The sequence below is a fragment of the Callithrix jacchus genome, chromosome 16 (genome assembly GCF_049354715.1).
Source record: "Callithrix jacchus isolate 240 chromosome 16, calJac240_pri, whole genome shotgun sequence".
Taxonomy (NCBI): Eukaryota; Metazoa; Chordata; class Mammalia; order Primates; family Cebidae; genus Callithrix; species Callithrix jacchus.
In genome coordinates this window covers 51,733,495-51,996,886 of record NC_133517.1, presented here as the reverse complement: position 1 = coordinate 51,996,886, position 263,392 = coordinate 51,733,495, and the positions used below count along the sequence as shown (strand labels likewise).

Genomic DNA, 263,392 nt, shown 5'->3' with positions numbered 1-263,392 from the left:
GGGGTTAGTGTTTGTTTTAGTAGAACAAACTGGTAATGGCCTAGCTCACCCTGTTGGGCTTCGAAGCTGTTGCTAAATTCGGCTTTGCCTCCTCCACCATTGTTCCCCATCATATATTGCATGTGAACTCATTGGACACTTGCTTTAGCCTTCAGCTTCTTTTTTTTTTTCTTTTTAGAACAAGTTCATTTTTCCACCTCAATCGAATCTGAAGGAGTACATTGGACTAGTTTATCTGTAGGCTCCCTTCCCACTCTGATATACCATGATAGAATTCTGGAGTGGATAGAAATAATAGTCGCAAAGGCATGTCCCAGCCCTGTCATCAAACAGCTGTAGGACCTCACTTAGTCTTCTTGAGCTTCGACTTTCTTTTTATAAAATGGAAGGAATATTCTTCTAAATGTTTGTGGGGATTAACTGTGAAAGCATCAAATGCAAGGCAATATTTGCAGAGTGTTATACCCCATATTTCTACACTTTATGCATCTTGAAATAAAGAGGGACAAATGCCACATAGCTGCCTGGTCATGCTATTTTGGATCAGGAGAGGCCATATCAAGAACTTTGGGTGAAGTCGTGAGGAAATAGTGCAGTCCTCAAATAACTCAGAGCATTCAGAACATACCAGAAGACTGTCTTAGAGAAGTGGTCTAAGAACCTCTCTTCTAAAACCTAGATGAGCTGAAATGGAATCACCTGGGGTGAAGCTATGAAGACGGGGGAGCTGTCCACCTTGCTGGATCTCTCTGAGCAATTTTGCTGGGCAAGTGAAGGGAAGCGTGGTGCCCTGGAATGTTCTGCTGATGTCTTCCTCTGAGACCACTGACAGTGATGGATAAAGATGTCACTGCTGTGATTTAGAAATCCGGGAAATCCTTGAAGAATGTTCCAAATGCAGAGCCCCAGAAGCTATCTGGTATCATGGCTACAAAAAAAGACCTGGTCAGGAGACCACAGCCAGGGATGGAGGCTGTCTGTGGACAGACCAGTTCATTCGAGAAGACTTAGTGAGTAAGTGGTATGAGTCAGGTCCACTGTCAAGCGCTGGGAAGGCAAAAATGAATAAGAGATGGCTTGCGGCTATGGTAGAAGTTAGAGAAGGGGTTTGGTATCACCAGGGTCTAGAGGAAAGGACTACCACAAGAAGATGTGGCCCTTCCCACAGTGACTGAATACCAGAGTGCCGCAGGGACACAGGGACCACAGGTGTGGGAGGAAGCCCAGCCTGGTCCCCACTTGTACAGTCCCCTCTTAATAATTGCATGGGTGACAGGTACCTGTTCTCCCATCTCTATGCCATGGTGGTCAGGAGACCTCCGAAAGGTTCAGATGCAGAACTGTGGGTGTGGTTTGATCTGTGTGCAGCTGGGCAGAGCTATCTCTCACACACATGGTTCTATTTGATAGACACAAAAGGCCCTCCCACTTAGAAATAACTTCCCCAGAAGCCCATACTGCCTGACCTTTCACTAATACAGATTCCTTGCTTCAAACTATTAATGAATGACCATTAAAAATAAGACTAATTCTGCAAATAGTAATGATACTACTTTGCAGCTATTAAGTCATTTCATTCTCACAACAACCTAATGAGGCAGGTATTGTCATTATCCCCAATTTACACATGAGGATATGGAAATGCAGAACTATGAAGGAACTTTTACAAAGCAGGTCACACGAGGACATAGTAGAGGCAAGATTTGAATCCAGGCAGACTGACTCCAAATTTGTGCTATTAAACACTGTGCTTTTCTAGAAAGAGAAGCATTGTGCCTTATTAGCAATTAGTTCCTTAGTTTAAATTACAGCAGCTAATATTTAATGAGCATTTATGGTGTGCCTGGCACTGCACCAAGTGGCGTTTATTATTAAATTTATTGTTAATAAAACCAATAGAGTAGGTACTGCTTTTGCATTTTACCCATGAGAAAAATAAAACTTAGGGCAGATAAAGAATTAACTTAAGGTCATAATATAAGCAGGAAATATGGAAACAGAATTTGAAATCAGGCAGTTTAACTCCAAAATCCACACATCCAATGGCTACCTCTGACTGTGTACAACTGGGTGAGACCAGACACTTGTGAGCTGTCATGCCCAGTTTGTCAGGGGGAGAGCAGGTGTTGTGGGGAAGGTCAGTCCAAGGGCTCTGTGGCACTTCTGGGGAGAAGAGGTCTTGGGACACTTTTCACTTCTCAATTCCATCTGGGGCTCACTTTGCCCACTGTCCAGCTCAGAATTTGAAGGTATGGCTTTATTTACTAAAGCCTTACCTACCAGACCCAACATTCTATCACTGAACTTTAAAACAAAAAAGGTTAAGGATCTTCTATTTCAACATTCCACCCAATGCCACACGCAATCTACCTGACAGGTACCAGCATTCTCATTTACAAGAACTTATCTTTCTCGAGGTGACCATTCCTTCATTACAGCTCGCTATGGTAGTCAAATTATTGAACTGTAATCTCTCCTCCTGTAACTTCCATGTCTACCCTCCAGAGGCTAAATGAATCAGGTCCCTCTGAGGCAATCAAGAAAGCTATGTTCTCTGCTTCCACAAGACCTTTGCTCCTGCTATTTCCTCTGCCTGGAAGGCTACTTCCTCTCTTCCAACCCATTTTGTTAATTTTGACTTGTCCTTTCACTTCAATGCAGTCATTTCCTCAGAAAGCTTTCCATGGCCTCCCTGACTTGGTCAAATCTTCCAGTGATGTACTTTCAGAATATCATTGTCTTAGATGATGTTCTTTAAAAGCAGAGCCTGGGGTGGGGGTTGTGTGTTCTCATGGTTTATTGAGGGAGCGCTCCCAAAAATCTGCCAGGGAGTAAGGGAACCAAGATAAGGAAGGAGAAAGAGCCACACAAGAATGTGGTTTCGGGTGAGTCTGGTTCAGCCTGATTTGGAAGGCAGTGCAGGAGGGTAAACTGAATCTGTCCTGCCTTGAGGCAAATGCTGGGGCGCTTGCACTACCACCTCAATCAGTGGTTGGCCATGGGCCGTCATGGGTGGGTGAACTTCCAAGCACTTCCTGCAGGAAATGTCATGGGCAATGCTCTGGAAAGGCTGCAGGCATCAGCCATTAGGCAAAGACTGGCAGCAGCAACATGGGCTTGCCCACCAAACAATTGAAGGGCATCCCAGAGGTCTGAGTGGGGCACCAGCAGTGTGTGCTACAATCACAGCTTCTTCTTCATGGAACTTCCCCAAGTATGACTTTTACATTTATGTACATGGTTATTGGATTGAAACATGACCTTTCTGTTGGAGCATCATCTCCTTGTGGCCAGAACCTGAGTCTTGTTGAATTACTTAGCAAGTCAATGTCTTTGCTTGCACGGTTTCCACGGTGACAAGTACAGGGATTGTAGATAGTTTGGTATTCAGCTAGGACTAGTTGAATGAATAAACAGATCAACAGATAAATGATTGAAGCCTACTTTCTCTTCTATATGGTAACAGTCTCATTTATGTCCATATCTCCTTTTCTACTTTTCAGCTTTTAGACACTTTCAATTCCCTTCTGTCTTACAGAATCTTTTCCTTTCTGGCTTCCTTGAATTACATTTTCCACCCTGTCTAGGAATCCTATATCCTGCTTATTAACAAGCTAGGGTGTCTAGAGACATTTATCAAGTGTAACAACCCATAATTCCCAGGGGCCTTAAGGAAAAAGACAAACAGCATATACCCTTTAGATAAGGCTCTTTCATGTTCTTTCAGTGTTCCTTTCTGGATGTCAGGATAAACAGTGGTGAATTACAGTCATTTATCTTCTCCTGGAGATTTTCATGGCTTACTTTCCATTGGCCTTTTGCTGTATCCCACTACCCTGCTTTATACTATTTAGACTGCTGAGGATTTTTTATTCATTTTTGCTAATCTATCTACTGGCTAACTAAATTAGCCAAATCCCACCTGTTGTCATATAGATTGTTGAGGGGTCAGGGCCCAGAAGCAATGGGTTGAGAGAAGACTAAGTGTTGATGGTTGACAAGCTGTTTGGAACCTAAATGCTTTTAGAATGTTTAGGGTACTGGACATTGGGTAGAGAGTGTTCTAATGGGCGATAGAAGGTTCTGAGGCACAACTAGTCTGGCTTAAATTCTAGGAATGACTCTATTGGATTAGGAAATAGAGTTCCAATTGTGCTTTGCCTTGATGAAATATGTGCATGTGTGTGTTTTAATCAGTCACCCTTATTCATAGCTTTCAAACACTGTGAGCTTTTTTTTTTTTCCATCAGCTGTCGTCAGTGTTAGTGTATCTTATGTGTTGTACTAAGGAGACAATTCTTCTTCCAGTGTGGCCCAGGGAGGCCAAAAGATTGGGCACCCCTGTAATTAGCAAGATTCTTGGAATATTGTGTCTCATTGGTGCCTAGACACAAAAACCGGTCCCTGGCAGAGCTGTGAGGATGTTCACAGTGTGAGGCCGTCTCACTTTGCACAGAAGGACTCTAAGTCACAAAGAGAATATGGAGAGGGTGACATTAGGGTGTACTGGCACAACATGAGTTTGTGTCAATGAATTACTCTCTGTTCCTGGGTATAATGTGTCACACCTAATACTTCTAGATGGGACGCAGGGGTGCTTCAATTTACTGAACAGAGTCAGAGTTGGAAATGGGATTTGGAGGTCAGGCCTTCCATACTCAGTACTGTAAATGCTGTGTATGTGTTTGGCTGATAATCCTTCTGTTTCTCGGTGTTGGCTCCCTGTTGTAGAGGCAGAAGCTGATGACTTTGAAGCTGCGTTATAGCAGAAGATTGCCTGAAGAATGTGACCATTACTCTAGCTTCTGGAAAATGTAATCATGAGGATTCTCACTTAGGTCTTTTAGTTCCAAAGACATGGCTCCCTAGGCCTGTAGTTTTTATACTGGCTGCCAGTCAATTTTAGAATTGGTGTCAACATAGAAACCTCTGCATGGCCTTGGAGTCTCTGATGTTGATCCTGCAGTCTGACAGATCAGATTCCAGGATGATGGGATTTTGACTGTCTCTAAATTTCAGGCAAAGTCAGATGAGGACACCACAGGCAGGTGTTCTCATACATCCTTGGTTTTAGCTCTGTCCCTTTGAGTTTCAATCATTCAGTAGAAATTCATATCCTTTTGTGTATTGTGGTTTAAAATATTTTTGACTGTTTATTGCCTGTTAGGCTGTGTAAAAGGCCTAATGAGATATACTAAGAAAAACAAGGATGTTGGACTGTGCTAGAAAAAAAAGGGGTTATATCTAATGTTTTGGTTAACTGGAGAAATAAAAAGAGTTTATGGAGTGGAATAGCTCCCAATCCACTGGCTGAGGTCCAGTGCCCTCATTTGTGTGCAGCTCACTGGGTTTCTAAAAAAATATTAACTAGTTTTTTTAATTGAAAAAGCAATACATGTGTTAGTCTGGGAAGCCACCTGAAGAAAAGCTGAAGTGCTACTGCTTAACTGGGAGGTACAATGCCAAGGCAGCAGGAGCAAGGGAAGGCATGTTGCAGCAGGAGCAAGGGAAGGTGTGTTGCGGCAGGGAAGGGTGGGAAGCAAACGCCAGGTGGTGTGTTACTGCACATAGACATACAAGGTGGCTGCTGTTCACAAGTGCATCAGCCCCATGGAGTGGCTCTGGACAAGATATGCAGGAACACCATATCCTGCAGCAGTCCATGGAGGGTGAATGATGAAGACATTTATTTGTTGGTTCTTTCTCATTTCCTGTCCTTCCATAGTTAAAGTTCACCCCATGGGGTGTTACTGGCCCTGTACCCTTAGGTTGCATCCTCTGACTGCTTGGCAGCTGTTGTAGAAGTCAGACCCCACAGGATGTCCCTTCATCTGAAGCAGTGGGAAGGACCAGAGACTTTGACCATTGATCTCACATGGGTTGACCAGTTTGTCACAACAGCAGTAAGTGGGTAGAGCAAGCGAAAGAGGTCAAGGAGAGGGCTGAAGCTAGAGAATCTGAGATAGCCCATAAGATGGATTCCATATAGACATGGTAAAAATTTCAGCAATATCAAAGAGTATAGAATAAATACATTTTCCTTCCAGCCCAGACCACCAAGTCAGTAGTTTGCCCTAACATCTTGTGTATACCAAACATTCATCTATGTTTATAAGATCATATGTTACAAGATTTTGCTGCTTGTATCAGAAACCCCACATACATGGCTAAAACATGAGAGAAATTTATTTTTCTTTGTTGTGCAGAAGTCAGAGGAAGGCAGAATGGCAGACTAGTGGCAGCTCCCTGGTGATCATTCTGCTTCATCATGTTTAGCATGGTTTCTATCCTCGAAGCTACTTTATCAGTGCCAAAGAAAAAAAGAAAGGACAAAAGCTTGTCTCCTAGCTGTGTTGGTCTCATTTAAGCAGTTTTCTCAAAGGCTCTACCTAATCATTTTCACTTCGATTTCATTGGCCAGGCCTAGCAGCAAAGGAGGCTGGGAGGCTGAGAAATAGAACCTTTTAGGCAGGTATTTTGCAGCCAAATAAAATCAGCGTTTATTTGGTAAAAATGAAGGAAAGAATGAATATTGGGTAGACGACTAGCAGGTTCATTTTACACAAATTCAACACCTTGTTTTTTATAATGTAATGCATCTGGGATATTGTTCAAGAGTAATGTATGCAGACACACTTCATTAATTTGAATACATGCATTGTATTCTACTGTGTTAAAATACTAAAGTTTACTTAATATGTTCTCTATGGGTAGATATTTATATTATTTCTGATATTTTGGCTGTTATAAACAGCACTACAATTAACATCATTAGACATATATACTTATTATTTGAATATATATTTCTAGGATAAATTTACAGATGAGGAATTGCTAGGTTAAAGGGTTAACTGCATTTTGACTTTTACTATATATTGTCAAATAGCCCTCCAAAGTGCTGGCATTAATTCTCATTCTCACCAACAGTACATAAAAGTGCCTATTGCCTTCCACCCGAGATAGCAATGTGAGTTATTGAACGTTATGGCATTTTCCAATATAAGTAAAAATGGCATCTTATGAATTTGATTTTCATTAATTATCTCATTAACCTTCTAAGTGATTATAGACGTGATCAATTCCATTTATTTCCTAGCCCAAACCAGTTGGATCAATGGGTGATTATGTTACTCTTCACAATCTATAGAAAGGAAGATTTACATTCTCAGTGTGTAATCCATTCAAGTCATGAAATATTTTTTAAAAAGAACAGCTTTATTGAGGTATAATTTACATACCCTAAAGTGTACAATTTAATGTACAATTCAGAGGTTTTTAGTATAATCATAGAGTTGTACAACCACTGCCATTATGTAATTTCAGGACATTTTCATCATCTGCAAAATGAATCTTGTACCCATTAATGATCATTCCCATTTCTCTCCCCTCTTACAGTCCTTGGAAATCCTTAATTGACTTCTTCTTTCTGTGGATCTGCCTATTCTGAACATTTAAATATAAACGGGATTATACAGTATGTGAGCTTTTGTGTGCAGCTTCTTTTACTTAGCATAATATTTGTCAAGGTTCATCCATGTTGTAGGATGTACTAACACTTCATTCTTTTATTTCATTTTTTATTGTGGTAAATTTACATAACATAATATTTATTATTTCAAGCAATAAGTATACAGTTTAGTAGTATTAAATACATCCATAGTGTTGTATACCTATCACTACAATCCAACTCAGATCTTTTTCATCTTCCCAAACTGAAACTTTGTACCCATTAAACACTAACTCCCCATTCTCCTCTCCCCTGAGTTCCTGGTGACCACCGTTCTACCTTCTGTGTCTATGAAGTTGACTACTCTGGGTACCTCATATAAATGGAATCATGCAATATTTGTCCTTATGTGTCCGGCTTATTTCACTTAAGATAATAGCATAATGTTTTCAAGAACATTCATCTTGCAGCATATATCTAAATTTCATTCCTTTTAATGGCTCAATAGTATGCTACTATATGTATATATCACATTTTGTTTATCCATTAATATGCTGATGGGCATTTGGGTTGTTTCTACCTTTTGGCTATTGTGGATAATATTGCTATGAACATTGGTGTACAGATATCTGTCTGAGTCATTGCTTTCAATTCTTTTGTATATATGTCAGTGGGTGTGAAGCAGTATCTCATGTGGTTTTGATTTGCATTTCCCTAATAAGAAATGATGTTAAGCATCTTTTCATGAGATTATTGACTATTTGCATAATTTTTCCTCAGAGAAATGTCTACTCAATCTTTGCCCATTTTTTAAATAGACTTTTTTGTTGTTGTTGTTGAGTTAAAACAATGCTTTAAACAATCTGTGTTTCCAATACTGTTGATACCTTCTCTTGACTCCTTATTTGTCAGTTTCCTTTTTCCTCCTATTATCTCCCTGTGTCTTAGTTTGTTCAGCTGTGGTATCATAAAATACTATATACTGGGTACTTTATAAGCAATGCAAATTATTACTTACAGTTCTGGAGTCTGGGAAGTCCAAGATTTGGTGTCTAGTGAAGGCTTCCTCTCAGCTTTAAGATGGTGCCTTTTAGCTGAGTCCTCTAATGATGGAAGAAGTGAACATTTCCCTTGTACTTCTTTTTTTTTTTTTAATTTTTTATTGGATTTTAGGTTTTGGGGTACATGAGCAGAGCATGCAAGACAGTTGCGTAGGAACACACATGGCAGTGTGCTTTTCTTTCCTTCTCCCCTTCACCCACATTTGGCATTTCTCCCCAGGCTATCCCTCCCCACCTCCCCCTCCCACTGGCCCTCCCCTTTTCCCCCCAATAGACCCCAGTGTTTAGTACTCCCCTTTCTGTGTCCATGTGTTCTCATTTTTCATCACCCGCCTAGGAGTGAGAATATGCGGTGTTTCATTTTCTGTTCTTGTGTCAGTTTGCTGAGGATGACGTTCTCCAGATTCATCCATGTCCCTACAAACGACACAAACTCATCATTTCTGATTGCTGCATAATATTCCATGGTGTATATGTGCCACATTTTTCCAATCCAGTCTATTATCAATGGGCATTTTGGTTGATTCCAGGTCTTTGCTATTGTAAACAGTGCTGCAATGAACATTCGTGTACATGTGTCCTTATAGTAGAACGATTTATAGTCTTTTGGATATATCCCCAGTAATGGGATTGCTGGGTCAAATGGAATTTCTATTTCTAAGGCCTTGAGGAATCGCCACACTGTCTTCCACAATGGTTGAACTAATTTACACTCCCACCAACAGTGTAAAAGTGTTCCTTTTTCTCCACATCCTCTCCAGCATCTGTTGTCTCCAGATTTTTTAATGATCGCCATTCTAACTGGCATGAAATGGTATCTCAATGTGGTTTTGATTTGCATCTCTCTGATGACCAGTGACCATGAGCATTTTTTCATATGATTGTTGGCCTCATATATGTCTTCTTTCGTAAAGTGTCTGTCCATATCCTTTGCCCACTTTTGAATGGGCTTGTTTGTTTTTTTCCTGTAAATCCGTTTGAGTTCTTTGTAAATTCTGGATATCAGCCCTTTGTCAGATGGGTAAACTGCAAAAATTTTTTCCCATTCTGTTGGTTGCCGATCCACTCTAGTGACTGTTTCTTTTGCCGTGCAGAAGCTGTGGAGTTTCATTAGGTCCCATTTGTCTATTTTGGCTTTTGTTGCCAATGCTTTTGGTGTTTTGTTCATGAAGTCCTTGCCTACTCCTATGTCCTGGATAGTTTTGCCTAGATTTCCTTCTAGGGTTTTTATTGTGCCAAGTCTTATGTTTAAGTCTTTAATCCATCTGGAGTTAATTTTAGTGTACAGTGTCAGGAAGGGGTCCAGTTTCTGCTTTCTGCACATGGCTAGCCAGTTTTCCCAACACCATTTGTTAAACAGGGAATCCTTTTCCCCTTGCTTGTTTTTGTCAGGTTTATCAAAGATTGTATAGCTGTAGATATGTTGTGTTGCCTCCGGTGCCTCTGTTTTGTTCCATTGGTCTATATCTCTGTTTTGGTACCAGTACCATGCTGTTTTGATTACTGTAGCCTTGTAGTATAGTTTGAAATCTGGTAGTGTGATGCCCCCCGCTGTGTTCTTTTTGCTTAGAATTGACTTGGCTATGCGGGCTCTCTTTTGGTTCCATATGAAGTTCATGGTGGTTTCTTCCAGTTCTGTGAAGAAAGTCAATGGTAGCTTGATGGGGATAGCGTTGATTCTGTAAATTACTTTGGGCAGTATAGCCATTTTCACGATGTTAATTCTTCCTAACCATGAACATGGAATGTTTCTCCATCTGTTTGTGTCCTCTCTGATTTCGTTGAGCAGCGGTTTGTAGTTCTCCTTGAAGAGGTCCCTTACGTTCCTTGTGAGTTGTATTCCAAGGTATTTTATTCTTTTTGTAGCAATTGTGAATGGCAGTTCGTTCTTGATTTGGCTTTCTTTAAGTCTGTTATTGGTGTAGACGAATGCTTGTGATTTTTTCACATTGATTTTATATCCTGAGACTTTGCTGAAGTTGCTTATCAGTTTCAGGAGTTTTGGGCTGAGGTGATGGGGTCTTCTAGGTATACTATCATGTCGTCTGCAAATAGAGACAATTTGGCTTCCTCCTTTCCTATTTGAATACCCTTTATTTCTTTTTCTTGCCTGATTGCTCTGGCTAGAACTTCCAGAACTATAGTGAATAGGAGTGGTGAAAGAGGGCATCCTTGTCTAGTGCCCGATTTCAAAGGGAATGCTTCCAGTTTTTGCCCATTCAGTATGATATTGGCTGTTGGTTTGCCATAAATAGCTTTTATTACTTTGAGATATGTTCCATCGAAACCGAGTTTATTGAGGGTTTTTAGCATAAAGGGCTGTTGAATTTTGTCAAATGCCTTCTCTGCGTCAATTGAGATAATCATGTAGTTTTTGTTTTTGGCTCTGTTTATGTGGTGAATTATGTTGATAGACTTGCATATGTTGAACCAGCCTTGCATCCCCGGGATGAATCCTACTTGATCATGGTGAATAAGTTTTTTGATTTTCTGTTGCAATCGGCTTGCCAATATTTTATTGAAGATTTTGGCATCTATGTTCATCATGGATATTGGCCTGAAGTTTTCTTTTCTTGTTGGGTCTCTGCCGGGTTTTGGTATCAGAATGATGTTGGTCTCATAAAATGATTTGGGAAGGATGCCCTCTTTTTGGATTGTTTGAAATAGTTTTAGAAGGAATGGTACCAGCTCCTCTTTGTGTGTCTGGTAGAATTCGGCTGTGAACCCGTCTGGACCTGGGCTTTTTTTGTGTGGTAGGCTCTTAATTGCTGCCTCGACTTCTGACCTTGTTATTGGTCTATTCATAGTTTCAGCTTCCTCCTGGTTTAGGCTTGGGAGGATGCAGGAGTCTAGGAATTTATCCTTTTCTTCCAGGTTTACTAGTTTATGTGCATAGAGTTGTTTGTAATATTCTCTGATGATGGTTTGAATTTCTGTGGAATCTGTGGTGATTTCCCCTTTATCATTTTTTATTGCATCTATTTGGTTGTTCTCTCTTTTCTTTTTAATCAATCTGGCTAGTGGTCTGTCTATTTTGTTGATCCTTTCAAAAAACCAGCTCTTGGATTTATTGATTTTTTGAAGGGTTTTTCGTGTCTCAATCTCCTTCAGTTCAGCTCTGATCTTAGTTATTTCTTGTCTTCTGCTGGGTTTTGAGGTTTTTTGATCTTGCTCCTCTAGCTCTTTCAATTTGGACGATAGGGTGTCAATTTTGGATCTCTCCATTCTCCTCATATGGGCACTTATTGCTACATACTCTCCTCTAGAGACTGCTTTAAATGTGTCCCAGAGGTTCTGGCATGTTGTGTCTTCGTTATCATTGGTTTCGAAGAACTTCTTTATTTCTGACTTCATTTCATTGTTTACCCAGTCAACATTCAAAAGCCAGTTGTTCAGTTTCCATGAAGCTGTGCGGTTCTGGGTTGGTTTCTGTATTCTGAGTTCTAACTTGATTGCACTATGGTCTGAGAGGCTGTTTGTTATGATTTCAGTTGTTTTGCATTTGTTGAGCAGTGCTTTACTTCCAATTATGTGGTCAATTTTTGAGTAGATGTGATGTTGTGCTGAGAAGAATGTATATTCTGTGGATTTGGGGTGGAGAGTTCTGTAAATGTCTATCAGGTTTGCTTGCTCCAGGTCTGAGTTCAAGCCCTGGATATCCTTGTTGATTTTCTGTCTGGTTGATCTGTCTAATATTGACAGTGGAGTGTTAAAGTCTCCCACTATTATTGTGTGTGAGTCTAAGTCTCTTTGTAAGTCATTAAGAACTTGCCTTATGTATCTGGGTGCTCCTGCATTGGGTCCATATATGTTTAGGATCATTAGCTCTTCTTGTTGTATTGATCCTTTTACCATTATGTAATGGCCTTCTTTGTCTCTTTTGATCTTTGTTGCTTTAAAGTCTATTTTATCAGAGATGAGAATTGCAACTCCTGCTTTTTTTTGCTCTCCATTTGCTTGGTAAATCTTCCTCCATCCCTTTATTTTGAGCCTTTGTGTATCCTTGCATGTGAGATGGGTTTCCTGGATACAGCACACTGATGGGTTTTGGATTTTTATCCAATTTGCCAGTCTGTATCTTTTGATTGGTGCATTTAGTCCATTTACATTTAGGGTTAGTATTGTTATGTGTGAATTTGATACTGCCATTTTGATGCTAAGTGGCTGTTTTGCCTGTTAGTTGTTGTAGATTCTTCATTATGTTGATGCTCTTTAGCATTCAGTGTGATTTTGGAATGGCTGGTACTGGTTGATCCTTTCTATGTGTAGTGCCTCTTTTAGGAGCTCTTGTAAAGCAGGCCTGGTGGTGACAAAATCTCTGAGTACTTGCTTGTTCGCAAAGGATTTTACTTTTCCTTCACTTCTGAAGCTCAGTTTGGCTGGATATGAAATTCTCGGTTGAAAGTTCTTTTCTTTAAGAATGTTGAATATTGGCCCCCACTCTCTTCTGGCTTGTAGTGTTTCTGCCGAGAGATCTGCTGTGAGTCTGATGCGCTTCTCTTTGTGGGTAACTCGACCTTTCTCTCTGGCTGCCCTTAGTATTTTCTCCTTTATTTCAACCTTGTTGAATCTGACGATTATGTGCCTTGGGGTTGCTCTTTTTGTGGAATATCTTTGTGGTGTTCTCTGTATTTCCTGCATTTGAGTGTTGGCCTGTCTTGCTAGGGGGGGAAGTTTTCCTGGATGATGTCCTGAAGAGTATTTTCCAGCTTGGATTCATTCTCTTCGTCCCCTTCTGGTACACCTATCAAACCTAGGTTAGGTCTTTTCACATAGTCCCACATTTCTTGGAGACTTTGTTCATTCCTTTTTGCGCTCTTTTCTCTAATCTTGGTTTCTCGTTTTATTTCGTTGAGTTGGTCTTCGACTTCAGATATTCTTTCTTCTGCTTGGTCAATTCGGCTATTGAAACTTGTGCATGCTTTGCGAAGTTCTCGTATTGTGTTTTTCAGCTCCTTTAATTCATTCATATTCCTCTCTAAGTTATCCATTCTTGTTATCATTTTCTCATATCTTTTTTCAAGTTCCTTAGTTTCTTTGCATTGACTTAATACATGATCTTTTAGCTCACAAAAGTTTCTCATTATCCACCTTCTGAGGTCTAATTCCGTCATTTCGTCACAGTCATTCTCCGTCCAGCTTTGTTCCCTAGCTGGTGAGGAGTTTTGGTTTTTTTCTAGGAGGCGAGGTGTTCTGGTTTCGGGTGTTTTCCTCCTTTTTTCACTGGTTTCTTCCCATCTTTGTGGGTTTATCCGCTTGTCGTCTGTGTAGTTGCTGACTTTTCCAGTGGGTCTGTGAGTGGACACCCAGATTGTTGATGATGAAGTATTTCTGTTACTTGGTTTTCCTTCTACCAGCCTAGCCCCTTTGCTGTACGACTGCTGAGGTCCACTCCAGGCCCTGCTTGTCTGGGGTGCACCTCTAGCAGCTATGGCGCAGCGAGGGATGCTACCCATTTCTTTTTCTGCTATCTTTGTCCCAGCATGATGCCTGCCAAATGTCAGTCTTTTGGATATAGAGGGGTCAGGGAGCTGCTTGAGGAGACAGTCTGTTCTTTTTAGGAGCTCAATTTCTGAGCTGTGAGCTCTGTTGTTCATTCAGGGCTGTTAGGCTGCTATGTTTGATTCTGCTGCAACAGAGCTCATTAAAAAAACCCTTTTTTTCTCAAATGCTCTGTGTTGGGGGGTTCGGGCTTTATTTTTCGATGTCCTTTGAGGTGTCCTGCCCAGCTAGGAGGCAGACTAGCCACTGTTTGCCTGCCGAGTCTCCACCCTGCTGTTGAGTGATTCGCCCTGTTCCTGCAGGCTCTGCTGTGGTCTCCACCACGCCCTGCGGCGGAGTCTCTTTGTTGTAGCGTGTTGCCTCGGCAACGGCAGGCTGCGTCATCAGTGGGCGTGTATCTCAGTAGGGACGGGTTGCCTCGGCAACAGCTGGCTGTGTCAGCAGTGGGCGTGTATCTCAGTTGGAGCGGGTTGCCTCGGTAGTGGTTGACGCCCCTCCCCCACAGAGCGTCTCGGACCGTCTGCTCGGGATAGTTTGAAATCGCGGTTTTGTTCGTCCCACTGGGTATCCTGAATGCTCTGTCCCTGCAATCCCCTGGGCTGGCCTACTGTCCAAGTCTCATTCAGTCTCAAGTCCAGCCCTCTCAAGTCTCAGGTTGCCGGTTCAACAGGGCACCCGGACAAGCACGCCCTGTGGGGATTGCTGGGTAGGGCTGGCCACCACCGCGCTTCAGCTGCCGGCTTCGCCAGGCAGACTTACTGCCTGGCGTCCCGTGTCTATTTTATACTTGGGAGTTTCCCCGTTCTGTGGGCAACAAAGATCAGTCTGGAAATGCAGCTCGGGCTCACCTCTTTGCGGATTCAATGAGAGCTCCAATCCTGGGTTGTTCTCACAGCACCATCTTGAGTCCTCCCTCCCTTGTACTTCTTTTGTAAGGTCACTAAACCCATTCATCAGAGCTCTGCCCACATAGCTTAATCACCTTCTAAAGGCCCCGCTTCTTAATATCATCATATTGGTGATCAAGTTTCAACACATGAATTTCCTCAACAAGTTTAGACTATAGCACCTTGCTTTGATGCTCTGCAATCGTCCACCTCTTAGCTGATTATCCACTTCTTGGCTGTATCTGCTCTTTATAGAAGATCCCTTGATCAGAGTCATTCATAGCTCTCCACTGCCTTCTTATTTTTATTCTCCACACCCTACTCATTCTAGGCTACTCTTATTATTTAATTTTCAAGCTTTTATGACCTCAGGACTTATTTTTTATGTAAGATAATTCTGAATCAATATGTGTCCTAATGTTAAATTTGTAGTCAATTTGATGCATCTAAAATACATGTATATGATCATTTTATTTTACTTTGTTTTTGTCCTGTTCCCTCTTAACCAGTTGTGTGCTGGTTAAGGGCATAGAGCCCAAATTAATAGCCACTGGAAAATGGATTTTCTTTTTTTTTTTTTGTTTGTCATTTTTGGTTAGTTATCTTGGTAGATGTGAATTGGTATTTCAATATGGTTTTGATTTGCATTCCCCTAGTAACAGATGAGGCTGAACATCTTTTCACATGCTTATTTGTATATCTTCTTTGGAGAAATGCCTATTCAAATCTGTTGCCTATTTCTAAATTGGGTTATCTGTCTTTATATTTTTGAGTATAAATGTTCTCTATATGTTCTAAATACAAATTCCTTAAAAGATGTATGACCTGAAAATATTTTCTGTCATTCTATAGGCTATCTATTCACTTTCTTGATGGTATTTTTTCTTTTTTTAAATTGTAGATTCAGAGAGTTCATATTTGGGTTTGTTACATGGGTATATTGGACAATGCTGGGGTTTGGGCTTCTACTGAACTCATCACTCAAAGAGTGAACATAATACCCAATAGGTATTTTCTCATTCCTTTCTCCCCCACCCCCATTGGAGTCCCCAGTGCCTATTGTTCCCATTTTTATGTCCATGTGTACTTATTGTTTAGCTTCCACTTATAAGTGAGAACATGCGGCATTTGTTTTCTGTTTCTGCATTAATTCTCTTAGGATAATGGCCTCCAGCTTCATCCATGTTGTTGAAAAGTATATAATTTCATTCTTATTTATGGCTAGGTAGTATTTCATGGTGTATATGTTCCACATTTTCTTTGTCCAATCCACCACTGATGGGCACTTATGTTGATCCCATGAATTTGTTATTATGAATAATGCTATGATAAACATTGGTGTGCAGGAGTGTTTTTAATAGAATTATTTCTTTTCCTTTGTGTATATACCCAGTGGTGGGTTTGCTGGGTTAAATGGTAGTTCTATTTTTAGTTCTTTAAGAAATCTCTATCCTGTTTTGCATAAGTGTTGAACTAATTTTCATCTCCATCAACAGTGTATAAGAATTCCCTTTTTTCTGCTTCCTCATCAACATCTGTTATTCTTTGCTATTTTAATCATAGCCAATCTGACTGGTGTGAGATGGTATTTCATTATGGTTTTAATTTGCATTTCTCTGATGATTAGTGATGATGAGCATTTTTTCATACATTCATTGGCTGCATGCATGTCTTCTTTTGAGAAGTGTCTGTTCATGTCTTTTACCCACTTTTTAATGGAATTATTTGTTTTTTGTTGTTGTTGGTTTAAGTTCCTTATAGATTCTGGATACTAGTCCTTTGTCAGAAGCATAGTTTGCAGGTTTTCTCACATTCTGTAGGTTGTCTGTTTACTCTGTTAATTATTTCTTCTGCTGTGCAGAAGCTCTTTGGTTTAATTAAGTCCCATTTGTCAATGTTTGGTTTTGTTGCATTTGCCTTGCATTTGCTTTTGTGGTCTTAGTAATAAATTATTTGCCTAGGCCAATGTCCAGAAGAGTTTTTCCTAGGTTTTGTTCTAGTATTTTTTAGGTTAAGGTCTTGCATTTAAGTCTAATCCATCTCGAATTGATTTTTGTATATGGCGAGAGGTAGAGGTCCAATTTCATTTTTCTGCATGTGTCTAGCCAGCTATCCCAGCACCAGTTACTGAATAGGGTATCCTTTCCCCATTGTTATTTTTGTCAACTTTGGCAAAGATCTGTTGGTTTTACGTATATGGCTTTATTTCTGGGTTTTCTGTTCTGTTCCATTGTTCTATGTGTCTGTTTTTGTACCAGTACCATGCTGTTTTGGTTACTATAGCTTTGTTTGAAGTCAGGTAAAGTGATGCCTCTGGCTCTGTTCTTTTTGCCTAGGATTGCTTTGTTTATTTGGGCTCCTTTTGATTCCTTGTTGGTGTTCTTTGAGCACAACAGTTTTAAATTATGATAAAGTCCAAGATATTTAGGGTTTTGATTATTTTGTTTTTGTTTCTATTTGTGCTTTTGGTGTCACGGCTAAGAAACCATTGCCTAATCCAGGATTATGAAAATTTATTCCTATTTTTTTTTTTGCTAAGAGTTTTATAGTCTTAGCTCTTACATTTAGGTCTGTGATTCATTTTGAGTTAGTTTTTGTATATGGTATGGGCTTAAGGTGAAACATTTATAAAACCATTTTTATGAAGCAGAACTTTAAAAAAAAATTATATCCAAGTAGTATACTTCCTCCCTTAGGTTTAGCTCATTTTCCTTCAGTAAAGATTTGTTCATTCATTCATTCAGCAATGATTTGTTGAGCAACTGCTTAGTGCCAGGCTCAAGCATACAGTGTGAAGGAGAATAAGGTGTAGTATCTATTTCCAGTGAGCTACATTGAAAGAGAAAAAAAGGGAAGGAAATCAACAATTACTGCATGCTACAGGAGGTGCTTAATTCTGCTTGAGGCGGTCAAGGGAGAGTGCTTCTCTGGAGAAACACTGACCGACTTAAACTTTGGAGAATGGAGTAAAATGTACCAGGTGGATGATTGTGGTGGGAGAAAGATGATATTCCAGGAAGGTGAAAGCACATGTAAGAAAGTCACGGAGTCCATGAGGAAGCACGATGCATTTGCAGACATAAACTGTGCAATTATTTTTCAGGGCATCATACTGGGAAGTTGTAGTACAGTTCTGTTAGCAAAACAAAAATAAAACAGAAAGAATAAAAACATAGGTGAACAGACCTTGTTCAGGAAGTCCTTTGCTATAATGCAGATTAGAAGTTATTAAAGGCTTACCTGAATTAGAGTTAGTGAAAATGAGGGGGGACATAGACTCAAGGAACACTTAGGAGAGTTGAATTGATGGGAGCTGGTAACTGATTAGATTTGGACAGTGAAAAGGAGATGCCTAGGAGACAGCTTTGGAGTATGGGGGGATTGGAGTGCAGTTCACTGAGATGATGAATTCAATTTGGGACCTAGCTATGGTTTGTAAACTTATCTACCACATTTTAAGTAATTCTGGACCAGATCCAAACCTTTCAAGAGTTCCAAATAATGTCATTTAAGTGCTTTAGTCTTCAAAGCCCAATTCAGTTCTTTTACGTTTGAGTTATTAAAATAGAAGAATTTATTACGCTTTTGCTAACGTATCTCTGAATCAGGCTCATATTCTTTTTCCTACCTCTGTCCTGCCTTTAAAACTTTTTTTTTCCCTTATCAATACTCTTTTAAAATTTGTGTTGCGCTAGCCTACTGCAGCTGGGGAAAGAAAGAACCGAGGAGTTCTGATTCCTAGCTTTTCCCCCCTGCTTCCCTGTGTAGAGTTTTCTCTCCATGTTGAAGAACTTGTCAGATACCAATGGATGTAAAAGAATTTGCTTTTCTATTTGTTCCCTTCATAAGAGCATTGCATGAAACTAACAGATGCCTCACAAGGAGAAAACACTGCTTGTTAGAATAGGAAATGCAGATAATTGGCATGCTTCCTTTCCTGTCTGCCAACAGTGGCCTGAAAACAAGCCATCATTGAGTGCAGCTTTTGCTCAGTGCAGCTGTGGCTCCCAGCACTCAGTGTCTGTTCTTTGGGGAGTAGAAACACATTGATCTGATCCGTAAAAGCTGATGGCTAAAGACACTTCGATTGCATAAGTCATGTAAGAGGCTCTAATTAATGAATCACTGTTCAGTCAGTGGGGCTTCCTGGGTGGTGGGTGAGCTGCCTCTTTGCTTCTGTTTCTCTTTTTGCCATGACCCAGCATTTCAATGGCAAGGTAGTGAGCATCCCCATGATTGGGTCAGGAGACCCAAGGGGAGCCAGAGAGGCAGTGTGTATGTGTCTTCTTCGCTAGAGTGTACGCTGCTTGAGGACAGGGGAATAGAATTTATTTTTGTATTTCCCATAGCACCTAACATGGTGTTCTTCCAGGAGAAAAGTTAGTTCAGTTTAATTCACCTAAGTAGCCTTGTTCTGAGAAGGTGGCAGCTTGGCTTCATCTTTGACTCTTTCTCTTTCTTGGCTTATTCTCAGGTGAGCTAATGTGGCTTGCAGTAGGCATTTGAGCCATGACTCCAGATCTCTAGAGAGAGAAGGCACAGAATTTCCTTCTCCCTGGTATCTGGAGAGGGCTGAGGGACTGGCAGAAGAGGAGAGATTTTTTCACCTTGAGGTCTAGGGAACACTAACCTTTCCTGGTACCCCAGGGAGGTTGAAGCTGGAGAACTCTTGCCTATATTACTTTCATCTGGTGATCCCGATGGTCCCCTCTCTGAGCCTCAGTCATGTAGTCCTGGTGTGCTGGCTGGCTTGTGGCTCCATCTGCTCATGATGGTCTACCTTCCACCCATCATTGGTTTTCCCATTTGCCAAAGCACCCAACAGACTAACTTGGTTGCTTGTAGAGCTGGGATGGTCACAAAATCATGAACAAAGAACCACAGTCCCTGGATATGAAAGGCAAGTGGGATATCTGGCCCAGGTGACTCTCCAAAGCTAAGCTCTTTCCATAAACAAGGTAAAAAGGAATTTGAACAAAATACATCATAAATATTCTGAAGGCATTGAAATCACAGCATTAAAAGGGCTTTCTGCAACAAAAGAACTATGATTTTTAAAGAAATTCAGCAGATGCATTTTGAGCACTTAGTATTAAAAAAAAAAACCTTACGCTAAATGCTATAGATACAGTGATGACTGGGGTTGTCCCTTCTCTTGAGGAGTTTACAATCTACTGAAGAAGACAGACTTATGGATAACGACATGGTACACAAGAGGATGACATCAGAGCTTATGTAAAGTAGGAAGAAAGTGTTTTGCATATAGAAGCAGGAGCTATTAATTCTAAATGGCAGATAATGGAACATTTGCAGAGGAAGTGTTGTTGCAGCTCAGTTCTGAGAGATGAGAAAGGTCTCAGCAGTGGGAGGATGAGGGGAAGGACAGGCGGGGCTGTGAGGAGTGCTGGGCTTGGGAACAGCGTGTGCAGGCCTGTGAGGCTGGAGAGAGGTCACGGGAGCTGGAGCTGGAAAGTGGATTCGTTCCACAGGTATAGAAGCAGCATCAGGGACCTAAGACTCATCAGGCACACATAGATTTCAAGGCTCGTTCTGTCACTCCCAGTTGTGTGGCCTTCTGCAATGGCACTGTTACCATGAAAAGAGAAATGCTGTAAGAACAAGGAATAATATATGCACAGTGTTTAAGGTACATCATGGCCTCTTGGAGTAGGTTTGCTGTCTGAATAAACAACCCAGAGAGAGGCATGGGTATGTTATCTCCATTTTTATCGTTGAGCTATTCGAGATGGAAAGAGTTGAAATAGCTTGTTTAAGCTATTTCAACAAGTAACAATTCCTGTCCAGATGTGAGCCCACCTTTTGCCCCTTGAAATACACTGCTCCATGGGGAAAAGGCATGACGTGCAGAGGGGCAGTATAAACAACATGTGTCGCTGCCTTCAGAGCGTGCAGTCTGGCTTGTTAAACATGAAGGTTTGACTGCAAAACAGAAGGGGCCACAGTGAGGCAGTGCTAGAGGGGCTCAGAGGAGACACAGTCCCAGTGAGGGGCAGTGGTGGTGGGGAATACCTGGAGGAAGTGAAACTCTCCCCTGGAATTGCTGAAGAGAGCAAGCAGAGAGGGAACCCCTAGGTGGTGGCTGCTGGGATCAGGCACCAGTGTTCGTAGGAATGAGGGACTTACTCCTCTGGCTGTCAGATGTGGTGCTGGCCCTCAGCTGCCGGTCCTCTGGGGACTGTCTCTGCTGAAGAAACTGCGTCGCCCAAAGTCCCACCTCCTTCCACACCCAGGAACTAATGGAGCTTGGGTCTTTTGCCCAACTTCTGCTAACTCTGAAGGCTCTGTCAGAGCTCATGGTCCCCATGGAGTCAGCTAAGGTCCTCTTTGGGGCTGCACCTGGGATAACCTCTCCCTCACCCAGTCTATCCCCACCACAGGTGCTGCTGGCCCAGGAGTACTAATAGACGTCTGTATGTCTGTGAATCTCTGTTTTAGCTTGCCAGGGAACCCAAACTGTGACATCCAGATCTGGATCATAGCTGGTAGCTTTGGACTGCAGCTGAGTCTGCAGGAGGCAGCCCACCCCTGGGTGCTGGGTGGTGAGAGATGAAATCAACATAGGTAGCTGATGGATACCCCAGAGCCTGTGAGTGTGCTCTGGCATAGGACCTGTGGCCTATCATCCCCCACCTCTACCCATCCTCTTAACATTCTTTTCTGGGAGGGACACATTCTTTTATGCCTGATGGGTCAGAGCTTAGGGAATGTGTGTGGTGGGGTGGGGTGGTGGTCAGGTCGAGGGAGGACTGCAAAGTGGAGATAGTTGTCTTTTACACGGCTCTGTAGTCCTCACTCAGTGGAGAGAGGAGCAGAGTGTGGGAAAGGAAACTGCGAGGGACTGGCTGAGAAGGATGCCCAGCATTGAGCTGAAAGGAGAATCAGAGTCCGAGAAGGATGCCTAGGTGGTCTCAATCTAATAAAAACCGGGGCTCACTTTTGATGAATATGAAAATATCATGCTCAGTTTTAAATATTAATAGAGTACTTACATTTAAGTGATTTATTTAAAATTGCATTTTAGGTGTATTTAATATATTTAGGGCTGGACATGGTGGTTCACACCTGTAATTCCAGCGCTTTGGTGGCTGGTGCCTGTAATCACATCTTAGGCAGGAGGATCATTTGAGGCTGGAAGTTGAGACCAACCTGGGCAACACAGTGAGACCACACACACACACACACACACACACACACACACTTTATTATACATATTTCATAACATTGTGTTATATACTCTAAATCACATACACTATATATATTGTTATATACTCTATACTCACATAACATGATGTTATAAAAATATATATATAGTATAATAAAATGGTTACTATAGTAAAATAAATGAACATTGGGTTAAAACATAATTAAACAGGCATAAATAAATAGCACATCATAAGACGAAAGCAGTTATACCTGAAAGGATCACAGATGTGCAGAGTGGAGAGCCCAACTTCTGCAAATCCTCCAGGAGAAATGGTTCCATTGGGATTTATTTTCTGTAGTTTGGATCAAAAAGCAAGTTATTCTTCATTCTACTTAGTGAATGTAATACTATCATTTATAAAGTAGAGACTCCCCATTGGAAGCACAGCAGCCTGAGGCTGTGTGTATATGAAGCTGGAAAATCTGGCTGGCCCAGCCTATGGGGATCACCTTAGTGTTAAGCAGCTCCTTGGGGAACTTGGGGGTCCTTCAGAAGTCCTCTTGCACTCCAGTCACAGGAGGGCACAGGCCTGACAAAGTACCTCAGGCCTGCCTGGCTTGCCTGTGTGTGCACAGATGTAGCCTTCAAATTTCCAATGAGTTTTCTGAGTGATTTACCAGAGCCTGCCCTCTGCCCCTCCCCTGGCTGATTTCTCATGGCCAAGTACTGGCCACTGAAAAACTGAGACCCAGCAGAGGGCCTGGATCCCATGGTGGAGGTAGCCTCTGACATTCTTGAGACACTGAGACCCTTGATCAGAAAGAGGTGGATCTGATCCTAGGAATACACAGAGGCTCGTTTCCGTTTCTTCCAATGTGTGGGGCAGCAAAGCTGGTACACAATTTTGAATAAGAAAGCACGAGGCTCAGAGCTGAGTTTTGGAAAGATTTGGCTTTGTATCTCTGGCAAGTCCTAGCTGCAGCAATGGAGAGGGCAGATTGAGGGCAGGGAGACCAGTTTGGATTTGTCTGTGACCCTCCAGCTGGCAGTAAGGAGGGGCTGCTGCGGTAAGGAATGCTGGTTGTGGGAATGGAAGAGGGGATCATCTGAGGCACATTGGAGGCAGCAGCAATGGCTCAGACACAGAGAAGTCCGGTTTCAGCCCTGAGGGAATGGTGGTTGACAATGCCGTTAAAAGAAACTGGGAAGTCAATTCTCACAAACTCTGTGAGACAGGCTTCAAAAATAGATCTGGTTTCAAATTCTAACCCTATTACTACCAGCTGTGTAGGTGCCACTGGATATACAAGTTACCTTAGTGAGTCCAATTTGGTTTTCTTTTGTGTTTATTTTTGAGACAGAGTCTTGCTCTGTCACCAAGGCTGGAGTGCAGTGGCGTGATCTCGGCTCACTGCAACCTCTGCCTCCTGGGTTCAGGCAATTCTCCTGCTTCAGTCTAACGAGTGGCTGGGACTACAGGTGCATGCCACCATGCCCAGCTAATTTTTATATTTTTATTAGAGATGGAGTTTCACCATATTGGCCAGGCTGGTCTCAAACTCCTGACCTCATGATCCACTTGCCTTGGTCTCCCAAAGTGCTGGGATTACAGGCGTGAACCACCGTGCCCGGCCCTTGTTGTTTTTTTAATTTGGAAAATTGGGGATGATGATGATGATGATTTCATAGTTATTTATTGCAAATAATAAGTGAGAAAACATCACATAGCATTTTCAAGAGGCCACCACAAAATTGGTACTCAATAAATGGAAGTGATGACGTAGAGTCTGATTAGTACAATTTATGAGGTTGTAGAGGAAGTCGGCCCCTCAGAGGAGAGTGAAAGGTTCTACTTGAGCTGCTCAGGGAAGGCTCATGGAGGAGCCAGAGACTGCTAGTATCTGTTTGGGGTCTTTGAGGTCTTAGAAGGCCAACTATTCTAAGCACAGAAATGAATCAATTTATAAAACGGTCTCTTATTTTTCAGAGTTAGATGCAAATGACAAGCATGGATATTGTTGATAATTTCTTTCATGCATAAGGTTGAAATAATTTTCTTCCTCTTTTTGCAATTTTAATAGCAGCTGAGATTTTTAAAAAAGGGGAATAAACCATAATGACATTTATTGTTTCATAAACATGAAGCATTCAACAATGTTATTAAGGATGCAGGCTCTTTCCCAATTCTTGTTGGATTTTTCATCTTATATTTGTTGCCTCATGGTTGCAAGATGGCTGCCATAGCAGAAGCCATCACTTTTAAGTTCAAGATAGACAAAAAAAAAAAAAAAAAAAAAAAAAAAAGGAAGGTGCAACACCATTGAACTCTCTGATACCTAGCCCTCTTATCAGCAAAACAAGTCTTCTAGAAGAGTTTCATTGGCCAGAATTAGGTCACATGGTCATGACCAAGGATTAAAAATGTCTGAGAAGAAAGCAAATTATCTGGCAAAGAGGGACAGAATTGCCTGATAATGATTCTGTACCCTAGTGAAAGATTGTTAAGCAGCTGAGATTCTGGCAACTTAGAATTTTGGCTTATCCAGTGATTTATCATTATCTGTAGATCAATGAACATTTTCATGGATGACTACTGTTTTCTAGAGGATCAGAGAACTGAAAAGGCATTTGAGAAGAAGAGATGTTTTTGCCATTTTGGTTTTCCAAGGCCTACAGATGCTTTAATTCTGTTTCCTTTTTTTTTTTTTCTTTTCGCTTCATATTTCAGTAAGTAAGTAGAAGACCTCTCCAATTAGATAATGAAAACATATTGGTGGACTTCAAGATTAAAGTTTGTTGTTGTTTTTAAAATTTGTTTCTGAGTTCAGCACTCAGTTGCACTGGAAGCTGAAACAACAGGAAGGAGTACAAAGAAGCTTGTGTCACCTCGTGTGGGAAGGGGCTGTGCAGTAGTGATCAGCAGCTGCACCTCTCATGTCCTCAAGCCTGAGATTTTAAAAAAAAATCTTTATTTCAATAGAAGCTGAGATTTAAAAAAAATCTCAGCTGCTATTAAAATTGCAAAAAGAGGAAGAAAATTATTTCAACCTTATGTATGAAAGAGATTATCCTTTTGCTAAAGAAAAACCCTCCTTGCCCTTCATGTTTCAGCTGAAGATAGGTTAAGCATCTAAATATACATAACAGTAGTTTAATTTATCAAATTCCTTGTTCTAAAATGAATTAGAAAAATTGTATATTTGATTTGATATTCAATGACTTCAGTGAGTTATGTAATACTTCAAACACCTTTGTTGTAAAAAAGAGCTTCAAGTAGTGAAATTGCAAAATAGTTATTGTTTTAAAAGGCAATGTTAAGAAATCTTAATTTAAAAAAATCTACTGAAGGTGGGCAGTATGATGGTTGCACAAAAATGTGAAAGTACTTAATACCACTAACCCATACACTTAAATAATGGTTAGAGTGGTGTATTAGACTGTTTTCATGCTGCTGATAAAGACATACCTGACACTGGGAAGAAAAAGAGATTTAATTGGACTTACAATTCCAAATGGCTGGGAAGGCTTCAAAATCATAGCAGGAGGCAAAAGGCACTTCTTACATGGTGGTGGTAAAAGAAAATGAGAAAGAAGCAAAAGTGGAAACCCCTGATAAACCTATCAGATCTCATGAGACTTACTCACTATCATGACAATAGCACAGGAGACACTGGCCTCCATAATTCAATACCTCCTCCTGGATCCCTTCCATAACACATGGGAATTCTGGGATATACAATTCAAGTTGAGATTTTGGTGGGGACACAGCCAAACCATATCAAATAGTAAGTTTTATGTCATGTATATTTTACCATATAAAACAAAAATTTACTGAATGTACCATTGTTAAGCCTGCTTAACAAGAGGCCTGCTTCAATAAATAGGTAAAATAATTTGTAAAGAGAAGAACAAACAATTGCATTTAAGTGTGTTAAGACAAGAATGTCTCTCTACACTTACTACATATCTTGATCACAGTGTTCTCTTGAACCTTGAACCTGTATATTCTGTCTACTTGGCATGTCTTATAGATACCTCAAGTTCACATGTCTAAAAGTGAATTCAGTGTCTTCAGTTCACCTGTGGATACCTGCTCCTCCTCTTCTGTTCTCTGTCTGTGCAGCCAGCTGCCCAAGCCAGAAATCTGGATGCCATTCTTGAATCCAACTTTTCCTTTTCCTTTATCCTCTACTTCACTGATCACCATGTAGGTTAATTCTATCTCACCGTTGCTCTAATCTGCCCACTTCTCTAACCTTCGCATTGCCACACTAAGGTAAATAAGGACTCAGGAACTCTTATCTCTAAAATAAGCTCCAAGCATCCATTTTGCCATGTACCAATCTTAATATGAGTCTTTCCAAGGAAGTAAGAAATTATTTTCTCAGCCAATGTAGATGATCTGCTGGCCTTCTTGGAGATATTACCAAGTTGCTTAGCAAACCAATTTTACAAAGGCACTCAGCCATAATTTTTGAAAAATGGAAATGACTGATCTCTCAGCAGGACTTTGGCATATGCTTAAAACTTCTTACCCTTCCACAAAATATTCAGCCCCCACTCCACTTTGTCTCACCTACAGTGTGGGACAAAAGTATTGGGGGATCAGGTCCTCAGGGAGTGTTAGGGAAAATGGCTATCTTACATTAATGTGTGAGTTGTCCAAGGACAAGGTTATTTTAGTTTCATCAATTTACTCATCAATTAATTAACATGTATTCAATATCTATATGTATGGGGCACTGTTAGGAATAGAGAGATGGAACAGTCTCTACCTGCAGAAAGCACACGGCCTAGGGGTAGAGACAGATGGAAAAGCCAATGATTGCTTTGCAGGGTGGAGTGCTGAGAATAGAGCAAGGTGGTCTGGAGTCATGGAGAAGGGCATTTCTCACACCCAGGGATTATCAGAGAAAGCTTTCCAGAGCTGGAAAGTAAAGATCTGAATTTAAGAGCCAGTCCTGATCTCACATCTGGCCCTTTTCCCATTTCAGCTAAAAATGTAATCAATGTGACAAGGCCCTGGACTTTCATAGTCTCAGTATTATTTCACTTTGTACTTCCTGCCTACCAGTCAGGCTGAGCATCTTCTCATGTTTACTGACCCTCTGCATTTCCTCTTCTGTGTATCATCAAGTTTTATCATTTGTGGAAAATCTTAGTATTGAGAATAAATCTCTGAGGCAGATAGGGAACTTGGTTTTTGCTCTTTGAAGGATTGATTTCCTAAGTCCTCCACACATCTACAGACAAAATAAGAATCAGGATGTGTTTTCCTAAAAGCCCCCTTGCTTCCTGCCAGTTTCTGTCTTCTTGCCAGTAATCTGGCTTCCTAAGGGAGGTCAGCAGGACATGATGGAATCTGTATGTGCAGACACCATCGTCATCTTTAACAGTTTTTTCTTTCAAAAGTAAGCGAGAAAGTCTACCCAGATGGACAGAGGGAGTTATGTGTAGGTTTGCAAATGTGAGAACTGTCTGATAAATCGAAGTATTTGAGTGTGCAAATCTTAAAGAATGAGGTCCAATTTCATATCTGGTATGAGAGAAATGTCTATAAACTATTACATGGAATTGAGAATAACTCTCATTCATGTGACAGAAAATGCATTGCCTTCAACCACAGTTAACAATGTCCCAATTATCACAGACTCAACATTTCTGCTCTCTTGCCTCATGGCAGGCAGAAGGACTCTCCAACTGTGCTTTGTGTTTTAAATGCCTGGTGGCCAGAAGACAGAACTAAAGCTGCCTAAAAGGTAGGGGAAGCAACACTCAGGACTTGGAGTCAGAAGTACCTGGGTAGGACTTACTCTGTTACTTACCAGCTGTGTTCTGTTAAGCAATTCTCTCTACCTCTCTGTGCCTTGGTTTTCTCATATGCAAAATAAAGGAAATACCTCCTAGCTCTCTGAGTTATTATAAGGATTAAAAAACATGATAATAAATTGTTATACAGATGTTAGATGTGTGTACATATTCTTTTCCAGTCTTTCTTCCCTTTACTATATCACACACAGCCAAGCAAAAGGCCTTGAGTGTGTAGTTGATGCCTAACACTTGTTGATTGCTTGACTAAATACTACAGCAGTTCCTTTAGGGACCACTTTGATGTGGCTGCCTGATCTGCAGCATTGGCATGACCTGGGAACATATTAGAAATAGAAATTCCTACACCTAATCAATCAGAAACTCAACAAGCTGTTTTCACTTGTAGGCGATTCTAATGCTTGCTCAAGTTTGAGAACCACTGAAATAGTCTTCTTTCTACTGTGGTCAATATAGAATGAGTTTGATAAAAGAATGTTTTACTGGCCTGGGCACGGTGGCTCACCCCTATCATCCCAGCACTCTGGGAGGCCGAGGTGGGTGGATCACCTGGGGCCAGGAATTCAAGACCAGCCTGGCCAACATGGTGAAATCCATCTCTACTAAAAATACAAAAATTCACTGGGTGTGGTTGTAATCCCAGCTACTCGGGAAGGCAGAGGCAGAATTGCTTGAACTCAGGAGGCGGAGGTTGCAGTGAGCTGAGAGTGCACCATGGCACTCCAGTCTGGGCGACAACAGTGAAGCTCCGTCCCCCGCCTCCAAAAAAAAAAAGAATGTTTTAGTGACATAAAAGCTACTATTTAAAGTCCCAGGAGGTGACTTTCATCTAATGTCATATTTTCCTTAAAATAATTGATATGTTTAAAGTAGAATTGTTTCTTGTTGCTTATGGAAAAAAAGCACAAGAGTTTAGCTTAACACAGGATCTGAGATAAGCTATCTGGATGTCTACACTGAACTGGAATAGATATGTTTTTATCTCTTCTAATCTTTATACATATGAATCACTGAACTTATAAACTAATGGTTGCTACCCTGACTACTCAGCTATGTAAGATCTAGCGTGATACTTTGTCATGCTATTATTTCTGATTAAATATATTAATTTTATTTAAAGCCAAAACCATTTGTCTGTGTTCATAACCACAGTGATTAAACATAATAGCTAGGCCCATTAACATATTTCTGCACATCAGTGAAAATCCTGAGTCTCTACATGCACCAGGAAGTTTGTTTCTACAACCAAGAGTATAATCATTGTGGCAAGCCTTTGTCAGGCTCATTTCTTCTATACCTTAATTGTATCTTTTTATCATGCAGTCTTTGTAACAGACATTAATGCATGGTTGTACCTAGTGCATGTAATGAGTACTCTGTGTTATTGAATATTCCTAAGCCTCTTATGAAAGTTGCATCAGTAATCACCAGTGTACCTTCTGATCACCGCTAAAAAACTTTGAATTTTATCTGCCCTTTGCTTTGGAGAAGAAACCCATTTAATTTTGTGAACTACAATTTGATTCTATATGTAGAGTACATTTCTTAGGGCAGAACCTGATGCTTAATGACCTAAGGCTTGTAGAATTTTTTATTTCAATGAATTTAAAGAAGCATCAATTAAGCATATTATTATATGTTATATTATTAATGTTCGATGTAGAAATAAGTAAAAATTGCTGCATACAGTGGCTCATGACTATAATCCCAGAACTTTGGGAGGCCGAGGCAGGTGGATCACCTGAGGTCAGGAGTTCGAGACTAGCCTGGCCAACCTGGAGAAACTCCGTCTCTACTAAAAGCACAAAAAATTAGCTGGGCGTGGTGATGGGCACTTGTAATCCTAGTTACTTGGGAGGCTGAGGCAGGAGAATCACTTGAACCCAGGAAGTGGAGGCTGTAGTGAGCTGAGATCGTGCCATTGCACTCCAGGTGACAAAAGCGAAACTCCATCTCAAAAAAAAAATGCTAAAACTGACATTATTAACATAATAGTATCTACTCTATGTTGAGAGTCTACTATGTGCTGAGGAGTTTACTAAAGTTACCTAATTTGATTCTTATTAAAAACACTATAAGGCAGATATTATTGTTCCCATTCGACACCAAAACAATCCTTAAAGTGTACCAGAATTGGATACATGGTGTTTGGTGCTGGCATACCATATGGGGACGACTCAAAAGGAAGTGTATGCTTGGTTTCATAAAAATGACATCTGAGAAAGGAAGATTAGGATGCCCAAATTCAGTTATTCTTACACTTCTCTAACTGAATTAGTATCCCCAACTAATCTGACCTGTCTGTTAAACTTCGCTGGTGAACTCTGAGTCTGAGCATGCTACTGGTGTGGCGATGCTGACAAGGAGCTATGGTCAGGTGAGAGGGAGAGCTCAGGTTTTGCAGGGGACTAAGGGACTAAGCTGTACTGAACACACAGGCAGTGTTAACATTCCTGAAAGCTTGCAGCAGGGGAGCAGAAAGGTTTGGAGTGCTTTCTTTATAACCTACTCAGGTAGTCTTTAGAATGTCAAAACAAATCCAGGTGAATTGTTGATGGTTTGAGTGAACCAATGAAAACCCCCAAATATAGTCTGCCAGGGCATTTTAGATTAGTAATACTATTTTGTGAAGAAAAAAATGAACATGATTATTGGTAAAAATGGAAAACAATTTCTATACACAATAATTTGAATGGAATAAAGCTGACACCGAGACAGAAAAATTATGCTGAATTCCCCACATTACTTGCTGTATCATGACAAATTGAATGTAGATAACATCCAACCTTATTTTGAGCACATAAATATCTCATTCTTTGGTGCTCTATTGTGTGAGATTTTATAAATTCTTGCTTTGTTTCTGTGGATAACAGTACACTTCCTTTTCGATAATGTATGAATTAGAATGTTTCCAATCTTGACGTTTTAGTTAATCCAATTATCTGATGTAAAACTGCCTTTTTTTTTTGAGATGGAGTTTCTCTCTTGTTGCCCAGGCTGGAGTGCAATAGCGCCATCTTGGTTCACCCCAACCTCCGCCTCCCCGGTTCAAACGATTCTCTTGCCTCAGCCTCCCAAGTAGCTGGGATTGCAGGCATGCGCCCCCACGCCTGGCTAATTTTGTATTTTTAGTAGTAGAGATGGGGCTTCTCCATATTGGTTAAGCTGGTCTCGAACTCCTGATCTCAGGTGATCATCCCGCCTCAGCCTCCCAAAGTGCTGGAATTACAGGTGTGAGCCACTGCATCCAGCCAAAACCACTTTTATGATTTATCTGTCGTTCTTAGGCCATGGATTCCACCACCTGTTGGTGCTACAGCAATTCTATGTTTGAGCACCTCCGTGGGCTTTATCCACTTCCAAAGCAGCTATGTGACTTCTAGGTAGGTACTTGCTTTACTGGTCGGAAGCAGTTGTTAAAACATGTCCATAAAATAATTAGATAATCTTTGGCTTCTCCTGACCTTTGCTTCTGCTTTTATGTGCAGATGATGTGATATTTATGACTCTTTTCTTCCAAATATATGTTGTAAGTGGCAAGGCTGTGACATATACATTCCTGAAACCAAAGACCTCCTCTGTTTTCCCATAAGTAAATATCATCATCAATCCCAGTGCACATGTTTAATATCGTTCTTGACATTTTATGAATGAGTTTGCTTGGGTCGAGGCAGGGGACAAGGAAGAATGTATACACCAGTGTTACAATCTTCTGTTTATTTATGCCTCCATTCAAGGATTGATATACTCTTTACCACACTAGGCAAAGAGCTTTATCAACCACCAGCTGAACAAATTTCAGGGCCTCACCTTCGTGTTAATCCCATGATGGCTTATCTAAATCAGACTTCAGATTCAAGAGAATACCAGGGAAGGTTTATGGAATATTGACATAAGGTATCAAAAGAATACCACAACATTGGTCCAAACCTTTTTATGTCTTCTAGGTTTTATGTGCAACTTCCATGTTAATTATTGAGCTCAAGTTCAAACACAGATACCAAGTTCATGTATAACATGCCTCTTTAAAACACCATTACTTAAATGTTAAATTTTGGTAATGATAGATCATATTTTATAAGGTTAAAATATATTACTATATATTTTATATTATATAGTATTTATATTTATTTATATTATATATATATAATATATATTATATAATATATATATTATATATATAAAATATATACTATATAATACCTTGCTAAAAGTGATGAAACAGTCGGATTGTAAATACATGCTATTCAGAACTCCTAAAAGACTCTGCTATAGTAATATCAACTTAAGAGGCATTAAGGAGCATATGATAGAAATAGGCTCATTCAACCCACACTGCTACCTTGGATTCATGGTATTTGCCATCACATCCTCGTGGGTGATGGGTGGCAGTGTGGAATAATGCTAGCCAATATGTGAAATGAAAAAGCACAAGATTTAGTATAAGATCTGGGACTCTGATACAGATTTTTATGACTTTATGGCTACGTGATCTTATGCAAGTCATTTAACTGCAGGAAAACTTTCACAGGGAGATTGTAAGAATCCAGTGAGACACTGATGTGAAAGCTCTTTGCAAAGCAAATGTCTCGTATTCTCCTATACAGGAAAACACATGTTAGCACAGAGAAGGAACTCTGTACGTGTGGCCTTTAATTTTCCCAGCGAGAAAGACTCACTTGTCACCACAAAAGCAAGGACATCCCATGACCTAATTAGCCATTATAAAAAGACCCTTAGAATGGAGTCTTACTATATTTTTCAGTGTGTCTGAGACACAAATAGGAATTTAATAATTTTATCCCTACTTCTTTCAATCAGTTAAAAACATCTACAAGGCAGTTACTATATGCCAGGCATTATAGTAAACATTTAACATAAATAAGGTCCTTTCATTCTCACCATCACCCTGTGAGACCAGTGCTGTGACTATACCCATTTACAGATGAGGAAACCAAGGGCATGGATTAGAGAAGGATCCACAATCAATCATGACCAAAGCCAGAATTTCATCTATATTGACAACATTCACCAGTATTCATCATCTTCTCTATCTTTGCTATTTTCTCCTATTCCTGTAAACCAGACCCCTATAGAGGCCATTGCATTTCAGTACCTTTGGGGTGAGAGCAAACTGTCAGAATATATCATTCTTAAACCTGGAACAACCAAACACAGTCGGATGAACTGTTACACTGTACTAGCAAAATATGCCACGTCTACAGCCACCTATTAAGTTGGGAAGATGAGGCCATGTAACTTTCCGAAGCATGGCAGGAGAGCTGCAAATGGCAGAGAGGGTATGCCTGGGGAGCCTGCTAGCCACAACTCTTGAGAAACAGTTATTGCATTAAAAGGGCATGTAGAATATTTTCCAGACTTCCCAACCACACAAGCTTCACCCTAGCTTTGGCATCAGTGCTCAAAATGTGTGGCTTGGACACGAATCTGGAATCAACAATCTCTCTAGCACCTTGTGCTTCCCTTCCCTGCTTCCAAAGTCTGTTTTGCATTCTCTTCCTTTAGGATTTGCTAGGACACTAATTACTGAAGTTGAGTAATCTGTTTAGCCCTTGAGGTGATAACTCTGTGCATTATTTATATGAGGGGCTCCAATATCTTAGCCGTCAACAGGGGTGATGAATCTGGGGATTTAAAATCACCATGGCAGCTCCCTGGGAAGCTGTTTTGGAGATGGTCCTTTTATCATACTGCACAGGTGGCTTCCCTACATGTCGAGCCTGCAGCTTAGGCAAGCACCTTGGATGATTTCAAAGGGAGCACAGCGGCTGGAAGTCCCAGTGGTGGTGGGTTTATTCAACCCATATTGTGCTTAACCTTCCAGGAGTGCACCTAAGCGGCAGGGGTCACAGCAACATATTAATTTATTTGGGGCACAACGGTAAAAAAATTCTAATTAATTGAAAAGTGCCCATGTAGGAGGGAGATTTACTTCATGTTTTCTTTAAAAATAAGAGCAGTCTTTAAACTCTGGATAAGGCACTAATCCAATGAATGAAGGCATTAAGCAGAGCAATGAACCTTATTTTGCAAAATTATTTGAATGGTCCAGGATGAAATTGGTGGAGCAGTATAACTACCTTCTGCCACATGGTTTCTTTGAGCATTTTTCCCCTTCTATTTCTGCTGTTAATTTTTCAGCAGATCTCTTTCAACACCACCACCAAACCATTCCACATAACTCAAGACAGTAATTTACTCACAAAGAAAACATACCTCCGCTTTATTAATAACCAACTTTTTTTTTATTAGAGCAGATACAGTTGTGAAAACTGTACATTATACATTTTGGTTTCAAGGATTATAAATAAAGGAACTCACAGGTAGGGAGTTCTTTTTCACAGCAAGAAACTTTAAATAAAGTCATGTTTTATTAAGTACATTGGCAGACTTCATATGCTGTCCAAAATGTTGAGTACAGTATAACAACCCATTAGAAAGAGCCTTCATGTAAAATACAGCTGTGCACATTTTAGAAAAATACCAACAATTTGAGCTTTGTTTTAAAAAAGCTTATAAATCATACATATATTTATAAATGGGACCAACATGCTCACTTTATAAACATATCCTCTATCTGTTACCCATTATTTCCAAAGCATTACACATTTTAAATAAACACTTATTAAATATTTTATTTTATTTTTTAAAAAACCAGCATAAGGAGCTATGGGGTTCGGGAGGGGCGGTGAGAGTACTGAGACTGACACAGGAATTTTAAACGTTTGTTCTCAGGTAAAAACGGACTTTCCTAAATTTAAAAGTCAAAGCAAAATGTAAAAAAATGAATATACAAGTTGTAATTTTTCATTTGCTCTCTTTCTGCCTTCTTCTTTATTCCATATTGGTCACACCCAGGATTTTCAACATATTGTGCTTCTGCAAGAAACATCACTGGGTTACTACCCTGCAGGTGACAACGCACTCAGTGCACATCTGTGCTAACCAGGGAATTGTGTGAACTGTCTCTTCTGCATTGAAAAGGTAGCTAAAATGTAAAAAACAAAATCTGATGAAATCATGCAAATCATGAAAATATTTCAGAGTAGCTCCCTCTCTGCAATGTAATGTTTTAAAAAGATTTAATAAGATAGATACCTTTCCTCCCCTGATTTCTTTTTAAGTAATTACTTCGATAAAGACCATATAGTTTCTCTACGTAAGCATGCTTCTGAATAATAAAGGGTCAATTGTAAAACAGCAAAACCCCAGAAATGTCAGAATGACAAAGGACTGCAAAAGACACATATTTGAAATAAAAATGTCTAAGCCTATAAAATTTGAAATGAAATTACAAAAGGACTTTGAAAAACAGGAAAGGCAGAAAGCTGAGAGGCAGTGATTGAACAAGGCTTTATGTTCTACCTGAATGTATTCAACAGACATTTCAGTTGGAAAAAGAAAACAAGAAAGAGCAGAGCAGTTTATTAATAGCATCTTGCTTAACTTTCATGGGAATTAACACAGCCACCGACAAGATTTTATTTGGTTGTAAAGTACGTCAGCAAAGAAACTGAATCCTTTAAACACTGATTACTGCAATCCATGCAACGTTTGGACTATACTTCTTAGAATTCTGTTGCCTTCCAGCTTTTAAAATTTAGCACTTCCTAAGTGCATAAATAATTCACCTCAGTTATGTTAAAAATATTTAAAATTCAATTAGTTCTTAGGAAGGCATAGTGTCTTCAAATTGCTAAATTTTAAAGATAAATAACCTTTTACAAGTGTAGGAAGAATAAATGACATAAGAGATGGTATATTGCTATCAAAATAAGCACATTTTCACTAGCATTTTGTTTCTTCCTTGAGATGCAACATGTGTATTTCATCTGGCCAGGACTGCAGGTGGTAGATGACTATACATCATATTTAAATAAACAGCAAAAATGAACAGAGTCGTGCACAAGCAAACGAAACATTCTCTCCCAGAACATTCCAGGAGATGTTAAAGCAGCAGGTCATGGCATAAGACTGGTGAGTGATGCTGCTACCTATTTCTTCTAATGAGATAGGAGTGAATGTTGGAACCACGTCCACAGCAACACAATCCTCCGACCGCATTCCTCGGGCAGTCGTTTCCCCAGCTCCCTACTAAAAACGTCAGATGGTAAAATAGTAAGGCAGCTGTTGACTTCCATCAAAAAAAAAAAAAAAATGCAGCTCCATACATTTCCAGTTTAGTCACACTCTGCTAGGACAGATGGAGTAGCCAATGCCAAGAACTTCGCCGGATGGGGCTGCTTCAGCAGATTTTAAAAAAGAATTATTATTAAGTTTTGCTCTCCAACATGGCTGTGTGCTTCAGCTCCCAGAGGACCCCAAAGCCACAAAGCATTCCCAGGGGAACCGAGCAGGTCCTCTGGCTGAATTTTCCAAGTTTCATCTCTCTCGCGATCCCATCCTAATTCCAAGCCTCCTTCCCTGTGTCTGAGTCTGCCTGGGGTCGGCCATTTAAAGGGCTGACGGCACCACTGCAGAGAACTGTGGGCTAACACCACTAGTTGTCATGACTTCACTGAAGGGTCAAAACAGTTATAGCATTAAGTAACTATGTTGAATCACATTCAGGCATTGCCAAAATTAAAGTGAAGGACAATATGTCATTGTTAAAAAAATAGCAAATTTGAGCATGAGAAAAGAATGTTATTAACTATGATTTTAGGTAGAAATTAAGGCGATTCTTACCTGTCCTAATTCCAATCAAGTTAGAAAGTGAACAAAAAGAATGGCCAACCCGATATTCAACAGCATGACAAGGACAATCATGATTGAATTAGGGCCCTGAAATGAAACAGAACAAAATAATTGTAACTTTTCTATGTTAACATCAAGATAGCACCAAAGCCAATTACTGAAAAAGTGAAATTAATACTATTGCAGTAAATAAAGCATAAAAGATGATAGCAGTTCCAAAAGGTATAGACTAAAAACGGCAATGCTATGTTTAGATGGAGACATTTCAGAACTTTCACTGAAAAATAAATCCAGGCTTGAATTAGTTTAAAAATGTTTTAAACAACTGATCTACTTCATTCACCTCAAAACAATGGACAACAGCGTGGGCTGAGATGCAGCTCACCACAACCGGGCCTATGAACTGCTGGGAGTTAGAGGTGCATTTGTTGTTAGGATGAGTTGAGATGAAGAAGAGCTGCTTCCTCCTCAGGGCAATTAGAATATGACAGCAAAATCTGTAGGACAAAGCTACCCTCAAGGAAAAATTCAGGGAAAACTCAAAGCGAGGTTCTCTACCTCTTGTTTTCTCCCTGGTCCTCTGTTTCGACACCACCCTTTCCGTTAAGTAAAAGCTGTAAGTGAGAAGTTGGAGATGTTCAGAAGTTATCTTTAGCCCTAGTTTTTAAAATTTTTCTAACCACAACCACAACATTTCAGAAATCAAGTTATATTTTACAAACTACAGGATCCAATTTTGATAAATATCATAATACCAGATAGTCCAAGGGCCCCAAATTTTACTTGTTTAAACAAACCAACCTCATATAACCCATCTTTTCAGATCTGCTCCATGAAGAAGCCACCTTTATTACAAAGACATGACAGTGGTATTTACTGTTAAAATAGTGTCTAATTCTTATATAGCATTAAAAGTGTTCTAAACTGGCTTTATGAGGCAGATAGTTTTATTGTCCTTATTTTACAGATGAACAAACAGTGGACTCTATTTGGATGTTGAAGGAGACTACACTGAAACAGTGGCTTCAAAGGTATTATGTTTTTTTGAATGTGCGGTAAGTGAATAAGGGACACTGGAGCTGTCATTCGTCAAACACTCATCAGTTAGGGTCTAGGGTTTGGGTCACTCATGACTTACTCAAGAAGGTCTCTTCCCTGACTGAGGCCACATCCCCATGGTAGAGGTCAGAGGACCCTTCTCTTTGTCTATAATAACATGTTTCACACTTCATTGTCCTTTGTTGTTTAACTGCTATTTCCCCCACAAGACTCTGAGCTTCAGTGGCAGGGGCCCTGTCTTATTCCCCACTATGTGCCCAGTGCACAGACACGTGACATTGCCCAATTCATTCAGGCAACCAATATTTAATGAGATCCTACTATCTTCCAGTACTTTTTCAAGTGCTGTGGAGGTGGGTTGTTTTGGTTTAAGACAAGCTCTTCTCTGTCGCCCAGGCTGGAATGCAGTGGTGTGATCTTAGCCCATCAGATCTCCCAGGTTCAAGCTATCCTACCACCTCTGCCACCTGAGTAGCTGAAACCACAGGTGCATGCCATCAAACCTGGAGATGAGGTCTCACTATGTTGCCCAGGCTGATCTCAACTTCCTGGCCTCAAGTGATTCTGCCATCTTGGCCTCCCAAAGTGCTGGGATTCCAGGCATGAACCACAATGCCTGACCCAAATGTGGGTTGTTAAACAAAACAGATTAAATCACTCGATTAAATTACTGAATTAAATGAAGAACAAACGGGGTAATGAGTAAAATGGGGGAGGGAAAGGAAGTAAACATGGGTCCCCTTTAAGTGGGTACTATTTAGGAAAAGCATCAGTTCTTAAACCCCAAGTAAATGAGAGGAAAATAAACATTTACTGTAGGTTTTTATAATGCCGGACAATGGGCTAAGCATCTCTGCCATCTCTGAGTAGATTTTTTTTTGGTTTATTCTTCACATGTGATTATTAGTTCCATTTTATGGAGCTTAAGAGTATAAGCGTCTTACTCTAGTTTCCTCAGTCAGTCTGAACATATTAGAACTTGAATTAAGCTTGAGTTTGGCCATTTCAGAACTCCATGCTCTTTTCTCTATATGTCTATTAAAGATGCAGACCTTAGTTTAAAGGCAATTTCCCATTAAGTTCTTAAAAATGACATTTTCATCTATATTCTTTAATTTCTACAGTATCAGAAGAATATCAAATTGTGATAATAACCAACTGCTCTTTTAGAATAGTTCTAAATTAACAGTAGAGTCCTAACCTGTGCAACTCCTCAATTATAGTTAATTTAGAGCATAGAAATATGACAGGAAATTCTTACAACTCAGAAAATAGTGGAGATGCTCTTTCAATGCCACAACTGAGCACAGATTAAGGGAATGGTATTACAGGCTGATCATCCCTTACCTGAAATGCTTGGGAACCTACATGTTTGGGATTTCAGATTTTTCCTGATGTACAGGTTGAGCATCCCAAATCCAAAATTCTAAAGCGCTGCTATGAGCATTTCCTTTGAGCATCATGTTGGTGCTGGAAAAGTTTCAAATTTTGGAGATTTGCAAAAGTTTAAATTTTTGTGGATACACAGTGGTTGTATATATGTATAGGGTATATGAGATGTTTTGATACAGGCATACAATGTGTAATAATCACATCAGGGTAATGAGGTATACATCACCTAAAGGGTTTATTCCTTGTGTTCCAAACAATCCAATTATACTCCTTTAGTTATTTTATTTCATTTTATTTTTTGAGGTGGAGTCTTGCTCTTGCCACCCAGGCTGGAATGTAGTGGTTCGATCTTGGCTCACTGCAACCTCCACCTCCTGGCTTCAAGTGATTCTCCTGCCTCAGCCTCCTGAATAGCTGGGACTACAGGTGTTCATCATGATGCCTTGCTAATTTTTGTATTTTTTAGTAGATTCAGGGTTTCACCACATTGGCCAGGCTGGTCTTGAATCCCTGATCTTAAGTAATCCCAGCCTCCCAAAGTGTTGGGATTACAGGCGTGAGCCACCATGCTCGGCTCTCTTTTAGTTATTTTTAAATGTACAATTAAATTATTACTGACTATAGTCACCCTGTTATGTTATCAAATACTAGATCTTATTCGTTCTCTGTTTTTTGCATCTATTAACCACTCCCCTTCTCCCCACATCTTCACTTTCCTTCCAGCCTCTGGTAACCATCCTTCTACTTTCCATCTCCATGAGTTTGATTGTTTTAATTTTTAGCTCCTCTAAATAAGGGACAACATGCAGTTTGTCTTTCTGTGCCTGGCTTCTTTCACTTCACATCATAACCATATTTTGGAGCATTCTGGATGTTCCACATGTACTACTATATACTTTGATTAGATTCTGGTCATGAGTGTTTTAAGAATTTTGGATCATTTCAACCCTTCTGGGCTAGTGGATTTATTTTATAATTCTCAAAGCTAATTTAGTGCTATGAAAGATGAGGAAAAGTACACCTGGTTAGAACGATACAACATAGACTTCGGTGTCTTACAGTGGACCCAGGAAAGTGAAATAGCAGAGAACGTCCCTTCCATGAAGATCACTTCTAAAGTCTAAGGGATGCCTGAACCTTAACTCCCATTTCATAAATCCTTATAAGATTCTGTGAATGTATCTAATTCCTTTGAATTAGTATTTTGAATCTGTATATTCTCTTGATTTGAATTTAGTTTACTATCTTTTCTTCAGATTTTAGCTCACATATCATTGTACTGGCAATCCAGATTCAATGAATAGTGAATGAGTGCTTTATCCAAAATGAAATATCCATACATATATGTTTTTTCTATTGCACACACACATTTCTCCTATATGTAATCTAATATACACACACATATATATTTATCCTACTAGGGTAGCTCCACTTAGAAAACTATTTTTAAAGGTGACTCAGTGAAGATGAGAGCAAACTAGACATGAAAGAGTCAAACAGCAACCAGGTGAAAAATAAAAATCTGGGATGCTATGTTCAGTGACAGATACCAAGCCCTGGCCTCTGTGTTCTAGGCACAGGATACAGGGTAAAACGCTCTAAGGTAAAGAAAGTCCCATAAATATGACTGTGGTGGCCAGTTGTAGCTTAAAATAGCAAAATGAAAAAAAAATCAGTCTTGCTTTTCAAGACTGACTGGGACAGGTGTAATACAAGAAGCCGTATCAGGGCAAAGGGTAAGTCTTGATTGGAAGAGAAATTTTCAGGCCATAAGAAAATAAAAAACAGGAAAGCAAAATACGGAAAGAAATCCTAACAAATGAAATTAACTTTTTTTAATTTAAGAGATTCTCACTCATATTTAAAACTGTGAGAAATTTTCTGCTAGAAGAGGTATTATGGTTTATGTGAAATCTAAAGCTTCTCTAGTTAGAAACACACGAGAAGAGCAAAGTTTTAAGTATTAATAGCAAAGTTTAATTATACGTATTTACCTTTCCTTGGGGTGAGATTCAAACCCGATTTGATGGGGATGCTTTAAATATTACACAAATTTAAAAGAAAGATTAGATAAACCACAAAGCAAACTTAGAAATGAATCACAGGAATAGCTGAAAAAAAAAGTGCAGTCGTTTTTCAGAATGGTCTGAGATACCTAATTGGAAAACTCCTCACTTGTCTACTTGACGGTAAGATGCTAAAGATGCCTCCTCTGATCCTACCAGAGTTGTCATGTTGCAAAAAACCTACAAAAATCTCAGGATCACATAGAATGTGTGCCCCTAGGACATGAGTCCATATGCAACCATTGCCCACAGGGGTCACAGAAGTTTCTTGAGGAAAATCTTCCTCAAAAAAGTAATCAATGCCACAGCCTCCCTTCTCCTACCTCTCATACTCAAGTTAACTAATTTCCTGTGTTAGTCTGTGTCCCAGGAGATTTTCTGTATTTCTAGGAGATCAATATCCAGGGTGATCCTGAGGATGAATGAAATCTATTTGAGTATTTCTGAACTGCTTATGCTTCAAGTAGCATTGTGTTGAAACAAACATCATTATAATAGCCAATGTTTTTTGAGCACTTATTCTGTGCTAGGCACTATGCTAAGAACTTCTAAAGTATTAACTCATTTAATCTTCACAACAACCCTGTGACAGGTACAGATGAGGAAACCGAGGCACAAAGCAATTAGTAAATTGTCCAGGGTCACACAGCTGGTAAACAACAGAGCTGAGATTTGAACCAAGGAAGTGTGGCAACAAAGTTCAATTCTGTGAATTTAAAAATTATTTACAAATGTCTAACTTATACAGTGTCTTTTTTCTTAAAACTGTATGTAGCACTCCACTGTCTTAAAGGTCATCCACTGACAACCTTTATGATGACTGTGTCACTTCCTAACTCTCAGGAGTAGGGAAGGCAGCTTTCTGTTATACTATTAGGAAGACAGTGTTTATTGTAAGAACCACATGAAGGTATCCAGTCAATCTTGAATTTTGCAGAGGCAGTCCAAAGCTCAGGGTGGCTGTGGACCTGCTGGGGTCTCCTTTCCGCCTTGGGGTGTAGAGGGGAACCCTAAGGACCAACTACTGTCATGGAGTATGCTTGGCTGACTCAAAGTATCAGAGAATTCTGCACATAAGTAAAACAGATTTTTTTTTTCTAAATGAGGAGGCTGTGAATTAACCAAACATATCCATACCACTGCTTTCAGAGAACCTCTTTCAGGTAAGAGCTAGGTAATTCCACATTTTTTACCCCATCACAGCCTAATATGTAGGACACTGGGGCATGTCCTTCCCCTTGTAGAGTTCTAGAAGTCAACTAAAGCCCACAAATGGGTACCCAAGGTGTAAAAAACATGGCCTTTAATTGTTTGAATTTTCCCCCTTGTAAATCAGGCAAACCAATACTGATATATGTGAGGCCTTATTAACCTGAGGATAAACAGGCTGAAAGTCAAATGAGAAGAAACCATTACATGTAACAAATTCAGGGGTGGTTATTATAGTTGTAATATCAAGATACTGACATATTAAGGTTAAAAAATCTTTAAAATGAATGCTTACTGAAGAGTCAGAGTCTTAAAGTTAGTCTGTTTTAAAAATTATTTTTCTCCATGTAGGTGGACTCTTAGGAAGTTAGCCAAGTTAATCTGAATAATTTATGTTTGGCTAATTAAAAAGTTGAAAATTTGAAAAAAGAAGAGAACCAGAACTAGTGTTTTATAGATATTAGCAAAATAAACACACTTAAGAAATTTCAAGCATAAGTTAATTGAACAGAGAAATTTTAATTGTTTAATCCTGTGAATAAACAGACAAAAATAAGAAACTGATGGCTGTGCTGTATTCTTGTTGGCCAAGATACTAGTTCACACCATTATGCAAATATGTCTCTGTAATTACTAGTGAACATTAGGTTTGCAACATTCAACACCGCTGTTCTAAAGGGATGTGACCAGCTCAAAGAGGTCACTGATTAGTTTTTTAATCAATAATTAGTTAGCTTCAAATTTTATAAACTCTATAGAATTTGATAAAATACTAATTGCATATATTATTCAAAAAAATCTCATTTGAAAGAGGGTAAAGATTTTTCAATAACACAGAGCTTTTGTGGCTGAATAATAAATATCTTAAATGCTCAAGACGAATTGACACTAATAACCCGCATCTACCAGAAAAATGAAATTGTAAGAATTCTTGCATATTGAAGACAGAAGACCAAAGAAATTCTCTTGAACTGTTGGAAATTTTTAGTTTCTTTTGGGAAAGAAAAATGTTCGAGCTGCGAAGCCTGGCTAATGAAAATCTAAACTAGACATGTATGAGAAGAATTCACAAAGGCTAGTGGAGACTTTCTTTTGTGTAAAGATGCTAACCGCTGTGGGGAAAACAGGAGGGCTAAGAACTTGGTGGCGCTCTTTTCCTAGAGTTCTGAGAGTGGCTGGCTCTTGGCAGGGGTCATGATTCCTTTCCAGCAATCAGAGAGCAAGCTACCAGGAAGCTCACCAAGACACACTGTTAAAGTCTTGCTAAAATGTGCTAAGATGCTGTGCTAAGCTGGTCAGGTCTTACCTACCTGAATTACGTCTATAGTGGGGCTGAGTGAACACAGAGGTGGTGGGGGGAATTTCTGCCTGGAGTGCTCTTTGCTGTCTCAAGCTACAAATGTGTTATGTGCTGCTCTAAACAACCCTGTGCTCCTAGAACCTTGGTTAGCATGGCTGTGATCACGATGCACAGTCACCTCATATAGCTCGCTGAAAGACCCAAAGGGAAGACAGAGAAAAACAGTACTTGCAGGACTTACTGAATTGGCTTCCTTTTCCAAAGCAGGACATGAATCATTGCTTGCTGGATTCTTTGGTATAGCAAGTTCAGACTTCTTAGCTTTTGGCTCAGCTTTGCTTTCTTTGGCAACTGGTTTTGTCACAGATTTGGAGGGACTCCACTTGTTAGCGGATGGCTTGTGCACCAGTGCTGAGGAAGACTGGCTGGATCCATCGCCGTCCTCCACGTCTACTGGAGGGTGCTGGGGGGCATTCAGCTTCACGTAGTAGCCGTGATACTGAGAATGCAGCTCCCCATTACTGGGGTTAGGGGTGTGGTGGCGGCCAGAGTACTTGGACTGGGGCACAGCCGCTCCTGCCTCCTTCGTGGGAGCCTTTGACATCAAGGGCTTATTGACAATGGCCATCACCTGCTCATCAGCCACACTCCTTTTGTCTTGGTTGAGTCTCGCCCCTGAGCTGGGGTTTTGCTTCTTCACGGGCTTTGGGGAGGAAGTGGGAGAGTGGCTGTGCATGGGACTTGTCTCAGGAGATCTTGGGGGTGTCGTGCCTTTGCGATAAAAATGAGGAGATTCCTTTGGTGTAGGTGGCTTTTCTGGTACCTTTTCTTCTGGATTTTCTTTAGCATCTACACCTTCCTGAAATCTCTGTTTGACGTAATCAGGGCCTGCCAAAAAAATTTAAAAAAGAGAAAGGAGGTGATAAAAAGTAAGGCTTAAAGGTCTGTACTTTATATATATTTTGCTAAATCAGATTAACCTTTTCTATTTTTAAAAAGATATATTCATAAGTCTTTGACTAAGTACACATTTCATTTTCTAGGGGAAGAGTTTATTTATTATGGAAAGGCTGCTTTTAAGATAATACAGAATATAGACAGTTCTGTCTTCCCTAATAGTTACATTCTTTCTGCCTCCTTGCAGAATACAGAGGCAAAATTCATGTTGATGGAACACTGGTCGCAATATCATAATTAATCTGCTTATTCAAATTATGTGGTGTAACTAAGACATAGGAAGTATATACTTGTATAAGGAAATAAGCTGACTACTATATGTGTGTGCAAATTTAAAAAAGTACACTGCAAGGGGAGAACCTGTAGATAACATTTTTAATGATCTGTCATCAAACACTCATTAAAACTTCCGAGTTTGAAACAGCTTCTGAGGCTTAGGTTGCACTACACAAAGTCATTTCCATGTAGCCATCACAGCTATGGAAAACATGGATTTGCACCAGCCATGTTTTGTAGGTATCAAAGTCAAGACACGGCAGTCGTCTGGTTCTGTAGCTTCAGGATTTTTTTTTCCTTTTTTATAATACCTCAGGATTGTTTATAAAAATCATGTTATTTTTTGTAAATGGGAACAAATTTTCATTTAAAAAGTGGTTATTCTTCTAAGAGAGGAGAAAAAAATGAAAAAATAAAAACAGCAAAAAAAAGTGTCCCTGCTGCACTGTGATTCTATGGGGAGTGGGCTGCAAAAAAACAGGATGTGTGCCATTAAGATGTCTAGGCCCTGGGAACTCAAGGAGGCCTGTGGTCCAGAAAGGGGTGGCTCTGGGGCTGAGACAGAGGCCTCAGACTTCTAGGGCCTTCAGCTCTCAGCAAGTCATGTGCATACTTTGGCTACCACTCCACCCATCCGCCATTTTTCTCCTTGTAAGGTGAGGTCAAGGTCACATGCAACGCAGTTGGCCCTCTTCCTTGCAAATGGGCAGAAGCTGACAATAATCTCTCGAGTATACATGGAAGACACTGTTCCCACCGACATGCTTATAGAGAGCTGACAGGCTCTTGTCAATTCTGCAGCACTGCATCTGTTCATTTTCCTTCCTGCCTTCCACCCTCAACCCCAGACAATCTCACTGAAAGATATACAGAGGAGCTGAACACCAATTATCCTTAATTATGAAAATACATACTGCATACTTATACTTTCAATTGCTCTTTTTTATGGTGGTCTGAGTAATAAGTTATTGTAATGAGACTGGTATTTAATTATACAAAGAATTTTCCAAAATTTAAAGCCTCACTAAAATCTTAGGGAGTAGGTGTTATTATCCCTATTTTACTGAAATGGAAACAGCTATAGCAGCTGAAAAATAAAAAAATCACATAGCTCCCATGTCTGTTTTAAGAAAAAACATGATGCAACAAATAATATTTTAAAGCTAGTGACAAGAATTCCTGAGCACCCACCATTGCAAGTAATACTCAGGGTACAAAACATAACAGTATTATCACAGTTTCCACCTTCTAGAAGATACATCCACTCCTTGGGATTCAAGGTTCCCAAATTTGTCAAGATCACACATCGACAATTGAGACTTGCTTTATAAACTGGGTAAGTGTTCCCTTTATATAATTGACAATTTTCTTTAAATTCCTCCAACCAAAATGGCAGTGTGAATTCTCAGGCCAGTGAAAGGTATCTCGAATGATGAGAAGGGGAAACTGCAAGCATTCAAAAGGTGATGTCCTGTTTCTGAATTCTTTCTTGGTGCTGTGTGTATGGACCTAGCACCTAGAGGAAGCAGAGCAGCATGAGCACAAAAAAGTGGTCTTTAAAACTCATCGGGTCATTGACACTGGTTTGTCATGGAGAAGCACCTTGTGATCAACTGCTGATGTATTTTAACAAAATCCCTCTTCTTCTGTGATAAAGTACATTCTCTAATAGATCTCTATGCAGTGTGATGCTTACATAGTTTTCTCTCACTTCTCCACCCAAAATTTCACTACAGTTGGTTTTCTTTGTGCTTTACTGATATTTGACTTCATAGCATTACTAAAATACCCATTAAGGTATGGTAGTGAATGTACTGTGCAAAGATAATTAAAATAGTCAAGTGTCTTAGAGACAATGGACTTTTAAGTCACTTAATGCTGAACCAATTACACAAAATACAAAGTACTTTTAACATCTTCGATCTAAGAGATAAATGCAAGTTATTTTTGCAAAGAAAAATTGACAATATCTGTTAAAATTAAGGCACATTAAAAGCTAATGTTTAACTTAAATATACAGAAAAGAGTGAAAAAATAGACTGTGGCAAACATTATTCGTAATACATTCCCAAAGGTGGGGGGAAAAGATAGAGTCACTGTGCCCTGAGAAATGAAGCTGTCACAAAGCCCATGCATTTCATTTCGAAGATGTGAGACTATTAAAGCCTAGTTTACAAATTTGGGATTTAGATCTTTGTGATGGCTTCATCACAAAAAAAGTCATTTGTTTGAGGTGATAAATAGGTTAATCAGCTTGATTTAATCATTCCATATTGTATAAGAAATTGTAACATCACTTTGTACTTCACAAATACATACAACTATGACTTATTAATATATACACTAAAAACATTAAGATGTATCCTAGTGACTGTCAGTACCACCAGCCTTTATAGCAAAAAGTAGATTAGAAGCAGAAATGGGAGCTGCTTTGACAGATTCGAACAAAAGTGACAGCTATCAGCAAAGGATGAGATTGAGGAAGCATTAACAGCTACAAGAAGCCATTTATTTGGCAGAAACTCAGGCAATTAGATAATGGTAGCTCCCCCCAAATTAATAGTAATAATTTTTAAAAGTCAGCCTTTAAAGGAATGTGCTTTAGTTATCTGAAGAAAAAGCAAAAACCTTAATACTTGAATGCAAAATTCATTTTCACATGCTTTTAGTAAGTAGTGAATAGAACTCTCCCTACCTCTTAACTTATACTACCTATGGATATGTCAAGGTGAGAATAATTTGGCCACTGGAAGAATTTATATTAATGAACTTATGAAGCTAAATTTTGGATTCCATTGGAAGTATTTCTTATGATATTTATGAACTCTCAAATACCAGTCTAATCACTTCTTTAACCTTTAGAAATCTGATGTGTCACCTCTTTGGACACAGTTTTCTTGTCCTAAATGTATTAAGAAAGGCACATCTTAGATGATTATCATACCCACTCTGCTAAGTTTAGGTATACTCACTCCAATTGATCCATAGGGCTTCTGACGATATTCAAAATATGTTGAGATCAAATACTTTACTAGAATGGTAGAAGTACATTTTAGCATCAACTTTTACATTTAAAAAATTTCTAGCTTTATTATTCATTCAAAAAATGTCTGGTTAAGAGAAAAAAATGCACTCCCAAGCAGAGTCACCTATGCTTGCTGCCTGTCAGAGCATCTGAGGTGCTATGCCCAGAGATCTTAGTAAGTATAAATTGAAGCCTAGAAATATTTATGTTTAACAAATGATCCAAGTGATTTTAACGCACTTGGTTACAGGCATTTGACAGCATGCAAGAAATATGTTGAGTAGAGGTGGACATAGCACTGCCTTACATGACTATGTCCCGTTGGAAATGGTTCCAATGTGTTGCAGTCATGGAAGGCCTAGCCAACTAAATGAGGATATACGGTTAGATTTTCCAGAGGAAGATTAAATGCTTTTAAAACAAGACATTTAATATAATGCAGAAGACAGAAGTTTTTCCTGGACTATTTTCTCTTGGAAGGCACATGTTGTGCGTGCTACTTGTTCTGTGTAGTAAATGTGTGTGTCAGCATTGCAAAGCCAGCAACATAAAGTTGATGAGATGCAGCAGTTCATTAAAAAGACTAGTCAGAATACTGCCAGGGAGGGAATTATGACAAATGTTGATAGTTGTTGCAGTCAGCATTTTCATCAGTTTTTATAGACAGTTTCTATGAATCCAAAAGGATTTTCTTCCCCAAGAGACTCACTGGGAGGAAGTCAGATACAGGTCACCTGCTCACAGATATGGCTGCCACACAATATGAAAAAAGAAACAACATTCAGCTTGTTATCCACCAACACTCAAAGGTTACTCGTTACAGTTGGCATGAAGGCTCAGAACAGATATGGCAGATGGTGGCAGCAGGGTATCCAGCTAGTTCTTCAGAGGTGCGCCTTAGTGGGCTGGCTTGGGCAGGAGCACCATAAAGACTTCCCAAAACAAATGTCTATAAGGGCAGCGCCAATACCAAATGCTTTGAAGCAACAAGAGTAGTCATTAAGTAGAAATTAGACATTTTCTATGGAGACTGACAATCAGTGAAAAGAGGACCAGACTGAAAGAGTCTAAAAAGATTGTGTAACTGGTAACAGGATCACTTATGTTCAGTATGGGAAGAATGCTCCTTTCCTATAGGACTTCACAGTCCCATCTATAACAATCCTGTAATTCTGTGACCACAGCCATAGTGCTCTGGTCTGCAAACTGTGGGATATCCTTTCCAGTAACTTGCACTTGGCTGGCACTCAATACCCATTTGTGAAACTGAAGGTACCAGAATAAATATGTGGTATGAGTAACCAGCAAACTCATGAATTATTAATTTCATGTCAACTAGTGGATTATTCAGTTTCCCTTTTTAATGAAATAATTTATTCAGAATTTTGGGTTTGGAAGGTGAGAGTAGAAGTCATCTATTCCAGGATGCTTCCCTTTTCTTAACCACATCTATGACATATTAATGATAGGCCTACACAATTATGTAATGAAGATACGCTTTGATTTCTAAAGTCTTCTAATTCATACCAGAAATGCAAACTTAGTTAACACTGGTCCATAATAAGCTATGCTAAAGACTTCACTCTAAATAATTGATGGACTGTGTGTATGAGCACATTTATGCTTAAACATGGGAAGACAAAGCTTATTGGCGATGCTACCCAGAGAAGCAGCCTGGCTCTCTCCCAAGAGGGCTCCAAGTACTAAATTCATCACGTTCCAGGGCAGTGTTTTAATTTCTTTAACTCATGCTCAGCCTCTGCCCCCATCAATAAATATAAAAATTTTACGTGCTACTTAATATCACTTGAAATTAAAAACAAAATGAATATCTTGATCAAAAAAAATTAAAAAAATTTTTTTTTCTTTTGAGATACAGTCTTGCTCTGTGGTCCAGGCTGGAGTACAGTGGCACCATCCTGGCTCACTGCAACCTCCGCCTTCTGGGTTCAAGTGATTCTTATGCCTCAGCCTCCCAAATAGCTGGGATTACAGGCATGTACCACCATGCCCAGTTAATTTTTGTATTTTTAGTAGAGATAGGGTTTTGCCAGGTCTGGCCTCATGTGATCTGCCTGCCTTGGCCTCCCAAAGTGCTGGGATTATAGTAATGAGCCACCACACCCGGCCTAAAAAGAAATTGAAGCAGTGGGAGAAAGAGCCACAAATCTAGTCTCCTGATCTTCTTCCAGTGCCCCGTCCCTCCTGCTTCCTCAGTGGTCACCCTCTAAAGCAAGCTTGTGCAATCTATGGCCCAACACAAATTCGTAAACTTTTCTTAAAACATTAAGTTTTTTTTGTGATTTTGTTTTAGCTCATCAGCTATCATTAGTGTTAGTGTATTTTATGTGTGGCCCAAGACAATTCTTCCAATGTGGCCAAGTGAAGCCAAAAGATTGGACACCCCTGATCTAAAGGCTATGTCAGCGTAGAAACCTGATTTTACCAGCATTTTGAAGCAGAGCCATCCCTTGGGGCAGACTCACATTACCAAAGCTCACAAGACTGATGTACAATCCTAGAAGGCCAATTCACTAGTTTACAATGAGCAATGTAAATGTCACATAGGTCAAGGGACTCATGCTGATACCACCAGTATATGCTCTCCCTGTTGGCAGATCTCCATGGAAAGCTCAACCAAAATTAGAAAGTTACTGGTGAACATGGAATCAGGAAAAGAAGCATGAGCTGAATCAAATATCTAATGGCATCAAGCTGGGCTAGCCTGATGCATCCATTTCCTGAGTCAGGATGATCTTGCCAGTGAAGCCATACTGGGCTGGCCCGGTTCACCGCATCCTTCCCCATAATAGAAATCTCCTTGCCAACGTGAGAACAATCCTCCAAGGTTCTGGCTCAGGCTTCTTCTCCTCTGGACACTGTTAGGATGAACACTGCCAATTTTTGCCTCTGTGACTCTCATTTTTCTATACTTCCTTGGTATATAAAAATTGGTGATCAATTTTTCCTTAGATGTTTTAATAACCCAATCAGGTTACAAGGAAATCTTGTGGTTCTTAAAGCCATCTTATTACTTAGGATCACCTGATCTACCTCTATGCAGTTTCAGGGATTCATTTTCAAGTTGAACTCTCAGAGGGCAATCTTCTAAGTTCTTGAGGGATGACTCACTGTGTCACTCCCACTAATGGCAATTTAGGTTTCTGTGTATGTACACAATTATTTATATATACATTCGCAAATATCCATTTGTATGCTTTTTGTTTGTTAGAGCTTAACCCTTTGAGGGAGAAAGCCATGCCACGTGGCTATGTTTTTTTTCTTTAATGACAAAAGTTATTCTTTAATTAAAATAATTGTGATTAATCTACATATAATTTATTAGCAAACTTTTTTCCCCATTTTTTTGCTTTTATAATAAAGAGGCTATGTTTTTTCCTTAGTTTCTAACTGAATTATAGAACAATACAGTTTTAAACTAAAAAACGTAATCCTAAGATGGAAAATATCTGAAAATACTGCCAGTTCCTGAAAACAGGTAATTTGCCATGGAAGTGTTCAACATGTAAGCTATGACAGGCATCCTTTATTCTAGGGTTAACAACTTCTACACATGAACACTGCATTCCAAACAATGGAGACTTTTATATCTGAGATATGTAAATTAAGTGGCCAGCCTAATTTAGAAGTACTTGAAAGCCCTTTTCGAAAATGTCTATCTGATTTGCTCACCCTGTAAATGCAAAGTGGAGAGCATGAGTTATGCTCCCTTGAGAAGATCAGTAATACCCACGACAGAAAAGCCTTTCTATAGAGTTGCTGAAGGAAGTGCTGGCTATGGGTCAAAGAGGACTACAGCCTTCACCCCCAAGCTCTGGTTTCAAATAGACCTGCTGTCCATGTTACTGTGATGTATTCATTACTGGTGGACAACTTGCTTATATGAAACTGTTTTAGCTAAGAAGAGGGTGGAATTACATTTTCCCACAATATTTTTTTTCCCTTCAAGTGCTTTTATACCAGAAAAGGCTTTTAAAACCATTCAGTCTGGGAAACCAAGATGATCTTTTATATCATTTACCTCTTGGTAACACCTAATAGAAATCTAAAGGGACCCCATTCCCCAAAAGAATTAACAGAACTGCGAAATTACCATCTGCAGACAACAGTAAGTTTGTTTTCTTTCAAAGTCGCTCAAGCCCAGTGTCTCCTCATCAGTCAGGTTCTTTGCAATGGCAGCACTGCTAGGGAGGAGAGAACAAACTCTCCTGGATGGCTGTACTCTTTCCCCAGCTCTCATGCCCTGGAATAGCTAATTTGCCAGTGTACTTAGGTATCAGGGAAGTATGAGTTCATTTCACACCAGAAGAGAGTTTATGCCTACCAGAGGTCACGGCAAAAAATGGAAAGGTTCCTTTTTCTAAAAAAATGCATATATATTAAATGATTTAAATCTCAACCAGAGGTTTAAAAGAGATGCATGTGAAAGAAAACACCCTTCTCAGTGGTTGCTTTGGACTTGAACTCTTAGAGAAGTCACTCTGTGATGATGATACCTATCATTCAACAACCATTCTGGGTTCCTCCCCAGCCTTTCCCTTATAAAAACTGCATCTTCTTTGCCTGGCCTTTTACTGTGTTCTTTCTGTGCAGAAACCTTCTGCCCCCATTCTCCAGGTCATTTCTCATTGCTCCATCCTCAATTATAACCAAGTTTCTAGCTTTCCTATGAATCTTGCCATTTCGTTCACTTTGACTTACGTTGTTTGTTAGGACTCAGTGATATCCTGTGGGTTCCAATAGCGTATACCCCTTACCAGAACCAAATACGTTTCAAACAGCTACCTCATGCAGGGTGCTGGGCTAGGGACAGAATGCTAGTTATACAGCTTGATTTAATAAAAACCAATGTGGAAAAATTCTTTACCAAGAAATGTAACTTTTGATAGAAATTGAGAACATTTATTTTGGTTTCTTTACCTAGAAGTCTGTTGATGCCTCAAACGATCATTAGAAAGATGTTCTTTAGAAAGCAATGGAGAATATATATAAAAAGGTGGATATTGCCTTTTCAAAATTCAAAACAAACACATTAATATATAAAGGGGTGAAGAGGGTCTACTAGGAAACTACTGGAAAGTGAATTAAGTATTTAAACTTATTGCAAATATTTGTTAATTGCTATTTTGTAACATCTGAGAGGCAGATAACCAAGATCACTTTTTTTTTTTTGAGACGGAGTTTCACTCTTGTTACCCAGGTTGGAGTGCAAGGGCGCGATCTCGGCTCACAGCAATCTCCGCCTCCTGGGTTCAGGCAATTCTCCTGCCTCAGCCTCTTAAGTAGCCGGGATTACAGGCACGCACCACCATGCCCAGCTAATTTTTGTATCTTTAGTAGAGACGGGGTTTCACCATGTTGACCAGGATGGTCTCGATCTCTTGACCTCGTGATCCACCCACCTCGGCCTCCCAAAGTGCTAGGATTATAGGTGTGAGCCACCGCGCCCAGCCGATCAATTTTTTTGAGGTTGTCACTGTTATTTTTTCCATCATGACGTGCATTTTCCTCTTAATCTGTGCAGATTCATCTCTTTAAGTGGGATGCTGCTTTACTTCCTAACTACACTCCTTTGAACTTTAGTTCAGATACATTAAAAAAAATAATCACAGTACTGACTGGCTCTTCTCTGACTGCTAAAGGTGCCTCTAAATTTGGCTGTATTTGTTACAGAATCTGTGGCTGTCACTAACACAATTTCTTAGAATCAGATACTTCTTTTAGATTTTTGTTTAGTTTACTGCTATCAGCTCCAATTTTGTTGGTCATATGTAGCGGGGAGGAAGGGTGATACCCTGGGGAATAACCCATCTCCAGGGCTAATGCTCAGACTTTGGCTGATATTTATTACTACAGTTGAACATTCCTAATCCAAAAATCTGAAATGCTCTAGAATCCAAAATGTTTTGGGCACCGACATGATGCCACAAGTAGAAAATTCCACATGTGACCAATGGTCACAGTCAAAACGCAGTCAAAACTTTGTTCTATATGCAAAACTATTAAGAATATTGTGTAAAATTACCTCTGGGCTGTGTTTATAAGGTGTCTATGAAACATAAATGAAATTTGTGTTTCAACTTGGGTCCCTGCCTCAAGAGATCTCATTATGTATATGCAAATATATAGAAATCTCAACAAATCTGAAATCGGAAACACTTCTGGTCCCAAGCATTTCAGATGAAGGATCCTCAAGCACACGCGCCCCTGCTTGTTTTGCATAATAGTATTGCTGGGATTCAGGAAGCACAGACTCTTACATTGAAAGGAAAAGGAAAGAAAAGCAAACCAAAGCCAGTGTTCCTGCCTCGCCTGTCAAAGGAGCTCTGTTTTACCTGGTTGGTAGAAGTCGGGTGACAGCTCCCTGGCTACAGCTCTCGCGATGTCGCACTCCTGGCGAGCGGCCAGCGCGGCCTGGTCAGCAGCGTCGGCCTTCGCTCTGGCGTGTGCAGTCCTGTGTGGGGCACAAAAGGACAAGTCAGCACAGGCGACCCTTATTATAATACTTACACAGAGACAAGCACATTGTAATCTGGGAAAAGAAATGTTAATTATGATTATGGCCCGATACCCACGAGAGGAAAAATTTTAGAGTCCTATTGCTGTGAGAGTTCAGTGAAGATGACTTAGATGAAACTAAACTACCCATGAATTGCCTCAACCCTTCTCTCAAGGGAAATGAAAAGTAAGAGGAAGGTCTGTGTAGCTTGATGCTAAGCGTGGTTTTCAAAACTTACTGGATCAAATTTCCTGTTGACTTTGGTTGGCATTCCTCCCACCCCTAAAATTATGGAAAGTAGAATTAGGACATAGGAATTAATACAGTGTTTATCTATGGTACAATCAGTGTAAGAATTTGACTAAGAAAGGTCTGCCCACTGGCATGCAGGTGAAATGGCTCTTTGAAGAAAAAAATTAGCGAAATGGTTATTGGTAGTGTTTACTCATATCCATGGTGTAAATGCTCTCACCATGGCCAATTTCAGGTTACCAGTATGATGCCATTGGACGTAGAGCAGGGAGGAGGTGTGCACTATGGGCTCTCACCAGCAGGAGCAAACCACAGGGCCCACTCTAAGAATGTGCTCAGAAAGGTTCCCGAGAAGTCCATTTAGCTGACTTTTAGGCATGTTTCTTGTAGAAACCAAAAAGGAGACAGTGAGGCAGAGCTGGCAAGGATGAAATGGATCTTTCAGTCTTCCATTGCCTCCCTGGCCTGTCCTCACTCACAGAAACCTCTCATCTTTCTGGAGGACTAGGATTATGGCAGAGGTGGCAGGAAAAAGAATAGGGCTTCTTATGGCTGGACTGGGGAACAATGTCTACCAGCCCCAAAGAGGGTTTAAGGGAAGAAAACAAACTCTGGTTTGTCTGCTCTGCAATGGGGAAGGCCTTGTCATTCTGTTAGATGGAGACAGAATTTGTGATCATCTTTAGATGATTATGGGTACCTATTTCTTATGATTTTGTAAAGTTTCCATTGTATTTTATTAGCTCTAGGCAGGGCTATAGATAACTAACAGTGAAAGCTTAATAGAAGTCTGAAAAAGGTGCTTACACTTATGTCGGAGACAGCAGGAGAGAGGAGGAGTTGGGGAAAGGCATGGGCTTTGGATGCTCTTTAGGGAGAACACACAGGCAGCAGCTGGAGAAGGCCAGCAAGTGGAACTCCTGGGACCACACTGCAGGGGAAAACATGCCAGGGAGCAGGCCTGGTATGAGATAAGGGGGGGCAACTGGTAGGAGGTCCCTTTTTCACATTACTCTTTTTAATAACCGCCTCTTGTCCTGTGCTCTCATGGGGCCTCGTTCATTCCTAGTTAGGCTCTAAGCAAGCCTACAGGCTTGATGTACTAGAAGTAAGCTTGGTAAAGTTTGGGACTTTTGATTTTTGGTCCTCTGTCATAATCCCAAAGTGCAGAACACTACCGGGCACATACTATTTATTGAGGGACCACTTTATGAATAAAAGAATGAATGATGCTTCCAAAGCTGGGTAGTTCTTAAAACGGAATGAACAACAAAACTAGAGATAGTAAAAAGATCAGGAGTTTCTAAGAGTGTGGGGTGTAGTAGGGAAGGATGAATTGGTGGAACAGAGCGAATACGTGGGGCAGTTATTCTGCATGATACTGTAGTGGGGGATCCATGACATTACATATTTGTCAAAGTCTATAGACTGTACAACACAAACGGTGAAGGAAGCCTGATGCAAACTATGACCTTTAATACTAATGTATTAATACCAGTTCATCATTTACACCAAATGCACCCCAAAATGCAAGATGTTAATAATAGGGGACACTGCGTGTATGCATGAGGTGAGAAGAGGTATATGAGAACTTTGTAGTTCCTGTTCAATTTTTCTGATAACTTAAAACTGCTCTAAAAAATAAAGTCTATTAATTAAAAGTGAGTGGATCAACTTGGAATCATCAAAAGTGCTATTTCTAAACCATGGAGGACGCTTTAGATTTTCTGTGTATGGGGTATCAGGAAATATGAAATGGAAACTACATGGGAGGGACATATCCCTAAACAACTGGCTGGGGGGATAACCCCACGTGGGAGCCATTGCTGATCTATCATGGGTAATGCCTTAGTCCTGTGTGTTGTGCCTGAGAATCAATGGATGCCCTCTGCTAATGTTATTTCAGTTTCTCAGAATCTAATTTTTTCCCCAAATGATTTTCCATTTTGTCTGCTATTCTTAGCTAAAGCCTAATTATATCTAGGTATCATAATTAATGAAGCTATAGGAGTATAGCTGTGCTGCTTTATAATATAATCTGCTAGTCCTTTAATGATAAATTCACAAAACTCAAGTACAAATAACTTATTCTGATTCAATCACAACACACCACAATATAGTCAAATAAAACAGTAGTAGTATCTCTACTACTTTTTATAATGTGCTAAACTAGAGAATAGACAAATACAACTTAATCTTTATGCAAATATATTTTGGAAGCACAGCATCAGTGAAGCCTGCTAGTAATTAACCCTTTACTTTTTTACTTGCTGTTTCCTGTAAGACCACACAGCAAAGGAGGACTGTTCTATCTATCCCAGCTGTGGCTCAGTACTACTGCATAGCTGGCCAGATGAGTCAAGACCACATTCAAACCTGAATCCTGAAGTCTGTTCAAGAGCTTTTAGAAGTGATGACAAGATGGGAAGAACAGGAACCCACCCCGAGTTTGCTGTTAACACCAGCCTGTATGACTAAGGTCACTGGGATGTCTTGATTTTGCCCAGGAATAATCTGGACTTGCCTTTGGCTCATATTCGTGAATTCATGTGATCACATCCCAGGCTCAGTTCCAGAGTGACACAGGACCCCTGTAATCAGTCAATTGTGATTGTTCTTGTATTGGGGGGTGGGGTTCAGGTTAGGCAGTCTGGAAGAGATCAGTTGAAACAACTCAAACTGGATGCCCTGATACTGTGGCTGGTCACAGGCAAAACGTGCATACACCGAAGGGGCATAAATGTCCAAAAAGCATTTCATTTATCAAAAGACTGCTAACATTTACAAGTCTTCAGACCCTCAAGAATCTCCAAATACCATTATCACAAATACTTTCTCCCATCAAATATAGTAAAAAGTAACTGAAAATCCACTTCTTTAAATTAGGCATCAGCTGCTGACTTTCTTTTAGGGCTTTATATTTTGAACAAATAAACCAAATTTTTAACTTATGAAGAGCTGCACCTTATGGGTGAAGACACCACAACCGTGCTGGGCTGTGGAGAACTGGGCAGCTGGTTATGCTCACTAAGAAGCTATGGGACTCCCTCCTGGACATAAGCTCTGCAGAGGTCAACCGTGACCAGCTGCAGCAGTACATGGGGAAATTCTGAATGCCAGGCATTACCTGTACTTAAAAACTTCATGACAAATTGTTTTCCTAACCAGCAATTGGATGAGTTAGTATCTGAGGTTTTCTTTGCTTCAATGACTCAAATAGTGTTTCATGAGCTCTCTAGTCAGCTTAGGAGAAAATAATGTGTTTCCTTTTCTTAAATGTATAAGGCTTTAACAAAAAGCATACTCAATCATACATGGAACATGTTGAACATACTCTCCTGCTGAGGTACCTGGGTCCCTGAGACATCTTTCCAAACTCCTTTCAATCTCTTATACATCTGTGACCTCACATAGCTGATAAAGATTTTCATCTGGAATGGAGAATAATTCTGCTAAAGGTAAAGTGCTATTTCTATTTTTTATACATTCTTTTCTCAAAAATAAACTGCTTCAAAGTTATGCTGATTTTGATTTTTAAAAATCTGTGACATTAAGTGTAAGTTAGTTTGCTGATCTGACTCTTAAAACAGCAGAGGCAACAACCTATTTGATTCAGGGGCTGTCCTTGTGATTTGCTTTGATGTCCAAGTAATTGAAGAAAATTATTAGAAAAATTTAAAAATAAAATCAATTGGCACATAAAACCCAGGTCTTGGATGATGGCAATACCATTCTTGCATTTGCTCAAGAGAAACCTTTCAGTCCTCCTTGACACTTCCCGTTCTCCCACACATCACATCCACTGTCAGCAAATCCAGTGGGCACTACTTTCAGAGTATATTTCCCCCACCCAGCCATTTCTTGTTCTCTGGTTCACTGTCATCTCACTAGGGTTAGTGCAAAGGGAAGTGACCTCCCTACTTTGATCTTCCTCCCTGCCATTCTATTTCCTTCCAGGTGGTCTTGAAAATGGCTAATAACCAAAAATTCATTCTTGGGTTATGGCACCATGGGTAAGAAAATGGAAAAAATAGGAGCTGTTAGCCTTTCTTTTGGACTGTGACATTAGTTATTTATGAAAGACCTAGATTTGAGAAAACCAATTATCCTGTGCAGACAGTTGCAGCCCTGAAGAACAAATCAGTCTGTTAAGCAAGGAATATTCTTGATAGAGACGAGAACCAACTGGCTTTATAGGTGTCAGTTTAAAATCATAGGTATGATTTCTGAGTTAACTGCACCTAGTAGAAAATGAATGTTTCAATCTTGATTTGGTTCTCTGATAAGACAGACTCAGCAAGGCCAGCATAGGTACATGGAGGGCCCTGAGATGTCTGTCCCATCTTGTAACTTGCAATCTTTTATACATCTACTAACTAACAAAGTTGATAAAGACTTTGGTCTGGAACAGACAATAATTCTGCTAAAGTGCCATCCTGAGTAAACTTGACTTTGGAAGATGACTTACGTGAACCCATCTTTACCATCTATTCATTACTGAATGTTACTTTTCTCCACAAATTCCCTTTTTTTAAAAAAAAAAGATAGGATCTGGAATAATAACTTTAAGACAGAATTCTTATGTCCTAGTTTAAAACGAGTTATATCACCAGTGAATAGCTGTCCTCTTTGCCAAGGCAGGAGATCCTGTCTTCCTTTTCTTAAAAGCCATATCAACTTATTTATATATAAAATGTAAACTATTGTTATTTAGTTATTTCTAAATAATATAAAATGTAAACAATTATGCCCCGTGTTAAAGTAAGGGCCATAATATCTCTAATGAAGTCTGGTATTTGATATTTCAAGGGCTCAAACTTTTACAGAGGTGTTACGATACAGACTTTGAAAGTATTAATAGCCAGAGAGTAGGTGAGGCTACTCTGAGCCACAAGCGATTTTTGTCAATGAGATCAAAAGTTAAACCACATTACTTTATCATACAAATGCATCCACAGATTCGTAGGGAGAGGAGAGGAGCCGAGATTCACGTGAAGAATGTTCATATACCTTTTGTAAAAGGCTATCCATTATGGGAAATCATTGTCATACTTATAAAGATCTAGGTGATACACTCTTCTTAGAGTTTGGTGCCAGGAAAAATGTGGTTTTTGATGCTTAACTGCTGTGCTTCCTTCTATCATACAACATGTACAACAGGATCGATTGTTTTCTTTTTGTCAAGGCTACCAGGAAACTTGGAATAAAACTATCTTCAACGTATGCACATAGTAATCCTCTCTAACCACATGACTTTATTTTTATACCTCCAATATCAGGAATTATATCATGTATATATCTCATCATAGTGTCCTGCAAATACTTTTTGGAAAGCAGGATAAATTAAACACAACATCCCTGAATCAATAAGCTCTTATAATACTAAGTTTTCTGAACTCTAGCCCCCTGTAGTGTGCTCATGCTCAGGGGATATATGTAATTATTTAGGCATAGCAGCATCTACTATTCAGCCTCCTTTTGTAAGATTTCTTTTTATCTTTCACCAGAATATTTTTTAAGCTTGGAAAATAAGTACTTATTCTTAAGTACTTTACAGACTTTACTCCTTAACATTTAATCAAACAACAATCTTAAAGGCTATATTCTCTGGATAGGCCAGGTCAAAGGCAAATTTTTAATCCTTGATTGGAATATGCCAAATAATTGGATATTCTGATTCATTGAGCTTTATAAAACTTATCTAAGATATACCTTCCCATGTTATATATGCATTGATAAAAATATGATGTAAAATATTTAAGGGATGTTTTCTTCTTGAAATGATTTTTGGAGAAGGACCCTTTATAATGATGGTCATTCAAAATTTCAAAAACATTACCATTAAATAAAATTAAAACTTCTCTGAAAACATAATCACTGCAACCCACTGAATGGGAGAAAATGTTTGCAAATCATGTATCTGATAAGGGGTTAGTATCCAGAATATATAAAGAAGTCCACACTTCAACAACAAAACAACCTGATTGAAAAATGGGCAAATGACTTGAATAAACATTTCTGCAAAGGTACACAAATGTCCAATAAGCACTTAAAAAGACACTCAGTATCACTAAACATAAAGGAATGCAGACCAAATCCACTATGAGATACTATTTCACATCCATAAGGATGGCTACTATAAAAAAAAACAGAGAATAACAAGTGTTAGCAAGGATGTGGAGAAACTGGAGACCCTGAGCACTGCCAGTAGGAATATAAAATGGTGCAGCTACTGTAGAAAACAGTATGGTCGTTCCTAAAAACACTAAAAAAAGAATTAGCACATAATCCGCCAATTCTACTACTCAGTATATACTCAAGAGAACTGAAACCAGAGTCTCAAAGTGATATTTGTACACCCATGTTCATAGCAGTGTTATTAATAATAGTCCAAAGGTGGAAGCAATCCAAAAGTCACTGAAAAAATAAACAAAATGTGTTGTATTTATTCTAGATACTATATCAGAGAGCTAATCTGCAAATATTTTCTACCATTCAGTGGGATGCAGTGATTATACACATACTGGAATATTATTCAGACTTAAAAAGGAAGTTCTGATACATGCTCCAACATGGATGAATCTTGAAGACATTATGCTAAGTGAAATAAGCCAGTCACAAAAAGACAAATATTATATGCAGTACCTACTACTCTGTTAGAGTAGTCAAATTCATAGAGACAGAAAGTGGAACAGTAACTTCCAGGGGGTTGAAGGAGGGGAGAGTGAAGCATTATTATTTAATGGGTACAGATTGTTAGTTTTGCAAGATGAAAATATTCTGAAGATTGGTTACATGACAATGTGGGTGTACTACTGAAATGTACACTTAAATGGTCAAGATGGTAAATTTTATGTTATACATATTTTACAACAACTAAAAATAAAAGAAAATCACCTGATGTGCTGCTATTTACAGAGCATCCTATATGTCCAGAGGAAGTGAGGAGAGAAAAACCAAAGGCTGGGCTCTCTGTTGAAAAGTTGCTGCATGCAGCCCAGCCCTGGCATGCTAAGAGTCTAATGGAGGAAACGGCCATAATGTAAAGCAATAACTGATGGGCATTTTAAGGAAAGAGGTGTCAGAACTTTGTAACACATGAGCAGACATGTCTATTTCTCTAGCTCTTAACATAAAGCTTGGCAGAGAGTCTGTCTTCAACAAGATTAGCAGATGAATAAATAGGTAAAAAAGAGAGAAACATAAAAGATAACCCCAAGATTTCTAACTTGGTATATGAATAAATGACCTTACTTATGGTCTGAGGGTGATGGATGACAAGTTCTGTTTTAGACAAGTAGGATTTTACATGACATAGGCACCTGTAGTTGGAGACACAGGGCTGCTATGCAAATTAAAGGTCAAGATTCTAAACAGAACCATGAGCATCATGTCACAGAAGATGAATTCAATGCACAGTGGTTGAAATCACCAAATAAGTAAGCCAAAAAAGCAAAGAACTGAGGACTGAGACAAAAGTGTCCTTGGGTGACGGAAACAGGAGGTAAATGGAACAGCAGTGGCACACAGGTGGAAGGGGAACTTCTAATACAGCTGTTCCCAGTTCTTGTTCTTGGATAAATCCTGGGCTTCTTTTAGGAGGTAAGTGGGCCAGATCTGAACTTGCCTTATCTCTGGTGCAGCTGCATGTTTCTCAGGCTGACTGGCTGATTTATGTGCAGTCACTGAAATAAGTCAGTCCTGGAGAAGGTGAAGGCTAGGGAAAGCTTGCTGATTTTGATAAGAACTTTTCAGAGAGCAGTTCTCATAAGGAGGCCACCCGAGAAGCCAGACTAAAGGGAGTTGGTGAGGAAGTGGGCAGAGGAAGCCGAGGAAGCAGGTGTGGGCCACATGCTGGAGACTTTTGACCCAGAAAGGAAGGAGGAAACTTGGAAAGTAACCAGAAGGATTAGCTGGGTCAAGAAAAAAGACGTTTTACTCATATTTTAAGAAAATGAGAGCTGATCCTGTCGGAAAGTGGGAAGGATGCCCAGAGAACAGGAGAAAACGAAGCAGCTCTGAAAAGGTGACAAATGCTGGAGTCAAGTCTTGGAGATGTAAAAGAAAGGAAACAGGAAAATATGTAAGAACAGTGAAAGGGGTGGTCCAGGGGTTTTAAGGATCCTAAAACTTGAAGGAGCCTAAGCTTGAAAAAGACCTAAAGTGTCATGGGCTTTAGAACCAGGCAGACCCGGGTGCGCACCCCACTTTCTCACACATTTGCTGTATCATCTTGTTCTCAATTTCCTCACCTGTAAAATGGGGAGAATATTATTTTTTAGAGTTGTCCTGGGATGAGGACGGATTTATATGAAGGACTTATTACTAACACAGAGAGGTACTTAGTAAATAAATGCCCATTATTAGTCTTCTGTGGAAATAAATAGCTGGCAGGGAGAATCTGGGGCTTAAAGGAAAGAGGTAAAGATCTGGAATCAGCACTGTACAGAAGTTCTAAGGAATGGAAGAAAGGCACATTAGAATCCCTATGATTCTCCATTGTTCTCTAGCAGGGCTGTCTCTTCTGGGAGAAGAAGAAGAGAGATAAGGTGGCTTTGATGCAGGGTCAGAGACATGGAGCAAAGAGGATGGGGAGCATGGTGTAACGCATGACAGAGTTCTGGGTAGGAAGGAAGTGTACAGAGCCAATGGGGGCCTTTGGACCAGATGAAATAGAAAGGGTGAAGTTAGGATCCAGTGAAAAATCAGGCAGCCCAAATTATTTTAAAATGGATGCATATTCTATAAAATGATACTAGATAGAATCCTGACTCCATGTTCTTTTGAGCATTGGAGCAAACAGCTGAAAGTGCTTGATGAGAACTTCAGAACCTGAGAAGACCTTCTGGGTCTTCTGTTTTTGTTCACATATCAAAGTCAATGCTGTTTTTGTTCACGTATCAGTGATGTTATGCTGCTCCTTTACCAATGGTCCACTATGGGTACACATTTAAGTATGACTAGGAATTAGAGCAATTCAAGACTATATAACGGTCAAAATACATGATGGAAGCCAGGACTATTCAGCTGAATGACACACTGACCAAGTGATCAGATCATAAACTGACCTAATCACTTAGCAGCTGCAAATGCTCATTAAATGCACACTGTGGTGCTCAAATGATTCCATTTTATAAATACTTATAAAGAAATTTTTAAAAATTAAGCAAACACCGTTCACCCCTTAAAAGTGACATGCACAGTCCAGAACTCCTCCTTAAACTCACAGTTGAAAAACATTCTCTAAGTTAGTAAGGTATCTGCTTTATATTATCTGAAATGGCTCTCTAGAAATCTCAAATCCACCAGTCTGCCACCTCACTTAGTTCTGTCTAGATACGCTCAAGTAGTGAAGAACAAAAAGATCTATTCCTCTATCAGGCTTTTGATGCTGAACAGTATGAACATGAACTTGCTTGGGACTGGCTGCACAAAACAATTCTGCATCTTAAGCTCTATCCTTTTCAAGGTACACATTTTGAAGTTACAGAATTTATGAGAGAACTGTTTTGTGAGGAATGTTAAAATGTTAGAGGTACAGTTATTATCTCAGTGAACTTGTTTTATTCATTTCACGTTTCCTTGTAGGAATGTCACTCTGTCACTCTATTTCACATCTGTTCGGTGACAAGGAATCATTCATTCAGTAGTTCAACTAAGAAGCTCATGCATATTTTTACTTCAGTTTCTTGCTGCAACAGATATTGAGGACAAAAATATAACAAGCACAAGGATATTTGCTTTGATTTATATTAAACTTCTGGCTTTGCTCTTGAAACTTCTGCTTTGACAGACATATTAAAAAACACTATTCTAACTGAAAGGGGCTCTTAGAGTCCATATGGTCCCTCCTGGTTACCAGGCAATTACTTTCACTTCTGTAGAGGCCCAAGACTCAGAGAGATTAAGAAACATATTCAGAGTCACACAGCGAAGTCATACAGCTGTCCAGAGGAATGAATGAGTGAAGCCCAGGTCTCCTAACCTTTAGGATGAAGACCGGTGACTATGTTGTGAAAAGAGAATTTTTTTATTACCATCTTCTAGATTTGTTTTAGCAAATATTTTGTTATTATCATCTAGTTATACAGTTTTCTTTCTACTATAGGAATTCATTCATATCTAGAGCTCATCTTTTCTTTGTGAATCTGCCACTGTTTTCCTTAATTCTCTATTCAATCTTTTATTTTAATACATTTATGCCCTTATTGAAAAATGCATATTTTTAGCCTTCTTCTCCTAATGTATTTTTTTTAACCAGTTTCAGCTGACCTTCAAATGAAATAACACAGCTTAGGAAACATCTTACTAAAGACTATAGGACAGATTTGGTTTTCATCAAGGTTATTCTTTAGCAGGAACATTTTAAGGTGGTGTTAAAAATACTACAGATTCATCCAACTCATAGTTGCCTTCCCCAAATCACCAAATTAGTAATTAACGCCTCCAAGTTTAAAAGGAAATATCAGAAGATCATGTAGTTCTTCCTGAATTCTTAAGAAGTTTTCTTATTTTTCCTCATGAAGAGTCTCAAATGTGTTGAGTTTACCATTTTTAGTATTTGCTGTGTTACATCAAAAACAAAATTTTTACCCCAATGCTCAATAGATAATAGCTTATCTGAAGACACTGAGAAAAATGGAAGCAGATACAAACAAGCAAACCAGGGCGACTTGTTTTCTGTTTAGTATCCTTAAATAAAAGTAACACTGGTACAATTTGGGGAGCAAAATCAGTTTTGAAGGCAAATACATGTACATCAAGATAAAAATATTCAATTCTCCTTCATTAGAAATGGTTGTAGAAATGCAAGTCAGGATTCAAGCCAAGTAAGTAGAAGAATTATGTTAAACCCTGGCTCAAATAACAGGAATCTTTTCCTCTGGTCCTGACTGTTAGTGAACTGCTTCAATGCTTACATACATAGTTACCATGCTTATAGCACTTGGGATATTCTTAACCAGCAGCCTACTGTCTGCCTGGGTATCTCCTCTAGACACATTTTGATGAGCTTTTAACCTTTATCTTTGTGGTGGAATTGATTCTGGGCCCTGGGATGCCACGGCTGTTGGTGGGATGGATGGACTCCCGCTGCAGCCACTGAGGAATGCAGGGTCTGCCCTCCTGGACTCCATTCCTTAGTAACAGATGCATTAACTTGAGTAAAACTACTCCTCACCAATCCAAGGTTCAGATGGAGTCCAAAGAATCTCAAGAATTACTCTAGGCACAATGGGAATGTCACACATCCCCCAAACAAGGGGGAAATTTAGGATATCATTTCCACCAATGCAAGAATTTATCTTGAGGCCCAAGAATTAAGAATCAGACTGCCATCTTGTAACTGGGGGGAAGTCAACTGAATCGAGAGGGGTAGGGACCGTTACCCGCCAACCCCCACCAGGTCCGCCCTCCCTCTTGCTGCAAGTTGTCTAGTATTAGTATTGGGGTCCAGGACCTTGCCTGCTGCTTTGCCAGTATGTTTAGCGGGGTCTGCAGGATTGCCCTAGACATCAGGCTATACTTGCCAAGTTAGACTTGTTCAGCGTCTTAAGTCTTGGCCAGTGACAGTAGTACTGGAAATAGTTCTTCCTGCCTTTTCAAGTCTTCTGATGTGACAAGAGACTTGGTGACAAAAGGATGTGCCCTCACCTTACTGGCTGACTCTGCCCTACCTGAAGCACAAATGTGAAAAATCCCCTTCCATTTAAGAGAAACCCATAGCCATGAGGATCTCTAGGATTCTGGTGGAAACTGGTAAAATGTATTTAAAACTTTGGACCTAAATATTGCTGCAATGGAAACGAGACTTCAGAGGCAATGCTTTGTTTTGAATATGAAGAAAACAGGGGCACAGAAAGCCCTTTTATAGTTTCGTGTAGAGCCTTGTGGGATGAAAACATGAGGGCTGTCAGGGCAAGAAGAGGCCTTTGGGGTCCGTCACATTGTTTGGAGGAATCACATCCTGCAGGGGCCCCAGGGCTTCTTCCAAGAGTTGGAACACCCTGGAAAATGGCATTTGTTCCACAGAGTAAGGAGAGTTAAGAAGCCTCTTCCCACCCAAGACAAAGGAGCAGGCAACTGCACAGAAACTCCGGGGGGCAGGGGGTGCTGCTCACTGCTTGCAGCTCCGTCCTCAGGAGTTTTTACTAATGTCACACATGTCCCGCTCTTCCTTGTCTTCTCAATGATACTTCTCCAGGTTTCAGATAACTTTTGAATTTGTGTTCCCTAAGATAATCAACCCTGGCCTGTCTCCCTGAAATTTTTTCATTGCTGTCCAAATCCTCATTTCCTGATTGACTATATTTTCTACCTCCAACGAAACCTCAACATACTTAATGATCTACACATGTCCAGAAATGCTTTTACATTATTTGCTACTCTGGGCACACAGGTAATTCTTCCTAGTTTTGAATATCATGTTCACTCTTCCTTCCCCACTTACTACATACATTGCATACATAATCCTGCTCCAACCCCTCTGTAATGCTAGGGATGAAATGAAAGCTTCTTTTCCCCTAAATCTCACACTGGCAGAAGATTACTGCTGGCAACAGTCAATTATAAATATGAAATTTCTCTGTAATATTTTTCTGAGATGTAACAACAGCTCCAAGAGTGATCTTGTATAGCAGAGGGAAAAGGTTTTGATTTGATCAGAGATGCCTCTGTTGGACCCTGAGCTCTGAGGTACTACAAGTATAGCTTCTTGCAAGTTACTTACTAAAATATCTTTTCCAGGGTGCTGGGATAATTTCAGAAAACAGGTTTTCTATCTTGTTTCTAAAAGTCTGAAATTAATTTTTAAGTCCAAACCTTTTCTACTCTAAATATAATGGAAAGACCTAGATTATTTTTAAAGTCTTCTTTGTAATCTTAGAATAAACAATTTAACCACACCATTTGTAACTACCAACTTAAATGTTATAAGGTGATGAATCGCTTGTATTATGAAAAATATCTCAACTACTGAATGTTTGCTCTGTGGGTTTAACATGACGGTGAATTTTGGGAGGAGAATATATAAATATGTACACACATTGTAAATATGTATACAATATGTTAGATTGAAATACATCTATCTCCGCACCAACTTATGAGTATCTGAAGGTTTTTTGTTTTCATTTGGGGCAAATACTCAACTGAACTTCTTATCCTCTAATTTTTTTTGCTGATGCCCAGGAAAAATAACAGAGTTGAAATCAAGAAAAACTAATCATCATCATCAACAGAAAAACCCAACCAAACAAAAAACTTCAGGAATGAATAATTTCACCAAAATATTAGATACAACTCTTACACTAGCACTGCCTTGACAACAAGTCAGGATGGCTGATAATTTAAAGTTGTAATTTCATTACATACAGTACCAGGCTCCTCTGTCAAATAAGGCTGTATTACAGGGCTACTATGTAATTCAATTCATGGCTTCAAAATGTCTCCTATGTCTGGAAAACCTAATTGCAATGGTGCTGTTCTGCACTCTTGGTAAGAAATCATTACACTGGAATTCATTAACCAGATTTTATTTTAAAAATAATATAGCATATTTTATTCAGTTTTTGAAATACCCTTCTAAGCTTTTGAGTGATTTAACCAGTCTTCTTTTTTTTTTTTTTTTTTTAATTTTTTATTGGATTATAGGTTTTGGGGTACATGAGCAGAGCATGCAAGACAGTTGCGTAGGTACACACATGGCAGTGTGCTTTGCTTTTCTTCTCCCCTTCACCCACATTTGGCATTTCTCCCGGCAAAGGATATGAACAGATACTTTATGAAAGAAGACATATATGAGGCCAACAATCATATGAAAAAATGCTCATCGTCACTGGTCATCAGAGAGATGCAAATCAAAACCACATTGAGATACCATCTCACGCCAGTTAGAATGGCGATCATTAAAAAATCTGGAGACAACAGATGCTGGAGGGGATGTGGAGAAAAAGGAACACTTTTACACTGTTGGTGGGAGTGTAAATTAGTTCAACCATTGTGGAAGACAGTGTGGCGATTCCTCAACCAGTCTTCTTTTTTATGCTTTGGGACCTTATGTTGACCTGAAGTTTAAGTTACGAAGGAGGTGTCCTATCTTCTGTTGTTACTTGAGCCTCTACAACCTCTCTCAAAAGTCCATTTTTCCCATACCCTAGACATCTCCTGGCAAGAAGCCCCACTCCCTGCCATTTGCCACTTGTTCTGGGCTATTTTAATTCTGGACAAGTTGTGGTAGTAGGCTATATTTAAATTGGCCTGCTCTGCGAAGAAACACAGCAAATGCACGTGGCACCTTTTCCCTTTTTGACATAATCCAATTGTGTTCTGGCTCTGAATCAAGCTGTAAGATTCTGCACCACACACCCTGGCTTGACTCCCACTCCCCGCTTCCCAGGTGTTTACCACCCAACAGGTAGGACAGTGGGAGTTTTCTGTGAGAAATAAGCCATGGCAGGGACCTGTGGAGCAGTCACCAAAAACTCAAGAGTGAATTGAGAAACATGAACAATAATGAAAGGAAAAGTAAAGGTGCTTCCTGGCTCCAGCTGAGCATTGCTGGAATATTTATAGAATAATTTTTCAAAGACCAATTTCCAGATATAAATTTTGTAAGGTGTACTACATTTATCAAGAGAAGCTGAAAAGAAACTGCATGCACATAAAAAAGCCAGCTTTCTCAAGTTTCTGAGCTTTCAGACATGGACACTCTAAGAACATTTGGTTCTAAGTGGTGCCTACCTCTTGCCCCCTCCACTGCCATCAGTTTAGACACTTTGGTGCTAGGCAGAGGGTATTAGTTCTTATCTGGAGTTATGCTGTTGCTTCAAGAAGTAAAATAGGCCAGAAATGCCCCCTCATCATTAAAAATTAAATAAAATGTACAAAACACCTTTTCAGAGAACAGCTTTTGAGGGCTTGTAAACTTTCACAGTTCAAAGTTGATCTAAAGCCAGAATTATCCCTGTCATGAAAAATCAGAAGACAGTTAACTTTTATGGAAATATTTTACATGTCTACGACTTTTGCCTAAAGACCTAACACACATGATGTTGATATCAACATCTTCACTTTGCTGGAACTAAAATCCAGCTTAAATTATTTAATCATATTCATTCACCTAGCAGATATAGAGGAATTTTAGTACAGAAACCAAGGTTTCTGTTTACTTTTAAGATGTTCATTTTGCCTGACTGGGTTATGAGAATTTTCCTACTGTCAGCCAAATTTCTATTTGATTTTTTTGCTGAATAAACATTACTACTCAAGCAAGCAGTAAATAACAGACTGGGCTTTTGTTTTCTGGAATAAGCAGGAAAACCATCTTAGAAATGTTAGGTTAAAAAAAGTTTTCATCCACCTAGACTTGAATTAATTCAAAGCCACTTTTAAATGTCCCTAACACAGGAGGGGCCATTTGCAGACTGTTTGGTTACATGTAGTCAGGGATACAGACTTTCAAACTTATCTATGTAGTAGCAAAACAGAGATGAAGAAAATGGATCAAAACAGAGATGTCTGTTTTTACTGGAGGGCACAGAGCGTTACTGAATATAATTATGCTTTGAATATCATGAAAACACGACTCAAAATGAATTCCATGCTACCCTCTCTGAGCTTTCTGAGAGCAAATTCCAAATTTTAGTAAACAAGATGTCATCTTCTTTCCTGAATCCCTTCCCAAGCTCCCTGGTATTCTTTTTTTTTTTTTGAGATGGAGTTTCACTCTTGTTACCCAGGCTGGAGTGTAATGGCGCGATCTCGGCTCACTGCAACCTCCGCCTCCTGGGTTCAGGCAATTCTCCTGCCTCAGCCTCCTGAGTAGCTGGGATTACAGGCACGCGCCACCATGCCCAGCTAATTTTTTGTATTTTTAGTAGAGATGGGGTTTCACCATGTTGACCAGGATGGTCTCGATCTCTCGACCTCGTGATCCACCCGCCTTGGCCTCCCAAAGTGCTGGGATTACAGGCATGAGCCACCGCGCCTGGCCCTGGTATTCTTCTAAGTAAGAAAATTACTTAAGGTCTTCTTAGTTTTTCTTTTCTTTTTCTAAGATGTTTCCCCAAGCTCATAAAGCCAGCATGACAACAAAAAAAGTGAGCGTCTCTTCCACTCTAACTATGCAGAACTGTACTTAGCAAGAGGTTGTGTATTCACTAATCTGGATCAAGAACCTGCCTCAGAGGCTCGCTGTGGCTACCTCACAACAGGCAATGGGAGCATAGCGTCCTTAAAGGAACTTCCAATCCTTTAATGTAACAGTCAACAGTTTTTCTTCACAGAACAAAGATATGAGGTGGACATACTTCCCCACCCCCTGCTTTGAGAACGGGGAGAAAGGTCTCTAGGTCTTTCTTACATCAGAATCAAATCAGGAAAGAGACACATTCTGGCCTTAAAAAACAATCTAAGTGATTATTATTAAGCTTTACAAATATTTTTAAAAATATTCCTAATTATTGTTCAAATTTGATTATATTGTATGCTTCCCTGTAATATTATCAACCAGAAACACACATAACACACATGTAGCTCATATATGCTCTAAGATTAACATGAACGAAAGGGTTATGGGTCATTATTTCTAGGAATGACAGGGTAAAGGAAGTTAAGAAAAACTGTATATTCTTTTAAGGAGGCCAGGAGAGAAACTTACATTAAACAGACACATAAAACCACAGGTGTTGGGAGCTAGAAAAAAGGGGCATAGGCCAAAGTTCTTAGATAAGAGTCATGACAGATGGGACAGATTCCAGCTGTCTACACTAGCCACAGGCCTATGGTTCCACTCATCCTGAACAACAGGCTGATCTGAGGCCGTGAAGGTGGGTGCAGGGAGATGACCTGTGAACTCTGCCCTCTGTAACATGGAGGTCAAGACCCAAGTTCTCATCTCTATGGGGCAGTAACAGGACAATATATAAAGGAGAGTGGCAGACTCTTCCTAGTTAATGATTTGAAACCCATAAAGTATTACCATTGCAAAAATATAAATACCTGGGATATACTGACTATATTAAGTCAATCAAGTAAGTGTGGATAATAATGATAATTACTGTTAACACTGAGTGCTTGTGATATGCCAGATTTAACTAGCATTATCTAAGAAGTTTATGCACACCATCTGTAATCTACCTTGGGCCACCAGCTGGTGAGTGGCGGAAGCTGGGATGACCTGAGGTAAGGACTGCACGTGCACACCTGCACCCCACCCCACTGTCCTAGTCGAGCTGTAGATTTCTCCTATGGTGGCCTTTCTGTCCACTCTGTTTGTAAATCCTTGGTTTTCCTCATCATCTGAATTAATAAAAGATGAACATTTTCTTCCAAATGATTTAAAAAATTTTTCTCAAATCAACATATACAGTTCTCCTTATTGTATGAGTCCATTCTTCTATATAATGGCCTTTTAAGAGATGAAGAGTTTTTAGTTTAAATAAGAGTATAATTGACCATATCATAAAACAAGTGATTATTAGCTATACTAGCTCTTCAAATTATTCTACTTTAAGATGAAAAAACTTATCAAGTTGCAACATCTCCCTTAAGTCCTTGTAAGATGTTGAAGTGTTGCCAGTGTTGTTTGTTCTTTCAGTGAGGTTTCAGCAGGTGATGCTGGCCAAACCTGCTATAGCGGGCACTTGGTGATCTTGGAGTGGCATATGAAGCCCTCTGCCTGCAAGGCCACCCTGAGGCCATCCCATCCGGGTCCCTGCTGTGCTCCCACCATCTGGAGGCCCTGACTGTTCTTTTCCCACCCACTGCCCTTGGCATGTCCTTAGGTGTCTTGGCACCTGTAATATTTGGCATTGAAAAACCTGCTATCTCAATCTACAGCATATTGTTACAACCACAGTATAAATGCCATCCTTGGATTAGATAAGCATAACGGAATTTTAGTCTCCCTGGACTTGCTCTATAGATCAAGACACATTATTTAGAATTCAGACTTCAAAAGTGCCAAACTCAAAGTACCTCTTATACCATATTGGAACACGGCCAAAGTCGAGTTTCTTGCTGTTTGTCCAATCCATTCCTATGGTGGTTCTGGAATCAGACTGCCTGGATGTGAATCAGCTCTCACCACTCACTAGCCTGGAACCCACAGTAATTAGCTTCATTGTGCCTCAGTTTCTTATCTGTGAAATGTGAACAGTGGTAGAACCCACTTCTCAGGGCCAGATGAGGCTCAGAGATGATATACATAAATCCTAACCACAGATAATACACACAAAGCTGGACACGGAATGAGTATTCAAAGGCATGTAGATAATATTTATCCATTTTATTAATAACTTAAAAATACATTGTTTCTAAATAAAGAATATACTCATATGGATCAAAGATATATTTAAAAAAAAAACAGGAGGAGTCTCCCATTCACCGTTATACTAACCCAGCCATAGCTAATCAGTTTCAAGTCATTGTGATATGTCAGGTTTAACTAGCATTATCTAAGTTGCTTTCTTTGTTGTTCTTAAGCGAAAGGATTTTCCCAGAGTTTAAGTATATACAACAAAGTCTGAATATAAAATCCTATTTCCCATTTCTAAACAAAAAGAGGCAATATATACAATACTTATTGATATGGTTTGGCTGTGTCCCCACCCAAATCTCATCTTGAATTCCCATGTGTTGTGGGAGGGACCTGGTGGGAGGTAATTAAATCATGGGAGCAAGTCTTTCCCATGCTGCTCTCATGATAGTGAATAAGTCTCATGAGAGTTAATGGTTTTAAAAAGAGGAGTTCCTCTGCACAAGCTTTCTTTGCCTGCTGCCATCCATGTAAGACATGACTTGCTCTTCCTTGCCTTCTGTCATGATTGTGAGGTTTCCCCAGCCATGTGGAACTGTACATCCAATGTATGGTACTGTTTCTCCCATGGCCAGGATTCACAGGTCCAGGAATCAAGGGGTGGAAGTGGAAGTGGAAGTACTCACCATCACCCCTAGTGATCCACTAGCAAAATCCTGTGACATTACATTCTGCTGGCCTAGAGGTATCAGTTCCAGAAGGAGGAATGCTGTCCCCAGAAGACACAACATTTCCATTAAACTGGAAGTTAAGATTGCCACCTAGACACTTTTGGGCTCCTGTTACCTTTAAGTCAACAGGCTAAGAAGGGAGTTACAGTGTTGGCTGGGGTGACTTACCCAGACTAATACACTTATGTACCTTTGTAAAATGCTACCAGAAAAGAGTAACTAAGAATAAGACAATACGTTGTGCCAAACTACTGTATCCTTTTCCCTTCTTGAGAGATGACAGGGAAACAGGACAGCAGAGAGCTAATGGGATGCTGGTCAAAGACTTGGATTTGGGTCTTGTTCTGCCATTTGTAAGCTGTGTGACTCTGGCAGACCACTTAAAAGTCTTGGAGGAGTGGAAATGGTATAGCCAACATGTTTGTTGTGGGGACATATGAGGGATGTGTTCAAGAGTTTTGTAAATTATAAAGTAAGACAGACAGACACACACAAAGCACCATTACAAGTTAGAAGCTGCCACAACCCATGATGCCACTCTTTCCACTCTGGAAACACCAGTATGTGGCTGTGGAAACAGCAAGTCCCTATATCTGACTCAGTATCTGCCTGGCTAGAGGATGTTCCTTGTTTAGGGTCCCAAGGCCCTACCGTTCCTTAAGAAACAAAGACCTGGTGTGAGGTGCACTCTGACTTAGCTCAACCTTGTTCAATGTTTCCAATGTGGATTCAGTTTCTTTGGGAGCTGAGCTAAAATGTCATCAACAGTAATTTTTACCTAATTCTAGGCTTAGAAATTAGGTAAATTGGGAAGGGGAGCAGGTGACACCAAAGACTTCCCAGCAGTTTTTATTTCCTCAGAAGCAACCCAACCTACTTAGTCCTAAAACCAAGGCTGCCAGGCTTTATTCCCTCCACGTTCCTGACACTGGCAGCAGCTGTGATCTTAGGTTCCTAGGAGGCTGAGCATGGGTCAAGGAGTAGCTCTGCATGGGGGCTTAAGAGACTGGGTTCCTTCTATTCCTCACTACTTAGGCCTAAGGCCTTCTACCTACCTGTGATATATTCATTTCCTCATTGTGAAATTAAGGGGTCAGAAGTACAGCAATTCCAATTCATTTCTTATACAAAAATATAACATATTCTCTACCCTTTCTATAAAGCAGATACAAGTGTGTATGTTCTGGCTTACAGCTACCTACTAGGTCTACTTTGTGGCTTCAACCACCCTTTAATAAAACCTAAGAATTCTGAAGAACACAGTTTGAAAACCACTGGAAAACTGAGGAGTTCTAAAGGTCCCTTCAACTTGAATATTCAATAATTGTGGTAGCTATACTTTTATTTTTAGAGAAATTCATTTATTTGTGTAAATAAAAACTAGACCCCTTTGTTATTGTTTTTAGTGATAGTCTTCATATTAAATATGATGATGAATTGTTTTGCTTTGGTAAATAAACATAGAGGTAATCAGATTCAACTAGGGTGATGAAAATACACCTTTGAACTAAACTTGCCTATCATTTGAATGATAAAGAATCTTAAATAATGGCCTATGCCCAGCAATAAAACCACCTGTAAGTAAAAAATGAAGTTATATGTATTTGTAACTGTACACTGTAAAGTCTAGCAATAGATGTTTATGTATATTAACATAACACTGGAGAATTAATAGTTGATGATTTTTATAAGTGGATCTCTAATGCTAGCCACAGTCTTTAAATGTCTTGTAGCCTGCTAATTAGACCCAGAATAATTAATCATTACATCAACATATTTCACAAAATCTGGAAACCAAGAAAGACCTCAGAGATCTACATAAATGAGTTCCAACTCATTTATGTAGATAAGGAAGCTGAGGCCTGGAGCAGTTAAAGTTAACTCTCACCGCTACTCCCCCCCACACATACTCATGACATACTAGAAATGTTTGCATTATATGCAGAAAATCTATATAGTTATATGGGCGTTATAACCCTAGCCTACTCAGTTCCAGCATCCATGGTGACAGCATCATAGGAGGCATCATATCAGAATCATACAGGATTCAAAGAACAAATATCCCCATGGATTGGGCAAAAGGTATCACTTCCTCAGCCATGAGGTGGTGAAAACTCGGGAGGCTTTGCCACCCTCATAAGAACTCATTATGTGCAGAAGTGGCCATTTTAAATTTGACTTCCAAATTTAAAGATGGTTCATATAATATTGGTTTTTAATTTTTGATTATTCCACTGACACATTCACCTTTCTTATTAGTGATGAAATGTATGAAGGTGGGAGGGAAGAAGGGAGGCAGGAAGGGAAGGATCAGCACAGAGAAAGGTGGATAACAGGGAAACAGGAGAAAAAGGAGATGGCAATACATTGCCTACTGTGGATTCAACATGCTAGAGGGTAACCAACCAGAAGACATCCTAGAGTTACATTTAATGTTAAAAACCATCTTAAGTTCTTAAAAAAGGGGAAATTAAAAATTTAGTATTTATATAAGACTAAAATGCATGAACATATACACTCAAATAATACACTTATATAATACTGCCTGCCGTGCAATTACTGAGCATCTATATTTTAGGAACTTTGCTAAGCACTTTATGAACAAATCATCATGCTGGACTCTCACTACAATCTTGCAAGGTTATTATTCCCTCTATTTTATGTATAAGGTATATGCTCTAGTGAAATATGCTCTAGTAGGTAATGGTTTGTCCAAAGTACACATCAATAAACAGCAGAATCAGGACTGAACCTGAGTATATTCAATGACTCAGCTCATGTTCTTTCCTTCAAATGGTTTTGCCTTTCACCTGGAAATAATTAAAATGTTACGGGGAAATATCTGCCAGTGTGTGCTATTGTTTGCTTATTACACTAGCTCTTGTGTTTAAATCTTAAACATCTTAAACTCTTGTATTTAAAGTCTTAAAATGAAGTTTTACTAAACTGATCATTCAGATAAAGATGATTTCTATCAATTCTGCAAGCTACAGATAAAACTAATAATCAACTGGAAATTAACCAGCACCGCTAAACCAGCTCTGCTTACTGTTATCCTCCCTGGATCAGCATGTTATCAGTGGTTACTTAGACATGTAAGTCTTGCCTTAATATAGTAGGAGCAAAAATCCTGCTGATCCCTCAGTGAGCCAATTTGGTTAAGAGTGACGAAAATACTAAGTGGACAGATGTGTTTACCAATTATTTCCGTTGGACAGACCTAGCCTTAGTACCCAACACACTGAAATAGCCCCATACTTCTTTAGAAACAAGTGACTATGGACAACTTTCTAATTAATGTTTGATAGGAACATTTCATTTTCATGAGAGTCTGCTAAGAATTCTGATTGCAGGGAATCCAAGCTCCAAACCTGGGGATCACTGTGATGTGTTCCAGATTTGTTATCATCTGTTCTGTGTGGTTGGTGGGAGCTACCCCAACCCTGGCCTGACTCATTCCACAACTGTCCCCTTACATTCATCCATCTGTGATCTTAGGTCATGGGATAAATCTTGGATTTCCCCCTCCCACACCCTGCCCTTTTCTTACAACCACTGGTACTGCCCACTGCCAGCCTCTTCCTTCCCAGGAGAGGTGAATGGCAGCCACTTTTGGCTGCCATCATAACAGACTGGAAGATGGGGAGAGGCTACACAGAAATGACCAAACCTGCTCTTGGCAACATGCTTAAGAAGCTGTCTAATTCAACCTGAGGTCAGGAGACTTTCCAAATGTTCCATAGTTTCCTGTGTTGGAAGGATCACTATGCATCAGGCATTACACAAGATCCATCTCACACATGAACCCATTTAATCCTTTGGATTTCCCGATGAGGAGGGCTCTATCAGTATCCTAATGTTATTGCTAAAGACGGCAAGGCTCAGGGAGGTTAATTTACTTGCCTAAGGTGGAGTCAAGACTTTGCCTGGCCCCAAAGCATGTGTTCCTCCCATACTCCACTACCTTAAATTACGAAGTGTGAATAAGATCAGCCCCCTTTTCATGCCTACTAGCTTAGGTCTTCCACCGAGTTTTGCCTATCAAAGACCCAAAGCTATTACTCAACAGATGTGTGCATATTTTATTCTAAAACTGAACACTCGGGGGTGATCTGTCCAACCACAGAATGTATTCCATACCCTACTGGGAAGTTAAAGTTTTTTTCTGTGCCATTACGACAGAGATGTCATGAGTATGCATGCTGAGATGGGTACCAACAGTCTTTTAAACTGTAGGAAAACATGGCAAGGCTTTAGAATGTATGTATCTGAAAGGTAAATACCACATGTTCTCATTCTTTTATGGAAGCCAAAAAAGTTAATCTCATAGAAATAGAGAGTAGAATAGTGGTTAACAGAGGTGGGGAAAGGTAGGAGGGAGACGGATAGCCAGAGGTTGGTTAACTGAGGCAAAATTCCAGCTAGGTAGGAGAAATAGGTTATAGTGTTCTACAGCATTACAGGGTGACTACAGTTAACAATTCATTACATATCTTCAAATAGCTACAAGAGAGGACTGGGAATGTTTCCAACACAAAGAAATGATAGATGTTCGAGGTGATGAATTTTCTAATTATCCTGATTTGATCATTACACATTGTATATATGAATCAAAATATCACACTGTTCTCTATAAATAGGTACAATTAGATGTGTCATTTAAACATAATAAATGAATTTAAATGGGGGTAATATTTTACTAGAGGTGTTTTCATGAAGGGCATCTTGATTTTTAAAAGATAATGTTTATTATAGCAATGCTTGTGACAGTGAGGTATTAGGGGTTACTGGGGGGCAGTGAGTAAAACGTAAAGCAGACTTTACTATGCAGCAGTCAGAATGAACCAGGTGTACCTATGGCTGCATTGATCAATCTGACAACAGTGCTGAGTGGCAAAAAGTACATATAAATATAACTTAAAATACATGTAAAATATAAAATGTTACTAATATCTTCAATAGAATATATATTTAAATTATAAATAAAAGAAAATGACCTGTGTGGCATAGTCTCTTTTATATAAATTAAAAAAAATAGAAAACAACACTACATTTTTCAGTGTCTACATAATCAATGACATATAATAAGCATATTACTGAGTGCAGACAGAGGGGAATGGAGTGGGCTTGGGAAAAGAGAGCACAAGGGAGAGGCTTTACATTGATGGTTGCATACAGAAGGCCAGAAACTGAGGGCTATGATTACGTCAGCCCTCTACACTGAAAGGTTAAGATAAAGGAAAGGAAGGTGGGAAGGAGGAAAGATGGGCAGAGATAGAATACAAGTTATGAATCTAGCTCAGAGCTTTGACTCCACACACGCAGTTTTATCTTTTAGTTCTATTTTTATTTTATAGTAGTATAATATACAATCATCAGTTTCAGAAACTTCTTTAACAGTGTGCCTGTGCACACACAGCTCCCCGCTCCCCAAGCCCTGATTACAAGCCCAGATTGTAGCTTGAATACTAACATACACTGAAAGTGGTACTTGCTGGCATTAGAATTGAACTCTTGGCTTTAGTCCTATAAAAAAAAAACGCTCCTTTTTCTTTTTATAAATATATAGACTGGCAGAATATAAACACCACAGAGCAAAGAGATGGAGGAAATGAAAAGAACAGCGGCAAGCTAGCACTTGGATGGGATTTAAAATCTGAGTCTTCCTCCTTTTCCTCACCTTCCTCCCCTCCACCTAGGAGATTCAAGGGGTGGCAGTGATTGCAAATTTCTTTCCCGTTGGACCCAGAGTCCTCCTGTCTTGTAACCTCAAGCCAGCTGGGGAGGGCTGTGGTGATTGGGGAAAGAGCCCTCAGGAGCCAGAGCTGCTGAATGAACCCTTAAACAAACTCCCTATTGACACATCACTAAAAATAAGTATGCTTACATGCATGACACATTTTTGGAACATTAGGCTGAACTCTCTCCTTTATCATCTCTAGAGACTTATGTTTCATTCTTATTCAATGTTTTATAAAATAAAATGCAGGTGCAACATCTTTTAGCACTGTAGGTAGTGACTTTTCATGTGATGAATGCACATCTGCTAGGAAATTAAGGAATTGCAGAGAGTGGCTGGGTGCTGTATATCAGCTAGCTAGCCTGTATTCCGGTCAAACGCTGATAAGGCTCACTTGGTCATTGCCTTATTTAGTCAGACTTCTCTGCTGAAACACCGGTGCACAGTGACAACTGTGCATGCTATTACAAGGCTTTCTCCTTTCAATCATCTGCTGACACACCAATTAAAAAAAGCGTCTCCATTATTGAAACAGTCTTTCCGACTAACAACTTTCCTACAAAGACTAAAGATAATGATATTATAAATAAATCTAAATACGTTTACATGGCAAAAGAATTCTCATAAGGAATAAGACAAATAGAGTTCTAGATCTTAAGGCTTTTATCCCCCAACACTAAACCAAATTATAATATTGTATATTATTACTCTATTAGCTTAGCTAAACTGCATTTTTTTTCACAGACCAATATGGTTATTATTTCTAACTGGAGATCTTCTTTTTAAACCAGCAGACATTATAGTGTTGTAAAGAGCCTTACACACTCAAAGTTAGTGACTTGATCTTGACCGGATTCTGCTGTTAACTGCACACACACACACATGAATTTTTCCATATAAATTATATATACTATATGAATTTTTCCACATAAATACTACATATAAATACTACATGAATTTAAAATATTTTCTATAAGTCTAGCATGTGAGCCAGTATTCCTTCTAGAATGAGGAAGCTCTTTGTGTAATGATAGGGAATGAATTCCAAAATACAGTATAGTGTTAAATTAAAAAATAAACAACAAAGAACTTGAATGCAGTGTTTGCTGAGCTAGAATCCTTTATCTGCAACTCCAGTATCTTGAAAGCTTTAGAAACCAAAATTTCCTTTCTATAAATTTTGTGTCAAAACTTGACAGTAACACCTGAATGCAACTGACATGAGGCTATTTATGAATCTTCTTTATCCCCCTTAGTGTGACTATTCAGTTTCCCTGGAGGATTAATGTGTTTGATTACTTGGTGCTGCTCAGACCCCCTGAGGATATTACATAATCTGCGTTATATGCAACATGTTGCTTTTCTAAAATGCAGTAAGTTCTGAATTCTAAAACATATCTGGACCCAAATTTCAGATAGCAATTATAGACTTGGAGTATGCAACCATCTGCATCAAAGAGGATAAAACACATTTCTATATATGTAAATATCAGAAAAAGTTTTATGAAGATACTTCACTGTCTTTAGGGAAAAACATGGTCAGCTGGAGTGAGGAGGAGATTTATCAGTCTATACCATTTGTACTTAAAAAATTTGAACCGTGAACATGTATCATTTATTCAAAAAATATGGAAAGCTAAGTGTTTTAAAAATCATCACTTGTAAATACAGGGCAAGAGCCTGCTCTATTTAAAAGACATCGTGTTAACAAGCCTTTAGTATGCAATGCTTTACACCCATTGCTGGTGGTTACCTTAATCCATATCCTGCTCCGTTACCATAAACTCCCATTTCTCCTGATTCTCATCTTACACATTTCCAAGTCTTTCCAATGCAGCTGTCCCTTCCTTTAAAATACTGTTCGGAGTTTTATTTTTCTGCTTTTCTTCTTAAAATTTTGAATATTTATAACTGACATAATTGTACACATATATGGGGTACAGTGTGATGTTTCAATGAGTGTATACATTGCACAATCATCAAATCAGGGTCATTACCATTTCTATTACTTTAAACATTGATCATTTCTTGGTGGTGGTAACATTCAAAATCTCTTCTAGCTATCCTAAAAGAATACACTACATTGTTGTTTGCCTGAAGCACCCCCACTGAGCAACACAACACCAGAACTTATTCTTCCTAACTGTGGCTTGGTACCTATTGGCCAACCTCCGCTGGTCCCTCTTCCCTACTACCTTCCCCTACAGTTTTAAATGAAACTTGTGTCTCTATAACCTACCTGGCATTATAATTATCTCTGTGACTCTATAAAAATGTAAGTAATTGGCCAGATACATGCTTACTTATTTCTCTTACCTTCTCCATTAAACTGGAAATTCACAAAAGCAGAAATAAAATAATCTGGCTTTAAGATTTTTAATTGGTACAGTTTTTCTTATATTCATGGTTAGTTAAACATATGTTTGATCTTCCTAATGAGTCTTCCAGGGCCTGCCCAAACAGTAAGTGATAAATATTTGCCAAACTGAATTAAGCTTATAAAATACAATAATTTCCCAGGAAGGCTTTATAATGAAAATAAAATGGAAAAAATAATCAAGGCAGGCTTTTGAAGACTCACACACCACCTGTAATGACAAGAGTCTATGCAGGAGATAGAACCCTGGGCTAACAGGGAGCTACTCTGAATTTCAACTCTCAAGTGCTGAAACATGCACTTGTGGAGAAAACCCAGTAACACTTTTGGAACTCCTGCATGAGTAAGAAATGGGTTAGTAAGAACTACTGGGAGTTGGCCAGGTGGCGGCGACTCACACCTGTAATCCCAGCACTTTGGGAGGCCGAGGTGGGTGGATCACCTAAGGTCAGGAGTTTGAGACCAGCCTGGCTAACATGGTGAAACCCCGTCTCTACTCAAAAGACATAAATTGCCAGGCATGGTGCGTGCCTGTAACCCCAGCTACTCAGGAGGCTGAGACACAAGAATTGCGAGGTTGCAGTGAGCCGAGACTGCTCCATTGCGCTCCAGCCTAGGCAATAGAGCAAGACTCTATTTCAAAAAAAAAAAAAAAAAAAAAAAAAAAGAATTACTATGAGTTTAAAATTACATTTTTTCATGTAATGTTAATGTTAAAGAAAAAAGTTATCTATTGATTGTTATGAGTCCCAAGTAGTACCTAGAGTTGAAATCTTCAAAAAACATGGGCTACTAAATTTAGAAACAGTGTAGATCTTTTTCTTAGAATCCTTGAAATAACTTCAAAATAATTTTTGAAAAGGTCACAGAATTGCATTAGTATACACATACAATTTAACTATTAGTCTAGGGGTTTTTTTTTGTTTTGTTTTTTTTTTTTAGGCAGAAATTGGAGACTTTTAAAGAAGGGTGAAATTCCACCCAGTGACGTGAAATTTGCCCCGACTATACATTTCATTCACATCCACTGTTTTGGCACTGCTAACAGTTGCACTCAAAACCAGCAAAAATGAAACCAAATAATTTTTTTTCTTGGAAATTAATCTTACTAATGAAATTAACTTTTAAGCTATGTTCCTATAATCACAAACTAAAGACAAAACATCTATGTAGTTTTCAATACAAATATGTACTTGTTTTAGCTGACAGATTTTTTTTCAGCTAGAAAATCCTTGACAACAATTCTAAGTTACGATTCTCACTTTACTGCTAAGAAAATTAACTCCAGGGAAGTCAGTTTATTGGATGTGTTCTATCTGCAACGTATATACAATTGTTAAAGAGAACTGGCTGGACTCAGTATAATATTGTCTAATAAGTATCATACCAAAACAGAGGTCTGCACTGAATGCCATGGAGAAAAGGGCAGATGGAGGCGGGTGGAGAAGCAGCTCCAGGAGGGGCTCTGGCAAGGACAGGTTTCATCTTCCCATCCTCCGTGGGTTGCTAAGCCTCCGCCGCCCTCTGCAGCAGAATTTCAGCTGCACCAGCACTTATGCTGTGCAATTGGCTGTGTACTTATTTGTCTCACCCAAGGGCTGCCTCTGAAAACCCATTTCTTCAACAGCATGCACGTCATCAGCATGGAGTAGGCTCTCAATCAACATCCAGTAAATGAACTAGATAGATGAACAACTTTGGAGTGAAGATGGGGAAAGTAGGGCCAGACATCCAGAAGGACAGAGGATCATTGTCTATAAGTGGGGAGGTGAGAAGAGTAAGAAAATGGGGGTGGGCAGGAATGTGGGAAGAGGGCAAGGAAAAGCAAGAGGGAGAAGGAAAGGGATAGTTAAGGAGCACAGGAACAGCCAAGGAAATGCTTTACTAGGAAGGTGAAACATAAAGTTAAGCCCATAGACAATTTCTCAAGAGGGATGAACACATGTCATCTTTGGAAAGTATCAAGGTTGGTGCAAAAGTACTTGCGGTTTTTGCAATTAGGTTGGTGCAAAAATCACAATTACTTTTGCACCAACCTAATATTAAATAAACAGAGGGTGTGAAACCACAGAGTTATGTAACTGTAACAGTCTTAGGTTATTTGAATAACCTTTTGTTTGTGTATTTCAGGTAAAAGCTTGTAGATATTTTAATTGTGTAGAGAGCTGACCTGGCCTTAAAAATGACACTCAAACTATGCCCTTCTTTTGTGCATGGAGTAAAGACTTTACCTAAGAGTTTAGTGCTGGGCCAGCGTGGGATCACCCACCTGTGAAGGGAGTAGGGAAGCTGCAGCATAAACTCTGAAAGGTGCCAGCAAACTAGTCCAAGGAAACACATCTATACTAAAACCACGGGACCCTGTAAATCAAGCAACCTTCAGTAACGGGAAAGGATGTTTTCTATAGAAACCTTTCTGTTTGAGGAAATGGAGCAACAGTCCAGTGAGATTTGATTTTCATTTCTTTATAGCATTAATAGGAAATGGCTACTGTGGGTTAACACCACTGCAGTCATGGCAATGCCTGCACCCCTCCCACTGACACCGCTAGCGACAGCTTGGCCTTCTTCAGAGAAAGGGAACACCAGCTTCTCGAGAACAGACGGCCAAACATATTAATAATGGTAATTAATGCTTTAATTTTTTAAAACAGGAAGAGACAACACTAAAGGTATTTAAAAGAAAAATGCACACTACACATAACCGTGCAGTAGCACACTAGGAACTGGCCATGCTCCAAGGTGTTCCCACGGGGCCATGGGAGCCCCCAGCACCTGCGTTGGTGCCCTTTTCTCATTCTTTGCTCTGTTTAGAACACTCCCTCTCCGTTTCTGCCTGCCCAAATCCTTGTCATGGTTCAAGATCCAATTCTAGCTCCCCTTTCCCCATGATCTTTTCTGATGCTGCCACATGGATAAGACCTTTGCCCTTATGAACATTACTTAGCACTTAAAAGGTTCTGAAAAACATAACTGATTTCCTCATGGCACTTACTCTCCACCCTGTATCACAGTGATGTGGAATGTTCCACTACTAGCGAATACGCCACTTGAGAGCTGGCATTATTCCATGTTCCCTTGGAACCCCCTGAATGTCTAGCTAGCAGTGTTTACTCAAGGAAGCAACATCAAACGGCCAAGAAGCAAGGGGTTGGTCTAGGTCTTCTACGAATTGCCATAATACACATGGTGGAGGGGGTCTGTGAGCACCGGAACTTCTAGCTCCCTGTGTTTTACCTAATTCTTCTGATGCCATTTTGCAGATTGCAATTTACCCAACTGCATATGGGGAAGAAGAACGGTTTCAGTTATTTCCTTAAAGCCTAAACAGACACACTTAGAAAAGGATAAAATGAAGATGTTTTAATAATCTTAACACAGACATTTCACATTGCTTAAAAAAAACAAAAAACAAAAAACAGAAAAGCAGTGTAAGGATAATTTCCTAACTTTAATATTATTTTCTCATACTTTAAATTCTGGCTATTTATTCTGAATGGGTTGATCGAAGCCATATGAGGCAGCAATGCAGAAAGGTAGACGTGTAGGCGGACAATTGTGTTGAAAACGGAAGTCCAATCAAGTCCTGTTTAGCAAAGCAAGAGGCAGGACAAAGACACAGGTGTTCAGCTCAAAGCTGTTTACACTTCATAGCAGATGCAGGCAGGGGTGAATCAGGCTGGTCTGAGTTTTAAAAAGGAACCCTTCCTCGAAAAAATCTGTCTCTATAGCCACAGTTTACACACACTGTGGAGTGGCCATTGGGAACGTCAAACAGAGGTGTGGCCATACAAACCGCAGGCTGGGATTTTTCTTCATATTTGTATGCAAAGTATTAGGAGAAAAGCATTTATTCTTTTCCAGAATTTGGGTAGGAACCTGCACAACTATCTTTCTCAGAAAACGGTGAATGCTGATGAACTTCTACTACTAATACAGTAACTGAAAAAATATATATTATGACCTGTACTTCACAAAAGCCTTGAGTAATGCCTGAAAGATACTATTATATCCTGGGATAGGCCCAGTGTGGCCACAGGAAAACACATTCACCAAAAATCTCTTGATGTGCCCCCATAATAAGAGTAAGGGCTCACACCCGCAGAGTTCGAAACACTTAACATACACCAAATCATCAAGCACTCATTCTAACCCTGTGAGGAGGTGCCACTAAATTGCATGCCCATTTTACAGATGGGGAAACTAAGGCTTGAAGAGGCGAAATCGGTTGCTCAAGGCCACTTAAAGTGACAGAATCAAGATCCGAAGTTGCTCTGCCTCTCAAGTTGCAGAGCTGAACCAGAACTCCATCTTGCAGAAAGATTTCAAAATAATTCCCTAAATCTGAGCAAAAACTAGGGTGTCATGTTACAGATTTTATAGGCATGCTTTGCCTTTTCTTTCTTCTGAAACCCGTGGTGATGCAGCTCACATTCACTTCTTTGATTTCTAGTAACTGTAATTGAATTATAGTTGACTTACCACCTCTCCTTCCAGGACTGGACTGACCAAAAAGAGGGGAGGGCACTTTATCAGAGCTGAAACTATGGACTGTGCCAGGGTTGTACCACTGCCCGTGAGATACTTCTGGCAAAAAAAGGGATAGTCTGGACCCAACTGCTGGAAGACAAAGACACTGTGGCCAGTTGACATCCACCTCCCACTGAAGAACCAGCAGCCCATAGGTTGGACATGAAGTCTCTCTTGTAGAGCACAGACCAGGGTCCCCCTTCACTGCAGAAAAGAGCTTTCAAAACACGGCTGGGGGGAAACCCTGCACACCTGAGGGAGCTCCTCTGAATGTGGGAGGCGGTAGCATGAATGGCCACAAGGGGAATTATGTGAATGTGCTCCACAGCTAGAGCCTGGGGACTTCTCTGTAACCTGATTTCTTCTCATTGAAGATAAAGTTCCCCAGGTGCTGCCTGTCCTCAGCTCCTGCTCTTTCTGCACCTCTCTCAGGCAGCTGAGAAAACTGATAAATCAAACCTACCTTATCTACCTCTCCAGCTTCAATTCTAAGTGAAGCATTTGAACACTGTCCAGGTAGACCAAAGAGAAGCCAAGACAAAGTCGGCCACAGTGAGGAAACAAGGCCAACAGCAGGCCTGGATGCACCTGTCCTGATTCACATACAACCAAAACAAAGCTAGTTAAAATGAACACTGGGCACAAATTTGACACCAATCTCTCTTCTCGCAAGAATTCTTCTTCCTCAGAACAAATTTCTTTTTTGGTGATGCTCCCACACATTGCCTGAACCTCCACGTAGCTATTACTTCATTTCAAGCTGCATTACTAGTTGTTTACATATTCATCTGTCTCCCAGTTATACATCTCCTAGAAGACAGAGTCCATATCTTTTTCATTTTGGTGGGGTACCTACCGTATTTGCTTTACACAGAGCAGGCATTTGGGAAATGCTGGTTCAAATGATCACAACATTTACTGAAATATTTAGTGTCCACTTTCTACTTCAAATTTATTGACTCTTTTAATCTTCACAATGGTCCTCTGAGTAGCTATTGCTGTTCTTTTCCCATTTTGCTGATGAGGGAGCCTGAGACATGGAAAGGTTAAGCCCTCTGTCCAACTCACAGCATTGGCAGGGCCAGGGTCTGAACAACTGGCTGGCTGCACAAAGTGTGTGTTTAACCACTAACCACACCTACTGCTTCTCTGTGCCCTGGACCTACACGAGTTTGAATGACAATAGCACTTTAGCAGGGAAGAAACCAACGAGGGCTCCTAATCCTCCATGCTTTTGCCCATGCAGGTCCCTCTGCTTGGAAAGCTTTTCTTCCCCTTTCTGTTTCTAGAAACTCCTACTGGTTTCCTGCAGGCTGTGCTCAAGAATCAAGTCTCCAGAAAGTCTCTTGGTTACTCCAAGTGATTAGGGACCCTCTGCTGGGCTCACATATACATCGATGATATAGTCACCCATGTGACTGTATGTATGTGTGTGTGTGTATGTAGTTCTATATGTGTGTCTATACAGTTCTTTGCTATATCACAGCTCTCATCACATTATATATTATCTGCTGGCCTTCTCAATTTCTTGGACCAGAACACTTTTGAGGGCAAAGACTGTCTTTTCACAATACTTGGTATGAAAATATTCAACAGTTGTTGGCTGTACCAGTTTATTTAGCAACTATTAAGTGCTAATCACTGTTTCAAGGCTGCTCACATATATTTGATCTCATTTAATTATCCTGAATTCCTGTAATTATCCTGAGTACCAAATCATCCCATTTTCTGGGTAAGAAATCTAAGGCTTAACAGATCTCACAGACAACACTTGAATGAAATTTCCCCCCTTAGCTCAGTCTAATAAGGTCCTAGAGTCTTTCTGGTATTCTTGGCCCTAAACATAGGGCAGAGCTGGTATCCTGAGGAAAAGCAGGATATTCTCTTGCAGTTTGTTTGCAGATAGGTCTCTTGGGTTCTTGCTCATAGGCCTTCGTCTAAAATCTGTTCAAGGAGTGGGTATAGTTTCCAGGTCATGAGTCAAGAAAACCTCCAAAACTACAACTCACTGGTTTTATCTCACATCACTCAGGCATCGCATGTGTGTTTTACCCGAGTCCTGTGAAATCATTGTCACTGTCACTAACCACAAAGGACTTTCGGTAATGAATAATCACCATTTCCACTAAATGGAACAACTTCTATGCAGCAGTCTCAGTAAGGACACACACACAAACACACACACACACACACACACACACACACACAGACACACACAGAGTATTGGCCTAATATATGAACTGTCATAAACCTGATTAAATCTTAGCCTACTACTGTCTATTCTAAATCTCCACGGAAAAATATTAACTCAAAGGAGATAAATCAAAACCAAGTACTTGGAATGCCTACAATGTCTTGATACCTGTGCTGGGTCCCATGCAAGGTATAAAATATAGTTATTTTTATTAACCATATAGTATATATTAATAAGCATAAAGTAGGCCACTGACATCTAAAAATGACCTATTCATAATAATTACTTTCTTTCCCAGAGTGGTATAAGCAAACGTTTTATTATGGGTACAAACCCAAAGTCAGTTCTCGCTAAAAATGATCCTAACTTGCTTTAGATTTATGCTTAATTATTAGGAAAAATCTTTTATAGTAACTCTATCTGGCTTTAAAGTTCATTAGTTCAGTATTTATTCAGACTTCTAAAAGTTATTTAGAATTTAAGTGAGCAGAATTTCATCGTAATCACAGAGATGCAATGAATGGGAAAAGGAGGAACAAAAAACTCAAAGGAAAAAGATTCCTCAAAATGTCATGAGAAAATCCAGTTATGCAAAGCCTATTTTAAGTTCTTAAAGGTCTTTACAGCTGCTTGATGTAGGACCTGCAAATAAATCAACTTGCCTAAAAATTTCATTTTTTCCTACCAAGAAATACCTTCTCTTCTCCCTATCTCAAGATATAATTAACGAATAAAAATTGTATATATTTATAGTGTATAAAGTGATGCTTTGATATGTGGATACACTGCAGAATTATTAAATCAAGCTAATTAATATATCCAAGAAATCCCTTCTTAACTTCCATAAGAAGAAAACTTAAAACTTTTACATCTCTGGCTAACTCAAAGTCCACATATAGACAGAAAGAATGAGGCATGAGCCAATGCAAGCTATGATACTGCAGGAGAAATTGATACCTCAAGAGTCCAGGCTATAAACAGTTTTATATTTTGACTCATTTGTTCATTATTTAGTAAAAATATATTTTTCTTACACATTTTCATGTTTGATGAACAGTAGGAAAAACTGCTGGTAGACTAGAGCAGAATACTCAATAACTAATATTTTCTTAACAGAAAAGTCAGACTGCCCAACAGAGGCTCCTGGACTTCATCAAACAGACCCAACACCTGGCTGTTTGTTTGCAGGAGTGGGGCTGATCAGACACGGATGGGCAAGGAGTCCTCTCACTTAGGGACTTGCCACCACCAAAGATTTGCAGCTGGACTGTGCTCCAGACCAGCTTTGGAGCCTATGTAGATTCTCTATTACAAACCAGAGAGGGAGGTCAAACACAGTAAACCTGTGACAAGTTCCAGCAGAAACCAAGGAACGTAAAGACACAGATGGTACCACTGAACATAACACAAAACAGACCCTCAGCTCCCCTTGCTCTTGTTCTCAAGCCGCACCCAAGTGTGCTTCGCAAGACTCTTAACTCACTGTTCTTTGCCCTACTGACTCCATGCAGTAAAAATGCCCGGCAATGTACTCCCAGAGGTACAGCCCGAAACCACATGTTTGGGGCCTGAAACTAGCCATTGCAAAGTTTTCACACTGCTTAACTGGTAAGACAAGCATCTTCATTTCAACCCTGTGCTCATTCTTTTGCTCATTTTGCACATAACTAATAAAAACTGGAAAATGCCTTTTCTAAGGCAAAGAAAGTAACAGATGTGAGTTTCATTCTTTTATATAAATTTAGTCAAAGAGAGGCAGCATGAAGAGTTAAAGCTTTGACAGTGTGTGGCTATCTAGTTTGATGACTACTCTTATTATACCTTAAATACAAAGGATTTGCTAATTTGATTTTAGATGAAATTATGCAAATAGAGCAATTACATTTATAACCACAATTGAACCTTGTCTGGCATTTAACAGTAGCACAAAATAATTCTCTGCTTCTTTCCACACAGAGGTCACCATCTCTGCCTCTTCTTTAGAGATTTCTCTATTCCAGCCCCCTCTACTCACTTTCCTAATAATTGCTGTTATAAATGACACTGCCAATCTCTGATTTTGATTCATTCATTTCCATGGGAAGCTGCTAAGTGCTTAAGGCTTCAAAGTATTATTCTTACACAAAACTCACGTTATCTTTTTATCTTCCACCCTGGATGTCCATGAATCAGATTCACTATCTTCCTCCCCATAATGTCCCCATCAGCCTTTACGGTGCCACTTGTGCTCTTAGCAAATTGTACTCACATTCTTAGAATGTTAACTCCCTTGTATACAGCTGGTTGTTATACACAAGTTGAGCTTTCCTTTACAAATTTCGAGGGTCTAGTTCTTTATTACCTAGATTTATTCATGTCCTTTACGATCTCGTCCCCAACTTCTGCTACTTGCAATCTACCTTGAGCACTGTAAATAAAATCACTCTTCTCAGATGTTGTTTTGCTCCTGTTAATAACTTCCTCAGCACTCTGAAATGGTTTCAACTTGTGTGTTGCATAATACCCTGGTTAGTGCTTTTCAGATCCTTTAATAGTCAGGCACCCCTTATCTAATTGTCCTCTTCTCTTGCCATGACTCAGCTGTACTCGACAGCACTGCAATGCAAAATCCAGGTGGGTTTGCAAGACTTTTCAAAAGAGGATGAAGCTCCAGAGTACAAATCTGATAGAAGGGCTGTATCCAATGTCTCTACACCACTTTCCTAACTTTCTTACAACAGCATTCATTTTCAGAAATATGAGTAGTCACACCATGCTGTTCTCCACACATTTATTACCTTTCTAGATGTTTCTCCCGGTGGTGGGAGGAGGGGATGAGAGAGCTGTTTGCATATGAAAGATCCTTTTTTTCAGGTTCTACTGGCAATTCGAGTCATTACAGAACATCAATCCAGAATATCAGGAGATTAAACAGGCTATGAAGCTAAAATTAAGACTAACTACAAAAAGCCACGAAGACGACACTGTCCACAATAATGAACACTGGTGATCTTTACTGCCTTTGAGGGGGTTTCTTCCTCTTCGGGCTGGGCGTCATTAGGTGGGTTCTCCTCCTTCCACCTGGTAAAACTTCCATCCACTGTGACAAATCTTGCCTTAGCTTCCCTTCAAAATGTTGCCCAAGGACCAAATTCTTCACAAAGTCATTCCAGATCAACTCTTCCTGGCACCACAGACAGTAATCATATCGGGACCTTCTCTATTCACCCTGTCTCTCTAATAGTTTTCCCTCTTTCTTATTATTCAGCATTTCTTTAGGGTGTCAAGTTTAGCCTAAAGCTGCCTCCTTAAATATTTTAAGTTCAGCCTAAAGGTTTCTCTGTACATCATGAACTATAACCTGAGTTTTGGGCCAACCATAGGGGGTCAACGGTTCAAGCCGTGTTGGAATAAGGCAAATGATGAGCTGTAGCCAATCGGCTGTTTCTGGACCTCATTTTCCTTTTTCTGTCTATAAATTTTCTTCCACTGCGCAGCTGCACTGGAATCTCTGAACCTCTTCTGGCTTGGGAGGCTCCCTGATGTGCGAATTGTCCTTCGCTCAATTAAACTCCGTTAAATTTAATTTGGCTAAAGTTTTTCTTTTAACAAGGGCCATAGAGGCTGCTTATGGGGAGTGGGGAGCTTGTCTGACTCTTGTGTTTTTGTTGTTGCTGCATGCCTTCTATTATATTTCCCTTGAAACATATTTAACATGTTATCATTGGGCGTTGAATACAGGGGCAACTCTGTAACTGTTACAAATATAGCAACTCTAAAGAAAACTTTTAGATAATAAAGTTTAGCAGCTGAACTGTAACACCACAAAATTGATTCATTGCTAACAAGTTTAAAGAAAATAAAAAGAAAACCCCTTCAATATGTTCGTCTTGCCCTCATTTTCACTAATGGAATTAAACATTAGTGACTACTTTAGAATAACATTTCAATAGTTCCAACAATGGGCTGTATTCTGATCTACTGAAGAGTCAGAATAATTTTTCAAAATGCTTTTACTGTCAAATTTATGCAAATTACCATGAAACAAACAAACAAACAAAATATCACTAGGATATAGGCAAAGTAAAAATTCTCTGGAAATGCTTTATAAACAAGTCAATCCACTTCTTTGTAATTCCTAGAAGACCAGCCATTTTGACATTTATATAAACTATAAAACCTTCATGGAATGTGGCAGAGCACTAGTAAACAAATACAGCTGACTGAATTGCTTCACGTTATTTTTTAACTACCTCCCATGTGCATTCATATTCTCTGACTCTAAGCTTGTGTGTGTGTCGGGGTGGGGGAAGGGGGTCAGGCCCACCCATTTTCCTCCCTTCACATCTAGCACAGTACTAAGTGTATGAGTATTGATAATACTTCTGATATAAACAAGAATAACTGGTAAGTAAGTTGTGCTTGTGGAATGTTTACTGGTACTTTAAAAATGGTTTTAATTTTGGTTAGAGGGTCCTAAACATGATCTTGTTCCTAAGAGTACACAGTAGGACATTTTCCCTTTCATACAATCTTCTGATTGTGGATAAATCTGGAGTTGGAAAAGTAAAATGTCAATGATGTCTCACTACATTTACTAATTGAATACTTTCTATAAGAAACATTGGCATTGTTATGTGAAGCCAGGTTCAAAAAACAGGCAAAAGGACAAGAATTCACAGAAGAATAGAGACCCAAACTCAGGTTTTCTGTGACAATCTGGTCTAGTTTCCCACTTCCTTAATCGTTTTATTGATAAGAAAGAAGGCTGGGTATGATGGCTCACACCTGTAATCCCAGCACTTTGGGAGGCTGAGGAGGGCAGATCACAAGGTCAGGAGTTTGAGACCAGCCTGGACAACATAGTGAAAAACCCCATCTCTACTGAAAAATAAATAAATAAAAATAATAAAATAAAATAAATTAGCTGGGCATGGTGCAGCTTGAGTGTAATCCCAGTTACTCAGGAGGCTGAGGCAGGAGAATTGCTTGAACCTGGGAGGCAGAGATTGCAGTAAGCTGAGATGGCACTATTGCACTCAAAAAAAAAAGAAGGAAAGAAAGAGACTTAGAAAGATTACTTGCTTCATATGTTTGAAATAAATCACCCATATACTGGAAACGAGTTAACCTTTTTTATTAATCTTAATAGGGGTATTGGAGTATCAGCCACACAACATCTCAGACTTGCCTCTGTTCCTAACTCACTACTTGTATTCCATCAGGTCCTGCTAATTTTATCCCTTATGTCTCTGCCACACCTGACCTCAACCAGGACCTTTTATCTCCTCCTCCACAGACCAGGCCTCCACTCCGCACCACTGAAATTCTTTCTCCATGAAGCAGTCAGACCATCCATTCAAAGGCAGATGGCTCCCTTCTCAAATGCCTTTGAAGACTCCCCAAAACCAAAAGTAGAAAATATGACTCCTAAACCCTGGCAATTTTGTTTCCTATCATATCCCTTCCATGCAAGTACCAAATTTTAGTGTGCCCAAGAATAACCTGTGAAGTTTGTAATAAATGAAAATTTCTGTACCTCATGCAAAGAAACATTAATTCAGTACTGGGTGGAGGACTAGAGAATTTTAAGTACCCTTTGTGATCTGCTGCAGTGGGTGGACATCACTCCTGGAGAAAGCAGTCTTCCACTATCCAGCTGGTTGCAGGAACTCACACTGTATACTTTCATTCCACTCTACCTTTGCTCAGGAGCTTCCTCCCGTATGCAACACTGGCCACTGTTTGCTCCCTAATTTTGACTCATTCTTCATCCGCACAGGCTCGGTCTCATCCTGCAAGCCCCATATGCCCTCAGTGTTCTTCCCTCTTTTTCATTTTCATAGTTTTTTTTCTTGGAATTTACCATGTTATACTGGCCTTGTCTTTTTATAATTGTTTGGTCCCCAAGATTTGTGGCTATTGAATGAACAATGTCTATTAAATGAAACAGTGGCCAAATGAAGTCTATGACTAAATAATACCGTTCCTGGACAGATCTTCTTTTATGAGCCTAAGGAGAGTACATAAGTTCAAAAAAAAAATTCCTATTCTAATTCTCAAAGTCCAGTGGAGGGGAAAGGCTTGGGGTCTGATGCTGTTGTGTGCTTGCTATGTGAATTTTCTATGCCTCAGTTTCCTACCAACTCACAGAGTTGCATGGGCATGAGACGAGATGACAGATGTCAAATCCACACAGCAGGTAAACTACTCAAGAGCTGTTGGGTCTGTTTGTGTGTGGCCAAAAGGTATCACCCAAATTACTATCTTCAGGCCACAAGGAGAGAACAATGTGTACCAGTGCATAACACACTTAGGGGAAACCTAGCAGCCTCTACATTGTTTCCCTATCTGGAAACACTGCCAAAACTTTCATTTACTGCAAATAGCTAACTTTAATGTTTCTGTATACAAATACTGCTAATAAGATCCTGCTACCACCCAAAATCGTACCTTACAGACTCTATGTAGAAATAATTTTTTAAACTTTTTAAGGAAGCCACTAATAATTTTCCCCTTTGCATTATAAAATTCATATATGTATTTTGTATGCTTTATTGATAGCATTCCTATTACCAGGTGTAAAATAACTTACTGGAAGAGACATTTTGTTTCTTAATGCAGTCCATGCCTACTATGGACCTTGAGTGTAAAAAAAAGGACTGACAGAGCTTAGGCAAGGAGGGGGACAAGGGAGAAGGCATTCAAGCAAGAAGCGCTGCTGGTGCAAAGAGCTCCAGGAAAGTGTTGGTGATGAGCTCACCCCGAATGGGTCACAGGTGCCTCTTGGTGGGTCCCTCCAGTCTGCAGTCCCACAGCACCTGCCAGTTGCACATTTGCTTTTAATGACAGGTTTTATTTCTTATTCATTTCTGTATTCTCAGGGCCTACTGTTGTATTTGGACAGAGCTGGCACTAAATACACGTTTGCCAAATCATGCTTCTTTAGCATAATAATTTGTGAGAGTGATATTTTGTTCTAGTAGATTGCCAAGAGAAAAAAAAAAACAGTCCAACAGAGCTTGCTCACTGGGTAGGTCCCTTGAGCACAAATCTTAGAAAGAATAACCTCACAAATTCAAGAATAGAAATTCAGATACCTGAATTGCATTGCCATAAGGCAACAAATTCCTAGTCACTTAATGTGAGAACTGATTTACTTGTACTTCTTTTTCTTTGAGGTGGAGTCTCACTCTGTTGTCCAGGCTATAGTGCAATGGTGCTGCGGTCCTGGCTCACTGCAACCTCTGACTCCCAGGTTTAAGCAATTCTCCTGCTTCAGCCTCCTGAGTAGCTGGGATTACAGGCATGTGTACCACACCTGACTAATTTTTGTATTTTTAGAAGAGATGAGGTTTTACTATGTTGGACAGGCTGGTCTTAAACTCCTGACCTCAAGAAATTCGCCCATCTTGGCCTCCCAAAGTGCTGGGATTACAGGTGTGTGCCACCACGCCTGGCCTACTTGTACGTCTTAAAAAGAGCTGTGTCTATATTACATACACAGATTTTCTCTTTCTCTGCAAGTCCCATAAGAATCGTTTTCAGGGATTGGCTCCAAGCTCTGCAAGCACAGCTCAAATCTCTGAGTTCCAGACCTATCTTCCCTCATTATCTTTTGGGCTAAAATCCAAACTTATCTTCTCTCTAAATCTTTCCCTTCCTGTCTGGTATCCTTCTGAGTAAATAGTACCACTATCCATTAGTTGTCTAAGCCAAGAACCTGGAGCCAGTCTGACTCTTCCTTTTCTCGGCTTACCACGCTTACCCCACCAGCCATGGGTCCTTGTGAATCTGCCTGGGAGGCTCTCATTCAATCATGTGCTTCTTTCCATCCCACTTCCATGGCTTAGCCCAACACATAGGCTACCACCTAGATTACTAGTTAGCAAATAACTATTTTTATTTTTAGAGACAGGGTCTTGCTCTATACCAGGCTGAAGTGCAGTGGTATGATCACAGTTCACTGCAACCTCAAACTCCTGGGCTCAAGTGATCCTCCTGCCTCAGCCTTCCAAAGTGCTGGGATTAAAGACCTGAGCCACTGCGCCCAGCCTGTGACTATTTAATCTGTCTCCAGTTTCTCTACCCCTTACTCTCCCCAATCCCTATACCACCTTGCAGCCAGAGTGATGTTTCTAAAGATAATGATGTAATTCTGCCTAAGACCTAATCAATAGCCTTCCCCTATCCTTGGGATAATGTCCAAACTCCCCCTTATAGGTTCAAGAAACCCTGCTCATCTCTCAACACCCTATACCTAGTACTCTTTTCCAAGCATACTGCACATTTTACTGGACCCCAAATACACATGGTCCATTGTCCTTTCCATCCACCTCTCTCTTCTGGAAAACACCCACACATCCCTTGGTTCTCACTCTGGATGCAGCCTACAAGACTCCTGCCTCTAGCCCTAGGCTATGATCAAGTCCCTTAGGGTTACCTAACAAAGGGGCTGATATCCAATGTGTAACAACTGCTTTTTCATCTGTCCTAACCAGACATCGTGATGAAAAGAATTAGGTCTTAATCACAATTTTACATTTCCATAGTATATAACAGATTAATGTAACTAAGAATGATTAGAGTTGGTAATTCATTAAGAACTGAACCTTATAAAATGGGCTGGGCTACCATCACCCCTACTAGGGTATTTGGGTCTTTACAAAGTAATCTTTTAGTCCACAGTTCAACTGACTTTCAAATCACTTGACTGAGCAGCAAGGGGGCTGGGGTGAAGGTAAGGCCCTATCATCTGAGGCTGTTCCGTTCTTACCCTTGAACCCTAAATTGCTGGCTTCCGTGGGTTATCTCAACACGTCAAAACATGCTCCCCATGTGTATCTCAAATGCTTCCCTAATGGATGGAAGGTGTGAAATCTTGAAATAATACTTCAAAAATGCTCCCATGCCAATTTAAAAAATGACATTGATAGGGATTTCTAGATCAAGCAACTGAGATCAAAATTCTATTGACTGAATATAGTAAAAGTCACCAAAATTTTTGCCATATTTAAGTTTAAAAATGTAAGAAAAACATAAGAAAATTATTCATTAATCTCTGACAATCTATTGTATTGAAAGTGCTAGAAAGTGAATTAATATATTTTACTTGGCTTAAACAGCTTCCTTTTGGCCCATGTGGAAGTCCTAAGAAGATTGACTTCAAAGAGTTATACTATTTGAAAGCCAATCTTGATTCCTTACATATTAATTAAATTTTTGAGAAAGAAGCTTATTTTGAATTTAACATATTATACAAACAAATGTGAAGCACCAACTAAAACAGAAAGGTGAAATAATTAAAAGCTGATTTGACTTTATTCTCAAGAGGCTGTTGTACTAAAGCTGAATGACTTACATAAATACCTTTGGCATTTGTTGGATCCTGTTCCTAAACACAATGTTCATATTTCATCTATAATAAGAAAAGCATCTCAGAGATTTGCAAGGCACTAGTCTTGCAAGCATCCAGTTTGGTGTCTTGAGTAAAGTGAGATTGGCAGAGTCAGCTTAATCCATAATGGAAAGTTGTGAGCAGGGTGCTTCGGCTGCCTGGCAGCTGCTGCTTGGAGAAGTCTACCCGCTATGGCAGTGTGCATGCAGAACTCTGCCACTGGCTTAAAAACAGAGTTTCTCCAGGTCAAAGCTGAAACTCACACAAAGCATACAGGATAAAATATGAATGCAATCCCATCTTTGGGGGCTTTCCAGAAAACACAGGAGTAGGATGGTTTTCATTACAAATGATGCTATACTAAAAAGAAATTGCTGCTTTAATTCTTCATCTTTATGCTATTGAGAAAGAGTCATATTTCAGGGCCTATAAGCTGGAATCTGTTGAAATTTGTACTATCTAAGAAAGATGAGGCTTCTACAGTTAAAACAGGGTCAATATGTGTTCCTAAAACCTGGTTGATCATCATCTTGGAATTTTATTTTTCCCTTCCAGTCTTCAGTGCCAGCTTTCACTAAGTAGATCTCTGCAGGACTGTATATTGTCTCATATCCCATTCATAACATATAGAGTGTCTTCTCCTTGTCCTCCCTATTTAATCAAAGTGGAAGTCCATGCCTATACAATTTGAGTTTTTAAAAAACATGCTTTTAATGGCTTAAAAGTCTACAGAACTGTGCGACCTTCCCATTTATTATGGCCCAAGACAAATTTTAATTACATCTGTATTCTATTGAACCTACTTGTTAGTCACTAAAACATATGTCCATCTCAATGCCTCTGAGTGTCTGAATGGGCCTGGACTTGGGAGAGAGGGCTGGAGAAAGAATTTTTTTTTTTAAATAAAGATCTTCAGAAACAAGATACCCTACGGAGTTTTTACAAGGCTGTCATAATGCACAGTGTTCCCATGTTATGTATAATGACCTGTTGCATGGTGAGTGATATGACATCAGAGCTGAAGGACAGGAGCTAGCCAGAGGAGTTTCTCTGTGCTCCCAAGTCACAACTCTCAGTTCTATTATATCCAAGCCTAACCCCTTGCTTGTGGGGGCAGGACAGAGCTGGCACCTAGGTCATCTTTCTGTTTTCAGCTGCTCCCTTGGCGCATGAATAGAGAGAATGCTCAATGACTGCTCCTGGATCCCTTGATATGGATAATCATGTCTTTCCTTAATCAGCCACGAAAAACTGTGAGGAAGTTAGACAAGGCACCCCCCTTTCTCCCATGGGAAATGGACATTCTTTGATAAAGAAGAGAAAAATGTATTTGAAAACTATATGTTCAATACAAAAATTATAAAGGATAAAAATATAAAAATAAAAGGATGATGATCTACAGTAACTTTTGTTTTTTTTGAGACCTCGCTCTGTTGCCCAGGCTGGAGTGCAGTGGCGGGATCATCATTTGCTGCAACCTCCGCCTCCCAGGTTCAAGCGATTCTCCTGCCTCAGCCTCCCGAGTAGCTGGGATTACAGGTGCCCACCACTATGCCCAGCTAATTTTTGTAATTTTAGTAGAGACGGGGTTTCACCATGTTGGCCAGGCTGTTCTTGAACTCCTGACTTCAAGGGATCTGCCTACCTTGGCATACCAAAGTGCTGGGATTACGAATGTGAGCCACCGTGCCCGGCCTACACTAACATACTTTAAGGTAAGACCTTTATTATCCTGTTATCTTCAGAATAGTACCTTGGGCATAACTTGATATAAATGAATATGCCATTTCCTTGCTCACTTTTCAGTCTTAAAAAATAAAATTGCCTGCTGACTTCACACAGCTCTGGGGCTGGAAATGGGCTGCGTTTTGATACAAGCTCATGTCTGCACACAGGTGGTCAAGCTCGGTAGATTTAACTCTCTTCCTTTTGCTTATCTCCATTTCTACTTACTAAACCTTTCTTCCCTTCCTGTTTCCTTCCTCACTTCATCTTTACCTCCATCCCAGTTTGGCTTCTTGGTCTTCTATCAACTTTCACTTAAGAAAATGGTACTTCTAGGATTGCAACATTTTATGAAATATCAACTACTATGTGTGGTTTACAGTTTACAAAGACCCAGGATACTCTCCCATTCAATCTTCAAAACAACCCTGCCATGAAGGGTAAGGTAACCAATGCTCCCTGTTCACCATAACTTTTCTGAACTTCAGAGTCTGGGTGTTTCAACCACGCCTCTGGAACCACTGGTTACCAACAGGTGCAAAGAGTGACAGGCAGCCAAGGTGCAGATACGGAAGAACACAGGTAGCAGAACTAAAGAAAATAACTAATGCTTTCCTTAGCAATAAATGCCCACATTTTCAGGTGATTTTGTCCTAAAATTTCTTTAACTATTTAACGACTTATTCATTAAAATGACTTAGAAGGCATCAGATGGATTTTCTCTTCCCATAAAAATCACTTGTGCTAATTATTCAAAATTAAACAGGGCACCAGTAAAAGAAAAAAAAAAATCCACGGAAAAGGTGATCTAAATTTTGTTTAAAAATATAATACAACACTACCATTACAGTACAGACATAAAGATAGCTTATAAACAGCTTTGACTTGCAAGAGAGAAAGGAAATCCCTCTGTTAAGGAGAATTTAAAAATTTCAAAGTCTTGGCCCTTTATAATAACTTAGCAAAGAATGGGCTTTTTTTCTAATATTGGTAATAGCCAGTGTTCTATCCCATCTAACTTTATGTGTTAAATTAAATGATATTGTTTGAGCCTAAGAAAAATGACCCCCATTCAAGAAAAACTTTCAACAAAAAAAAAAAAAGCTCCCACATCCTGACATATTACATGTTTTGGTGCTATCAAATACGGAAGCTAAGCCAATGTTATTGCAGTCAGGGTAAGCTGACTTCCTGGAGTTTTCACATCTAGAAGGGAATCTCTCATACAGATCACTGACTAGCTCAATACTTATGAAGAATGGAGATAAGAGTTTGGCTTAACCTGATGCCCTTACTCCCGGGTTATATCTCGAAACAATGTTGACTTAATTAAGGAAAAGGATACCCGTAGCACACACTTTGGCATTTTCTGCATTCCTTGACTACTGTCAGATTACAGCATGATGAATTATGAAAGCTAAGTTTCCATCTTTAAAATGTAGTTTTACCCAGAAAAACCAAATTAGGAGCACTGCCAGTGGTCATACCCAAAGTCGTGAAAATTTAATTAATTAATTCACCAAATATTTACTAGAGCACTTATTAACATGCCTTGATCTAAGCTTGCTGCTGGGCTTACAAAAGTGAGCAAAGCTGACTTCAGTCAGTCCATCCTTCCCAATCTAGTTGGGGTGAGAGATATTCAACAAATATTGTAAAATTAAATGTCAATTTAGACCAATGGGGGAATTTTAGACTAGAAGTGGGCTAAGAGGAAGTGGGTTGAGGAAAACTTCCTCTAAGAAGGGACTTAGGCTTAAAGCAGAGTGAAGACCCAGCAGCCCGAGGAGCTAGCCAGGGGGAGCAGGGACGGGGGCTGAGACCTCCCTTCCAACAGATAGCAAGCTGCCATGGTTGAATCATTCTGAGTATGGAAAAGTGGGGAACATCTGCATGAAAATGCAATATATCCTTTTTTTTATACAAAAGTATGGAGAATAGTTTTTAAAAATTCTACAGGAAAAGTATGTCTCATTTTTGTATTTAAGTCCAAAGTTGGCAAACATGGCATCAGATCTTAGTTCTGGGCTGGACAGGGGACAGAAGAGGACTCCTTCCTAAGATTACATGTCTGGGTGTCCCTATTATCACCTGAAGTGGCAGCAATGGTCAGGGAGAGTTTGGCAACAGGAGCAGCCAAGTCCCATGTGACCGGCTACCTATCCCCATCACTGACACTTCCTGGCAGTACTGGAGCCTGCCCAGCTGACTACCAATGAGCTTCACTAGCTTTAGTGGGGGTGATCAGAGTTTGCCAAAGTCTACAGAATGGAGCAGTTACCTACTAACTTGCTAACCTCCTCACTTTATAGTCTTTTTTCTTAAAACAAAGCCAATAAAAGCAAAGGCTTGTGGTTCTTAATTGCTTGAGGCCAGCTCTCTCCCACCCCCCTACATCTTCCATATTCTTGCAAGATAATTATTTCTTCCAATACTTGGATCACACTAGGCTCTGTCCACACCTCTTCCTAAGTGATCTGTTCATTTCCACAGAAGTGGGGCTCTCTACCGGTCATCTCTTATTTGCTTTCTCACCCAAATACCTTACTTTATAATTCTTTCTTAGAATATTTTTCTCAAGTAGTGACATCTTTGAATATCCCATTTAAGGAATTATTGAGACAAGAGTCAATGGATTAAAAATTGACCAAATGAGAAATGTAGTTGAAATGACAGGAACAGCTGAAGGAATTGAGGAGGCAAAAGCTAAGGGAATGAAAACTGAATGCTTAAGAAACAGAACGGAAACAACAGGGACGGTGGGGTGATCTTAGGCAGAGCCTCAGTACCTGCCTCTGAATGCGAGGGGCTTGGACCAGATGCTCTTTCTTGCCCTTTCCAGATCTGAAATTGGAGGCCTTCTGTCTCTTCTACCAAAACAGATTCTGCCTATATTATCTAAAATGTAAATTCAGCATACTGGGGGAGCCAATTCTAAATTATAAGGCTCTAGTTATAGGTTAGGGCTCTGATAAAGCACGCCAGGGACTCAAAAGGGTCTGATTGGCCAAGTTACCATCAAGGGTACACACTGACAAAGGAAAGGTCATGGAGCTTGGGCTTAGATACTAGCTCCAGTCTCCCCAGTTCTAACATCTCTCTCTCGGAGTAGCATCTTCACCTAAAAGCAGAGATGCTAGGATCCCAGGACTAGAGGTGGTATTGTCAGCTACTGGCATGGAGCAGCCTTGGTAGCTGCTAGGTACACTAATTTCTTAAGATATTTAGAGTTGCTCTCCCACCCTTTGAACATTTCTTAAAAAAAAAAAAAAAAAAAAAGGTCGAGACCCTTTCTCAATTCCAGGTTATGATTTATATCCTTAGGACCAAGACAAAAGGGAAATAAAATTTTGTTAAATCTTATAAACATAGTACCTTTTGGAGCAGAGCACAAGCCTAAAAATAAGTTCCAGGAGTCAGTAAAATTATTAGCTTTCCTATGGTCTTGACTCTAAGTGCTAACCTGCTACAATCTATCAACTCTGTATCTACTATGTGACATCTACTATCTACCCTTATGCCATCCCGATAGTTTTTGACCTGTCAGAATTATACAGATGCCCATAATAAGCCTTCGGAAATAAGCCTTCTGCGCGTGTTTACTGGAGAGCAACACAACTCCCTCCTCAGAGAAGCAAAGTAAAGATCCACAGATCTACTATGCTTTCGTGAATCTCTGGGCCAAAGATGGTTGGTTCTGTGTCTCTTGGAGACATTATTGGAGAATATAATTGTTTTCCTTTAGAGCCAACTTGAACCTTTGCTTCAGGATAAAATAGAATGATGGTACAAGGGTGGGCCCATTTCCCTGGGACTTGAAAAGCAAATAAAAGTCTCTAAAGCATAAGTGACAGAAATGGAATGAAAACATTACAGGAACAGTGGGGTGATCTTGGGTAGAGCCCATGTCCCTGCCTCTGAATGCAAGGGGCTTGGACCAGATGCTCTCTCTTGGCCTTTCCAGATCTGAAATTGGGGGCCTTCAGTCTTCTCTACCAAGCCATCCTCCCACCTCAGTCTCCTGAGTAGCTAGGACTACAGGTGTACACCACCACGCCTGACTAACTTTCTTACTTTTTGTAGAGATGGGGTCTCACTATGTTGCTGAGAAACAGTGATTTACACTACCTGGGTGGACAACTGAACAGTCAATAACTATTCATTGATCATCTCCGTTTGTTGCTAATGATGAATTAGTGACTTCAATAGCAGTAGCTGCCAAGAGACTTAGTTTCTAGTTTTTCTTCTGTCATCATTGGGCTAGGTGGGAAGAGTGTCATCTTATGTTTTTAAATTTTCAGTAGTTTTAAAAACAAAAACACTGATAACAGCAACCATACAAGGGTCATACAGATGTTCTATATGGACATTTTGTAGATATTCTGGCATTAGAAAGAGCCATGGTTTATGACAATAATGTAGCTAAAAGTCCTATCCCCCAGGCAGCAAATCTTAAGAGAATGTTTTCTTATTTTTAAAGTTTTTAAAAGAGTGTAGAACTCAACACTCAGAGCTATTTTAAGGGGAATGTCATTCCTTTAACTGCTTTCTCCAAAAACAAGTTATGAAGCTCTAATCTGAAGTGTTCATTGTGTCATAGCAAGGAATCTGGGAAAAGGACTAAAACAGTGAAACTGAGTAAAATACAGAAGGTTAATCGAATGCTTTTATTTTTAATTTGTTGATTGTGTCATCTGAACAATATTTTATTTACTGTGGTAAGAATACTTAACATGGGACCTACCGTCTTAACAAATTCTTTTTTTGGTTTTGTTTTTTGGGACAGGGTCTTGCTGTGACATGTGAGCAGGGGTGCAGTGGCACAGTCACAGCTCACTGCAGTCTCGACCTCTGGGGCTCAAGTCATCCTCTCACCTCAATCTCCCAAGTAGCTGGGACTACAGGTGTGTGCCTACTACGCCTGGCTAGTTTTCTTATTTTTTGTAGAGAGGGGGTCTCACTATGCTGCAGAGATTGGTCTTGAACTTCTGGGCTCAAGTGATCCTTCTGCCTCAGCCTCCGAAAGTGCTGGTATTACAGGCATGTACCACAGCACCTGACCTTGACAAATTCTTAAATGCACAATACAGGATTTTTAACCATAGGCACAATGTTGTAGTGCTGATTTATAGAACTTACTCATCTTGCACAGCTGAGAGTTTGTATCTGTTGAAAAATAACCCTCCATTTTCCCCACCCTACAATCCCTGGCAACTAACATTCTATTCTATGTTTCTATGAGCTTGACCATTTTAGATCAAGCGAAGTCACTGCAGTACTTGATTAAGAGATATCATGCAGTATTTGTTTTTCTGTGACTGGCTTATTTCATTTGCATAATGAATTAAGCATTTTAAACACAGCTAGGTGAAATCTTTATGAAATAACGAACTGGCTAAAAGTATAAGGTCTTAAACTAAAGATCTCTTAATTATAACTATATAATACAGTATTCTCAAATGAAATACTAACCCCAAAAGACTTTCAACAGAGAGAACATGGCTAGGACCTGGGTGATAGTTTTATAATACTAGCCTAATCAAAGATCATCTGTGCATTGCTAGTCCCTTTCTGTTATACAAACTCCTCCAATGGAAACTAATCATAAGAATAAGTCATTTGTTGAAGTGTTCTGCACAGGTTCATTTTTCACCTGCCAAGACTGATCTGCCTTTAGCATATCACTAAGTTGTAAGGAGAAAATGACATGGAAGAATCCAAGTGTGCACTTAAAATTAAGGCTAGGGCCTAACAATATATATCACTAGCTCTGCAAGTAAGCTAGCAAGATTAGATGCGCTGAGTATCTGATCTATAAGCAAAATGAAAAGCAAAGTAGATCCAAAACTGCCATCTAAAGTAAAAGAGGCCTGGTAGAGAAGACAGGAGAGATCCTTCATCAAAGTTTGTGCTGATCAACAAAAAATATTAGCCTTGAAATGGGATTAGTTTGGGATAAAAATGAAAACCTTGAGGCCTTTTAACGTAATATATATAACATAATATACATCTAAAAGTAATGCAAAAAATGCAGCCTTACTTTACTTTGTAGTTCTTAAAAAATAAGTAGGGGCAGTTAAAAAAAAAAAAGAACTCTAGAAGTACCAAGTTGAATCATATGATGTCACCATATTTTTTGTACATTTAAAAGTTCAGTGGAAATTTCATATGGCTAACCAAAAAAAACGGGGGGGGGGGTTCATTAATCCAATGCCAAGAATGAAAACCTGAAGACATGCTAACATTTTGTGGTTCTGAAAGGACATTTACTTGTGTGGAAGAGTATTATTCAGACAGAAACAAGATTTTTAATATTCGATGCTAAATTTATGCTTCAAGTCTTACAAAGCTGTGGCTAGTCAGTACCCACTTAAATCAGCCTAAAAATAAAATTTCCATTTATAACCACACCTTTTTTTTTTTGGTCTCACCTATGATATACTTCCCTAATAGAACTCTATTCCCAATAGATTACTCCATCCCCCTTGCTGGATACCTGAAACCAGCTATTAATGGTAAAACTTCAAGCACATAGTCCTTCTGTGCCCACACATACACCCCACTTGTCAATCTATTATTCACTGGCTTTCTCCTACTCACTCCAGCCTTTCTCCACTGCTCTTCTTTCTTCCAACGTTGGCACATTGAGAGTCCCATCTGTCCATGTCAGGTTCTCTCCACCCCTTTCCTTTTAATACACCAGTGACCTAATCTCTTCTGCATAGAATGTGGTGATTCTTGTGGGTCTCTTTGCCTTTCCCATGTAGCTCTGTTGTTTTAAACATTGTTTTTTAAACATTGTTTAAACATTATTTAAACAATGTTTAAAATAATGCATGCCAGATTTTGTCATGTTAGTTCCCACTTTTGACACATGAAGATTTTGGTGGCTGTCTCGAAATCGATTTCACCTCTAAGGTTTCAGTAAATAGAATAAACTGTATAAGCTAGGATAAGTATACATACCTCCAATGTAAATATCAGAATAAAGGTACACATCTATACTAAGTATGTTTCTACATGGATTGCTATTTTCTTTTGGTACACAAAACACAGTGCTTTCTATGGCAGCATTTCAGAGATCCTTCTTTAAAAATACAAAAAACAAAAGAAAACAGTAACTTCCCTGGCTCACGAAGATGAGCACAGGGTCTCAGTGAACTCCCTCACGCTGTTAAATATTAGAGAAGTAATTCAGAATAGGAAGGGGAGCTTAAAGTGTCTTCGACATTATTTGATGATGGCAAGTTTCAGAACAGTGCAAGTACATTTCTGATTTTCATTCTACTGTGTGCAATCATTTTTCACCTTTGATTTTTTAGCAGTTCTAGAATGCATTTAGCAATGCCACCTGCAGACAGACAAACATAATATTTGATACTCCATTGTTCTGACCGAACTGGCAAAATCGCCCACCCTGCATTTACTTACCTTGAATTTGCTATTTCCACTTTGGTTCTCGCCATGGCAGCTGCCCTTTGGGCGCCTTCAATTGCTCTGTCCACCTTCTCCCTAGTTTTTGTATGTCTTATTGGTATAAGCTGCTTCCTTATCCCACGGACCAGAATATTATTTTTGTATTTTCCCTCTTCTTTGGAGCCGTCAGGAAACACGGTACAGCCATATCCATGCCTCTTGTTATTTGCCCACTCGCCTTCATACTTCATGCCATTGGAGCGCTCGCTCACGCCAAAGCCGTTGCGCTTGTCGTTCTTCCACTCGCCCATGTAGGTTTCCGTGGTGGTGGCGTCCACGTGGTCTTCCACTGGGCAAAAATCACAATCTACATCGCCGAAGCTGATTGTGGAGTTGGCATCGCTGGAACTAATTCTGCTCATGGCCGCGTCGCTGCGGACAGAGCTGCGCTTGCTCGAGATGGAAGACTTTGATTCGGACTTGCGAAGTTTCATGCTTCCGAGAAGGGAGCCCCTCCGGAAGAGGCCGCCCTTTTTCTTGCCCGCGAGCTCAGCGTCTGCGTGGAAGTTGAGCACGAAACCGCCACGGGTGCCGGCTGGGCTGTCGGTGGCGGCCGCAGCATCGTGGAGCACGCTGCCATTGCTCTGCTCGCTGCGCAGCGAGGCCAGCGAGGTGCGCAGCGGTGAGCGGATCACCGTGGCCATGCCGTAGGGCACGCTCTGGCGCACGCCGTAGCCATGCCGCATGCCTCCGGCCCACTGGCCCTGGTAGGTACCTTGGAGAGACCGCAAGAAAGCACCGTGTGAGCAGGGGGCAGAAGCTGCGCGATCGCCTGCACCATCCAGCGCACCTTGGCGCAGGCCTGCCCAGGGTCAAATCTGACCCATTCCAAGTCAACCCTGGGGATACTTTGCATCCACTTGTGAATGTCCCCCCCTCCACCGTAATTCTGGGTGTAAGGATTTAATGTCATTGTATAGAGTTTTCCAGTACTCAGATATTTTTTGCTTTTCATTAAAAAATTTATATATTTCAGAGGAAAACCACTACTTTCTAATACAAAAAGTTGATACTGGGAAACAACATTCCCCTCTGAAATTAATGCATTAAAAATTCCTCTTAGGAAGACAAGGAAAGAGGAGAAGAAATGAATTCTATTTGTAAGTTTTATTCTAAGATTACTAATTTAGCTGGAAAACTCTAAAAAAATGACTTTTAGGTCTACGTCAGTATAAGAGTCCAAAAAGCACACAGGCTTAAATCTGAATACTTGGGACACAGTCATCAAATGAACGTCTAAAATTTTCCATTACATTCAGCATGTCTTTTTTTAGTGTAGAGAAAACTGTTGAATATTTAGGATTATTATTTGAATTTGGGTGAGCGTTTTTGAGCTAAGAGTAAATTGAAAACCACAATATATATTATATATTTTGAACACAATGAATTATTATGAAAAAAACTGAGCAATTTAACATTTTTGTGCTTCTAAGTGAAAAGATCAAAGCTTTGTGCCATATCACTTGCCCAATCCCTGCATCCTCTATTTCCCCAGCTGCCACTGCATTGTGAATCACGGCACAGACTAGAAGCATCCTGAGGGCAGGAATTAGTTCATATGAGAACAAAAAATTTTCTTGTGTCCTGTGGTCTGTGTTTGTGGACTGAGGGTGTCTGGTGACTATGTTGACAGTAAAAAGCTACGGTGGCTAAAAAGTATACCCTTTACCCTTGGAGAAACTGATATAAGGCCAGATGAAATCTTCCACTATTAGCATTTTGGATTTCATCTCAGAGGAAAGGTGTATTTGACAGTATCCATTAAAATGTTGTTGATACCAGATCACTTTGTCAACAAATATTATGCTTTTTCAGGATAATCTCTAATCTAAACCATTTGTTCATAGTGATTTTTTTTGCTACTAAAATAAGCAAAGACATTAAAAAGTAACCTGGTACAAGTTTTAAAATAATGTAAGGAGGAAATGAATGTTAAATTAGGGAATTTAGAAGTTTCTTTTCAAAATCAAGGCCATTTCCTTTAATTAAGAATAAATTTTAGTTTACAGTATCCCTCAAAAGAAGCTATCTGGAAAATTTTAAATGTAATTACTTCTGTGTTTTTCATAACAATTCACAATGTCATAGAAAATAAATCATGATTAGTCTGTCTTGACCTCTTTCCATTTCTGATTGTATAGATCTACCCTGCAGTCACTTTGTATTTTATATTGCCATGTACAGATTTCCACTGAATGGCATATATTCATTTTTAAAACACTAAGCAAAAATGCTAGGTTTTTTTTGTTTTGTTTTGTTTTGAGACGGAGTTTCGCTCTTGTTACCCAGGCTGGAGTGCAATGGTGTGATCTCGGCTCACTGCAACCTCCGCCTCCTGGGTTCAGGCAATTCTCCTGCCTCAGCCTCCTGAGTAGCTGGGATTACAGGCACGCGCCACGATGCCCAGCTAATTTTTTGTATTTTTAGTAGAGACGGGGTTTCACCATGTTGACCAGGATGGTCTCGGTCTCTTGACCTCGTGATCCACCTGCCCCGGCCTCCCAAAGTGCTGGGATTACAGGCTTGAGCCACCGCGCCCGGCCAAAAATGCTAGTTTTATGTAACCGTTTTAATAATGGCTGGTTATTTCATCGCACTTGAAAGTTAAAACCATAATGACTCCCAAGTCAACAGTTTTGACCAATTGCAAGATTGCCTTCTCTTTTTGTTCATTCTGACATATGTGACATAGGCAATAGTAGATATACAATGAAATACTAAGTTGGTCTGGTACTCTGAATGTCATATTCTGAGTAGATGTGAAGTATTAACCTGACATCCATGAACTTTTGAGGAGGTGGATGACCCATAGTTTTCTCCAAAAGATTAACCCAAGAGGATAAGATAGTCATGTAAAACATTTCAGGCTGAGAAGCTTCCTACTGAATACTGGCCATCTCCAAATACCATCATCTCAACAGGAATGGGAATGGAATTACTAGGAAATTTTGACTTTGACTTTTCCTTCGCCTCTATAGGTAAAATTTAAATTCTAGGATGAAAGTTATATAATCTGGCCTGAATGCACTAAAATAAATCACCTTATTTTTAATATTTTGTTGGTTAAACGAATACTATAATCATATCCTCCTAACTTTTGTCTATAGTGACAAGTTAATTTTGCTAGAACAATTTGCAGAGATGCTGTTTGATATCAATAAGTATCTGTACTTTTTAAAAACACAACCATACCATCTTCGTTAATGTCTAACACTGATGGAAAATTAACAGCTAGTTTCCTTAAACTGTTATCTCCAAAAATAAGACTAGTACAGTATTTAGAATTTCCAAAAAAGTATGGCTTGAAAATCCAAGCTGTTTAAGGCAACAGCAATAATTAGAAAGTTTAAGTCTCTGCTTAACTGTCAAATAAAGAAGGGAGGACAAGAGCATTGGCCACATTCCCCTCCGATTTTGTTAAATCACAGTATATGAAAGAATTCCTCCACAGAATTGTTAGAAACCAATTACAGTCAAACTGTTAGCAGTTCATCTGAAATTTAAAATAGGTTTAGTTTAGTCAATGAACCTAGAAATAAAAAGGGCCGATTTCTTTATGAAGCAGGTGGGTTCCAACTTCTTCCTGCTGCTCAAATAAAGTTCTAATTAGTTCCTCTTGATTCCTAAAATATAGATGCAAATTTCACAAGTGTAAAAATTACTTTTACCAGTTTTAAACTGTGTTCATTTGGGAGCTAATTTTTTAGATCTAGTCATTTTAATTACACAGTCTTGTAGTGGAAGTCATCCAGCTTAGGAGTTTTAGTCAAATTTGCACTTGGCTATGCCAAACCTAAGTTTATATGCTACGAATGGGTATGTGCAAGAATGCATCTTGTTAACAAAACATTTGTGTTTTCCCAGATATTTTCAATAGTTTATGACAAATGAAAAAAAGTACAGATCAGAATTAGCACAAAAAATTCTGGGCACTTATACTTGGATTTAATGAGTATGACAACTTATTGTTAATATTCATGGGGTTTCTATTTCAGCCACACTTCACACGCAAATCACTAATAAAATAAACTGATACTTCTCACATGGAATTACTGCTTCCTTTCTCCTCCAGTTTAATGTCACCACAAAATACAGGGAATCAGATTTTCCCTGAATCTGATACGGAGTGTACAGGAATGGACATGTGGTGGTGGGGAGAGTGGAGACAAAAACAAGCTAACTCCTTAGTGAGAACAGGCAAACCCAAGCTAATTTTTTAGTGATATTCCTATTTTGGCCAAAACCTTTGTATGAAATAAATTATAGCAATACCCTTGCTTTAGACTCCCTTTATGATTGAGAACTTTCTAATGAAGTAATATGAGAGACAGCAGAAAATCCACTAGCACAGAGTAGACATTCAAGTGATTTTTAAGGTTTTTCTTCCTAACTAGTGTATGAGTTTTTTGGGGGTAGAAAAAGAAAACCACAGTACCACCCATGGTGAAGCCAAATTTTAAGTTTTTTTTTTTTTTTTAAAGTTTATTTTAAAACTGAAGGCAGATTATTCATAAAGTCATTCCGGAGACTTATTTGGGCTTCTATGACAAGCACACAGACGGCCTCTACTGTGCTATATATATTTTGATTACTAGGTATAATGAATACCCTAAACCAAGAGTGTGTTTAATGAATAGCATCTTTAAAAGGAGACTATTTTAAATCTTCCAAAACTGAAGAGGGCCATCCCTGGCCTTCTTAAAAGGTTATAAAATGATGCATGCATTAAAAATAAAAAAAATTTTGCCTTCTGCTTTTAAGCATGGAATTTAGTTATACAGTAGAGCTGGGCCCTCCAATAAAATCCAGTCACAAAGTAACATATTTATAGGGCTGTCAACCAGGCATTTTATGCCCATTCAGAACATTTAAGGGTCCCAATTAACTAGTGTGAAACTCGGGACTCATACAGCCCCACAGAAAAGTATTAGAGAAAGTTTTTCTCTTTTAATCCATGAGAACCATATGCTTTATTTATACTGCAGGATGAAAAGATGTCCTTTTTAGCAAGTCCTACCATTCTGCCATTTTGCATTTGAAACACAGCCCAAGTGTTCTAAGTGAAGTGTACAAATTGTGTGAGCTTTTATATAAGCAATGGTATAAATGGGGCTGCAGTGGGCTGGAGAAACTTTTAATTGGATCCCTTTAATTTCCTCCAACTCTGAGCTGCTTAATTCCAAAAAGTGATATTGCCTCCTACAGCCCTTTTCAATTAAATATGATTATGTTTATTATAAGGAAAAGCACTTTACTAAAGCATAAGCCATTCATGAATATCTTTCTCAGCGTATTACACAAGGAAATTCAGCAGGTTTTGACACCTGTTTCAATAATGTATACCTTTCCTAATAAAAGAGGAACTTCTGTCCTGGAATATACACAATCTCTTCAGCAAATATTATTAAATACTAAAATAAGGTGATCTTTGTTCACAGCCAGGCATACCGCTTAGGTCATACATAATGCAAATTATCGTTTCAGTATTGCCATTCTCAGGAGTAAAGTAGCTGCTAGGAACACACCTGTCAACTGTATTTTTTTTAAAAAAATATAGACCTCCTTGCCCATTTCTAAAATATTTTTCTAGTAATTTGTCCAAGATCTTCAGGTCAGCAAAGACTGCTATGCTTTTCATGGACGACCGATACTGCAAGGAACGGAATGAAAACTAGGAACTCACAGGCTCTGAACTCCACCTGCATCAGGTGGCCTTTCCGCTCTCATAACTAGGACATTTCCAAATGCACCCCCAAATAAGGTACAATTCCCCAACATCCTAGTTACGGGATTCTGGCTTCTATCTTTAGGCTACTAGAGGACCAGAAGCGAAATACGACTCCACGTGAAACCAATCCGGGGAGCGGTCAGCACTGACCGCCAGCCTCACCCGCTTAGGGTGTTCACTCTAACTCCACGGGAGTGGCGATTTCAGACCCGGCCGGGAGAGGGAGGGATCAGGAACGTAATGTGACGGGCTCAAGTGACAGCGTCCTCTCTCCAGCCCAGCCCTCCCGAGCGGCGCTCCCTCCCGGTGGCAGCGCAGCGCTGGCGCCGGCCAGGTACATTCACGCCTCGCTCCCCAGAGTGTGGACACACGGCCCACTCTAAGAACGGGGTCAGATTCAGCCCTCGCGCCCCAGTCCGGCCCCAGCGCCCCCTCTGGAAAGAGCGGGCGCGGGCGAGGGGTAGGAGGCTCCCCCAGGTGTTTTGGCGGGTTTCCGGACACGTGCGCCCGGCGTCCTCCCCGCTTCCCAGCAGCCGGGGCAGAGCCCACCGCACCAGCTCGCGGAGCAGCCGAGCTGCCAGCTACGCCGCTCACCTCCGTCCCCGTAGGTCTCCACGCCGTACCCGTCCTGCAGCCCGTTACTCCAGGTACCCTCGTAGCGAGCGGGGGTGCACAGGCTCTGCCGGACCCCGTAGCGCCCCTTGAAACCATGTGACCACTCCCCCCGGTACATCCACTTGCCCTTCGTCTCCACCCCCAGCCCATGCCGCTTGCCCTGCGCCCAGTAGCCCTGGTAGGTGTTGCCGCTGGGCCAGGTGTAGCCTCCGACCACCTCGAAGCCGTGCGACCAGGAGCCAGAGTACTCGCCCTGGCCCTTGGGCCCCGTGCAGATGCCATGCCCGTGCGCCTTGCCCTCCTCCCAGCCGCCGCAGTAGGTGCCGCCATCGTCGAAGTCGAACCTTCCGCCCGTCATTCGGGGGGCAGCCCCGGCGCGCTCCCCGCAGGGGCACGGACGCGGGCAGTGCTGGGCACGGCAGGGTGTAGCTCGGGGGTGGGGGCCCGGCGGGCGAGCTCACGACAGCGGCCCGGGCAGCTCGCGCCGCCGCTCGGCTCCAGTCCGACGCCGCCCCCGTCCTCCCTCCTCTTTTGCCGCCGCCACCGCCGCCTTCCTCCTCCTCTTTCGCCGCCGCCGCCCCGGCCAGCGCCGCGCGCGAGAGGACAGCCCAAGCTCCGGAGCGGACCTTCAGCTGCTCCCGCCCGCCCACGTGAGCCGGGCGCCGCCCCGCGCCCGCCCCTCGTCCCCTCCCCGGGCGCCCAGGCCCGGCCCCGCTGCGCTCCCGCCCCACCGGGCCCTGCCCCCAGCCCCGGGAGCCGCCGCTTTCCCGGCGGGCGGGCGCGCGCGCGGGGACCGGCTGGCGCGCATGTGTTCGCGCAGTGGGATGCCGGTGGGAGGGCGAGTGTACCCGGGGACGCACGAGAATCCCTGCCTGGAGATGAAGGCGCAGCTGCCTGTGTGGGGGCCGCTTGCGGGCGCCGGAACCTTCTGTGTTTGTGTTTGGGGTTTTTCAATGTGGTTAAGCTCCTGTGAGTGCGGCCACGTGTGTGTTGAGGGAAAACTCATTGTATGCGTGTTTGTCAGCATGGGATATGTAGTTGCATTGTTTTCAGCCTTCAAACTTGTGTTCTGTTGCATTTGTCATGCTCAGCTGTCATCGTGAATTAATATCTCCTAGATATATGTATGCATGTGATGTAAATCTGCGGCAGCCTAGATATAATTGTGCAGAGTGTTCTTTTACACCTACCCATTGCAAAGCACACGTGTTTGCATTTATTTAATGAAGACACTGAGGGAGAGCAGTACAGTTTGAAAAAGCACAGAATATATTGGTTAGTTTTTTATTCATAGTGATGAAGAGGATGTTTTTAATCGGCCTTTGGAGGGGTACAGGATATCCCTTTTACATCAGAGCCTGCTCCCCCTCGTGCCTCCTTTGTGCTTCTTAACAACCTTAGAGATTCTTCAGCCTGGAGCTGTGTGCCCAACATGCAGACGGCTCAGTCTTTGTATATTGTATAAGTGTCTCGAATGTACACCTCTCACTGGTATCTACTGTTTTAAGAAAGTAAACAGAAGTTTGCAAGGAGCAATATGGTAAGTAAAACACTGCTCTAAACTTGCAAAGAGGCTGTGACCTACAAAACCAGGGACAGATGTCAGCTGATCTACTTTCTAGCTACAACACTGCTTTGTCGGATTCACTTTAGACACCTCTTCTAAACTTTTAAACCTCGATTTCACCGTCTTCCAAATGGGAATGACAAGATTTGCCTTTCTCTTTCTATATTAGGTAGTAACTGAGTATATTGTGGCTGCAGTACCAAACCGAAAGTTAGAGATTTGATAATAGGCAAGTTGAATCAGCTTTGCCTCTGGTGAGAGCAGGCATTATTCTCCACCACACCCTCACAATGTCCATGGAAGACACTTCTCCCAGGTTCACCGCCTAGGGTCTTAGTTTGGCCTCTCAAGGAAACTAATTTGAAGTGTATTCCTGTTCTTTCTTAGGCTGAGAGGCCTTTGGATGACTAGGTGAGAATCAGAAGCTGCTAAAAATTCTTTCACTAAGTATTTGATAATCAGATATAAATATAAGGACAGCTGTCAGGAAGGCAGCCTGAGAAAAATTAGACTAAACTACACAGAAAAGGAACTGAAATTGACCTTGATTGCCTTGATCTCAGGACCAGAGCTGACCTTTCCTGATTACCTGGCTGAAAGAAAAATCTGTTTATACAGAACCAAATCACCAAAGAGAATTAGAAGCCCTCATCCATGGCACTGCCCGCAGAGTTGCCAGGAATAGTGCTTACCCTAGTGGCCTGAAATAATTATGCATCTCTCAAAGCATCTTGTCCTGGAGTGGGGATTGATTTAGGCCGCTGGGAAGATGAGGGCCAGGACTTTGTGACTGAGCCGTAATTCCATTTCCCTCTTAGGGGATACAGCAGAATCAAGAGCTAGTGTAGAGAGATGCATTCCCATCTGTTTTGAAGTTCTGTATGATACAAGAAAAAGTGTGGTTGCTCAAGCCAATATTTTGAATGGCGGAGTTTGTTTCTAAACTAGATTTCTTTACAGAGTTGTCTTTGTTGTGCCTTTTTTTTTGGATCCACCCAGTGTGTTAGCACCCATATATATTCTTTAAGGAGATACATTTTGGAAACCTTTATGTGTTTATTTATTACTCTTTCTAATTAGTTGTCATGCAAAGAACCTTAATTAAAAGTGAGACTTTACCACCAGATATTTATAATTAAATTTTAATTTTAGCCTAGCTCTATATTGGCTTCCTTCATGGAAGAAATTAGTATTTTAGGTAACTTACTAAATAATTTTTGGCAAATAACCATATACACCATGTTTCCATTTACCTGCTGCCATCACAATGGAATGTTTCCCCAGTCACAAAGATGTATGTGTTAGTTTAAGTAAGTGTTCAGGGTCAATGGTAATGGTTGGAGAAGATGGGAGAGAGAAGTAGGAAGAGGAAGAGGTGCTGAGAGTGATGGCATAGCAGACAGTAGGCAGTGGAATAATGTTGCAGCTTAATAGTCAGGGTTAGTAATGTCCTTATTTTCCCTCTCCCTCTGAACCTTTGCCCTGGATAAGGGGGAGTTGAAATTAGCTTTAAGAAGGGATTAGTAAGAAGAGAATGTGAATGTTGGTTTGACAGGTGGAATGGGGGAGGCCGGGAAAACCTAGGGGCCAGCAACTGCCCTAGCGGTTTGTTTTCCTTCATGTTAAAAACTAGTTATTTTATATTTCCATCCTAAAAGATTTTATGACATATTGTAAGCTATTTTGAGTGTGACTATGACCAGTTAACAACATATTAGGATGTTTTGCTGGGAATTTAATGTATTTTAAAATATGAAGATGCATTTAGAAATTTATTGGTGACTTCATTTTATTTACATCTTAGATTAATTATTGGCTGGACGAGGTGGCTCATGCCTGCAATCCCAGCACTTTGGGAGGCTGAGGTGCGAGGATTGTTTAAGCCTGGAAGTTTGAGACTAGCCTCGGCAAAATAAGGGAGACCCCATCTCTAAAACAACAACAACAACAACAACAAATGACTAATTATATACTCCAAGAATGTTGTTAAAAAAAAGACTAATTATTGAGAGTTTTTAATAAAAAATTTACAAATGACAAAAACTAATCAGTAGGTGTTTATTGTGTAAAGACCATGATTCAAAGTGTGTAGAAAAGCACATACAATTAAAGTCACTTGATGTGTAAGTCAAAAGTATTACCATCTTGATTTATAAAATCAAATCAAAATAATTTGAATATTTGCAATAAAGCATTCATAAACATTCAAGAAATTTGTCCATGATAAATATAAAAATTAAGAAATATGATCAGAAACTTTGTAGGCAGCAGAAGAGGAAGAGAATTCCGAGATTATCTGCTACTGTTTTACAGATACCAAACTAAGTTTTTTTTACAGGTATTAATTCACTTAAATCTCATAACTATCGATGATTTATACTAGTCATATAACCATTTTACAGAAGGAAAAAATAAGGTTTAGCACATTCGTACACCCAGAATTATTCAAGGTAGAAATGGTTGAGGTGGGATTCAAACCCAGGTCTCTGTGTCTTTAGAGGAGGTTCTTTATTCTTGTCCTTGATTGGAGAAAGGATGAGAACACATTGAGAGTTTTCAGATGCTTGGCAGAGAGCAAGAAGGTGTGGTAAAGATGACTTTTATTTCTTATATTTTTTAGAGTAGCTGCCTGGGCGAGTGATAATGCTGCTGTCTAGATTGTTTTTTTCGTAAGGTGGAAGGAGAGTAAATTACAAGGACTGGGGAAGATATATTTATTTAGGAGAGAATGATCCAGAAATATACCCCAGAGATGATCAGTGGGCAGTTGGCTAGGAGAAGTCAAAAATTAAAAATAAGTAAGTTGATAAGTAAATAATGCCCATTTTTCTTCTTCCTCTGACAGTCATTGTTCAGTAATACCCCCTTTTGAGACTTGCACTATTCCCTCAGGCCTCAGACACAGCCTGGATCTTACTTTGATCCAGCAAGTAAGGTCCAGTTAAGGCCAAGTCTTTGCAGTTTGAGAGTAAAGGTCCAGTTGAAACTTGTCAACTGGGATTTTACAATGCTACTCTTTGACAGCATTCCCTCCTTGCCACTCTCACTGAACACACCATTGGTTCTTATCAAAGTTCTCCATGCTACATAGCAGAACTTTTCCCAGGCAACTTCCAGATATTTATCACTGTACTGGAGCCCATCCCATCCCAGCTTTCTCCTGCTAAGCAGAGGACACTGTCTTTAGTCTCACAGAAGAAGGAGCTGGGAACACTTGCACCTTTCCTCTCTTCAAAAACTTTACATAGTTTCCCATTTTCTTCCTCTTCCCATTCTTCCATCTCCAAGAGGAAAAGATACCCTTTTTCCTCCCAAAGTTCTGGGTCAGTTCCTTCTCTGTCTCTGTCTCTCTCTCTCTCTTTTTTTTTTTTTTGAGATGGAGTCTCACTCTGTTGCCCAGGCTGGAGTGCAGCAGTGCAATCTTTGCTCACTGTGCAACCTCCGTCTTCTGGGTTCAAGTAGTTTTCCTGCCTTAGCCTCCCAAGTTGCTGGAACTGCAAGTGTGTGCCACCACACCCAGCTAATTTTTGTGTTTTTAGTAGAGATGGGGTTTCACCATGTTGACTATGCTGATCTCGAACTCCTGACCTCAAGCAATCCACATGTCTTGGCCTCCCAACCTTCTCTTTTTTAAATATGCTTTAATTTCTTCCCTTTCAGCCAAGAAATAAGCTCTTGTATTTTCCATGTTAAAACAGTCCTAATTTGCTGGTCTACCATCTCCTTTAAGTCCTCTATGTCTATTTTATTATTGAAACTGGAGACCTTGAAAGAGTGTATTCTGGTCTTTACATCCCACCTCTGATTTATGTACTACTTGATTTGGATTCCATTCTCACCAGTCTAGGGAAGCTTGTCTAGCCATTAGGGACCTTCTATTTGACAGATATGATGGCATCTCTTCATTTCCTATTCTGCTAGTGGCAGCAGTGAATTTCATACTTGGGAGCACTCAGCTTGGCTTCTATAACGCCCATATCTTGTGCTTCTCCTCTGCCTCCTCATCTCCCACCATTTCAGCTGTGCCATTCCCTGTGTATTTTTCTTCTTCTTATCCATTTCTAGTCTTCTTAACTTTAGGCTATCTGTTGTATTCCAACTATTAGCCTCATGGTACCAGAATTTTGTATAAATTGCTGGATACTTGTTGGCTTATCTTGTATAACTAGGCAATCCTGCCCTTGAAGCTAAGAGTCTGATTTAGAAATAGTTTAATTCTGATATAAAAACACCAGCTGAGCCTATTTAACTCTCAAGGGCAGTGCTTTGGTTTCTTCTCATGATGTGTCCCTCGTGGCCCTCTGCCTCCTTTTCCTAATGAGGAAAGCTCCATGTACACCTGGTTGGTCCATGTATGTCCAACCATGAGATTCACAGAGGATTTCAGGAAAGGTCTAACAATAAAAAAGGTGACAACAGATGAAAGGGAGACTTGAAAGGGTGGTAACCTTGAAGACAGAGTGGGTTGCAGGCCAGTATTAGAGATGCAGCACCTGAACCAAACCACAAAATGTATGTGTGCATATGTTTATTCATTATATATACGTGTACATGATGACCATCTTAGGCTCAGTCTTAGCATTTAAGGAAATAAAATGTCTCTAAAGAGACAGAAGATAAAAAAAGAAAGATAATAAAAATACAAGGGAGATAACTACAAGTAGTCAATAAATACTAAGTATCATAAGGGTTCAGAGGACAGAGTGATTTTGTGGACAGCTATGGTTGAAACAATTTGGGGTAATCATTGGCAGGTTAACTTTATGCGTACAGTAAAGGCGCATCTTTCCAGATATTTATAATGCAATGATCTTCTTTAATTAAGAGGCACTCAACCAAGGCAAGAAATGAAGGCTCTTTCAAGTCTCTGTTTCAATCTGTGATTGTAAGAACAGCAGAGACCTCCTGAAAAAGAAGTCCCAGGAATCCGGGGAGAGGTGGTGATAAGTTCATCTCTCTCATCCTACATTTAAAATCACAATGCTTTGTTCTGAAATTGTGGCTGAAAGGCAACTCAGTATTTGAAATTGTACAACTTGGAGATAGCAAGGGAATATAAAAGCATTTTGGGAAGTGACAGTATTGAGATGTTGTTAACAGTTGTAAAAATTGTTGAGATAACCTTTTCATAAAGCAGTTGCATAAAGAAGGGAGGTACACAATATTGAGGAAAGCAAAGCAGAAGTAGCTACTACATGACTCATAGCTGAAGCAAAGAAAAACGAAATCAATTATTAGTCAGTAAAAGAAATGTAAATTATAATTGAGGAGTGAATGGTTCCAAGAGCTTGGGAATGGATTTGAAACAATAGCCAATAACAGAAGAGGCTTTCCTCTAACTGAATGACGGGGGCGGGGGGTGGGATGTGGTGTCTTTGCCAAGCATTGCAGTACCGATCTGCATTTCAGCTCAGCATGCACACCTCAAAACCATTGTAGGATTCTTCACATACTGATTGCATTCCAAATAAAGCTTAAATTCCTCTTCCTTTCCTTCAATACACTCTAGCATTTTTGTCATCTCTTGAATTTTATATCATTTTTACATGGCAAGCACTTTTTAAAGCTTACAGAGATATCAGAACACCCAAAGAGTGGCCATGGAGGCACACTGCTCAGATCTCCTTTCAAGAGAACCTGCAGTTTGGAGGGTACTTGGCAAACAGACTGCAGCTGCCACAACTTCAGATCTCCTGTGGGTTTTGCATCAAGGCTACTGCCCCTGACAGCCCCTCCAAGTAAAGGGCAAATTGATGCATCTTGCATCCTCTACTGCAAAAAGGAAGCAGAGCACCCAGTAGGCCTACTCTTGGGTCTTGGAAGCAACACATACCACACTTAGACACCATTTCAGCTTATGTGCTAGGTGACACAGAAGGGAGGCCACCAGCTTTGAGAGGGCTCAGAGCAGGAAGGGGTTTTGTCAGAGGCCCAGGTTGTGATGCAAGCAGCTCTGCATTTTGGGCCGTATGATTAGGCAGATCCTATGGTGCTGGAGGTACCAGTGGTGAGAAAAGATATATGAAGATTATGGCAAGCCCCTAGGGAAGAATCACAGTTGTAGGTCAGAAAAACAAAAACAAAAACAGTTTTTTTGAAAGTGACTTGGCCTTGGTAGTAAAGGAATGTTTGGCCATGGGACAAAGTTCTTGTTCATTCAGAATTTCCCATTATGAGCTGAGTCTTCTTGACTCTGACAAGACAAAGTTGGACAGACCCAGAAGCAGTCTATTGTGAGCTGGGACATGGGATATCCAGGAGCAAGCTGAGTGGGACCAGAGGGCATGAAAAGCTGCAAGAACAGATTGCCCTTTCTTGAGGGCTGAGTGGGACAGACCCTCATGTTCCCCACCAGGGTCCCATTGGTTTGCTTCTCTGAACAGATTGGGGTTTCAAATAACCAGCTGAAGCGGAAGGGAAAACCTGTATCTGGTTTATGGATGGACAAGCTCAGTATGTGGATGAAGCTGAAAATGGATGGACGCTGCATAATATCCACACTCAGGAGTGGTCTTGAACGTCTGTAGACAGGGAAGAACTGTGAATGTCGAACAAGTCATGTATTTTGTGTGGAAGGAAAAGTGGCCCCAGATAGGAATATGTATAGATATCTGAGCAGTGGCTAACAGCATTGCCTGGTCGGAGGCTGGATGGAAAAGGACTGAAAGACTGAAAACATGGAGATCTAGGCTACAGACATGTGGATGAACGTATGGAAATGGACACAAGGTGGAAGAGGCACTGAAAACACAAGTAGATGACAGGACTCAGCCAGTTAATGTTAGTCTTCCTCAACAGACACCCCAGATCTGGAGCAAAGGGCACATGAGCTTAGTAGCCTCAGTGGCAGAAATGGACATTGTACCTGGGCCCAAGAGCAGGGACTGCTGCCTATTGAGGTCAGTTTAAACTACTCCCAACTTTGCAAGTCAGATCTGTTAGTAACAGAGGGTATTCCTTGCGAATACCAATCAACTACTTGGTGAATAAATTGATTATATCAGTTTCATTTAAGCCTAGAAGAGCCAGTGGTTCATCCTTACTAAGGATAGACATTCTGGGTATGGATTTACCTTTCCTCCCCACAGAGCCTTAGCCTGTAGCAGCACTGTCCAGGAGCTTATAGAATACCTGATTCACAAGCATGGAATTTCACACATAAACTCCAATTAGGGGACCCACTTCACAGTGAAGGTGGTGCTAGAATGAGTCCTGATTGTGGGGTCCACTGTCCTTAGACACTGTATGACTGCATACCTTTGTAATCTATGAGGGGCTAACATCATAGCATAATGGAATGGTCTCCTAGAGGCACAGCTAAAATTCTAGTTTGCTGGTAATAATCTGCAAAGGTGGAGCGGGATTCTTTGGGATACAGTTTATGCACAGTATCAGATTTCTCTATGGCACTGTCTCTAATAGGGAGGACATATAAGCCTAGGAACTAAGAAGTAGAAGCAGTATTACCTCACTTACTATCACATCCAATGTCTTTCCTATCCCTGCAACTCTGGGCTCTGCAGCCTCCCCAGAGGGGAAGCACTCTTGCCAGGGGACAAAGCAGAATGGCAAACTATGGTTCCTGCCTGGCAGATTCAGGGGTTGTGCCCAGGGATTAGCAGGTGAGAAGAGGAATCACCAGATTGGCAGGAATGATTGACTTTGATGAGCAGAAGGAGGCTTTTATAAAACGGGGACAGAATACATGTAGACTCAGGTAATCCATTTGAGTGCTTGCTGGGACTCTATGTATCCCTTGTAACCATGGATGCACTCATGTGGCAACCCAGGTCTGAGAAACATATGATTTTCAAAGAGTTCAGGCCTTCCAGAAATGAAGGATTAGGTCATAGCACTAGGTAAGCCAGGAGAACCTGTCCATGTGATAGCTGATGGTGAGGGGAATGAAGTAAAGAAAAGGGAGAAGGTGAAAACCATTTTCAGCCAAAAGGCTAACTTCAGAAACAGGGAAGTTAAGGAGGTCCCCAAGAGCTGTTCCTGGATGTGTGTGAAGACAATCTTTGCAGTGCAAAGGGAGATTATGTTGGTCATAGGTGTGCACCACTCAGATCTTTCTTCAGGAGAACTGGCTGTGAGAGAAGAGGTTGGTGAACAGCCTGTAGCTGCTGCACCTTTGAATTCCAACCGCATTCATGATGAGGCCACACTCTGTCTAAGTCGTTTCCAGCCAATAACCAAGCACAGTGGGATTCCAAGAGCTGGGTCAGTCCTTCTCAACACAGACTCCTCAGATGGGTGAGGTTTCCCGTGCTCCCCACTGACCTGGCTAAAACCTTTTCATGGCTACACTGCAGTCTGAGCCTTCTCTACACAATTCTTCCTTCCCTGCTTTCCTTTCATGGGTTTCCTACTTACTCCTGCTTCTTGTGGCCTTTATCCTGCATGTGTGTTCCCCTGGTAGATGTCTGACATGTCTAATTCTATCCTGGCATCTGCTTCTTGGAGACTGTGAACTGATACACCCAGTGATCTTTAAAGAACACACAGATACACACACACATACACACATACACACTTACATTTACAGGTGGTTCCTGGCCAGAGAGAGATGGAAAGGCCAAATCAGAATGTACTAAAATTGAGTTAAAAATCAGATTTCTGGGTTCTTAAAAAAGAATGAGGAAGCTTTCTATGTACTGATGTGGAAAGTCCCCAAGATCTATTAGGTAGGAGAAAAAAGCAAGATACTGAACAATGTATGTAGTGTGCTGTATTTGTATGTACATAAAAACCTGTGAAGATATAAATAAAAATAAGGGGGGTGAGAATGGAAACCTTTGCTGGAAAGCAATTTGAAACTTGAAATTATAGTAGTTATTAATAATTAAATTGAAATGTAAGTCTTCAGCATCTTAGCATTTTATTATTTTAGTTATTTAAAAATTCAATTCTATATATGTAACTGAATAGAATCGCCATTTGGCAGATGATGCAATAGCCTGTGTAAAGCAATAAATAGACCTAATAAATTTTAGGACCCTCTAAAACTTACCATCTGAAATGGAAAAAGATTGCCTGTGTAATCCAGATGGTACGAGTGATTTCCGACTTACCAACTGATTGAATAATTCATAGACTGTCTGCCTGTCTATGACGGAAGTGGACATTTAGAAGCTTCCAGCTGTATACTGGTGTGTCAGTCCTGCTATATTAGTTGGTCTGAAAATTATGCTGTTTCTAGAAAGAAGTATGCACCATCATTTCCTTCGATGTAACAGCTTTTGCTAAATCATGCCTCATTTCCGCACCTCAGATCCATACTAAATGTTCCTCTAGGGCTCATAACTCCATCAAAGCAAAGGTAATAACCCTTTGGTGAAGCATTTTCAAAAGATGGTTGTGTAGGTTCTACTCTCCTCTAGCAAAATGTCCGAGTGTTCCCATCTCACACATTCTGAGAACTTTCCTAGCAATCCTAATGTACTTATCTGTTGAAGAATCATTATCACAGGGCCATTTTCAAAACTCTGCTGCTGACAGTCACCAAGGAGAACTTATTAAATACAGATGCTCTTTGACGCAATATAGGATTACATCCTGATAAACCCATTACAAGTTGAAAATATTGTAAGTCAAAAGTATACTTAATACACCTAAACTACTGAATATTATAACTGAATATATTACTTAAAAGGGCTCAGAACACTTACATTAGCCTGAAGTTGGAAAAAATCATTTAACACAAAGCCTATTTTATAATAAAGTATTGAATATCTCATGTGATTTATTGAATACTGCACTGAAAGTGAAAACCAGAATGACTGTATTGGGACTTGAAGTATGGTTTCCATTGAATGCATATTGCTTTCACGCCATCGTAAAGTCAAAAAAATTCTAAGTTAGGGACTGTCTATATACATATGCCCAGGTCTCTCCCTTGATGGATTCTGATTCTGTGGGCTTGGCATCGAGGTTCAGGAAGCTGTGTTTTCAAGAAATACACCGAGTGCTCTTCAGGGAAATATTGCTATAGGGTAATCCTCTCCCGTGGACTACCTTAGATTCTTTAAGGTAGTCAAATGAGTTCAGAGTTGCCTGATGCTAGTGATCCCAACATGACTTTATCTTTTTTTGCATGAATTCTCTCTCAAAGTGCTTTCATAGTTATAAACAATATCCTTCTCCTTTTCATTTTAAAAGCAAATTTCAAAGGTACTATATAAGGATATATAGTCTTCTAAGGATAAGTGTACAATGGACAGTTGATGTTTACAAAACAAAACCAGCCATTATGAGGTGGCTTTGAAACCAAGACCTTAACAAAACTCTGATAACTGTAGGCCATACCAGTGGGTGGACTTGTAAGTTCTATTCTCTTGCCCGGTATCTAAAGACTGAACTCAGGAGGTACTGTGTCGAGGAACCACTGGTCTTGGGAAGTCTGATTCTTACATCCACCTTGGAGAAACAGCTGGACTCTGCGCCTGGGTTAAGTAAGCCCCAAAGAGCTTTGCTCTTAGGTGAAGACACAGCAAAGTACTCCCTTCTCCAGCCCTTGTGGTTTCCAGCTACTTTAGAATGGCTGGAACCCTTGATCCAGCTGGCGAGTTTCACATGGCCCTGGACTAGCTGGACATTGTGGTGACTGGGCATGTTGGCCTGTCCCTGCTTCTGAGTATCAGCATCTGGATTAGCTGGTTTTTCTGTCCATCACTCCTGGGAGTGAAGAGCAATGTTGAGACAGGAGGAGTGTAGGGTTGAGCATACAGGAAGAGAATATGACCAAGTGATTGTGGAAGTACCTCTTTCAGATATTTTTCAAGATGCTCCTTATTGTTGGATGAAAAAAAAAAAAAACAAATCTTCCTTTTCTACTACTATAAGCATGTGGTGACTGCTGCATCATATATATTCCAAGAGCTATTCTGTCCAAGTAGAGGTGGAATTTTGCTTAAAAATACTCCTTTTGAGGTCATTTTCATACTGACTATGGTGTATATTTTGTCTCTGATTAATGGCCGAGGAGGCCATCTGCAAGTGCCGTTTTAGTTTATGATTCTCCCTCTAAAAGGCCATGATTTCTTTTCCTCAAAATGTACTGTTCTTTTAGATTGTTCCATGTTAACGTAATCCATTAATTGAAATATTTTAAAATGTTAGAAAAGGTCTTTCCCCCTCCTTATAGTTATTTCAGTGATGTGAATATAAACTTCAAGATTTCCTTTTGTTCATTTACTCAATATATATGTAGCAAGTACCTTCTAAATGGAGTGTTTTGTAATGGGTATAAGGTCATTAATTCCCTGCCCTCAGGGAATTTACAGTCCACTGAAAGGATAGATATTAAATCAAATATATCATTGCCAATTGTTGTGCTACAGAAGAAAAAGTAGTGCTATAAAAAAGAATAGCAAGGGATACTTTCAGTTATATTGCAAGATCAGAGAAGGCCTCCCCATCCATCCATCCATCCAACCATGCATCCATCCATCCATCCAACCATATAGCTACAATCTTTTTATCCATCCACCTATTCATTTATCATCCATTTATCCACTATCCACCCACCCATTCATCCACACAACTTTCATCCATCTATCCATCCACCTATCTACCCACTCATCCATCCATCACTCATTCAACTATCTACCATCCACCCACCCATTCATCCACCCATCATCCATTCACCATCCACCCACCCACTCACCCATCCATCCACCCACCATCTATTTCTCATCCATCCATCCTTCTACCAGCTAGCTATTCATTCACCTACCCATTCATCCTTCATTATCTACCTACCCATTCATCCTTCATCCACATCCATCCATCCATCATCCACCCATCATCTATCCATCCACCATCCACCCATCTACACACCCATCCATCATCTGGTCACCATTCACCTATCCATCCATCGACCCACCCATCCATTCTTCCAATAGATATTGCTCACATGCTTCTCTAAGAAAGTGACATTTAAGCCAAGCTCTGGAGGACGAGTAGGAAACAGCTAGAAAAGTAAATAGATTAGCTAGAGAAAAGGAAATAATTATGAAAAGAGTGTGGCACGATGTGGGTGGCACATTGAAGGGACTGAGAAGGCTCATAGAGCAAAAGAAAGGATCTTGGTGAGAGATGATGGTGGGGAGGAAGACAGGGACCAGGGCCTGTTTGTGATCTTACTCTAAGAGTTCAATAAGAAGCAATGACTGTTTAATCACCCCTTCTATAGCCAAGGTGGAGCAGAGAAAGAAAACAGGCAGAAGTGTAGTATTAGAAAATATGAAAAGGGTGTTAAATTCCAGCTCTTCCTATTGGTTCTGATGCATATCTTGAAGCAAGATGTGACCCTTCTGCTATAGAACAGTGTTTATTTTTAAATGTGAGAAATCCATGAATAACTTTTGAAGGAAAACAAAAATGTGTTCAGACATTTCTACCGTGGTGGATTAAATTTTATTATTTTTATTTAAATTTATAATCATTATATATGTGTATTTCAATACATAAAACATAAGATATACCTCTGTATGCTTATAGATTATTTATAACATAAAGCCAACATAATTGGAAATAATATCGAAGTTAACAACCTGAATTTAATGTGACAGATGATGTTTTGCATTTTAAAATGTTACGGTACTACCCACGGAGCCACAACTCCTAATTCAGCCCATGCGTCCTGCTAGGTGCCATTCAGGACTCTGTGATCTATTAGGAAGTCTTTCTTTGTACAATGTGCTGGCATACCATTTGGGTTTTGCTTGGTGGAGATGCATCAATTATGTGTTAGGTCTGCTTTTCTTCTTATTAGTCGAAAACAATTAAAGTAGAAGGACTTAATGTCAAAGTCAGCCTAAACATATGCATAAAAATCAGCCTCTGAAATCAAGTAACAGCCCACAGAGATGAAAAATCTGGAGAGAATCAGCAGACCCCTTAGGATACATGGGTGAACTCCCATGGGTATGTGGACTTCTGTTTGAAAAACAATCCTTAGAGTAGATTAATCCTAGAGAAAAAAAAAGGAAACTATTTCTTTTCACATAGATCCAGAGGACGGGATAAATTATACCTTTTAACATCCTAAAAAGGGGTCATTAGACCCCAAGGTTTGGTGTGATCAAGATGAAGTGATCATTAAGATCTGAGACTAAGGAGAGACCAATCTGGGCGAGATCACAAGTCCCTGCTTATGGTGTGATCCAGGACAGACAGGATTAGAAAAAGGCGACTTAGACATCTTTGCCTCCTTGGCCATGTGGTTGAAAAAAGCTTAGAGAACTAGGCTCCAAAGTCAAGTTCACAAACTTATCCATTGGGTTGTGGGAAGAAAACATAAGTGCCCTGGAAAACCTGAGCCCTGTTCTCAGGCACATGAAGAACAGCTCGCAAGGAAGTTTGAGCAGAGGCCCTGCAAAACTGAGAGCTTTAAACACTTTGTATAACTTGCCAGATGCAAAGTGCAGCAATAAAAGAAATGCACATTTCGTACCATGGCAGAAACTGGTGTAGTCTCCCATTTGTAAGCTGATCAGGTTAATATATTTGAAATATCAGCTTAAGCTAGTTTTCACTGTTACAGTTTTCACAAGTCTTCTCATTGTTCATCAGTGGTCATTACTTCAGGAGCAGAGGAGGTCAAATTACAAAGGGTGTAAACTTGAAACTTCCAACTTGAAAACAGATTTTAACTTTAGAAGAAATGATATGCAAGAGCTCAAGGCTGATAGTTGTAAGATTCAGGTTTTGTTGAGATGAGAAAAAAATGATTTATGGGGTTCCCAAAAGTTATCAATTGGAGAATTGAATACAGGATTTTGACTGTGAAACATAGATGAGAGAGGATGTAGTACATGATATCAGAGCATTTTGAAGAGGTCTGCAAGAGAGAGTGGGGATAGAAGTTTCCAGATTTGAGTATCTGAGGGCACGAGTGTCTCAAATGACACTTCCTCTCAGATGTCTTAGGAGAAGGGGTGGCAGCAGCCTCATCAAATATTCAGAACCAACTCAGGACAGCCACTGTAGGATAGAGGGGATGTTTTTGGGTATTTAGGCAGAGCCTGAGACAGCCCTGTAGTGGATCCTGTAGTGCTGCACAGATCCATTTCTGGTATCCAGCATTCAATCATTCAGTTGATGTGAGTGTTGGCAGCTGATGCCTGTGATTTGAGTCCTCTAAGAATTGCCTTTAGCCAAAGAGGGCCTCCTAGTGAGAGGTCATGTGAACTCTCTGGGGGCAGCCCACATCCAATAACTGGTATCCTGTCAGGGAGATAAAGGTCTGGCTCCCTTACCTCAATTGGAACTACTCCCAAAGGCTGTCCCAGCTCCAGTTCCTGGTACGGTCCCTGCTCCAGTTCCTGGTATAGTCCCTATGGCAGCTGTAACTTCTCTCTGCTCAACCTAGCTCCCCTCACTTCTATGGATGTTAGTTATATGGAGAACTCTTGCCAATAAACCTTCTGTAAGCAAATATCAAAGCCTCTTTCCCATGAAGCTGTGGTTACAAAAGCCTCTGTAGGTCCTCTGGGTCATGAATTGAAGTTTGAAAGAAACTGGAGATGAGGTCTCCTGGCCTAACCTGCGTAAGAGTTGCAAGCTGGTGGGCTGCTGGTGGGTTGGTATGGTGTAGTGAGAGGTGAGGCTTTGGGTGTGCATCACAAAGGCACGAGCTGGATGGAAGACACGGCTGTATTTTCAGAGGATCAGTTAGACCGAAGATTGAGTCAGCCTTAGGGAGGAAGAGTGGCCAGCCACACACTGTGCTGGGAGGCTTGACGACGAGTGACCCCAGATATGAATCTTTCAGCGGATGCAGCAAGGCTAGAGGTCAAGTTCCAAAGATCTCAGTGGAAAAGACACTTCAGGGGAGGCCAGTGAGGACCAGAGAATGGTTCTTAAATCAGATGCCCCTCCCTTGAGGCAAGAGGATACCAAGCCACCTGAAAACTGGATCCTTTCTCCACCCTTCCTCCCACCACCAGAGGGACAGAGAAGGGTGACTGAATATTTACCCCCAAAAGGATTATATTATACTAGAGGTAGCTGAGTTTCCCTGAAAGGGACAAAATGAAGAGTTTTTCTACCATCAGTAGAAATGGGCCTTTAGAGTTATTAATTTTGGTCCTAGAGAAATAAAATGGCTTCATTTGTACACCTCTGTGATGTAATTGTGCAGAAATATGCAGCTGGAGAGAGGGAAGAAAGTAAAAAACATCAGTGCAGAAAAGCCATATATGTGATATATATTTATTGTAAGAATATATATATATATATATTTAAGTATATATCACTTTATTGACACTAAGAACCAGTTCCTGTTCTAAGGCTTTTATTTAAATAACTCTATAGTTTATGGACTTCTCAGGTGAAAATTAGCCAAGCTGTCAGCTGATAGTGCGCTTTAAATAATACCCTGAATGTTGAAAAGGTATTTCCCCGGCACACAGCCAGAAACATTGGAATCTGGAGCACAACTCCTGTGTATTGTCATTTTAAGACTGAACAGACAGGTTGAACGTGAACTAAAACAGATCCAAAGGAAACTTGCTAGGGGGAGGTTAAACTTCCCTGCACTAAAATGCCAACAATGCTCTTGTTCTCAGCCTTTTAATTCTAACTGCTTTTGCAGAGATTTCTTTCATTTAATTCTCACATTAAAGCCTAGAAGGTGGCTACTCTTATGACCTTAATTTTAAAGAGGAAATGGAGTCTTCAAGCAGTTTCACACCTGGGCTGTGACCGAGAGATCTATACCCACAGCCCATGCTCATCACCTCTGCAGTACTCTTCTGCTTCTGTGGACATTTCAAATCAAATTTGCAGAAGAGCACAAGGAATCTGAACAGTCATTTTAGCAAAGCCAAAATGTCACATGCTATGATGAACTAGATGCATACAAACACGGAGGGTTTATAAGCTATGGTAGAAGATTTTACCAATTGGTAATGAGTATGGGTTAGTGGTTAAGCCAGAATTACTTTCGTTTGTTGTTTTTCTTTCTTTCATTCTTACAACCTCAAAAGGCAGGAAGAATCCCTCTCATATGATGCATCATGTAATGCATGCTGTAATTAGTTATTTATGTATCTAAGTTCTTCATTTAGAAAACCTGTATATAGTTACTTCCCAGGAGCTGTCACCTGTACCCTATATCATTTTATCCTTAATTGGAGTTTCAGTGGCTTGTCATTTAGTTCCTTTCACTTCACAAAAGAGGAGTGCCTTAGGAAGAGTGGAGAGGCTGAGCTCACACACAGGCAAGTGGAAAATCTTCAAGTGTTCTGGCAACACTTGGACACTCCCAACACTCAGCAGTGAAAAAGCCAACATTTGCCAAATTTCTAAACTGTACTTACCAGTCAGGTTGTTTGTTTCATCCCCCTTTATCCATCTTTTCTTTCCTTAGCAAGGTTACCACCAATAACTCTTTATGGTTCTATTGGGATGCTGACAGTACACGTTTAAAATGTAGGACAACAGATTTTGAAGCTTTTGATGACATACAGCAGATAGATTTGGAAATGCCTAAGAACTTCTCATTTTAACTTTCCTCCTGATAGAATCTATTTGTATCACTAGTTTTAGTCTTGTAGACTTGGAGGGAGTGGTGAAAGATGAACGGGCAGGGCTCAGCCACAAGGGGAGAAAAACGTCATCCACCCCCCAGAATAGCAACAGCAATAAATATGGTCATGTTGCTCTTCTGCTGAGGCTGAAACGACAGACGGGATCACATTAACGGCACCCAGCAGGCCCACTGGCTACAAGGGGTGGCTCAGGGCTTTGGAAGGAACGTGTACAAAGTTGCTGATTTCAGAGCTATGACTTAGCACAGAAAGAAACAGGGCACAGGGTCTAGATCCCAACTCAGAGCTAGAGGGGCGTTGGCACTCTCTTGGCCACAGGGGAGGACATTCTAAGTCAGCTTTCAGGACAGCTGGCTCAGGGCTCTTGAGAACGGAGCTGAGAACTTCCCTGCATGTCTGCATGAGAACTTGCTGTTACCTGCAGCTGCCACAGCCATCAAAACACAAGCGTAATCGGGAAGGTAAAAAAGAGGGCTCTCATTGGTCATCAGTTATTTAAAGAGGGCCCATAAGATTTCAACGACTTCTTTGCACAGAATCAGCACCTTACCTCTGGGAAGTCTAACAGGAAGGAACATCTCCCTTCCTTCAAAACTCATCAAGGCTCTTCTTCCAGACAAAGCCACTAGGTTCTAGCCATTTCAGTGGCTCCTGATGCCTCATCTTCATCTGTCTATTTTCATATATATTCCAATTTCGTATACTGTATGGCTGTATCTCTGACCATCTTCTTTTGCCACTTGAAACTGGCAGGATGGGGCTTATGCATCTTCATAACTTGCATACAGCAGGAGTCTCTTAGGCCGAATAGTTTTCAAGCTAACATACCTAGCTGATTCTTTCCATGTTCTTTGGAAACCAAGGCATTGCCTGAATTTGACTGGCTTCCCTTTTTCTGCTAAATTTCCCTGCTCTAAGATGATGCAGTTTCTTATAAAGCCCAGCTTTTCCTCTCTGCTGTCTTTGCGGTTCTCCGACTTCTCTGGCCTGTTCCCACAGGGAGTCCCTGGAAGCAGATTCACTTTGGCCACATTGCCCGTTTCTCTCATGGCACTTTAGTAGGCACAGACTCAACTCCGTGCTTTCATTTGTTTCAGTTACATGCTGAGGATTTAAATTCACCTTTTCTCTCTGGATTGCAATATTGCTTTTATTTGAAAAGCGTAGTACTTAAGAAATGAAAGCCAATGTTTTACTTTTAATTTTGGTGTCTCTGTAAAATTCAGCACTGTGTGCTATTGTCACTGTTATTTTATGCTTCTTTGGGATCTTATTAAGACCAACAAGATAAATGAAGTACGTTTTTATAGTTCTGTAACTGTGCTCATGTTTGTGCTCTCACTGTCCCTGGTAACGGGTGGTTAAAAAATATCATGCCAGTGTGTTGAAGCTGGTGCCAAAGAAACATAAATGATTATTGCTGCTCAGGGTCTGCTGCTGCCCAGAACTTTAACTGCCCTATTTAGACAGTCACAAAGCAAAATCTTGCTTAGAGAAACTTTTGCAACTGTAGCATTTCTTTCTTTAAAGCTTATGTCTGAGTTTTATGCCATGTTTCTCATGTAGCCAGAGATAATACAGACATAAATTAATTTTTCTATGTATTATTTAGTGACGAAAAGAACACAAAAGCAAGGACACTAGAAAAAATAAATTTCAATGCATTCTTACATATTCTAATTTGAATGACAAAGCTATGTTCCAAATGATCTTAAATCCCTGGAAAGATTCCTTTAAATATGAAAAGGGAATGATAAAATCAGTTGTCCAGGAAGACTACTTGAATCATTTATTGGGAAACAGCAAGAAAAAGGCACTTTCCACTTAGAGGATTGTTAAAATGTACAGAAACACATTTTAAATTAGCAAGAAAGCACTTAACTTTAGGAAATATAACTAATTAAAAGCTGCAATTTCAAACCTAAGCATTAAGTATCCTCTATGCAGCATGCTTTTCTAAGATTGTGTCTGATGTATCCTACAGGCTTTTATAGTTGCAAACATTTATAAATAGACCTCCTTATTGTTCTTAATAAGACAAATGTTTGTGATGTTATTAGTTTTATTCAAATGTTAGATGACAGTGGGAAGTGCCTCTTTTTTCTCCCAGAATTTTTACTTTCGTATTATAAGTGATGTTTGCAGAATATTAATGTAACCATTGAGATGCTCTTTTAATGATCTTCAGCAGGCGTAGCATGAAGTCAAGAAATAAATCTGTGTGGAAATATGAATAGTATCGAATTATTTTTATTCTTTGTTATTTCTTTCTTTATAAACTTTAATTTCCAGCTAGTAGTGCTTATCTCATGTGTATTTTTGAAGTATAAGCATCTAAAATTCATTGTAAACCATTAGAGTTGCCAAAAATGAAGTTACAAAGTGCAGTCAATCTATCAGGATAGCTCCTCTCTCTAGAGAACATATTAATAGCTGACATTTACCCAGAATATTAAAAAAAACAGTTTTTTAAAACCATTCTATCATTATTATTTATTATACTTTTTATGTACCATGTGCTAAAATTGTGTTAAATAATTAACATGTTAAAAAATCACAATCCTCTAAATATCCTAATAAAAGTGGTATAATTACTTTACCTGGGTTATAGATGAGGAAGCCATGCCCATGATCACATAGCTGGTAAGCAGTGAAGCCAGGATTTGAATCCAGTTCTGGCTTTTGAATTTGAGCTTTTAATTACAACTGCATGTTCTGGAGTGAAGGGTAATGCTAAGTGACAGTGGAGAAGTTACACAGTGAAGTCACTGCACTCATACAATAGGAAGATTCCATGACCCAACTGGTATGTCCAAAACCAGGAAACTGAACTGAAGTCAGGCTGTAATGCCAGCAGGTGAAGAGAGGGCCCTAGAGTTGGTCCTGCATACCGGCTGAGGTGAGTGGTAGGCCACACCAAGGCTGTGGGATGGGGTTAGAGCATATAGGGAGTTTGTAGCTAGAAGCACTGGGTTTTAGTTCCAGCTATACTGATTATTAGTGTGGAGTGAACTTGACACCTCAGTGCTAATTTCTTATTTTTACCAGAAGGGTTGTTGGAAAAATAAAATGAGTACGGCTTACAAAGTCGCGTTGTAAACTTTTAGAAGGAAATTAGGTATTGTTAGAGCAACGGTTGGGACAAATTTGTAATAAGTGTTGGTTTACTTTCAGCGAGATATTCTCTCTACCCTGTTTCTCCCAGTTTTTTCTATGAACTCAAAACAATCTTGAGCAAAAATTTCCTAAGGTAAAACAATTAGTGACTTAGGGAATAGGTGATGTTTATATGTAGGACTAGAGAAATCATACTGAGGACGGTGGTTGTGCTTCATAAAGTAAGGCCAGATCTTGTAGTGGAAAGAACACAATCTCTGGACCAGACTGATAGGTTGAAGTCCCAATTTTGACATGAACAGTGTGAGTTTGGGAAATTTTTTGTTCCTCGGTATTCTCATCAGTAAAACAGGAATGATATTTCTCCCTCCTTTAAGGGATTTTGCAAGTGTTAAGTACAATATACATATAAAGCCCTTAAAACATTTCCTGGCACACAGAAAACACTTCAAGGAATATTAGCAATCAAGTAGTGCAAATGCATCTTTGATTGGTCTATATTCATGTACTTATTCTGAATATGTACACCATTCATCACAGAATGGAGGAAAGAACATAGATAGATATGTCAAATCCTTTTCACAAGAAAAGTGAATTTTCACTGAAGGTGAATTTCCTACCAAAAGAATTTAGTGCATCATTAACATTATTAGCCATTCTTTGGGAAACTAGAATATTAAAGTATTACAAGTCTACAGTAACCTCACAGCAAAGGTGTCCTGAATTAATATGTTGCACTTGTTATTAAATATGATTATTTGTTCTGGGATGCATTGAAAAACCAGAGAAAACATATTGGAGTTTCAAAATCAAGTCTGGGCTGTTCTAAGGTTGTTGAGGTTTTTGTTTAGAAGCCCTTAGGGGGCAGTCTGTGGTTTTTGAGGGGAAGGTGGTGAATCTTAGCACCTGGAACCTGGGAACTCAAACTGGTGGCTCGACACCATAAGGTTTTACCAGACTGTTTTGTGGAGGTTGTTTCAAATTATTTAACTTTTCTTCTAGACACTGTAAGTCAGCCTTTTGACTCTATTCCACTCTGAAAATTTTACAGATGAAGGAAAACTAGGGATTGAGATTTGGGATGGTTCATGAATTATATACTAAATTGATAGTTCATAAATTTTACCTGCATGAGAAAAACCTGGAGGCCTTGTTAAAACAGATTTCTAGACTCTGCTCTGAGAATCTCTGATTCAGAACATGCATTTCTAAGAAGTTAGGTCATGTTGCGCTGCTTGTCAGGGGTCCATACTTTGTGAACCACTGCAATACATCAAATACAGTACAGGAGTCAAGTTGATTGGAACTTTAGTAAACTAGCCAGAATCATCACAGTTCTTTATTAAATCAATGTACCTGATGAGCCATCTTTTATCTCATTTAATTAGATAATGTTTAGAATTTTATAGACAGTTGAGAATATCAGCTAACAAGAATTGTTCACATTCAAGATAAAAATTCTCAGAAAAAAAGTTTTAAATAAGGGCTCTCCTTTTTTGGGGGGGGAAGCTCAGTGCTCCTTGGTCCCCAATGCATTGGTCCCAGAATATTGATCACAGAGCCCCTTTGACACAGTATAACTTTGTCATGGCACTGAGCCTTAGTCACTGAGCACCTGCCCACAGTACGCTGTGGTTCTAGTACGTCTTGGCCACACACAGTGTGCTTGCTCACTTATGCCTGTGCCTATGTGGGTGAACACCCCCCAACCCTGCCCTTTATTCTTATGTGTATCTCAATTAAAAATCTTATGTAATTCACATGGATCAGATTACAGGCATGGGTCAAGGCTGAGCAAAGTAGTTTCTGGGTGTTTATTAATGGTTTTAACATTGCTACTGTCAGGAGAAAGTGGAGACAATTCTGTTTTTTCTACAGGTATAAAATCTTTTTTAATGGCTGGGCGTAGTGGCTCATGCCTATAATCCCAGCACTTTGGGAGGCTGAGGTGGGCAGATCATGAGGTCAGAAGTTTGAGGCCAGCCTGGCCAACATGGTGAAACCCCGTTTCTACTAAAAATACACAAATTAGCCAGGCATGGCAGCTTCTTGGGAGGCTGAGGCAGGAGAATTGCTTGAACCTAGGAGGCGGAGGTTGCAGTGAGCCAAAACCACACCATTGCACTCCAACTCTGGGCAACAGAGCAAGATGTTGTCTCAGAAAAAAAAAAAAGATGTTTTTTAATTTTGGAAAATTTGGTTTTGAACTAGCTTAACTAGGTGAATATATTCTCTGGAGAATATCACCAGTTCTGTTTTCTAACTTGTCAAGAAAGTAAAATAGCAGGGGATTGGTTATTCTTAACAACATAGAGACCTCTTGTGGTCATTCATAGAAGTACTTGAAAAAACAGAAATCTAGAGTATTCTAATTTGTCAGGTTTCTCTAGCTTAGTTGTCATTCTTTTTTTTTTTTTTAAAAATAGGAATTACCTAATACCTGTCAAAATATATATGATGTCAGTAATAGGATATTTACATAATGATAACATATAAATATATATTCACCTCAGCCATTACAGTACTCCAGGATAAAGTAAAACTTTATTGAAGCATTAAACAAAAGCATATAAGAAATTGCACAAAACCTAAGTGTCTAGTTTGAGGAATTTTTCCCAAACTGGATATATCTGTGTAGCGAGTATATTTAATAAATTTTTATCATAATTTTATAGGTAAGATAACTCAGGCTCAGAAGTTATGTGATTCATTGTTTTATAACATCAATCAAATCTGTAGGAACTTCATTCACTCAGAGATAGGTAAAATGAAGAAAGAACTTGCAATAAATGTTAACATAAAGGTCAGTTTGCAGAGTCACGATGTACAGTATGCATTTATAAATTTGAAAATTTGTCAAATGAAATTACTTTTATGTATAGAATTTCTAGAGCATTAGTCTATTAGGGCACAATTTATTATTATTTTGTTTATTTGTTGTTGGTAGTGGTTACCTGCTATTTTTCTCCATTAATTAATTAGCAGTTTGGGTGCATCTTCTATGTACCAAGCACTGTTCTGGGTTCCTGGTGATACCAAAATGAATAATATTGGATCTTTGCCTTTAAGAGACTCAGAGTCTGATGCACCAGAAAGACATATAGACTGTAGTTTAATAGTACAGCAGTTTGACAAGGGCTCTAATGGAACAGTATCCATTTGCATGAACTCATTTTCAATAAGGTGGCTGTATTTCTCTCCAAAGTCCACCTCAGGCTGGCTAAAGCTTGCAAGTCCACAACTTTCTGTCTTTGGTTTAAGGCTGGCACAGTGTAATAGAAGATAATACTTGACTAGTAATCAGAAGATTTGTGTCTGAGATGTAGTTCTGTGACTCACTGGCTCCAGGATTTCGGACTAGTCTTTCACTTACTAAACTTTATTTCTTCATCTATACCTTAGGGATGGCAGTGACCTTACAGGCTATCATGAAGATCAAAAGAGATTGTAAGGAAGCGGTTTGTGATCTTTAGATGTAGACGCTCTACTTTATATCTTTTGTTTAGAAAGTATTAATGTTAAACATCACTGCAGTAATCAGTTCATTCAGTGTTGACTAGTTCATGGTTTTGCTGCTGAGAAGATGTGCTAGAGAAAGTGCTCAGTGTTTGATAGTGGGCAGATTGACATGTGCATATCCATGTTCTTCCTAAGGATAGTGAAGAGAATGAAAAGATATTAAGTATAGTGGGTGTGTTGGAGATGGAGAAGGAAGCAAAACTAAAGCTAATTGGGACAGGAAAAGGTACTGAAAGCAAATTAGTATGCAAACTTACTCATTCACAGATTTACCCAGGGTTCTCTTTTTCCTCATCAAAACAGTTTATTAAATACTAAATAAGACAGATACGTTCAATGGTATACCAGTAAATATTTAACAACCAACTTTCTGGGAAAAGGTTAAACATAATAGCGTTTACTGAGTACTGTAAATAGTTCTACCATGGCCAATTTCAAATCACTAACATGACGTCACTGAACGGAGAGGAAAAGATATCAATAGCACATCCTTATATACGATTTCCCTTGTGTGGCTATGGTAGACACAGATCAACGCAGGAGTATAGATAATACACATAATTAAGAAGTGATGAGTTTAAAATATTTACTAGCTTTATTTTTGAAACAATTCATTTAAATGCAAGTCAGTTTGATTTAACTTTTAAGAATAGCTGAGTTGAAAATCCACTTTGCAAATCCTGAAAATTTAACAATCAGCTATCCTGAGCCAGTGGGGGCACCACCATGGATATATGTGTTAGTACGGTACTAGTTATGGTAAAGATTATCACCTCTTCTGGGGAGCCTATTAGGTGCCCTTCTCTATATTTCTACTATAACTTTCTAGACGTCACAGCAAGTACCACACCGTGTTGAGATCTCATTTCTTTGCCTTCACACTGGATTTCCCTAAGGCCAGTGACTGTGACTCACTTTGAACTCTGTATGTTCTCTATCTAGCACAGTGTGTGGGACACTTAGGGCTCAAAAAATTTATATTGAAAACAAATTTACCTGGTCCTGGCTCTTGTCCTTAAGGAACCCACTACAATGGTATCTACAAAAATGATCTACAAAACTCATAGATACAGAATACACAGTGTAGTAGAAGCTCTGAATAAACACGTGAATGGATAATAAGGTTTTTATATTATCAACAGTGGCTTTTATTGGGATGGGGAAAAAAGTGATTATAGATGATTGAAATGAGATGTAGCAGTTCTATTGTGATAAAACAAGCATATTTTTCCTTGTGTCATCTATTTATTATTTTAATATTCACATCTTTGACAGGTAAAAGCAACACATTCATTATAGAACAATTAGAATATACAGAAACATAAAGAAATAAAAGTTACCTATATTTTACAAGGTTGATGTATTATTAGGATAGGTTAAGACAATAGCATCCAGAAAGCACCAAATAACAGTGCCTTACACAAGATACTTTGTTTCTTCTTCAAGTAAAAGTTTGGAGGTTCTGCTCCTTGGTGTCCTTAGAAGTTCAATTTCCCCCAAGCTCATGGCCCAGCTGTTCCTAGGGCATGGCCCCATTTTTCATGGTTCAGGTCAGAATGCACCCTCCCTGAAGCAGGATGGAGGATGGGATGAAGAGGCATGAGGCTGATTGTCTCTTTAAGAAAGATCCCAAGTCTTTGCTATTGTAAATGGTGCTGCAATGAACATTCCTGTGCATGTGTCCTTAGTAGGGACATGGATGAACCTGGAAACCATCATTCTCATCAAACTGACGCAAGAACAGAAAATCAAACACCGCATGTTCTCACTCATAAGTGGGTGTTGAACAATGAGAACACATGGACACAGGGAGGGGAGCATCACACACTGGGGTCTGTCGAGGGGAAATAGGGGAGGGACATCGGAGGGTGGGGAATTGGGTAGAGATAGCATGGGGAGAAATGCCAGATATAGGTGATGGGGAGGAAGGCAGCAAATCACACTGCCATGTGTGTACCTATGCAACAATCTTGCATGTTCTTTACATGTACCCCAAAACCTAAAATGCAATAAAAGAAAAGAATTTGTCACAGTTATTTCCTTAAATTGGAAATAGAGGAATGGCTAGGCTAGAAATTATGCCCGTTTTCATGATTCTTGAAGCATATTGACACATTTGCCTTGAGAAGTTCTGTGCATGTTTACACTCACAATGAGATCTATGAGTACTTTGTACTAAACAACAAGTAATCAAGCCATTCAGTGTTTCCTCTATGGCTTTGCTGTGGGCAAGAATGTGATGGAGAAAGTGTTCAGTGTTTGATGGACCAGGGCTTTATTGTCAGGACTTTTTTGGCTTCAAGTGACAGATGGCTTATCAAAAGTATTGGAATTTATTCAAATATTTAGAATGATTTAGTATTAGGGTTGGTGCAAAAATAAGTGTGGTTTTTGCCATTGAAAGAAATGGAATAGAAAAACAGGAATCTGAAGGTGGAGAATTAAAAAATGAAGTTCTGAAGAGGAATGGTAGAGAAGGATTATATGGGTAGTTGTAAAAATTTTGAGACCTAAAGAGAGAGGATGAAATGTAAGATGATGTCCTCCTAATGTCAGTGGATGGGCTTTTACACATATGTTTTTATCAATGGCTACATTCTAGGCAATACCCTAGGTGCTTTTTATACATCCTTTCTTGAATTTCTGTAGCCATCTGGGTAGGCATATATTTTTATGTATTCATTTTTTATACACAATGAAGTCAAAGCTCAAGAAAGTTCAAGTTAGGGTAGAGCTAGAATTTAAACCCCACTCTGTCTGACTTCAGAGTTTGACTCTTACACTTCTTACTCTTCTTTTTTTTTTTGTAAACGGAGTCTTGCTCTGTCACCCAGGCTGGAGTGCAAAGGTATGATCTTGGCTCACTGAAACCTCCACCTTTCGGTTCAAGCCATTCTCCTGCCTCAGCCGCCTGAGTAGCTGGGATTATAGGCACATGCCGCCACGCCCAGCTAATTTTTTGTATTTTTAGTAGAGACAGGGTTTCATATTGGCCATGCTCGTCTTGAACTCTTGACCTCAGGTGATCCATCTGCCTTGGCCTCCCACAGTGCAGGGATTACAGGCATGAGCCACTGGGCCTGGCCTCCCCTCTTAAAGTGTGAACTGATAAAAACAATTTTGGCAAGGAGTTCACTTTTGCTATAGCACTTTAATTAGTTGAAGGATATAAAAAGACATGATCAAATCTTTAAAAATGAAGTACTGTAAAGGCAAGGGAGAACCTCATGAGAATTTCTTTTCCAGGGGCCCTTCTCTGACCCGGGTTGGCCGCCTGCTCCTCCTTTCTCATAGTACTCTGTTTTCACTCTAAGACAGTTCTTATCTTTATTGTGGTTGTCTATTTCCTTGATTGTCTCCACTGCCAGATTATATCTTGAATGTCAGGTATCAGATCTTACACATCTTTATATTACCAGGAGCCATCACAATGTCTGGAACATTGCAGGTGCTCAATAAATATTTGCTGAATAAATTGGACAGGAATTTATTCCATGGTTATATTTATACATATAACTGAACGAGATTTTTTAGATAAACTTACTATATGATGCCAAATTTTCAGAGACTTACAATAATGACTAGACTAGTATAAAATTATGATTCTGACCATGTTTATAAACAGAATGTTTATAAGGCAACTGAACCTGTGAATAATACTGAGTGCCTACAGCGTGACAGGCTGTTTTGAGTGTTTAACATTTTATTATTAGTTTTTCACAAAAATCTTTTGAGGGAAATAATAAAATTATTATTCTCACTTAGTAAATGGAAAAACCAGGACAAGAACTTAGGTGGTACTGTTCTACAATTTTTGTATTTAGCAAATAGGTTATTTTATATCGCCATTGTTTATTAGCTGTTTACGAGAAAAACAATCTTTTTGCATGACTCCATAGTGGCACCTTTTTTTTTCTTTTACAAAGCACAGTTTAATTATCAAAATCAATAACTTACTGTTTATACAGGACCCTATTCTACAGCAGTTAGTTAAATTTCAGAAATTATTCCATTAATGTCATAGTAGCATCTTATAATGAAAACTCATAGATCCTTTTCCTGTTGCTTTGTCTGTCCACCGGAACTTCCTTTCCAACGAAGGAACAAACTCCAAGGCAACCCTAAGTATCTTGGGAAATTGCTGCTTTTATATCTGAGCAGCCTCCAAACCGAAGAGTTATTTGGTATCACCATTTTTCCTTACTGCCCTTCATAACCAGGGACTCGCATTTTTTTTATTTTTTTCTCCTAAAAAAAAAAAACGTTCAATTGCACCTCCCAGGTGCACTCTTAGTCTTGCCAGGGGCTTTCCGGGCACAGACTCCGAGTCCTCGCAGAGCGGCAGCCGGCGGAACTACACTTCCCAGCGGGCCGCGCGCCCTTTTTCCGACAGGCACCGCTCAAAATCCGGAGACGTCTTGAGGGGCAGTGTGGGAGGAAGAAACCCCGGGCGGACGGGCCGGGCCCGCTGGCGGTCTCACACCTCAAGATGGCTGGGAGGCAGGAAGAGCAGAGACGGAGTGCGCCCTTGAGGGTGGAAGGCGCGGCAGACGCGGAGGTTAAGCTCATTCTGTACCACTGGACGCATTCCTTCAGCTCTCAAAAGGTACAGGCCTCGGCGGCAGAAGGCGGCGCGGATCGGGCTTCAGCACCGGGACAGCTCCCACTGGGTCCCGCCCCGAGATGCCGGTCCACCCAGAAACCCGCCTCCAGTGTCCTGACCCCCTCCAAGCGCTCTCTCCAGGCGGGAATGCGCACCTGTGGGTAGCGGGGAGAATCGGTCTGAGATGATTCTAAGTGGCTATGACCCAGGCATTGCCTCTCGCGAAATGCGACAAAAAAAAAAAGCATCATTTTCAGTATTTGGCCTGGAGGCCTTGCCTGCTGGGCCTCGGAGAGAGGCAGAAGGAGGCGTCTTCGTGCACCTGCTTAATCTGCGATCATTTCTTTTACCCTCTTGCATTCGCTCTCTTCAGCAAGAGCTCTTGTACTTGCATGTCAGGCTCTTGTCAGGGAAGGACCCATAATCAGGTTGAGGACACCAAGAAAGTGGTGGTGATGAGGAGGGTGGCTGTTTAATGAATACAGAATCATTTTCATTACTTAATTTGTTTTCTTCTCCAATTTATAAGACGGTAGAATATTCTGTGTTTACTTGTTAATTTCAGGAATAGGAATCTTTAAAACGACTGTTGAAAAAGTTAATAACACAGGGAAGCCCAGAAAGGCTGCTTGCTTAGCTGTGTCCAGGGAAGTCATTTAATTGAAAGCTTATATGTGTTGTAGTAACCAGTGTGAACTCTTCCAGGTGCGCTTGGTAATTGCTGAAAAGGCATTGAAGTGCGAGGAACATGATGTAAGTCTGCCCTTGAGTGAGCACAATGAGCCTTGGTTTATGCGTTTGAACTCAACTGGAGAAGTGCCTGTCCTTATCCACGGGGAAAACATAATTTGTGAGGCCACTCAGATCATTGATTATCTTGAACAGACTTTCCTGGATGGTAATGTTAAGGCTACTTGTGATTTCTTGGATTTACTTTCAACACTATGTTACCTTTCTCCTTTTCTTTCTCTCCTCTCTCTCTTTCTCTTGTGTCATGATGGTGGTTTGGTATTAAAAACCTTTTCCATTTCCATAAGCACACAAATATTAAATAGGTCAATAACAAATTTGCTATAGGCTAGTGTAACACTACTTGAAAGAATTTCATGTAAAGTACAAGTGGTAATATTGAAACAAAAAAATTCATTTGCAAAAAACTGCAGATGTGTGGTTTGTGTTGGTGATTTCTTAGCCTTAAATTCGTAATATTTATTATAAATGTACCCTATGACAATCTCATCTAATATACGAAATGGGTTCCACCTTAAAAACAAGAGGGAAAAAAGAGCAATAAATCTTAAAGGACAATAGAATGTTAGTCTACCCGAGTTCTTTGACCCAGTCACTTCTGAATTGTTTGAATTTCGTATTTTTACTAAGGAATTATAGGGCTTAAATTTGTATAGTGCATTTAAGTAAATCATTTATTGACAGCTTGTTATGTGTCAGACATTTTATAATTTCTATACTACGTAGTCTTCAAAAGAATCTGCGACAGGCATGGTAGACAAGTTATTCCCATTTTGTATGTGAGGAGAAAGCAACAGGGTTGCCCAAAGTAACATAGCTATTGTATGGCAGAGTCTTTGGTCTCTAAAGCCTTCCTATTACACTGTCTCCCATAGTCTTTGACACTTACACATTGTCTTGCTTGTGTCTAATAATAATCCTTTGAAGTGAACTGTAGCTTCAAGGATTTACGCAAGATTACACAGCTAATCACAACAGACTTTGCTGAGAGCAGAACATGGGGCTCAGAGCTTCCAGCTGAGTGCTCTTCTAAAAAGGCTATGTATAAGATTCAGTTACTTTTCATCTGCCAGCAGTTATGTTGATATTAATAGGGTGGGATGAAACCAGAATCTAGTCCCAAACTACAGGAAGCTGACAAAGAAAATTACTAGGACAAAAAAAAGTCTCAGGTACTTAGAAGGAAAATGGTTATGAGGCCTAGATGATGGGCAGTGTGGCAGGGGAAGCCCAGGGAATAAGATTAGCAATGGGCTACCCTGATTCTTAATCTAAGTGCTAGTCCCTTAGGATTGTGATTGGAGTTTTTAATTAAAGGTAGCTTTGGCCTAAACCAAAGCATTTAATGATGTGCTTCCCTTCATCTTTATTTGCTATTCTTTGTAAATTTCTATGCTGGGGACTATACTGAAAATGACAACTAGTTCATTTAAGACAATTTTTCTCAATCTTGAGCTTTTTGGAAATGGATAAGTCTGTTAATAATTTGTATTTCTTGGAAGATGCAATTATAATTGAACAAAACAAAATAATTGTGTTAATAATTCTATTTTAAATGATCAAAAACTTTAACAAGGTATTCTAAATGGAAAATCCTATTTAAATTTTTTGGTAGCATTGCTGGAACTACTGCTTCTACTATCATCATTCCCCTCCTCCATTCCCTCCTTACACTGTTTTTTCTCTAAGAAATTCAGTGATATAAACTATTTACAACATAGTAATGTTACTGATAATTAGGTTTTCTTAAAATTTTCCTTAGTCTTTCTTTTTTCTTTTTAGTACAGAATAATAACACAGAAATACATTCCGTGTCCTGCTAAGTTGTATGTTAATAACCAAAGGAAAGGCTAACTTCTTTTGATTAGTATTCATTAAATTAGAAGAGAAGGCACTGTAGGCTGTGACAGGATGGAAATATGGAAACCACAGACCTTAATTCTGGTTGAGCTATTATTGTAAGTCAGCAATCAAGAGTCCTAGCTTTTAGTCTGAGGCTGCCACTAACTTGTTGAATATCTTTCAATCAATTAGGAAGGTTGAAAAATATTAAGGGACCTAAAACTTATGGTAGTTAGGAAGACAGCAAGAAAGTAATAGTTATATAAATCAAGGCTAAGTTATATAAATCAAGGTCAAGAAGAAGTTTATCTCAGAGTAATGAAATTTTAAAAACAGTGTTATCACAATTATAATTGAGGTAGACAAACATCATCCTATTGTCAAAGACGGGGAAAGGTAAATTCTACCAACCCTTGCTACTTAATGTATGTTCCATTCACCCGTAGCATTGGCATCACCTGAGAGCTTGTTAGAAATGCAGAATCTTAGACCTCTCTGCAGATCATCAAATTAGAATCTTTAACAAGAGCCTCATGTCATTCGTATATACATTAAAGTTTGAGAATACTGCTGTAAATGAGTGTTTAAGCTTTTAGCACTGGTGTAATTTACTGCCTTTAAATCTGGCAGAAATATAGAATAGATTGTGAAAAGTTATTTAAATATGTTATACGTTTTTGTGTATCTCAGTGAAAGGAACCAGTTTCAGTTTTACACTACTGGAGAATGTCACTAACACTTTTAAAAAACTGTCTATTATGTGCCAGGCATGGCTCTAGATATAGTGTATCTTGGTTGAAGTAGAACATTTGAGATTACTTTACATATACCCTTGTGGAATAAAGGAGCAGATATAGCTAGATGATTATAATGCACATTTCCAGATGAATAAACTACCATGTTAAAGAATATTAATTTATAGATTTCTTGTACCAGATTACCTCATCAACTATAGACTTTCATTTTACTTATAATTGTTTTTATCATACTTTATTTTAAATGTTTGAATTGTACAGCACTGTGAGTACCATGAGATTGGGAACAGTGTATCTTATTAAAAACTATCCCCAATGCCTTATACAGTGAATGTTTCTTAATAGGTGCTTAATAAATATTTTGAATGATTAAAATGAATGAATTTTTGAGACAAGGGATCCATGGATAGGGAATATTGTAGGCTTCTGTTCTGACTTAAGCCTAACGAGTCAATGACTTGAATAAAGACAGAAGAAATATGATTATGTTTGTGAATGACAGAAAAGGTAAATAGTCAAAATGATGACTAACATAAAATATTTCTTATGGAAATACAGCAACATGGAAAAATAAAGTTTAACAAAGGTAAAGTTAAAATGGTTATGAAGAAAATGGGTGGTATGAGGCTTTTGTTTTAAAAAACCAGCTGCATTCAAAAAGGTTGGGGAACCTGGTTGACAGGTAGTAAGTTGCCAATGTTAGAACAAATGGCTAGTGTGATTTCAGGTTGTTTGAACATTATAGATTTTTATTGAGAACAGGGTGAGTTGTAACCCTTTGCATTCTGAGCTGTTTGGAATATTTGGCATTTTGTCCAATTATGGATGTAACTTTGAGGAACGTTGACGAGATAGAATGATAATAAGTGGATGGATTTCATGAGGTGCACAGTTGCCCGTGGTCATGATAGGAGACTGAAAGTGTAGCCGTGCCTCTGAAGAACAGAATTTAGTGAACTAGTACGTCTTTCACTGTTATTCGCTGTCCTCTGTTACCGATCCACTGGGGATTATGCCAAAAATGACGACTTGCTGGTCTGGAGACATTTCTCAGCTTTTCTGTGTTTATGTTTACATATTTATATCCTTGCGCTTTTGGGATAGTTCATTAAATAGTTGGCAGTTTGATAGCTGAGGTGGTCCTTTTCAATTCATAGCCTGAAGTAGTGAATATCTGTTGGATAATGGCTATGTTTGATTTTTTTTTTTGGAATGCAGTCATATGGAAGAATGGTATAGACATGAATGACGTTCCTGAGGGCAAAACTTTGGTCAGTGGAGGAATTTCGAAGTACTCAGTTACGGCTGCCAAACTAAGAGCTGGCCAAGAGCTATCTCTTCATTCTTTCAGTAACCATTTATCGGGTATTAATTGGGTGTAGGGTCCTGGGATACTTCAGAGATATTTTAAAGATCCTAAATCATTAGAAGCTTGCTAATCTTCAAAGAGAATTTCTTTCTATAAATTTGGTGATAATTCCAAATCTTTCCTTAACACATACACATGCTATTACTGTTCAGTTTTATAGTCTTTCATGTACATGCTACCTCTTTTTAAGTCTGGGCATGTGGTGAAGAATAGTTACTTTACAGCAAGCAATTGATTAAGCTAGATGAGGTATGAGAGTAAGCAAACTAGGTAAACTGAGGAAGAATGGATGTGACAAGGTGAATGTACATACAAATATGGATTTTTCAATCTAGCTATTGTACTCGTAACTTCTTTAAATAAAATTTAACTTGGCTACTAATAAAAAATATGTGAAATAACTATAAAATACTAGTATATATGATATTTATTGCTACCAAATAACTCTGGTAACCTGGAATCAAGGATGTCATAAGGTGAATAATGGATTTTTGTAATTTAATATAACAGTTCTCTGAACATTACATACATGTCTTATGTCTAAGTATGTAATTTAAAGTATTTTAGGAAATAGAATTTGGTTTGGAAATAAACTATTCTAGTATGATATTAAAATCACATAAATCTTATTAGGATAGGTAAATTTATAGATATGATGTTATCTATAAAATATAAATAAATGTTATATTTGCATTTCATCAAATATATTTAAAAAATAACATTAATTCTGATGTCACTTATATTAAAATAGTTATTTAAGGAATTACCAATTAATATTTACATTTATATTCATCAATAAAAGGCTCTTGTATATAGTTGAATATGGGCCTTTTAGCACATATGCTGAAATTGTAGATTACCGCAAAGTATGGAGAAAATATACCATATGACATGGAAAAGAAGATCAGTCTTTAATAATTGTGTAAGTAAAAGTTGCCTTAAAGGTAACTTTTTTTTACTCTTTGTGATTTGTCCAATTTTAGCAGACAGGTAGGGGGTATTAAAATTCAGAGGTCCTCTTTCTATATTGTGTGTATCAAACAATTGGAACAAACTGTCTGATAAAGGAGTTTTTACTTCCTTCATTATGAATGTTTCTGTTAAGTCTTAACTATAATACCAGTTAAAAATAGTTAAACATTTAATATATAATACATACAATTTATTAAAAACAATGCTATAAATTTGTCTCCAAATCCTGGATGCATACACTGAACTGATATAATTTGACACCAGGTTATTATTATTTTTCCTCGTCTGTATTTAGATTTGCTCTTTCTAGTTCCAGAGTTATGACAGCATTGAATTGTAATCAGTTAGTAACTGTGTCTTTTGCCTCAGGTCATGACTTAATTGTTTAACATCATTATTATATATTTTTAACCGCCTAGGGTGTGACTAGTTGAAGGGTGCAATATTGTCCGGCTGCGTTATGCATATTATCATATATACTGATGCAATCACTGTACAGTCTAAGCAAAATAAACAGCAAAAGGCTAGAGTGAGGAATGAAACCCAATCGGTTTCCACTGAGCTAGTAAGGGAGGCTTGAAAGTTGTACAAGTAGACCTAGGGGAGTCTTTCTTGAAAACAAGGCATAATAATACCTCCTTTATCTGCCTTTACTAGGAAACATGGGTAACCAGAGTAGTGAATTTAGTAAAATAATGAAAGCTTATGCCTTTAAGCCCTTAATTTCTTTTTATTTTTTACTCTTGGGAAAACCAAATGTAATTTTAAAAAATGACTCGGAGCCATTGTTATTTTACTCAGCAGTACAAGGACTTGAGAATGTACAGGCCCATTTATCTCCATCACATGGCTACAGAATGCTTTTATTGTTTCTTTCTGATGTTTTTTTGCTTCTTTTGGTTTCTTCTGCCATTTATCAAATCTTTCTGCTTTATGTCTATCTGCCGGTTTATAATTTGCTGCCTAAATTTATGTGTAACATAAAACGTGTCTCCTGCTCAGTTCTTCTAGGAAGTCGAGTCTTGTGCCAGCTTATTTGTTCTTCCAGCTTAATCACCAACCTGATATCCATCATCGCAACCCCACTCCCCAGTGCTGGGACCTCCTCTCATTGCCTACTTCTTAAAACTCTCTAATTCCCTATCCTGCCCCAGTATGTCTTATGTTGCTTTCCTACTCCTGATTGAGGTTGATTACTGAGAAAAAAACTCTTGCCTTTAGTATTTTGATAAAAGTGCTCTATGGAAGGACTGGAAAATAAAATAGGATGGGATTGAGAGGGAAGATCTCCTCTATAATTGAAAGGAAATTCCCAGTTGTCTTTTGAAAAACTGTTATCAGAAGCAGCAGACACTGTTGTGCTCTGGTGTGAGGAGGAGGATGGCAGCGCAGTGCCCAGAAGCAGCAGACACTGTTGTGCTCTGGTGTGAGGAGGAGGATGGCAGCGTGGTGCCCACATGATACTGAACAAGGCATCCTTGATGTGCCTGAGGAGGCAGGGAGATGGAGAGATAAGTTGGGTTCAGTGTGTATCTTATGCTCTGATGGTGCTTCAGGAAGTAGTTAGATAGTAATGGCACACTGAGTAGAAGAAAATTATTTTCATGGATTTAAACATTTATCCTCCTTGAAGAATTTGAGTTTGGCCAGATGGAACTTCCCCAGAAAGCAATTAGACATTGTTTTTCCTGCTCTCATTCACTTTCCTAGGAAGGAAATGCTATGCTCTTCTGGAGAGAAGCCCCAGAGACCGGCACCAGAAAGCAGCCAGAGCTACTAGCCATTACTTTGACCATATGGGAAGCATTTGAAAATGTACCATTTATGGTTATTAGCCTGAGGTTCTTGGGCCCCTAAAGCATTAATTCTGAAACTTTTTGGTCTCTAGAGCCTGCTGTCTCTGAGGACAACAGAGAGCATTTGTTTATGTGGATCATACCTATCAATGTTTATGATTTAGAAAGCAAAACTGAGAAAACTTAAAATATTAGCCTACTTAAGCACAATCCCACTAGCTGTCAGAGTGATGGAGTCATCTTTCCTGTAGCCTCTGGGAACTTCTCCTGTACACTTGAGAGAGAGTAAGAGTGAAAAGTAATTAACATCTTAGTATTTTGGTAAAAATAGCTTTGACTTAGTAGAGACCCCACAAGTGTTTTAGGAAAAGCCAGGGATCCTTAGACCACAGTGTGAGAACTGTTGCCCTTAGTGGTATATGAATAGAATTCAGGAGATTTGAGATCTTGGATGGGAAATAATTGTATCTGTATTTAAAGGAATCATTTCCTTCCATTAGCAATGTAGGCACAATCCATGGCAATATCAGGAGTGCCTGTGGCTTTGATAACCAATGGAAATCACAGATATGTTCATAGTTAAGCTATTGCAGATATGTTAATACTTTGAAATTGTGGTAGTTATTAGACCTGACATTTTTTAGGAGCACATTGAGAGCCAGAGGTAGGAAAAGATTCTGAAGGGACATAACCCTGACCTTTGGGTTGCATCCTTCACTTTTATTCTTGTTGGATAGTCTCTGAAATGAAAATCCTTTGAAGATGTTATGATGGTATAGCATTACATTAGGAATCAGATGAATTTAGTTCTAGCTCTGCCTCTGATTAGCTATGGGATCTTGGGAGAAGTTTTCAGCCCTTGCATCTCAGTGTCCTTTTTAACTACTGCAGTGCTTCTCCAGCGCAAGTAATCTATAATAATTGGAAATTTTGGAATATATTTATTAGAATTTATTAAACATCTACTACATGTCAGACATTATATTAGGCACTGGGGATTTAACAGAGAGCAGTACATCGTCCCTACCCTCAAGGACTCTACAGTCTGGATTTTAACTAGCAAATAAGGATATATATAGAACCCACTTGCCAGAGATAATTGTTAGAAATTCCTGGGGAAAGTGCACCTGATATTTTTGAGCAAGTATCTTTCCTGTTCCATGTCACTTCATGCTCCCATGTGTCAGCAGGGTCACTCTTGATGTTGGTTGGCACCTAGAAAAGAGTAGCCCCTGATTATCTTCCCATAGTGAGTCCTCATTCAATTAACCAAACTTCATTGAGTGCCTAAAGTGTGTGAACTGTGCTAGACTCTGGATTGCAGGTTCCTTTCCCTGTAGACAGCCTTGGGGCAAAAAGATGCAATGAATTACAGTGTGATAAGGGCTGTAACAGAGTGTGAGTAATGTATTATGGATGTATAGAAGAAGGTACATGTGAGCCAGTCAGATATTGGCAGTTGTAGGAGGTTAGGGAATGCTTCCTGAAATAAATGGCACAAATAACTGGGCCTCTAGGGCTGAACGCAGTTTGCAAGGTGGGTAAATAAGAGAATACCAATGTGATTATAATTTGGGATCTTGTCTGGTGCATCAGGCCATTTCAAACTTGAATGTTTGGGGAGACAACATTTTTTGAATATACAGATATGTTGAAAATGATTGGTTAGTGTTTTTGTTTTGCTTTTGAGTGTAACAACTCATTTGTAACTTTTTCTGCAATATTTATCTGTGCATTTTAGAAAGAACACCCAGGTTAATGCCTGATAAAGGAAGCATGTATTACCCACGGGTACAGCATTACCGAGAGCTGCTTGACTCCTTGCCAATGGATGCCTATACACATGGCTGCATTTTACATCCTGAGTTAACTGTGGACTCCATGATCCCGGCTTATGCAACTACAAGAATCCGAAGTATGTAAATATTTTAAAGACCTGGAATTCTGTCTGACACTTTCTTTTAATTCATTTTGAGACCTAGCATGTCTCATGGTCACTAAAAGAAGATTGGGAATAAGGTTGTTGAGTTTGCTTTATGGATGTGCATATTATGGATCAGTCCATGAAGCAGTTGGATTAATCTGTGCTTAACTTGCTTAGTTTGACATATATTGTCTATAGGACCTGATTTATCAGCTTCTGGCTTTGAGGGCCAAGCTTGGGTAAAACTCTGAAGAGTGGGTTATGGAAAGTAAGGAATATAACAGGTTCTCATGAACAGATGGACTAGGAATCTGAAGATCTGGGATCTGCCTAGGATTATGGGCAGTTGAGTTCACGTTTCTAGTCCTTAATTGTTTCATTATGTGAGGAAACTGGACTAGAGGGTGTTAAACTATTACTCTGGCTCTATGTTCAGTGATAGGAGATTTATTGGGATTGATTTGTGACATCCAGCTTTCTGCCTTCTTCCTGTCATGAGGATAGTCAGTGCATGATCTGTGGAGCAGGAGGTGTGCTTTATAGCACAGGTGACTGGGGATAAGAAGGGAAAGGATGGTGGCAGGGGTCACACTTTGGGAATGCTGATCAGAAACACTCAAACTCAGATCTCCTAAATCCAGAAACCATTTTTTCCCCATTATATGATACTCACCTTTATTATTCTTAGATTGTTTTTTTTCCTTTTTGATACATCCCCTTTTCTTCTCTTCTCTGCCCTCCTTCCTTTTCACCGCTTTTTCTCTCTTCTTTTCCATTCTCTTCTCCACTGCTTCTCTTCCTGCTTCTCTTTCCTCTTATTCCTCTTCCTCCTCTTCATAAATACCCTTTATATGATTTGAAACAAGAGTTCTGACTATAATTCTATCACCTATAGTTAATATTTTTAAAAAGTAAGGCTTTTTTCTCTCTTCACACAGGCGTTCATTATAGCAAGCTTGAAAGGTAGAGGAAGGCAGAGCAGCGAGCCTGCACTGAGCACTCTGAAGTGCTGGGCCTTGGCTCTAAGTGCTTCCCATGAAGCTTCTCATTTAGTCTTTACCCTGCTTGGCAGATATTCTTGTAGTTTCATTTGAAACATGAGGAAACTGAGGCATAGACAGGGTAAGCCCAAGGCAGAGAAGCAGGGCATGAGCTCCAGAGTTCTTGTCATTGAGTTTCTCTGCTTCTCCTTGTTTCTGGTGTAGAAGGGAGAATATAATTTTCTGTTTCCAAAATGTTTTTATTATCAGGCCAGATTGGAAACACAGAGTCTGAGCTGAAGAAACTTGCTGAAGAAAACCCAGATTTACAAGAAGCATACATTGCAAAACAGAAACGACTTAAAGTAAGTCAGTCAGCTGTCCTCAATTGACACACCCTGCATGTAGTAAATGTTCTACTTCTTGTAAAGTACCACTATTTCTAGAACATCTCTTAAATATTGCAGCTCACCAGTCCACATGTTACCTTTGGCTTATGTTCTCCTTTTAGAGATAATATTTTATTAGATTTGATATTAAAACTTGATGACAAATGTGTAACAAGCAGATATTGAGCATGCTGGTTGCCAGCATGTTATGAAATGCAAAGTTATGAAATGCAAAGGAAGTTCATAACATATTCTAGAATCTGTCATTTCAGGTATTCCACCACTGTAAGGCTTCACTAGACCTACATCCCTCCAGGTGTCACACTGACCTGCTTTGCCCCCTGGAGGAGTGTGTGTTACGGTCAGCCTTTCTCCTTCTGTTGATTCCTTCCTCGGGCCCAGCAACACAGGCAAACTTCTCTCATATTAAAATTGTAGAATACAGCAGCACTCCCAACCCTACCCAACTTCCCACCTTCCTTTATCTTTTCTTAGCTAAACGAGCTCCCCAGAAGAAATCCCTGCACTCACAGTTACTTGACTGACTCTCCACCAGCCCTTTAATTCCTTGCACTCAGACTTTTCCTCGTCTCTGACCCTTCAGTTACTCTTTAAATTGCAGCTGCTGGAACTCTTCTTCTGAGTTGTGCTTGGCATATGCCTCTTCATGTCCCTTCCATTCTTTGCCTTCTCTGGTCATCTGGCCTCATAGGAGCTGCCAGTGAGTGGTAGCATTTTCACAATTAGAATATTTCCCTTCAACTTTGCTTTCTTTTTCTTTTCTTTTGCTGAGTTTTTCTATTTTTTCCCATTGCCTAAAATAAACAGGCTCAAGTCTGTAAGAATTTGTATCCGCTTTGGTTTACCTGGATTTTTTTTTTACAGGTGTAAATAATCTTTTATTTTTTTTTGTGGTTAATTAGTCAAAGCTGCTCGACCATGACAATGTCAAGTATTTGAAGAAAATTCTTGATGAGTTGGAGAAAGTCTTGGATCAGGTCGAAACTGAATTGCAAAGAAGAAATGAAGAAACCCCAGGTAGGTTCCTGTATATGTTCTTTTTCTCTTTTCAACATCAGTATTACTCATGGGAACATTCTTAAGTCTTACCAAAAAACATTCTGTAATCTGCTCTTCATTGTTGTTATTTACGGGCAGTTTTAATTATGATAGCAGCAATGATATTGCACCCAGAAAAACCCAGGTGTCTAATTATAACTCAATCTGTATCTATGTGAAGGATTTTTTCTGCACAATTTAAACTATACTTGGGAGAGTTTTACCTGTTTTACAAATTTATAATTATAGTAGTTTGGTTGAATAACTTGAATAATTGCTTGAACGTTCCCTCTAGTTTTTTCCTTAGGCAGGGAGACAGCCTCCAGTCCAAAGGATACAAAGGGGGCCAGCACTGAGCACCTGTAGACTGGCTGGTGAGCATGCATGTGCCAGTGAACTGACTTCAGGGTTAAGCCATAGGCGGATACACATCAGCCATTTGTGCTACTCTGACTAGAGTTAAAGACCATGTTACCTGTCATAAATGCTCTTGTACTTTAAATGACTAAGAACATAGCCACCGAGTATTGTTTCAGACTCAGCTTTATGGATTTTTCTAAAGCAGAACTGTTTTTGTAAACCAGAAGGCAGTATCTTTTAACTGGCTTAGAAGCTCCCAACCCCTGAGTATCCTTTACAAAGTGATAGGTTCAAGTGGCTGCAGTTTTACATAGGGACCTGGATGGCTGACAGACGCCAAGCAAGTCTCCTTTAGCTTCAGATGCATTTGCTTGGACTTTTTTTTTTTTAAAGCATGAAATTACTCTCTGAGTGTGGTGGTCAAGAAAATAAATATATCATGACCTTCATCTTTTGCTATACTCATGCTCACCCTTAAGGCTGAGTCCACTGATGCCAGCTGGAGTCTGTAGCGTGCTTGCTTCTAATTCTCTATGTCCCTTTCTCTAATTAGAAGAGGGCCACCAACCTTGGCTCTGTGGTGAATCCTTCACCCTGGCAGACGTCTCACTCGCTGTCACATTGCATCGACTGAAGTTCCTGGGGTTTGCGAGGAGAAACTGGGGAAACGGAAAGCGACCAAACTTGGAAACCTATTACGAGCGTGTCTTGAAGAGAAAAACATTTAACAAGGTTTTAGGACATGTCAACAATATATTAATCTCTGCAGTGCTGCCAACAGCATTCCGGGTGGCCAAGAAAAGGGCCCCAAAAGTTCTTGGCACGACCCTTGTGGTTGGTTTGCTTGCAGGAGTGGGATATTTTGCTTTTATGCTTTTCAGAAAGAGGCTTGGCAGCATGATATTAGCATTTAGACCCAGACCACATTATTTCTAGGCTTGTTGGGATCTTGTGGTGGCAGCTCATCCAAGCATTTAGCTAGATCTTGTGATTGCCCATAGCTCTCTGAGTCTGTCTTATTGAGTAGTTAGCAGTATTTTTTCCTAAAATTCAGAAGTCATCTTTGTTATACAACACAGGAGTTTAGATAGCAATAGGACACAAAATTGCTTCATTCCACAACTGCTAGCTCCAGGCAGAAATAGCAAGGCAAAGAGATAAGAGCAGGAAAAATGAGAGAATGAAGTCTATGTAGGGTAGAGCAATAGAAAATCTTCGGGAGCCTCCAGCATTCATGGCTGCCTGTCTCATTGCTAAACATCACATTTAGCTACCTGTGGCCACTGCCCACACATACACTTCTGTAATTGAGAAGGCTTAGGAGAGAACTAGGGAATCACTGGGGGTAGTGGGCTGGAGAGAATCCCAGGCTTTGTATGTGTAGCATATCATTTGACCTCAGTGTTAATTTTCAATGCTTGTGAAACACATGCATTGCTTTAGTAAGACTAAGTGCTTATATACCTGGGAATATGATACTCATCGGAGCACATCTGCCTAGCATTTACTTAAAAGTCATAAGTGATATTAAGATGATTCTTTACCATTTCAGATGGTTCCCAATTTGAATTACCAAATGGTAATGGTTCCTTACTGTTTTAGATGGTGCCTGTGAGATATCATTTCTCTGGATGATCATGTCCAGTCGGTGGGGTTAGGAAGGGTGGCTTCTATAGCCCTCTATGCATGTAAGTGGCATTTAGATGAATGTCCCAGCTAATCACTAGCATGTCATATGGCTGGGTAGTGGGTATTTTGATGATCTGGGAGTACCAAATATGATCATTCTTCATTTGGGGAGGCTGGTGTGTTAACACAAAAATTGTTGTCGAGATCTTTCACCTGTTTATGATCATCAACAAGGACTTGTTAGAAAGGTCTAGTCTTAGCACTTGGCAGTTAATCTAGGGAAGATGAATTAAATGGACAGGTAGTGATGCATATTGAATTCATTCATGTATGTTTAAGGGATTTGGGTGGGGGGGGATACCTCAGTTCATCTGGAATGGACAGTTCATGTGTCCCATGAATAACCATGGAACTGTAACAATGGTTTGTGCTCAGAAAAAGTCTTTCATGGTGACAGGAAGGCAGTTTCCTTGGAGCTGGCCATGAAGGCCTTAGGAGCCATTTCCAGTGTCTGGTGGGTAGCACACATAGAAATGATGTGCTCAGGTCGCAGCGAACAACAAAAAAGCTTGCTTGGATTGTCTCAGATGGGCTGCACAAAACGGCCAAAGAATGTACTAACTTCATCGTTAATAGGAAAGTCATACCTGGGAAACAACGATTCTTTGTTGGTAAAATGATTCTCTAATTCTATTTTGATGCTGTAATTCCATTTCATGAACCAGTTGTATTAGAAAATCTTGATGAACTATATGTTCCCAGTTTACAAAAAATTAATAAAACCTCCAGAGCAAACTCAGTCTAATAATAATTGAGCAGCAGCTTTTATGTTTTAAATTTGTACGTTAGTGTGTCGTCATACGGAATGTCTGAACCTGTTAATGGGACATACCAATCCATGTATTCATAAGAGCCATGGAATTTATTATTCATTAGTTTATAGTGTTTGAGTTCTTTATGTCACTGTGTTAGAAACAAGAACCGAGATGTGAAGAAATAAAAATTGGATTTTTGTAAAAACCTTTGAAGGATATTTACTGTTGAAATGGTTGTTGGTTAAGAATAAAGATTAGAAGTCCAGGGTTAACTTTTCCTACAATTTATATTATTCCTGAATCATAGGGAATCTTTCTAGAATGGGTTTATAATTTCCTTGTACAGTTTCTTTGGAAATACGTTAAAAGATAGTGGCAACTTCATCTGTTTCATGGATACTCTTTGAGTTTATGTCTTTAAGGTATTTGTTTAGGGACACAATGACCACTAGATGTCGCTGTTCATCCAGGTGACTGAGATTGGGTATTTTTTGTTCTGCAACCCTTCCAAAATGTTTCAAGCGAAGATAGTAATGACCTCAGTTTCTGAAATAAGGGCATCTTTATCAGATTATTCATCCGTTTTAAAAAAAAAGCTTGAGGCAAATGTGACTGATCTATAATGCTTTGAAAGGGATTACAGTACCACACAATGTGAAGCTAGAGTTAAACATACACTATTAGCTAAATAGGCACTTTATGTATTTTATTTTTCATGATCATTGGTGACTGGTCAGTGTATTCCTCAATTTCCAAAATTTGTATATATCACAATTAGAAAAATGCCTGAGGTACTAAAGTAAGGTTGGCTATTTGTGTCTTAACACACATAAATACTATTGTTATTGCAACAAATGCCTTTTGAATCCATTTTCCATAATTGCAGATAGTTGTAAATTGCTTGCTTAATTTTTAGTAATTATTGCTGTTGACACCAGAGTTGTAGATTTTTGGTGTTGTTGAATGCAATAGAGAGATCTGTAAGATCAATAAAAGTAATTGGAAAATAAATATGAACCCTAAAACAAAGTACTCATTTTGTAATCTTTTTTGGAAAACAGATGTACTTTTTAAAATTTATAATCAAAGCATCATGTGGTAATTAAAAGGGTACAATAAGCAGAGGTTAGATATTCAAGATATTCAGCTACTGGATGCCATATTTTCTTTATAACAAAATTGCTGACTCATGCTTCATTTAAATATGCACACTTGAATGGCAGCCTAAAAAATAACATTGATCCTGCTCATTAAAATAGCTGTTTTGCAGCTAGCCACCAACCAGGGGAGAGCAAGAAAATGATGAACACTGAGTATTTATCTTTGCAAAATAGTTTTCTTACATGTTTACTGAGTTTCAAATATCACTCATATTTATGTATATTTTTGACATAGCTAATTCTCTTTTATTGAATATGGATTATGAATATTCAAATTAACTTTCACATTTCTAGCTTGGAAAGCCTAGCCATTCAATCAAATAGAAATTGTGTACTTTCATTTTGCACTGAACAAAGCAAATTAAATGCGAGTCTAATTGGTATTCTTTTCCTTGAGTTTACAGACAAGAACAAAGGGCAACAATACTGAATACTCGTGGAAAGTCACCAGGATATATAACTTCGTAGTCTGCTCAGAAAAGAAAAACAGTATGATAAAGACATGAAGGTCAAATTAATGCAATAAATAAATCAGTATTCAGACATAACTATCATATTGTTTATGCCAACCATTGGTTCATTTACTTGATCTCTGCTTACCCATATCAGAATGTCTTGATTTTATAATACTATAGAACAGTTGTTTCACTAGATAGGGTAGTAGATTCCAAACCAAGTGAGGAAGTATAATTTCTAGTGTGAGGATAGTAGTTTTAATTATGTAATACATTATGAAAATGAAGAGAAGGAGTGAAAGAACTCAGTTTGTGAATTGGAAAGACAGTGCACGGATGACAGCAATATTCTTTATGGATTGCACCTAAGTTGGGGCCTGACGGTTTTAGGAGGGATGAAAGGTTAGCATTGATGAGAAGTCAGTGGGGTAGAGCAGCTCTTCACTTGAGACAAAACGTGCCTGCAATGGGCCTTGATATACTCTTTGATTCAGGTAGGGTGGTTTATCTTATCTCATTCACATTACCTTATCATAAAACTCCTTTGGGAAAGTTTTAGGTTTTTGTCTTCAGTCTTTTTATTGCTTATGCATTGATTCCTTAATTACAATGTGCTGTCATTAAAGTCCCTTAGTAGGAGAGTCAATAGTATGGGTAAAAATGTAAAGATCTTAGCGAAACATAATGCAAAGGGTCAGGTTTCCATGCCAAAAACGATATTAAAATCCACATATGTAAGTTAATTTTTAACAAAGTAAAATTTCAGGTATATGGCCAGCATGTATAAGTATAGTTTTTTGTACCTTCAGATTAAACTATATTTTGAATTTAAGAATCTGATACTCACCAAAACTACTTGTAAACATTGCCAAATACATGTAATTAAAATATGAGGACATGTTTTCAGAGAGCCCGCATTTACTAAGTTCAGTGCTGGAAAGAAAATGAAGGTTTGCATTAGGAAAATGATATGAACTAAAAATGATTAGCACTAAAAGCAGAAGTGGATACATTGTAAAAATTCTTGTTGCTCTACTTATTCCCTTGCAATGTGATGTTATAAACTTTCCCATCTAGTAATAGCATCTGCAGAAGAAGACTACATGAGGCCTATCAGAGAGCAGTTTATTAGAGATACTAGACATCAAGCAGTGCTGAAAATCACTGGAGGTTCATTTCAGGTAGAATGGAGGGCCTCATCAACACCTTGTTAATCCCCTAGTCAAGATTAAGGACCATGGCCTGGAGTAAGGCTTACCAGCATTTTTCAGTCGTGGCCCTACTGATACTGTGAACCAGATAATTCTTTGTTGTCTGTGTGGAGCTGTCTTGTGTGTTGTAGTATGTTTACCAGCTTCCTTGGCCTCTACCTCCTAAATGCCTGTAGTGCTCCCCACTCCAATTGTGACAACTCAAAATGTCTTCAGATATTGCCAAATGTCACTTGGGGAGAAAAATCATCTCCAATTGAAGACCACTGCTCTGCACTCACCCTAAAAAAAGCCTTAAACCAAGTCATGACAAGATCTGTAGGCGAGACCTATTCTGGAGGTTGATTTCTGCCAAGTCAGAGGTGCTTGGGAAACATCTTGGACTTCTACGAGCCCTCCATAGCAAAGCACAGGATGAAACATACACAATTTAAAGGTGTTGAGTCAGTAACTGGACTGCCTACTAGAACAAGAATCAACATGTTCCGAAAGAATATAACAGAATCCAGAGTCTCTATAAGGTATCACTAACAATGTCCAGGACACAGTAAAAAATTACTAGACAAGCAAAGTTACAGGACTATAGTTGAAAAAGGTAATAAATAGATACCTAAATGTTGGATTTAGCAAATACTTTAAAGTAACTAACAGACAATATATGTTTATAGAATTGAAAGAAAATGTCTGATTGAATTGACAGATAGGAAATCATGGGAGAGAAATGAAAAGCATTAAAAGAAACCAAATGGAAATTTTAGAAAAATAATTAAGTGAAAAATTCATTGGATGGGCTTCACAGTAGATGGAAGATGGCGAAAGAAAGATAAAGAAACAGAACTTCAGTAACGTGGAAAATATCAACTGGTCTAATATATGTGTTATGGGAGTTCTAAAAAGAGAACAAAGAATGGGGGCGGAAATAAATGTGTATATATATTTAACTAATGCTGTGTTTTCCCAAATTTGGTGAAAAAACTTTGACTTACTCATCCAAGAAAATCATTGAACTCAATAAAAGGTAAATACCATGAAATCCTCGGCTAGGCACATCACTGTTGGACTGCTGAAAACAAAATCTTGAAAGCAGTCAGAAGGAAAAAAGGGACATACACAAGAGAATTATGATAAGAATGTGTGCTGACTTACCAGAAATCATGGAATGTAGACGACAATGAAAATGTCATTAAAGTGCTGGTGGGGTAGACGGGTGGTGAGGGAATCCTGCCAATTCAAAATGTTATATCCAGAGAAAATGCCCCTTGCAAAGTTGGGCTTTTAATACACTTTCAGATAAATTGAAGGTGAGAGAAATTAGATTCAGCAGGCCCTTGCAAAACAAAAAAATGCTAAAGGCTAATGGAGAATGATAGAAAATGGAAAGCAAATCCACAGAGAGGGGAAAGAAAAGCACTGCCAGGAATGGCAAATAATGGGTGCACATAAAGACTTTTATTGCCTCGTAGTTTCCTTAAAAGGTAATTGTTTAGGACAAGAATAATAGCATTATTATGTAAAATATAAATTTCTGGGCTCTATGATATATGTAGAAGTTAATATATGAAAAAAAGCACAAAGGTTGGGGGTGGTGGATGAACAGAATTATACTATTGTAAATCTATTAGGTTAGTGACATAAAGAATGAAGTGTGAGGACAAATATGCCAAGGGTGTGAAAATGCAAAGGACATATTAATAGATAGCTATAACTATTTTGAAACACACCAGAGCTAGAGGGACTTTCATTTTAAGACTTACAATAGGCTGGTCTGAGTGCAGTGGTGTGTACAACTAATTGATCACAATCAGTTACAGATTTTTTTTTTCTGTTTCTTCTCCACTTCCACTGCTTAACTTGACTAACCTTAAAAAGGAAAGACAAGAAATTTATAGCATTCAACTTAGTATGGTATTTGCATAAACATTGATATACAGATCAATGGCACAGTATAGAGAATCCAGAATAGACCTTCCATGTATGGTCAACTTTTTTTCTTATTAAAGCATGGGAGTCAATTCTGTTTTATTGGGAAAAAAGAGTCTTTTCAAAAGGTGACACTGGAATAAGTATATATCCACATTAAAAACATATACCTCGATATTAATCTTAAACTGTACACAAAAATTACTTTGAAATCTGTGATGGACCTAAATAGAATAGCTAAAACTATAAAACTTCCACAAGAAGATAAAACTTTTCTATGTTGGGACTGGAAAAGATTACTAGTAAGGACATAGAAAAGTATTCACCATATAAAAGGACAAATTAGACATTATTAAAGTTACAAGTGTCTGTTTTCTAAAAGATGCCATTAAGAAAATGAAAAGGCAAACCACAAATGGGTAAGAATATTCACAATATACATACCTAACAAAGGACTTACAGTCAAAATATATAAAGTGTACCTCCAATTCCTTAATTATGCAACAAACAACTCAAAAATTGGCAAAAGCATGAATAGATGCTTCATAAAGAGGATATGCGAATGGCCAGTAAGCATACACAAAGATGCTCAACATTGTTATTTATTAAATCTCATGTAACAATTGGATTTAGTTGGAAATCAAATGTGCCAATCATTATACCAACATAGAAACTATTAATATACAGCCTAAGCCAAATGCAAATGAGAACCACAATAAGGTACTACTTTGTATTTACTAGGCTGGATAAAATTAGAAAGACTGGCAATACTATTTGTTGACAAGGATATAGAGGAACTGGAACTTTTATAAATTACTTAAAAAGGATAAAATTCACATCTGCTTTGGAAAACAGTTTGGCAGTTCTGTGTAAATTAAAAATTCAGATTTTTTTTTTTTTTAGGGAGGGAAGGAGGAAGGGAGGAAGGCAGAAAGGGAGGGAAGGAGGAAGGGAGGGAGGAAGGAAGGGATGAAGGAAGGAAGGAAGGAAGGGAGGAAGGGGGGAAGGGAGGGAGGGAGGGAGGGAAGGGAAGGAAGGAATTCAAGCAACGAGAGAGATATTGCCGACCTGGATCTAGAGGTTTACAAGTTGATTTCTTTTTTTGAGAGAAGGAAAGAAAAAAAATGAGTAAAGGAGAGAAAGAAAGAGGAAGAGAGAGAGGGAGGGTGAACAGAAATATTGCTTTATTCTGAAAAAAAAAAGGGTATTAATAATGGCCAATCAATGTTTCATTTAAACCTATGAGTAGATGTGATGTGGTATTGACAAGAATGTATATTTTATGTATTTGAAGTGGAGAGCTCTATAAATATTTATTAAGTTTACTTGTTCCGGATCTGAGTTCAAGTCCTTGATAACCTTATTAATTTTCTGTTCTCATTGAATCTAAGTATGTATCTGGGTGTTAGGATCGTTAGCTCTTGTTGTTGTATTGATCCTTTTACCACTATATCTTTGTTGCTTTAAAATCTATTTTATCCGCTATGAGAATTGCAACTCCTGCTTTTTATTTATTTATTTATTTATTTTTGCTCTCCATTTGGTTGGTAAATCTTTCTCCATTCCTTTGTTTTGAGTTTTTGTGTATCCTTGCATGTGAAACAGGTCTGGATGTAACATGCTGTTGGGTTTTGGCTGTGTCTTTTGATTGGGGGATTTAGTCGATTTAAATTTAGGGTTACTGCCATTTGATGTTAACTGGCTGTTTGATCCATTCGTTGATGAAAATTCTTCTTTATGTTGGTGCTCTTTACTTTTTGGTATATTTTTAGTAAGGCTAATACTGGTTCTTTCTGTGTGTAATGCCTCTTTCAGAAGCTCTTGTAAAGCAGGCCTGGTGGTAATAAAATCTCTGAGTACTTGCTTATTCATAAAAGATTTTATTTTTCCTTCAGTTGTGAAGCTTAGTTTGGCTGGATATGAAATTCTGGGCTGAAGGTTCTGTTCTTTGAGGATGTTGAATATTGGCCCCCACTCTCTTCTGGCTTGTAGAGGTTCTGCTGAGAGATCTGCTGTAAGTCTGATAGGCTTGCCTTTGTGGGTAACCTGACCTTTCTCTCTGGCTGCCCTTAGTATTTTCTCCTTCGTTTCAACCCTGGTGAATCTAACGATTATGTGCCTTGGGGGTTGCTCTTCTTGAGGAATATCTTTGTGGTGTTCTCTGTATTACCTGGGGTTGAATATTGACCTGCTTTGCTAGTTCAGGAAAATTTTCCTGAATAATATCCTGAAGGGTATTTTCCAGTTTGGATTCATTCTCTCCGTCACATTCAGGTACACCTATCAAACGTAAATTTGGTCTTTTCACATAGTCCCACATTTCTTGGAGACTTTGCTCATTCCTTTTTATCCTTTTATCTCTAATCTTGTCTTCTTGTTTTCTTTCATTAAGTTGGACTTTGACCTCTGTTATCCTTTCTTCTGCTTGAACAATTTGAGTGTTTAAACCTGTGCATACTTCTCGGAGTTCCTGTATTGTATTCTTCAGTTCCATTAATTCACTTATATTCCTCTCTAAGTTGTCTATTCTCAATAGGATTTCGTCAAACCTTTTTTCAAAGTTCCTAGTTTCTTTACATTGGGCTACAACATGTTCTTTTAACTCACAGAAGTTTCTTATTATCCATTCCCTGAAGAGTGATTCTGTCATTGGGATGCGCTCGTTCTCCATGAAGCCTTGTTCCATTGTTGATGTGGAACTGTGATCATCTTTAGAGGGAGAGGCATTCTGATTTTGAATATTCTCAGCCTTTTTATGCTGGTTTCTTCCCATGATTGTAAATTTATCCTCCTGTCATCTTTGAAATTACCAACGTTCAGATTAGGTCTCTTGATTGGATGTCCAAGTTGTTAGTTCCCAGAGCCAGAATGAGAACGGCAGTGTTAAGACTGATGGTGCTTTTCTGCCCAGGATTCTCCTGTCTGGCTTCCTTCTTGTGTCCATAATGGGCGACTCTGCCTTCCCCGGGCTCCAAACCTCGGTCAGAAGGGGAACCAGTCTCGTTTACTCTGCGCCGAGAGCTGCCACGCTGAGGTGCCATCACAGCTGCTGCGCCAGTCTCAGGAGTTGTGCTGGGGACCCATGTGGGTCCTCCAAACCTCGGTCAGAAAGGGAGCCAGCCCTGTTTACTCTGCTCTGAGAGCTGCTGCGCTGAGGTGCCGGCGAAACTGCTGCGCCGGCCACAAGAGTCACACTGGCAACCCATGTGGTTCCTCCACTGGGGATCTTGTGCTCGGTGAGCAACCAGAATTTGTCTGAAAGTGTGGCGTCCTCTAGTTCTCTGCGCTTTGACTGAGAGCTGCAATCTCGAGCTGTTATCGATTGGCCATCTTGGATCGTTCCTCAAAAATTCAGATTATTTATGATCTAACAATCCCACTGTTAGGTATTTATCTCCAAGAAATGAGAACCAATATCCACATGTGTATACAAGCTTTAACATAACTGTTTATAGCTGCTTTATTACTAATAGCCAATAACTGGAAACTATCCAAAGGTACATTGTGGACGAATTAATAAAAAACTGCTCCGTTCATACAGTGGAGTACAATTCATAGGTTAAAAAAAGGACAAATCATTAATATGTACACTAATATAGATGAATTTCAAAAAACATGCTGTGTGAGGCAGTAATGGGTTCACACATCTTACTCAAACCCAAGGATGACTATCAGTGGCCCAGAACCCTGAACTTGTCCTGTGTCTGACATGAGTGAGAGTCCCCCAAAATCAGCGTATCAGTGCCATTTTGGCAAACTAATCTCATGTGAGCATGTGAAAGAAAAACTGTGCTGGTCAGTGGGAATGATTTGTGTACTAGGCCTCTCTCCTGGAATTGGACCTGACCGTGGGACTCCAGGTTAATCTCCTAGGAGCACATGCTAGTGTTTCTCAGGGCATCTGGTGACCCCACATATAGGTTAGATGGAGAGTATCTGAAATGGGAAAAATGGGGCCAGGTTCCCTGCAGCTTCTAGTTTGAGCTCAGGGTTCTTTACCTGGATGACATTGCTGGCCCCAGCCAGTCCCACACACCTGGGATGGATTGAGAAATTATTGGGAAACACTCTAAAGTGGTGCCCTCCCTGGGGTGTGGAACCCACACTTCTTGCTTGAGTTTAAGGGCGGTACTGGAAGGGGAATGTTTGATTGGTTCAGTGCGCTACCCTTGATTGATGAGGGTTGACAGAAGATACTGCCATCAAACTAGCATCAATATTCTCAACTCAATATCACTGCCAAAGGATTCTGAGCTAGCAGAGGCCAGGTGGCAGCATGTTACCAACAGAGGAAAGGTGTACATAATTACCAAATGAGGAGGACCTCAGGTAAGTTTAATACAAATAGGAGCCCTTGGCCCATACATAGCTACAGCTATCCCATTTCTGTTTCCACCTGGAGGGGGGTCTCACTCACACATATGTATATATCCCAATATGCACGTTTCATACTGAACAACTATACAACCCACTTCCTCTGGGCCATCTCTTGGGTTTAAAGGAATTCATACTAGGAATATGATCTACTATTGATAGGAAAGAGTTAGGGAAGTGTTGCATGTAGGTTCTAGACATGGGCTCAGGGCTAATTGGGCAGGGAATTTTGTAGTCCCTGGTCCTCAGAGTATTGCTTTGAAGTGGTGATGTGAGTCCTGGGAGGCCCTGTCCTCTTGGCCCTGTGGACTCTTACAGAGAGGGTTTTGGTTGGAGCCTGGAGCAGTCTTCCATTAAATGTGGGTCACAAAGAGATCCAAGGCAGGGGTTGTGTTTGTCCGATAGTGTACATTGAGGAAAGGGTGCTACTCAGGCTTTTTGAGGGCAGTTGGAACCCTCATATGAATTTCCTGGCATGTGGAATAAGGGCCACTGTGTAGGAAGGGCCAAGCAGAGGCCAGTGATGTTGCAAGAGGGTCCTGCAACACCACAGACCAAAATGGCAAACTATAAACCAGGTTACATGCTAAGAGGAATTTCCGAGATGAGTGTTTTCATTAAGACCTTAAAGGATACGAAGGTAGTGGTTCCCTGTTCACACACCTGTTTAGACCTTGCAAAACTCAGTGGTTCATGGTGGATGATTGTATTATTACAATAAATTTAACCAAGTAGGGGCCCTAATTGTAGCTGCTTTGCCAGCTGTGGTATCTTTATTGAGACATGAAAACTTCTGGCATTTGAAATGCAGCTGTTAACTTGCAATTCCCATATTAAAAATGATAGAAAGCAGTGTCTTTTATGTGGGAAAGACAAGAATATGCCCTTCCTGTCTTGCTGCAGGGCTGCGTTAATGTTCTTACTCTGCATCTTACCACAACAGGGATCTGGATCAGTTCAACAATCTGTTTAATGTCAAGCTGCTCTTCTTCTGTGGTGACAAGTTATTTTGACTTGGATAGAGGTTAGTAGGAAGTACTCTATTTGCCCAAGAATGACATGTGTCAGAGCAGCAAAACATCCTAAACAGGCACAGAGGCCTGCCTCAATGGTAAAGATTTTGGGGGTCAGATGATCTGGGAGCATGCAGGGACTTCCAACATAAAAGCCCAATTGTGCCGTAAACCCTCTACTCCTAAGAAAGAGGCATTAACGCTTGGGTGACCGGTTTTGGATTTTGAAAGCAGGATACACTGCACTTGGAATACTGCTCTGATTTACTTGTGGATTGATGGGAGTTTTGAGGAGTCGGAGCAAGAGCTGGATCTGCAGCAGGATCAGGCTATGGTGTAAATGGCCTTGCTTCATGGGCTTTGTGAACCCTGCTGATGATGCTTGTGAGGTGAAAATACTTTTCTTCTTTTACAAAGAAGTTATAGTCGTCAGAGACAAAAGCCCACAAAGATACTAGCAATTAGGATGAACATTGTGTGAGATTCATGGTATAAAAATATTGCATTGAAATGATTTATCAGAAAAATCTGATATATAGGAAAAGTAACTTGCCCCCAAACACAGGCTTTTCTAATTGATGAATAATTCTAGAACTCAAGTCGCCTAAATCCTTGATAACACTGTGCAACAAAATTTGCCTAGAATGAGTTTTAAAAATTTGTGCTTGCACATTTAAAGACATAGGTCAGCTTACAGAGTCTTTTATTTTTCACCAAAGGGGCATGTTCAGTGTATTTCTCCACTTTAAAATTCCTTTATATATTCAAATAAATTTATATTTAGAGAGAGATTTGAAAGCAATTCTGGGGATAAAGTATTTAGAATTCTTTGTAAGATAAAATAATCATTCTATGAGGTTTTTTTTTGGTAATTTAAGCATGTAAGTCTAAAGACATTGGACATCATTTAAAAGATAAGATAAAAATAATTTTTATTTAGCCATCTTCAAGTTTAAATCTATGGAATATTGCAGTTAAAGCCCAGGTGTATAATTTTGTCTAATCAACATAAAATACCATGATGTTTCTCTGGGACTTTTCCGCTAGCTCAACCCAGTGCTCAGAAATCCTCCTGCCTATTATTTCAGTGGAGTTAAATTCAATCTCTTCCCTATTGATAGTCTTAAATAAAGGATTCCTAACCCTGTTTAACTCAGTCCAGTGCAATTTTCTTTGACAAGTGACAGCACATCAGTGATTACCTAGGGATTGGAATAGGTGAGGGAGAGAGGGATTCCAAAGGGGGCTGAAGTAATGTGAGGGTGATGGATGTTATTTGAGTGTGTGTGTGGTGACGATAAATGAGTGCATTCACAGTGAAAATTTATCAGATCATTTATTTATATCCATTATACCTCAACAAAGCTGTTTATATTATCTGACCCAATAATTTGAGTTTTAAGACTATTTTGTTAAAATAATTACAAACGTGTACAGAGATATACGAATAAAGATGTGTGTGGTAGCGGAGTTTGTAACAAAAAAACTGGAAACAATCTTATCAGTAAGAAAATTATTAAACTAGTTATGGTAATCCATAATATTATGCAGTTATTACGACTGAGTGGAAAGATTATCAAAAGCAGATTGAAGATTCATAGATATGTATATTATGTGTGATTTCATTTATGTAAAAAAAAGCAAGTAGGGCCAGGCATGGTGGCTGCCTGTAATCCCAGCACTTTGGAAGGCTGAGGCGGGCAGATCACTTGAGGCCAGGAGTTTGAGACCAGCCTGGCCAACATGTCGAAACCTTGTCTCTACTAAAAATACAAAAATTATCTGGGAATAGTGGCAGGTGCCTGTAATCCCAGCTAGTGAGGAGGCTGAGGCAGGAGAATCGCTTTAATCTGGAAGGCAGAAGTTTCAGTGAGCTGAGATTGCGCTATTGCACTCCAGCCTGGGTGACAGAGCGAGACTCTATCTTAAACAAAAAAAGTAAGTACGTATGAAAAAATTTAACACTGAAACCCCTAATAGTGGCTGATTCTGGGGAGATGATTGGAACTGTGCAGGGATATATGTGAGAGAGGTCTTCAACTTTTTACTTTATAGTCCATGTTTTGTATCAGTAGTTTATCTTTGAGAGGTCAATCCTCTGCTTTCTCTTTCATTTCCTCTAATATTGGCCACTATGCTGGGGTACATTACCAATTAAAACTTTAAAAAAAATTTTTTTTTACTGTTTTCTAGTTTTCAAAATCATGGGTCGGTTCCCTAGTATGCTTCAAAGATGACCAATGAGGGTTTTCTTGGTACTATTATGTACTCAGGGATTTAAATTTATTTCACATATTTCAATCTATTGCCTTTAATATTTTACAGATACTCAAATTGTCCTATCTTTGGCCACTCTAAACTATTCAAACTGGTTCCTGAGTTCTTTTCTTGTGCTCTTAATATAATTGGATAGCTTCCTTGATTTCTGGTATGATGAGGGACTTCGAGCTTGTGTTTGACATTTTTTGCCCCAGACTGGAATCAGGTCTTTTTCTAAAGAGCCCTAGTTTCTGTTAGTGGGAAATTATAGGAAGTTTCTTCATTGCTATTGGTTTGATTTTTTTTCCTAGACCTTTTCAGTGGTTAGAACGTGGTATGTTCTAAATATTTAAAAGCATGAAGTCATAATATGATTCTATTCTCTAGCTAACATATTGCTAGATAACTTGGGTATTAAAAAAGAACATAGAAAATGCTATCACTGATTGTTACAACTGATCATCATATACTAGTTTAATTATAGTTGACTAATTTTGCCTAAGAACAAAAAAAGTTGAGTAACATGCTTTGAATTAATCCTGAATTTATCATCTTTTTTTCCACTGGCAAATGCCGCTTCTAAATTCTCTTTATCTGTGTTAAAGGATTATACCGAATACATGACATGAATCTTAAAGTAGTATCTAGAAAAATAATGCAAAACAAATGGAAGGCTGGAGCTTTTGTTTTCATCTATAATTTGGATGAACTTGTAACAATTTTTTTCTGTTTAAATTTTACTTTTTTTCCCCTATGTATCAGCTTAGAAGTTTGAACTATTCAGGTGCATAATTTTTGGATTATCAATTTTGCCCTATCTTATCTTTTATTTCAATTACTCTCTGGAATCTCTTCCTGTCAGGAGTTCTAAGCTTTTTACTCTTATTTGTTAAATTAAAATTTTAGAATTCATGGCATTTGAATACAATTTAAGCGAAAAACAAAACGTAACAGACTTCTTCCTCAATTTGCTTACAAATCCATCAGCTTACAAAATGTTCATAAAACTTTCCAACACTCTTTATAGCACTGGGTTAAGTCTGGGTCTTTTTAAGATACATCATTCAAGTTAACCAAAGTTCCATGAAACATGACATTTTGTTGCCCTGAGTGTTTGCATACAAACCTATTTAAACACATCCAAATCCAGAGTGACTTTTCAGTAACTTAGTTAGCTCCTCCAAAATTGGGTTGGGGGAGATCTTAAACTCAATTCAAATTAGCTTGCTTTGCAAAATTTCACCTGTTTTCAGGTTTCTGATGGCTTTCAGCCCAACGTTTAACTCAGTTCAGGTTTATTTAAAAACCAGATGGTATTGGCTTTAAATTGACCTGGACTTGTTCCAAATGCATTCCACTGAAATTGCAGCCCGGGTTAGTTAAAAGCTCATTCTTCTCTTGCGAGAGAAGAATCTGGCTGCATTTTGAGTAGTAGAACTGATTTCAAAAGTTTTAGACTTAATCATCTGTTTTTCAATTTCTACAAATATTTCCATCCTTAATTTAAAAATGTGTTTCTCTAGCAAAAGAGAATCCAACACTATATATAAGCCATGACAGAACTCTCATTTCCAAATCTTTATTTTCACCTTCCTCTGATCAGAGGCTTAATCACCTCTTTATCTACATTCTCTGACATTAATGAGCCATACCTCTTCTCCACATTCTCTCCATGTGGTTGGAAGAAGTTATTTTTCTCTTAGGTTGCCAGTTTACCAGGTTTGGTTTTTAGCTGCACCTCTTGCTGATTCACTTCTTCCATGAAGCCTTCCAATCAAAATCTATGAAATGCCAGAAAGGAAATGCATAAACTCACAAATATAACAGACTTTTTTTCCAACCTGTGAATCAACCCTGTATCTTGATGGTTGTAGGTATCTGAGCAGTGAGGTTGCTTAAGTCTCCTGTTGTCACATAACACACATGAATCCAACCCTTAACTCCAAGGTGCAGATTTCCTGCATCTGAAATGATGAGAATAACCATTTTATTATTTGCCTCACAGGAACTTTTTATTTGGAATACAATCAGCTGAATTCAGACAATGCACTGATAACTGCTTGCTTTTTAAAACATTCTGTTTATTTAAAAAATAATCTGTTGAATTTAGTTCATTAATAGATAACGTAAGTTAACACTTTCTTCCCTGAGAAGATTGTGTGTTCACACCTCCTGTAGCTCCTGGTAATTCACTTCAATGCAGTAAATAATAACTGGCAAAAACAAACCGTATTACACAATTTAAAGAAATTATTCTCAGGCAACCTCTTTTCAACCACTGTTTTGCTTCCTGCGCCCACGCATGAACAATTTTTATATTTTTCCAAAGTAAAAATTGTTTTCTTCAAGTCTTTTCTTTCCACTAGGAAGTCATGTTTTCCCTGTGAATGGAACTTAAACCCCGATTGTTCAATTCTAAATTCAAAACCCACAGAATTTTGCCTAAAGTAAACAAAACACATTCATTCTCTTGTTTCTAATTGCTTGAAATTCTATCCAGGTTTTCCAAAAGTTGATTGAGTCTTACTAACATTTTCTATGAACCACACATGGATTTTGAGTTTACAGAGAAAGCCCAAACCTCCAGAAATAAACCCAACATCAAGAAGCTTTCATTTGGTTTCAGGTTTCACTACAAAAATTCAATATAACTTCATTAAAAAAGCACTAAACAACATTGGAAGAAGTTGATCTCTGTCGCCAATGAAATGCCATGCTTATGTAACACTGTGTAGCGTCACCGACTTACATCTTTATGTCTTGAGTAAAATCCACTCTATATTTTGCAGTTATTACAACTCTGCTCATTTTATTTATAGCTAAAGTCACAATACTGACTTTACATGTTGAAATTACACTAAAGAGTATACTAAGGAACAATATTATAGGGATATGGATCTGTCCCAAACCACAGTTGGATGCTTTGCTAGCAAAGCAAATGATATGGTTGTTAATTAGCTAAAACACTAATCTATTAACTTCTAAAATAGCTAAAATCACAGAACTGGAGGAGACTTTAAGAAATAGAAATTTAAAAAAATAATCATGGTACATCTGCTGTGGTAGGAATTAGATATTACCAAACCCAAGTCTCTTATTTTATGGATAAAGAGTTACTTTGGGCAATATGTAAGTGGTATATACATCTTTTCTTCTTTTTTTTTAAAATTATACTTTAAGTTTTGGGATGCATGTGCAGAATGTGTAGGTTTTTTACATACACGTGCCATAGTGGTTTGCTGCACCCATCAATCCATCATCTGCATTAAGTATTTCTCCTAATGCTATTCCTCCCCAATCCTCCCAACCCCCGACAGGCATCAATGTGTGATGTTCCTCTCCTTGCGTTTATGTGTTCTCACTATTCAACTCCCACTTATGAGTGAGAACATGGGGTGTTTTGTTTTCTGTTCCTGTATTAGTTTGCTGAGAATGATGGTTTCTAGCTTCATTCATGTTCCTGCAAAGGACATGAACTCATAACCTTTCTTGTGGCTGCATAGTATTCCATGGTGTATATGTGCCACATTTTCTTTATCCAATCTATCATTGATGGGCATTTGGGTTGTTTCAAAGTCTTTGCTATTGTGAATAGACCACAATAAACATAATGTGCATGTGTCTTTATAGTAGAATAATTTATAATCTTTTGGGTATATACCCAGAAATGGGATTACTAGGTCAAGGATCTGGTTCTAGATCCTTGAGGAATTGCCACTCTGTCTTCTACAAGGGTTGAACTAATTTTTACACTCCCACCAACAATGTAAAAGCATTCCTATTTCTCCATATCCTCTCTAGCATTTGGTGTTTCCTGACTTTTTAATGATTGCCATTTCTAACTGGCGTGAGATGGTATCTCATTGCGGTTTTGATTTGCCCTTCTCTAATGACCAGTGGATGATGAGTTGTTTTTCATGTTTGTTGGTTGCATATATGTCTTCTTTTGAGAAGTGTCTGTTCATATCCTTCATCTACTTTTTGATAGGGGTTTTTTTCCTTGTAAATTTATTTAAGTTCCTTGTACATTTTGGATATTAGCCCTTTGTCAGATGGATAGACTGCAAAAAGTTTCTCCCATTCTGTAGGTTGCCTGTTCACTCTGATGATAGCTTCTTTTGCTGTGCAGAAGCTCTTTAGTTGAATTAGATTGCATTTGTCAATTTTGGCTTTTGTTGCCATTGCTTTCGGTGTTTTGGTCATGAAGTCCTTGCCCATGCCTATGTCCTGAATGGTATTATGTACCTTTCCTCCTGGGTTTTTATAGTTTTAGGTTTTATGTTTAAGTCTTTAATGGCCCCTTTTTTGGTTCCATATGAAATTTAAAGTTGTTTTTCTAATTCTGTGAAGAAAGTCAATGGTTGCTTGATGGAGATAGCACTGAATCTATAAATTACTTTGGGCAATATGGCCATTTTCATGATATTGATTCTTCCTATCCATGAGCATGGAATGTTTTTCCATCTGTTTGTGTCCTCTCTTATTTTCTTGAGCAGTAGTTTGAAGTTCTCCTTGAAGAGGTCCTTCACATCCCTTGTAAGTTGTATTCCTAGGCACTGTATACTCTTTGTAGCAATTGTAAATGGGAGTTCACTCATGATCTGGCTCTCTGTGTATTATTGGTGTAGGAATGCTTGTGATTTTTGCACATTGATTTTGTATCCTGAGACTTTGCTGAAGTTGCTTATCAGCTTAAGGAGATTTTGGGCTGAAACAATGGGGTTTTCTAAATATACAGTCATGTCATCTACATACAGAGAAATTTGACTTTCTCCTGCCTATTTGAATACCCTTTATTTCTCTCTCTTGCCTGATTACCCTGGCCGGAACTTCCAATACTATGTTGAATAGGAGTGGTGAGTTCTTGCCTTGTGCCAGTTTTCAAATAAAATGCTTCCAGCTTTTGCCCATTCAGTATGATGTTGGTTGTGGGTTTGTCATAAATAGCTCTTACTATTTTGGGATACATTCCATCAATACCTAGTTTGTTGAGAGTTTTTAGCATGAATAGGTGTTGACTTTTATCGAAGGCCTTTCCTGCATCTATTGAGACTAACTTATTTGTTATTGGTTCTGTTTATGTGATGGATTACATTTATTGATTTGCATATGTTGAACCAGCCTTGTATCCCAGGAATGAAGCTGACTTGATCATGGTGGATAATCTTTTTCATGTGCTGTTGTATTTGGTTTGCCAGTATTTTATTGAGGATTTTTGCATTGATGGTCATCAGGGATATTGGCCTGAAATTTTCTTTTGCTGTTGTGTCTCTGCCAGGTTTTGGTATCAGGATGATGCTGGCCTCATAAAATGAGTTAGGGAGGAGTCCTTCTTTTTCTATTCTTTGGAATAGTTTCAGAAAGAATGGTACCAGGTCCTCTTGGTACTTCTGGTAGAATTTGGCTGTTAATCTGTCTGGTTCTGGGCTTTTTTTGGTTAGTAGGCTATTATTTGCTGCCTCAACTTCAGAACTTGTTATTGGTCTATTTAGGGGTTTGACTTCCTCCTGGTTTAGTCTTGGGAGAGTGTAAGTGTCCAGGAATTTATTCATTTCTTCTAGATTTCCTAGTTTATTTGCCTAAAGGTGGTTATAGTAATCTCTGATGGTAGTTTGAATTTCTCTGGGATCAGTGGTGATAACTTCTTTATCATTTTTCATTGTGTCTATTTGATTCTTCTCTCTTTTCTTCATATTAGTCTGGCTAGTGGTCTATCTATTTTGTTAATCTTTTCAAAAAAACCAGCTTCTGGATTCATTGATGTTTTGAAGGGTTTTTTATTTCTCTATTTCCTTCAGTTCTGCCCTGATATTAGTTATTTCTTGTTTCTGCTAGCTTTTGAATTTATTTTCTCTTGCTTCTCTAGTTACTTTAATTGTGATGTTAGGGTGTCAATTTTAGACTTTTCCTGGTTTTTCCTGTGGGCAGTTAGTGCTATAAATTTCCCTCTAACCACTGCTTTAGCTGTGCCCCAGAGATTCTGGTACACTGTGTCTTTGTTCTCATTGGTTTCAAAGAACTTATTTATTTCTGCTTTAATTTCATTATTTATCCATTAGTCATTCAGGAGAAGGTTGTTCAGTTTCCATATAGTTGTGTGGTTTTGAGTGAGTTTCTTAATCCTGAGTTCTACTTTGGTTGCACTGTGGTCTGAGAGACTGTTATGATTTCTGTTCTTTTGCATTTGCTGAGGAGTGTTTTACTTCCAATTATGTGTTCAGTTTTAGAATAAGCACAATGTGGTGCTGAGAAGAATGTATATTCTGTTGATTTGGGGTGAAGAGTTCTGTAGATGTCTATTAGGTCTACTTGGTCCAGAGCTGAGTTCAAGTCCTGAATATTCTTGTTAATTTTCTGTCTTGTTGATCTGTCTAATGTTGACAGTGGGGTGTTAAAGTCTCCTACTATTATTGTGTGGGAGTCTAAATCTCTATGTAGGCCTCTAAGAACTTGATTAATGAATCTAGGTGTTCCTGTATTGGATGTGTATATATTTAGGATAGTTAGCTCTTCCTGTTGCATTGATCCCTTTACCATTATGTAATGCCCTTCTTTGTCTTTTTTGACCTTTGTTGGTTTAAAGACTTTTGAGACTAGGATTGCAACCCCTACTTTTTCTGCTTTCCATTTGTTTGTTAAATCTTTCTCCATCCCTTTATTTTTAGTCTATGTGTGTCTTTGCATGTGAGATGGGTCTCCTGAGTATAGCACACCAATGGGTCTTGAATCTTAATCCAATTTGCTAGTCTGTGTCTTCTAATTGGGGCATTTGGCCCATTTACATTTAAGGTTAATATTGTTATGTGATTATATTGTTATGCATTATGATGCTTGCTGGTTATTTTGCCTGTTAGTTGATGCAGTTTCTTCATAGCATAGAGGGTCTTTACAATTTGGCATATTTTTGCAGTGGCTGGTACTGATCATCCCTTTCCATGTTTAGTGCTTCCTTCAGGAGTTCTTGCAAGGCAGGCTTGGTGATGACAAAATCCACCAGCAGTTACTTTTCCATAATGGATTGTAATTCTCCTGTTTATGAAGCTTAGTTTGGCTGGATATGAAATTCTACGTTGAAAATTCTTTCCTTTAAGTATGTTGAATATTGGCCCTCACTCTCTTCTGGCTTGTAGAGTTTCTGCAGAGTGATCCACTGTTAGTCTGATGGGCTTCCCTTTGGGGGTAACCCAATCTTTCTCTCTGGCTTCCCTTAACATTTTTTCTTCATTACCACCTGGGTAAAGCTGATGATTATGTGTCTTGAGGTTGCTCTTCTTGAGGCGTATCTTAGTGAATTTGAATGTTGGCTTGTCTTGCTAGGTTGGGGAAGTTCTCCTGGATAATACCCTGAAGAGTGTTTTTCAACTTGTTTGCATTCTCCCTATCACTTTCAGGTACATCAATCATATGTAGATTTGGTCTTTTCACATAGTCTTATATTTCTTGGAGGTTTTGTTCATTTCTTTGCACTCTTTTGTCTCTAATTTTGTCTTCATGCTTTATTGCATTAAGTTGATCTTCAATCTCTGATATCCTTTCTTCTGCTTGATAAATTTGACTATTGATACTTGTGTATGCTTCATGAAGTTTTAGTGTTGTGTTTTTCAGCTCTATCAGGTCATTTATGTCTCTAAACTGGTTATTCTAGTTAGTAATTCCTATAACTTTTCTTCAAGGTTCTTAACTTCCTTGCATTGGGTTAGAACATGCTCCTTTAGCTCAGAGGAGTTTGTTATTATCCACTTTCTGAAATATACTTCGGTCAATTTGTCAAACTCATTCTTTGTCCAGTTTTGTTCCCTTGCTGATGAAGAGTTGTGATTGTTTGGAGGAGAAGAGGCATTCTGGTTTTTGGAATTTTCAGCCTTTTTGTGCTGTTTTTTCCTCATCTTCATGGATATATCTACCTTTGGTCATTGATGTTGGTGACCTTTGGATGGGGTTTTTGTGTGGCTATACTTTTTGTTGATGCTGATGCTATTCCTTTCTGTTTGTTAGTTTTCCTTCTAACAGTCAGGACCCTCTGCTGCAGGTCTGCAGGAGTTCGCTGGATGTTCACTCCAGACCCTATTTGCCTGAGTATATCACCAGCAGAGGCTTCAGAACAGTATAGATTGCTGCCTGTTCCTTCTTCTGGAAGCTTTGTCCCAGAGGGGCACCCGCCAGATGCCAGCCAGAGCTCTCCTATATGAGGTGTCTATTGACTCCTGCTGGGTGGTTTCTCCTAGTCAGGAGCCATGGGGGTCAGGAACCCACTTGAGGAGGGAGTCTGTTCCTTAGCAGATCTCTAGCACTGTGCTGGGAGATCTGCTGCTCTCTTCAGAGCTGGCAGTTTAAGTCTGCTGAAGCTGTACCTACAGCCACCACTGCTCTCAGGTGCCCTGTCCCAGAGAGATGGGAGTTTTATCTATAAGCCCTAACTGGGGCTGCTGCCTTTCTTTCAGACATGCCCTATACAGAGAAGAGGAATCTAGAGAGGCAGTGTGGCTACAGCAGCTTTGCCAAGCTATGGTAGGCCCCTCTGAGTTTGGTCTTCCTGGCAGCTTTGTTTACACTGTGAGGGGAAAACCACTGATGATGCCTCAGTAATGGTGGATGCCCCTCCTCCCACCAAGCTTGAATGTCCCAGGTTGCCTTCAGACTGCTGTGCTGGCAGCAAGAATTTTAAGCCAGTGGGTCTTAGCTTGCTGGGCCCCATGGGCATGGGATCCATTGAGCTAGACCACTTGGCTCCCTGACTTCAACTCCCTTTCCAGGGGAGTGAACAGTTTTGACTCACTGGGTATGAAAAGAAACTCCTGTGCCTAGCTTGGGATAATAAATGATGATATAAGATAAAAAGCCCTCAGAGAATTTTAGATAGAAAAACTTGGCCCCAAATTTTTGTTAATGTGCATAAACTATGTGAGGTATCCTGGATCAAAAAATGTTCTAAACAGCCTAGAAAAATGATAATGAATACTTTGGGTCTTTTAATTGTGACCAAGGAAAGAAAACATAAGTGGCAGAAATTTAAAAAGAAACTTCTGTGGACTTGGACTATCTAAGTGTTTAGTGTTGATCTGGGAGAATAACAAAATATATGTTTAATTAAAAAAATGAAACTCCTGCCAACAAAAAGTAGATCATTGAATATTGCTATAACTAATTATGAAAAGAACTATTGTAAACCTTTAAGTTTTGCAACACTCAAGTCTAATTAAATGAGGGAAACTGCCTTTCAGTAGGACACATGTATCTGTGAATACTTTTTTTTTTTTTTAAGACAGAGTCTCACTCCATCACCAGGTGCCAGGCTGGAGTGCAGTGGTGTAACCTTGGCTCACTGCAACCTCCATCTCCTGGATTCAAGCAATTCTCCTGCCTCAGCCTCCCAAGGAGCTGGGACCACAGGCATGCACCACCATGCCCAGCTAATTGTTTTGCATTTTTAGTAGAGACAGGGTTTCACCATGTTAGTAAGGGTGGTCTTGATCTCTTGACCTCGTGATTCACCTGCCTCGGCCTCCCAAAGTGCTGGGATTACAGGCGTGAGCCACTGCACCCAGCCTCTGTGAATACTTTTAAGAGCTAAGTAACTCTAGCTTCTGAGAGATAACTAGAATCTTGAAGGTGGAAGACACTGTTTGGATGTTTTGTGTTTTGTGAGACTTCTATTATCCTCTGTCTTATGTCTTTCTTCCCTCTTATTCTTATATAATTCTGCTTATATAACTCCATTCTTATATGACTCTCTATAGATAAATGTATTAGTCCACTTTCATGCTGCTGATAAAGACATCCCTGAGACTGGAAAATTTACAAAAGAAATATGTTTAATGGACTTACAGTTCCACATGGCTAGGGAGACCTCACAATCATGGCAGAAGGCAAGGAGGAGCAAGTCATATCTTACATGGATGGAGGCAGGCAAACTCCCATCTTGTGCAGGGAAACTCCCATTTTTATTTTATTTTATTTTTGCTTTCTTTTATACTTAAAAAATATTTTTTATTATACTTTAAGTTCTGGGGTACATATGCAGATCTTGCTGTATTGTTATATAGGTATACACATGCCGTGGTGGTTTGCTACTTCCATCTCCTCTTTTTAAAACCATCAGATCTCATATTCACTATCATGAGAACAGTAGGAAAAAGACCAGCCCCCACGATTCAGTTACCTCCCACTGGCTCCCTCCCATGACGTGTGTGAATTGTGGGAGTTACAATTCAAGATGAGATTTGGGTGGTGACACAGCCAAACCATATCACAAAGTCTGATAAATTCTCAGGTGAGGCCGGCGTGGTGGCTCACTCCTGTAATCCCAGCACTTTGGGAGGCAGAGGTGGGTGGATCACGAGGTCAAGAGATTGAGATCATCCTGGTCAACATGGTGAAACCCTGTCTCTACTAAAAATACAAAAATTAGCTGGGCACGGTGGCATGTGCTTGTAGCCCCAGGTACTTGGGAGGCTGAGGCAGGAGAATTGCCTGAACCCAGGAGGCGGAGGTTGCGGTGAGCTGAGATCACGCCATTGCACTCCAGCCTGGGTAACAAGAGTGAAACTCAGACTCAAGAAAAAAAAATTCTGAGGTGATTATTTGCCTCAAAATAGGAGAAGCAATTAGTCATTTCAGGTAGAACCTTCTAGTATTTGTCACTCCAGTCATCAGTTGTCACTCCAGTCATCTGACGGGTTCCTGAAGGAGACACATACTTACATCTCTGTGCTTTTCTCTTGCTATCCTCTCCCTAGAATACCTTTCTCTTCTTTTTAGCTTAAATGGTTACTCTCTTGTCCTTGGGCAAAGTTAGTTATTTCTCTGTTTCTAAAGCATTTGATTCATACCTTGGCTGTACACACCCATTCACACTATATATGTCAGTATTGACCAGAGGACTGAACACAAAGTCATGATGAGATGGTGACTCAGAGAGGGCGCTGCATTAAGTAGGTGGTGTTAAGCTAAGCTGGGGATGAGGAATGATACTGCTGCTTACAGAAGGAACCAAGAAACAGGAACCTGGAAATGGAAGCCCAAAGAAGACTCATACGTGGAGAGGGCCATGATGTGAACCAGGTCATGTCAGGAAGTAAAATTGTGAAACCCAAAGTGGAGCAAATACCTGAAATTGCATCAATTGCAAATAAAATACATGCCAGAGGCCCAGAAATTGCAGCTTTAACTGGACGTTTCATCTTTTTTCATCCCTTTGGAGTGTCTTTTGATCATATCTGTCTTCTTTGCTAGCCTGTAAACTTCTTGTGGGCAGTTTCTATATTTTATTCATTTGAATCCACAGTGCTTATTTCCGTTTCTGCCTAATCAATGAGTGTTAAATGAATGAACAAATTGTTGAAGATATTATTCACCTTGTTTTATAGATGACAAATCTATAAATTTGTAAGCATGTTAGTGAGTATGGACACCACTTAAATAACATATTATTTCGAATATGGTGCAATTTAGTGCCTACCAGTCTTACTTTTAAGTGCAGGGACTTGTCCTGTCCAAGTACTGTATCTCACTTACATGCAAAGTTTTCAGTATCTGTCAGGGATGGATATTAAACACCTGGATATTAACCCGTCTGGGTATTAAACATACCCAGAATACAGAAATCTTAATTTCATGTCCTTTCTCTTCTTGAACAACAGTAATAAATTGGATGAAGAGAAATAATCAATCCCTTTTGTATAATAGACAGCTTCACTTTATAACTATCCGAAGCTATGTTGCTGTGAGTTTGCATGTAGTACTGTATTTTGAGGTTAAACATAGGGTCACACAATTCTGCTTTCAAATGAATGACACCAGCACATTGCCACTTAGTAATTTTCTGATGCCCTCATGTATGTGGGCATGTCTGCAATGCTGTTTACAACTTTAACATGGAGCGGGTTTGTTGCATCTTCAGTCAAATCTAAATAAAGCCAATCATCAACATACCTATATCTGTATCTCTAGTCATTTGGCTGTAGGCTTAATGGAAGTTTGTTAGAATCCCACCCCTTACTCACATTTATTTTAGCCTCGAATAGATGTACCATGTTGTTTTAGGCTTTATAGTAAGATGGAAAAGTGGGTTAAAAGAACTAACAGATACAGTCAAGATGTAAGGCAGGGTTTACAAGCCCGTGGTAACAACACATTAATGTATGGTGAAGTTACAAAGGAAAATAATAGAATAAGAGAGTAAATGTCAGGGTGTCTCACATGTAGTAAGGAGAAATATTGCTGGATGGAAACCTTGTTTTCCCATATATATGTACACAAATTCCTTACTGTGTATCACAATCAAAAGAGTTTGAGAACCACTGCTTTAAGGAGTTCTACTATAGAAACACTGGAATTTACATTATAATTTTTTGGGAACTAGAAATGTCTCCTTCCTTATACAGTTGGTTTTGAAATGTCTAAAAAAGAGAGTTTTTTTTTAACATCAGAGAAATGTTTTAAAAAACCCATGAAATTTACTGGTTTCCACGATTCCAACGTCATATTATTTTATAAAAATAAAAAACTTTTAATTTTTCGCATTAAAAGCAAAGAATACTTTTACTTTAAATATAAACAAATGACCTTTTTTTGCATATACAAAAATCTTAAGTTAACCTGTAAAATTTCAGCTTAATAGAAGTTACTCCTCCATAAACTTACTTGTCAAGATAGATCTGAAGTTATATAATTAGTTATTCTTATTCTTTTGTTGTTGTTGTTGAGTTGTTCTAAGTAAAGACAATTTGTGTTTCAATATATGATGTTTTTCAAAAGTTAATGAGAAAAAAGTTAACAGATGTGTAGAAATTTCTAATACCTGGATAGAAATACTTCTATAATATAAAAATGGACATTTTCATTACAAACAGATACATGACAATAGTGACCAAAGAATCTGATGTTAAAATAAGGTAATTTTATATCTTGAAGTGATATGAGTCATTCACTGGGTGTATTTGGCCTACTGAAAACATTTAAATATTTCATTTAGTTTGATTGCACTGAGTTTTTTTAAATAAAATGATATACATACTTTAGCTTAATTGTTTAAGGTTTATTAGTATTGGATTCTCCATCCTACCAATTTCATTACAGCATTGACTCGTTTTATTGCTTTATTCAAATAAAATCAAAAAGGAAAAAATATGAGAAGAGGGGATCACAAACAGATTTAAAAGTTTAATTCTTAATTTTTTTTCCATCCAGCCAGAAAAAAGCACAAGGCATGTTTACATGTTTTATTTGGGTGAATATCTTAGTTTACATTCTACATAGGAGATGGCTAGAACTGCAAAGGAACCCAGATGGTGCAATTTTCCTTTCTAAACAAGCTGGCCAAATATTTATAAGTTTTACGCTAACATTTTAGTTTTTGCTGGTGAAGCATATCTACTGAATTTCACCAGAAGTTCCAGTAAAAGTATATGAATTATTGTCAGCAGCATTTGGGTAGGACATTTGGGTAGATTTCTGACCTTGCTGGGTCTCTGTAGTATATGCGTCAGTAACTTTTACAGATCACTTGGTAGAACAGTGAGGATGAACTGTAATCATTCGAAGGGTGCTGCCTATTTGCTTATGTTTAAACGTGAACCTTGATGGAGCTGCTTTTTTGTTTAGACTCAGTTGAGATTTAAAAACTCAATACTCAGACTAAGTTGGTGTTATGTATAAGGCTATGATAGTGCATATCTGGAAAGTTTTGTTTATTATTCTCTTTATTTGAGCAAAATGTATGATGACCAGTCTTAAAAATGAACCTGTAAAAAAGGAAGATCATAGGATAGTATTTTGAGATTATCCAGTACAAATAATTGAGAATGTTAGAAATCTCTATGATAATAAAAACATCATGATACAAATTAGTTTGTGATTAATAAAAATAATGATAATGGCTATTTCTTGAGTATTTACAATGTACTAGAAATATATTAAGTAATACCTGCATACTCTCATTTGATTACTAAGTGAGAATTATTTCTAAAGTTTACCATTGCCCAGGCTGGGCTAAGGACCCTCTTTCATGCTTTGCTAGTATCTTCTTCATATTTTCATTATTGCACTTACTGAAACTTTGCTATTGGATGTATGTGGACTTAATTTTTTTCTTGAACTTAAAAATAATATTTTGAGTGAATAGACAGTCATGTTATTTTTAAAATTGTTAAACCCATCTTGAATAGCAGAGTTGAAGCATCACAGTAACTCCTGACATTGAGCAAGGGGAGATATGGAGGGACTAAAACATGAGTGAATGTTTAGAGGACAAAAATCTGTCCAAAGGAGTAGAATTTCAATATTTCAGCACTGGAGGCCAGTCATTAATATGACATTGAGACCATGAAGGGGAGCTGTTGGGGTATGGAATGGTGTGTTCTGGTAGAGAATAGATATTTGAAGAGACCTTTTGAATTGTGAAAGTTTCCACTTAGGACACTTTCCAAGGAGTCAAAAATATATTGGAATCAATACATTTCAGTAGCTTGCACTGGCTTTTAAACCATTTTAATGTAGGAATCTGAAGGTCTTGGCATAAACAAGAGCTAACTGTCCAGCCAGATCCACATGTCTTGGATCATCTAAGATACCTGACCTTGTCTTAGTTTAAATCCTGTTTATAATCACTGCTTAGTTGTAATTCTTAAATGCTGAAAGGCAGATGAGGAAAAAATGTGTGGTACACATCTTTTCAACAGCATGACAATACCTTGGGAATATTTGTGGTTCAAATTAAAGTTTAAGACAGTCAGTGCCATTTAATGAATTCTAGGCTAGCAATGATAAATAAACATTGACTCAGCAACATTGTTTGTTTTTTGTGCTTGACTTTACTTTGGACTGAGCCCTATAAACACACATGCACTTCTAACAGGACTGGCATTAACATAATACTCTGTGATACCAAGAAAATCTGGGTCTGAAATATCAGCTCTACCTGGATGAAGAGCTCCCTTCACTTACTACAAGAAATGATGGAAAATTGCATTTACAGCAGCAGTCTTATTTAATGAGCCTCTATACTAGGTACAATTTTAAGGTCACTTAAGAAATTCTGCAATCATTATTGCTTTATTTGAGACCAATGTATAGAGGATATCATGTTATCTCCCACCTACTTGTTTTTCTACTTGGCGACATTTATAAATGGTGAAGTTTGCATAGTATTAATAATTCAGCCCCCACTTCATTCTTTACATCTACCATGGATTTCCATAGTGGACTGTGGCTTTTGACAAATAATTGTTCAAGATGGTGCTAGGGAAGTCCCAGAAATTAACTTAGCTTGAGATAATTCACCTTCCAAAGCTAGAGGATGGCTTCCATAGAATATATATTGGTAGCTGGGTGCAATTAACTCACAAGGGAAGGTTTACTTAGAATGACTGCTAATGAGGCCCACCAAGTGTTTCTTAGCTGCTTATTCTTAGAATCACCAGAATATAATTTTGTCTGCTGACATAATTCTTCGTTACAGTTGGCATACTTGAAAAAATCCTATAATCAATAAATCTTGTGTCATGTAATCTTTAGGCCTTGATTAACAGGAAGTACAAAAGAAAAGTACATGTATTCCATTAATCAGAAAAGTTGTGAGCTGAGTGCAGTGGCTCACCTGTGTGATCCCAGTGACTTGGGAGGCTCAGACAGGAGGATCTCTTGAGACCAGGAGTTTGAAAGCAGCTTGGACAATTTAATGAGAACCCTGTTGTGATGGTTAATATTAAGAGTCAACTGGATTGGACTGAAGTATTGTTTCTGGGTATGTCTGTGAGAGTGTTGCTGGAGGAAATTAACATTTGAGTCAGTTGCCTGGGAGAGGCAGATGCAGCCTCAATCTGGGTGGGTACCATCTAAGTGGCTACCAGCATGGCTAGAAAAAGCAGATGGAAGAAGATGAAATGAGCTGACTTGCTGAGTCTTCTGGACTCCATCTTTCTTCCATGATGAATGCTTCCTTGAACATCAGACTCCTAGTTTTGGGACTCAGACTGAGTTACTACCTTGTTCCTTGCTCCTCAGCTTGCTGACAGCCTATTGTGAGACCTTACCTTGTGATCATGTGAGTCAGTTCTCCTTACTAAACTTCCATTCATATATCCATATATCCTGTTAGTTCTGTCCCTCTAGAAAATCCTGACTAATATACCTGCCTTTATAAATAAATTAATGAATGAAAGAAATTGTGGCTCTTAGGGCATAGTATTAGTTTATTTATTTATTTATTGCATTTTAGGTTTTGGGGTACATGTGAAGAACATGCAAGATTGTTGCATAGGTACACACATGGCAGTGTGATTTGCTGCTTTCCTCCCCATCACCTATATCTGGCATTTCTCCCCATGTTATCTCTCCCCAGCTCCCCACCACCCATTTGAGGGCAAGTGCTCTGGCAACACTTTGACAATTGCAGGCCACATTCCTGGTCAGAACTGCTGCCCCTACTCTCTGCTGGCAAACTGACTTAGACAACAGGAAAAGAACCTAGATCTTTATTTCTTCTCTTAACATTTATTTTTAAGAAAAAAACCCTCTTAAAACACCAGATTGCAAGTCTAAAATTTTCTATTTCCTTCTTCAACTTTTCAAATCAAATGAACTACCCCAAATGAAAATACCTGTAGCCCAAATTGCATTTTCACTCAGACACAGCCTGATAGGTATCCTTCAGGTTTTACAATTATTTTATAATCCTGAGCCACCAAAATCTCTCAGGCAAAAATTTCACACTTCAGGCCTGTATGTTCCAAAATAAGAAAAGAGGAATAGTAGAAAGTATGTCTGTTTCATTGTCTTCTCTGAGGACAGGCTTAAAAATATTCCTCCCTGCATCTCTTCTGTATTTCCATGATGGTTTGAATGCATTCTCCACTGGAGGTTGTCAAATTCTCCCAGTGGAGGTGGCTTGCTGTGGTCTGAATGTTTGTGTCCCTCTAAAATTCGTATATTGAAAACTAATCCTCAGCTTGATGGCATTAGGAAGTGGGCCTTTTGGAGGTGATTAGGTCAAAATGATGAAGCCCTTATGGATAGGATTAGGGTCCTTATAAAAGAGGCTTCAGAGCACTGCCTTTCCCTTTCCATCAAGTCTTTTAGGGCTTAGTGAGAAGGCACCATCTATGAGCCAGGAAACAGATCCTCACCAGATATTAGATTTGTTGGTACCTTGATCTAGGACTTGTCAGCCTCCCAAACTGTGAGAAATAAATTTCTATTGTTTATCAGCAACTCTGTCTGTGGTATTTTTGTAGCAGCCCAAATGGACTAACACATAGGTGAAAGAGTAGAATGTGGCACCATTCCCTCAATTATCTGCCCCAGCTCCTATATTGATTTCTGGACTTATTCGTTAATGATGTTTCTAAGATGCGGGTCAGCCTGGACCCCCAAATCCTTGAATCCTTCTAATGTGGCAGTGAGTACTCCCCAGAGGAATCCTGAGGAAGACATAGCCAAGGCTCTAAACAAAGGTATCCTTTATTATTGGCTGTAAATTCCATCACCAATCCCTTTCTGATCCCTTTTCCAGGTGAACTGATATGGGTCTTTGCAGTGTTTCAAAGGCTATGTTTCTTGCAATGTAGTCCCAGACTACCTGCATCAGAATCATTTGGGGTGCATGTAAAAATAAAGATTTATGGCCCCTATTCTTCAAAATTATAAGTTTATAAAAGTGCCCTGTAGGTGTTTCTGATGTGCAATTTGAATTCCAAAACTTTTATGGAAGCCCCAAACTGGAAGAGATATGATTAGTTAATTTTGTTTAATGTTCTCTTTCCCTTTGGCCTATGAGTTGATGTACCTAATGTATTGACAGTACTGAAACTGACCTAATTGTCCTATAAAGCTGATATTTATGGTGTCTTTTGAATAAACATAGAAATCAGCCCTTCTGGTCTTTAAACTTGAGAAAGCTACATTTTTCTTATCTGAGTTCCTTTCTTTCTTTTTTTGTTTTTTGATTTTGACACAAAGTCTCACTCTGTCGCCCAGACTGGAGTGCAGTGGTAGGATCTTGGCTCACCTCAACCTCTGCCTCCCAGGCTTTCAAGCAATTCTCCTGCCTCAGCATCCTGAGTAGCTGGGATTACAAGCATGCACCACTACTGTCCAGCTAATTTTTGTATTTTTAGTAGAGATGGGGTTTTACCATGTTGGCCAGGCTGGTCTTGAACTCCTGACTTCAAATTATCCACCTGCTTCAGCCTCCCAAAGTCCTGGGATTACAGGCATGAGCCACTGCACCTGGCCCTGAGTTCCTTTCTCAGGAAACCAACCATGAGACCTTCCAGAGAGTATCAAGTAGGAGAATCACTTGAACCTGAGAGGTCAAGGCTGTTGTGTGCTGTGATTGCACCACTGCCCTCCAGTCTGGGCAACAGAGCAAGACCTTGTCTCAAAAAAAGACAAAAAACAAACAAACAAACAAAAAAACCAAAGCAAGACAAAACAAACAAAAAAACTTATGAGGTTATAACTTATGAGAATTAAGTTTGCCAAATTCTTGAAAATTCCTGGGAATTTCAATTTTTCATTCATCAGTACCAAACATAAATAATATCTGTCAGAAATTTGGAAACATTAAGGGTAATCTTTTTTTTGAAAGTGTCTCTAAAATTTGAGAGAAAAGTTGGGACATTTTCTTAGCTACATTATTCAAGATTCCTACAGACAAAGCCCTAAAAAACAAGTTCACAATCCTAATTATATACTAAAACAATAAACTATATGTGAGAGTCAGACTCACTGGATGAATTAAAAAGCAGATTATAGTTAAAGAGAAAATAATTAATGGAAAATACATTTGAAGCATTTTATAAGTGTAGCACAAAGATACATAGAGATGATAACTATTAAAGAGACACGAAAGATGGAATACAAAAGTTCAACATATAAAAGTCAAGCAAAAGTTCCCGAAAGAGGGCCAAAAGAGAATGAGAGATCGACAATATTTGAAAAGATAATGCCTCAGAATTTCCAGAAATGGCTAAAGCCACAAATTCTCAGATTTAGGAAGCACAGTAAGTGTTAATCTATGACAGAATATGATTTTAGAAGCATCAAAAGAAAAAATCATGTTACTTATAAGGAAAATTACAATTAAACTGATAGCAGATTTGTTGACAAAAAGAAATACAAGTTACTGAAAAATAGATGCAAAGTATTAAGAGAATATTACTGTCAATCTAGAATTTAATAATAAAGGCAAAGCAATATTTTACTCACAAAAAATACTAACAAAAACTGAGAGCAATTTAATAAGTAATTTCATCTGAATAACTGGAAAAATAAATCCCATCCCAAGCTCAATGGCTGAGCTTCTTAGCAGAATAGAGATAACAGAGGAAAGAGTCACTGAACTTGAAGATAAATCAATAGAAATTATCCAATTTGAACAAGAGAGAAAAACATTAAAAGAATTAAAAAGAACAGAGCTTCAGGGACTTGTCGGACAATACAAAAAGATCTAACACTCATGTCATCAGATTCTCAGAAAGAGGATAAAGAATGCAAAACTGAGTGAAGATTTGAAAAACAAAATGATCAAAAACCTCCCAAATTTGGTGAAACACAAAATCACGGGTTGAAAAAACTCAATGAACCCCAAGTAAGATAAACACAAAAGAATACATGTCCAGATGCATAATAATCAACATTCTTGAAAACTAAAGACTAAAAAGTATTCAAAGCAAACAGGAAAAAACATGTTACTTGTAGGGAAGATAACTCCAGTGGTGGCTGATTCTAATTAAGAACCAGAGAGGGCAGGAAAAAGTAGTATGCCTTTAGATTGCTCAATGAAAAGAACGCTCAATCCAAAATTTCTGTCTAGCAAAGATATCCTTCCAGAGTGAAAGAGTAATAAAAAGAGTTTCAGATGAAGCAAAGCTGCTTTAAAAGAATTGCTTAAAGAGAGTTGGATAGAACAGAAATGATACCAGAAGAAAACTTGATATATCAGAAATTATAGAAGAACAGCAATAATGTATATATCTGGGTGAACAGATGATGTGGTCTTCTAAGTAAGTTTGAAAATTGAAAGCAGGAACTTTAACATCATTTTAAAACAATTTATTTCAAAATAATAGAAGAAAAGCATGAAGTTGGCAGATTAGAGGCATTGTTAGTATGCCTCTCCCACTTGGAAAGACAAAATATTAATAGTGTATAGAGATTCACACTGAACTCTTTCCAAGAAGCAACACAGGAGCTTAACAGGACAACTGAAAGAAACCAGAGACCCTTTGAAACATGTGGTAGGCTACCACCAACACTGTGAGCTGGACAGAAAACTTTTAAGTCCCCAGATTGTAAGTGGGAGATAAACTGTCTCTTGGATAAACACACCTACTGGGCAACCTGGCAGTCTAGGCTGCTGGAAAAGTCTTAACCTTGCCCAGAGCTGGGACTGATTTGGTAAGTGATGGGAAGCTGAGAGGGAGAGGCATTGGGGTGTGCTCTGCATGTACTCCCACTGTCCAGTGGGCATAGGGGGAAGCCAGTCCTTTCCCTACTTCACAGCAGACTTCACAGAAATCTGCCAGCTAACTCAGGTGGCAGTCACAGGTTGAGAGAAAGCCCCAACTGTGAGAGAGGTTTTGGCCAAGGGATTAATCCCTACTTGAGATTCTCAGTATAATCTTGAGTGGGGAGGATCCCCCTTGGCCAGAACCAAGGGATCATGGACCAGGAGGGTCATGGCTGGAAAGCTGTGGTTTCTGTCTCTGCAGGAAGGCTAATGGCCTGGGGCAGTTTTCAGATCTGATCTCAGACTACCTGGATCCTAAACTAGCTGCTGCTAGCACATCATTGCGAGCAGAGGCAGCTCTGCTCTTCCCTGGAACATTACCCCATTGGCCAGAGAACTGCCCTCTGATCCCCACTGCTGCTGTTTATTGTGCCACATATGGAGAGCCAGAGTGTGGACCTGCCCATAGCAGCCCCAACCTGGCTTTGCCCCTTCATCTTCCCTGTTAGCTTAACACAAAGGACAGAAACTTTTGGGAGCTCTATGGCTCTGCTCATTGCCTGAGACACCAGAGTGCCTCCCCTGGATAACATGAGGCACTGGGTAACATGATGCAAGCACAAATCTCACCAATAGCAGCTGGGAACAAGGAAACAGCTGCTATCCAACATTGTACTATACTTCTCAACTAGTGTAATATGGCAAGAGAAAGATTAAAAGATATATAGATTGGATAGAGAAAAAATAAGTGACCCAATTCACAGATGATGTGATTATTAATGTAGAAAATCCCAAGATCAAGTGAGTTTATCAAGGTGAAAGAATGTGGGAAAGACACATGAATATTGATCCTACTTTTATATACTAGGAATAAACAATTGCAACCAAAAAAGTTTGAAAACCGCCAATTCAATAGCTTTGAAATACTTAGGTATAAATCCAGCAAAATGAGTACTGGATATATATATATATATATATATATATATATATATATATATATATATATATAAAATGACAAATTGCTGATGAAAGAAATCTAAGAAGGCCTAAATAAATGGAGAGACAAACTGTTTTCATGGATTGGAAATCTCAACGTAGAAAATATTTTAATTCTTCTAAATTGATCTGTACACTTAATGCCATTCCAATCAAAATCCCGGCAGATGTTTTTGTAGATATAGATAAGCGTGTTCTGAAATTTGTATGGAAAGGCAAAGGAAGTAGAATAGCCAAAAGAATTGGCTAAAGTGAAGACCAAGTTGGCGAAATTATGCTACCCAATTTTAAGTTACTACAAAGCTACTGTATTCAAGATGATGTGGCATCGGTGAAGGGATAAGCACATGGGTGAATGGAACAGAATAGAGAGTCTAGGAAATAAACTCACACAAATATAGCCAATCGATTTTTGACAAACGAGCAAAGGCAATTTAGTGGAGATAATATAACATTTTCAGCAAATGGTGTAGGAGCAATTAGATATCAATGTTAAAACCTCAACCTAAATCTAATGCTCTGTGAAAAATTAACTCAAATTGCTTTACATATCTAGATTAACAATAACAAATAACTATGAAAATTTTACGAGAGGACAAGAGACTGTTGTTCTGCCCTGGATTGGGCAAATAAATTTTAGACCTGACACTAAAAGCATGATGCATAAAAGGAAATCTTGACAGAATGGACTTCATCCAAAATAAAACTTTTACTCTGTGTTAAGGGCTTTGTGTTAAGTGTTAAGGAAAAGGCAAAATAGAGACTGGTAGAAAATATTGGCAAATCTAAGCAAAGGTTGTGTATCTAAAGCATATAAATAACTATCAAATGCAACAATTGTAACAAACTATTCAGTTAAAAAATGGGCAAAAGACTTTAAAAGACATTTCAACAAAGAGGATATACAAAGAGCAAATAACCACATCATAGTTATTTAGCATCATTAATTGTTAAAGAAATTTGAATTAGAAGCATGGAGAAATACTGCAAAACATTTATGGGAATGGCTAAAATTAAACATACTGGCAATACCAAGTGTGGGAGAATGCAGATCCAGTGAAAGTCTCACACCTTGCTCCTGGGAATGAAAGATGGGATGGGCGCCCTAAAACATTCTTCATCAGCTTCTTACAGTTAAACCTGCATTTAAAATATAACTCAAAAAGTCCACTTCTAGGTGTCTACTGTGGAGAAATATAAACATTTATTGATATAAATGTTTATGGCGGTTTTCTTCATAATTGCCTCCAAGTAGAAACCATCCAAATATCCTCCAACAGGTGAATGATAAACTGTGGGATATTAATATAATGGAATAGTTCTCAACAATGAAAAAGAATGTCCTATTGATACATGCAACAACTTGGAGGAACCTCAAAGGCATTCAGAGTAAGAGAAGCCAACCTCAACAGGTTATATATTCCATTTATACTACATTCTTGGAAAGAAAAACTGTAGCAATAGAGAACATTTTGGGGGTTAGGGATTTGCCCATTTTAAAATTGGGATGCTTGCTCTTCTTGTCATCAAGTTATAAGAGTTATAAGTGCATTCTGTACACTAGACTCTTATCAGAGCTATTATTTAAAAATACTTCCCTACACTCTGTAGACTGCCTTTTCACTTTCTTGATAATGTCTTTTAATACAAAACATTTCAAAATTTGATGATGTTATATTTATTTTTTCTTTCCTTGCTCATGCTTTTGGTGCCATATCCAAGAATCCATTGTCAAATCCAAGGTTATTAAGAATTACCTCTCTTTTCTTCTAGGGGTTCTCTGGTTTTAGCTTTTATATTTATGGCATTGATCTATTTTCAGTTAAGTTTTATATATGGTGTGATGTAGCCGGTCTATCTTCATTCTTTCACATGAGGGATATCCAGTTTTCTTAGCACCATTTGTTAAAGAGAACATTTTTCCCACTGAAATGTTTCTGGGACTCTTGATGACAAAAAATTGGCCATGTATGGATTTATTTCTGAATTCACAGTTCTATTCCATTGGTCTATATGTTTATCCATGTGCCAGTGTCACATTGTGTTAATTACTGTAGTTTTGTGGTAAGTCTTGAGATTCGGAAATGTGAAGGCTCCAACTTTATTCTTTTTCCAGATTGTTTTGGCTGTTTGAGATCCCTTGCAATAAATCTGAAAATTGGCTTTTTTATTTCTGCAAGAAAAGACCATTGAAATTTTGATTTTTAACAATATAGTGGAGTGTCATAAAAAATGGAAATGGTCAGTCCTTTATGCTCAGGCCCTGGCTGAGTATCAACATAATGAAGTAGAAAAAGCCTCGCATTTGTAATTGATAGATGCAGATTCATGTTTCTGGGTCAGTTGGTTAATTTTCAGGGCCTTACTTTCTACACATAGTAAATGAAGGTGTCAAAGAGAACTCTAAGCTTCGTATGATTGATTGTCAGTTAGCATAGAATAAAGCCAGATAAAATATTGGAGAGAGATTTCAGAGGATAAAGGATTCTAATGGTTTACTCTCCTATAACAACACAAATTGTAACAACAGCAACAGTAACAACACCTGCAGCTACCATCTTTTTAACTTGTCAGATATTGTGCTGAGTGCTTTGCATTACCAACTTCATTTCTTCCTTAAAGTGACTCTCTGAGGTAGTTATTACTATCACCATTTTACAGATAAAGACAATGAATTTCAGTTTGTCTTCTGTGTTCAAGATTATGCAGGCAGTACATAGCGGAAATGGGACCAAAGTGTGTTCATTGCAAATTACACTGTGGTATACTGATTCGTGTGTGTGTGTGTGTTTTAATGTTTCAGCAATCTAGTGATTGATGCTTTTTTAAGTTCTGGGGTACATGTGTAGTGGTGGGGCCTGGTTAGTACTTGGATGGGAACCTGAGTCTTTATGATTATAAGTATTTTTCTTTTCCCTCCTGAAACTCATCCCTTTCCTCATCTTTATTGCTTTCACTTTTGTCAAAGCTCTGGGATAATCAGAAGAGATAGATAGATAGATAGATAGATAGATAGATAGATAGATAGATAGATAGATGATAGACAGACAGACAGATTGTATTCACAATCCTTTGGAGAAGAACTCCAATTGCTCTTATGCGAACAGAAACATTGACCAAGATTCTGATCTGTGCAGAGGCAAGGAAGCAGTAATAAACCTTGGCCTAAAATATAGTTCTACTTCCCAGGTTAAATAGTTAAAAACGTTTGAAATAACTTAAAGCTCCAGGTTGTCAGCACTCAATGTAACAAAACATTTCTTCTTTTTGTTTGTTCTTTTTTTTTTCCTATAGGGTTTATGACATGGCTTTTTTTCTGAATTGAAATTAAGCAAACTGGAAAAAATAAAAATAAAAAGGAAGCAATCAGAGAACTTAGTATTGGCTCCCACACAAGTGTTTGTGGTGAAGAGTACTTGTCATTATTGTCATGAATAATAACAATGTCATATTTCCCCATTTCTAAAAATCCAAAGTCTATAACCTAAGAGCTAAGATTCTTGCCTGGGAGTGAGTAGGTGAAAGTGATGGTAACCATATTGAACAAATTTCACTTAGAGCAAGCTGCACAGTTCAACCTTAGTCTTCAGAGACAGTAATTTGTAACGGGGTGCTGTGTGAAACCCAGTGAGTGGTGTCATTCCTCAAGGGAAAATGATGTCGTCTCTTAGCTCTTGCTGGTACATTACAGCAGGGCGGTTGGTCCTACCTTTGCCAGTAGGTCTGACTGTGACATATGACAACTGAAATGCAGTTTGGCAACTGGTAAAAGTTGTTTGCTTTTTACCAGACCAGGCACTGTTATTTTATTTTCATTAAATGTGGCATTTTTGGATACATATGACTCATGTGATATTAGATCACAGAATTTTTGTTTTATTTTATTAGTATGTTGCCTTAGAACTACATTACTAAACCTGATCTTTATATTTGTGAAGTTCAAGCATGTTGCCACAGCTTAGCTAGCTTTGAGAGGGAAACAGTAGAATCCAATTAAGGAGACAGGTTATAAAAGGATACATTTAAACATATATGCAATGGTAACACTTGATGACCAAAACATAATTAGCCTTTTCTTTCTTGCTTCATCATTTTCTTTGGTTTCTTTCTTCCCTCCCCTCCTCTTCTCTCCCTTCCCCTCCCCTTTCTTCTCAAACAGCTCTGAGCTTAATTCAAATAAATACAAAAATCTTTTCTGTGTTAGGGTCTTTGCACCATTTTGCTGAAGCACTTTCCCCCAAGGTCTTATATGAGTGACTCATTTACCTTCATGAAATTGAAGAAAAGAGGTCTTCATGACTATCTGGGCATGATTTTGCTCTAACCCCTTTGTTCTTTATTTTATTTGGTAAGATTATTTCTCTTCAATACAGCCTCATATTGGTTACAGAGGAAGGTACAAAAAGTATGTGGAAGAAAAATAAATAATACTGTGTCAACCCCGTGGTGCCTTCCACAAAAAGAATGCATCCTCACAGGAAGACTAGAACTCATAAAGATCGCATTTCACAGCCTTCAGAATGAATTGGGTAAATTCCAGATTCTATCAAAAAGAACTGTTTGCATAAATGATGACAAAGATAGGAGGAAGCCTCATACAGCACATTTTTTATGGAGTTTGTAAATATGCTGCCCTTACACTGAATGGCACCTGGTGGAAGTCATGTCAGAGCAAGTTCTTTCTAGGGAAGCAGCTCCCTGGCTGCAGTGAGTTGGAGGGACTCACCTTCAGCACAGCTAATATATAGATAGGGAGAGTAAAACCCTACTGTTGTTATGTGTGGCTGGATCTTAACAGAGTTCTGTGATTAATGCTAGAGAAGGAGATATATGGGGTCAAAGTGATACTTTCTTTATGAGTTTATTAATGTAGATGATAAAAGGATAAACAATATCAGCTTCTGCCTATTGCACAGGAAGCCCTAGGTTAATTAGAAACTTGCCAATATAAAAGGAAGATGGGAGTACATAACAAAAGATGGTTTATTCTGAATAGAAAACAAGTGAGACATTAAACATGACAAAAGAATAAAGTCACTAAATTAGCACAGCCTTCCTGCAGGGCAATTTGAAAGTTTATTTCAAAAGCCTTGGTGCCCTCAAACACAGCTTCATTTCCAGGAATGTGTTCAAAAGAAAATAATCATGTATCCACTTATCAATGCAGACATAAGGATACTCATCTCAGTATTGTTTATGACAAAAAATAAAAACAGCTAAATGTTAGCAAAAGAAAAAAATAAAAGAAATTGGCACCATTTCTCTTTTAGGTACCTACTATGTTTTTAAAAGTTTACTTTTTGTTTCCCATTTTCTTCTCACTTCTCACTTCCTGGATTCACCAAACTTACAAGTGTCACAAAAGACGGGGACAAGAGTTATTTTATTCCGGCATATATGTCTAGAAATATATATATGTATATGTATAATGAAATTTGTCATCACTAATCGTAACATCAATTCATCTATCAAATATTTTTTGAACACAATCTGTGTAAAATAGTATCTATTTTATATACTATTATATATGTGCTATTATATGTAAGAAACAGTATGTATATACTACATATACTATAAAATAGAGAATTAGATCTGTCATTGCTAATGATAGCATCATCAATTCATCTATCAATTATTTTTTGAACACCCAATCTCTGTAAAATAGTTTACATCTTATATATACTATTAAATATAATATATAGTATATACATATACTATATATTATATATTTATATGCTATTTATTATAACATATACTATTTATATTATACTATACTATAATATATAGTATTTATTATGGTATAATAATTTATAAATTAAATTAATACAAGCTAAATAGTATATATGTATGTATATTATATATCTTCTATATATAATAGTATATATCTGCTATTTATTATATATATAATAGTATATATAAGATATATACTACTTTACACAGATTGGGTGTTCCAAAAATATGTGATAGATGAATTGATGATGTTCTAATTAGTGATGACAGATCTAATTGTCTATTTTTCCAATCATCCCCATTTTCATAAGCCTAATACAAGCTAAATAATTTTTACTGTCTGTGCTTATTGATATTATCCTGGATGTAAATATGGGGTATCCTCAGTAAAACAGATTTACTATTATTGTTTAGAGCAATAACCACACTGATTATCCATGGTTCAGTCCTTCTTCTGGGGTAAAGTGATGAGAGCCAGATGGACTTGGTATATGCATAAGTGAGATTTCTTGCATCACAAGAAAGAAACCCCCAAATTATGAGTTTGGGAGCTTATGCACACACTGCTCCCTACCCTCCTGAGGGAGAAGTAGATACTTAATTCCTCTGTTGTAGAAAAAGCCTTCATGGGAAGTTCCCTGGGTTCTCATCCTTTGAAATATTAACCTATATCTCCAAAGAGAAGGTAAGAAAAGCCTCTCTGGGTTGCAACTCTGGAATGTTTTCTTGGTTCCAGGTTTTATCTCCTTTTGAAATGTAAATACAATTGTTCCTCGGTATTTGTGGGGGATTGGTTCCAGGACCCCTGGTGGATACCAAAATCTGCAGATTCTCAAGTCCTTTAAATAAAATAGTGTAGTATTAGCTTCTAACCTATGTATATACTCCTGCACACTTTAAGTCATTTCTAGTTTATTTATAATACCTAATACAATATGAATGATATATAAATAATTGTTATACTGTATTGTTTAGGGAATAATGACAAGAAAAAGAGTCCATACATTTTCAGTGCACACAGTTTTCCCCAAATATTGTCAATTCACATTGACTGAATCCACAGATGTGGAACCCATGGAGATGAAGGGCTGACTGTATATAGTTTCATGGACACAAATCACTTTCCTGAGTTTGCTCATGATCTATTCCGTTATCACTGAGCTTCCAAAATTTGTCCTTTAATGTAAACTCCAGTAAAATTTACTCAGAAAGCCCAAACCATGCAGAAACATGAAAATGTTGACTTCTGGAGAAGTAGTTGCAGACATGTTATACTGTTCATGCTCTTCACTATGGTGATTATTCACACTGCCTTCAGATCTTGTTATTTAATATTTTGTAAAGGGGGATATACATTGCTATATCACATGCTTATTTTAAAAATATTTTGACAACTGTATTGCAATATGACTAGTTTCCTTTGTAACCGAATATGTTTCATTTTGCACATTTAAAAGAATATTCCAAAAGAGTGTCCATAGGCTTTGCCAGACTGTCAGATGTATCCATCACACAAAAATAGTAGCCTCTGGTCTAAGTATTAGAAGTTATGTCTGTTGATTATATTGATCACTATCTATTTCACACATGTAAGACCCTACCTCCCACTAACACACATTGTGTTTGCAGGTTAATATAGTTTTCTGAATTAGCACTTAAAATCTTTAAGCTTTCCTCTTACATTGTTTATACTCCTAAGAATTCTTCATCTCATAAGTTGAGAGTCAGCATATACTGACTTCTTGGACCCTTCTCGTTTTGAGGGATCAACTGCATTCTACTCACAGCAGCTGCAATATCTTCATCAGAAGCTCAAGCAGGCACTACAGGCACACATATTTGGTTTGGGTCCTCAAGAGTAATTCTGCACTTTGTGGATGACCTTGACAATGCTGCAGATTAACCTCCTGACAATAAATTGAGCAACACATTTCTTGCTCTACCCTTGTTTGCCCTTGGGCTTTGACCTCTGAATGGTGCTGTTGATAAGTACCAGTTGCAGTGTTTCACATAATATTATTTATCTCTTACGTGGTCCAGAAAGTATTTATGATTAACCTTAGCCTTCTTTAAATTGGAATATGAAGATTAATGATGGTTTATTTAGCTGAGGTGGGATTCAACCAGAAATATTCTGTAGCTACATCTCATAACTCACCAAATACATTTTTTAAAACCAGACATTAAAAGGTTAACTGTGGTTATATGGGACAAAGTGAAAGGAGATGGAAAGTGGGACTTGAGGGATGGCAGGAATAAAGCAATTACCCGTATCTGATGAAAAGACTGGGAGGGAGCAGGTCCAACAGTAGCAGTTGGAATATCAGAAACTAAATGCAGTTGCTTTTGAATCAGAAAAGAAAGTTGAGTATTTTGATTTTATTTGACTAAAAGTGGAGATCCATTTGAGCCTTGAGTGAAGAGTGACATAATCAGAATCTCTTCTGTGTGGAAGATATAAACCTATCATTGATCAAGTGGTAGCTAACAATTCCTATCTCTAGGATAATGATGATGGCTATATGTAGAACATTTCTATGTTTAGAGGATTGCTTCTACCTTGGTATATTTATCTCTTCCTCTTGTTTTCCTCTTCTTTAATTATCTCAATTATATGTCTTTCTGAGAAGTGACTCCAGACCTCAACCCATTTCCTCCATTTCCAGTGCTGCAGTCTGATTTGCATCCTGCACTGTTCTTCCTCATTGGTGACTCTAAATTTTACTTTAAAATTTGACATGTTAATTATTGAAATCCTAGGGTCTGCAGTTGCTCCTAGTTCTGGGAGCTTAGATATACATGATGTCACATACAGACATGCATTCAAGTGTACACCTTATACCTTAGTTAACTGACTATATGTATTTTTTAAACTTTCAGATGTTGAAAATAATATTAGACTCACAGAAATGTGCAAAGATAGTGCAACGGGTTTCCATATACCTTTTACTTGGCTTCTCCTAATGTTAACATCTTATATAACTATGATATATTTATAAAATGGAGAAATTATCCTTCATATAATATAGTAACTAAAGTGCAGATGAATCTTTTACCTATTTTTCTACTAATCAAACAAGAAGTTTGAGTATTTTGGATTTTATTTGATTAAAAGTGGAGATCCATTTGAATCTGAGTTAAGAGTTTCTGTTTTAGGATCCAGTCCAGGATACAACATTGCATTTAGGACAACTATGTTTTCAATGCTCTTGCTAGCAATATTTGCAATTCTGTGTATCTAGTTATAGCTGGAATGTAATATTCTTGGATAACTGTTCCAAGTTACTTTTCTTGCATACTGATTGCCTTTATCCTGGAAGAAGTTTTAGATTGAGGAATGGGAGTGCTGTTGTAAAATGATATCGTCTTTTACATTGAATGCTGGCTCGAAGAGCCTTTCTAACATTTAGATATCTTTCTTTCTATGACTTCTATGGCATTGTTTTTCTCTTTTTGAACAGATATCTTCTTGATTCCTTGCCATAAAATGCTGTCACGTCCTCAGGGCTTTGTTTTTACTGTTAACTTTTTCATGTTGGTTTCATACACACAAAATAACTGCCCCATTATTTTAATTATTTTCTGTGTTGCTCTTGCTCATTCCACCCAGAAATTATAGAACTCTATCCTGATGGCACTTGGCTTACTTTGAGCTTAGACCTGTGTGGTAGATTGTTATAACCATGGCCACTTATAAATCATACTTCTTTGCATCTGTACTTGTATGTGGTCTCTTCTTACTTGGACTGTGGACTTGGTCATATGATGTGGTTTGGCCAGTGGGACTCAGCAAATGTGATGTAAACAGAGGCCAGAAAAATGCTTGTACAAAAGGCTTTTTCCTTCTGGAATGCCATTGCCTTGTGAAGAAACCTGTGTTGGCCTGATCAAGACATGTCATCCAGCTGACAGCCAGAACCAACTTCCAGACGGGTGAACAAGGCCATGTGATTCCAGTCTGTCCTATGTCAGTTACATTTCATGGTAGCCGTATATGTGATCCCAGGTGAAACCAGCCTAGAAACTGCTCAGCTGAGGTCAACTTGGCCCGAGTTCCTGACCCATAGAATTGTGATAAAATAAAATCTGCTTTTTATTAAGCTGCTAAGTCTTGGGATAGTTATACAACTGATAACTGAGAGAACCTATAAAAACTTATGACACATGGCTCAGTGGTGGATACACGAGTCTCAGAAGTATTAGTTTTTCTTGGGCGATCATTTCTTTTGTTATAAAAACACTTTATTCATTCCAGTCCTATCCTGAAACAGATAATCTTTGGTGTTCTTTCCAACCCAATTCATCAATGATTTATTGTTTCTGTACCCTGAGAGGCCTTTTTTTTTTAACCATAGGTTCTTACTGAAAAATTCGATAAGCAAACACATTTACTAAGAAGTGAGATAAAAATGTAGACTGTTACTCCAGGCAGTCTGTACTCAATTTTTCTGTTCAGTGCTCATCAAGAAGAAAATAGTAAGAAACTTGGTGGAATACAGGTAAACAGATATGTGCTTTTCTCTGCACAATCCTTTTGTAAGCTAACTTGAATTTTGTGCCTTGTGCATATATTACCTATTTTTAAAAATAATTTAAAATTTAGTTTAATTTTAAAGCTCTGTTTTTGACAATATCCAATGTCAAGAATATTTTTAAGAAGTGCTTTTAAGAATGTTTTGCTGAAATTTTAGCTGCCTTCTAAATCTCCAGAGGCAAAAATTCCTAAAGATCAGATCAATGTTTGTCACTGTTTCAGTTGTATAGTCTGTCAGTTTTCCTAAAGAATGGGCCACTCAGCAGTTGGGAGCCGTGGCTCATGCCTATAATCTCAGCACTTCTGAGGCAGTCATGGGAGGACTGCTTGAGGCCAGGAGCTCAAGACCAGCCTGGGCAACATAGTGAGACCTCATTGCTAACAACAACAGTACCGTCATCTGGGAAAAAAAACTGAAAAAAAAAATCATCATGATCTTTGAAGAGATGTTGCCCTAAAACAATAGTGAAATACAATGGTGGTGTCCCTGACCATCACAGGAGAACTAGAGTAACTCTTAAATGTTAATTTAAGATTTGTTCTAAGGGTCTCTCTCCTTGGTTTGTGATGGCCAACTTCAGATATCTTCACATGATCTTCCTTCTTCAAGTGTCTATGTCCTAATCTCTTTGTATAAGGACACCAGTCATCTTGGGTTCGGACCCACCTATCAGGCCTCATTTTAGCTTAATTATCCCTTAAGGGCCCTTTTTCAAATATAGTCATACTTTGAAGGACTGAGGGTTAGGATTCCAACACATGAGTTTTGAGGGGATGCAATTTAGCCCATAGCAAGTGGTACTTTAGAATGTGTGTACAATCAATAAGGAAAGAATACAATATTTTTGATTACATTTAGAAAAAAATATAACTTTGTATATCAAGGAACATGATAAGAAAAGTTAAAAAAAAATAAACTAGGAAAACACATTTCCATTGTGCATCACAGACACAGTGTTACCCTTTCTAATACATAGTTTCCCAAAACAGTAGAGAACAACCACATAGAAAGATGTGGTTGAGAGAAATGAACATAGCTCAGAGAAAAAGAAAAGCATATGGCTTATAGCCATATAAAAAGATACACAACTTCATTATTGTAGGAGAAATTCAAATTAAAAATACAATGAATACGATTTCGCAACTATTAGATGGGTAAATGTTTCAAGTATGACAATGCACTTAGTTGGAGAAGGTGAAGGACATTTTTATACATTGTTGATGTGATTGGTTTTACAAAACACCATATGCATTTATTCTTTGACAAAACAACTCCACTTCTAGAAATTGATTCCACTGGCAAAATTACAGAAAGGTGTGTTGGTAAGGCTTTCATTGGATAGCTATTGGAGTGGCATAAGACTAGAACCAACTCCAAAGTCCCAGAGTAAGAAGCTAGTTGAATAAACCATGATACTTCACACAATATGGTTCTATGCTGCTGTTAAAGGAATAAGGAATATCTTTATGATATATTGCTCACTGGAAGAAAGCTATGTAAACTGAATAGAGCATTTTATCATTTACTGGAGAATAAACTGTAAAATAAAAAAACACCTACTACATAAAAAGGGAGAGAAAAAGTAAGATAAAGAGAATAGGCACAGAAGTGAATTTGTCTTGTAAACTTGACTTCTGAGCTGCATAAATATTTTACATAATTACAAAACAAAAAATAAAAAAGCAATTTTTACAAATCTTGTGTGTTCAGTTAGGAGCACACCTTCACAGAGAGGAACTCCTCCAAATGATCTTAAGGGATAATAATTCTTTCTCTTTTTAAAAACATCTTAACTTTTTAAAATTTTTATAGATTTAGGGGGTACAAGTGCAGGATTGTTACATGGATAAATTGTGTGGTGGTGAAGTCTGGGGCTTGCAGAAGGCACAATAATTTGACTCTCCATCTCTAGTGCACAAAAAAGAATTAAACAATTTCCAGTATTCAGGATCCAAATGAGGTTCATGCAGTAATTGTTTGAAACAATTTTTAAGTCTCTCATGATCCATATTTCTACATCTATTTCTTTCTTTTCTAATTTAAAAAATTGTTTTTTTAATTGAAGAAAACTGGTTATCCTGTAGCTTTTCCAACAGTCTGAATTTTTCTGTTACATCATCATAATGTAGAAATAAAAATGATTTCTGATTTTCATGAGCTATCGGAAATGTGAACATAGACTGGTTATTTAATGATATTAAAAATTATTGTTTTTTTTGGGTGAGACTATACTGTGGTCTTATTAAAATGAGATATATACTGAAGAATTTATGGATTAAATAAAAATGATGTGATGTCTGGTTTGCTTTAAAATAACGTGAAGGAGAATTTAGTCTGTGAATTGGCTTAAGTGGACTTAAGTAATGAGTGTAATGGGGATTCATTGTACAGTTTGACTAGAGTGAACAAGTGCAAAATTCTTTATAATAAAAATGTTAAAATAGATGTGCTGGTTCTAGAGTGTATCCACCGGTGTTTGAATTTTGTACCACTTAGTAAATATGTGATTGTGGGAAAATTTTACCTTTCTGTTTTGTAATCGGAAAAATGGGGCTCCTAGTATCATTACCTCATAGGATTCTTGAGGCAGTTAAATGAGATGGTTTATGTGAAGTATTTGGAGCACATTTTGTCACATGGTAAGTGACAATACATTGTAGTCATTGTCATATGTATTATTATTATCTCTAAACTTTAATATATGAATACTGGAAGAGGGAGGGTCTCTCTTCCTCTGAGATCAGGAGCCATGAGAATAATCTGGAACTACTGGTGGCCTTTTTTCCATTGGAGGATGCATAACTCAAAAGAAAGCAGGGACCCTGGTGGGCAGTGCTGTTACAATATCCCTAAGGCTTTTAGATTCAGCCATTCCTCAAGGTAGTTTACCCTTGGAGTTCTCACTTGCTGAGTCAATAATCTTTTTGTTTTTGAGACATAGTCTCTCACTGTCACCTAGGCTGGAGTGAAATGGTGTTATCTTGGCTCACTGCAACCTCTGCCTCCCAGTTTCAAGCGATTCTCCTGCCTCAGCCTCCAGAGTAGCGGGGATTACAGATGCCTACAACCATGCCTGGCTAATTTTTTTTAAAATTTTATTAGAGACAGGTTTTCACTCTATTGGCCAGGCTGGTCTCGAACTTCTGACCTTAAGTGGTCCACCTGCCTCAGCCTCTAGAAGTGCTGGGATTACAGATATGAATCACAGTGCCTGGCCTGAGTCAATAATCTTTAAGCTAGTTTGAGATATATTTCTAGCACTAGCAAAACTTTTTTCTGGTCATTCACCCGTTCTAACATACTTTAAATAGTGCTGTCACTCTTCACCTAAAGCACAGTTCTGCTTGTAATATTTGTTGCTTAAACTCTGTATAAGCTTCCCAGTTAAAAAAAATAAAACCCAACTTCCTCAGTTTGGTATTTAATATTCTTTTTGACATATCAAAATCTACTTCTCTAGTGTAATGTTCCACTCTGGCTGTATCCCTATCGTCCATCTTCTGGATGGGCTGGCAGGTGTTTTTCTTGACCAGGTTCTTGACTGAGTTGCTCCCGTGCCTCCAGAAATGGTTGCCTCTCATCTGGACTGAGATTCCATCAGTGCCTTGCCTGGCCATTTAATAAATGGACCCGCCATCCTTCAAGGCCTTGTGCAAATATCACCTTTCTGAAAATTTGCTTTATTGGAGCTGGAAGGAAGTATCCTACCTTCTCTAGGCCTTTGATTTGCTCCTCCTGTAGCACATGTCACTGATATTTTGGTATCAATATTATTGTTAATTTAAAAATTGTGATATTAATATTTTTATGAGATCATTGGTTCTTTTGTACTTGGAATAAAATCTTACTACTATTGTGTATAAAGCCTCACATGATCTGGCTCCTTTCAGCTTTCTGACATCATATCATATGATTGACCCCTTTTGCAACAGGCTCCAGCCACATAGGCAATTATATTCTTCAGTAAACTCAGCTTTTATTGCAACCAATCAGCTGTCCCATTTTCTGCAAGGCTCTGCTTCCAGATCCTTCATGATTGGCTCCTGCTCATTATTTAGGCTCAGGTTCTCAGAGGAGCCTTTACTGATCATACTATCTAAATTAGCCCCTTACCTCCCCTCTGGAATCCCTATCCCATTATCCTATACTATTTTCTTTATAAAACTTACAGCTGGATTAAACTGCCGTATTTACTGGTTTACTTCTTGAATGTCTGTTTCTGCCCCCTTCCCTTCCTAACTCCACAACATTAAAAGTTCCATGAGGGCGGAGATCTTAGGTCTTGTTTAATACTATGTTTCCATGACCTAGAATAAGGATTAGCACATGGTCGATGTTTCATAAACATTTGTTAAGTGAACATTTTCTAACCTGTTTACTACAAAGGTACAGGAGCTAATTATCGAGTATTTTACTTTTTGCATAGTATATGCACACAGTAAATATTTGACGAGTGATCAATTTCATCCTATTATGTTGAACCAAAGGAAACTGTCATATTTGTATGTCAAAATGATTAAATACTGGCAACTGCTTATGGTTCAACCTAGTATCTTCAACTGTCTTTTTTTTTCGAATAATTAAACTTACCTAGAGAGAATTCTGGCATTTGTTGTTGGCTATCGGGAGGTGATCTCTAGGTGCCTCGAAGGTCCTGCCAGATAGGAATGTCATTGCCTCTGGGCTTTGGGATGTGCTGTGTAAGTTCTGAACTCTAGAGGAATTGGTGACTAGAGGCACTAGCCCATACCTTCAGGAGGGTATGGTAAGGGTCAGCCACACAGGATGTATGTGATCAACCCCAGTAATAACTCTGGGTACCGAAGGCCTGGTGAGCTTCCCCGGTTGGCAATACTCCATGTGTACTGTCAGACATTGATGCTAGGAGAACTGTGCTGTGCGTGGCTCCATGGGGAAGGGATGACCAGTAGTTCTGCAACTGCAAACTTCCCAGATTCTTCCTCCTATGCATTGCTTCCTTAGGCTGGTTCTAATTTGTACCTTTGCCTACAGTAAACATGGCAGTGAGTCTCATAGCTTTCATGGAGTCATTCTAGCAAATTATTAAACCTGAGGGTGGTTTCTGAATCTGTAGCCAGTTGATCTGAAGAGATGGTGGCCCTGGGAACCTGCTGGGGTTCCCACTCTGAAGTGAGAGCAGTGTTCTGGGGACTTTTCCCTCAGACTGTGCAGTTCAAGTAAGTTACTGCATGTTTAAATAGTTACTTACTCAAGTATCAAGATTGTGATCATGTCATTATTCCTCAGTGTCTGTGACAGTGTCAGCCATTTAAACTCTAGAGACTTTCTTCTTGCATTTGTCAGTACAAATGCTCATTGGAGTAGGTCACTGAACTGTTCTCATGAAGTAATTAGACCGTCAGTATATATTGAACATTTAAAATGAAGGTAACCAATTGAACATAATCAAGTGCCTAAGTCTACTGTACAGAAACTTCTGTACTAGGACATGTTATTCCAGAGTGAGATCAGTATCAAAGAAGATGGGAGTTGGAGTGGCTCTAGGAACAGAAAATATGGAGTGAGTTCTCATTCTACTTGATCTTTATCAGATATGAATAAAAGTCCAAAACTTTTTGAGTCAACTCTGTTCATGGATGGAGTCAGACCTTGCACTATACCCCTACCTTCAATCTTCCCAAGAGTAATCATAATTTTCCAAATTGCTCTTTTTATCTCTAGTTCTATAAGGAATTACTGCCATCTCATGATAGTTCTTCAGATGGTAGTTGAGTTGGCAAGTGATGGTTAAGTAACTTTACATAGAAGTTAAAGGAGACTTTATACAAAAAAAGTGCTCATCTTCCAACAGAGTTGGGTTTAAACATAGCTATTCCAAATTCTTATCTCTAAAGCTTCCAAATTTTCATTTTTTTTTGGCAGAAAATGACTTTTTTGTCTTTTTATATTTTAGCTCAACAGTTTGTAACTGATCCTAAAATTAGATGCTTTAAAATATATTGAATGGCAGTCACATTTTTCACATGATACTATTTCTAGTCTACTAACATGAAATTAATTTGAATAAATATTACTTGTAAATAAATGAACAAACCACTTATTGGAAATTACTCCTTGGAAATCTCCTCTTTCAAAGCATGGAACCTAAGATACTGAGAAATAGTAAATAATAAAAAGACAATCTTTAGTCCTGAGGAGCTTACACTTTAATGCAGGAGATACGAGTGGTGTAAAATATTGTAAATATGAATCATGATACAGGTAGCCATACCTGTGTCCTGTAACCTGTAACTGTACCCGTAACCCTCAAGAGCTATACCTGCTATTTTCAGAGAACTAGAGAAACATCCTATTGGAAAACACAGGACTATACCCATTCAGTGGCAATTCAGTGCCAACCTGCAGAGTAATGAAGCAGTTGAAATCATTTCAACCAGCCTCTGTGCCTGTCTTTGCTCCTTCAACCCATTCAAATAAGAAGCTTGAATAATATAGAGGATAATTTGCATGGATGTAAAAATCTCTGGAACATATCTGAATTTTAAAGCAGGTTGTTTTAAAGTAGGATTCTGAGTCCTTAGAAAAATCAGCAAATTCATCAACTTTCAAATCAAAGAGTAAGAATCTTTAGTGGTATGTAAACATTGAATTTGGTTGTCAATGATTTCTATGTTGAGTCTCATAAAGAGATATTTAGAAACAGTTCTACTTTGCTTCCTCCAAAATATCATAAGTCAACTCTTTGATTTCTCTTTACTTTTTCTTCAGTTTGGTAGTCTAGAATATAAAAATGTTTATTGTAGTCAGCAAATATTTTTAGACCTTGAGAGGTACCAGTGGATTATGAGACCAATGGGAGAAAGTAGTCCAACTTGTAGCTCAATATTAGCACATAAATATTAATGAGTACAGATCATTCCAAGGATCTCAAGAATAAGAGAAATATTTGGAAATACTTTCAAAATGCATCCTGTTGTGCTGATTCCAGAGTGAAACTCTTTAAGCTGTTAATAAAAAGCAGGCAACATATTCCCCTCATTTAACCCATGTCATAGCATATGGGAGACTACTTTTGGGGTTGCCCATTTGCTCCCAATTGTTGTCTTCTGGAAATTGGACTTAAGACTCAGAAGTAGATTTACAGTGACTTTTACTTTCATGCATGGCTCTGTCCACACAGCCAATTGAATTAAAAGAAGATACTTGACCCAAGCTGGATCAGCGCTGTATCCTAGGAATTATAGAATTGGAAAAGAGTGACCAGAAAACTGAGGGTATCTGGGGCTGAGTTTTGCAAATGGTAGAGCTGTTGGAGAAAGGCCAATATAAACCTTTGATGCAGAAATCATTGAACTTTTCCTTCCTAAACCATCTCTTCCTTTAATTCCAAGAGATAGTCACAATCCTTTTAATAATTGTCTTTTTCCTGGCACTTACCCCCCATATAAGCAAGATGGAATCAATTTCTTTCTTGCACTAAAAAACCCTAAAGGTTAAATAGTGACTAAACTAGGACTCAAAAATTTTACAAATAGTAAAAGATTACTGGGAGATCCCTCACAATGCAACAGAAGATGGATATGCATGCCTATGTTGGGAGTAAATGGTACTACAACAGAAGAAGAGGTCATTTCCTGCTATCGACCAGTTCAGAATGCAGGGGGATACGGCTGGAAAGATGGACTGATAGAACACTTAACGCAATGATGGCCGCAAACACTGAGGTGAACAACTGAACAGTGTCAGAAGTCATGGAATAACATCCAAGTTAGAGATTCATGCCTTGAGTTTCAAATTACATTTTAAAATTCAAGTTATTGTTTATACTTTCGTTGCTATGAATCCTGAAAATTGTTTTGAGTTGAATTTTATAGCTGTAAGAGATCTTAGAAATTACCTGGTTCAATCCTCTCATTTTATACAGATGAGACAAGTAAGGCCCCAAATTTAAGTGACTTGCTTGTTGAAGATCTACAGTTACCAGTCACAGTAAAGCTAGGAGTCTAGTACTTTTAATTACTTAATCGTGAATTTTATGCTTTTCACACTGTCAAATTAGATTAGTTTTAATATTTACATTGTGATTTGTTTTAACATCATATTATTTATTTTTATACTTTTAAGAATATTTAAAATGAAATAAATTTTCATTTCCTTACAGTTATACTTGAGATCCCTACATGCTCCTTCTCAATTTCATTCACATCTCTCTTTCACATGCTGAGTTTTCCTGTTTATTATTTCTGAAATGTTTTCATGCATATATACAGTGGCAAAATATATAGTATCATTTTTTATGTTTAATGTATATAAATCATATTACAAGTCAACATTATATTTTAAAGATTTAAGCACATGGTATCTGTAACTCTTGTTCATTCATTTTCATTGTATTAATTTACTTGAATGTATCTACTCCCCTGCTGATGGACATGTAGATTGTCTCCAGGCTTTCACTTTTAATACAGTGCTGCAATAAACATTCTTGCACGTGCCCACTTGTCCACATATATGAGAATTTCTCTGTGGTATGTAGGAATAGAAGGGCTGAGTAATGAGTAGGAGCACTTCCAACCTAACTAGACTTTGTCAAAGTAGTTGTACCAAATTATGCTTCCATCAGCTGTGTATGAGAATTTGCCTTGTCCAAGTTAGACCTGTCAGACTTTAAAATGTTTGCCAATCTAATGTGTGTGAAACAATATTTCATTGTGGTTTTATTTAGTAGTTTCAGAATGCTAATGAGATTGAGCATCTTTTTATATGTATATTGGACATAAGGCTTCCTGATCTGTAGGTAAATTGTCTGCTTAAATTCATTGCCTATTTATCTATTAAATTATTTTATTATTACTTTTTAGAGACAGGATCTCACTCTGTCACCTTGGCTGGAGTGCAGGGGCATGATCATAGTTCTTAGCAGTCTTTACCTCCTGGGCTCTAGCAATTTTTCCATCCCAGCCTCACAGTGGCTGAGACTAGAGGTGCTTGCCACCACACCTGCTGAATTATTTTTATTTTTGTAGAGATGGGGATCTTGCTATGTTGTCCAGGCTAGTCTTGAACTCTTGGCCTCAAGTGATGCTCCAGCCTCAGATTCCAAAAGTGTTAGGATTACAGGAATGGGTCACTGGGTTCAGTCTGAATTATTTTTCATTTTTATTGGTTTATAAGTATTCTTCATATATAATCTGGATAGTATATACCTTCTTTAAACATGTGGCTTGTTTTTGCCTTTTGATTATGGCATATATATGTGTGTGTATATGTATACATATGTATGTGTATATGTGTATATATATGTGTGTGTTTGTGTGTATATATATGTGTATATATATATATGTAGCACTTTTTTGTTTAGAAGTCTTACAGTTCTTTTTTTATCATAAAACTAAAATTTTATTTTATTTTTCTTTTCTTTTTTTATTGCATTTTTGGTTTTGGGGTACATGTGAAGAACATGCAAGATAGTTGCATAGGTACACATATGGCAGTGTGATTTGCTTCTTTCCTCCCCTTCTGCTATATCTGGCATTTCTCCCCATGCTATTTCTCCCCAGCTCCCTACCCCCCACTGTCCCTCCCCTATTCTCCCCAACAGACCCCAGTTTGTAGTGCTCCCCTCCCTGTGTCCATGTGTTCTCACTGTTCAACACCAGCCTATGAGTGAGAACATATGGTATTTCACTTTCTGTTCTTGTGTCAGTTTGCTGAGAATGATGTTCTCCAGATTCATCCATGTCCCTACAAAGGACACGAACTCATCCTTTTTGATTGCTGCATAATATTCCATGGTGTATATGTGCCACATTTTCCCAATCCAGTCTATCATCAATGGGCATTTGGGTTGATTCTAGGTCTTTGCTATTGTAAACAGTGCTGCAATGAACATTCATGTGCATGTGTCCTTATAGTAGAACTATTTATAGTCCTTTGGATATATACCCAGTAATGGGATTGCTGGGTCAAATGGAATTTCTATTTCTAGGTCCTTGAGGAATCGCCACACTGTCTTCCACAATGGTTGAACTAATTTACACTCCCACCAGCAGTATAAAAGTGTTCCTATTTCTCCACATCCTCTCCAGCATCTGTTGTCTCCAGATTTTTTAATGATCTCCATTCTAATTGGCATGAGATGGTATCTCAATGTAGTTTTGATTTGCATTTCTCTAATGACCAGTGATGATGAGCATTTTTTCACATGTTTGTTGGCCTCATGTATGTTTTCTTTTGTAAAGTGTCTGTTCATATCCTTTGCCCATTTTTGAATGGGCATGTTTTCTTTTTCTTGTAAATCTGTAGTTCTTTGTAAATTCTGGATATCAGCCCGCTGTCAGATGGGTAAACTGCAAAAATTTTTTCCCATTCTGTTGGTTGCCGATTCACTCTAATGACTGTTTGTTTTGCTGTGCAGAAGCTGTGGTGTTTGATTAGGTCCCATTTGTCTTTTTTGGCTTTTGTTGCCAATGCTTTTGTTGTTTTGCTCATGAAGTCCTTGCCTACTCCTATGTCCTGAATGGTTTTGCCTAGATTTTCTTCTAGGGTTTTTATGGTGCCAGGTCTTATGTTTAAGTCTTTAATCCATCTGGAGTTAATTTTAGTGTAAGGTGTCAGGAAGGGGTCCAGTTTCTGCTTTCTGCACATGGCTAGCCAGTTTTCCCAACACCATTTATTAAACAGGGAATCATTTCCCCATTGCTTGTTTTTGTCAGGTTTATCAAATATTGTATGGTTGTAGATATGTTGTGTTGCCTCTGATGCCTCTGTTCTGTTCCATTCGTCTATATCTCTGTTTTGGTACCCATACCATGCTGTTTTGATTACTGTAGCCTTATAGTATAGTTTGAAGTCCTGTAGTGTGATGCCTCCTGCTGTGTTCTTTTTACTTAGAATTGACTTGGCTATGCGGGTTCCATATGAAGTTTAAGGTGGTTTTTTCCAGTTCTGTGAAGGTCATTGGTAGCTTGATGGCGATAGCATTGAATCTGTAAATGACTTTGGGCCGTATGGCCATTTTCATGATATTGATTCTTCCTAACCATAAATGTGGAATGTTTCTCCATCTGTTTGTGTCCTCTCTTATTTCGTTGAGTAGTGGTTTGTAGTTCTCCTTGAAGAGATCCTTTACGTTCCTTGTTAGTTGTATTTCTAGGTACTTTATTCTCTTTGTAGCAATTGTGAATGGCAGTTCATTCTTGATTTGGCTCTCTTTAAGTCTGTTATTGGGGTATAGGGATGCTTGTGATTTCTGCACATTGATTTTATATCCTGAGACTTTGCTGAAGTTGCTTATCAGTTTCAGGAGATTTTGGGCTGAGACAATGGGGTCTTCTATATATACTATCATGTCGTCTGCAAATAAGACAATTTGGCTTCTTCCTTTCCTATTTGAATACCCTTTATTTCTTTTTCTTGCCTGATTGCTCTGGCTAGAACTTCCAGTAGTATATCGAATAGGAGTGGTGAGAGAGGGCATCCTTGTCTAGTGCCAGATTTCAAAGGGAATGCTTCCAGTTTTTGTCCATTCAGTATGATATTGGCTGTTGGTTTGTGTTAAATAGCTTTTATTATTTTGAGATATGTTCCATCAATACTGAGTTTATTGAGGGTTTTTAGCATAAAGGGCTGTTGAATTTTGTCAAAGGCCTTCTCTGCATCAATTGAGATAATCATGTGGTTTTTGTTTTGGTTCTGTTTCTGTGGTGAATTATGTTTATAGACTTGCATATGTTGAACCAGCCTTACATCCCCGGGATGAATCCTACTTGATCATTGTGGATAAGCTTTTTGATGTCCTGTTGCAATTGACTTGTCAGTATTTTATTGAAGATTTTTGCATCTATGTTCATCATGGATATTGGCCTGAAGTTTTCTTTTCCTGTTGAGTCTCTGCCGGGTTTTGGTATCGGGATGATTTTGGTCTCATAAAATGATTTGGGAAGGATTCCCTCTTTTTGGATTATTTGGAATAGTTTCAAGAGGAATGGTAACAGTTCCTCTTTGTGTGTCTGGTAGAATTCAGCTGTGCACCCATCTGGACCTGGGCTTTTTTTGTGTGGTAGGCTGTTAATCGCTGCCTCAACTTCAGATCTTGTTATTGGTCTATTCATGGTTTCGACTTCTTTCTGGTTTAGGCTTGGGAGGACACAGGAGTCCAGGAATTTATCTATTTCTTCCAGGTTTACTAGTTTATGTGCATAGAGATGTTTGTAATATTCTCTGATGATGGTTGGAATTTCTGTGGGTTCTGTGGTGATTTCCCCTTTATCGTTTTTTCTTGCATCTATTTGGTTATTTTCTCTCTTCTTTTTTATTAATCTGGCTAGTGGTCTGTCTATTTTGTTGATCTTTTCAAAAAACCAGCTCCTGGATTTATTGATTTTTTGAAGCGTTTTTTTTGTGTCTCTATCTCCTTCAGTTCTGCTCTGATCTGAGTTATTTCTTGTCTTCTGCTAGGTTTTGAATTTTTTTGATCTTGCTCCTCTAGCTCTTTCAATTTTGATGATAGGGTGTTAATTTTGGATTTCTTCACTCCTCTCATGTGGGTACTTATTGCTATATATTTTCCTCTAGAGACTGCTTTAAATGTGTCCAAGAGATTCTGGTATGTTGTGTCTTTGTTCTTGTTGGTTTTGAAGAACTTTTTTATTTCTGCCTTCATTTTATTGTTTATCCAGTCAACATTCAAGAGCCAGTTGTTCAGTTTCCATGAAGCTGTGTGGTTCTGAGTTAGTTTCTGAATTCTGAGTTCTAACTTGATTGCACTGTGGTCTGAGAGACTGTTTGTTATGATTTCCATTCTTTTGCATTTGCTGAGGAGTGCTTTACTTCCAATTATGTGGTCAATTTTAGAGTAGGTGTGATGTGGTGCTGACAAGTATGTATATTGTGTGGATTTGGGGTAGAGAGTTCTGTAAATGCCTATCAGGGTTGCTTGTTCCAGGTCTGAGTTTAGGTCCTGGATATCCTTGTTAATTTTCTGTCTGGTTGAATTGTCTAATATTGACAGTGGAGTGTTAAAGTCTCCCACTATTTTTGTGTGGGAGTCTAAGTCTCTTTGTAAGTCCTTAAGAACTTGCCTTATGTATCTGGGTGCTCCTGTATTGGGTGCGTATATATTTAGGATCGTTAGTTCTTCTTGTGGTATCGATCCTTTTACCATTATGTAACGTCCTTCTTTGTCTCTTCTGATCTTTGTTGCCTTGTAGTCTATTTTATCAGAGAATTGTAACTCCTTTTTTTTTTTCTCTCCATTTTCTTGGTAAATCTTCCTCCATCCCTTTATTTTGAGTCTTTGTGTATCATTGCATGTGAGATGGGTTTCCTGAATACAGCACACTGATGGGGTTTGAGTTTTTATCCAATTTGCCAGTCTGTGTCTTTTGATTGGTGCATTTAGCCCATTTACCTTTAGGATTAATATTGTTATATGTGAATTTGATACTGCCATTTTGATGCTAGCTGGCTGTCTTGCCCATTAGTTGATGCAGATTCTTCATTTTGTTGATGCTTTTAACCATTTGGTATGTTTTTGGAATGGCTGGTACTGGTTGTTCCTTTCTATGTGTAGTGCCTCTTTCAGGAGCTCTTGTAGAGCAGGCCTGGTGGAGACAAAATCTCTGAGTACTTGCTTGTTTGCAAAGGATTTTATTTTTCCTTCACTTATGAAGCTCAGTTTGGCTGGATATAAAATTCTGGGTTGGAAGTTCTTTTTTTTAAGGGTGTTGAATATTGGCCCTCACTCTCTTCTGGCTTGTAGGGTTTCTGCTGAGAGATCTGTTGTGAGTCTGATGGGTTTCCCTTTGTGGGTTTCCCTTTCTCTCTGGCTGCCCTTAGCATTTTCTCCTTCATTTCAACCCTGGTGAATCTGAGTATTATGTGCCTTGGGGTTGCTCTTCTTGAGGAATATCTTTGTGGTATTATCTGTATTTCCTGGACTTGAATATTGGCTTGCTTTGCTAGGTTGGGGAAGTTTTCCTGAATAATATCCTGAAGAGTATTTTCCAGCTTGGATTCATTCTCTTCGTCACATTCAGGTACACCTATGAAACGTAGATTAGGTTTCTTCACATAGTCCCACATTTCTTGGAGATTTTGTTCATTCCTTTTTGTGCTTCCTTCTCTAATCTTGCCTTCTCATTTTATTTTATTGAGTTAATCTTCGACCTCTGATATCCTTTCTTCTGCTTGGTCAATTCAGCTGTTGAAACTTGTGCATGCTACGTGAAATTCTTGTGTTGTGTTTTTCAGCTTCATCAATTCACTCATATTCCTCTCTTAGTTGTCCATTTTTGTTATCATTTCATCAAATCTTTTTTCAAAGTTTTTACTTTCTTTGCATTGAGTTAGAACATGTTCTTTTAGCTCATAGAAGTTTCTCATTACCCAGCTTCTGAATTCTGATTCTGTTATTTCATCACACTCATTCTCCATCCAGCTTTGTTCCCTTGCTGGTGAGGAGTTGTGATCCCTTGTAGGAGGAGAGGTGTTCTGGTTTCGGGTGTTTTCCTCCTTTTTGCGCTGGTTTCTTCCCATCTTTGTGGATTTATCCACCTGTCGTCTGTGTAGTTGCTGATTTTCAGATTGGGTCTCTGAGTGGATGTCCAGATAGTTGATGATGAAGTTATTTCTGTTTCTTAGTCTTCCTTCTAACAGTCTGGCCCCTCTGCTTGCCTGGGGATCACCTGCAGCAGCTGCAGAACAGTAAGGGTTGCTACCAGTTTCTTCTGCTATCTTTGTCCCAGAATGATGCCCGCCAAATGTCTGTATGATCAGTCCTTTGTGAGGTGACTCTTTGGATATATAGGGGTCAGGGAGCTGCTTGTGGAGACAGTCTGTTCTTTATAGGAGCTCAAGTGCTGAGCTGTGATTTCCATTATTCATTCAGAGCTGCTAGGCAGGTATGTTTAAGTCTGCTGCAGCAGAACTCATGAACCCTGTTTTTTTCCCCAGACGCTCTGTCTCGGGTAGGTAGGGCTTTATTTATGGGTATCCGTTGTGCTGCTGCCTTTTTTTTTTTTTCAGGGCTGCCCTGCCCAGCAAGGAGGCAGCCTAGTCACTGTCTGCCTGCAGGGGCTTTGTTGAGCTGCTGTGGGCTCCGCTCTGCTGCTGGCTCTGCCCTGCTGCTGTGTGAGCTTCCCTGCAATTCTGTTTATATGGGTGTGGTTAGAACATCCTTGGCAATGGTGGCCTACCTCTGTAATGGCAGACTCTCTCTGTTATGACAGGTTGCCTCGGCAATGGCAGGCTGCCTCAGCAATGGCAGACGACCTCTGTAGGGGTGGAATGCTTCACTAATGGTGGACACTCCTCCCCGACCTAGCTGCACCATCCTGGGTTCAGCTGTGCTTGCCGTGAAACTCTCAACCTCGAGCATTTCCAATTGCTGGTTTTTTTTGTTGTTTGTTTTTGTTGGTGGGACCTGCTGAGCCTGATCACTTGGCTCCCTGCCTCAGAGCCTTTTTTTTTTAAGTTGAACAGTTGACTCTTTCCCAGGTGTTCCAGTCGCCTGCTGAAAGGGCACTGGGATCTGTGTGATTTTCTTTGTGGTGACCCACTGCACTGGCTGAAACAATGGCGCTGCCCGGGAATCTCCTGGCCTATCTCTCTGTTTCAGTCCAGTTTAATCAGATGAATGGGCTAATCTGCCTTCCCAGAGCCCAACTTAAAAAGGCACACAGATCAGTGTATTTTATACAGAGAGCCGCCGCGCCAGCCGAAACAACCACGCTGGCCAAAACAGCCGCCCTGGCGACCCATGGGTCTCCTCCACCTGGGAATCTCCTGGTCTGTGGGCAATAAAGATCTGTCTGGAAATGCAGCATCCTCTGCGCTTTCACTGGGAGCTGCAATCCTGAGCTGCTTCTAAAGGGCCATCTTGGATTTCTCCACCAGAAGTCTTACAGTTTAATGTAGTCAAATGTATTCATCTTTTTATTTGTGGTTCTCGCTTTTTGTGATTTAAAATATCCTTCTCCACCAAAAAGTTTAACATTTTTTTTTACCAAAAAGTATTTAATCTATCTATCTATCTATCTATCTATCTATCTATCTATCTATCCTTCTCCACAAAATATACATATATATGTATATTGCTTTCTTGCTTATCTGTAGAGGTGAAGAAGGATATAAATTCCTTTGTTATTGCCTGTGGAAGACCAGTTAATTTAGCACTATTTTATAATTCATCATTCCTCTATTGATTTTCAGTGGTATCTCTGTTATCTTCCAAATTTTCGCATGTGTGTAGGTCTATTTGTGGGCTCTCTACCCTGTTCCATTAGTTCATTTTCTATCTTGAGGCAATACTACAATAACGTGATTACTATAATTTTATCATATGTCTTTATATCTGGTAGGAAAAGTCTTTGCACAATTTTATTTCTTTAAACTCATCTTGGTTCCTGGGCCAACAGGTTGTTTTTGTTTTTTCATTTCTAACATTGTTTTCATTAATGGTATCTCATTTTTGCTATTTGATATTTTGCTGATAATTTATTATTTATTAATTATGAAAAATTCTACCCATTATAATTCAAATTATCCCTTTCCCCCATTCTTTCCATTATCACTCTCTTTAAACCATAAATTGACTTTTGCATTAAAATACTTATAATAAAGACTTTAAAAAAATTTAATAAATCTTACTTGGTTGTTTAAAAACTTATGGAACTTATCTCAAAATAGTAAGAGCTATTTATGATAAACCCACAGTGAATATCATACTGAATGGGCAAGAACTGGATGCATTTCCTTTGAAAACTGTCAGAAGGAAAGGATGCCCTCTCCCACCATTCCTATTCAACATAGAATTGGAAGTTCTGGCCGGCACAATTAGACAAGAAATAAAGGGCATTCAAATAGGAAGAGAGGAAGTCAAATTGTCTCTCTTTGCAGATGACATGATTGTATATTTGGAAAACCCCATTGGCTAAGCCCAAAATCTTCTTAAGCTGATAAACAACTTCAGCAAAGTCTCAGGATATAAAATCAGTGTGCAAAAATCACAAGCATTCCTATACATAAATAGAGAGCAAAAAATACAAAAAACAGAGAGCCAAATCATGACTGAACTCCCATTCACAACTGCTACAAAGAGAATAAAATACCTAGGAATACAACTTACAAGGGATGTGAAGGACCTCTTCAAGGAGAACTATGAAACATGGCTCAAGGAAATAAGAGAGGACACAAACAGATGGAAAAACATTCCATGCTCATGGATAGGAAGAATCAATATTGTGAAAATGGCCATAGTGTCCGAAGTAATTTATACATTCAATGCTATCCCCATCAAGCTACCACTGACTTTCTTCACAGAATTAGAAAAACTACTTTAAATTTCACATGGAACCAAATAAGAGCCTGCTTAGCTAAGACAATCCTCGGCAAAAACAACAAAGCTACAGGCATCATGCTACCTGACTTCAAACTGTACTACAAGTTTACAGTAACCCAAACAGCATGGTACTGGCACCAAAACAGATACATAGACCAATGGAACAAAACAGATGTCTCAGAAATAACATCACACATATATAACCATCTGATATTTGACAAACCTGACAAAAACAAGCAATGAGGAAAAGATTCCTATTTAATAAATGGTGTTGGGAAAACTTGCTAGCCATATGCAGAAAACTGAAATTGGACTCCTTCCTTACACCTTATACAAAAATTATCTCAAGATGGATTAAAGACTGAAATGTAAGACCTAAAACTATAAAAACCCTAGAAGAAAACTTGCACAATACCATTCAGGACATAGGCATGGGCAAATATGTCATGATTAAAACACCAAAAGCAATGGCAACAGAAGCCAAAATTGACAAATGGGATCTATTTAAACTAAAGAGCTTCTGCACAGCAAAGGAAACTATCATCAGAGTGAACAGGCAACTTACAGAATGGGAGAAAAATTTTGCAATCTATCCCTCTGACAAAGGCCTAATATCCAGAATCTACAAATAACTTAAACAAATTTACAAGAAAAAAACAACCCCATCAAAAAGTAGGTGAAGGATATGAACATACCACTTCTTAAAAGAAGACATTGGCTGGGCGTGGTGGCTCAAGCCAGTAGTCCCAACACTTTGGGAGGCCAAGGTGGGTGGATCACAGGGTCAAGAGATCAAGACCATCCTGTGTGGTGAAACCCCTTCTCTACTAAAAATACAAAAAATTAGCTGGGCATGGTGGCATGTGCCTGTAATCCGAGTTACTCAGGAGGCTGAGGCAGGAGAATTGCCTGAACCCAGGAGGCGGAGGTTGCGGTGAGCCAAGATTGCACCATTGCACTCCAGCCTGGGCAACAAGAGCGAAACTCCGTTTCAAAAAAAAAAAAAAAAAAAAAAAAGAAGACATTATGCAGCCAACAAATGTGAAAAAAAGGTCATCATTACTGTTCATTAGAGGAATGGAAATCAAAACTACAATGGGATACCATCTCATGTCAGTTATCTCATGTCAGTTAGAATGGTGATTATTTAAAAGTAAGGAAACAACAGATGCTGGAGAGGATGTGGAGAAGTAGGAACGCTTTTACACTCTTGGTGGGAGTGTACATTAGTTCAACCATTGTGGAAGACAGTGTGGTGATTCCTCAAGGATCTAGAACTAGAAATATCATTTAACCCAGCAATCCCATTACTGGTTATATACCCAAAGGATTATAAATCATTCTACTATAAATAAACATTCACCTATATGTTTATTGTGGCACTGTTAACAATAGCAAAGACTTGGAACCAACCCAAATGCCCATCAATGTTAGACTGGATAAAGAAAATGTGACACATATACACCATGGAATACTATGCAGCCTTAAAAGAAGAATAAGTTCCTGTCCTTTGTGGGTACATGGATGAAGCTGGAAACCATCATTCTAGTAAACAACAGAAAACCAAACACTGTGTGTTCTCACTCATAAGTGGGAGTTGAACAGTGAGAACACATGGATGCAGGGAGAGGAACAACACACACCAGGGCTGGTCGGGGATAGGAGCTAGAGGAGGGATAGCATTAGGAGAAATACCTAATGTAGATGATGGGTTGATGTGTGCAGCAAAACACCATGGCATGTGTATACCTATGTAACAAACCTGCACATTCTGCACATGTATCCCTGAAAGTATATATAAACAAAAGCTCTCTAATGGTTTCATTAAATTTTGTCTTTTATGTTTTCAATTTTTTGGTAAGTGACATTATTTTTAATGTATTTACTTTTGAGTATTCAATAGTTACAGTATTTGGCATTATTGGAAATTTTAATATTGTTATTAATTATACCTAGTGACTCTTCTTCATAAATTAAAAATTTTGATTGTAAACTCCTTTTCATTGAAACTTTCAAATGGGAATTCTTCAGAGGCAGACTGAGAATGTTTTCCTCTAGAGAAATTTTCTATTTGCTTCTTACAGGCACTGCAGAGTTAGCATGAGTTCGGAGCCATTTTTACATTGGTGACTAAGTCTGGAGGATTCCTTAGCCACACATGAATAGTGTAAATTTAAACCTCAGGCCTGTGGTCATACATTTTAATAGAAGCTCTTTTAACCTCCAGCCCAAACCTACACCAAGAAAGACAAGTAATCCTGTTGCATCCCTGTGCCGGTGTATATACTTTTACCTGCTCATGTTTTCTCTGAAGGTATATCCCTTCCAGCATCTGTTCCTGATTTGCACTAAAGATATCAGTACTAATTCCTCATTTTTTAAGTGTATGTTTCTTGTGCTTGTTTAAGTAATCCAACCTATCACTCACATTGAGCCAGCATATACCCAGACCTATTTCTGCTACATTACTGTTACTTTAGTATTGTCTTTTTTCCCCCTATAATGAGTTAGGGTTTGCATATAAAACTAGGTTTGTTATGTTTGTAGGTATTTTGTAGTGGGAGTTAATCATGTCTGCTATATTGCTGGAACAAAAGTCAATACTAAACTTTAGTATATGAATTAGAGTTCAATAAAATTTTGACCTAAAACAGCATCTTTGTCTATAGGAAATTAACTATTTTCTAAAATATTTAAAGTGCCTATTAAGACATATTTTTGATAACTAGCACAGACAGTGGCTCTGTTTATAAATATATATTGCAAACTCATGTCACTAACAATTGTTGTAGAATTAAATCCTTCAAAAGCATAAATATTTCCCTTCTAATGAAATGGTTTAATATGCTCTTTAAGAAGATGCTTCAAAACACTTGCATATTTGTGTTGCTAACATCTGCCCTTTAGAAACCATAATTAGCTAGTCTTTAAAGTATCAGTAATCTGCAAGTATTCTGATAGTACTTTTCTAACTTCAAACTTACATTTTATTAAAGTTTCAACTCAACTGGTTTGTATTTTCTGAAAAGTCCAAGATTTGTGCTCAGTGGGTTGGGTGCTTGATGTAAGTAGCCCTTAGATTTGTAGTTATTTAAAAAGAATAAAAGAATGAAAGACTTGGGCCACTTTCCTTCAGGACATTGTGCCTTTTGTTTATGACTGCTTTACCATGTCAATAGCAGATTTATGACAAGAGAGTCTTATGACTTATTTAATTTAAAAAAGGTGTACCGTGGACATTGATTGAATGAAGAACATACAGATTTAGCAGCTAATAAAGAAGCTGACTCGGTTTTGGTTTCCCTTTGTTCTAACATCTGACCTAGGGGAACATAAAATAAAAAGACTGAGTGATGACTTAGTGAATAAAAAGACTGTTTGAATTTTTATGGCCATGTGTTCATGTGTTGAAGTAATGTGAAAGGATTAATGAGATGGGCTTACTATGTAAAAAAAATTGACATAAACTTTATTAAAGAGTTCTCACCCTAAATGTTACCCATTGAATTAGCAAAGTCCTCACAATGTCCACAGTTTTTAGCATTTCTAACTTAAAATTTAATATAAGAATTGGCATTTAATTATAATCTAATATAGTATCTCTATTGGTAGGAAATTACCAGTCTTCTTCCTGAAGTATTTAAGACTGGCTCTGAAACTTTTATCCCTTACCATGGAAAGTAACAATCTTTCATTTGTGCCCCCTCTGTTCATAGACTTCACTGCTGTTTAGATACACACCCATATCCACCTCTCTCCCATGCCACACATCTTGATTTTTCAGACTGAAATATGAAGTGGTAAAAGTATACTTTTCTATTACATTTTCTTAGCCTGTTATTTCTGTTCAGTTTTCTTTATGCTTGTGGCCAGGGCTTTCCTGCTATCATTTAAAACTTTCATCATGGATTGTAAAAACTGTTAAGCAAAAGATAAATGAGTGCTTTTATAATAATGTGTAGTCACGTTTCAAGAGAACATCTGATGATGACCATACTAATTCAAATAACCGAACTATGAATGTGGTATTTCAGGTACCTCAATGGCAATGTAGGGAGAAAATTTGGCCTTTTCAGGCCTGAGTTCTTCCTTACAGCAACCCATGTATACTTTCAGGCTTCCCTGAGGATCCAGTGTCTTTTGCCCTACTTCTATAAGAACCCTTCTGAAAATCTTATTGTCATGCAAAGCTTAGGGTTTAGATTTTCTGTCACTTCCTCAACTCAATAGCCCAATATTGAGCTTTGCCACTTTTAAAATTCATTGTGTTTTATGTTTGGGTTGCCACTCCTTTCCTGAGGCCACAATATTAAGGTCCAAAATCTTTTACTAACTGATTTCTGAAATTAAGTATAATTTGATTTATAAGCCTCCAATATGTCTACACAATTTTAAGATGTGGAAATTTAGATTAAAAAACAAACTCTTGGAGATTATTATTCATTTAGAGAAAAAAAATTGAAAAAGACTCCCTTGAAATAGTGTGTTCTCTACTGATTATGGCTGAAATCTTCGAGTGTGGGAAAAGAACAGCTGTCAGCCCATGTAAAGACTGAATATATAAAGAAAGGGTCCGATGCTACTGCGGAGACAGTCTCAAGGGAAGATTGCATGCAAACACAGTCAGAGGTTCAAAATGCTTGGACATTTCCAGAAAGTCCAAACACAAACAGAAGAACAAGTGTTGTAGAGAGTTCCAAATATCATTCAGTCATGAAAATTCTAGGATTTCATTCATTCATTTTTAATGCATTCATCTATTATAGCAAATAGAGCACCACCTTTTAGCTGGACACTCTGCTGGACTCCAAAATGAATGGCAGCCTTGCTCTCAAAAGGATTAGAGACCAGTTGGGCAATAGGAGTTTAAAACTTTGGAAGAAGTAGTCAATGTGTTTATAGAAAAACTGGGTTGTTCCCTATTTGGACTGAAGGATGAGGGAGAAGCATAGTAGTATGGTAAGAAGGAAGTGCCTAGTGAACTTGGAGTACTGGTATACCAGTGAAGAACAAGTCCAGAATCATAAGTACATTTTTGTTGGGAAGGCAGGGAGCCTGATCTGGAGCTTGGTTCCCAAATGCTGGTTTAAGCCAAAGGCAGACTGTAGAAAACCTTTTCATTACTTCAATACAAAAAAGTTTCATAACATAAAATTTGCAAATTGAAGAAACTGTCATTTCTTGAAATTAGTTCCTTTCCAGTTTCTTTAAAAGATGATGGTGATAGGCATTTAAAAAAATCTTTGACAAATTTAAAAGTTGATCATTCTACCTGGATCATTTATTTATTTTAAGATTAGTTGGTCTATAAAATCCAACATGAGCCCAGGCATGGTGGTGCACACCTGTAATTGTCCTGCTACTGAGGACTACTGTCTGTAGTAGAGCAACTTAGTGAGACCCCCCCATCTCTAAAAAACACAAAATTCAAACATCTAAGATTGATTGCCATGATCCAGGAACTGCTAACCCAGCACCTCAGCTACGCCACAGGTTCAAGATCATGAGTGACCACACCTGCAGACTGAGAGGCTTCCTCAGCCATTCTCTTTTCCACATTTTGGATCCTCTTTCCTCACCGTTCTGTCATTAATGTTTGCTCTTGAAATCTCCCCAGTCTGTCCGTCCACATTTGAATATGTCTCTTTTTCAGTCCTCTTCACAGTTTCTCTCCAGATGTTTTCCTTTTCCTGGCCTCCTTGCATTCACACCTGTTTCTTTCCATGGGTTCAGTCACAAGTTTCCTGTATCTGTCTGTCTATGTATCTATCAATCATAATATATAATATAACATAACATAATATAATATAATATAATATAATATAATATAATATGAGTAACCCAGTTTAAATAGAAAAGATTAACTATTGCGAATAGTCCCTAAAGTTAAATAAGAGGAGAACAGCTAACTGTCCCATGGTGACTCTGGTAGGTGTGGTGAACATGGTGGCAGGCAAATGTACACACACACACACACACACACACACACACCTCTCTCTCTCTCTCTTCCTTTTTCCCTGCTGCTGACACATGGTTGTTTCTACCAGAAGTGAAGTACCTTAAACATAGGGAGACTATGTGGCATTCAGCATAGTTCAGTCATTGCAATAAATTGCCAGAAAATTTCTTGAGATTAGGGATGAAGTCTACATGAAAACGCCGGGATATCAGTACTCACTGAACTCCTGCTTTGAATTCTAGGGTATTAAAAGTTCAGAAGTAGTTATTAGTGAGTCAGTACCAACAGCTGTAGTAAGTTAATGGGGTAAGAAATAAACAGAAGAATTAGAAAATTATGATTATACAACTAAGTAACTTCAGACTTGAATTCTGGTCACATTTGTTTCAATTAAAGATATGTAAAATTTCCAGGTCTACATAATGTGAAAAAAGTCAGCCAAAATTGAAGGGAAAAAAAGAATATGAAACAAAACATATGTTGGGTTATGGTTTTGCACCAGATACTTTTGAAATTAAAAGTGGTAAACAGTTTATTCTAAAGTAATTGGATTTCTCCTCTAAGATTCAAAGTAGGCAAATACTTAAATTAGACTACAAGTTAGATTCGTGCTAAGGACTGGATGACTTTGGGAACATCCTTAAAGGCTAAATATATATTCAATTACCTCTAGTTTTAAAAAGCTTCTATTGCTCACTGATTTATCAGAAAGCATAATTTGCTATTTCTAGTCAAAGAAAAATTATTAGTTTGATTCTGGGATTCCAGGATTTTCCAGAGAACTGAGGTACTTTGGCAAATTTGTCTTTGGTGTCATAACAAATTGTTCTTTGTTTTCCTTTGTATATTTTGAGGGTGTTAAGTTCAATGTCCTAGTCCACAAGCAAGTCTTTTGGGGATCTACATTAAGCTGCAATGAATCATAGAATCATGGAGTTGGAAGGGCATCCAAAAGTAATCAAATGCTACCCTTTGCTTCCAGGAAAGATAGCAGAATCACGCTTCCTTCTGCTTCTAAAATCTGAAGAAGGAAATAAAATAATCTAGAAATATATGGACTGAATGCTTACCATGAGGTTAATTGTAGAAACTATTGCATCTTTTATAACCTTCTATACTGGATTGAGATCCATAAATAAATTTAGGTAAGGTTGTTTGCTTTGCTTCTTTCACAGATTGTCTTTTCTACTGGATAGAGATCTATCAGTAAAAAGAGGAGACGTTGTTTATTGTGCTTTTTTTGAAAATTGTATAATTATATTTGAAATGTAACGTATTCACCCTGGTATTTTTTAGCAGTTCATTCTACAACATCCTAGTATTGTGATAGCCAAAGGCATTCTAAAAATACAGTATCACTGCTATGGTTGAATAGTACACATACTTATATATATGCAATCAGCTTTCCTTTAGATCATTTCTAGTTTCTTTCAGTAGACACATGCTAACTTGTGTAACATCAAAAAAAGACTAGAAATAAACTTTCACTGTCATTCTAGACAATAGAAAGTTGCCTTTTTATATTAACTTTTTCTAGACTGATTGAAAAAAGTTGTCCTAGGAAAAGATATCATTTGATATAACCCCTGGAAATCTGTTATACAAATAAATTAAAACACTTTATAGTCACTGCAGATTATAGTTTGAGAAAACATCAAATCAGACATAATCATGAATCAAAGATGGTCTTGAGCTATCAGGTTATTGTCAACATGGCATCTCAACATTTGGAACAGAGGGATGAAGTGAAGCATAGGTGTTAGGAAAGATCTTTAAAGGAATTTTCAAACAGCTACCTTTTATAGGAAATATGCTACTCTTTACATTCAATAAAACTTCACATTTCAAATAAATTGTCCAACAAAATAGCTAACATCTCCTTGTTTCAACTAATTAAAATAAAAACCTCTTGCCTTTTCTATCCTGGGGAGCTGGGTTACTATCAGAAGACTGTGATCCAAGTTGTGGATTAAGAGAGATGATTGTACCACCAATATTCTGCAGTCTTTTAAGAAAGTAATTTCTTTTTCCTTCATACTTTGCCATGTAAATAGCATGGAAAAAGCCCTCATCAGAATTTCTGAGAGCAATGTGATTAGTGGAGAAATAATAAAACAACAGGAAAAATCTTGTTCTTTCTCTATTATGATGCACTTTTTGGCTGCTCAGAAAGCATAGGGATCTGGAGTTTGTAATGTAGGAATGCTGAACTGTCTGTGATAGATGCTGGAGACTAGGCCAGAGAGCATGAAGCATCCCTTGAGAGACACTGCTAAGAGGTATTTTCTTTAAGAAACAGTTTATCTTGTGATACAAAGCCTCCTGAAATTGAGTAACTGTTTTATAGAGCAAAGTGAAATTTGGCATTTTTTTCAAGTCATAATTTTGGAATAGTTTTAAAAAAATATTTTAAATTGAAACAGTAAGATAAAAGCTAGTGTTTATTGAGCAATTACTAGGTGCCACATTAACATAAATAAAATGTGATAAATTCATACAATGAAATATTGTTTAGTCGCAAAAATGAATTAAGTACTGATACATGTTACAAGAAGATGAACTTTGAGGGCATTATGCTAAGTAAAAGAATCCAGACATAAAAGACCATGTAACACATGATTTCATTTATATGACATGCTCAGAATAGGCAAATGCATAGAGACAGAAAGTAGATTAGTGATTGCAAGTGGCTAGGGGGAGGGGAGAGTGGGGAGTGACATTATGGGTACTGATTTTTTGGAGGAAATCATAGAAATGTTCTGGAGTTAGTGTTAATGGCAGCACAAACTTGTAAACATACTAAAAACCACTAAATGGTACATTTAATTAAATATAATCTTTCGACAAGGCCCTTCTTCCCACCTTCCTAAATAAAAGATTAGTTAGAATGAAAAAGCATTATATTTTACAGGTGAATTCAGATACAAATTAATAGTTTAAATATAAGTTAGAAAGAGGTAATTATCATGAGAATGAAATACACTTAAGTTCTGTAACCCTCTTTTTACCCTGTCTTCCAATTAATGTCTTTAAATTAATAATTTTTTTCCAGATGTCACTATGTCTTTCTCATTAATAAAATTATTTCATGAAATTGGTTTAAAGTTGGTAATTATTGAAGCTGAGAAATAGAAAATGGGGTTCATTTTTCTATTATTCCTACCGTATATCTGAGTGAAAATTTCTGTAGTACAGTTTGAGCATCCTTAATCCGAAAAACTGAAATGTGAAATGCTTCAGAATCTGAAACTTTTTGAGTGCTGATGTGATGCCACAATTGGAAAATGTCATAGTTTACCTCATGTGATGGCTTGCAGTGAAAACATAGGCACACAACACACCGTTTCTTCAGTGTCCCCAAGGGAAAAAAGACCGTCTCAGCTCCCTTCATCTGTGATATATCTTTTCCACACACACCCAGATTCCCTCAAGCACACCCAGAAAGGGTAATAAAATGGGCACTTTCAGGGAAGAAGTACAAGTGGCAAGTTCCCTATAATGCCCCACATGGGGCCAAGACCTACATCACAGGTAGCTGAGATAGTGATGCCGTAGCTTTCTGGTGGGTCAATGAACACAAACTCCATTTTATGCTTGAAATTATTAACAATATTATATAAAATTATGTTTAGGCTATGTTTATAAGGTGTGTATGGAACAGAAATGAACTTCATGCTTAGGCTTGGGTCCCATCCTCAAGATATTTCATCATGTATATGCAAATATTCCAAAATAAAAAAAATTCTAAAATCTGAAACAATTCTGGTACTGTGATTGGATAAGGGATATTCAACCTCTAGCAAATAAAAGAAATTACCTGGTAGAGGAAAACATTTATTTTTAAAATAAGTTTTTTTTTTCTTTTTTGATTTTTTTTATAAGGGAGGTAAAATTAACCTCAGTGCAATGTGCAGATAGGACCATTCCTTCACCTTAGAAGTTTCCCAATCATTACTTTCCATAGGTAAGTACTATTCTGATTTCTGACATATGCATTTGTTTTTCATGTTTATGAGTTTCACACAAACAGATATATAGTATGTCCTTTTTATGTCTTTTCATTTGCTCCACATAATATTTTTGAGATTTGCTCATGTTGTTGGGTATTTTAGTAGTTCATTCCTTTTTATTGCTGAAGAGTTTTGCTATATGAATATGTCACAATTTGCTATCTGGTCTCCTGTTGATGCACATTTGGACATTAGTTTTGGTAGTTTTGAAATAAAGCTGTGATGCATGTTTCATAGACATGTGTTTTCATTTATCTTTGGTATTTACATTAAAGCTAACAATAACTTTGTAAAGTGCTGTACCAATGTATGCTCTCCCCAGTAGTGAATGAGTGTTCTAGTTGCTCCATATTCTCACTAATATTTTATTGTCAGTTTTACTGTTGTTAGCCAATCTAGAGGATGTAAAATGTTATCTAATTGTGGTTTTGCTTGGCATTTCCCTGATGGCTTTCACTGATTTTGAGAATCCCTTCATGTGCTTATTGGTCTTTTGAATGTCATATATGATGTGGTCTTTCATGTCCTGACTCATTTTAACAATTAGGTTGTCTGTTATTTGATTGTAGGAGCTTTTTGGTCAGATATATGCATTACACATATTTTCTCTCAGTGTGTAGCATGACTTTTCATATATTTATTTATTACTTTTGATTAGTAGATGTTTTAATTTTATGAAGTCCAAATTAGCAATTAAAAAGTGTTCAATGCTAATTTGCTTACCCTGTTACTATATTGTTTTCCTCGAAAGTTTTATAGATTTTATTTTTACACTTAGGCAACTTCAAGTTAATTTTGTGTATGGTGCGAAAGAGGATCCAAGGTTTAATTTTTTCTATGTATTTATTTGGGTCTTCCAGTATCTTTAATTAAAAAATCTTTCTTTTCCCAATGCATAATCTTAACATTTTTGTAAAAAAAAATTTATTGACTATATATATTTGAGTCTAATTCTGGATTGTATTCTGTTTTATTGATCTATTTGCCTATATTTATGATCTTAATTCACTGTATTGATTACTATAGCTGGGAAGCAACTTTAAAAATCAAAGCTGAATCAACTTTGTTATTTTTTGTGTAGTTGTTCTGATATACAAGCTCTTCTGTGTTTAAATATAATTCTAATTGTCAGTTGATATTTAAAAATCTGTTTTGATTTTGATAGGAGTTAGATTGAATTTATAGATCAATATGGGAAGAACTATCTTCTTAACAATACTGACTCTTCAAATTCATTAACATGGTATATATATTCATTTATTTAGGTGTTAGCTTTTTCTAAACGGTGTTTTGTAGTTTTTAGTTCAGAGAATTTTCATATCTTTATTAAATTTATTCCCAAGTATTTTATTTTTTATATTATTAAATTTTATGTTATAAATGTAATTGTTCACAAATTTTATTTTTCAATACAGTACAGTATTGGTAAATGTATCCTGCAACTTTACTAAACTCACATATTAATTATAAACATTGGTTTGTATTTTTAAGTGCAGAATCATGTGATCTGTGAATAAAGGCAGTTTTTGGCCTGTTTTAATTGGTTTGATCATTTTTGTTTTCTTTCCTTATTGCATTGTTAAAACTTCTAGTACAATGTAAAATTTCTTTAAGTTTTTAGTTTGCCAAAAGTTTAATTTTAAATCATAAATGAGTGTTAAATGGTTTTGTCTGCATCTTTTAGATGATCATATGGTTTTCTGCTTTACTCTGTGAATAAATGAATTAAAACAATTTTAGAAATTTCTACTTTTAGATGTAGAAATAAAATATAAATATTACCATTAAAATACTACTTTAGCTGGATCTGGAAAATGGATATGTTGTGTTTTGTCATTATTCAGTTTGAAATATTTCCTTTGATTATTTACTTCATGGTTTATTTATATGTGTGTTGTTCAATTTCCACATATTTCCTTTAAATATCTATTTTATTCTTGAATGTGTTCTGTAAGATTTTAATCTTTGGGCATTTATTAAGATGTATTACATTTATTACCTAAGATATTGTCCATCTTTGTAAGTATCTGATAAGTACTCAAAAATAATGTGTATATTTTGCAATGTAGTTTTAATATTCCATAAATGATAGACAAAGATTATTTATAATATTGTTCAAGAAGTTTATATTTCTACTGATTATTTTTCTAGGTGATCTACCAATTACTGAGAGAGATGTATTAAAATATTCAGTTCTGATTATGATTATTTTTTGTCACTTGAGTTCTGTTAATTTTTGTTTTGTGGATTTGAATGATTGTATATTAAATGTGTGTTAGACACATAAACATTTCTGGTAGTATTTTGAAGTCTACTTTTTGTATTGATGCAACCATTTCAGTTTCCTTGGCTTAGCATTTGCCTGGAATATTTCTTTCATTTTTTTAATATTTTACTTATGTGATTTTATTTATAAAGTATATATCTTGTAATTATATTTTAAAAATATTTGGTTTGGTAATCTTTGTCTTTAATTGCAGCTTTTAGTTTGTTTACATTTAATATAGTTACCGACGTGCATGGATTTATGTCTATTATTTCTTATTGTTTATTTGAATAATGTTTGTTTGTTTCCCTTTACGTTCTCTTTTTTCTTTTGTGATAACCGAATTATTTTAGCATTCTATTTAATTATTCAATTTATTTTAGTTATAGCTTTTAAAAAATATCTACCTATCAAATTTGCATTACCTTTTTATTGATTTCTTTAGAGATTACCAATACCTCTTTACTTGTTACTGATTGCTTAGGGTTAATATTTTATGGACTTCATTTAAAATATAAGACATTTTTAATGATATAGTTCTATCTACATCTGTCCTTTTTGTCATATATTTTATATATGCATCTCTTACACACAAATTTTAAATGTTGTAAGTTTATGCAAATTAATAATTTTTTTTTTTTTTAAATTAAGAGGCTGGGCACAGTGGCTCATGCCTGTAATCTCAGCACTTTGGGAGGCTTAGGTGAGTGAAATCACCTAATGCCAGGAGTTTGAGATCAGCCTAGACAACATGGTGAAACCCTATCTCTACTAAAAATACAAAAATTAGCTGGATAGAGTAGAGAGTGGCTCTTATCCTAGCTACTTGGGAGGCTGAGGCAGGAGAATCACTTGAACCCAGGAAGTGGAGGTTGCAGTGAGCCAAGATTGCGCCACTACACCCCAGCATGGGCAACAGAGTGAGACCCTGTCTTGGGGGTGGGAGGGGGGAAGAAAAACGAAATTAAGAGAAGAAGAAAGGTTAGTTTATTTAAGTACACTTTTACCATTAAAAAAGTTTTTTTTAATAGACCTGTGTTTCTGTTTGGTGTCTTATCCTTTTAACTTAAAGAAGTTTCTTTTGTGTTTGTAAAAAATTTAGATGTATTGGCATGAAGTCTTCTGGTTTTTGTTTATCTTAGCATATCCTTATTTCGCATTCTTTTTTGATGGATGCTTTCACTGGCATAGAAGTCTATGTTGACAGCCTTTTCTTTCAGTACTAAAAAAAGATAGATTTTTTTCTGTTCTCCATTGTTCTGGATAATACAGCAGTCATTCCCACTGATGTAATCATATGTGCATGTGTCTTTTTTCCTCTGACTTTTTAAAAAGATTACCTTTTTGCTTTTGTTTTATAACAGTAGACCTTAATGTGCTGTGGTGTGTTGTTTTTATACTGCTTGAAGTTCTATGAACTTTAAGCTCATATTTTGCACTAAATTTGTGAATATTTTGGCTGTCATTTCCTAGAGGATTTTTTTGTCCATTTTTCTTTTTCTTCAGTGCATGAATTTCTAACTACACATAAATTGGGCTACTTGATATTTTTCCACAGACCTCTGAGACTCTATTCATTTTATTTTATTACCTTTACTCTTTGTTCCTTAGATTGAGTTATTCCTATTGACTGTTTTCAAGTTCACTGATAGACTTTTTTTGTTATCTTCAATCTTCTGTTAAGACCAGAAAATGAATATACATATATTTTTCACACATACTCTTCAGCTTCAGAATTTCAATTTGGCACTTCATTTTAGTTTTCATATGTTCTGATAACCATTTGTCCATTTATTATATTCATTAAAATTATCTTTTTTATATTTTCGCACATATTTATAATAGTTGTGTCTGTTAACTCTACCATTTGAATCATCTTGGGATTTGTTTCTACTGCTTGTTTTTTCTTTTGACCTTAAGTCATAGTTTTTTCTTCTTTACGTATCTTGTGTTTTTTTATTGTATTCTTGGCATTATGATATGTTATTGAGGCTTTGGATTCTTTATCTTCCTTGAAAGAGTGCTTTTTTGTTGTTTGATAAGCATTTGAATTGTGGATTGATCATGCTTGGTTAGTGAAGGCTTGGGTTTACACTTTATTAGAACATATTTGCTTTGGTTTTGTTGTTAGTCATGATAAACCACTTAGTTCAGGAACAGACTTTGCATAAACAGGGGGTTCTGGAGTTCTGGAGTTTCAGTGGAAAGTCTAAGGTGTTTCTATCCTTTCTAACTTGGTGCAACTTGTCCTTCAAACTTTGTTTTCTCTTTGGTGAGCAGCAGCTATAACACAGGGTTAATTTCAGGGGCAAACGAGAGATTTGAAAAACTTAATGGTTTATACATGTAAACAAACACAGCTCTATTGGATATCTTATTGGGAAATCTCAGAAACCAATATTTTTAATAGAAATTGATCATTATCAATAAAATGGGGACATTAATTATATCCACTCAGGCTATGAGAAATTAAAAGACAATGCATATAGAAGCACTTATAGAATCTAGCATATTGGAAGAGTCTGATGTATGTTTACTATTATCTATCCTCTCATTAATTCAAAAGCGAAAGACTTTTAAATTACTGATTGTATGTCAGTTGCTATGCTACTCACTCTAGATGCAAATAATAATCACCTTGTTAAAGGCGATAGTTAAAGGTAGTTAAAGGTATATTTGTTAAAGCTTTTGCATTGAAACTTTCATACGTCTGCATTGAAAAAGGTCATACGTCTGTATTAACCTTTTCATATGTAAGTGAGATTTGGTATTTATTCATCTCCTAGGAGATGTTTTACTTCTAGGCTTGCTGCTATTTCCTCATATGAATTAGGACAAGCCAATTCTTCTCTTTAGCTCTCAGTTATCTATTTATAGAATGAGAGTATTCCGTTAGGTCAGTGGAGCCTGATTTGCTTTTAAAATTTGAAGAAGCCCTGTGCCCAGAAACAAGTTTACCTCTGCAGATCAACTAAGATGTTAACTGAGAAGTTATGTCAAAAAAGTAGTAACCACCCCTCTGTAGATAGTCTCTCTACCTTATTACCTACTATTCTGAAGAAAACACACACATGCACATGCACACGTGCACACACACACACACACATACACACACACACATGTGCGTATTCTAAAGACCCAAGGAAAAATACATTTTAGAGCCAAACCTGGGAATCAAGATGCTATTAAGTATTGAATGTAAATAGAATTATTGCAGCTAATCAGCTAATTCTGTTTTTGTTTTGTTATTTTACAAATATCTAATGAGTTTTGGGTCTGTGGTTAAACTTTTTTTATAAGGATTGGATGAGGAAAACTGTTCAGTAAAATATAAACTACAGAAATGAGTCTGAATGCTTTCCAAATGTGCTTATGTGGGAGGAGTTCAGATAACTGAGAGAAAAGTAAGATTGGGGTGAGTGGCTCAGAAATGGAAGTATACTTTGTGGATCAGAAATATGCATAACTTGGGTTTGGCTTCCATGGGATGTGGGAGACAAGGGCCAGGTTAAGGGGAAGGAGCCCAATGTGTGGATTTAAAGCCAGAGACAAGCTAATTTTAGATTACAGACATTAGAGATGGAAAAGATCCACAATTATATTACCAGACCCATTCCCCTGCCAGTTCAGAATACATTTGAACAGAAAGGGGATCACATATGAAACTGACCTCAACCAATGGTTGAATGGTGGGGATCAGGCTACTGTGTGCTGTTAGATACCTTCACAGGGATGATGTTCTTTCTAAAATGCTTGAGGATAACAGGATATTTTTATGGATTATAAATAAGAAAGATGGATTTACATTTCTGCTCAGTCATTGCTCTGGTCTAAAATAATATAATGCCAAATAATACTACAAATGTCAAATATAATGTAACAATATAATGCCAAGTGATTTTAATGCCAAATATAATAACACAAATACAACTCAGTTCAAGGGGTACTACTTAGATCAAATTAAATTCTTTTGCCTCTTTAAAAGAAGCTGGAATAGAGATATTTAAAACAAAGAGAAAAATGTTCTGAAAACACATTCATCTTCTATAGATAGTATAGTTGCAGGATTTTGTTCTTAAGATTCCTTGTCTACAGGACTGGGGCTGTTGATGAATGTTAGAGAGTTTATGCTGCAATATCCAAGAGCGTGGTTCCACAATGCCAGTCTGTCAACTAATACAAATCCACATAGAAGAAGAATAAAGACAACATAGTGTTGTCTCATGTCTTCACCACATGTGAAGTGAAGACAATGTTTGCAGTTGTTGGCCCATGCTTAGTATCCATGGTGCACCTATAGTAAACAGTATGGTTCTGAATAAATAAAATGAAAATTTGGATTGAGAAAATCAGATCATTACCTTTTACTAGAAAAACTCATTTTGGCCTCATTCATGTCTAAATATCTCCTTGTGATGGTGCTGACACTTCATTAGAGGTAGTAGGGAAATGCTAACAATGTTCTGTGGAAATGCCAGTCGATATGCACAGAAGACATAGTTCTGGTTGTTTCTTGAAGATAGTTAAGTAGTATATGTGCTCTTAGTGGTGCATGTTGACACTGAAAAACAACTGATAGGAAACCCACGATGCAATTATAAAATAATCATGATACTGAAATAGCAGTCTTTTTTTGTGCCACAGGTTCAGGGTAGGAAAGAATTTTAATATGCTTAAGATGGGGGTTTGACCTAACATTCTGATGTGTGATGAAGTTGAAAATATGTAACTTGGGAGAAGAAAATGATCTGTAAGGAGAGGGGAAGGAAATTTGTGGCTTTTTTCCATTTGAAAATAATTATGGTTTCCTTTAGCCAACTCTAGGAGATTTAATAACTTTTTGTATTGGAGAAGGGTGGCCCCTGCCATATGGCTACCCCCTACTTCCGTGTTCAAACTACAAAAAGCACAGTTTGGAAGCCCAGCAAAGTTTGTTCATTGTAAATTCATGCTGTAATTCTTCTTATGTCTTAAAGTTATATTCAAGACCTCTTTCCGGCTCTTGAATTGCCTCTAAAAAATTGACTGGCAAATGTTTGAGGAGATTGGGAGAATAATTTCTAAGTGAGTGACAGAAAACTGTACCCTTTCCGCAGATCATTTCAAAATAATCTTTGATGAGTCTATAATCCCTTTTAATTACCTGTGCAAATATCCCATGTCTAATCTTGTAAGCTATGAATGGCCTTGTAAGTGTGCAATTGCTTGGAATATTGCTACTTAGATATAGAATCCTTTATGAAGGACACCTATTCAACCACAAAATTAAGGCCCAGAGTATTTTCAATTTTGAACTAAAATTAAGCCATGCAACCTTGGTTACTTCCAGTTTCCCTTTAAAATTCTTTCCTCCTGTTTCTACAGAGAGAAGGAAAAAATGATTTCAAAATGTCATCAGATTGTTTCAAACGATTTATCCCATTAGACAATTTGTTCAGGCAGAATAAACATTGATTTCAACAGATGTAAAGGAAGTAGTTATAATATCTGCTTGTTTAACATTTTAAACATCTATTTTTTAAAACAAAGAACATTTATAGAATTTCATAGAGATTTTTATTTTGTTCCTTTTCCAAAGGAGACTCGGAGAAAACTTCAGCTACTTGGCAATTGACAAAAATGTTTAGAGAATGACCACAATCATCCAGATTCACTTTGAATCTGAGTAGTGTTTAAGCTACAAGACACTATGACTCAGTGATCAGAGGCAAATCTCTTTAGCTGTTAGTCTCTTAGTATTTATTTTTGCAAACATGTAATTATGATTACCACCAGATTATCTGTAAAATCTATTATAGTCCTTGGAAGTAGTATACTACTTATATGACTTATGATAATTCTTTCTTCACATGATAACATCCATTTGTATTTTTTAAGAATAACTGTTCACTGTCCCTAAACGAGTTGCTATCATTACCCCTAAAACACAGAGCTGAAGTCATCCCTACAGTTCTGAGGGGATATAATAAATACAATATTGACATGGTGTGCTCCTATTCTTAAATAATTTTATTAACTCATTGCACTTTACAGAGATGGTAAACTCAAATGAGTAACTATACTTTAACAGTTTAATCCACAATGCAGATTATTTTATAACATGGAAACATTAATTTTCTCTTCACTATGAGTAAATGACTGACTGGATTGTTTCAAGACCACACCACTCATTCTAGGTTTGTGAGGTGATGATAAACAACACATATGAAGTGAAAGCAATGTTTACAGTTGTTGGCCCATAGAATGAGTGTCCTGGTTTGATCTGCCCATGCTGGAATAAACGTGGTCCAGGTGAGGAAGCTCTGCAAAGTTTATCCACAGCTCAAGGATGGTTTTGTAGAGGAAATGGAAAGAAGAAGGTACTTTGATGAATTGAATTTTTTTTTTTAGTTTAGTGGGATATTGGAATATTTTAAAACTAGTTCTCAAATTGTAAGGATCTGTTTCCACAGGGATGATAAGCCTGGGTTAAATAGTATCCCCTAAAAATTCTTATCTACCTGTATTCTGTGACTTTAACCTTATTTCGAGATAGAGTCTTTGCAGATGAATCAATTGTTGTGAGGTTATATTGAATTAGAGTGGCCTGCAATCCAATATGACTGGTGTCCTTATAAGAAGAGAGAAATTAAGGCACACGCTGGGACCATAGAGGTGAGAATTTGAGGGGCAGCCACGAAGATACAAAAGAGGCTGGCAGCACGTTCTTCCTTGAGCCTCCAGACACCCTGCTGTTACTTTGATTTCAGATTTTTGGCCTGCAGACTATGAGAGAAAAAATTTTCATTGTTTTAAGTCAACCTGTTTGTGGTAATTAGTTTGGGCAGGCCTTGGAAACTATACAGCTGATAATTGGGTCTGATAGTGAATTGGTTCACTAATGGGGCAATAAAATATTAATAAAAATGGGGGGTTATGATCAGACCCTGGTGTGCTACACCAACACTTAGAGGGTGGACGGACGTCCAAAAGAGGTAAGAAAACAAAAGCAGAGAAGTTCTAGAAATAGCTCAATAAGCTCTACCTTTCAAGAAAAAGAGAACTTCATTAGTGTCATATATAATGGAAATAATGAGGAGGAAGAGACCTAGAGAAAGGGAGCTGGCAGGATAGGGATTATCAGACGCGTTTGAGATAACGTTTTAAGAGCAGCATCTCTCAATCTTGAGTGTGCATAAGAATGACACACAGACCTTTTCAAAAATGCAAGTCCCAGAGCAACCTCTGTGGATACTAATTCTACAGATCTAGTGTTTGTCTGGGACTCTGCATTTTGAAAAGCACTCCAGGTGATTCTGAGGCAGAAGCTTCTTGCACTTCAATTTGTGAAACGCTACTGCCATGGTGAAGTCAGGATGGATCAAGGTTTGTGGACCCAGAAACTAATACTATTTAGGGACTTTAAGCAAAAGAATAGGAATAAAATGAATCTTTATTGACTTAGAAGGGGAATAACAAATTAAAATTGAAAAGTACAATTATCTTAAACTTTAGAGACACTTTGAAGCTTCTACCCATTTTATTTCTTTTGAGATTAGCATGTTAACTTCCTCTTGGATACGTCTTTAGAATATATTTGATGTTTAATATTAATAACTCTGAAAATGTACTAGATTAATTTGAAATTAAGGCATGCACAGGATCTATTCTAATGCACTTAAAATTGCCACTACAGTATATTCAGCTACAAAATTCTCAATAAATTACTCTTATGCCACCACTTGATTACTTCCTGATACAATATGTGTAGGAGCTTTGTAACTGGAATACTTGTTTCTTCAGGCAATTTCTCTGTGTTGGTGGCAATTTTATGGGCAGCATTGAGTACAACATCTAATCTTTTTTTTTTTTTGAGACAGAGTCTTGCTGTCTTGCTCAGGCTGGAGTGCAATGGCACCGTCTCCATTCACTGCAACCTCCACCTCCTGAGTTCAAGTGATTCTCCTGCCTCAGCCTCTTGAGTAGCTGGGATTACAGACATGTGCCACCATGCCTGGCTAAGTTTTTGTATTTTTATAAGAGACAGGGCTTCACCACAGTGGATAGGTAGAACTCCTGATCTCATAATCTGCCCACCTCAGCCTCCCAAAGTGCTGAGATTACAGGCATGAGTCACCTTGCCTGGCCAACATCTAGTCTCTTATGAGGATAAAACGCATCAGATATCCTGAAATACTGTCCAATAATTTGGGATGCATAAAACATGTTAATTCAAACAGACATATTAGTATTCATTGCACTGCTATATATGTGTGCCTCATGGATGGGTATTCTAATTAATTTCATTCATTATGATCTCCATTAGAAGGAAGAAGTATATAGTCTTCCTTAAATTGTATGTGTCATGTTGACCGAGCACTTGTTGATAAGAGAGAAATTCATTTTGACTAAGCATCAATGAGAAGGGAATGTTCCATTTGTAGCTTTCTACTGGTTAGTTTCTGTTTCTGAACTTTTCAAATCTTGATTTTCCTCCATTTCAACACAAGTCAGTTGTCAGGTGCTCTATTACAATACAACGTCTGGCCCTGCAACTTCATGTTATGCCACAAATATTACCAAAACACATGTCTGTGTGAAGACATTGCCAGGGCCACTGCCAGGGCCTCAGATAGTAGACTCCTTTATGGGAGGGGCCCTGAAGCTTAAGCTTCTTTAGCTTAATGGAAAATCTAATACTGAAGAGCAGGAACAGAAACTGGCCTGCAGGGAGTAAAGGAGGGCCTGGTGGATAGGCAGTGAAGTTCCTCCAGGGGCCCGAAGAGATAATCCAGGAAGAAATGAGCTATGGAATGGTGGTTATGAAGAGGGGTAGGGTCCTATGAAAAGGTTCTATTTGTGGAGTTGACTTTTTATGTTTGGGGACATGAATATACAGAGAAGGAGAGAGAGAGTGAGAGGGAGGAGGAGAAGGAAGATAAACAGGTGGGGAAGGAGGAAGAGGAAGAGAAGACAAAAAGGAAGAGAATTAGAGTAGCAGTTTTGAAATGTTCAGTCACAGACCCTTGGTTTTTTGCTCCCTCTTCGTGCCTTGTTGGAGTTGGTCTACATTCCTGAAGGCTTTGTCCTTGTATTGGGACAGGGTATTCTCTATCCTCTTGGGCTTTCCCTACAGAACATCTTCTGCCAGTACTTGGATGTCAGCCTGCATCTGAGGCCACTGCCAATGCTTTGTCCCACTTTGGCCTTTGGGCATTGCACCTTTACCCTCTTTATTTTTTGGCTCTCAACCATAAATCTGTCCCATGTTTCTCTTGGAAAAACCTCTGAGACAGCAAGGAAAGGATTAGAGGATAGGCACAGGAACACACTGAGTTAAAAATGGGGGACATAAGAAGCTTAAGACAGATTATCCCAATATAGGTACTTTCCCGGGAAAGCAGAACATTAATGTTCTGCTCTGTAAAGCCTACTAAATAAACGTACACATTATTCAATGACACTGGTTTTTGCCATTATAAGTTTTAACATAAATTCTTTATCAGAAGGAATCATGAAAGACTGCACTCTAAATAGATTTCCTTTGGCTATTGAGAAGCTAGATCTTTTAAGAGATTTTGGAACCTGTTGCCTGAAAATAACAACACAATCCGAAGTGCCTACATTTGACTGTGTTCATATACTGCCAGAAAAATTCGGAAGAAAGTGAAAAATCCACCCATTCATTTGGATCTTTCCAAGTATCCAGATGTTTGGCATCATCCAGGCTAAATGTGAGGTGACTAATTGATTGGGTTGTTCATGTTCCACATGTTTGGCATTGTATAGATAGATTCTCATTATCCTCTCAGACAGGGAAGTACAATGTGTTTTACATGCTCACTTGGGACCCCAAAGCTAATGGTGTCAAATGAATTTTTCTCATTTGACCCCCATGGACTCAGTTCAGTTTCACTCATGTTTTTCATTCCCACAAAAATGCAGGTGCAGCTATTTTATTGCCATTGAATATAAAACACTAAAAGATTTGAATGAGAAAAATAATTCTGTTCCAGCAGAAAGCATTTCATCCCAAGGAATAAAATTTTCCTCTCATGATTCCAGCAAATGAATGATAAAAAGTATATGAAATCATAGCATCACTAAGTCTGAGAACAAACATCAAAACTTGAACTATTTTTTTAAAAGGTAGAACTAAGAGATGGAATTAAAAAAAAAAAGAAGCTCTCAGTTAGATGATATCTAAACACGCTTTACTATTTTAACATGTAAAGATTTAAAAGAGTTAGAAGGATGGCTAGGTGATTTTAACTACATATAGTGACTCCATGCGTTCTGTTTGCCTAGAGTTACTTTATTTTATTTTTTTGTCAAGTACTTCCTGGCTGGTCTGGGCTACTTATTTTGTATTGATTGTGTGTTCTCTGTGGAGCTATAATAGAAAACTAGGACAATAGATCAATTTAGGGACCAGAGAGCTCCCACAGAAGAGCTATTTCTGTTAATTTAAGAGACTTGGGCCTGTAAGCATTTCCTTCAATACATAAAATGACTTAATTCAACAAATATTGTCTGAGCTGTTTTCATTTGAAGAGCCTACTTACTTTAGTGCCTTGGGACATGTAGAGTTGAACAGGGTAAAAATCGCTCATTCCAGCTGACAGTAAGTTAGAGAATATTGGGAAGAAGCAAGCAATTTTATAAAAATACACCATTAGGGAAGAAATGGTACCTACAAAATAGACATTAATGATTAACTGTCAATACTTCAAGACATTGAGCCTTTAGGGAGTTACTAACATATTATTTAGAAAAAGGAATAGAAATTAGGAATTATTTAAGGAATTTAATCCTTCTTGCTTCTGTTTGACACAGAAACCACTAAGAAGAAGAAAAGAGAGCAAAACAAAAATAGGGAGTGAGAATTATAGAATTTCTTTTATTCTTGAATGATTGCAAAAGATATGCCCACATGTAAACAAGCCTTTAAGAATCTAGCAGATTAGCAAGCATTTGAGTGATGAAGTGACAATAGTATAATTTGAAATCAATACAAATATAAAACCTGATGAATTGTTTCATTCAGAAGAGATCAAATTATTAAAAGATCAAGTGCAAAGGAAAAATTTATAAATATTGATGTGTTTTGACAAACTAAAAGGACCGGACAATACATGAAAGCTTAGCTTTCGGGTAGATGACTGGTCATTGCAAGTGATATGTAATGAAAGCAGTAATTTGTGGCAAATGAGTAAATAACATTTCTAAGATTGATCCTCAGTTGTGGGACGAAACATATTGATGCAGCACAGTAAGCATGACTTTAAGAATATTTTAGGATGGGTGTGGTGGCTCGTGCCTATAATCCCAACACTTTTGGAGACCAAGGTAGAAGGATTGCTTGAGCCTAGGAATTTGAGACCAGCCTGGGAAACATAGGGAGACCCCCATCTACATTTAAAAAGTTAAAAAAAAAACCAGCAGGGCATAGTGGTATGCACTTACGGTCCCAACCACTCCGAAGGCTGAGATGTGAGGACTGCTGCCTGAACTTTGGAGTTCTAGGCTGCAGTGAGCAATGATCACGACACTGCACAGCTTGGGTACAGAATGAAACCTGTCTCAAAAAAAAAAAAAGTATTTTAACAGAGGTGCTACGCAATATATTGGAATGTACCCAAAGTGGATCAAAGGATTCTTGCTGCAGGAAAGTGCGTTCTGTTATGAAAAGTTTTTAATAAAGCAGAGGTTGTTTTTTCAATCCCCAAGCTGTCTAATTTAATATAAATAAGTATAAGACTACATAGCATTAGAAAGAAAACAAACATATGTAGAAATTGGCACATCAACTTTAAAATGGTTACTACCACAATTACAAGAAAATGATTCAATAACTGTAATAGTAATCAAAACTTCTGTGTATTTTAGACATTTATACAAATAGAATTGGCTGTGTATAAGCACAAAACAATACAAATGATTACACGGTGGGATTTATTTTGTAGAGGCCAAATTACTGCAGTATCTAGCATAAAGGGAAAAATTCATAAATATGTATATATGAAGAGAAATGCTATAAAACAACTAAAGGCAATGTGAGGGAAATACTTAGTTCTAATATGTTTAACAATACCAGCTCAAGAAAGAATAAATGAAGGTGCTGCTGGTTCCTGAGTGAGACTTTAAAGGACAAATCTGGGTTTGTGGGACTTTAAAGCACAAATCTGGGTTTGCAGAAGAAAAGAGAAAAGACATGGAGACTTTTATCAACAAAACAGCTTTGGGTGAGGCATGCTAGCCCCAGTTGTGGAATGATTAGTCAAAGTAGAAAACACTGGCACTCATAGGTGGTTGACAGTCCAAAACACAGAGCCAATAGGGGAGGGTCAAATTCCAGTTTAGTTTAAGCTACTTCAATTCATGGTGATTTGATAAATTGTAGCATTATAGCAGAGAGATCCAGGCTATAGTAACATTCAAAGTCAGTGGGCGGCAGGGTCGTATTCTAGTGGTTTGCTGGGTTTTCTGTAGGACCCTAAGTAACAGCAATTGAAATAAGAACAATAAGGACACTGAGGGAAAAGCAATTGGAAGGGGCTAGGAAGGCTGTCAATAGCCCAATGAAGCAAGTTCGTTTTTAAGGAACAGTGTGGAAGCTGAAAAACATATGGTTGTCCCTCGGTCCATCTAAACACCCTGAATGCTGGCTTTATAATAGCAAATCTACATTTTGTGCATACTTCCAGATGGATCCCTAATGTACTGTCTGTCTTGTCAGGATTAATTTGGGTTGGGTCTGGATGAAATTGTATATACTAAGAGTATTGCTAGAGATAAGAATAACTCAGTAGACAAAGCCTGAGGAGGAATGGACAATCATGCATATTTAGGGAAAGGGAAATTAATTTCATACTCAAATCCAAATAGCTGCCTATTGTCATCTGTACATTGCTTTGTAAGTATCTTAAATTTAAAATATCTAAACCTAAGTTGTCGGCCTGGCATGGTGGCTCATGACTGTAATCCTAGCACTTTCGAAGGCTGAGGCAGGTAGGTAGCCTGAGCTCAGGAGTTCTAAACCAGCCTGGGCAACACCGCGAAACCCCATCTCTACTAAAATACAGAAAGTTAGGTGGTTGTGGTAGTGCATACCTGTAGTCCCAGTTACTTGGGAGGCTGAGGCAGGAGAATTGCTTGAACCCGGGAGGCAGAGGTTGCAGTGAGCCAAAACGCACCACCTGCTCTCCAGCCTGGGTGACAGAGTGAGACTACTCTCCAAAGATAAATAAATAAATACAAATAAAAAAAATAAAACCAAGCTGTGCCATTCTGCCTGAAACTAGTTCCTCCCTATCTTTATTTCAGGTAGGGGCACCTACTTGCTCAAGTCAGAAGTTTAGGAGTCTTCCTTGATGCACCTGATTCCCTTACCCCTTTCATTCAATCCCTCATCAAGCCTCATAAATTTTACCTACAAAGTACTGCTGGTCTCCCTCCACTTCTATCTTCACTGCCCCACCAAGTTGAAGCCACCAAGTTCTTTGGACTAGATGACAGCCTGATAGGTTCTCTACTTCTCCTTCTTATCTTTTCTCAACACTGTCTTCATGGAGCAGCTTGATTATTTAAAATTGTAAGTCTGGTCAAATTACTCATCTGCTTAAAATAACTTCAAGCCTCCCATTGTTTAGCATAGCATTAAAATTCCCCACTATGGCTTCTGATGCTCTGATGTTCTGCAAGATGTGGCCCTCGCACCCTCCAAACTTTGTCAGTCACTCTTCCCTGCTTCAGGAACACTGATGAGTTTCAGTTCTTTAATCATGCCAACTTTTCTCATTTTAGGGCCACTTAATGTGAAATTTTTCATCATGTTTCTAGGCCAAAAGAAAGACCTAGCAGTGTTATATGAGCAGAGAACTTGGTATTTATTTGTTCTAACAACTTAGTAGCTACTAAAAAAAAAGACACACACACATAAATTGAAAGAGAACATTTTAATTTCATTCTTAATGAATCATAATCATTTACTAGTATGATGTGTGTGTCCCTTGCTTATAGCACAGACTCTCAAACTTTGGAATAAGATTGGAGATTGCCATATTCATTTTCTGTTCCACATTTTTTTGGTGGGATGTGCTTTTTATCACAGCAAAATATGCTTAAACCATGCTTAAAATATCCTTTGGCTCTCTGTCTATTATTGGTGTAGAGGAATGCTTGTTATTTTTGTACATTGATTTTGTATACTGAGACTTTGCTTAACTTGCTTGTTAGCTAAAGGAGATTTTGGGCTGAGACAATGTTGTTGTTTGTTTGTTTGTTTCTCCGAGACAGAGTCTTGCTCTGTCACCCAGGCTGGAGTGCAATGGCATGATCTTGGCTCACTACAACCCCCACCTCCAGGTGCAGGGCAGTGGTATGATCTCTTGATTGTAACTTCTGCCTCCTAAACTCAAGCAGTCTTCCCTCCTCAGCCTCCCAAGTGACTGGAGCTATAGGTGTGTGCCACTGCACCTAGCTAATTTTTGTATTTTTTGCAGAGATGCGGTTTCACCATTTGCCTGGGCTAACCTTGAACTCCTGGATTCAATAAATCTGCTAGCCCTGGGATCCCAGAGTGTTGGGGTTACAGGTATGAGCCACCATGCCCAGCAGAACTTTTTTCATATGCTTGTTGACTGCATGCATGTCTTTTTTGAAAAGTGCCTGTTTTTGTTCTTTGCCCACCTTTAAATAAAGTGTTTTTAAATCTAAATTTGTGTGAGTTTTTGATAGATGCTGATTATTACACCTTTGTCAGATGCAGAGTTTGCAAATACTTTCTCCAATTATGTAGATGATCTGTTTACTCTGCTGATAGTTCCTTTTGCTGTGCAGGAGCTCTTTAGCTTAATTAGATCCCATTTGTCAATTTCTGCTTATGTCATAAACGCTTTTGATGTCTTCATCATGAAATCTTTGCCCATTCGTATATCCAGAATGGTATTGTCTGGGTTGTCTTTCAGGGTTTTTAGTTTTGGGTTTTACATTTAAGCATTTAACCCATTCTGAGTTGTATACGGTGTATGAAAAGGGTTCAGTTTCAATCTTCTGCATGTGGCTAGTCAATTATCCTTTATTCAATTATTTATTGAATAAAGAGTCCTTTCCCCATTCAATTGTTTGATTTTTTCAGCTTTGTTAAAGATCAGATAGTGGTAGGTGTACAGCCTTATTTCTGGGCTCTCTATTATGTTCCATTGGCCTCTGTGTCTATTTTTGTACCACTGCCATGCAGTTTTGGTTACTGTAGTCCTGTAGTATAGTTTGAAGTCAGGTAACTTGATGCCTCCTGCTTCATTCTTTGTTTTTAAAGGATAGCCTTGGCTATTCAGGCCTTTTTATTTCTTCTATATGAATTTTAGAATAGTTTTTTTTTTCTGGTTCTGTAAAGAGTGTCATTGGTAGTTTGATAGGAATAGCATTGAATATGTAAATTTCTTTGGGCAGCATGGCCATTTTAATAATATTGATTCTTCCTATCCATGAGCATGGAATGTTTTTCCATTTTTTTGTGTCATCTCTCATTTCCTTGAGTTTGTAGTTCCTATTGGAGAGATCTTTCACCTCCCTGGTTAGCTGTATTTCTAGATATTTTATTTTCTTTGGGGCAATTTTGAATGGGATTACATTCCTGCTCTGGCTCTCAGTTTGACTGTTGTTGGTGTATAGGAATGTTAGTGATTTTTGTGTGTTGATTATACATTCTGAGACTTGGCTGAAGTTGTTTGTCAGTCTTTGGAGCTTTGGGCTGAGACTTTGGGATTTTCTAGTTATAGAATCATGTCATCTGCAAACAGGGATAGGCTAACTTCTTCCCTTCCCCTTTGGATGCTCTTTATTTCTTTCTCTTGTCTGATTGATCTGGCCAGGACTTCCAGTACTATGTTGAACAGGAGTGGTGAGAGAGAGCATCTTTGTCTGGTGCCAGTTTTCCAGAAAAATGCTTCCAGGTTTTGCCCATTTAGTATGATGTTGACTGTGGGTTTGTCATATGTGGTTCTTATTATCTTGAGGTATGTCCTTTCAATACCTAGTTTATTGAGAGTTTTTAACCTAAAGGGATGTTGAATTTTATTGAAAGCCTTTTCTGCATTTATTGAGATAATCATGTGGCTTTTATTGTTAGTTCTGTTTATATGTTGAATCACATTTATTGATTTGTGTATGTTATGCCAACCTTGCATCCCAGGAATAAAGCCTACTTGACTATAGCAGATTAGCTTTATGATGTGTTGCTGAATTCAGTTTGCTAATACTATGTTGAGGATTTTTGCATCAGTGTTCACAAGGATTTTGGCCTTTAGTTTCTTTTTATTGGTTGTGTTTCTGCCAGGCTTTGGTATCAGAATGATGGTGACCTTATTGAATGAGTTGGGGAGGAGTCCCTTCCCTTCTCAATGTTTTGGAATAGTTTCAGTAGAAATGGTACCAGCTCTTTTGTACATCTGGTAAAATTCAGCTGTGATTCCATCTGGTCCTGGGCTTTTTTGGTTGGGAGGCCATTTATTACTGATTCAATTTTGGAGCTCATTATTGGTCTGTTCAGGAATTCAGTTTCTTCGTGGTTCAGTCTTATGGAACAGTTTATGTGTTCAGGAATTTATCCATTTCCTCTAGATTCTGTAGTTTGTGTTCATAGAGGTGTTCATAATATTCTTTGATGGTTATTTGTATTTCTGTGGGGTGAGTGGTATTATCTCCTTTGTCATTTCTAATTGTGTTTATTTGAATCTTCTCTCTTTTATTCTTTATTAGTCTAGCTAGCAGTCTATCTATCTTACTATTGTTTTTAATAAACCAACTCCTGCCTTTGTTGAGCTTTTGAATGCATTTTTTTGTGTGCGTCTCACTATTTTTTGGTTAAGCTCTGATTTTGGATATTCCTTGTCTTCTGCTAGCTTTGGGGTTGGTTTGCTCTTACTTCTCTGGTTCTCTTAGTTGTGATATTAGCTTGTCAACTTGAGATCTTTCCAACTTTTTGATATAGGCATTTAATATCATAAATTTTCCTTTTAACACTGCCTTAGCTGTGCCACAGAGATTTTGGTATGTTGTATCTTTGTTCTCATTAATTTCAAAGAACTTCTTGATTTGTGCCTTAATCTCATTATTTATCCAAAAGTCATTCAGGAACAGGTTTTTAAATTTCCATGTAATTGTATAGTTTTGAGCTACTTTTTTAGTCATGAATTTTGTTTTTATTGCCCTATGGTCTGAAAGACTGTTTGGTATGATCTTGGTTCTTTTGCATTTGTCGAGGATTGTTTTTTGTCTGATTATGTGGTTGCTTTTGGTATGTGCAATGTGGCAATGAGAAGAACGTATATGCTACTTTTTTTGGGTGGAGAGTTCTGTAGATGTCTATTAGATCCATTTAGCCCAGTGTTAGTCAGGTCCAGAATATCGTTGTTAACTTTCTGCCTCAGTGACCTGTCTAATACTGTCAATGGGGTGCTGAGGTCTCCCACTGTTATTGCGTGGGAGTTTAAGTCTCTTTGAAGGTCTCTAAGAACTTGCTTTATGAATCTGGGTGCTTCTATGTTGGGTGCATATGTATTCAGGATGGTTAGGTCTTCTTGTTGAATTGAACCATTTATCATTTGTAATATTCTTCTTTGTCTTTTTTGAGATTTGTTGATTTAAAGTCTGTTTTGTCTGAAATTAGGATTGCAACCCTTATTTTTTCTGTTTTCTTCTTCATTGGTAGATTTTTCTCCATCCATTTATTTTTGAGTCTATGTGTGCCATTGCATGTGAGATGGATCTCTTGAAGACAATATATGGTTGGGTGTTGTTTGTTTTATCCAGCTTGCCACTCTGTGCCTTTGAATCAGGGTATTTATCCCATTTACTTTCAAGTTTAGTATTGATACGTGTGGATTTGATCCTGTCATGTGTTATTAGCTGGTTACTATGTCAGCTTGTTTGTGTGGTTGCTTTATCATCTCAGTGATTTGTATATTTGTGTGTTTTTATAGTGGCTGATAACAGTCTTCCCTCTTCATATTTAGCACTTTTTTTAGGAGCTCTTGTAAGGCAGGTCTGGTGGTAACAAATTCCTTCAGTGTTTGTGCATTCGAAAAAGATTTTATTTCTCCTTTGCTTATGAAGCTTAGTCTTACTGGATGTGACATTTTTTGTTGGAATTTCTTTTCTTTAAGAATGTGGAATATAGGCCCCCAGTCTTTTCTGGCTTGTAGGGTTTCTACTGAGACATCTACTGTTAGCCTCATAGGCTTCCCTTTCTATGTGACCTGTCCTTTCTCTCTTGCTGCCTTTAACATTTTTTCTTTCATTTCAAGCTTGGAGTTTCTGATGATTATATGTCTTCATGATGATCTTGTAAAGTATTTTGTGAGGGTTCTCTAAATTTTCTGAACTTGAATGTTCGCCATTCTAGCTATGTTGAAGAAGTTCTCATGGATAATATCCTGAAATATGTTTTTCAAGTTGCATCCATTTTCCTCATCTCTTTGAGGGATACCAGTGAGTCATAAATTTGGTCTCTTTACATAATTTCATATTTCTCAGAGATTCTGTTTGTCCATTTTCATTCTGTTCTCTTTATTTTTGTCTGACTGCCTTATTTCAGAAAGCCAGTCTTCAATCTTTTTAAGATTTTTTTTCTTCATCTTGGTCTATTGTTCTGTTAATACTTGTGATTGTATTATCAAGTTCTTGTAGTATAGTTTTCAGCTCTATTAGGTCAGTTACATTCTTTTCTTTACTGGCTATTTTGTCTGTTATCTCCTTTTTCACTTTATTATGATACTTAGCTTCCTTAGATTGGGTTTCAACATTTTCCTGAACCTCAGTGATCTTCATTCCCAACCATATTCCATATTCATGATTGAATTTTTATCTTTTCAGCCATCTCAGCCTGGCTAAGAACCTTTGCTAGAATACTGGTGCAATTGTTTGGAGGAAAGAAGGCACTCTGGTTTTTTGAGTTGTCAGAATTATTGTGCTGGTTCTTTCTCATCTTTGTGGGCTAATATTCCTTCAATCTTTGAAGTTGCTGGGGTTTTTTTGTAATCCTATTTGATAACCTTGGGAGTTTGTGTTGTAAGGAGAATTCAGTTGACTGGCTTTGTTATTGGAATATTTTAGGGGGCCAAGGCTCAGCTTAGGACTCCTAGGCCACATTCTCTAACTCTAGGGGGCTGGCATCAAGCCCAGCTTTATTCTCTGGCTCCTTGAGGTTAGAAATCTGCTCCTTTGGAGGCTCCCAGGTGATCACAGGCTGCTGGTCACAACATTCAGATGAGTGTTGCCAACAAAAGTACTTCATAGGCCGGTGGCAGTGGAATCTGTCCTCATTCACATGTACCAGCAGCAGCAGCAATGGCAATGCAGTGAACTGCACACTCATCAGCTGGGGCAAGGTGCTAGCAGGTACTGGGGTACTGACTTTCACATGAGTGTTAGCAGTAGTTGCACTAGCAACATGGTTGGGGTTGTGTCCTCCCCTTCGCGCGTAACCATGTGTGCATTCTTGCTGATGATGATGTTAGCATGGAGTCAGGGTGCTAGGGGGAGCAGGAGCTAGTGTGTACTATGTGCACATTCCTGTCAGTAGCAGTGGCTGCTCAGAGCCAGGGTGGCTTTACTGTTCTCTGTGCCTAGTTTTGTGCTGGCAACAGTGTTAGCACAGGAGCAGGGTGCTGGTGGGGCAGGGGGGGTGCTAGTGGGGGCAGGGCTGATGGGGTCCCTGCCTGCCAACACTGACAACAATGGTAGTGTGGCAAGGGGACTGGGGCTCTCACACTGGCAGCAAAGACATGGTTGGATGGACTACACATATGCGCTGGTGGGGAAGGAAAGGTAAGGTGCACTGGTGCACGGCCATGCTGGGCAAGTGATGTTGGGAGTGGCCATGGTCTAGTGTATGCAGGCAAAGTGGCAGGTGGGAGGCTGAAGTACAGGGAAGGCATGGGTGGGCTGGTGTGTGTCCATGGGGGCTTCTCTGCTGGTATACTCTACTTGTCAGGTATGGTCTGCCAGCACAGGAGCTATGATGTGGACCTCCAGGAAGTACCTGGAGGCTGCACTGCAAGCAGACAGGGCCAAGCTGGGGCTCTGGGAGAAGCCAGCAGACTGACAGGTGCTCAGTTCAGACTGGCTCCATCTCACAGACAGGACCACCCTGCAGAATTCAGGTCCAACTTTTCCCTTAAGACTAAAAGTCTCCTGTGGACAAAGTCCAGCCTAGGGGAATGAGTATCCCTGGCTGTGCTCCACTGTAGCCATTCTCACACCAGACCCTCTCTGCTCTGCACCAGCTGGAGTTCTGCTCCTACCACGTGTCTAAGTAGTTCTCCCTGCCAACTCAAGTGTCTGTGGTGGCCAAGGGGTCTCCTCCTGCCAGGATTCCAGAGGACTATGGTGAGAGCAGGTCGCTCCTTGCCAGTTCAACTCACCTCTTCCCCAGGAGTCATTGTGGGCCAGGAAGAAATTCCAGCACATGATAGTCCTGGTCAGGGTTCTCAGCTTCCACCCCTTTCAACCCAGCATCTGTGTCTTCTCTCCATCCACCCTCAGTGCTTTCACTCTGAGGATCTGTTAGGAGTGCACCAGTTTTCCTGATGTCTTGGTCCCTAGGTGGAAGATGTTCTTCCTGATTGAGTCTAGTCAGCCATCTTGGTGACATAAGTTTAAATGTCATTTTTTTTTTTTTCTAAACAGTGTTTTATACCTGCGGTTTACAGACCTTAGAATAGTATTAATATTATTGTTACTTTCTGGAAATTTTACTTGTTAGTTTTAAATTTCCAGGTAAAAGATCTTTCTGTTACTTGGTTTTGTATTTAATTTCTACTTTTATTGCCTTAAAAGGGCTATTCTCTATTTTCGAGGCAGATAGTTCAATAAATATTAAGTCTACATTATAATTACATTATTTAGGTAGTTTATATCTTTATATTTTTTTCCACTTAGCTTTCATGGACTGAGAAGTGGAGATTAAAATCTTCTAATTATAAAAGTGTTTCTATTAATCTTTATTTCCTATAATTTCTTTTTTATGTTTGTTGCTTCTATGTTAAATGATATTTTTACTTGCAATTTTTAAAGATTAAATGAAAGCTGTATTAAATGGAATCTTCTTTGCTGAATAGCAAACTACCTGAAAATGTAGTGGCTCGAAGCAATCACTATTTAGTTCTTCTTTGGGTCAGTTGGCCAATTCTTTTTGTCTGGAGCAGCTCAGCTAATCCTGCTAGATTCTCTATTATATGTGTAGCCAGCTGGTAGGTTGAGTTGGCAGCTGAAGTGTCTAGGATAACTGGACCCTGTCAGGGTGTCAGGGACACTAGGCCACAAATCCTTCATTATGCCACAGACTAGCCTGGGGTTTTTACATGCAGGGATGAGGTTATAAAAACAGCAAGAGCAGGGGCTGCAGGGCTTTTTGAGGCCTAGACTTGGAACTTATACGATATCATTTCTCTTGCTCTCTATTGACCAGAGGAATTCACTAGGCTTTTCCTGATTCCCATAGCAATCCCTGAGTGAAGAAATAGACTCTGTCTCTCTTTTCTTTTTCTTTTTTTTGAGATGGAGTCTCGCTCTGTTGCCCAGGCTGGAGTGCAATGGCACGATCTTGGCTCATTGCAACCTCTGCTTCCCAAGTTCAAGGGATTCTCCTGCTTCAGCCTCCCGAGTAGTTGGGATTAACAGTGTGTGCCACGATGCCCAGCTAATTTTTATTTTTTATTTTTAGTAGAGACGGGGTTTCACCGTGTTAGCCAGGATGATCTCTATCTCCTGATCTCGTGATCTGCCCGCCTCAGCCTCCCAAAGTGCTGAGATTACAGGCCTGAGCAACTGAGCCCAGCTGACTCTGTCTCTTGATGTATGGAACTGCACGGCAAAGTATTGGTGGCTATTTTTGGAGTCAGACACATTAACTGTACGCTCCTCTAGAATTTGGATTGGGGAGTAAAGAGATTACTTCCAGGATGACTAATCAGAAGATCAGGAAATGAATACTAAAGGTCTGAACTAGAATATTAGTTGCACAGGCAGAGAAATATTAAGTATCATTTGCTTTTTGCAAGTGAGAGGAAATGAGGAACTGAAGACTCCTTAGTCTATGATTTCTTGTTTGGATGATGTGTGAATGGTATTGCCCTCATCAGTCATAAAAAGAAGATATTGCCCTACAGAATCTCCTAGCTTCCCTACTCTCTTCCTCTATCTATGGATTGGTCAAATTTGAAATAAAAAAAAATTGAGTCACATTTCTAGAGGCCAACTTTTAATGGCGAGTATGAAAAATAATCTTGTCCAGATAATTACAGTGTCTTTTGAGCTTTCTTCTGTTTCTTATTAAACCTATTCCAATTCTTCACACTGGAATAGGAGATTTGGGCAATAGGGTGGAAGTTGGCAGAATAGCCCTTTCTCCTGTATTTGTTTTAAGCCATTCAGGTAATGGAATTCGTCTTGGATCCAGTAGAACTCCCTGGGAATCTAAGACTGCGTCTTGATCGCAATAAAGCTTTGGGAGGTCTTATTTTGTTCGGGAAAAAAACTAGTAGTTGATATTTATCAAGTACTTACAATGTATCTGGCACCATCTAAGTCCTTTATGTAGTTTAAATAATTTAATCCTTATAATAATCAATTTAGGGAGCTAATATTACCATTTTCATTTAGCAGTTGAAGAAACCATGACACTCAGAGGTTACCAGGCTAGGAACATTGAAATCAGAATGCCTGGGATTGAATTTTAGTCTGTCACAGACTAGCTGCCTTTGTGACACCCAGTGCATTGGGATGCTAGCAAAAATAAGCAGAAAAAATGGTTCTTATTCTCAGAAAAGTGCCCTCATCCAGGGCAGGGCTAAGCCAGGTCAGTCCTACTTACCTTCTAGGATGGCATTTGGAACAGCTGCAGTATTGGCATCTATAAAATGTGGTTGCTAGTATGTAGTCAATACATCATTTCTGATACTGTAGTCCTAAAGTCTGTTCTTTGACTCTGTTGATCTTATCTGGTGAAGTTTATGCCTTATTAGAGATATTTTTCTTCTTATAAGTAAACCTAAGATTGGGATTATTTGTCTACCTCAGTTTAATAAAGTTCTACCTTCTTATATCTCACACTTTTGAATTGCTGCTCTCCAAACAAACCTTCGTTTTGGGTAATAACAACTCCCTTTCTAATAAGTTTTTCACTCCTGTGGCTTTGTTTTGGTTTGACTGGAGCTGGGCCAGTTCAGATTTGCTCATTATTCTGGAGGCTGAAGCCAGAAATTGGCTCCTCAATATATTATTAACTAAAATAAGCTTTTCTTCTTTTTGAATAATTTTCCTGTTAATAATAAAAAACAACAGTGCACAATAAGGAGTTGGAGGGGATAAAAAGCTTGAAAACTGCTGGGAAGATACCCAATTTTTTGTTTGTTATGGTTGATGATGGAAATGGATTATATAATTTACCATCATTTGTTTTAAACAGGCTAGACAAAGGAATAAAACAATGGGGATACAGACATGGGAGTTAGTCTTTAGCAGGGGAGTAGTCTGAAAGAGAAATCTGGTGTAATGGAGATAGACTTTTTGTGGTATGAGGTGGAATGGGGATAAAGGAACAATACAGTAGTGAAGGTGGAAGGACTTTCTGTTAGACTTCCCACATGCTTCTCAAACCAAACTGAAGTTTTCTTTGCGGGGGGGTGGGGGGTCATCTTTCTTCCAGAATCAAGTGGCTTAGTTTGATACTATTCGCCTCATTAACATTTTTGTGTTATTCTCAGCAGCAGCATCAAACCTATGGAGTTCAGGATTCCTTTAGGCAAAAGTGGCAGGTCCCACATGATAAGGCATATAGTTCCTCGATATTTGGCCTCCATAAATATGTCAGCAAATTGTCCCTATGCAAGGATCCAATCTGACTTTCCAGGGGCATATCACTTCTACTTCCTCTTCTGATCTTGAGGAATTACTAAGAATTTGTTTCATTTACTTAGTTTTCCAGATTTTGTGTCTATAGATGGGCAGGGCATCAACTGCTTGTGTAAAAAGATGTGTTATGTGGCATGGTTAAAAATTGAAAACAAAGTCATTTAGACAATTGAGCATTCCTTCAATATGTACACATCCAAAAATATCACCTGGACTGCTTGTTTTCTTTCTTCCTTTAGAAGCCGCTCATTTGGAAGCAATGTTTCAAGATTTCTTTCTCTACGACACATGCATAAGACAGCCTCCCTTTCCTTATTGTAAGTGAGAAAGACACACTTACTGGACAGATTGAAATCTTTGGGCCTGTGATTCTGGGTAGAAACAGCTTTTAATAGAACTTTGAGGTGAAATTATCTGATTTTCATCACAATTAGTTTCTCCTTTCTGAACTCTCCGTGACACTAAGTACCTGATACTCTTGTGCTCTTTTCTCTGCTTTAACAAATGCTCATAGAGACAGTATAGTGTGGGAGTTATAGACATGGACTTTGGAGTCAGACTTCCTGGACTTGAATTCTGCTTGTGCCATTTGCTGGCTGTGTAAGTTGAATAAGTTATTTAACTGCTATAAACCCTGGCAGCTTAATCTTAAAATTACAATAAACACTGCTCGACTTTATGAGGTCGTTTTCTGATCACAATTAAAAAATCAGACCATAGAGCTAGTGCTCTACTGTAAAGTTCTATGTGTTTGTAACTATTATTGAGCACTAATTAGATCAATAAGACACTGAGCTAGGGTCTTGGGGAATACAAGGAGTTATAACATTCCATCAAATGCTCAGAGTTTATATTCTTATGCAGGAGTAATATAAACACACAATAACAGTGGGCAGCATATGATGAGGGTAGGCATTTGAACCATTACTTTTCAGAATAAGGCTTTATGCAGACTCTTAGGTTGGTGCAAAAGTAATTGCAGTTCTTGTGCGGTTCTTGCCACAAGAACCGCAATTACTTTTGCAACAACCTAATAGAATTAGAGCTATGTCTTAAAGCATGGGTAGCCTTTGAATAGGAAGGCATTCCTTTTTCCTCCTTATTAAGGGTACTCTCAAGATAAAGTATTATATGAGCCATCTATGCATTGGCATGCATTTTGAAAAAGTTATCTTTTACTGGGTTATACACATGTAAAGCATTGTTTTTAGTTATGTTTTAAGAAACTCCATACTCTCAGAGGCACTACCCAGCAGTGGGTGGAGATTATTTTTGGACAGAAGAATCTTTCTAGAACTCTTGAAATGATATTGGTTATCTATTTTGTCTACCTGCAGGGATCATGCTTAACTCCAGTTATATTGGAATAGACTCCACTTAGGAAAGTTGGAGGGCTAACTTTGCCTTTTGTTAAACCAGGATTTTCTTGAAATGCAGTGATTTTTTCTTCTGCTAAAGACTGTTTTTTCCAGGGCCACCTTATGGGATAGCTGGCCAAAGACTTCCTTCTTTCCCTGTGGTTACGGATTTCAACAGGATGAAGTGACTTAGGAACTAATTTGGTGAGGAATACATGACTTTGCTCAGAAAAGTGCAGACATATCTATGTTGTTTCCTCTTTATTGGAGGCAAGAGAAAATTGACTTCAAGATGCAATTGTACAAAATAATATTGGTTTAATGGATAAATGCTCATTTAAAATACTAATTAAAATTATAATTTGATCTGGAAATTTTGTATAGAAGTTGTTTATAAAAACTAGAAGATTCTAAAAAGTGAAGTTGGGAGACCTGAAATTATACCATAAGCTGAACATTAATTGAACATTCCAATTAACAGTTTTTTTCTATATGTCAAACATTCAAATTGAATTTTTGATTCTATTTCTCACCGAGGATATATTAGCAGGTTATATTTATATCAGTCAGCTTAGACACATAAAATTGCTCTTTAAATGACTGAGCATTTATTCATTCATTCAGGACCAGATACTATAATAGACATTGCATGTATAACGGCGTTCCCTTATGTATTCATTCATTGTTCTAATGATATCAGAAAAGAATGACAACTAAACATCACAGAACCCATTGCTGATTCTGCAATAAAAAAGTGGGAGATTTCTAACTTGGATAAGCAAAGTTAATCATGAAATAAGCCTGAATCATCAAATGGATAAATATGCTTTTCTCATTCCAGAAAAACCATGTGTAATGAGATACCTGATCCTAGACCCACATTACTGATTCTAGGAACTGATAAAAATGAGCTTGCTGAGAAGACAACACATGGAGGAACATCTTAGATGTCTGGTTCTTCTGCATTCTGCGATATTTTTGTGAGGCAAATTTTATTAGTGTGGTTATGTCCACTGAGTTTCCTAGAAGTCCCTAAACTTAGTCAACTTGATTTCTTCTCTTTTATCCCCTATATGGTAACTGAAAAAAATCTCTGAAGTCTGTGTTGTCTCATGACACTGGCCAAGTTCAAGCCCTCATCATTTCTTAGTTAGATGATGGTAACCATTGTCCAATGTCTCTTTGCGGCCATTCTCAGATTTTCCAAGTTTATCCTTCACCATTTCAAACCCACACATTCACACACCAAATTACCCTACTACTTAAAAGTCATCAGTGGTGCTCTGCCACCTGCAGAATAAAGTTACACTGGTTAATATGCAAATTTCCTTATAATTCCTTCCCTTTGGCATCCACAACTTAAAATATTAACCATTTCCCTCTTAATTTCTGTGTTTCAGTTATTTAAAGCTGACAGCAATTACCATGATACAATTATGTAACCAAAATATTACTCCAAAGATTTATAGGTAAAATTCTGTTTGTCCTTTGGAAAGCAGCACAGCAATCTAAGTCAAGTAATTACTGACCTGGGTTCTATACCAAGGACTGTGATGGATACAAATGAAATAGAGTGACCATTAGTTCTGGCTTTCCAGGGACACTCCTTAATTATGTCTAAAATCCAATAGCAATTATTAATACCTTCTTTTACTCTCAGTTTGGGTGATAGATTAGGTGGTCCCTTTGTATATGAGACACAATTCTTGCTGTCATAGAGGTGACATTTAAACATATATGCAAAGAATGGTTAGAGAACCATACAAGATCCAATTTAATCAAACACTTAATTTTTCTGATAGAGCCCAAAGTGTTATGTTACCATTCAGGAGAGAGCTGAAGTCATTAAGAAAGGCTTTACATGGGAAGAACCTGAAGGCTGGAGAGACAGAGAGAGTCTTGGCCTTCCAAGTGAGGGAGAAAGCCAGAAAAAAATCACAGAAGCAGGAATATACGTGGCAATTTTGTGACCCACTGAGGAAACCAACTTGAATGAAGTGGGAAAATGGTTTGTTGGGTAAGGTTTGGCCATTTGATAGAGGATCAGAGGGAATGTGGACTCTGCTGGACAATAGGAACTGTTGTGTCCAGAGCCCAAGAATAAGAAAACTTGGCAACAGTGATGATTTTGGAAAACTGACCCAAAAGTGGTAAACGGGAGACGGTCACTTCTCCTGTGTGGAAAAGGAAATCTGTGGTACTGAACTCAGGGGCAACAATTCTCTTTTTATTTACATAGCCTCACTTGAGAGAATTTCACTGAGTTAGCAAGACTTGGCCTTGGCTCCCACCATTCCATGGGGCAGAGTTACATACATAGGCTGATATGATCCTTGCCATAGGATGGAATGAACAGAAAATCATTACCTACAGGAAAATGTTTGGTATCAGATGATATGTCTCTTCACTGGACCAAGAAACCTATAGAGTTACTATTCGTTTTTTTTTAATTGACAGGAAAAATAGAAATGAAAATACAGTGATGTTTTCCAAATGTTCTACTGCCATGTTTTATGATGCAGCCACAGGTGGTCACTCTATTTTGCTGCCTTTCCTGCACTTTGCACACTTATCACCTGCTGAGGCAAGGTTTCCTTCATGGGTCTAACTATCCTTCTGGACAGCAAATTCTGTGTGGTCAGAATCTTGTCTTATCTTCAGGGCTTTCCATAATGCACTCCATGAATAAATTAGTGAATAACCAGATGATGCTGGAATTTCTGCTTTTGATGATTTCATTTTTACCCAAAGAGGTTGAGAGATTATCAAAAAACCAGAAAAGGGAATGTGCTGTTCTTCTGGAGGCTGACGCACAGCTGGGGATTGTGAATGGCTTCACTGAGTAGTGCGGGTTGTTGTGGTTTTATTCACGGATCTGACGATACACAAAATTGTTACCTGAAGTCTCCCCTCTCAACTAAGAAGGCCACATGATGTTGCCTGTTTGGATATTAACATATTTTACTTTTTCTGCCCTTGGCAGTTTCTCATATTACTTAAATCAACAGTCAATAAATACTAAAGTATAGGCCCAGAATCTGTCCTTTATTGTACTTTCTTAATGCTTTTCCTTGTGAATTATGTCATTAAGGCTTCAAACAGCCGTACTAGAAGCTTGAATAGGCTTTGGAGTAAGGTAGACCCGGTTTAAATTATCCTACCTCACTAACAATCTGTGTGACCATTCACAAGTTATTTCTCCTCTCCAAGCCTCTGATTCCATCTGTAACCTGGGAATAATAATAGAACATACCTCATAGAGTCATGATTGTTGAATGAGATATGCATTTAATAGAACCTGGCACAGTGCCTGGAACATGGTAAACTGTCAATTAATGTTAGCTTTGTTAATATTATATGTGAAAATAGGCTGTTCCCAGAAAATAAAGCATATCAGTTGTCTTAGAATTGGAAGATTGATACATGGCAGTGGAAATGAAGAAAACCATTTAGGCAAAAACATACCTTAGGGAAGATGAATGCAAACTCCAAAGTGAGGGGAGATAGGAAAAATAAGATATATTATCATTTTTCTAAAAAATTAATTTATAGTCATTCTTTGTTTTATCCTGGCTCCAATATTGCATACAGGAGGGATTTACTGCCTATTAAAAGGGAATGAAAACATCTTCGTCCAAGCTGGCAAATGTGGGCAGGTCCTCTTTCCTCTGATGATGGCTAGACCCACATAGCAGGTGCCTGGCTCAATATAATTGAGAAGAGGGGAATATATGAATATTCATACTGAAAACAATAGGCTTGGCAGGGGTAGACCTGAACGGCTGAAGCCAAATGTGAGGTTTGTGTGTTCCAATGGTCCTTTTTACTTCTCTGGAAGGACTGGAAAGTAGTTTAGATATGAAAAATTTTCTAGAAAATTCAAGTGGTAGACTGATACAGTAGGTCACTTAGGCCAAGGGATCTATTTTAGATTTATCTCTTTAACTTAAATCTTACGATCTAAGAATCAGCTCTGGACTGAACTTTGACGTCCACTGAGAGGAAAGGCATCCCTCCTGCCTTCAGCTGAAGGATATGGACCACAAATTGGAAAGTGTTATTGAAAGACACACTTGCTTAGGACATTTATAAGAAGTTACATCTTGATCCAAACATTGGGGTCTTGGATAAAAATGGAGATTTGTGTGCCAGATCTAAATTCAACAAACTTGGTCATAGGCCATTCCACACCCATGTCATTCTCTTATCAGCTCTTTTACAGAGAGAATACTCTTCTGCAATGTACTGCTTTTGCTACAACTTTTTCAATATGTACCTCTATTTCTTGTACATTCTAGTGATTCTACTAATAAAATATTCGAAGAACAAGCATTAAAATCTAATTATTAAAGTTAAAAATTATTGAACTAGCACATTCATTCATCTTCTACTTCGATCCACAGGCATTTTGCATAGTTGACAATCAGAATATATTTTATCTTTTTCTACAGAAGTTATTGGTAAAGAATATATGCTTTTAACTTGTAAGGCATTTCCAAAATATCACTGTAGGATTTTGACAAGCTCATGAGGGATAAAATTCCTAGGAGTACTTCTTCCTTTCTCTCTCAACCGGAGTTTGGGAAGTGTCCTGTACCCTCATCAATGTTTAGTGTAACTTTCTAATCATATTTGGACATAAGAATGACATTTCTTGGACTCTAAAGAAACCACTATGGCTGTGGTTTCTAATGGTATTTGTTATGGATAGAGTGAGTTAGTTGCTACTGATCTAAATATATTCTTTACATACACATTGAGACTTATTTTGGTTAATGTGTTCTTACAAACTATCTAATTAAATGCTGAAGACCATGATTTATTGAATGCAGTTATCCAGTTAATGTATTTGCTTTTTATTTCTAGCTTCTCACATGCAGCATACTGATGGAGGAATAGCTCACCTGGTGCCAAAGACACCAGTGGACTTGGCAGAGCTGTCTGCCTTGACAGTGTGTCAATAGCAGAGCTGACCTGGCATCTGCCAGTGGGGTTTACTTCAGCAGTCACATTTTAAAAATTTTATTAGCCAATAATTAATAAATAGGTTTGGAGCCTTTCTCTCCCTCTTGCTATCTTATTTTATGTAATCAGAATTGTGTGGGAAATTTTCCTGCCTTTCTGATTCTGCCTTAGTGTTTTCAAAGTAAGCAATCAATAAATCCTCACAGTGGACTCCAACTGAATTAGGATTATAGGCCCAACATAGAGTGTTATGGATGTGTTTTGAAAAGTTAAGTAGGAAGCCAACAAGCTTAAGCATAAAAATCTTGTTTATGAGGACGTACTTAATATATGATTAATTCAAACTGAAGCAACTTGGTCATGGAAAAATAGTGGCATATGTGTAACTCAAGGACTGTTAACTTGATGAATTGTTTTTGAATGGAGTTGTACATGTATTCAGTGTCCTGAGTGTATGTATTATTCTGGCACATACAAGCAGTCAAGTAGTGTACATATAGCCACAGAGGCTCAGGGTCTTTATAAGGCCACACCAGGGCAGGCATCTTGTTCGATAACAAAAGAACGCCCCAGGTTGAGGCAGAATTAGAGATCACACACTTTGTTTATTGCAATACAACAGAAATGAAAAACCAACAATAAGCACATATTGTTTATCATGTAGAGATGACAGGAAAGAAATATCTCTTCTCACATAAGAGGAATTTCAGATGCCAATACTCTTTACTAGATTCATGATATTAGAAACCACAGTGTTACAATGGTGAGAGAGACCGCTATTTCTAAATCAATTTTTATTTATTAAAACTGTATAGATTTGGTAGGGATAGAGTTGAGATAGGGATGCTATGAAAAAGCGATTATAATCCAAAATCTTCTTACATTCTCTGATAAAAATCATGTTAAGACACCAAATGAAGCATCCTTCAACTGATTGACAGTGGAACATACCTAAATAACCATTATTTGTATGCACGCTTTATCTCATTCAATTATCGTTGTCATCATGTGTTATTAATATCTGCTAATTCTAGGAATTAATATTAGCTCCATTTTGTAGATTGAGACATGAGGTTTAGAAAGATTAAATGACTTGGGGCAAGTCACCAAGCTACTGCAAGGTGGTGGTGCTGGGTTCAAACTTGTCTTTTCACTGAGCTGGTATTCCCTTTTCACTATGTAGTTCTACCTCTCTTTGTAATCACTATTGTCTGACAGTCCCACAAAACTTTGCAAAAAAAAAAAAAAATTACACCATTGTTGACAAATAGGCACATGCCTTGAATTGGTCCTGCTAATGTTCTCCACGTAGAAACCTCATATCCATTAAGAGGTCCCCAGGTATCCTAGTATATCAAGATGGTCCCCGAAAGAGAATATAGCTCACCACCTAAGCTTCTCTGTTATTATTGCAATCACCATGCTTTCTGGATTCTTGAGACCATTTTCAGCACTCCCCAAAGCATTTTTCTTTATACATACTATTCTTAACCAGAGCATTTTAGATAAATGGCCTAGGATACATGTCCATTTGATCAGCTTTGTAAAGTTTTCTAAAATTCTTTTTACTTAGTATGAACTTTCTTATCAGCTCCTTCAACAGGGCCAGCTATCATTTACTTCATTGATTTCAGAGGCCCTCTTAGGGAGAACAAATATTTTGCTGCAACAAGAATTCTCGATCTCCTTACCAATGCAGGGAGCCATATATAATATCAGTGGAAAGAAAAGTTAGATTGTATCAAATCCATTTTGCTTCTCAAAAGGCTACTGCATCCAATATAAAAATTATGTGTTTTATTCTATTTTCTCTTTTTCCTTTTTCTCAGTCCTCTTTTCTTTCATTTGCTCACTAAGCAATCTCTTTCTCTGATCCAGAGGAGGGTTCATGGTGGCTTAAAATGGTTCACAAAATACAGCAGAGTGATATAATTAGAAATGGGTGAGGAATAAAAGAATATTAATCACAGAAAGAAAAATACTCTGTGAATTTAACACTTCATAGAAGAAGGCTAGGACCAAGGAACTTGCTCGATAAACAGTAAATATCAAAACAATACTAGCTATGGTTTTATCATGAATATTTTTAGATGAATATA

At 38.5% G+C, this 263,392-nt stretch overlaps 2 protein-coding genes across 7 annotated transcripts; one reads left to right on the top strand and one right to left on the bottom strand.

The window, feature by feature from the left end:
- Positions 1 to 34,134: 34,134 nt before the first annotated feature.
- On the bottom strand, positions 34,135 to 114,012 carry JPH1 (junctophilin 1). Of its 4 annotated transcripts, none has more exons than XM_035277169.3 (6): positions 113,390 to 114,012; positions 107,023 to 107,782; positions 54,250 to 54,368; positions 43,877 to 44,523; positions 36,601 to 36,696; positions 34,135 to 36,430 (listed from the first exon to the last, which is right to left on the bottom strand). In XM_035277169.3, the coding sequence occupies exons 1-5, from the start codon at positions 113,766 to 113,768 to the stop codon at positions 36,616 to 36,618; spliced, it is 1,986 nt and encodes a 661-aa protein (XP_035133060.1). In that variant the 5' UTR covers positions 113,769 to 114,012; the 3' UTR covers positions 34,135 to 36,430; positions 36,601 to 36,615. The 4 variants fall into 4 exon arrangements, with proteins under 4 accessions (XP_035133060.1, XP_035133062.1, XP_035133061.1 ...); XM_035277171.3 differs by having other exon boundaries at positions 34,135 to 36,155; XM_035277170.3 differs by having other exon boundaries at positions 34,135 to 36,152.
- On the top strand, positions 113,767 to 158,444 carry GDAP1 (ganglioside induced differentiation associated protein 1). Of its 3 annotated transcripts, none has more exons than XM_035277173.3 (6): positions 113,767 to 114,060; positions 143,481 to 143,673; positions 152,001 to 152,174; positions 153,434 to 153,528; positions 154,476 to 154,590; positions 155,525 to 158,444. In XM_035277173.3, exons 2-6 carry the CDS (start codon positions 143,568 to 143,570, stop codon positions 155,905 to 155,907), a joined length of 873 nt encoding a protein of 290 aa, XP_035133064.1. In that variant the 5' UTR covers positions 113,767 to 114,060; positions 143,481 to 143,567; the 3' UTR covers positions 155,908 to 158,444. The 3 variants fall into 3 exon arrangements, with proteins under 3 accessions (XP_035133064.1, XP_035133066.1, XP_002759158.1); XM_035277175.3 differs by lacking the exon at positions 113,767 to 114,060 and adding an exon at positions 142,583 to 142,778 and having other exon boundaries at positions 143,481 to 143,528; XM_002759112.7 differs by lacking the exon at positions 113,767 to 114,060 and adding an exon at positions 142,583 to 142,778.
- The last annotated feature ends 104,948 nt before the right edge of the window (positions 158,445 to 263,392 follow it).

Bases quoted from the DNA above. Each gene is read 5' to 3' on its own strand.
- JPH1 (XM_035277169.3), bottom strand. From the start codon at position 113,768: ATGACGGGCGGAAGGTTCGACTTCGACGATGGCGGCACCTACTGCGGC. The intron at 107,783-113,389 runs GTGAGCGGCGTA...GGTCTCTCCAAG, and splicing joins GGAGACCTACGGGGACGGAG to GTACCTACCAGGGCCAGTGG. The intron at 36,697-43,876 runs GTAAGTCCTGCA...GTTTCATTTCAG, and splicing joins TGGAAAAGGAAGCCAATTCA to GGCCCTAATTCAATCATGAT.
- GDAP1 (XM_002759112.7), top strand. From the start codon at position 142,662: ATGGCTGGGAGGCAGGAAGAGCAGAGACGGAGTGCGCCCTTGAGGGTG. The intron at 152,175-153,433 runs GTATGTAAATAT...TTTTATTATCAG, and splicing joins TGCAACTACAAGAATCCGAA to GCCAGATTGGAAACACAGAG. The intron at 153,529-154,475 runs GTAAGTCAGTCA...GTGGTTAATTAG, and splicing joins CAAAACAGAAACGACTTAAA to TCAAAGCTGCTCGACCATGA.